This window comes from Crocodylus siamensis, chromosome 1 (assembly GCF_052110815.1).
Source record: "Crocodylus siamensis isolate JL-2025a chromosome 1, ASM5211081v1, whole genome shotgun sequence".
NCBI lineage: Eukaryota > Metazoa > Chordata > Crocodylia > Crocodylidae > Crocodylus > Crocodylus siamensis.
This window is the reverse complement of record NC_143395.1, coordinates 85,709,252-85,997,609: the sequence shown is the minus strand read 5'-3', so window position 1 is coordinate 85,997,609 and position 288,358 is coordinate 85,709,252. Positions and strand designations below refer to the sequence as shown.

The following is a 288,358-nucleotide window of genomic DNA, read 5'->3' as shown; positions in this document are numbered from 1 at the left end:
CCTTTTCGGGGTCAGTCCATGGGCCTGATACCATGGTGGCCTGCTCTAGCCATGTGCCACTCTGACCCTTACTTCCAAATTTCCAGACCACTGGGGAGCCCCGCAGGCTGGATGACACTGTTTGATGGGCTGAGGGGTTGAGCACCCCTGTTCTACAGCTATTACTTAAAGAGCTGTAGACTACACTGCCAGTCTATGTAATACAATAAAGCATTATATTCCATTGACATTTATAAAATTAAGTAGCAAATTATATCCCCAATAAAGAATTTTATTGGTGGGCCTATAGTTTTTCATTTTCATTAAGTCCTATAGGATTTTGCCACAAGAGGCAAGTTTTTGTTAGCAGCTGGGAACTATACTTGTAGAAGGTGTCTCCTGGGTACCTCATGAAATATCAGAGAAAGCTGTCTGTCTTCTCTAGACACCTAAATTGTTTCGCTGAGTGCCACAAAATGCAGCTGATCAGAAGTCACAAGACAATGTTGTGCAAGTAAAGACCTTGCCTGCATTACAGATATACCTTGATCCTTTTCATAGATTCTAAGACTCACAAATACTGAAGAGAGATGGGACTACTGTGATTATTTAGTCTAATAATTAGGCTTCCCAGACTTGTAATTCCTACACAAAGCCAAATCACCTGGACCTGCACCAGAGCTTATCTAAGGAACAAGATGCAATTTGATTTTATTACTTTATTTTATTTGCCTGCAGCTTGTATTCATTCCAGTTCAGTCCTAAGTGTTTTCATGCAAAATAAAAATCCTAACTTCACAACTAAGGGGCAAGCAGCACTCTTCTAGCCCCTCCCAGCCTGGCAGGAGGCAGCATAACCCAGCCCCAGCCCTGCCCTTTTAAAAGTATTTCTCTTGCCATGGGTGGGGATGGGGATGGACTCTGACAAAAGTATTTTCAACTTGGCAGGTAAGTGCTTAACCCAGAAGTAGTCAGACACTGCTGTGCTATTGGTCAGCATCAGAGTCTAGCTGGTCAAGGGCCCCAAGGCCCGCCATACCAAGGCTCCTGCCCCGCTGGAGCTCAGCAACAGGTACGAACCTCTTGAAGCCCCAGCAGAGCCTGCTGAGTTGCCAGCTCCCACAGGCAACATGGGCTCTACTGTAGCTACTGCCCCCGCACTCCCCAAGACAAAATGCAAAGTATTTGTCATGGGAGACTCCATCCTGAGGGGGACTGAGGGGGCAATTTTCCGCTCCAACCCCTTATCCCAGGAAGTCTGCTGCTTCCCAGGAGCCTGCATCCAAGACATTGTGGAGAAAATCCCTAAGCTCCTCCAGCCCACAGACCACTATCCCATGCTCCTTATACATGTGGGCACCAATGACACAGCTCAGAGCGCTCCCAGCCAGGTCATGCAGCACTACAGGGATTTGGGAGCGGGGCTAAAGGGTCTCAGGGTGCAGGTGCTGTTTTCTTCAATCCTCCCAGTCTCAGGCTATGGGCTGAGGAGGGAGAGGAGGATCCAGGTAGTTAACCAAAGACTGCAGTGCTGGTATCATCAAGAAGGCTTTGGCTTCCATGACCATAGCCCACTCTTTGGTGAGAGAGGCAGTGAGCTGCTAGGAAGGGACAGCTTCCACCTCTCTCCACTGGGGAGGAGGCTCTTCTCAGCCAGACTGGCTGACCTGCTCCACTGGGCTTTAAACTAAGTCCACTGGGGGTTGGGGGGACTACCGCCACTGCTGGTCCACTGAGAAACCCTTGCAAATCGAGCAGGCCAAGGCACTTAGGGAGCCCACCGCTGCCCCAGCCCTGGTACAATCTGTGGGCAAGGCAAGAGCCCCCAAGGGGACACTTGCCTGCCTGTACACAAATGCTAGGGGCTTGGGGAATAAACAGGAGGAACTTGTCCTTCTGCTTAATGCAAATAATAATGATAACATAGGGATAGCAGAGACCTGGTTGCACTCCACCCATGACTGGACCATGGGTATAAACGGCTATACTCTGTACAGGAGAGATGAAGTAGACAAAAGGGTCGGGGCATAGCTCTCTATGTCAAGGATAGCTACGCATCCCTGCAAGCTGATATTGGCAACTAGGGTAGATGGCTGGAGACCCTCTGGGTTAAAATCCATGGGGAACATGGTACAGGGGACATGATGGTGGGAGTCTACTACAGATCTCCCACCCAAAGTCAAGAGTTTGACCAGGAGTTCACCAGGGAATTGGCTGAGGCTGCATGCTCCAGGTCCATAGTTGTCATGGGAGACTTCAACTACCCAGACTTCTCATAGGAAGAGCACTCAGCTAAATCCAAGCGGTCACAAAGCTTCTTCTCATGCATGGATGACCTCTACCTGACTTAAGAAGTCTACGGACCAACGAGAGGTAAAGCGCTGCTCAACCTGGTACTGACAACTGGGGATGACCTAATCAGTGACCTAATGATCAATGGGACACTGGGTGACAGCGACTACGAGCTGATCACCTTCACCATCCGCCATAAAGCTGGCAAGTCAGTCAGCAATACAGAAGTCCTTGACTTCAGGAAAGCTGACTTTGACAAGCTCAGGAGGCTTGTTGGTAAGGCCCTAAGGGACCATGACCCCAAGGGGAGGGGAGTTCAGGAAGAGTGGTTGCTCCTCAAGGGAGCGATCGTTGATGCACAAGCTAATGCTATTCCATCTCAGAGGAAAGGCAGCAAAAGGGTACAGCAGCCCCCTTGGCTCTCCAGGGAATTAGTGGACCTCCTGTGACTAAAAAGAAAGGCCTACAAAGGATGGAGAATGGGATTCACCTCCAAGAAGGAATATTCCACACTGGTCCAGTCCTGCAGGGAGCGAACCAGGGAAACCAAGGCTGTGATGGAACTCCAGCTAGCTACAAGTATGAAGGACAATAAAAAGTCAATTTTTAGATATGTGGGGAACCAGAGGAAAAGCAAGGGCAACACTGGACCCCTGCTAAACCAGATGGGACAACTGACAACCGATGCCCAGGAAAAAGCCAACCTATTGAAGAGGTACTTTGCGTTGGTCTTTCTTCAGTCCCATGGGATGCCCCCACCCATTATGGGACAGGGAGGCCTGGGTAAAGGAGATTCCCTGCCCTCCATCAATGCTGACCTCATGAAGGAACACCTTGAGAGGCTGGACACCTTCAAGTCAGCCAGCCCTGACAATCTACACCCCAGGGTACTCAAGGAGCTGGCGAGCATCATAGCCCAGCCTCTGGCATGGATCTTTGAGAACTTCTGGTGCTCTGGTGTAGTGCCCGAAGATTAGAAGAAAGCCAATGTGGTGCCTGTCTTCAAGAAAGGAAGGAAAGTGGATCCAGCAAACTACAGGCCCATCATCCTGACCTCTATCCTAGGGAAGGTCTTAAAAAAGATTATTAAAGAGGCCATTCTTAATGGACTGGCCGATGGCTACATCCTGAGGGACAGCCAGCACGGGTTTGTTGCAGGTAGGTTTTGCTTGACCAATCTTATTTTCTTTTGCGACCAGGTGATCTATCACCTGGGCAAGGGAGAGGAGATTGATGTCATATATCTTGACTTCAAAAAAGCCTTTGAGCTGATATCCCATGATCACCTCTTGGCAAAACCTGCCAACTGCGGCCTTAGGTCCACCACGATCCACTGGCTGGGGAATTGTCTCCATGGTCGGACCCAGAGGGTTGTAATTGATGACAGTCACTCATCATGGTATCCTGTGACCAGTGAGGTCCCCCAAGGCTCTGTCCTTGGACCTATATTGTTTAACATCTTTATTAATGATGTGGACATTGGAATCAGAAGAGGACTGGCCAAGTTTGCCGATGATACCAAACTCTGGGGTAAAGCATCCACACCTGAGGACAGGAGGGCTATCCAGGCTGACCTTGACAGGCTCAGGAAATGGGCGGATGAGAACCTGATGGTGTTTAACACCAAAAAATGCAAGGTTCTCCACCTTGGGAGGAAAACCCTGCAGCATCCTTATAGGCTTGGCAGTGCTACGCTGGCTAGCACTATGGATGAAAGGGACTTGGGGGTCATGATTGACCACAAGATGAATATGAGCCTGCAATGTGATGCTGCGGCTAGTAAAGCAAGGAAAAAACTGGCTTGCATCCATAGATGCTTCTCAAGCAAATCCCAGGACATCATTCTCCCATTGTACTCAGCCTTGGTGAGGCTGCAGCTGAAGTATTGCATCCAGTTTTGGGTTCCACAATTCAAAAAGGATGTGGAGAAGCTTAAGAGAGTCCAGAGAAGAGCCATGTGCATGATCAGAGGTCAGGAAAACAGACCTTACGATGACAAGTTGAGAGCCATGGGGTTCTTTAGCCTGGAAAAGCGCAGGCTCGGGGTGATCTGGTGGCCACCTATAAGTTTATCAGGAGTGTTCACCAGGATCTGGGGGAATGATTGTTCACCAGAGCACCCCAAGGAATGACGAGGTTGAATGGTTATAAACTCCTGCAAGACTGTTTCAGGCTGGACATAAGGAAGAATTTCTTCACTGTCCAATCCCCCAAGGTCTGGAATGTTAAGACAGTGAACACTTGCATTTTCCCACCCTGTGTTTCTTGCATTTTCCCATCCTTTTTCCTGCTGATTTCTTGCAGCTGATGCATTGCTTACTTATACTTGCTTTATGCTGTCCTTTTTGCCCACTCCTTTTCCCCTGCTGCTTGCAATCTGCTCTTTCTCCCACTCTTTTCCCTTGTTGAGTTGAGCTGAGCCTAAACACTGAAGGGTCTTGGTTTCAAGATAGAGATTTAACCAGGCATTGTTTACTTAGGGGCGTTAAATGGTTAATTGTTTTTCTAATTGTTTGACTGTTTGTTTAATTGTAAAGTAGAGGAACTTAAGCCAAACAGGGAAGGAAAATCAATGGTATATGAAAATATAAAAGAAGGCTTTGAGAACTGTAAGTGACCAAAGAGAGTAGGCGTGAAGTAGGGGTGAGGTAGGGGTGACAACCTCATATGGGCGCAGAGTGGAAAGTTTCAAGGAAAGTTACCTAATGTATAAGAAATTCCATGTAAATGCAGGGGCAGAGTCATGGGCGTAACAGGAGGGAACTGGGCATGGTCTAATGCTAATGAGTGTGGATTGAAAAGTATAAACGCAATGATGTTCTGCACGGTGTTCGCAGTGTTCCATGCGGTGTGTTTGCGGTGGTCACTCCTCAGTTTGGTGGGGATCCGCCCAAAGTTGCCTCCACTTCAATAAAGCAGTGTGTGCTTGTGTTTGCCCCCTGCTCTGGATCCCATGGGCAATTGGTTAGTCGGATTCCCTAGTCACTGGGCCTCACGTGGGGTTGAGGTTTAACATGGAATAGCTTGCCACCAGAGGTGGTTCAAGCACCCCCTTTAGGCAGGGGGCTGGACTCGATGATCTCCCAAGGTCCCTTCCAGCCCTAATGTCTATGAAATCTATGAAATCTATGTTAATGGTATTGCATGCTGCAGTCTTCAGCAGTGGGACTTCGTCACAAGTCATGTGGAGATTCTCAGCTTCTCAAGACAAAAAACATGGGAATATCCTGGTATAAACCAGAGCTAACCTTGAAAGGTACGTGGAATACACAGTTTTGGTAAAATGCAGCTTCCTGGCTCCTGAGCAACATGGTCCATAGGAACAAACTGTAGGGTCTTCCAAGATGCAATTCATGGTGGTCATGACAGTCTTTAAAGCCCTAAATGAGTAGGACTGAGATATGTGAGAGACTGCAACGTTTCGTAAACATATGCGGGACAGGCTAAATTAAACAGGAGTCTCATCCTGCAGTTTCTTATGTTTCATAGACATTCTGGGTAAAAATTTGTGGGGAATTCAGCACAGGGGACACAACGGTGGGAGTCTACTACAGACCTCCCACTCAAAGTCCCGAGCTTGACCACGAGTTCGCCCGGGAACTGACTGAGGCCGCTTGCTCCAGGGCCTTGGTTGTCATGGGTGACTTCAATTACCCGGACAGCTCCTGGGAAGATCACTCAGCTAAATCTGAGCAGGCGCAAAGCTTTCTCTCGTGCGTGGATGACCTCTACCTGACTCAAGAAGTCTATGGGCCAACGAGAGGCAAAGCGCTGCTTGATCTGGTACTGGCTACGGGGGACGACCTAATCGGCAACCTAGTGATCGATGGGAAGCTGAGTGACAGCGACCACGAGCTGATCACCTTCACCATCCGCCGTAAAGCTGGCAAGTCAGTCAGCAACACAGAAGTCCTTGACTTCAGAAAAGCTGACTTTGACAAGCTCAAGAGGCTAGTCAGTCAGGCCCTCAGGGACCATGACCCCAGGGAGATGGGAGTTCAAGAAGAGTGGTTGCTTCTCAAGGAAGCGATCCTCAGTGCACAAGCTAAATCTATTCCAACATGGAGGAAAGGCAACAAGAAGGCACAGCAGCCCCCCTGGCTCTCCAGAGACCTAGCGGACCTACTGTGGTTAAAAAGGAAAGCCTACAAAGGATGGAGGACGGGATTCACCTCCAAGGAGGATTACTCCGCACTGGTCCGGTCCTGCAGGGACCAAGCCAGGAAAGCCAAGGCTGCAACTGAACTCCAACTAGCTTCAGGCATCAAGGACAACAAAAAGTCCTTTTTCAGATATGTGGGGAGCCGGAGGAAAAGCAAGGGCAACGTTGGACCCCTGCTAAACCAGATGGGGCAACTGACAACTGATGCCCAGGAAAAAGCCAACCTATTAAATAGGTACTTTGCATCAGTCTTTCATCAGTCACATGGGATGCCCATGCCTGGTATGGGACAGGGAAATCTGGGTGAGGGGGATCCCCTCCCCTCCATCAATGCTGACCTCGTGAAGGAACACCTTGAGAAGCTGGATACCTTCAAGTCAGCCGGCCCTGATAATCTGCACCCCAGGGTACTCAAGAAGCTGGTGAGCGTCATAGCTCAGCCCCTGGCACGGATCTTTGAAAACTCCTGGCGCTCTGGTGTAGTGCCCGAAGACTGGAAGAAGGCCAATGTGGTGCCGATCTTCAAGAAAGGGAGGAGAGTGGATCCGGCTAACTACAGGCCCATTAGCCTGACTTCTATCCTGGGGAAGATCTTAGAAAAGTTTATTAAGGAGGCCATCCTTGATGGACTGGCCCAGGCTAACATTCTAAGGGATAGCCAGCATGGGTTTGTTGCGGGTAGGTCTTGTTTGACCAATCTTATTTCCTTCTATGACTAGGTGACCTATCACCTGGACAAGGGAGAAGAGATTGATGTCATATATCTTGACTTCAAAAAAGCTTTTGATCTGGTATCCCATGATCACCTCTTGGCCAAACTGGCCAGTTGTGGCCTTGGCTCCACCACGATCCGCTGGCTGGGAAATTGGCTTCGTGGTCGGACCCAGAGGGTTGTGATTGATGGCAGTCACTCATCGTGGTGCCCTGTGACCAGTGGGGTCCCTCAAGGCTCTGTCTTGGGACCCATACTGTTCAACATCTTCATTAATGATGTGGACATTGGAATCAGGAGTGGACTGGCCAAGTTCGCCGATGACACCAAACTTTGGGGCAAAGCATCCACGCCAGAAGATAGGCGGGTGATCCAGGCTGACCTGGACAAGCTCAGCAAATGGGCAGACGAGAACCTCATGGTGTTTAACACCGAAAAATGCAAGGTTCTCCACCTTGGGAGGAAAAACCTGCAGCACCCTTATAGGCTCGGCAGTGCTACGTTGGTTAGCAGTACAGAAGAAAAAGACTTGGGGGTCATCATTGCCCACAAGATGAACATGAGCCTGCAATGCGATGCTGCAGCTAGTAAAGCGACCAAAATGCTGGCGTGCATCCATAGATGCTTCTCGAGCAAATCCCGGGACGTCATTCTCCCCTTGTACTCGGCCTTGGTGAGGCCGCAGCTGGAGTACTGCGTCCAGTTTTGGGCTCCACAATTCAAAAAGGATGTGGAGAAGCTTGAGAGAGTCCAGAGGAGAACCACGCGCATGATCAGAGGTCAGGAAAACAGATCTTACGATGACAGGCTGAGAGCCATGGGACTCTTTAGCCTGGAAAAGCGCAGGCTCAGGGGTGATCTGATGGCCACCTATAAGTTTATCAGGGGTGACCACCAGGATCTGGGGGAACGTCTGTTCACCAGAGCATCCCGAGGGATGACGAGGTCGAACGGTCACAAACTCCTGCAAGACCGTTTCAGGCTGGACATAAGGAAGAATTTCTTTACTGTCCGAGCCCCCAAGGTCTGGAACAGTCTGCCAGCGGAGGTTGTTTTAAGCACCTACATTGAACACCTTCAAGAGTAAATTGCATGCTTATCTCGCTGGGATCCTATGACCCCAGATGACTTCCTGTCCTTTGGGCAGGGGGCTGGACTCGATGATCTCCCGAGGTCCCTTCCAGCCCTGATGTCTATGAAATCTATGAAATTTATTTGGTATTTAACTCCATATGGAAAAGAAATAAAAGAGTAGAGGAGGGCTATAAAGTAGGAGCAAAGAGAAGTTATCAAAAGTAGCAATGAAGCAAAAGAAATGCAATTCAATAGATAACTGAGTTTATTATTTTACATACTCCCTGGACCATGATGGTTTCAACTACATTCTCACCCTACTGTAGGGTCCTAGGTTGAGCACTCTGAGGCTGGCGACAGAACTGCTTGCTGGAATTTTTTCCCATTGGAAATCTGCCATGACTTGCGTATGGTAAGCTCCAGGGCACTATGCAGGACATGTTTATTTGATTTAGCTTTTCATTTGATCTTTGGGTCTCTTTTTGTTGTTGTTTATTTTTATTCCTGACAAATGACAACAGGGCTAGTAATGTTTCTGGAAGGAGAAGTCTTAGCTCTTTGATGCTAGTCATTGTGCGTAATTTTATGTAAGTTATGCTTTTCAAAATTCCCCAAAAGCACACTGCTACAGCTATAAATCAATAGAATCACCACTGCGCTCCCCTTACTGGAGTCAGATGCACTTGCATTGCTACTTCCTGATATGAAACAAAGTAACAAGGATTCTCCTTATTGTTTTATAGTTCTCAAGAAAAGCTTGTAGGACATGTGAACTTATGATCAAAAAGTAGCAATTTTAGCCCACATTCACTGCCAGATGCTGCTGCTGCTTGGTATCATCCTGGCAAAGCAACATAGCCCTAACCTTGGTTTGCTAATACATCTCTGACGGCCACTGTGGATTTTCTGCATTTAGAGTATTCATCACGTCCTTTGGGGCCTTTGGCAACAGCTGGATGAATTGAGTTGTTTGGCTTACAGACATCTATGGTTGCAGTTATAAAGGTCCTGATATTAATGAGTATGGTTCAATAAAGACCAAAGAGCACTATAAAAAACCAGTCCTCATTGCAGCACTAAGGCATGTGAAATATTAATAATGGTGTAGGTCAGATTAACTAATATGTTCTGGATGTTCTGTGTTGCTTGATGGACAGTGCAGCTAGGTTTATGTCTGCTTTGTTTCACCAGAGTGATGCAAAACAGCCAGAGCATACCAGTGACTCTGACCATCAGACAGATCACATTTACTGATACCTAGGGGGAACATTATTCTCCAGACTGGAATGTTCTTTGTGATCCTGAATCTTTTTGATTGCAAACATAGAAGCCAGTACAGGAAAAGCATCTTTAAGCATATCCCACATCCAGGTGTTGAAAAATCCCCAGAGGAAATGAGGGAAAACCCAGACACCAGGAAAACTCAATGTTTAGATACAGACCTTGGATGAGTCAGGTCAAACTGAGGCAATACCTCTTCTGGGCATGTGCTGTGCTCCGGTGCGGAGGTACACTGAGCTGAAAATAAAGTGCTACATTTTTTTTTCACGTCTATAAGCAGCCAGAAAGATCCACACAGGGTTTAGACCACTTTTATCTTTTCTATAGGATGGGCTGCATTTAGATCCTTTCAAGGTTTACACATGAGATGCAGGTTTGACTGTTAGCAGACATTCTAATTAAAAAAAAAACTATTTAGGAAAAGGATTCAGAATTGCCCAAATACAAAATAGCAGAACAAAGGGGCAGACCAAAAAGAGCTCGTGTAAAGCTTTGGAATGCTAATGTAAAACTTTTAAGGAGGAAAAACTACTGACTGAAACACAAGGCGGAGAGAGCTGAATCCTTTCAGAAAGAATTCCCTTGTTTGATGCTATACTTGATTTCACTGGTTTGCTCACCTAGTAATAGATTAATTTACCCTGCCAGGTCCATTAAATAGTTCTAGTGCTGCTAGAACTAGTGTCCGTGGCTTATTTTTTTTATGCTATATCCCTTTACAGAAGAATATCACATTAACATTCATAGTTTCATAGTAGCTAGAGTCGGAAGGGACCTAGGTAGATCATCTAGTCCGACCCCCTGCCTTGGCAGGAAAGAGCACCGGGGTCAGATGACCCCGGCAAGGTGCTCATCTAACTTCCTTTTAAAAATCCCCAGGCTGGGAGCCTGCACCACTTCTCTTGGAAGCCGGTTCCAGGCCCTAGCCGCCCTGACTGTGAAGTAGCGCCTCCTGATATCTAATCTAAACCTACCCTCCGCCAGCTTGTGACCGTTATTCCTGGTCACTCCTGGCAGCACACGGGGGAACAGGGACTCCCCCAATACCTGCTGATCCCCCCTGACCAGTTTGTAGCAGGCCACAAGGTCCCCCCTTAACCTTCTCTTGTGGAGGCTAAACAGGTTCAGGTCCCGTAGTCTCTCCTCATAAGGACTGCCCTGCTGACCCCTGATCATACGAGTGGCCCTCCTCTGGACTCTTTCCATATTGTCCACGTCCCTCTTGAAGTGTGGCGCCCAGAACTGGACGCAGTACTCCAGCTGCGGCCTGACCAGTGCCGCATAGAGGGGGAGGATCACCTCCCTGGATCTGCTCGAGATGCATCTGTGGATGCATGACAAGGTGCGGTTGGCCTTCTTGACTGCCTCCCCACACTGCTGGCCCATGTTCATCGTGGAGTCAATGACGACTCCAAGATCCTTTTCCGTCTCCGTGCTGGCAAGAGGGGAGTGCATGATAGGTTGACTGTAACATGTGTTTAATGGTAACTATTTTTTTCGGGGGGGGTGTTGATCAGTTCACTGAGAATGGGGTTTTCCCATCGTAAACTCATAGTTTTTATTTCACTTCTCTTTTCCCTCAAATTTTGAACTCCTAACTTATATTTTACAGGAAAAAATAATGGCTCCTTCAATGCCTTCAACACTGTTATGATCCTCCTAGCATCTGTGCCATGCTGGTTCAGAGAAAGTAAAGAAAAGGCAAGACATTTTTAGGTAGTCAGAATTAGACAAGTTGTATTTTATAAGAGCAATTTGTTGGGCACTCCCCATCTCCTTGCATTTCTATGAAAGGAAATGGCAGTCCCATAGAGCAGTAGTTAACCTATTCATTTTCTTTGAAGGCCTTGACACATAGCATATTTGCCTTGGTTTTGCACACCAATGTAATTTATAGTGGAATCAGGAGCAGACAAAGGAGCACCTATTCTGGGGTAGCTGCACACAGTGGATATCTATTAGAATGCCTCAGTATAATAAGAGAAAAAATAATAGCCAATTTGACCTGAGTGAACAGGTACCCCAAGATAAGCTGAGGGCAGCTGGTATGTATTTAGTGTAAGTAATGGTGGTGTATATCTGGCTTTCTCCAGCATAATTCCATACTAGATTTAAGTTACACTGGTGTTGTCCAGTATGTGGCATACTCTCCCTTTGTTTACACAAGGTTAAGGCAGACTACATATAAGCGTTAAGTGTGTCCAGGCCCTCAAGCTGTTGACAAAAGGCTACATTAGTTTGACTTCCAAATCCAGAATGGTTCACTGGGAGCAGCTTTATTCCAATGGGTAGAATACTATCTCCATAGAGAAGATGCCATATAATATATTCTGATCTGTTATAGTGGTGTAATCTCTGACTTAAGAGAAGTTTCACCAGTGTAACTAAGAACAGATCTGTCTTCTTTCTGAGTTCAGGAAAAAAGCAGCAGCAGTAAATAAATGTAGCTATTAACTTGACAATAAAGGATTTCCAGTTGGCTGACTTTCCCTTTATAAAAGTATTTATGATCTTCATTTATTTCAATGTATTTATTTATGGTCAAATGCTTGTATGTGAATAAGAATATTTACATTGAAGCCAGCCTCTGAAGAATTATATGAAAATATATCCTAACTGGGTTTTCAAATATAAAAGCAAAAGAAGACAAGGATTGAACGAAAAGTGGTGAGAAGGGAATATACATATTGTAGAATAACATCATATACCAATGGTGCTCAAGCTTTTGGCCCCGTGGGCCAGACGAGTGGTGTGGGGTTGGTCCATGGGCCGGATCAGGCCCTATGTAGCAAGGTAAGGCCCCAAGAGGCCAATCAGTGTGGGCATGGCCACTGCCTAAATGATGAATCAGCCTGATTGCCAGATTACCTCCAGCTAGGGCCTGGGACTGGATCAGCCCTAGCTAGACCTTGGTTCATTATAGAATTAGCCATTAGGTTTTGACTGAACAATGAAAAACAAGAATGGTTTTTGTATATGAGTTCTAAGATGTATAGACATCAACATTTAAACTGCTCTTAAAAAAGCAAGATTTGTTTGGTAATATCTTTTATTAGGCCAACTATATAGGCTTCCTTTCCAGCTCTGGCATCCAGAGCATGCCAAGAATGAGGCCGAAGACAAAAGGTATTTGTATGGGGCAAGGCTATAGCAGTCAATTCTGTGAAGTAGCACTGATGCCCATGGAAGAGCCTTGGGAGCCTCATATAATTTGGGCAAGGCCTAAATATTTCTAAAATAGGCCACCCAAGCTCGCAGATTTAAAACTCACCTCTTCCCATGGCTATAAGTTTTATTCTTCTCTTCTTAGAGGTACTGCACAGACTCTTATCCTTAATGCCATGCATCTTTCCAACTCATTTGCAGTGCATCTCGTGTATGACTTATTTATTTTCAATAGGCCAGGTGAGAGAAAACAAGTTTAAAACATAGCAACAAAAAATTGTTAACAGGATTCTGAATATTTTTCCACCTCTTTCTTGCCATTTGTAACAACATCCAGAGGTGTTGTGATTAACATTTTTATTACCAAAATTATTGTAAACTTGTTCTGCTCGGTTACTTATAGCTAAATGGTATACAATAAAATTCTGCAGTCAGCCTACTCAGTGTCTAGCAGTAACAGCAATTCCTGAAATACTTGATTAGATGCTTCCATATATTTGAGACACAAAGTAATATACTTATGTCTTGTCATATAAATCTAACATCTTTAACAATCTGTGAAATGCATAATGGGTGAAGTTTGGCCTACTGAAGACTGTGTACCACTAAAATGTCCCAGTTATTCCCATATGTCTGGTTATAATGTTATCTTAATTTATAAGGCTCAGCAGCTGTATTGTAGTAGAACTAAATTTTGAAGTAATACCCCCTACAGATTTGGGGGCTTGGTACATGTGTGTTACATTCAAGACAGTAAAGTGTTTCTTTTCAATGATACATTCATTTTTCCCTTTGCATCTGCAGAAACCTCTGTGCTAACAACATTTAGGATGGTACAGAACTAACTGTTCAGTTTAAGCCCAGTACTCATATACAATTTGACATTCTGCAAACTTATCAGGCCTTTCCAAAACATGAGACAAGCTGCTTTCTGTTTTTAATGGTTGGACAAATATTTATAAACAACTACATTAATAGCATTTAAAAAGTAAAAACTGCCAAGACAAAGCATCAAAAAGTCACAAAACCACAAATTTTGGTAATCTTTATTCTTTGCTTTCAAAGACATCCATGGAACATATATCAAGTGTTCATTAAGGCCTAGTCCAATGTTTTTGGAAGATTCTCATTGATTTTATAGGACTTTTGATCAGACTAAAGGAAAATCTAAGTTTAACTTTCACTTTATCACAGTGGTAACCATGTGTTCTATACCAGTGGTTCTCAACCTTTTTCATACCAGGATCCATTTGCAAAGATCAATGGCTTCTCCTGACCCACAGCCCCCTGGCCCTGCCAGTGCCTGTGCCAGTCCCCCACCTCACCTGCCCTGCCACAGCCTTAGCCTCTGTCCCCCCGGCTCTCTTCCCCTAGTGCTGACAGGCACCTGCCCCTTCCCCCTATCTCCCACATAAACCCATCCCCTCCACACACCAACCTCTGTACCCCAACAGTCCCCAAGACCTGGTCCTCCAACCCCCGCTCCCCATACACTTACCTTCATCCAGCTGCTGGGGCTGATCTCATGATCCTGCCTGGCATGTTGGTCATGCCCTAAGCAGCCCCTTGCAGGCCTGCAAGGGGAAACCTACACTTCCATGAGTTTGTCTGGCCCTTGTTTTCAACCCTTTGAAATATTCTTGTGACCCACTTTTGGGTGACAACCCACAGGCTGAGAAATGCTGTTCTATAATGTAGAGCAGTGGTCTCCAAACTTTTTTGATCGTGCATCCCTATCAGTAAAAAATTTTTGAGCACGCACCCCAATATATGTATATTTATTTATTTATAAATTATATAACGGTACAAAACACCTTTTTGCTCTCACTAAAAAAAGTATTATTATTTTCTTCCTGAACCCCAGTAGATCATCTTGCGCACCCCCTGGCGTGCGCACACCCCACTTTGGAGACTAGTGATGTAGAGAACTCATATCACATACTTATGGCTATGGATTCCTTATTGTGGAGCATTTAATGAGAAATAATTAAACCATCACAACCTCAGCTTTTTCTGACACACTTTTTTATACTTGTTCGTAAATTTCAGTTCTCCAAGGTGGTGTGGGTAGGCCAGGCCTCTCCCCCAGGGTTCTCAAAGATACAGCCCATGGCCCTGACTTGGCTTGTAGAGTCATGCCATCTGACCTGCAGGGCTACCTGCAGAGCTGGAAATTTGGTATAGCAGCTTCCACAGCTCCAGTAGCTGCAGTAGTTAATGCTGGCACAACCAAATGTTCAACCCTGTGGGCCAGATGACACAGTTCTGTGCTTCAGAGCCAGCCAATGGACCAGCTCCAAGATACTCATTCATCCTGTGGGGCCAGTTTAATTTGGCACCTTTCCTCGACACCTATATAGAGCCTTCTAGTGTAATAAGTCTCCTGCGCATGGCTCACTGCAGGATTTGCAGTGAAAAGATTTTTGTACAAGAAATAGAAAGGTACTGTGAATGGAATTTCCAATAGCTGAAAATACTTTTTTCACCTGATAATGCACAAAATAGAATGCGTATGTATAATTTTCACTCACTGTTAAGAAACTTTCACAATATCTAAGACTTCCTCAGCCCAATAGAACTTACACTGAAGTTTTTGGGATCCTCTCCAATGACTTTAATGTGTGTTGAATCCGGCCCTAAAAAGTAGATTACCTTATCATAACATAAATTAAAAGCCTTTCCTTACTGGTAATTATGGTTGTATCAAGATAAATCCCATCCAACCAGAATCTTGAAAGATTAGTTTATGTAACCTATAATGTTGCTGTTAATTTTCAGGATACATTCATTTCTACCTGCAGAATATAATAAAACTCATAGCCAGTCACAGCCAAGCATATAGCCAATTACCAAAAGTTTTGTCATGCAAAACCTCAATAGCAGGCTAATAAATTTTTGTATCCACAGTTCAGCACGTCTGATTGTTATACAGTCCATTTGTTTAGAAAGTTATTTGGCTTTAACATTGTTGATGTTGCATTAAAGGTTTTGTAACATGAAAATTCAGAATTATTGCTGTAATGTGATAGATTTTGTATTGAGAAATGTAATAAAGACATTTATAAAATGGATACAAAAAACAAACTGCACTGTTTATAATGATTTTATTAGATTTCCACTGGTATTGTCTGATTATTTAAATTATTACAATTATATTTTTCTTGTAAAATTGCCACCAAAAGCAAAAGCTATCATCATTTGGAGGAAGAAAAAAAAAATACCAATAGTAGTTTTATAGTTAAATTAATATGTGATGAGCTAAGATCAATATCCCTATACCCTATGGTTTAGGAAAGCTGATTCTTATTATTATAGTCAGTTAGATAATACTGGTAGACACAGAACCAAAATGAGATCGATGTCTCTCCTGTTGGGTACTGCACAAACACAAAGCAAGAAACTATATTACAAAAAGCCAACAGTATGAACCCAAATATAAAATAAAAATAGATTTAATTTTGTAATATCACATTGTTCAAAGTTTGGCTTTTAAAAAACAAAATGTGGGAATATTTCAGGCCCAGGATTCCAGCCTTAGGAGGGTCTAGAATTATTTTTCATCAGTTTCTACTATCTGCATTTTTCAAATAAATTGGAATACTGCATATTACTCTCCTATGCAATAAGATGGAAATAGGCCCTTTACACTGCAGCTCTTCATTATTTACTATGTGTTTCTTAATTGGTTTGGTTTTTTTGGCTTTGTTCTCATATTCTGATTCATCGGTTTCCTGTAGTTTGACTTTACCTTGTCTGGTTTTCCCGTCTACAACATGTTGTTATACTCGGTTGGTAAAGAGAATTAGTTTAAAATAATCTGTACCAGAATTACCAACTCCAGACTTGTTTGTGTCTATAGGGAGATGGCTACGACAAAGCAAAACAACAACAAAGAGGAAAAACTACCAGGTTCTTCCATATTTGGACAGCCCAGCTGTTATTTACAGCATTGTTTATGAAGCTTTTTCTTTGCCTGGCTGGCTTTGATCCACACACTTTGTCAGTTTTGAGCACACACGTCCTGTCACATGGTGACTATGTGCCCCTGACAAGTAAACATGCAGGAATGCAATTTATAAAGACAAGCTCATGAGGCAATTAACAAAACATTACAAACAAGACAAAGGAAATTTTGCAGGAAGATGAGCTAAATCTGGTCAAATTACAGGATATCAAGGCAACTGTGTTTCATGTCATTTGCGCTTTAGTCACTAGTAACTGGTATGTGCAATCTAGCAGTCATGAAACTTTTATCATGACTCTATCAAAGTATTGCTCAGGTAGACTTGTTGCTGCAGAATGCCATGAGCATTCAATCTTTAAAGGGTGATGGAGTTCATTATCACATTTGGCATTTATTTAAAATGTTCTGACAGAAAATTGTAAAACTAGTTCTTTTTCTATAAAGTTGATAAGGAAAAAGTTTCCAGAAAGGTTACATTCAATGTTTAGGAATATGGGACTATCTAACATCTATTATGCTTTGTTACAGCAAAATAATGCCACAAAAGATAGTTCAACAAGGCCTTGGCATTGATGGAGTTTCATAAAATCTTAATGTCAGCACCTCTTGTCTGTAATCTTCATTGTATCTAATCATGTCCGGAGACTGGAGACCATTTAAAGTTAAACTTTTAAATATAGTCTACCCATTTTAAGGGGCATTATTCTGTTATGGAGCCAAATAAATAATAATAAACCATAATACTCTTAAGTGTATCTCTATTATTTATAAGCAGATTTAGAATTAAATACCTTACTGGCCCAACCCAAAATCTTTAAGTGTCCATTAATTTTGAGTACCTTTTGGGGAAAAAGCAACTGAGAAAAGTTGCTGTCTGTTGTGCAGATGTTTTATGCAATAAATTGCTGGTCACGCAGCTCCTTGGGGGATAGTAATGAAATGTGTACCAGGATTTCTGGATGCTTGGAGGGGAGCATGACCTATTAGTTAGGTCAATTAAAAACAGTGCACCCAAACACAGAAATCTTGCACATTTATTCTGAATGGCAGTGCAGATAAATTGATGAAACTTGAGTCTGTCATATCAAAGAACTATTTTTAAGTGTTTGGAGTGAGCTTATACAATCTCTGACTGAGCGTATTAATATTAGCCAATAGAATAAGTAAGACCATAACTTGCAATCTCCTGAATTCAGTGCACCTTCCACTAGCCACAAGGATATTTGGTTGGGACCACAGCCTCCTTTACAAATTGGTAGCTCTTAGGATACTGTACCTGAGAAGGCTCCCTACCTGTCCTTCCTTCTCCTACTCTGCTATTTAGTCTTTTGTCTCCGTTCCTCCCTCTAGCCATCTGCCATCTTCCCATCCTCCTCCTAACCTCAGTTTGAAGGTGTAATGCTTTTGTAGATCAGAGCACCATTTTCAAACCTCTTTGGAAGGCCTTTGTACAACAGATGTCACAGGTCTTAATATATCCAATTTAGGAAGAGAAAGGGCCTAATTGACACAACTGCAATCTGAGCCTGTGGTTAAAAAATAGTTTAGTTATTTGCTGCCTGAGGCTTAGAACACTCATTCATCCCTTCCAGATACTGTATATACAAGCACACACAGCTCCTATAATGGCAATGAGACTCCTCCGCATGCATCATCCTGAGAGTGAACCAGCACATCATTTATGTAATCACTTTGAAATATCTGCCTTAAAGGTTCCACATCTTATAACATTGCTCTCCGCCATAGGCAGTACATTCCAGTGACATTTCTCTGCTAGTATTTCAGGACTCAGTGTCCTGTATTTACAATTATTTATTTAAAGCTACCAAATGTTCAACTGAGATGTTGAGGTTAGCTTGGAATAGGGATACAGTAAATCAAATACATGCTTAGGACTAGGAGGGTATCCAGAAGAATAGTAACAAAAACTCTGATTGTTTAGGTTTGCTAACTCAAAAATTCTTTTTCAGGACACCCTGGGAATGTAATTCAATCAAAGGGTGCCTATATGTGAGCAGAAAGGCTGCTCCAGTGCACTATAAGTACCATTCAGGGTGGTGAAAGAAAGCAGTAAGGCAAAAGTCCTTGACTTCAGGAGGGCCGACTTCAATGAGCTAAGGAGATTAGTAAGAGAGACATTAGGGACTTGGAGCCTCAATAAGATGGGAGTCCAGGATGGGTGGTTGTTCCTTAAGGAGACGATCCTCTGAGCTCAGAGGGAATCAGTCTTAATGCAAACCAAGGGGTCAAGAGTGCCAAAATGCCTGCTTGGCTCAGTAAAGGCATCCAGGAGGGCCTGAGGGCAAAAAAGGTGGCATACAATCAGTGGAAGTAAGGGGCAGTCACTAAGGAGGATTACATCACCATTGCTCGTGATTGCAGAGAGGCGGTTAGGAAGGCCAAGGCAGAGACAGAACTAGGACTGGCGACCAGAATTAAAGATAACAAAAAGTCCTTTTTCAAATACCTAGGTAGTAAGAAGAAGGCACTAGCTAACGTGGGGCCCCTACAGGACAGGCTTGGCAATCTGGTGATTGCACCAAAGCGAAAAGCTGATCTCTTCAATGAGTTCTTTGCCTCCATATTTCTGAGCAGGGACCGGGGCAACTCCCCCACTCGGATTACAGACAGGCTTAGGGGCATGACACCATGCCTAGGGTCAGGGATGATCTAGTTAGGGAACTTTTGGAGGGGTTAGATGTGTTTAAATCAGGCGGTCTGGATGCTCTTCATCTGAGGGTACTGAGGAAATTGGTGGAGGTCATAGCAGGGCCCCTGGCATGGTTGTATGACCATTCATGATGCTCTGGCTAGGTCCCAGAGGACTGGAAAAGGGCCAAGTGATCCCAATTTACAAGAAGGGGAGAAAAGAGAACCCGGGTAACTATAGGCCAGTTAGTCTCACCTCAGTCCTTGGGAAGGCCTTCTAAAATTATCAAGGAGCATATCTGCGGGGGTCCAGCATGAGAGGTAATGCTCAGGGGCAACCAACATGGGTTCACTGCAGGCAGATCCTGCCTCATTAACCTTGTTTCCTTCTATGACCAGGTCAAGCAGTCCTTGGATGTGGGCGTTGAGGTGGATGTTGTCTACCTGGACTTCAAGAAGGCCTTTGACACTGTTTCTCACCCCATTCTCATAAAAAAACTAGGCAACTGCGGCACTGATGCCTACACAGTCAGATGGGTGGCAAATTGGCTCAATGGTTGCACACAGAGAGTGGTGGTGGATGGGTCATTTTCGAGTTGGAGGGATGTGGGCAGTGGAGTTCCCCAGGGCTCACTCCTTGGGCCTGTGCTATTCAACATCTTTATCAGAGACTCGGTGGTAGGCATGGAAAGCATGCTGTACAAATTCACTGATGACACAAAGATGTGGGGAGAAGTGGATACACTGGAGGGGAGGGACAGAATCCAACTAGATCTAGACAGGTTACAGAGGTGGGTGGATGAGATAGAATGGAATTCAACACAGACAAGTGCAAGGTGCTGCATCTAGGGAGAAGGAACCTGCAACATACCTATAAGCTGGGGATCACCCTTCTCAATAACACAGTGGCTGAAAGGGATCTTGGAGTCATTGTTGACTTCAGGATGGACATGAGCTGCCAATGCGAGGAAGCAGTTAGTAAGGCTCACCACACTTTGTTGTGCATCTACAGATGCATCACAAGCAGGTCCAGGGAGGTAATCCTTCCCCTCTATGCAGCGGTGGTCAGGCCATAGTTGGAGTACTGCATCCAGTTCTGGGCACCGCACTTCAAGAGGGATGTGGCTAACTTTGAGAGGGTCCAGAGGAGGGCCCCCCACATGGTCAGGGGGCAGCAGGCCAGGCCCTATGAAAATAGACTAAAGGGCCTGAATCTATTCAACCTCCACAAGAGAAGACTAAGAGGGGATCTGGCTATAAACTCACCAGGGGACCGGCAGAAAATAGGTGAGGGTCTGTTCCCCCAGGCACCACCTGGGATAACAAGGAATAATGGCCACAAATTGATTGAGAGCAGGTTCAGGCTTGATATCAGGAGACATTACTTTATGGTTAGGGCTGCCAGGCTCTGGAATGGACTCCCAAGGGAAGGTGGTGCTCTCCCCTAACTTGGGAGTCTTCAAGAGCAGGTTGGATAGATATCTGGCTGGGGTATTATGATCCCAGCACTCGTTCCTGTCCAGAGCAGAGGGTCGGACTTGGTGATTTGTTCAGATCCCTTCTGACCCTAAAAACTATAAAACTATGCTCCAGCCAGCCTCTGCATCTTGTGTATCAGCATCCCCACATTTCAAAATGGCAGTGGGGCATTTTAATTAAAGCTCATTCGACAAGCTTTAGATAAAGCACCCCTCTTGCCATTTTGAAGTAGAGGGATGCTGATATATGAGACACCCTGGGAACTTTAATTACAGTGAGATTTTCAGAATCACTCTAATTAAAGTGCCCCCCTTCCCAGAGCACACGTGAAAACACATAAAGTGACAAAGAAAAGGGAACTGCATACATATTGAGCTAGCCAGGAATGAAAAGATGAAGGAAATACATACAATTTCTGTAGCAATCATTCAAAGCCACAGCTTAAAGGGAGTAGGGAAAACTGACATAAAATTATAATGCAGGGTCAGAATAGAGCAACAGGTCAAGTTCCATCTAACACAAAAAAATTGGCCAGGCTGTAACTGACATAAACTAATGAGGACATATAAACACATCCCAGAGGAACGGCAATTTTTTTCTCTATCCCAGGGTTGAAAGACTGTTAAATATTTTAATATGCAGCAGAAGCCATTGCTAGTAATGCTGTTGAGGACTGCCAAAATTACTATTTGAAGATGCCTGAAAATCTGCAAGCAAAGTGAAGATTACGGAGTAGTATTCTGGAATGTTTGAACTAGCAGATTTAGGGATGAACTCATGCCCTAGGGGGAAAGCTGAAGATGGCGAAGAGAATATGATCTTTGCTCTCAGCACTGTGGAGCTATTTACTAATAAAGACAATATAAAGGGTTGCCCATTTTTCTCCTGCAAATGACACTGAAAGCTATTGGATTGCACGGGTGTAACTGAGAGCAAAAATGACCCAAACAGTTCATTCCTCCAGCAGTGACAGTATTGAGATGCCAGTGGTTAAATTGACATATGCTTCCTTACTTCCATTAGAATTGAGCCAGGATAGAACATATCACAGTGAGAGGCCTCGAAATAGGCATTGCCCTACCTGCCTGCCCCAAGAGGATATTACAAAACAAACTGCTTAGGGATCTAGGCTCTTTATAGAGTCAATGGGAAGACTTCTGATTTGCCAGAGCCATTCAGTTTTAGATGTGTACATGTTCTTTGTAGAGAATGGGGTGCTGCAGGTGACTCTGAAGGCCAATCCAAAAAGCTACAGGTGCTGAGCGTTAATAGACAGGGAACACTAAAGCACAGAGTCATCCCTGAATATTGGTGCTTTCAGGAACTTGGACAGCTGGCTTGGGCTATCTATTAGGCATCTCCAGTCACCTGCAATACCTAGTCTGACTTCTGAGCTATCTGAATAAAGAGTTACTGAACACATGCAATTCAGAACACCTCAGATCTGATTTTATTCCGCCCATTAGATTCATAGGTGGATCTATGCACCTAAGGGAGAATCTATTCCACGCAGCTTGAGTCCCAGAAAAACTATTTATACAAAAGGTACTCTTGCTCTTAGCACTGTAGAGGAGGACTGGAAAGGGGTGGGAGCAAGCCCCAAAGCCCAATCCCATGTGCAGGGCTTGGAGCGGGTGGCACCAAACCCTAGGGCCTCAGCCTGGTAGATGGGGCTGGGCAGGGGTGGTGCCAGGCCCCAGGGCCCAAACTTAGTACACAGGCAAACCAGACATCAGAGAACTGTCTGGGCAGCAGACCACCCTGCTGTGCCTCTGGGCTGCTTGGAGCTCCTAAACCTGACTGCTTGCTCTGAACCTTTGGCTTGGACCTTCTAGCTTATTACCAGGAATCCTGGTTTTCTCTGATAAAAAAACCTCAAAATTTTCTGATTTAACTCCCTGACCCCCTTCCAATCCACAGATTTCCATGATTAAAACAAAATGCCACTATATATAGTTGACAGTAGCCATGGAAACAATATTACTTATAATTGGTTTTAAACCAGATGCCACTATACATACATACATACATATAGGCATTTTGTTTTAATCATGGAAAAATGTGGCTTTTTGAGGGCAGGGTTAGCAGAAAATTTTGATTTTTTTTTTTATCAGAGAAAACCAAGATCCCTGCTTATTACTGATTGTTTCTGTTCCCGATTGCTTGGACCTCCCAGCCTGGATCACTTTCTTGCCTGACCCATGATCTAGTCCCAACCTTGAGTGCAATATCCTAGTTTCTGACTGATAACTGGCTTGACCTTGACTTATGCAGGAACAGCATGTACTCCTGCCACAGCCACTTCCTGCTCTGGCTCTGCAGGAGGTCCATGGCAGGGATCCACCTGGTGGCAAGAACCATGCCATATCACCCAATTTGCCAGCCCTCTACCCACTTCTGCACCTCATGTGTCCTTTTGCCCAACCCTTTGCTTTCACCCTCTCAGTGCTTCCATGTGTTGCATGAGCAGTCCAGCATCTTGTTCCTGTTGGCCAGGCATCCTAGAGTCTGTCCCTTACAGCCCAAGGTATCAGTATTATTAACTTATTAATTACTACTAGAATTGTAATGTTTCTATTAACATTCTTGATATATTTCTATTACTTTTTAATGGGGCACTGTTAAATAGTGGAAAGTTTTTGTGGGGTTTTTTGAGTCTAAGTAAGTTTAGAACCACTAATTTGGTGGTTGGTGGATGCTAGACTATTCTTCCATGCATAGCTAGAGGGCATGGACAAAAACTCTTTCTTCCTCCTGCAACCAATGAAAAGAATGTGGCCTGCTCTGTATGATATGGACCTTAGTATAGTAACCCAGGCTGCTATCACCTCACTCCAATCACCTAACCCCTAGCATGGATTACTGCAATGACCTTTACATAGAGCTGTATGCTAAAACTGCATTCACTCAAACTGGAGCTAGTGCAGAAGTAGAATTTCACACAATGAACACATTTCACCAATGCTCTGGGATCTGCATTGACTGCCAGGAAGTATCCAGGTGGAATTCAAGGTGTTAGTTATTACCTAAACAGTTTGGGAGGTGGTTACCTAAGAGACTAGTAAGAATTCAGGAAGGCAAAATGCAAATACCTGAGCTGGAATTTGCCCAGCACACAAAGGTTAACACCTCTGCTCTGACAAAGGTGCCATGAGATCACAAAGGGTCAGAGTGTTAGTTTTATATTTCATCTGAAAGTATTTACAGCAAAACAGCATCCCAAATAACACTGGAAAAGAATCATGGAAACAGTTTCTTCCCCCCCACAAATACTGAATGCATGAAAATTGTACTCTCTATCACTCTGTAGAGGTTCTGCCTTGGAATTTTCCTCATCCTCATCCTGACTGGTTTCCTGTTATAGATTTCAGGAAACAAAACACGCATCCTCATAAAAATAATACTGGGTCATGGGTTCAGAAGACAGAAAATTACCCTTTGAATTATCAGTACTATTCCCTACTGTATGCAAACAGCTTTGAAGAGATCTCCTTTCTGGGTACTAATGTGGACTGAGATTGCTAATTTGTGATTCTGTGTCATCAAAGCAAAAGTAGTTCTGAATGGAGGATGCTAACAATAAATCAGTGATAACCGGATAAATGTATATTTTTAAAACAATTATTGCACTGGGGGGAGGGGAAGAGAGAAGGAGAGAGTTCCTAACATCTGCACTTTTTCTTATTCATGAGTTCATGAAAACAGGAAAATAGTATGAAAGACCTGAAGTAGAATTTTCCTAATTCTGCCAGTGAACTTCCACTGGGAAGAAATTGACAGTTTTGATTGTGTTTTTAAAGCATGTAATATACAATTCATTATTGTGTCATGCATCCTATGATTGTGACTTATTCTTTATTACTCATTGTTATATTAGGGAACATTTTTATCCTGCATACATCTGGTTTTATGCAGTTCCAAGCAATGGAAAACAGCAAAAAGTATATTGTGTGTTCCTTTGCTTGCTTTTTAGATACTTAATATGGGATACTTAATGTTTAGTTTGGACATACTTATTTTTAAAGAAAGTCTTTATTTTAATGTGATGACACCAGTGAAAGATAATGCACAAACCAGATGAATTTATTAGTATCATTGTACAACAAATCAAGAAACTAGTTATAATTAAGAGGCACATCACTTTGGTCTCTTGAAGGAGACACATATGCTTTTCTTGGCAGTTAACATTTTTTAACCACCAATTTGACTCCATATGGGTGGCAAACTTCTGATCTTGACAGTACTTTTTCTTCTTGGGGCTTGGCCAATATAATTAATGGATGTTGTTATCTTTGAATGAGCTATGTCAGCTCAGATCAAGGACCCAAATGACGCTATAAAACTCTGGCTCACAGTATGACAAAAACAGAGATCCTCAAAAAATGACACAGTATAATACCACACTGAGCTATGATAGGCTTGTTATTGACTTTACTTGGAAACTGTCTTTCTTTTGGTGGGGAGAGGTAGAAGACACTAGTTGTCAAAAACATATGAGAGCACATCACATGTTCATGTGTTTTTTTTCTTAAAAAAAGAACACCTTCTGGTTTCTGAGCCTTTAGAGTGCACCTCCTTCATTCTATGTCCAGATTTTCTCTTCAGCCTTGAAGGGAAAAATACTTTTTATTGAAAACTGAGATTCTTAGATTCTATTGATTGCAACAGTTGAGACTAAAGAAAAAACCTTGTCATTGTGGAACTCAACCTAACACATCTGACTAGGCAATATTATGTGCAGAGAGTGCTAAGGTTATTTCCATGACTGATTAAAAATCCTGTTAAGTACACTTCTGCAAAACTCCTAGATTCCTGATCCTTCTCAGTTTTGTGCCTTTTTTTTATTGCTGTTTGTAAATACAAATGGACAGGAAAAAACCCCCAAAGACCATGCCAAGAAGTATAAGTCGAAAGTTTCTGAACTTTGCATACTTACAACAAGGCGAACTTATCAGAAAAGAACTGGGCTTTGGATGATATTCAGGAATTGTTTCAAATGTACCTGAAAATGGTGGGTTTCAAATGTGACCACACACAAGATGAAAAGCTGTAGTTTTTGTTTCTTTTAGCTATACCAGAAAGGGATTTTCCTCTCTCTTTGAGGAAGTTGGACATTTCCTCTAAATCAAGCATGTTTTTTATACCACACTGAGGAACAAAAATAGGCTTGAGCTTGTCAAGCATGGATCTAATTCCAGAAGTAAGGGGGTTTCTTGATGCTGAGTTTTTGTTTTATCTGATCTCTACCTGTAAATTTCAAATACATATTCGGACTTTTGTTCTTAAGAATCTCCAGCTCCACTCAATTATACTATCACATTAAACCACAATATGTACTGTGGTCTTGTTTATTTAATTTAAAAATTCCACCTTCAGTTATCAGCAGGATCCTACATGGAAAACAGATAACAACTATGATAGTGTTCATTTCTGGAAAAGTATTTATACAAGGGACAAAGAACATTGAAATCAGTCCATATCATTCTGTATGGATATGAAAGCAATATTTTCCTGCAGGATACAGAAAATGTTTATTGAACTTTCTCTCCTAAAATGCCCTAAATCACAGGTCTTAGAATAATTCAATTTGACTGGATCTATGATTCAGGAAAAATGAAATGATACACACACACACACACACACACACACACACACACACACACACACACACACACACACACACACACACACATATCTATATATAGAGAGAGAACTCACTTCAAATTTCCTGAATCATTAAATAATATAATGTAATATAATATCTATAATACACACATATGCATATGCATATATACATGTATAGATATATACATGTGTGTGTATTACTGTATATATCAATCCTAATTTTTTTGCTTGAAACTCAATTATTACAAGTCAGTATAATTTATCTTGAGAGAAACAGCATTTAAGAAGTGTTGGGACTGCTGTATAATTCAGCAGCTCACCTCTGTGCATCCACTGTCTAGAAAGGTGGGGAGCATGGAAAGAAAGGTATACGACAACCCAGGGCAGAATTGTACAAGTTCTTTCTGTTTCAGTGTGCTCCTGCTGATCTCAGTCTGAATTGTCTGCCACTAATTCTCTAGTTTCCATTTATCACCTTCAATTTGATTTCAATTAACCAAGAAACATGAAGACCTTATGTAAGTCACTAGCAGGAAGGAGCTATTTGGAAGCCAGTGCAGCAGTAATTCTGGTAATACAGGGCATGTCTACATGTGCCCCCAACTGCACAGTTATTGAGTATTTGAAGCAAGTACTAAAGACACATGCATGATGACCCATCAGGTCTATATCCCCTTAGACAGGTAGGCTATTGCAGTCATAGATTTCAAAGGGGGTTTTGTTTGTTTAATCTGGTAGGGTCCAAGAGCTTCCTGTTGCCTGCGGTAAAGGACCAAAGTATAGGAGGTCTAACCCAGCAGTACTGTATTGAGGGGATGAGGGTCGCCAGAATGGAGCTGGGGGTGGGCCTCACCTCCAGTGTCTTGTCCTTCACCATCACCCTGCTCCTTCTCTTCAGTGGCTCCTGTTCTGGCAGCAGGGAGGGCAGAGTGGCAGCAGTTACATGTGGTCTAGGAGCAGTCACTAAAGGTTCACTGCTCTAGGAGGGAAGTGCCACCTCCTTTTCTTGCCATTGAAAAACTGGCATTTCGATGGCCATTTGACACATGCTAGTAGCACAAAAAAAAAAAGAAGTGACATCCTTCCTCCACAGCAATGAACCTCTAGATGCTGCCACTGCCCCAGGTGCAACACTAACCAACCCAGTGGTTAGGGCCATAGATTAGAGCAAAATGCTGGCCAAAGGCAGGAACAAAGAAGTAAGCCAAGGAAAGGGACTTGAAGCAACAACTGACGTTTCCATGTTGACTGCGCTGAATAGGGCTGCGAGGTGCTCCCCTAAATATCTGGGTTGCTTTTCTTAGCAGCCAGTCCCTTGGGGTAACCAACCTCACAGTTACCCAGTAGTGTAGCTAAGGGAGTGACTGGGGCACCAGCTTCAGGCACTGACCTGAGGAGGAGGCACCAAAAATAGCTGATGTTGCCTTATACATTGACACCATCCAGGGGGCAGAATTGCCTAGGTATGCCTCTGCAATTACTCTAGGCAAAGCTGCAAAGGCCACCACATTCAGCTAGTGATTCATCATCCTCATCTGGGGGACAGACTCCAGCCTATGCTGACTGTCCACCAACTCCAAGAGGCTGATACCTGGAAAATAAGGAAACGTGTGAATATTGCTTACACAAGGGAAGAGGTCCGTTGTCATGTTAGTTTGCAATGTCTCTGTCTTCAAGTATGTTCAAAAGATTGGCTTGTAAGATGGTCTGGAGACTAGGACTGAGGGCTTTAGGATAGAGAGAGAAAAAAGGTTGAGCGTCCCCTTGTTTCCAGCTCTGACCCATAGCTTTCTGCTATGGAAGTGAAATGTAGGAGACCATTTAGGATGATCATACTGGAGCTTAATAAACAGAATGTGGGCTTTGCTTACAGATTGTGTCAGTTCAAGTCAATGGAAGAAGGCAGGCAGTTTGAAAATCTTTGGCTACCTAACTATGGGCATGGGCTTCTAACTTTAGGCTAGTCTTTTAAAAACTTCTTGGCCTACATGGTTTGCTATTTGGATACCGGAGTGCTTAGATAAGCACAATATCATGCTAAATGTGCAACAAGATACTACATCTTTGAAACTGAAACTTATTTGGAGCTGCAAGAAAGGAAAATGAATGTCTAAACTGAATGTCAATTACCATCAAGTACTAAGTTACTCCAAATGATGCATGACTAACTTTTGGCGAAGCTTCCGTACTATTCAGGTTTGTGGTTTCATCTGTATTAGTTATCAGCAATGCAAAAAAAAGCAGAAGTGTTTGTTTAAAATAAGACTCTCCTGCTATTGTTTTGTCAGTGAGAAAGAAACTCTGGCTGACACAAGCAATGAATCATAATTTATTTAGGAGTAATATAGATACACCAGCTCCCTCCTCCACCCTTTCTCCGGGAAAAATAATGCTTCCCTTACAGTGCTCAGCACATTAAATAGCAGCAACTGGTCAGATACAGAACACAGGCTGTTGTCATGCAAGCTGTAACTGGAAATCTAAAATAGTATCACTTAAAAACTAATACTGAAACTGCAGGCTCAGGCAACTGATGAAGCAGAAACGTGGCATGCTAATATTAGGTGAATTTCTGCTCACCTTACTTCAAGTAATCCTTTAAAATCAATAAAATAACATACCTAAGCAAAGCAACTGGGGTTTGATCCTTTCTCATCTCTCTGCAGGTTCTCTGAAGTGAAAGGAGCTGGTATTTATTCAATTAATACATTAGGAACCTGATCTATTTTTCATTACTCAGAAGACTGAGTAATAATAATCTGATTATTATAAGCCAGTCCCGACTAGCATACTTTTTTTTCCCTTTCCCCAGCAGAACAACAGATTCTGACTCATGTATCCTGGTGTTGGATGATGTGACTGGAGTGTTCATCTACATTTTAGCCCCTCAGTACAACTAGTAAAATATAAGAAATATTTTAAAATACAATTCAGGGAGTTTGAAGTAGGCATATGTAACAAAATACAACTTGCTAGCTGTTATACTATGCAGCAATACTATGCACTTTCATTAGCAAACATTGACTGTAGTCTCAAATTTGTTTCTTCAGCACTTGTTGTAAGCACACACATACCCATAATTTTGTTCCTGTGTTTCAGGGTGGGAGTTTTGAAATGTGATGCAGGAATGGAAACATTACAGTCCTGCATGTTCCAATCTTCTCTGTCCCCCTTTCCCACAGTCCTACTTGCACAACTTTACTCTTACTGCCTCCAGTTAACCCATCTGTCCTTCCTTTCCTCTTTTTCTCTTCCATTCTTCTCCCTATCTGTCTCTGACTGCATATTTGTACAGCGCTGAGTACAACAGTGATGCCATCTCAACTGGAGTTGCTTGATGCTATTGCAATAAGAAGAAGGGATAACTCTGTGCAATGACAGATGGTCTAAACAAGGAGTTAAACACTATTGTCAATCACTGTTTGTCCAGACCCCCATGGCTCTCTCTCCTAGCTCCCACCAGTTTGAAGTAATGCCTCAGGAACTGTTTCAGACATGCGCATTAGTGCCTGATTGCAGACTGGCTTTCTCTTCTCCTTAAAAAAACAATGGCCCAGATCCAAGCTACAGTGTTTTTCTTTCTGTGGGATGATCAAAAGGCTATAAACAAATGCACCCAGCAGATTTTCAAAACAAGTTTTTGCAGCTATTGCACTGAGGTTACAGACAATGGATAAGGTACAGTGAAGTCAGTGAAAGTGAAAAATGAGCACTAAAGAAAATAAAACTTTCAGAGGCTTAAAGAGCTCTGTAAGTTGATGAAAAATTGTTTTAGTTCTATGACTGGTGCCCATAGCTAGCTTGGTGACAGATCTCATCAGCGGTGTTTAGCTGACCTGGTTTCATTTTGATTTTCTCCGCAACATTACTGGGTTTAGTACAGAATACTGGATATACCGTACACTCTCCCCTTAGGATTATTGTGAAAAAAATGGTGGCTCCAAGTGTTTTGAAAAGCTTGGGGCATTGTGTTGCTGTCTTGCAAACCTCGCTATACTATCATTATTATCATAGATTGACATCTTTCATTGCCTTTCTGTTTTTCCAAGACAAAGGAGCCCAGCTGAGACTGGAACAAAGGAGAATACAGGGAAAAGGAGAGAATATGTCAGGCAAGAATAGTTTGGAAAGGGCCAAAAGTGGAAAAGGAAGTCTAATTCTGTCCTAGTCCGAGGGAAAAAAGTTTTCTGAGAAATGTAAACAAATCAGGAAATCCTGGCACTTACTCCAGTTCCGATTTGGCAAAAGACACCAGCCCTTTCCCCGTGTGTGTGCTGCTGTTTGTGAATGAAATCCAGATTAAGTTATTCATTGAGCCCTGCCAGTCCCACAGTTTCCAGGTTTCCTTTTGCCTATGGCATAGCTTAAACCTTAAAATAATAATAATAAAAAAACATATGCATGTTATTAACTCTCCATATTCAAATGGAAATACAATGCTATCATAAATCTCTTTTTTTCCCTAATGTAAATTCCTTTCTCCAGCATGAAGCTGCAGGAAAGCCATTGTATCTGAGTAATCTAAACTTGAAAGAGAATTTTTGTTAAACTAGTTATGATAGGGGAAACATGTTTTTCACTGAGTTGAAAGATTAAAGTTGGTCATAAAAAGAGGTGGAGGGGCTGGGGGAGGATTATTGGTTGCTCAACTAATGATTAGATACAGGACTTCAAGGACAAATTAAGGAGCACCAAAAGAAAGATTTCTGCAGATAAGTGAAAACAGTTCCAATAATATCAAATAAAAGATGCCTGATTTATCATGCATTTTAATCTCCCCCACCTCCATTCTAGCCTTAGTCTAATTAGACAATGAGAGTGTAAACTCCAATAGAGACAACCAATCTTTTGTAGACCTTGAAGTCTACCCATTATGCCTCTCCTAGTTTACCATTCTTCTCCCTCTCTCACAGCTAGTGAAATTTCCTTCTCCCTCATTTAATGAGATTTCAGTTTTAGAAAGGCTGCTTTGTAACTTGTTTTTTTATTATTATTCTTTTAGGTTCTTACAGAAACATTATACAGATTGTTTTGAGTCAGGAATTTTGACATAGTTCCAGTCCATTAACAGTGTCCACTTAGGAGTCTAAAATACCTGGGCTATTAGTTCAAATGTGATTTAGCTATACTGTATAGGTAAAATTAGGAGCCAAACTGCAGGCCAGGTCAGGAAATTTACATCGCCATCAAAGGAAGCGCTCTGAGTAGCTGGAATGTAGCACAGAACTGGAAGTGACTGAAAAAACACCCCTTGGCTCTGGAGAATGAAAGTCTGATAACTACCATTTGGTAGCAAACACCAGAACGGGTTTAATCCATTATAAGCCTATTCCAGCCCCCATTAAAAGTAGTCATGCACAGTGAAGTGCACAACCAGGACAAAGTTAAAAATAAAGACCCCCACTGACTTGGCTTAGATCATACCTGAATTGTGAGCCCATTTAGTAGCTGAGGGACCCAGGACAAATTTCATAGTTTCATAGTTTCTAAGGTCAGAAGGGACCCGAGCAGATCATCTAATCTGACCCACTGCCGTGGCAGGAAAGAGTACTGGGGTCAAATGACCCCAGCAAGGTGTTCATCCAGCCTCCTCTTAAACACCCCCAGGGTAGGAGCCAGCACCACTTCTCTTGGAAGTTGGTTCCAGATCCTAGCCACCCTGACCGTGAAGTAGCGCCTCCTGATGTCTAATCTGAATCTACCTTCTGCCAGCTTGTGACTGTTATTTCTTGTCACTCCTGGGAGTGCTCGGGGGAACAGGGACTCCCCCAATGCCTGCTGGTCCCCCCTGACTAGTTTATAACAGGCCACTAGATACCCTCTCAGCCTTCTCTTGTGGAGGCTGAACAGGTTCAGGTCCTGTAGCCTCTCCTCATAGGGCCTGCCCTGCTGCCCCCTGATCATGCGAGTGGCCCTCCTCTGGACCCTCTCCATGTTGTCCACATCCCTCTTGAAGTGTGGTGCCCAGAACTGGATGCAGTACTCCAGATGCAGCCTGACCAGTGCTGCATAGAGGGAGAGGATCACCTCCTTGGACCTGCTCGAGATGCATCTGTGGATGCATGACAAGGTGCAGTTGGCCTTCCTGACTGCATCCCCACACTGCCAGCCCGTGTTCATCTTGGCATCAATGATGACTCGTTGGGGGAAGGGGAAGACGAGGGTGGAGGAAGCCTTGGACTGCCAAACCAAGCAGCACTCACAAGTACAGCCCAGCCTAGACCAATGAGTGGAACATATACACAGGTAAGCAACAGGGGCCAGGGTAACGCTAGAAGTAGGGGGACAGTGCACACATCCTCAGAAGGCCTCAAATGCCTCTACAAAAACACTCGTAGTATGGGAAACAAACAAGATGAACTTACCCTCCTGCTAGCTGACACCAACCCAGACATAGTGGGGCTCATTGAAACATGGTGGGACCCAATGCATGGCTAGGCGGTGAATATCAAGGGCTATAGGCTGTACAGGAGGGATAGGACAGGGAGGAAAAGTAGTGGTGTGGCACTCTACAGTAAGGAGGAATACACATCCTCACCAATTAGCAAAGAGTCAGAGGAGGGGCACTCTGAAGTGCTCTGGGTTAGAATACATGGCAGTCGAGAATACAGGCCACCCCTTTTTAGTTTCCCCTTCCCCTAATTTCATCTGTGTTCTATATGGGCAAAAATCTAAAGATTCAGTGGAGTCCTGCTTGCTTACAAAAGGCCTTTGTGCTTGTGCAACTGTATCCATGTTCTGAGGAAAGATTAACCCAATCAAAACCTTGTGATGCAGAAGTATCAGTTCTTGAAAGTGAGATTTCCCCAACCAAATCATAGGAGCTTTCATTGTTTTGGAATACCCATTCTCTGTGTAAATGCATATATGTGTATACGTGAGAACAAGAGAAGGGAAACGTTTTCAGAAGTGCTTAGAAGCTTATTTTTACTATTTTAATTGAATCTTGTGCCTTAACTTTATTAATGTAAGTGAACTAACCTAAGGTAAAAACACAGTGAAGTCAAAAAGCTCTTAAGTTTTACTGCCTTGTAAACTCACTGCCATGAACCCAATACACCTGTTTAGGGTAGACCGTTGTGATATTGCTTTGTGGAAAAACAGAACTTATCCAGAAGTTTATAAAGCAGAGTTTTTTGCAGTGAAGACAAGCTCCATATAACTTTGAAGTCTGAGTCACATTTTGAAAAAAGATGTAAGTACTCTGGGAAATTCTAGCCAAAAATGTTGTTTCCTAAAGCTGTTCATTTTTTCCCCCATATTTTGAGTTTTTATCATAAACTTAAATTTTGACACCCCCCCAGATAATTACGTTTTCTTGTCTCAGCAATGTTTATCAGCTTTTCAAAATCTTGAAAAAATTTAAAATATTAAAAATGTTTTTAAGAGTCTTTCCCCATTGAAAGACGGGTTATTCCTGTAATTTTTAATTTACAGGATATATATTATATAAAATTCTCATTTCCTTAATAGTCACTATTGTGAGAAAGTTCTGTAGATGAATCCTATCAATAAGTTGCTTACTATTTTCCAGTCATTTGGCTTGAGAATCCTAGAATGTGCAGACCAAAACCTAAACACTTCTGTCCTTATCTACCATTTACCACAAAGGTTACTAAGAAAGGTCAGGAAGATTTGAATCAGGACTCATATTTTTGTCACTTTTCAGTGTAGAATTCCTGTTGCATTTTGTTCTCATTAACTGATATGGACTGGATCCTAATCAGATTTCACTCGGTGAGCATTTTTTTTCACTGGGTTGAGTAGCAATAGGATACTATTAATGAACCCATTTTAAGTGTATTTTTGTTTTTAAGAAAGATACTTTCACAACATGTAGAAATGTACATAAATCAAAGAGATTTGGGTTTAAATTTCACTGTCATCAAAGCTATAAAAATCATTATCTTGTATTACTTCATTAGCCTTGTATACTCTAATACAGAGAAATGAAGTTACAGCTAAATCTCTGATTTCTTTTTGCTAACTAAAAGCAGCTTATCTAGTTGTGTGTGTGTGTGTGTGTGTGTGTGTGTAGGAGGGTGGGTGTGTACACATTTGAAGAAATGTTTGCAACAAGCTGTACATGGTGCATCACTCTTACCCTGTCAAGGGAAAACTGCAGTTGTGTTATTAATTTCAGGTTACAGTCTGCAGCCTGCATAGAGCTGTATTCTCCAGCACAGAAAAGAAGGGAAACAGGTGCTTCATCTCCTCAGCATCTGGTTTGGATGACCACAATACTCCGAACACCTGCACTTTGCAACCCAGCCAAGTCTTGCCTCCCATTGTATTAGATTGGATTTGTTGCCTGTAGCAGTAAAAGGCATTGTTCTTCAGATTTAGCAGAAGAATATGGGTTGCAAGGAGGGGGTAGAATAAACAAATCTGAAACAAAACTGATCTGAAAGAAAATGGGTACTTGTTACCATGAAAGGGAATCTTCTGGTAGAGACAAAATGATATGGAGGTCAACCTTCAAGGCAAATTTTCTGTCTGAATTCAGAATGGGAATCCTGTAAGAACTCGACGTTTTTAAGCCCAGGTGTCAAATTTTAGGACTCAAAGAAGAAGAGTTTAACATTTCAATAAAGATATTTTTATGCCTTTGCTGAGGTGGCTATCTTCAGAGCTCTGACTGTAGATGAGTCATATTTTGCTTAGAATGGCCTGAAAGATTCAGAATTAGGACTGAAATTTTGCTCAAAACCTCAATACATCTGTAGGCAAATGACATGGGAATAAAACTGAAGCCACCCAGAGTGACATTTTTAAAGGTTGCCACATTTAGGCTCTGATTCAACAAAGCAGTTAAGCATTCACCTAACTTTAATATCCCTGTTGATTCCAATGGCACTGCTTAGCTGCCTGAAATAAAATACATGTCTGAATACCATTTCTAGACTGGGCCCTTACTTTTTTAAACACAGGTCAGATAATTGGTATAGCTGTTTCTTGTTCCCATTCTATCACAGGTTTACTCCAAGTTATTTAAATGATCTGTGCCTCAATTTCTCCATCTGTAAAATTAAGATAATAATACTTCCCTCATTCCTTGTGTCACTGATTTGTTTGCATAGTGCTTGGAGATTTACAAAGCAATATTATATGAAATATCTGCATTACATTGCTATAACATAAGAAGGTTCATTCTAATGATTACTGAACCAAGTTAATCACTGAAGAAAGCAGCATTGCACTCCAACTGATAAGGATTCATGTCTTCTCTTTGTATTGAGCTCCAACTAGTGCTAAAGCTATAGAACTACAACAAGAACGGCTAGAACTGAATCCCAAATCCAATAAAGTGTTGCCATCCAATAAAGTGTTACCAACATTATAAAAAGAAATTTAAGTAAGGGCCATTTTACAAAATAAAGTAATTGTTTACTCCTATTGAATGGATGCATTCATTGGCACTCAAGCTATTCAGCAGGGTTTACATGCAGTAAAAATAAGGTTGAAAAAGGCAAACATTTTGTCTAAAAATATATATATATATATATTACATTTTTGAGACCTATTTTAAGAGAAAGAAAGTATCATGAATAGGAGTGCCAAACATGCCTGAAGAAAAATCTGATCCAACTAGCCTGCTAACAGTGCTAAGCAAATAGTTAGCAGCATTATAACAATCCCAGTTTTGTGGAGTAGCAGACATGATGATATAAATAAGTAAAAAAAAATCTGTCAGTGCTTACGCAAAAAAGAGCTATTAACTACTCAGCTCAGGAACATAAAGGGACACCTGCAAGACAGCAGATGGAGTACTGGATTTTGTTAAAGAACAGGGTTTTTTTGTCCACAACTCCATCTAACCTCCCAATTTACTACATTTCACACATAAATGCCATCATTTAAGATACACAGTTACCCTTTCACATGAATGATGGTGTAAGACATAAAACTAAAACAGACCAAAGCATACACAATGGAAAAATGAGACTAGGTGGAAAGTATCATTACACTTGCCAAAATTGTTGATATATAGCACGTGCATATACATACCCATAGATAGCCATGAATTCATACTTAGATGTACTTGTTCTCACACAGAACTCCCACTGTTGTGGCACCAGTAAAGTTGAAACAGTAGGAAAATGTTTCTGAATACATGCATCTGATACATCTGATACATCTTATAAGATCTATCCTGTTTTTTCACACCTACTTATACAAAAGCATAATCATCTTTGCTGAAAGAGTTAGGAGTCCTACTTCCAAAGTAACAAGCAAGTAGCAAGCCCTGGCTGAATCTGGCCCCAATCCTACAATAAGCTTTTCACTGATTGACCCTAGGGTCTCATCTTTTCTTTCCTTTTCTTTTCATTTCTCTTCTTTTCCTTTGGATGTAACCACTAAGAATTCACATACTAAGGTCACTAACTTTTGCCAGGCTGCAGAAGACTTCCAATGATAAGGCTGTGCATTCAAGCTGATAAATCTAAAAGTAGTTGCAGTGTATTTTTCCAATAGGTAAGTTAAAGAAAATCTGCTCAAAAATGGTAAATACACTTTGGAAAATTATTCAATGCGCTGACTATTACATCATCAGGAAAAATCAGCTCTTAAATTTCCTGGTAATAATTATATAGATTGAGGTGTCTATGGGATAATTTGAAAACTGGCTTGTTTAAATATCATTTATTTGAACATCACTAAGAGTTCAAGGGTAGCAAGGGAGATAATACTGTGGCAATGTTATCAAATCTCTGTTTTATGACATGAGCTTTCCCATAGATCAGACTTTATAAATGACTTTGTTGTGGAGAAAAGCTATTATATTAATCTGTCCTATCCTTCACCCCATATCAAGGCAGTTAATTTAGAAAGGAGAGAGGGATTATGTTATGTGTGACACGACAGCCATAAGTAATCACTTTGTCAAAAGTCAGTGTCTCAAGATGGCAAGATTTCCTTCAGTGAAGCCGCAGATTTTTGCCGTAGCAGCAGAGGCTCTTTAGAAATTATTTAGTTAATATTAATGAATTTAAAATTATTTGAAGTGTCTGGTATTATTGCTGTTATATCCAAGGTTCATACCGATATGTGTAGGTGTCACCCTATAAAAAAAACAAAGAGGGTGAAATGTTATCTCCACTGGCATCAGTGGTGAAATTCCAACTGACTGGCCAGGATTTTTCCCATCAAATGAGACCTAAAAATAATGTGAAAGTAGAATATAGCAGCATACTCCATGATTATAGATCCAACCCATATCCTGCCATTCACATTCAGGCAAAAATGCCTTTGAAATCAGTGAGTCAAAGGGAGTTTTCATAGATTGCATAGATTTCATAGACATCAGGGCTGGAAGGGACCTCAGGAGATCATTGAGTCCAGCCCCCTGCCCAAAGGGCAGGAAGTCAGCTGGGGTCATAGGATCCCAGCAAGATAAGCATCCAATTTACTCTTGAAGGTGTTCAATGTAGGTGCTTGAACCACTTCCGATGGCAGACTGTTCCAGACCTTGGGGGCTCGGACAGTAAAGAAATTCTTCCTTATGTCCAGCCTGAAACGATCTTGCAGGAGTTTGTGACCATTCTACCTCGTCATCCCTTGGGCCGCTCTGGTGAACAGACGTTCCCCCAGATCCTGGTGGTCACCCCGATAAACTTATAGGTGGCCATCAGATCACCCCTGAGCCTGCACTTTTCCAGGCTAAAGAGTCCCATGGCTCTCAGCCTGTCATCGTAAGATCTGTTTTCCTGACCTCTGATCATGCGCATGGCTCTCCTCTGGACTCTCTCAAGCTTCTCCACATCCTTTTTGAATTGTGGAGCCCAAAACTGGACACAGTACTCCAGCTGCGGCCTCACCAAGGCCAAGTACAAGGGGAGAATGATGTCCTGGGATTTGCTTGAGAAGCATCTATGGATGCACGCCAGCGTTTTTGTTGCTTTACTAGCCGCAGCATCGCATTGCAGGCTCATGTTCATCCTGTGGTCAATGATGACCCCCAAGTCTCTTTTTTCTGTAGTGCTATCCAACGTAGCACTGCCGAGCCTATAAGGATGCTGCAGGTTTTTCCTCCCAAGGTGGAGAACCTTGCATTTTTTGGTGTTAAACACCATGAGGTTCTCGTTTCTTGCCTGCCCATTTGCTGAGCCTGTCCAGGTCAGCCTGGATCACCCGCCTATCTTCTGGCATGGATGCTTTGCCCCAAAGTTTGGTGTCATCGGCGAACTTGGCCAGTCCACTCCTGACTCCAATGTCCACATCATTAATGAAGATGTTGAACAGTATGGGTCCCAGGACAGAGCCTTGAGGGACCCCACTGGTCACAGGGCACCATGATGAGTGACTGCCATCAATTACAACCCTCTGGGTCTGACCACGGATCCAATTTCCCAGCCAGCGGATCATGGTGGAGCCAAGGCCACAACTGGCCAGTTTGGCCAAGAGGTAATCATGGGATACCAGATCAAAAGCTTTTTTGAAGTCAAGATATATGACATCAATCTCTTCTCCCTCGTCCAGGTGACCTATCACCTGGTCGTAGAAGGAAATGAGATTGGTCAAACAAGACCTACTCACAACAAATCCATGCTAGCTATCCCTTAGGATGTTAGCCTGAGCCAGTCCATCAAGGATGGCATCCTTAATAAACTTTTCTAAGTTCTTCCTCAGGATAGAAGTCAGGCTAATGGGCCTGTAGTTAGCCAGATCCACTCTCCTCCCTTTCTTGAAGATCGGCACCACATTGGCCTTCTTCCAGTCTTCGGGCACTACACCAGAGCGCCAGGAGTTTTCAAAGATCCGTGCCAGGGGCTGAGCTATGACGCTCACCAGCTTCTTGAGTACCCTGGGGTGTAGATTGTCAGGGCCGGCTGACTTGAAGGTATCCAGCTTCTCAAGGTGTTCCTTCATGAGGTCAGCATTTATGGAGGGTAGGGGATCCCCATCACCTGGATCTCCCTGTCCCATACCAGGCATGGGCGTCCCATGGGACTGATGAAAGACTGATGCAAAGTACCCATTTAATAGGTTGGCTTTTTCCTGGGCGTCAGTTGTCAGTTGCCCCATCTGGTTTAGCAGGGGTCCAACGTTGCCCTTGCTTTTCCTCCAGCTCCCCACATATCTGAAAAAGGACTTTTTGTTGTCCTTGATGCTTGAAGCTAGTTGGAGTTCAGTTGCAGCCTTGGCTTTTCTGGTTTGCTCCCTGCAGGACTGGACCAGTGCAGAATAATCCTCCTTGGAGGTGAATCCCGTCCTCCATCCTTTGTAGGCTTTTCTTTTTAGCCACAGGAGGTCTGCTAGGTCCCTGGAGAGCCAGGAGGGCTGCTGTGCCTTCTTGCTGCCTCTCCTCCGTGTTGGAATAGATTTAGCTTGTGCACTGAGGATCGCTTCCTTGAGAAGCAACCACTCTCCTTGAACTCCCATCTCCCTGGGGTCATGATCCCTAAGGGCCTGACAGACAAGCCTCTTGAGCTTGTCAAAGTCGGCTTTTCTGAAGTCAAGGACTTCTGTGTTGCTGACTGACTTGCCAGCTTTATGGCGGATGGTGAAGGTGATCAGCTCATGGTCGCTGTCACTCAGCTTCCCATCGATCACTAGGTCGCCGATTAGGTCGTCCCCCATAGCCAGTACCAGGTCAAGCAGCGCTTTGCCTCTGGTTGGCCCATAGACTTCTTGAGTCAGGTAGAGGTCATCCACGCACGAGAGAAAGCTTTGCGACCGCTCGGATTTTGCTGAGTGATCTGCCCACAAGATGTCCGGGTAATTGAACCAAGGTCCTGGAGCAAGTGGCCTCAGTCAGTTCCCGGGCGAACTTCTGGTCAAGCTCAGGACTTTGAGTGGGAGGTCTGTAGTAGACTCCCACCATTGTGTCCCCTGTGCCATATTCCCCATGAATTTTTACCCAGAGGGTCTCTAGCTGTCCATGCTGGTCGCCAACATCAGCTTGCAGGGACATGTAGGTTTCCTTCACATAGAGAGCTACACCCCCACCCCTTTTGTCAACACGATCCCTCCTGTACAGTGTATAGCCCTCTATACCCATGGTCCAGTCATGGGTGGAGTCCCACCAGGTCTCTGTTATCCCAATGACATCATAATTCTTTGCACTGAGCAGGAGGATGAGCTCCTCCTGCTTGTTGCCCAGGCTCCTGGCATTAGTGTACAGGCAGGCAAGTATCCCCTTGGGGGCTCTTGCCTTGCCCACAGATTGTGCCAGGGCTGGGGCAGGGGTGGGCTCCCTTAAGTACCTTCGTCTGCTGGCTTTGCAAGGGTTGCTCAGCAGGCCAGCAGTGGCAGTAGTCTTGACTAAGAATGACAGGATTACATTCTTAAATTGTTGAAGCTTCATGTATGGAACTTAACATTTCCTTTGAAATTTAGACCAAAAAAAACTTAGGTTAAAAAATGAATCTGAATTTTGAGGGGTTTTTTCTGAGGTCTGCATTAGACTCTGAAAAAAATTGCCTTGGGTCTCATTTTCAGAAACATAGACTTGGATGTGAACCAAACGTTTTTCAGCACCTCATCATTATTAACTCAGTATTTCTGTGTGAATGTAAATTTTCCAGCCCTTATTGGCTAGACAGGCAGACAAAACTAAATCAGTCAGGGCATGTTTGACACATCTAATGCTAAAAAGGAAGAACAGTGGAAGAGATTTAAACCAATATATCAACGTACAAATTAGTTAAAACAAATACCTACATCTTAAGCCAAGTATCAAAGGATCAATTAAAACAATGTCTGGCTCCTCAGGAAGCAACACTTAAAACAGCAAATTAAAAAAGACTCAAGACTCAAAAGGTTTACCCAAGATTTCCTTAACTTGTCAGATTTTACTCTTTATTCTTGCTAAGTGATAATCATATTATTTCTGACCAGAGCATCAAATAGAATACATTTTAATCCACAAAAAGATGTTTCCTACTAGCCATCTCTGTGATGCACTGACTCAGAGGGCCTGAGTTTAGTTTTTGTTTCTTTTTCACTTCAACATCTCCCCCAGACTTTGAACTTGGTGGGATGAGGCAAAAGGGGTCAAGTGACTTGGCCAGTCACACAGTGAGTCAGTAGTTAGGTAGAAGTGGAGTGTAGAACTTCCCTGATTCCCAGCGATTTGCTCAAACTCCTAACCTTTGTAGCCTGCCTTTAGGGGCAACCACATAGCATTTAATAGGGATGCTAGTAGAAATAGTAATATAAATTATTTTAAACCATCTGGAAGATAATTGCATCTCTGCAGCAGCCCATATTAATGTTATGATTATCAGTTTGTTCTTGATGCAGATCTCATTCGAGTTAATTGAACGATGCACACATTAAACCCTTAATTCATGTGGGAATTTACTCTATCCTTATTAAGAATAATGTTTAGTCTTCACTGTATGTGCAATCTTCATTATGGAGTTTCTAATGTAATCTGGGGAAGTTGCTTCTGACCTCAAGCATAGCCCATGAAACAACTTTACATTAGTTTATTATTACTGGAGAACCTTCAAGCCCATCACAACAGGTTCATTGTGCTAGGCACCGCAGAAACATGTAACAAATGATAGCTCAGGTCCTTAATGTTTACAGCCTAAAAGACAAGAGGTAAGAGGCATGAAATAAACTGGGGCTGATTTTATTTACGCTATGGCCCTTTTACGCAGAGTATTTACATTTACACTGGCTTGAAACCTTCTCTATTCTACAAAAGCAACACAAAAGGCTCTTTGCCTAAATAAGAATCAGGCTACCTGGAGTCCAGAGTTCAGACATGTCTGTTGTCCTATTGAGATCAGGACCCATCGAGCCCAGTCCTTATCATTGAGGGGTGGCACAGACTTATGCATCTGTATATACTGGTACATACTGACTGCATGAGAATCATAAGAACAAACAAGAATGAACTTTGCAAGTTCTAGTCCCTATCATTTTTTAAAATATTATTTCTCATTTTACTCCCTGTGTGCTAGTAAGTTCAATTGATTCATTGCACTCTACCCTCTGTGCAGCGGAACTGTGAAAAGGAACCAGGTGATCTTTAAGTATCTTCTTTGTTCTTGCATAACTGCTATATTCCTGTGGATATGCTGGGATGGTGAATTCTATCAGTCTTATCTGTTGCTGACACACCAGCATTTAGGGAAAGATCCTTGTATCATTTCCTGTCTTTGTTTTCACCTACTTATGACCCATTTGTGTCAGTGTCTGTCAGCCCATTCAAGATTTGAACCCAATTCATCACAGAATTTAAAGAGCAAAAAAGAAAAAATCAGTCCTACCAACCAGTTTCATGAAAATTAAGGATTGCCCATAAATGACGTTTTCTCAGATCTAAATCTAAATGTCTGATTTAATAGGCTTTTTGCCATGTCTCTTGGAAGTCAAATTGATTTTAGAGTAAGAGAAGTTTTCCAGTTTAATTTTTGCCTTATAATTTCCTCATTTTACTGCTAGTTGCAGATGTACAACTGGAATAATTCTTCTTTCACCTTAGTAATTATACTTTCAAATACTTGTAGTGATTTACCAAAGCTGCCTTCTTTTAACAGCTAAACTATTTAACGCTTCATAATCACTTCTCATTGATCTGTCTCATAAATCTATTTAGTTAGTGTATAACAAGGTGCAAATCTACCCAGCCTCTGCTTGGCATCAGACTAACACATCTAACTCTGTCTCTCTGCTCTTGATTTCTATGAATTTTTCAAGGTGTATTCTTAATTCACGCCCTTGTGTCAGTCTTTTTCTGGCAATGCAGTGTCACAGAAAGGTACTATTTCTATGGCAAGTTCTTCTGTAGATAGTCTAATATTGTTTTGTCTGTAATTGCATATTACATTCCAGACTCATCTCTAACTTGTTAATTACCAGTCCTGATAAAATAGTAAAATTATTTATGTAAAATGGAAATAGCTGTTTTTTATGAAAAAGTCACACATTCTTTAAATTTTGATTGCATGTTCAGACAAACATGCTCCAAAACAAAGCACATTTTGTAACTTGTGTCTGAGGAGCTCCCAGCTTGTTGCTATTTTCAGAATGGGAGGAAAGGAAAGGAGTAGAGGGAGTTCAGTCAGTGGTTTTTTCAGACACTGCTGAAGGGTGGGACGGATGTATTGGAGCCCGCTAATGTGGGTGGGCTCCAATTCACACACCCCAGCCTCCAGTGCCATCTGGGGCACCCCAAGAACAAGCTCCCTCTCCTCCCATTCTACAAACAGTGACAAGACTGAGAGGTGGGAGTGGTGCTGCTACAGAGACTGGACTTCAGGCTCCAACAAGGAACTTCTGTTAGGTCCTAGGGATTGTTGCAACTCATAATGCTGTGAATTGCAACAGGGAGCTGCTCTCCTGTCTGTGCTTCATGATTCTACAGGCCACTATGCTGCTGGAACTGGCAAAGTTATGACCATTTGGGGTGATTAAAAGACCATTTTGTGCAAAATGGAAATGTTAGCCTGACCTGCATCCTGACCAAATTCTACCTTTAAGCTACACTCATGCTTCTTTCCCTTCATTCTGTTTCTTCCTCAACCTTCTCATGTCAGTTTTTAAATGCACAATACCTTCAATACGTATAAAAAAGACTATCCAAGTAGTTTACCACATCATTTGTTTTACCCATCCTGTTCTCATCCGCCCACCCCTGTAACCTGTCTAGGTCCAGTTGTAGCCTATTCCTTCCTTCTAATGTGCCCACATCCCCCCACATCTTAGTGTCATCCACAAATTTGAACAGGGTGCTTTTTACCCCCTCATCCAAGTCACTGATGAAGATGTTGAACGGTGCAGGCCCGAGGACTGAGCCCTGGGGGACCCCACTGCTCACATCCCTCCAGGTTGAAAATGACGCGTCCACCACCACTCTCTGCGTGCAGCCCTCCAGAGAAGAGGTGAGAAGGATAGTTTGCCAATGCACTTAATAACCTTTGCTTACCTTGCTTTATATATAGACCTTCTTCTCCCCAGTTCAGATCTCCAGTAAGTGAAATTAAAGATGGTGATGTTACCTTTCCTTATTTCTTGTTTAATTTGCTGAAATCAAAATGGCTCGCTTAAACTTAGATGTAAAAATATTGTTGCTGACTATTAGCAAACAGTCAAACATGACACACAAACTTGCCACATTAATACCTTGATTGTTGTAAATCAGCCATTTTAATTAATATATTTGAAAGGAAATAAAAAACAAATCCAGTTCTAACAGCATAGTTACATGCATCAAATCCATTAATTAGCATGTTGTTGTGAACCCCGCTTTCATCTGTTTTGCAACAATTTTAGTCAATGGTTCAGATGTGTTAACTCAAGGTAGCTTTAAGGAATAACCTTGTTGAAATGAGGGATTTATTCACATTGAGGCAATGTACTCAACAGATTTTAGCTGTACTGAAACAGATAATTACACACTTTAAGAAGATACTAGGAACAATCTTACAACCCTATGTTACATATTTGATTTTCAGATGAATGAACCTGCAGACTGTAAATGAAGGCCTTTTATCCCTTCACAAGCAAGACAGTACTCCTCTGAGGTCTTTGTTTTTAAACCTTTCACAATCATTGATGTTATCTCATACTGGATAACTCTAAGACGACCAACCAAATTTCGGAGATGTTCTTTCTGTAGACTTTCTACAGTATTTAACATCCCCCAATTGTAAGGCAAAAAATTAACGGAGGCTATCAAAATTGCAGGAAGTATATTCTTTTTTACTTGCTCATTCTCCTTTTCCTCTGAACTAGACATTTAAACTAACACGGAAATCAAAAGCCTGAATCTGGCTGTGGTTCATTTCACTCACCTCGATCATTCTAAAGAGGGGCATTGCAAAATTCCCTTGAGATCAGCATGTCAATGGAACCTACAGTTTGTTTTACCCCTGAAGAATGATAATGCTGCTAAACAACAACATTGGCTTTTAGGATGGGAATGCAAGGTGAGGAAAAGGCACTCCAAGCACTCAGAACAATACTGATTCCTTCACCTAAGGCTGTTTGTCAGAAAGGAATTCTTTTGTTTTAGTTCCTCTTTTTCTATTCACTGATTTTCTCTTCTAAAGCTACTTTTCTTTAGTCTAAGATTTTGCCAGCTCTTCCACAGAAGTTTTAATTTTTTTAAACTGGCTTATACCACCCAACTTAGCAGTTGTCATAGAACTTACTAAGACAGGGACATGCAAATCAAGTCCTACTTCATTTCATGCAGGTTACGGTAACCATCCAAAGTGCTCATTTTCAGACTGGCATCATTCCTAACATCTTATGTCATATTTGATAACCCATACAAGACATTTCCAATTTGTAGATGTTTGTTCTTCCCAGTTTACAGTGACCAATTAGCTATACCACCCTCTGGAGCATACCAACAAGCAACAAAAAATCTTTAATACCTAATGGTTGTAGTAGGTCTTGAAACTGAATAGTAAGGGTATGCAAAATGGGCCATGTTCAATTTGGATTTGGATTTGGCCTGAATTGGGGATGATGATTCGATTCACTGATTTGGATCATTGTCCCAATTCAATTCAGTCAAATCTGAATCTGAAAATTCAATGCGGATTTGGAGAATCAGTAATTCAGCCATAGACACAGCTTTAAATGTTTTTTCTATATACCTTGAGGTACTAGGCACAGCTCATGAATGCTGCAATGCTGTTATGTCATTTCTCTGAGGTCCTCCAATGAGTGATTTGTCACTGAAGAACAGAAAAAAATACCTGTCTGATGGTGGTGTTCCTTAGGATGAGTCAGATACAGTAAGTCTTGTCAGCCATTACTCCCTTACCTGATATAGGCAAAGGCCTAGTTAAAAATTAAACCTCAGATCAATTCCAGAATAATATCCCATTACTTTCAGAAGTGGGTCTAGGGTACAAGATTGGAAGAGACATCTATCTATTTCTAGTGCTAGGATCCAAATTCCAATTCCCTTAACAGCCAGGCCAAACCTAAAATTATGTGAAGCATTATGTTTACCAGTTGTATTCAGAAAGTGACAAGTTTCTTTTTATACCTTTAAAGGATGAGTGAAGTAATTTGTTTATAAGTACAGACATTTTTCTAGCACTGGAACTTTTCTGACATAGTGTTATAGTTCTTTCAAATACATATTTTTTAAATCTGTTAAAGTCTTAATTTGTACTCTGGACTTTTGAAAATATAATTTGAAAAAACACACACTCGTTCATTCAATGTTAAAGGTTTTGTTTCTTTAAAAGTGTGGGGAATGGATCATCACTTATCCTGCACCTACTGCTGACCTATTTTAATCTCTGTGTTGTCCATGCAAAAACATTTGTTTAGAACTAGTGCTTTGTGGTCCTGAAGTATGTTTTTAACACAGGAAATGGAGGGGGAAATAAACAAGGCGTTCTGGCCCAGAAATTTCAAAGTATGGGACCACTGATTTCATTGTGAGTTCAGGTGACTAAATAGCTTTAAAATTCTGGGCCTTCACCTTTAGCATTTTACACAGTATCTTACTAGATGCCATTTAGGGATATCTTAGAATAAATCTGGTTTTCATATAGCACCTTTCCTACTCTCAGAATCCAATCATTTGGTGCCCTTCTCAAGCATAAAGTTACCAAATTAGAAAAGATATATTTTACACTCTTTTTGCACTGGTATAAATGACTACACAAGAGAATCAGGGCCTCAGAATCTCAGAGGAGGAGTGTTTTAAAGAATTAGATACTGGTAGTGCTCTTCTACTGGCAAAACTAGCAGCCATGAAGCACACAGCAGTAATTCACACCTAACACATCACTGCATGCCTAGAACCTGCTTCACTGAAAAAAATTAACACCTCATACTTATGGCATTTCTGCCATTGCAAAGGCTCCCAAACCACTGACTAAGCCACAAATAAATTACTCAGCTTACTATTGAAATGCATCCACTTCTGGGGTGTAACAAAGCAATTATTTTATGACATGCAGCAGTGCAGTTTAAAGCAGGAAGTGAATCATACAGTATGCAACAGGAATAGGCTGAATGTAGTTACTTAATTATTATAAGTTGTTGTAGCAGTAGTAAATACATTGCTAACCTCCAAAGATCACAGCTGAGATCGGGCGTCATTGTGCTAGGTACTATACAAACAAAGACAAAGGACAATTTTTGCTCTGAAGGGTTGACAGGCCCTCAGGCCCCAGGGGAGGCACACCTAGGCCATGGGTCAGGAAGGATCTAGTCAGGGAACTTCTGGAGGGACTGGATGTATTTAAAACAGCTGGTCCGGATGATCTCCATCCCAGAGTGCTGAGGGAATGAACTGAGGTCATTGCGGGACCCCTGGCATGGCTGTATGAGCACTCGTGGTGTTCTGGTGTGGTGCCAGAGGACTGGAAGAAGGCCACTGTGGTTCCCAGTGTCAAAAAAGGGAGGAAGGAGGACCCGGGGAACTATAGGTCAGTTAGTCTTACCTCAATCCTGGGTAAGCTTTTTGAGAGAATTATCCTGGCACATGTCCACAAAGGGCCAGCAGGGGAGATTATGCTTAGGGGCAACCAACATGGGTTCATTAGAGGCAGGTCCTGTCAGACCAACCTGGTGGCTTTCTACAACCAGGTCACCAAATCCTTAGATGCAGGGGTAGCAGTGGACATAGTCTTTCTGGACTTTCAGAAGGCCTTTGACATTGCCTCTCACCCCATTCTCATTAAAAAACTGGGGGACTGTGGTGTCAACACCCACATAGTCAAATGGGTCACCAACTGGCTGGAGGGCCGCACCCAGAGAGCGGTGGTGGATGGACAAAACAGATGAAAGCGGGGTTCACAACGTGCTAATTAATGGATCTGATGCATGTAACTATGCTGTTAGAACTGGATTTGTTTTTTATTTCCTTTCAAATATATTAATTAAAATGGCTGATTTACAGCAATCAAGGTATTAATGTGGCAAGTTTGTGTGTCATGTTTGACTGTTTGCTAATAGTCAGCAACAATATTTTTACATCTAAGTTTAAGCGAGCCATTTTGATTTCAGCAAATTAAACAAGAAATAAGGAAAGGTAACATCACCATCTTTAATTTCACATACTGGAGATCTGAACTGGGGAGAAGAAGGTCTATATATAAAGCAAGGTAAGCAAAGGTTATTAAGTGCATTGGCAAACTATCCTTCTCACCCCTTCTCTGGAGGGCTGCACGCAGAGAGTGGTGGTGGACGTGTCATTTTCAACCTGGAGGGATGTGAGCAGTGGGATCCCCCAGGGCTCCGTCCTTGGGCCCGTACCATTCAACATCTTCATTGGTGACTTTCATAGATTTCATAGATTTCATAGACATTAGGGCTGGAAGGGACCTCGGGAGATCATCGAGACTTGGATGAGGGGGTAAAAAGCACCCTGTTCAAATTTGTGGATGACACTAAGATGTGGGGGGATGTGGGCACATTAGAAGGAAGGAATAGGCTACAACTGGACCTAGACAGGTTACAGGGGTGGGTGGATGAGAACAGGATGGGATTCAACACTGACAAGTGCAAGGTGATGCACCTGGGGAGGAAGAACCAGCAGCATACCTACAGGCTGGCTGGGGAACTCCCTTCTTGTCTGTACAGAGGCAGAAAAGGATCTTGGAGTCATCACTGATGCCAAGATGAACATGGGCCAGCAGTGTGGGGATGCGGTCAGGAAGGCCAACTGTACCTTGTCATGCATCCACAGATGCATCTTGAGCAGGTCCAAGGAGGTGATCCTCTCCCTCTATGCAGCACTGGTGAGGCCACAGCTGGAGTACTGCATCCAGTTCTGGGTGCCGCACTTCAAGAGGGATGTGGACAACATGGAGAGGGTCTAGAGGAGGGCCACTCGCATGATCGGGGGCAGCAGGGCAGGCCCTACGAGGAGAGGCTCAGGGGCCTTAACCTGTTCAGCCTCCACAAGAGAAGGCTGAGGGGGGATCTAGTGGCCATTTAGAAACTAGTCATGGGAGACCAGCAGGCATCTGGAGAGTCCCTGTTTCCCTGAGCACTACCAGGAATGACTAGAAATACCAGTCACAAGCTGGCAGAGGGTAGACTCAGATTAGATATTAGGAGGCGCTACTTCACTGTCAAGGCAGCTAGGATATGGAACCACTTCCCAGAGAAGTGGTGCTGGCTCCTACCTTGGAGGTCTTTAAGAGGAGGCTGGATGAACACCTTGCTAGGGTCATTTGACCCCAGTACTCTTTCCTGCCATGGCAGGGGGTTGGATTTGATGATCTGCTCAGGTCCCTTCTGACCCTACCAACTATGAAACTATGAAACTAGGTCTGTTTGAGTGTCTCATGTCTCAGAGGTGTAGCTGTCAACCAGGCTCAAAATAAAATATGATTCTCCCACTCTTAACTGGGTAAAAACTGAAGTCCCCTTTGTGTGCATCTACACGTTGCCCTATGGCAACATAGTGATGCACTACATCATGTGGGTCTACACATGATTGCCAGCTACATTGCCATAGTGCATGCTCCCTTGGTATAGTGCACTTCTATGGGAACATAGTGGCAAAATCTAACCATGTGCCACGTGCACAGCGGAGTAACCACCCATACTGTGCCTGCTTTAGTACTTACAAAGGGAAGTACTAAAGCATGGTGCCATAGCAACATTGCCATCTGATGATGTGTAGAGGCGCCCATTGTGTTCAATCATTCTTAATGATATCCAGTGTCTACAGCAGTGTTTCCTAACCTTTTCCAGCCCAAGGCACACTTACATTAATACAAATTTTCCTCAGCACATCTGTTAAGGCATTCCCCATCATCCTATCTAGTGTAGCTCATTGTAGCTCATTGCCATGGGCAAAATTCCGCGGCACACCTGTTCATTTCTGACAGCACACTTATGTGCCATGGCACACTGGTTGGGAAACACTGGTTTACATTTCTGATCCCTCCTGGAGCAATAACTGAAGTATCTAATATTATTTATTTAAAACAGACTATCTATATGTCCTGCTTGCCAGGTATGAATCCCTCATGACAGGGGAATCTTGGTAGGTCTATCCTTTTTTTAGAACCTCTAGGGGAATATTCCTTTAATTCACAAACCATTTCACTCTCCTGTTTCAGAGTATCCTTTAAAAGCTGCTTAATCTTCTGGATCACTATAACTGTTTCTTAAGTTAGTGCAGGGATGTTCTTATCTGGTGAGCCATTGTGTTGCTTTCCTGTTTGTTCTTCCAATGGAGTCCATTGAATTAAACCAAAATAGATATATAGTAAAAATTCCACTACCCAATATAAGTGATGCAGTCTAGCTCAATAACAAGGTTTATATCAGAGTTCATCAGATTATTAGATGACAGTCTGGTCAGGTTAAATAACATATTTGGCTGGTCACAGTGTCAACAGGTAGAGCTGTACTTGTTTAACCAAATAGGTGGAACATCACACCTTTAGTTACATTGGAGCAACTTCTATGTGTAATCCTGCTCCATCTGCAGCCATTTAGCAGATTAAGTGTTCCCTTGTTTAGTCTTTGAAATGTATCAGGTTTGTACTGATTCTATACCTCCAAAATCATTGTGAAAGGTCTATGTAACCTTTTCTTAAAGAGCTTATTAAGCAAATTCTACCGTATCACCTAAGTAAGGAACAGCTCCATGCCGCTTTAGCCCTGCAAGTGTTATCCAAACTAAGGCCAGGTCTACATTTAAACGTTTTATAAGCACTGCTATGTCAATAAAGAGTGTGAAAAAAAACCAAACATCTCAGCACCAGTTACGCCAGCAGTGTCTAGTATAGGTGTAATTGTACCAGGAAACATTTCAGGAGCATTTCTTTCATTCAAAGAACTAATATAAGCTCTTCCAGCAAATAAAATCACTTTTGCCAATACAAACCTCATAAAAAATAGCTATATTGTTGCAGACATACCAGCTAATTTTTCTCCAGTTAGATAAAGGCTAAATTAGGAGGGAGGTTCCTGAATTTGTCTTTGCTGTATTTTTAATTTCTGGGACTGTGGAAAGATGTATACTTTATCCACTATTTGTTAACAGGCTTTAAGTATATACTTCCCAAGACAGTGCTTTGTTTTGTTGCTTTTATTTTGTTCCACAAAATGAAATTCCTCCTACACTTAAAAAACTAAACTACCTGTTGTTTTGTAAGAAACTGTCAGTTAGAGAAAAGTGTATTTCTGAGTCTCAGCATACAATTCCTTTACAAGTTTGAATTTAACACCTCTATCCAATTTTCCCAAGGGTTGTTAGGGCCTGGTCCAAAGTGCATTGGACTTTTGTCATTAATTTTGGTATGTCTTGGATTAGGCCCTTAGAGCTTTTAGGAGGAAAAAAGTTGTCAGCGGGCATGTCTACACGTGAATTTACGCCATCTTAAATTTACTGCACAGTAAATTACTGTACAGTAAACAAGAATAGGCCAGTGTCCACATGTTCAGATGACCTGGGACTAAATTTAGGCCCAGGTCAGAGCAGCCTGCCATGTGCCCTGTGGTCACTGAGGGGAGCTCCAGCCTCCAGCCACTTGGCAGCCCTGCTGAGGCCAGAGGCAGCTGCCAGCACTTCATAACCATCTTAAGAGCTCACCCTCTGCACCATGACCTCTGAGCATCCACTTCCTGTGTCAGAGAAGCAGCATGGCAGAGGCAGAGCCTGCACTTGCCAGCTCTCCTCCTGCCTCAGCTTCATCTCCCAGCTATGGCTGACCCTCCTTCCAGCCCTGGCACCCAGGGAAAGGCTCCCCCACTCCTCAAAGCTACTGCAGCTGTCCTCCTCATCCACTGCCAGTACCCCCGTCTGGCACACAGCCACCTCATACCACCCAGCTCCCCCACTTGCTCTGACCACCCACTGGACGAGAGTTTTATGGCTGTTCACTGCTTCTGCTGCTGCAGAGCTTACACTGAGCAGCTGGACCCTCACCAGGCACACTTTAACAGGTGCTGCACCCATGCCCTGGTCTAGCGCACTGTTGGCCAGCTGAAAGGGCACTGGTGCTCCCTCACAGCCCATCTCCAGGTGGCCAAGAGGAACCTCCCCTCCCCTGGGTCTTGCATTCTGCACAGCGTGTGCAAGACCTGGGGGGAGGCATTCTAGGATGCCTGGGAACATGAGTCAACACCAGCGGTGGCTCCTGACCTCTGAGGCCCCCAGCAACATGTGCACCCACCACTGGGTGCAGGAGGCTCTGGTGAACCACCTGCTGGAGCACTACCCCCTACTCCCTACCCCCTGGCCACCTCCCTGCACCACTCTAGGACATGCACATGGGTGAAACAGTAAAAAGCTTTATTTATGGAACCCCCCCACCCCATCCCTCTCCCTCCCCCCTGAACAGACACAGCCCCCTTCCTCCTCCCCCTTCCACCAGAGTGCCCACCCATCACCCTCCCCAACCACCCACAGTAAAACCCTAACTCCCAAGCAGCAAATGACAGTTATGTCTTGGAATCTGTCCTTGAGTCCAGCTGCGAGGGGTGAGGCCACCCAGGGCTGAGAGTCCAGCAGCAGGTGGCCAGCACCCTGGCCACAAGCAGGTCCACCATGGGTCTGGGGCTATGGCAGAGCCTGGGGATGCCAGCAGATGCTGCAGCATGTGCTCCAGGATGCTGCCACGGGTCTGCTATGGGCAGTGGCTGGAGCCCAGGGGCCCTGCAGGGCCAGTTTGGGGAATCAGGCATAGGGGCGTATGGGCATAGCCTCTGCTGGGTGGCCCTAGGTGGCTAGCTGCAGTTCCAGCAGCTCCATGCACTGCCTCTACAGGGCTACCAGCTTGGCTACATGCTTGGTGTACACCCGTAGCTGAGCCTTCTCCCAGGTTAGGTCCTCCAGCCACCATAACCACTGGTCCACCACCCACAAGGGTGGGCGAATAAGAATAGGATGTGATTCAATACTGACAAGTGCAGGGTACTGCACTTGGGCAGTAAGAACCAGCAGCATACCTGTAGGCTGGGGAACTCCCTTCTCAAAAGCACAGTGGCAGAAAGAGATCTTGGAGTCATCCATTCCAAAATGAACATGGGCCTCCAATGTGAGGACGCGGTCAGTAAGGCTAGCCACACCTTGTCATGCATCCACAGATGCATCACAAGCAGGGCCAAGGAGGTGATCCTCCCCCTATATGTGACACTGGTCAGGCCACAGTTGGAGTACTGCATCCAGTTCTGGGCACCGCACTTTAGGAGGGATGTAGCCAGCATCGAGAGGGTCTAGAGGAGGGCCACTCGCATGATCCAGGGACAGCAGGGCAGACCCTATGAGGAGAGGCTACAGGACCTAAACCTGTTCAGCCTTCACAAGAGAAGGCTGAGAGGGGACCTGGTGGCTATCTGTAAACTTACCGGGGGGGACCAGCAGGGAATGGGAGAGACCCTGTTCCCTTGAGCATCTCCCGGAGTAACAAGGAATAACAGCCATAAGTTGATTGAGAGTAGGTTCAGGCTAGACATCAGGAGGCGCTACTTCACAGTCAGGGCGGCTAGGTTCTGGAACCAACTTCCAAGGGAAGTGGTGCTGGCTCCTACCTTGGGGATCTTTAAGGGGAGGTTTGATAATTACCTAGCTGGGGTCATATGAGCCCAGTATTCTCTCTTGCCCAGGGTGGGGGTTGGACTTAAAGATCTACTTAAGTCCCTTCCGACCCTACATCTATGAATCTATGGAGGACAGCAGCATGCAAGTGCCCAGGGATCATGGTAAACTGGCCGGGCAGGCCTGGGGCTAAGTGGGTGCTGCCCGAGCCCCCCATCCCTGCTTGCTCCCTCAGGACCAGTTGCAGGCCACTCACCTTCCCTTCCCTTTCTCAGCGAAGGCCAGATTCGGTAGCTGACAGCACCTGCTGCTATGGCTGCAGCCATTGCTGACCCCCTCTCTTCCCCTGCAGGCATGGGCAACTGATGCCTCCTGAGTCAGGGGGAGCACTTGCCCGCCTAGTGGACAGTCAGTGACCAGGGGGTGGTTCCCCCATGGTCGATCCCATAGACCAGGGTGGTGAGTCCCCCCACGGCTGATCTCACAGGCCAAGGGGAGGGTCCTTGCAGCTGATCCTGCTGACCTGAAACTGGCAGTGGTGTGCCACTGACACTTTCAGGTGCACCGCGGGCACTTCTGGGTTGGCGGGATTGGCTGTGAGGGGACCACTTCTCCTGGCTCACTCCCTGACTGGTGATCTCAGGGGGGGCACCAGCACTTTCACCTGCCCCCGCCTGCCCAGGAATGCTGCTTTCAGAGGGTGCAAATGCGCTCTCAGGGGGTGCATGTGCACCCTTGTGCACCCCCTATGCATTGCCACCACCTGCAGGCCCACCACTCTGCTGGGCTTGGGACAACTGGGGCAAGGGGCTGGGCCCACACTCCCTGCTGGGGATCTCTCCGGGGAGGCACTCTGGGCCCATCCCTTTACCATGCCACTGCTGAACTCCCAGCATGCTCCTGCTGGCATGCCATGGGTGGTTCATGATGAAATAAGACTGCAGATGGGTGGGCACACATGGATGCTGCTGGGACTGGAGGTGGGTGAGGTGGATGACATGTGGCCATGCACCAGTTGACTGGGCCCGCACACAGCTGGCCCTGTGATGCTGGCCCTGGAGTGCGGGCAGAGGGGTGCCCCAGTCACTACACCCCGCTGCTACTGATCCTGCTGGTGCTCTGTGCATACCTATGCTCCTGGTTCTGGACCCTGAGCTACGACAGCATGGGGGGCGAGCCTGGCCTGTTCTGAAACCTTCACCACTTTCTGGAGAGCTACCTGTTGCAGCACTACACATCCCCTCCCGGCTGCCAAGGAGGAGATTACCACTGGGATCAAAATGTCCCTCGGCATGTGAGAGGCCCATGCCCACCCAGCCGTGGGGACACAGGCTTCTCAATAAAGTTCTGATCTGTGTCCCACCTGTCTGCATGCTGTGGGGAAGAGCCCAGGGCCAGGGACATGCGGGTGTGCAGGGGCAGAGATGGGGCAAGGGTTGCAATGGGGACTGGGGGGGCCTGTTCCCTAGTGCAGGACTTAGCACAAATCTGGGGCTGGCAAGGCTGGTGGCTTGGTGTGGAGCTCCCCATCTCAGGTGGCATCTGGCTCCACCCAGTCTCCATAGCCCGTGGTGTGTGGTGGGCTGTCACCTGGCCAGGACATCCCCCAGGGAGGAGCTGGTGTTGCTGATAGCCGGCCGTGCCATGGCCAGCACTCATTATGGGAATCTGTGGGGCTGGGACAAGGCTGAGGCAGCCACTGGCCAGGGCTCCCTGGACTGCCAGTGGGCACAGCAGCTGGGGAGGCATGCAGGGCGGGGTGTTGAAGGTCCAAGGTCCCCTCTCTCAGTGACCGGAGGTGGCAGAGGCACATGCATGGACTCCTGGGGTACCAAAATGCAGGTCAGTTCCCATATGAAGGGCATGGTCCAGGGGACCCCACTGGACCAGTGATTGTGGCCACCCACTGGGATCCACAGGGGCTTGGCCTTCACGCAGTGAGGAGTGGCCCTACTCATACATCCCGGCTACTAGGGCCTCATAAATGTAGTCGTTCGAGCATCTGCACTAGGCAAACTGCGTCAGGACTTCCTCCTCACCCAAGAGTGCCACGAGAGCACACATATCCTCCCAGGTCCCATTTGCACACCTGGGACTGTAGTCAGGTGGGCACACATGGGTGGTGCTGGGGCTGGAGGCAGGGGGAGTGGATGACATGTTGCCCTACACAGCTGGCCCTGTGATGCTGGCCCTGGAGGGATAGTAGCAGCACCCCCGACAGGGGCACAGCCAGGGATTCGCAGCTGCACAGCTGAGGCACTTCACCATGGTCCTGCAAAGAAAGAGACGTGTGGAGTGAGCAGCAGTAAGTAGCAAGTGCTGGCCCTGGGGGGGTCTCACACTGGGCAAGGGACACAGCCAGCTGCAGCCCTTTGCTGCATTCACCTGTAGCAAGAGGGCAGCTTGGAAGAGGGACAGCCTAGGCACACCCAGCATGTGGGTGTCCAGGGGGCACATGGGGCCTGCTGGGCTTGTGGACAAGGTTCCCTCTAAGGTGCACGCGTACGTGGCCACGCACAACTAAAAGTGTGGCTGCTCACAACTTTTCCAAGGCAGCACCCCAGGAGAGGCTGGGGTGGGAGCCTAGTGCAGGCTCCGCTGGCTCTGGGGAAGTGTTCCATTCCCCTACATCAGGGCCGGGGAATGGAGCACTTCCCCAGAGCTGGCCGAGCCCGTGCTGGCCTCCATCCCTGCCTGCTTCACCTTGGGGAGGAGCCGCTGCCTGCCCCAAGTGAGGCTCCACCGGCTCCAGGACACTGCTCTGCTCCCCCGCATGGCCTCAGGGAGCAAGGAGTCACATGGCATCAGGGCCAGGGAGTGGAGCAGTGTTCCAGAGCCAGCAGAGCCTCACTGGGGCAGGCAGCAGCTCCTCCCTGAGGTGAGGCAAGGCAGGGATGGAGGCTGGTGCGGGCGGCTGGTGTGAGCTCTGCCAGCTCTGGAGAAGTGCCCCACTCCCCAGCCCTGATGGGGGGGAGCGGAACACTTCCCTGGAGCCAGGGAGCCCATGCCAGGCTACGGCTCCAGCCCCTGGTCCCTGGCTCTAGTCCTTTGCCCCTGGCCCCAGCCCCTGGCTCCCAGCTCCAGTCCCTGGCCCTCAGCCCCAGCCTCCAGCCACCGGCCCCTGGCTCCAGCCCCTGGCCCCCGGCTCCAACCCCTGGCCCCAGCCTCCAGCCTCTGGCCCCTGGCTTCAGCCCCTGGCCCCTGGCCCCTGGCTCCTGGCTCCAGCCCCTGGTCCCTGGCTTCAGCCCCTGGCCCCAGCCTCTTGTCTCCAGCCCCTGGCCCCCAGCTCCCACCCCTGGTCCCTGGCTCCCAACTCCAGCTCTGGCTCCCGGCCTCTGGCTCCTGGTCCCTGGCTCCCAACTCCAGCCCCTGGCCCCAGGTCCTGGCCCCTGGCCCCAGCCCCTGGCCCCCAGCTCCTGGCCCGGGCCCGGCCCCTGGCCCCAGCCCCTGGCCCCAGCCCCTGGCTCCCAGCTTCTGACTCCAGCCTTCGGCCCCTGGCCCCAGCCTCCAGCCCCCAGCACCCAGCTCCAGCCTCTGGCCCCTGACCCCAACCCCCAGCATCTGACCCCCAGCCCTCAGTCCCCTTCGGTAAGTGTCCCACACCAGACCGAGGTGGCACACTTATGGACCGAGGCAGAGCGCTCACAGACCACTGCTCCTTAGAGGGAACATCGCTTGTGGACAAAGAGCAGATCCTGCCAGCTTCCTGTGGTGTATGCCCCAAGGCACAAAATGGCTCCTGGGTTTTATATTCTGCAGCCAGGGACTGCGAAAGAGCAGCCGAGGCCATCAGCGGGAGATGGGACCAGCCAGGAGCCCTGGGGCTAGGCTCTGGCTGCTCCCCAGTGGCTGGCCAGACCCAGCAGGGAGTCTCCCTGGATTATTGCACAGTAACCCATCTAAATGTGCATTATTTCTCAGTAACTAATAGGGCACAAATTTGATACCTACATGATGCAGATATCAAATTTACACTCAAGTCAGTGTAAGTCACCATATTTACTGCATAGTACAGGCATGCATGTGTAGACATGCCCATACTGCACAGTCATTTCGGTTACTACACAGTAAATGTGCACATGTAGATGCACTCAGATTGTATCAGTTCACAGTTCATCTAAGTAAATGCAGTGTCTGTATTGAGAATTTGAACTTCATTCAGAGAGGTCAACATATATGTAAATCCCAGCTGTTTCTCTTCCTGTATTTTAAAACTTCTAGTTTCACTGTAAGCTTTCTTGGAAGACATACCATGAGTTAAAAGCTTTCCAGAAAGAGTATAGTTCGGTAATGCAACAGCAAAACAAATCTGATGTTTGTGAGTTCCCAGAAAAGAAATTCTATTTCACTTTTGCTATTGGAATAATTATACACTGCCTTCTTTGTAAAGATAGGTAAACCAAATAAATAATAAATGCATAATATTCTGTTTCATGTGATATCAAATAGTTAAGACTTTATGTTTGTCTTTGAAGTCCTCAGCTCTTCCCTCCTGACATAGTTTATTTTTTTCTTATAAAGGCATAGCATTGTATTGATGGGATAGTGACATCACCCGGCAGTAGGAGAGATTGCTACTATATTGTCAATGCTTTTAGTGCACCTTGAAGCAAGAACACAAACTGGTTGTCATTTAGACTTAGTATCACCAATTTACCAACACAGGACAAAAAATTCTGTTTTGCATAATTAAATAACATTATTCATATGCAGTCAAGGGTCCCAATTCTGCTCTCAGTTATACTAATTTAAATGCTACTGAAACAGAGAAATAAAATAGATATTTGGTCCTTAATGTTGTCCTCAAGTGACAAAATAAGCCCTAAGAAAATATTTTTAAGGAAAATAAAATGACTATACTTCCTTACTACTGTGTGAGCTGTAAGGAGTAGTTGTATAAGAACTATACAAGTGTGCCATTTGAAAATAAGTGCAAATTCACCACTTGGAAAAGGAATGACCAGAACTCATTTAAACACTTTGGGTCAGGGTCTCCTCTCATTCGAAGCAGAATAAGTGAATTCTGATCACTAAGAATAAAAAAACCCCAATGTAAGCAATTAACAAGACACATCCATACACTCTCACATGTTTACTGAAAGAAGGAGAGGAGTTGAAACTTCTTGTATTACTTTTAACAGGCCGTGTTTCGACAAGTGTTTTGATATGCAGCCACATTCCACAGTTTCTTTTATGAAAAGGAAACATGCAGAAGCACATCCTTCCGAACATTAAACTTAAAGATGCAACAAGCTGTTTGTCAGGGACTCAAGTGAAGGAATGGTGAAATTGTTTTCCTCAATTTCAAACCCACTTGAATGCAATGGGTTTTAAAGTTCATCTCCAGTCTGAATGGTTGTTTGGTTTGCATTCTGCTTAGGTGAGACTGCAAGGGTGGAGAGCACAGAAGAGAGAGAGCTGCTAGGTGAAAAATGAGTCAAGGAGTGGGAAGAGAGAAAAACAAATACAGTGAGACAATGAAAAAGGAGCAGTGAAAAGGAAAGAAAATATATGCGGTAAAAAAACAAATGTAGTATTGTGCATACATACCATACAGGGTACTTTATTGCATTGAACTGATTGCATTTCAAAGCCCAACCCTGTGTATTAGGATGTGTATTACATGGCCAACTGAGAATGGAGCCCCATTGTGCCAAACACAGTAGAACCATGTAGAAACAGAATACCAAACAGTCCCTGTCCTAGAGAGTTCTCAGTCCATTTAGAGAAGATAGATTTTTATTTTTTTTTATAATGTGTATCCAAGGCCAAATTAGCTCAAACTAATTCCAAATCTAACAGTCCAGAACCATAAGTGGCCCTACTACTGGCAAACATCCTTCACCTGCACCTGGGGCTTCAGATGTTTTCAAAACCTTTGGCGGGCATCCTACTTGCAGGCCCAAGCCTAGAGGCTTGAGATTTGGATGCCCCCGGATTTTGCTTGCCCTTAGCCATAAGGCCCTCGGAGCAAGCAAGGTTGGAGACTCCCATTTCCATAAACTAGGTTTAAAGTTGCTGCACCTTGGTGGGTACTGAACCACACCAGAAGAGCAGTTCTCCTGCAAAGCAGTTCAGGAAAACTGCTTTTTTTGGCACAGATACATGGTATTTCCCCTGCCAGGTTAAGAAGCCCCCCACCCCCCTTTTTTTGGTAAAAATATATTTATCTCTATATATGATTATATATCTACTCTTGAACATGTTCTATCCCAAAAAGGGTAAAACCAATCCCGTTACACAGAAACTGCACCTGTGTACCCATACAAAGGCTTGCTGGCCACCCATACCCGTTACACTGTCCACAACCACGCACAACACACACAAACTACACACTAAGGCCTTTCTGGTCTCTCTGACCAGCCCTGCCTTCATGTCCACCCATGCCCCACTTCTGGGGTCAGGTACCCAGTTCACAGGGTCTCCTTGCCATTGTTGCTTCAGCTTCCACTGGAGGACCCGCTGCTGCTGCTGCTGCTGTTGTCGCTGTTGCTGTTCTCCTTTCCACTTCTCTGTTCCTCTCCTCCGCTGCCTTCACCCTCTTCTTCCCTTGGCGGGGGTTGTATGGTTAAGAAGCCACTACGCTTGATCGGAGCTGCAAAGAAAAGCAATGTGATATGCAAGCAGAGTGAATAAACTGCTCTATTATTTTTCTGTAGCATAAAAATGAATTACCACTAAGAGCTGGCATTTTCCAAGGTGTTCCTCAGATTCATTGAGGGGTGCCTTGAGGCTACAGAGATTGAGAACTGCTAAAACAGAGTGATGGTTTCTGAATATTATGTCACATTATGCAGATTACATTACATTTGTTGTTTTTTAATTCTGTGGATAAGACTTACTTTTGAAGGAGATTAGCTAAAGAGAAAGACCAAGGGAAAATACAACAGCATTAAGAGGAAATCAGGTAAGGAGAATATAATAGTGGAGAAAAGGGAAGAGGGATGGAGTATTGAAGGCAGGCAGAAATAAAGGTGAAGGAGAGGGCTTGATAGAGTTAGAGTAAAATCCAGTCAGCACAGATGGACAATTGTGCAAAGTCAAAACTAAACAGTAATGGCATCATCAGTGTCCTCTACTTGAGTCTCTGTTGCAAAATCTGACAGGATTGCTTCCATGTTTGCTCATACTGGCTCAAACAGTTCTCTGCTTCTAGGGCAGAAGTTGGTTCCTCCCTGGGAAAAAAAAAATTTGAACAGTGTTAAAATGCAGGGAAAAAATGGAACTTTAAATAACTCATTTTCTTGAGCCCTCCATTTAGAATATAGGCTAAATACAGACAGCCAAAAAGCCAGAGGCTGAACCAATTCAATCTTCTCAGTTTAGTCTAAGGTGCGTAGATTGAATTGATAAGCAAGTGAACAGACATTCACTTTTGAATGTGGAAATGTAGCCACATGCCTGTATTGGCCCAGGCCAAAAGTCGGGGGGGGAGCAGTTGGGCACGCCTCTCTGCTTCGTTGGAGCAGACAGCTTGGGCCAAGGTTAGCCCGCCCACCCTATTGGTGGGGAGGTTTGTGGGAGAGGCGCAAAGCATCCTGGGATGCTGGGGAGCTGTCAGTTAACTTGAATCTGGAGGAGATCTGGGGCAGAAGTTCAATAGAACAATTTAATTTAAATCAGTTAAGTCTGATACCACATCCATCCAGGTTTATATTAAACCAGTTTTGGCCAGTTTGAAAGCAATTTACGTGCACTGAAATTCTGTTGTGTTACAGATTTGAACTGGTTTCCAATCACTTATACTTGTTTATATGTAATTTCAGTCTGTAGCCTTAGAGGTTTGGAATGAGTTTTTTCCCAACCATCAGAGGATGCTTTCTCTCTACTCTCATGGGGACACTGTGATCCAAATCAAGCAGGCAAGAAGGGAGAGGATACAGATCCATGGTCCTTCACATGTTCATTTTGATTCAAAGAGCAGAATCAGAGAAGCAGGGAGAATTAATATGTTGTACCTAAAAAAGCTGGTAGCTTTAGACACTGTCTGTATTCCTACGTCTCCATAACTCAGTGAGCTTCAAGGGGAATCCCTCCTTGAGTTGCGACCTGGGGTGGGTGGTTCTGCACACCTACCTACTACTTCTGGCTGATGCTGAAATGGTGCATTGAGTTCCAAGTTATTAAAGGAGGGCCTAATAGTGCAACACAGAGGCATAATGCCAAAGAATATACCCAGGGCAGGAGCAGCAGCAAGTGACAGGCATAAGCAGTCTGTGTCACGGAGTACAAGGTGTTCTAATCTAGACGTTGTAGTTCTCTAGAGCAGCAGTGGAGTTTGCAGGTTCTGGAGGGCACTCAGCCTATTTTTTTTACTGCCATATTGAGAAGGCAAAAAATGCTGATTTCAGTCACAAAAATGGGGTCAGTTCTCCCCTCTCCTTCTCTCCCCTCACAGCAGCAACCTCTACTCCTACTTTACAAAACTACAATTCCCAGAATGCCATGCACTCCATGACACACTCCCAGTGCCAACTGCTTCCTGCAGCACTCTATGCAGAAGGACCAGGGACAGGAGGGTGAGGCATCCTCTCCCTGGTCCTTCTGGTACCTCTTCCCTTAGGTAGCATATGGCATGTACCCCACTCACCCCACTTTCTGCTACTGGTGCAACGTGTACTGTGCATTGTATTGTATTATAGTACTTTCTTTTGCCAGAAGGTATAATGCTAATGGATGGCCTAGTAGTGGAAGGTATCAGAACATGGAAGGCATGCACAAATTTTTGAAGGAGAGTTCAATCTCACGTTCATTCAAAAAGGAAGACTAGAGCACATTATGCTTTTTTTCTATGTGTTGCTACATTGCAAGATCTTGCATGATATTTTCTGGTCCTTAGCACATGGCAACGCTGTTATCGTTTTGACTGACATCCAGCTTTCACTTTCTTTAATAGTCCAGATGCAGCAAAACACAGGAAGCAGAATACATCTACACCTGTTACACTTTTTTACTCTCGCTCTGTTGATTACGAAGGGTTCTAATAATCAGTGGCAACACAGAGGGTTCAGTACCAGAACAGCCATTAACAGGCTAATATCCTACTTTTATTACTTCCATCTGTCTCCTCATTTTTAACTTTCAAAGATAATTCCTAATGTTTACCTTAATTAGTTTCTTTCTAAGCTCATAGACAGTGCAATTTTAGTTTTTAAAGTAGAAAGCACACTTGTCAGGCAGGTTTTTTCAGTCTCTCTCAACTCCAATTAAAATGTTCAGAGGAAAAAAGAATATATGTATGATAACTTGCCATTGACATGCTTGTGGTCTACATTGTTTTACAGATTTACATAAATACCTTCAAATGATAAAACTTGACAAACAAAAGATTCATATGCGACGCCTTCACAGAGACTCCTCCAGAGAAAAGGTTTGAAAATGCCTCATTATTTTTCCCTTGCTTTTTGAAATAAAAGTTGTTGATATGTATTTACCTCCCAGAAACTTTGAGAAAGACAGAGAAATGTCACTGCTGTAATGTCACTCGGTTCAACAAATACAGGCATACAATGAATGAGAAGATGGACAATTAAATTTACATGTGGAGTAGGAGGCAATTTCTGCAGACTCTTTATCTGGTTTTAACTAACCAGCTACTTAACTGAAGGATTACCAACTTTCTCAGTCTCCTTAGTTAGGGAGTGGTAGTTCCATGGTAGTGGGGAGATCAGACTAGCACAGGAGAGAGGGGACCACACATAGCTTACATTGCTCATAAATGTGTTGTTCTAAAAGGCACCAAAACTGAAAGGAAACATGGTACCTAGAAAGGCACACAATGTATCAACATGTAAAGAAACAGTAGCATATATAATGGATAATTATATATGGTACTGTTTCTTTACATATTGCTGCTTGTCCAGATTTTCTTTAGCTTTGCTAGATGGCTGGTGGCAAAGGCTATTCTGGTCCTGACCTGACTTTATTGTTCTAGCAGGGTGTGTCTGTAATTGATCTGGGACCAATTTACTTGCAAGTAAACTACTCATGAGTAAATGCTCCCAGGCAGCCATCTACACATGCAGAGATGCTCCTAGCAGCAAATCTGCTCCTACTTTCTGCAGCCCTGCAATGGGCCCCTGCTGACACCAGGAAGAGCAAAAGGCTTCAGTGGCACCTGCCAGCAGTTGGCAGCCATCTTTTCAAGGCAGCCCTGCTCCCTGCCCAGCCACTTTTCTAGCCAGGAGCAGCATGCAGAGGCTGGGACCAGCATGCAGCAGCTCTCTCGCCACAGCCTCTGCCTCTCCATGCCATGGCTGCTCCATCCCCTGCCCCGGCAGTGATGCCCAGTGCCCCAGGTTCCTGCTGGTCATGGTGCTGGCCTGCTGGCCCCAGCAGGCCTTCACCGCTAAGGCCCTGGGCAAGCCACACACCTGCCATCAGGGGCCAGGGCACCAGGTGTGAGAGGTACTGGCCAACCACCTCCTCCTACACTCCCAGCTGTAGCCTGCCTGGACAGCTGCATGGACACCTCCTACACTCCCAACTGTAGCCTGCATGGATCCCCACCCCCCCACACACACCCCATCACCCACTCCCAGCACCACACCCATTGGGAACAGTTGTCAGAAAAGCACTTTATTGCCGCAACAACAAACTGAGCCCCCCTCCCCATCCCTCCCCAGCAACAGAGACCCTCCACCACTCACCCCACCCATCATCCACAAAACATCCTCTTCCCTGTGTGAACTATTTACAGGTGAAGTGCTGTGCTTGTATGCATGCCCTCCCAGGGTGGGTGGCTGTGGAGTGAGGAACCTAGGGGGCAAAGCCCATGGACAGGCAGCCAGCACCCCAGCCCCTAGCTCTTCCCCCGCATGTGTGCACGCTGTGGTCAGGCCAATGGGCAGGAGACTCACCCACAGGTGATGGCAGCCACTCCTCCCCTGGCGTGGATGGCTCCCCCTCCAGCAGCCAGTGGCCAGGGCCAGCAGAGCTGGCACACAGTCCTTGCCACACTGCAGGCAGCTCCAACTCCATTCCTATGTGGAGCCGGGGTGAGCAGCGAGCCTGCGCCCAGGCGGGGGGCCGGGTGGTGGGGAACCTGGGGCCAGGGCTAGGGCATGGGGTCCTGGCCTGTGGAGGTGGTGCTGGACCTCTACTCAGGCCTATACGGGGCCTACTACTGGGTGGAGGGTGGCTGCCAGGGGCAGGCGGACTAGGGTTGGGGGCTGGGCAGTGGGTGGCACAAAGGTGACCGCCAGGACTAGGATGGTGTCCAGCACCTGATGGTCGTACTTCATGGCTTGCACAGCCCTGACCATGACTGTCTTCACACACCATGTCCTTTGAGGTTTGCATCATCTTATTTCTCTTTTTTTTATTAATATTATTGTTGTTTCATAGATTTCATAGACATTAGGGCTGGAAGGGACCTTGGAAGATCATCAAGCCCAGCCCCCTGCCCGAAGGACAGGAAGTCAGCTGGGGTCATAGGATCCCAGCAAGATAAGCATCCAATTTGCTCTTGAAAGTGTTCAGTGTAGGTGCTTGAACCACCTCTGATGGCAAGCTATTCCAGACCTTGGGGGCTCGGACAGTAAAGAAATTCTTCCTTATGTCCAGCCTGAAATGGTCTTGTAGTAGTTTACGACCATTCGACCTCGTCATCCCTTGGGGTGCTCTGGTAAACAAACATTCCCCCAGATACTGGTGGTCACCCCTGATAAACTTATAGGTGGCCACCAGATCACCCCTGAGCCTGCTCTTTTCCAGGCTAAAGAGCCCCCTGGCTTATCCTATAGCCAAATCTAGAGGCCCCAAGTGCAATTAGGATCTTATCCATAGTACATACACATGGCATCAAAAAGTCCTTGCACTAAACAGCTTGCATTAGAAATACGTAAGTCAGAAGGTAGGAAATTATTTTAGTCTCCAGTTTACAGGTAGGATCTGAGGTACAGTAATGAGGTAACTTGCTGAAGAACACATTGGAAATGTGTAGCTGAGCTGAGAAGATAAAGCAGGTCTCTTGAATTGCAGTTCAGAGCATTCTTTTCCTTTTTTCCTCCATTTCACTTTAGCTTTATGACTACTGTATTTTTGGCTGCGGCATCAGAAGAAGTCAAATCTGTTTTATCACCAAATATTCTGGGATTTTGGAAACAGATGTGAAAAATCAAGCTACAATTAGGCAATAGAGATTCTCCCACTAAATATACAATTCATAGCTATTTTTCTGACCCAATGATTTCCCATATATAAACACAAGACACAAATACAACCAGGATTTAGCTCTTCACTGATTTTCTTTCTGTCTTCTAATCATGAAAAAAATCCTACAGTTCCCTCCCAACATACCGTTATTTGTTTGTGGCATCATTCCAACAATGTAAACAACACCAGGCATTTTGGAAATACCAGACCGGAAAAAATCCAGCAGAACCATCTTGTTCCATGTCTTTCATTGTCAGCTATTGAACCACCCAATGCTTGTTTCCTCCAAATAACAGTTCAGTAATTGTTTCCTCTTGTCTAGCTCATTTTTAGCATTGTACTAATTTCTCCTTTAGCTGACCTCTGGCAATTTCATCTATAATGTATAATACACATAAGAGAAAAAAATAACAGCACCTAACTTCCTGCATTAGAAAAAAATAACGTTAGAAATAACATTGTAACATTAAAAAATAACATTATTTTCTTCCTCCATTAGAAAAAAATAACAGCACCTAACAGCATGTAACTTCCTCCATTAGGTTCAAGAGTAACTGCTAGGGAACCAAATGTAAGTAGGTAAAACAAATGTATTTTTATCTGCATTATTACTATTTAAATTACTCCAAAGCAAGAATTTAAAAAACACTGTACTGTTCACCGCTTACTGTGTTTTGTTTGTTCATACATTTCACTTGAGCAATTAGAGTCAGGTCTAGATTGATGAGCATATAGGTGTTCCATTGCCTAAATATTAGGTATCTGGTTCCAGGAAGCCAGTCAGAATAGAAAAGTTAGTTAACGTTAGATCCAAAAATGTGCCCAAGTAGGAGACAGATAATACTGAGCACAGGGGTGGGTCTAAATGCCTTGATTTACGGAGGCATATTAGGAATCTCTGTCTAGTTAGAATCCAGAGCACCTGGTCCTTCTACCCAGGGTAGGTATGTAACTGCAGTAGGAGGGTGATGTCCTTTTGCAAAGTACCCTAATAGTTAGAGCATTCACCCAGAAAGTGGGAGACCTGGATTGCAAGATGTAAAGCTACATGTCAAGTGCCCAGGTAATAAGGTAGCATGGATTAAGTTTGCAGAAACCAGGTAACTAAACAGTCAAGAATGCAAGTCACAGGTCAGAAGAACAAACAAGAAGGATCCTGATTTGTAGCCCAATGATAAGGGCCTCCTTTGGGAAGGAGGAGAGTTCTGCTTCCTGGTCTCAGGATTGCTTATACATTTTAAATTAGGCATGCATTAGATAAAAAAATAGACTTACCCCCCAAAACAGGGACCAAAGCTCAAGTATTCTTCCTCTCAGCTGAATTCTCTAACTACTAGGTTTCCTTCTTGCTTTCTCTCTCCCTCTCTCTCCTTTAACAAGTCTGTAACCATTAAGCTATTGTGTAAAAAGTGTCTAGCCATGTGTGAGATCAGGTAGGAGTGATACACTATCCTGAACTCTATGATGTCTGTATGTTAGGCATACTCCAAAGATATCTAATACTTTACGCCCATTCAGGAACTTAAGAGTAGAATTTACTCACTACCTCAGCAACACTGTGCATCACAACAGGGAGTTAAGAGTGTTGGTGCTCAAACTATATCAGTCTGGGCATCCACAGAAACCCAAGTGGAAGGGACTAGCAACACTTTCAGTTGAAAATTTCAACACCCAATCAGCCTTGTGACTTCTGGAGTAGGGCCATTCTCTATCATTCCTGGGAACTTTAATTCCTAAGTCCCATTTAAGCGCTCCAAGAACGAATACAGATTTTGCCCTAAGACTCCAATGACCACTTCTAACTGTGATTCTACATAAGAGCCAAAATATTGCACTACTTTGATTGTAAGCACCAGTCAAGGAAAGAATTACAAGGCATATGCGCACTGAGGTGAGATGAGATAAATTCCAGTCATTGACCATACCAGAGTGCTTGAGAGTGTGTATCATGGGGTGCTGATTGATTTTTTGCATGTTCTTCTCAATAGATAATCAATAAGAGATATATATATATATATATATGTATGTATGTGTGTATGTATACATATATATATGTATGTGTATATATATGTGTGTGTGTGTGTGTGTGTGTGTGTGTGTATATATATATATATATAATGAAGAAATATTTCAAGTCATTTTGGAGTTTCTGCTTCCTGAATTACACTTGAAGTTTGATGTAACCAAGTCTGACTGTTGTTTATTTTTTACATGATTGAAAAACATTCAGTCAGGTTGTTGATAAGAAAGTAATTTTATTGTCAAGAGTGATTGTCATACAATTTACTGACTCTTCCTCACATAGACACGAGGGTGGGGGGAGTGGGAACAAATACAGGAAACCATGATGCTTGGGAGTTGTGTGTATTTCTCTTTTTAGTTTATGTTCCTTTATTTCTTTACAAAACCTTACAAAATGAAATCTTCGGGTATTTTCTACAATGTTTTCCCTATTCAAATTTTATCACAATAAAAAATATCTCTTAAATTATAAAAGGACATGAATATACAGCAAAGAATTGGGGTCAAATGGAGATTCTTCCTGTGAGCAAGCACAAGTGTGGGAAACGGGAAGTCTCTCTTCCTTCACACCAGCACCCACTTTAAGTTGTACTGCTTGGTCACAATAGGAAGGAGACATAAACTCCCCAGCTCTGTGCCTCAGACAGGGCATGGCCATGTTCAGTAGGGCTGACCTGGCTCTGCTGTGTTCTTCTCAATAACTAACAAGAATGGAGATAAGGGCATACTATTTCTTGAATAAGAAACAGGCACAGCACAACATTTCCTTTGCCACTCTCCCTCCCCACTAAAGGCAGTTCATGGGGCTGCTGCCTCAGTCATCTCTCCTCAGCTACACAATTGATAGGAAATGTGAGTTTTGAGGCCTGTTATTTTTCACTCTCCCAGTGTCTCTGTACCATGCAGGCAGAATTGCTCCTGTTCTTCAATCACAAGCCCTGTTGTATTTTCAAAATTAGAAAATGAGGTTCCAAAAATTTTTGCACAGAAGACAAAAGGATATTTTTAAAAATATGTGCCAGTGCTGCTGCCTCTGCCAGCCTCTAGCTCAACAATAACACTTGCGCACTTCTCAGAAGGGAGGATTTTTTTTCCAGTAACTTAGAGTCCAGAATTAGTTTATCATGAAACATGAACCACATGTCATGTAACATCTACCTGAAGCAAATGATGATCTCTGACAATGTCTGTGCCTTTTCATCCTCTCTGCTTCATATACTGTCTGGCTCACTTCAACATTTGTTCCACTGGACTGTTAAATACAGAGCAAACATAGCTCACTTGGTAATATGCCTTGACCAAACTTTGAAAAAAAATTATATATGATAGCCCAAAACCTGGCTGTGTGTTCTCTTACTTGCACTGCACTCGTAGTGCTTAAAAGTGCTACTTAGCTCCAAAGAGTAACCAAAATCTCCTGCTGAATTTTGCTTAAAAAGAACCTAAAATTATCAGGAAGGTCATACATTGTCATTGGCAATCCCTGGATTTGAGCATGATCTCCACCATGGTTTGCTGATGGGTCTTGAGGTGACTTAAAAGTCCAATCCTTGAGCCACAGATCCATCTGCAGAAGTTGCAGGTCTTTCCACAGAGAAGAATAAGCCACAGGCCAGGATTTCTCTCCTTTCCCTTCCTCCACACTCTCTTCTTTACTTTTGAGAGCAAAACATTTTACCTCAAAACAAGCTACCATCTGATTGAAGTTGTAGTGCCATTAGAATCAGTTTGTAGCCAGCTTCTCCCAACTCTTGACATACATTATAGTTTGTAATATAATTTGCTTGCTTTAAAAATCACTGTAGGGTGCTTTTTAAAATCATAAGCATTGGTTAAAATACAATCAGATAAAGTTTCCTAAAAATCCAGTAAGATTTGGCTCCTAAAGAGCAGAAGTGATACATTAGCTTGACAGAAGTGACATAGTTTGCTAACATTTCCATTTGTGGAAAACTAATCCTAGGAAATCTAATCCTAGGAAGATCCTGCCAATGCTTGTTGCCAGACATTTTAATCCTGAAGGAAGAGACAGCTACTGGGTGTTAAATTGCATGTGCCTGTGTGCTGCTGTTTAGATTTGTCTGCACTTTTCAAGCGTGAGGGAGAACAACCCATTTATCAAGATTTTTTTACTATTTTTATTTGCTCTGAAAGTAGAAAATACATCAGTTCTTCATTTACCTGGAAGCATGTGTTTGCACTGAAATATCATGGATGAACTGTATGTGGCTTAACATTGTATATTGTACTGTGTTATGATACTAGAGTTAGTGCTATGTCACTCAAATGCTTTTTGAGTGCATCAGATGACATAAGGAAATGAAGCAGAAAGAATGCTATGACATTTCTCAATAGGAAGCATTTATCATCATTTCATCAGTGTTTAATTGACTTGCAAACCACTCTACCAATCTACAAATGTTAAGTGAACAGATCTTTGGCAAACAGTAACACTTTACATTAAGTGTCTTTAAGTACACTTGTTCACAGGGCAAATGTTCTGTAAATAACGCTTTAAATGCACACGTTCTTCATGTTAGTGATTACATGTACCATCTGAGCTCTGTTCTTTCTAGAACCTGCTGGGAGTTCATGTTTATAAATCTAATTTGAATTATTTGTGGGGTTAGTAAAGCAATTATGCTATTTATGCTCTAATCTGTGTATTGTAGTCCATTCTATTTAGGTACTTATACCTAGCTCATCAACATGGTATTTTAATAACTGCCAGTGCAACATGTTTAACATTTGTTGCTTGTTTGTTTACTACCAAGTGGGAGGAGCAAATGTAGTGAAGTGTGGTTTCAGCACAGTGTTTTGAGCTTTTTTGTCTTCTTGTTTGTTTTGAATATGCATGTTGCTATGTATTTATAGTGGGGAAGGCAAAGTCAGAGATGTGGGCCTTGCCTTTCAACAGAAGCTGACAAACATCTGTGACAAATTTTAACTTCTAAGGGATAGAAGGGACAGGGCAGCTCCACATCTTGGGCAGTGGTGGAATGCAGGGCAGTGCCAGCTTCCCTGGTGCTGGCAGTGGAGGCATGGCCACCTGCCAGTTACAGCAGCAGCTACTCTTGCGCCCTCTTCTCCCAAAGACAGAGCTCGGGGCTGCTGCCCTGGTCACCCTGCTCAGTTACACTACTGCTAAGGGAACTGCATTCACAATTTTCCACCCACTACTGAGAAAGTTCTGCCTTCTGTTTGCAGATAGTTCTATTGTGCTGAAAGAGGGAAGTTGTCATTGACAGTCTTCATCCCGGAATTTAAGGCAGTTTATTTGATATACCGGGCCAAGAATATACAGTGCCTTGTAGATTATTTGGATGTAGGTGTTCAAAAGGACCACAGAAGCAATCGATATTGTAGGTATCACAAGTGAGAAACCTAGTCGCTCTACCCACTTCTTGGTTGCATCCTTCTTGAGTGTGTGTGTTGGGGGGGAGGGCGGGCATCTCAGACCACTTAAATTTGTAATCCTGAACTCCTTCCACCTATTTCGTAGTTAAATGCCGAATGTTTCCGAGAGGCTCAGGAGTATAAAAATGATTATCTATCCCCTTTTCGTTGACAAGAAGAGATCATCCATGAGTGCCATTTTTTTTATTCCTTGGCCAAAATTTTGATTAAGCTAAGTCTTCAGTTAGCCAGATCTTCAGTCAAGCCAGGTATTCAGTCATCTTCAATTAGGTGAGCTTATAGATGGCCTTGGGTAATTTCCCTAGGAGTTTTCTCAGGAATGGAATTCTTCACCCTGGATGATAACTGGCTCCCAAGTTTTTTGCTTTTTTAGACTGATGGTCAGATTATTGTATGTTTGAAGGAGGAAAATAAGTCTCTTTCTGCATGAGGCATTGGCTATTTAGTTTCATGATTCACAGAACTTTCTCAAGCTAAGAAGTTCTTAAGTCAGAGTCACAAATCTTGAGCTGAGACTCTTTGGGTTGTGCAGAACTTTTTGAGTGAACACAGTGAACTCTGTAAATATAGCTTATTTGTTAGTAAGTGCAGTAGTAAGCGTAGGCAGACAATGTTTTGGTAGGTGTAGGTGGAAAGGTTTGTGGTATTTGAGAAGGCATTATGGGTGTACGTCTTCATTTCCATGACATACGATGATGTTTTCCTCAGTGGTTAGTGTTAGTTCTGATGCCAGTTGTAGGCACCTAAGATTTTTGAAGCTTCTTGGACTGAGATTGGGCATCTTTATTGAAGGAAGATAAGAAAATAGTACAACTTCAGCTTCGTTTTATGGCCTATGTCACACATTATACTTAAGACATGTTAACTGCATTTTAAATGCAAGCATCCATACATTCCAGTGGTAAATTATGTGCTAAGTGTGATTGTATAATATCAAAATTACAATTTTTTGTGGGAAAAGTATCTCCCTATCATATTAAATAACATGCATTCAGCTATTGTCGGACTGCTTCATGGAGATAATACAAGATTCCAGTGATGCAGGCTGGGACTGATAATAATTTTATGATCACTTTTTCTCACACCAAAAAACAATTCAAAGGCTCTCATGATGCAGAGGCTGGAACCAACACTCAGCTGACTATCAGTCCCAACCCCAGAGCCACACTGAAGCCAGTGCAAGCCTGCCAGGTGCAGAGACCCAGCTCCTGCAGATTCAGCAATAGGTGTGGCTCTAGCAGCAGGAGCTGCAGCTTCCCCCAGGATTAGTTGTCTCCACCCACCACCAGTGGCAGAGATCTGGATCACCATGGCTTGCCAGGGGTAGGTGCTCCTGAGCTGGGTAGTGCTGGGCATGCGGGTAGGAGAGTGATGGTTCTGGGAATAGGAGCTGCATGTCCTCATGGGTGCATATATGAGCTGCAGTGCCTAGCACCAGGGTCAGTGTTGGGGACAGGAGAATCGGAGGGGATCACTAGCAGTTCTAGCTCTGTCCAGAGCAGGATGAGATCACAGTAGTGCCTTGCCATCATGGCAAGGCCAAATGCCAGAGACAGGTCTTGAACAGTAGGCCCATGTGAAGGGTGTGCCCAGAGCCAAAAAAGGGGCCAAGGCTGTGACAGCCAGTACCAGTGAAGGGGAAGTACTGTGAGAAGATGAAAATGAAAATATATCAGGTATGGCTGGTTGTGTTGGACAAAGAAGCCTACCCTGCAAGGCGACTATTGCCCCTCAGGGTCCCTGCCACATCAACAAGGAATGTCAGATGTACGGCAGGCAAGTGACTAGAGGTAAAGGGGTGGGAGCATTGGAAAGGAACCAGCAAGTGGGACAGACCCTTGTGGCTTTATATTAGGCAACAGAACTGATCTGTAGGACCAGTCCCTGCATCAGCCAATTTGCTAGGCAGAACCACTCTCCTGACTGGTATGACTCTAGAAGATGTCTGAGACATAATCTCCCAGTACCCCAAAGTCATATACAATATTCACAAGAGAAAATCATAAAATGGGACTAACTGGATGACTATAGGCTTTAGTTAGAATCCAAGAATCAGACAGCTCTGTGCTTGAAAGTAACATTGTCCAGGATTTTAGCTCTAAAAATATATAGTAACTTGCTTTTATACATTCATATTCTCTTAATAAGTTAGATTTACAGGTTTGTCAGGTTTCTTGATACAATCTACATATCCCAATCCTCAAATTACTATAAGAGACAAGCACATGTGAAAACTGTACTTTTTATACAGGGACGTCTATAATAATTTACATTGTAAATATGTTACTGCTCCACTTTTATTTTTGTGTACTTAACTTCATTTCTATCATAACAAAATGGCTTCAAATACTAAGATAAAAAAGTGAATGCAGGGTCATGAAGCTTCAAAACAACAAGGTTACAGGTCTATTTCAGTAACTATCCTGGCATACAAAAATGGAAGCTTTTGTTAAATGAACTACTTCCAAGTTTCAAGGGAATAGGTCATAAATAGATTGTTCAGGAAATTCACAAAGCAAGGGTCTGACACTGAGAAATGAAATTAACTGATTCAAGACAAATGCTTGGATTTACATCAGTGAATCACTGCAGCAATGAAAGTGTTGGTAGGACTTGGAAGGGGTAAGGGGAAGGTTGTTTTTTTTTTGGTGTCTATCTTAGATTTTTTTCTAAATTAAGCTCTCCTCCCATTTGAAAAGGAGACTGTAGATTATCACTGAAGACAGTGATAGCCTTTGAGTGAGGTTAGGGGAACGTATTACAATAAAGGACACAGAGGTCTTTGTGATGACAACAGGAAAAGCGCAAGAAAAGAAAAGAGAATGCTGCTGAAGGATATGTGCCAGAAAGGGACTGGAGAGCTGGGCAGGAGGGAGAAAAAGGGCCAGAGAGTGAAGAAGATGAAGGAGTCCTGGAAGTAACTGTTATTTCAAGAGATGGCCCTGATAGGCACAGAGCAGACTATAGAGCACAACCACTGACCTTTAACTAGATTCATGTTACAGCAGCTGTCAATCTCTAACAGTGACAGAGATAGCCCCATCTCTGATCTCCTAAAATGCACATCATATTGCAACTAAGTCTTCAAAGAGTTAAAACTATGCTTGATTTCCTCTGCATTTTATATTTAAACTATTTCTACATCTCCTAATTATACAAACAGACTATGGAGCTTAGAGCTGGTCAACATTTTTTCATCTAAATAACACTTTGAGGAAAAAGAGCATTTTGAAAAAATAAGATTGTTTCACCGAAGCAAGTTAGTTTCTTTATAAAAGCTGCAAAAAAATCAAAATTCAAAAAAGTGATTTTCCCCAATGTTTCCTGTTGTTTCTTTAGGAAATTAAAAGGAAAAAAAAATAAAAAATGAGCTCTGCTTATTTTTTAACCATTTCAACCTTTTTCAGAAGAAAAAAAAAGGTATGTGGAAGAGACCCTTTCTCTCACTTTTTTTCCTTTGGCCTTTCCCCCTCCCTCTCCATATATACATATTTTAAAAGAATGAAAAATGTAAGGGAGTGGGCATTCCTTTTTTTGCCTTTATTTGATTTTTTTCACAAAAAAGTTTTAAAGCAAATTACAGGAAAAATGGTTTCCCAATCAGACGTGCATATGAGTGTGTCTGCATCTGGAAAGAAAACAAAATAAATAAACAGAATATATGAAATAAAATGGGAAAACGTTGGATAAACTAAAAGATTTCAGATTAGCTCTTTAAAATTATAAGTTCATCGCAGCCTTTTTTATTTAAAATAAAATTTTACATTTACAGCATCACCTGCCTTCCCAAAAGATCCCTAAACACTTCTGAAATACCAGCTATACAGGGAGCACTTCATACCTTTATTGCCGACATGAAACTCTCTCTGACAAAATGTAGCAACAAGTTAACCACAATACTATCTGGACAGGCAGTAAAAATATCTAACTGTAGAAAGAATTTATGCTTACAGTGGAATATTTTGGTATTTGATCATTTCATCACATTTTAAGTCTGTTATTGTGACAAGAGCTATGAAATCCCTAAAGCCTAAATGCAGACCTTTCCACCAGCATTATATGGATCCAAGAACTGGTTAGGGTACTGATTCAGTGGTGATCCAGAGGGAACAGGCCAACCTGCTAAATCATAAATTTCACTTTCTACAGCACCTCTGTGCTTTTTGAATATCTTTTGCTGAAACATTCTGCTGGTTTGTTGGTTTTACTGTGCTAACTTTGTGACAGCTGGGTGTGGGTCACGGGGCATGGTTGAATGGATACCTACTTACTATAAACGTTTACTTCTCAACCATAATTTTATAATACAACCCTGATTTAGGTGTGTCAGTCCTAAGCCATTTAAAGTGACACATGACAAAAATTCCCAAATCAGATTGTGTAGGAAACAAGTCTCTTGCTAAATTTTGTTATAAACTGAATCGGTTCCTTAAAAACTCTTGATTGAAATCCAGTACATTGTCAACAACATTTTAACACTTTCTTTCCTTTAGATAGTGCAAGTTGCAACTTACAGCCAGAACTTGTTCAACCTTTCATGCAACTGATTATTTCCAGTGAATACACATACCTGCAGATATCATGTCAAGGGAACACAATGCAAATTCCTGTGTACTAAATAAAAGTGGGTATTCTGTTTGTTGTTTTGAAACTTTTAATATCCTTTGATCATCTTGCTGTACCGGAACTGCATTCCAAGGTATGTTGGAAGGGTATAGCCTCTAAGTTACCCATTTCTCCACCCCTGTTTTGTGAGAGTAAGACAAGTTAATTGGGCTTGACGATATGGATGACCCTTTCAAGTCATGTAAAATGAGACTGCTTCGCTTATCACAGGTAGATAACCATTAATATTACTTGTAGTGTCTATGGGAAGAGAAAGGGTCTTGTTTGTTTTAAATGTTTTCAAAGGTAGGCAACGAAGTGTACTAAGGGTGTCCCCTGCATACAAGGAGACAGTGCAGCCATACAAATAGCTTAAAAGGAATGAAAAGACAGGATCTGACAATAAAACTTGATCAGTATTGCTGAAGATAAGAAGATAGATATATTTTTACAGTGGGATCAAACCATTTCATCATTGTGCGCACAAATTCAGAAGCAGAGTAATTTTACATTTTATGCAAGAAGAACTTCTGGGCAGAGCTTGCTTTTTTTATTGCATGAAGTTCTGGAGTTCTTTTTACTCAGCAAAAACTCTCCTGGGAGTGATCAGTCTCTGTTAGAATTTTGGCCAATAAGAATTTTGCATATGTAAACACCAAATAAATATGAGTAAGAATTTCAAGATTTAGGCCCTTGCTCCTATCAACATCCGTAATGTCAGTCACTACCATTTATGAATACGCTTCATCATATTTAAATTTAATATAAAAAAAAGTTTGCTTTGCTAACAGCATATTGGCCAAATAATGCATTCTTCAGGAACAAAATGTAGGCCTGAAACACATTTTGTTGAAGCCAACAGATACTGGATCTGGCCCTAAACTGCCTGCAAAGAAACAATTTCCTGCAAATCTGAAGTAATGCAATCTATATATGCTTATATTACATTTCAGGTGGCTTATAGGAGTCAACTGAAAGACTCCCATGGGTTTCATTTGGTTTTGGATTAGATTGTAAAAGCTTGGAAGTTTGGGACAGGGTATGAGCTGCTGTTTCAAACCTGCAACATAGATGCCATTTGGTGTTATTAGTAGGACAACACTGAAAACACTGTAAAAAGACAAGAGTCAGCCAATCAAAGCATTGGTTGTAAAACTGGGATTCTCAGTAGAACTCAATGGAAATAAGATATTTCAAGCATTACTGAAGATGCAAAGGCATCAGTGCCCCAATGGACTGAAATGCTCAACAGCCTGGTAATTAAGGGTCAAGCTGCAATTCTGACCTCTGAAGTTTTTGATCCTCATGAACTTCCCCTAAACCAGCAAGATAATAACAATAAGATAAATCCTGTCTTAAACTTTAAAAAAAGAAAATACATAAATATTTTGTTTCAAATTATGATTTCAAATACACAAAGAAATTCTGTACAACATTGAATGAGAAGTCAGGTACCTCAGCTTGGTAAAAAAGGCAAAATTTTCCAAACCTCCATTTTTAATAAAATGATAATTTTGAACTTTTTTTTTTTTTTTACTTAGTTCAAGAAAATAGAGTAGAGGTAGTTGGAAAATTGAATGTCTGTTCCATGGGAAAATCCCTATGTATTGACATTTACAATTCCAAATCCGAATGACTATTCAAACTATGAAATATCCTATAGAATAAAAATTCTGAAGAAAGTATTTTGGAATCGCTAATGCTTTTTGTTTTGATTATGTTACATTTTGATATAAAATATTATACCTTATTTATATTAACATTCTGATATCATATACAGTCTAACCAGTAGATTTTTCCTTTATTTCAGATACTTCAGTTCAACCCCCTTCAGAGAATGACTATATTCAGAGAGATGGCACACAAGAAATTATGAAGCTGATCTTTTTTATTTAACAAATTAATTAATGTTTCCAAAACACGAATCAAACTCAGCACCTGTTACTGGCTAGTGCATGTTCAATCAGAGGAACAAGGTTTCTATTTCAAGGATCACAAAGTCTTTTATGAATGAGGAGAACCCAGTGCTGAAGTGCAGAGGCCATATGTACTGAGTTAAAATTCACAGTTATAACCTAACTTGAGAGACAGTGATGCCAAAGATAGTGAGATTATTCTTTGATAGATTGAGGTTTAAGAACAAATACATCTTTTAATTTACTTAGATAGTGTTAGGCCTGTAGCCTTGAACACAGAGCCTTAGGGCTTTGTTAGACTTGCACTGTCAGCAGCACAAGTGTTGATTAATGTTAGTGCTAACATGAATTTGGAGCAGTCCCAATTTAGGCCAGCAGGGACCTGGAAAACTGAAAGATATGTATCCCCACCCTTCCTTTTCAGGCCTCTACACTGCCTCCTGCCCCCCCGGACTCCCCCCACCCCACTCTGCCCTACGGCTCCAACATGCCCCTGCTAACTGGTGGCTGCCTGCGCTGTCTCTTCCAAGGGAGCAGGCAGGGAGGGGCTAACCCACCTACTTGGCTCCTGCTGAGCTGCTGGTCTTCTTCAGCTGAGCCCAGCCCAAAGAGCAGAAGTGGCAGCAGCAGTGGCCAGGCAGGAAGGTTAACCTTTCTCTGCCTGCTGCCTGGGAGATAGTGCAGGCACCCACAAGTAAGTGGGGCAGGGGAGTGGGGGGTCAGGGGAGCAGTGAGCTGGGATCTGGGGTGCTGCAGAGGGCAGGGGCAGCAGTGGGTCTGATCTGAGGCACTAGGGAGTAGGGAGGTTTACACTAAGGTGTAGCCTAGGGTAGCTACACCTTAGTGTAACATGAGCTGGGTAACTTGGATCATAAATGATTTAGAGTTACCATTATTCCAGTTTTTAAAAAAAGGACACCTGTCGGGGGGGAAACGAAAAGTAATATAATTGGGGGGGGAGTAATGATATGCCATACCCTACCCCTGCCCCTCACTTCCAAGCCATGCCCCCCCAGCCCTGCTGTTGCCCCCCACTTCCATCCCACAGTACCCTGCCTCCCAGACCATACTGGTGCCCCTCTCTCCTAATCTGCAACCTCCCCACCCCCTGTCCCTGCTGATACCCCTTACTCCTAACCCACAGCCCCCTGGCACTGCCTCTGCTCCATATTCCCAACCTACAGTCCCCCACCCCCCTGGCACCCCTCACTCCTGACCCACAGCCACCTGCCCCCCCCAGCCCTGCTGCCCACACAGTTCCCTGCGGCCCCCAAAGAACCCCCCTACCCCCTTCCCCTGCTGTAGGGGCAGGCATCTTCCCAGCTGCAGCCCTGGCACCCAAACATCTTCCCCTCTTGCACACTCATCCCCTGACAGACACACAAAGACACACACACACACACAGAGTCCCCACCCTCCACAGACTTAGCTGTGTGTAACTGCCAGGGCAGTGCTGAGATGCATGTGATGCCTCTGCCTACAGTCCCCCTCCCCCTGCTTCTCCCGGTCCCAAGCGGCTCCTTGCTGGGGCAAGCCAAGAAGTGCTACACCACTAGCCAGGCCCTTCAATGATATGGCTGCCTGCTAAACATTTCTGTACAGACTGGCTCTCATGAAAACTGGACCACTACTTCCTAGGACCTTCTCTTCTTAGCCAACAGATCAACTCTATAGCATATGAATTCCAACTACCTCAAACACTAAATATCCACCCAGTATTCCATGCATCCCTTCTCAAACCATATATAGAAAACTCCTTCCTTCACCCTCCACTGCTCCCTGTGACAGTCCAGAGACGAGAGTACCTTGTTCATGAAATCTTGGATTCTTAAGTGAGACAGGGGAAACTGCCCCCTTGTTTGGGAGGGGTATAGGCCTAAAGAGTGCACATGAGGAACATACAGCAAACATCCATGTCCCAGTCTATGAAGGGAGTTCCATCAAAACTGCCAGTGCCGTGTAGCAGCCACTCTGAAAAGAGTGGGGTGGGGAGGAACAGTCAGGTCTAGAGCCCCGAACCCAGGGTCTTGGCTTGATCAGCACATCTCTCTGTGGACCACCACCCTGGTGCTGCTGCCAGAGCCTGGGTGCAGCTTGCCTAAAGCCTCTAGGGATGTGTGAGACTTTGCCCACTCCCTGATTGCCCATTGGCTGGCTCCTATATTAGACAAGAAAGAAAAACTGGAAATGTCTGGGCTCTTCCTTACCTGATATAACACTGGTAATTCTGCTTGCTTCCTGACCTCCTAGTTTTGTGACTTGGCTCACTTGTAGACTTCATTCTCCTCTGGATCACCTGGTTTCCTGACCTGGCTAGTTCCTGAACTCTGCTTGCCCTTTTTGACTCTGGTCTGTGTACCAATCCAGGAATGTTGCAGTTGTCCCCCCAGGCATGGCTGCTCATGTCCCAGCACTGACAGATAGTTAACTGAGATTGACATAAGGACCTTGTATTTTAAATGGCATACGAAGGATTTATTTTATTTGACATATCACTTTTATCCTAAGAATTACATTGTTACTATCTTCTACCCATAATCCCCTGCCAACTGAAAACGCAACAATGTTAAATAATCAAATCAAAAGAACCCTGCCTCAAGAAAAGTATTGAATCCCAAAAGGGGAAGTACTGGAGATGCTGTGAAATCCACTAGGGACTTTGCTATTGCTGTTAATGTTTTGTGACAGACGCTCAGGCACAGATCCTCAAAGATCTGTGGCATCTAACTCATTGAAACTGTATGTTCAAGTATCTGGTCCTTGTTCTACTGTGGAGATACAGATACTATATTCTTATTCTATAAGTAGAAATGCCTTTAAATTCTCTTTGCAACATTAAGAATTTGAGCAATTCCAGCCATATATTCAGTAACCAGCATCCCAGAACCATTACAATGAAGGCTAACAGAGCTAAAACTATTTTCAGTAATTACCTGAAAAATCTCTGACAATTTGTTTTGTCCTTTGGAAAAGCCAAAGATTTTGTTTACTTTCTGTAATTTCTACATGGGAAATAATTTGCAAAGACAACGTGATGTACATAAATGTTAAAGCAGGCTATAAAATCTTGTGGACTAGACAAGTGAGGCCATGTTACAAATGGACTCTGTCCATAGAGTTATCAGTTTGGCCAATAGTTAATAAGTAACATTTAATCTACAAACACTGAGAAATGAACTTCATAATTCTCATCACCTGGGAAACTGTGTACATATGGTCACTTTCCATGATCTCATAACTTTTTCTACTGATTAATTCCAGGAATTTTAACTAACAAAAATCCTTCTGTCAATGATTATATCAGATGGATGTGTTGCAATCACTGGTTACTGTCCTGGACTTCATGACACACTTCTTCCCACAACTGCCCAGTCTTTTGCAGTATTCTATAGACATTTTTCTTTCTTTTCCTTTCTGATGATATCCAACCCAAACCCTGCATGGAGATCCTTGCATCCTTCATCAGAACCAAGCCATGTTTTTCAACTTTTGTAAAGCAGTCTGGACATTGAGGCTGCACCAACTGTCTTCCTTACTTCTACATTTGAGACATAGTCTTTGCATGACACTTTCATGTCGCACACTGATAAAATATTTTCAAACACCTTCCATGCCTCTTTTTCAGCACTCACTTTTCCGTGTCATATATGGAGGTGCCAATGAACCAAAAATTAGTTATTGCCAGTAATTCATCTGCTACAGTTTTTTTGTATAGTGTGTTTCTGCCAAGATAGGATTCGCTATTGACACAGAGAAGTGAATTTGGACTTGTGGCAGTGCACCTTTGGTTGCCTGCCACTTTAAGGGCTGAGTCAGGCAGCCACCAGATGCCTGATAGCAGCAGTTCTTTTGAAAACTAAGTATATAAAGGCTGCGGTTGGCTGCTGCCAGCCTAAGCAGAAATACTGTCTGGCTGAGCTCCAGCAGGAACATGTGGAGATAAGGGCAAGAGCTTATGGGGATGGCTAGGAGGCTGGTCCTGGGCATGAGTTGAAACTGCACCCTGCTGGGGATAGGTGGCCTGGTGGAGCTCCCAATGATGTGGGAGACCCCAGGAAATGCCAGGCCTGTTACCATCCCAGTGAAAGGTGGATCAGGGCACCTTAATAACCCCTGGCTGCCATCTTTGGGTGGGTTACAGCTAGCAAGTGGGGCTAGGCATGGCTGAGGCCACCTGAGCCCAGGGGATTGAGACCCCAGAGACCCCAGGAGGGGATAGAATTGTAGCCCCGGCAGGACGGGGGAGGTGGTAGCATATTCCCGGGAAGGGACAGATGTATAGCCCTAGGGAAGAGGGCAGAGTTGTGTGGCCCTGCACAGTGTAGGGCCGAACTGGGAGTAAGCCTGAAAGGCAGTGCGAGGTCCAGCCCTGTGAGTAGTTGACTGCGAGGATGATGAGAAGACCCCAGGGTGAGCATAGTGTAGAGGCCCTAGAGTGGGCATAGTAGGAACCCCATGTGTGGGGAAGAGGCCAAGGTAGTTTTGTGGATGCCTGAGGCTGTAGTTTGGGGCAAAGGCTGAGTGAGGTAGGGACTCAGGCAGAGAGTTGGGGGCAAGTCCTGACCCTGGTAAGTCCTCTACCACAAGGAGGCTGAATGTGGGTTGAAAGAAAGACCTAAAGGTTAAGCACAATGACCTGCTGCTCCAGGGAGGGAGGAGAGTCCCTGTGGGATGCTGGAGCACCAGTTGTGGTGTGAGTTATGGACATTACGTGGATGCCATCTGCGAGGCATGGGCTGAGGTGTATGAGAGGTTTTGGAGCCGCAGATAGCTCCCCCTGGCATCGGGGCAGGAAATGGGCAGCCTCCCACTTGGGTAATATCCTAATCATTTTCCATCAAGGCATGGCAGGTGAGAGACAGGTTGTTAGCCCAGAAACAGATGGATGGGCCAACTTCTAACAAGCCACTAGAAGGCCCCCTGTTACAGGAATATTTTATAAATACTATTGGCAAAACTAATTGTATATGAATATGATGTATCCAGAAAATCCAGCCAATATGAACAAGATCATATCATATAAAATAGTTGTGTGGTCTATTCACAAAACCTGCCAAGCAGGTACTATTATTTTTTTCCTTGATTAGGTTCTGATTTGGTACATTAAATTTGGGTAAATTTATCTCTGTTTTAAATCATTGGTCCAGTTTCTAAGATGGCATAAGTCTGTGCAGCTCTACTGCCTTAACTGTAGTGATGAAGATTTAAACCAGATGAAGATCTGACTTGAGAATTATTTCAGCATGAATCTTCAACTTACCATAAACTGGAGAGAACAGAAAGGATATGTGAAATCCTAAGTCATACAAACATCCTCATAAGTAGGCTTGCCTTTCCATTAGTGATGTATGGAGGATAATAAATATCACAAGCACACCTGTTGTGTGTGGTAGTCAGATTAGAAATTGTCCATGCAGCATAGCTTGGAATGCACACAAATTCTATATGAAAAGACACTCAAAAACAGGGAAACTCCTTCCCACATACATGTACACATAACATTTCAAGTAGATGTTGTGTTCCCTAATATAGCCTTTACAAGTTCTGGTTCAGAAACTAGAGATGCTTGAACTTTTGTTGAACTTGGAAAAGTTTTGGCTTATCTTTTGGGTAATGGTTAAATTGATTCTTATTTATACCCCTATTGAAAATGTAAAAATTGATTCTTGAGTTTGCTCTCAAATGTATCCACACAGGGAATGTCTTAACTGTTTGTTAAAGGATCAGTAGGTTGTGGTCAGGGTCAAATACCCTAGCTCTCAAGAGATTTTGACTTTATGTACTACTAACTCTTGAGTTCATGATAAGGAAGTAAAACAAACCAGAAATAAGATCTCCATGCTAAATGCAAAGGGAATGCTGAATGTGCAAGACTAGGTAATTACTGCAGCACAAGAAACCATGAGCCCTACAGAACCATGTGATATAAGGCCCCAGTGACAATGAAGTAACTTGTGCAGACATGCAGCATGGCTGCTCATGGTCGCTTTGGCCTACCTAGGACCCTTGGCAAACTATTGTCAAATTTTGACTATTTGGAATGAACTAAGGTCAGCAGAGTCTGGCAGAATTTCCCCCATGATACTGAAAGAACTAGTTAAAGTAATCTCAAAGCCATTGGCAATAATATCTGCAAATTCAGATATGACAGATAAGGTCCCAGAAAACTGGAGTAGATTTAACAGTGTCCATCTAAAAAAGTGGGGAAATGAAGACTAAGGGAATTACAGACTAGGCAGTCTGACTTTAATAGCTTGCAAGTTACTAGAATCAAGGATAAAACAATACATTTAAATATCTGAAGAACAAGGGGGCTGTCCACTAGCACCCAAATCCTGGCAAACCATCCCATTTCCTTTTGTTTCTTGTTTTTTTGTTTTGTTTTATTTTTACAAGGTAATTTGTTATGGTAGGTAAGGGAAATAGAGTGGACATAATTTTACAAAAGTCCAGGTATATTTTTAGCATAGTCCCATATGCCTTTCTCATAAGTTGGATGTAGAAATGTGGGCCTGGTATAATTACCATTAGATATAACTGGCTGAATAACCACACATGCAGTGCTGCTCAATATTAGCACTGTTAGGTGTTCAAACACCTGCGTATGATTCATAAGACATTTCTAGGAATCCACAGTGTGAAAAACATTCTGATCTGTTGCAATCTGTCTGAGTTCTTTGCAACAGAAAAGTAATTGTATTAATTTTTCATAATCAAAAAATGAATAAAAGGCAAGAGCCAGCAAGGTTTGAGGGATACCTTGAGTCTAAAAGAGGCTGAGAACCACTGAGCTAGGGAGTCCACTGATTAACCTGAAAGATAATACAAAACTGGGATGTGTTGTAAACACTTTGGGGGTAGGATGAAAACTGGAGAACTGGACCATAGATGAGAAAATTTTAAATTCAGTAGAAACAAATGTACAATGCTATGCATAAGGAAGGAAAAATACAAAATGCAGAGCAGGGCATAGCTGGCATAACAGTAGAAATGCTGAGAAGGGTCTGGCAATGTACATCTACAGAAAAAATGCAAATGCAAGTGTTGGCTACATTAACAGGACTATGTGCAATAGTTCTTGAGTAGAGACCCCCTCAAGAGGTGCCATAGCAGCCAGGTAAAACTACCACATGCACCTACTGTACAGCCAAATCAAGAAGGGCTGCAGCACATGCCAGTGCTCTTGAAAGCTTTAGGCTTATCAGAGAACCCTAACAAGGTGGGAAAGTGCATGCCACAGCCCTTCCCCATGGCTGTGGTGGCAGCAGCACCTGGTTGACAACCATGGCATTACTTTGTTTCCTTCTGCAGTTAATATACTTGGGCCTGGTAGTAGGTTCCTAACCTGGCAGGGGAAGCAGCGTGACCACGTAGGCGAGCTCCCCAGGGTAACTGTCTCTGATATGTCCTCCATAGGAGGTCTATATTGAGCAGATTCTTTTTGGTATTGGGTGGTGGAACCGGAGCGTGCTCCATCCACTCCATGCATTGACCTGGTATTGCAGTGCTTCCAGGACCGGTGCAAAAAAACAGGAAAAAAAAAAAAAAAAAGTTAATGACTCAGAAGATGTTAATGAAATCTAAATAAAGTGCTCATGGTTTAAGTGGAAACAGACTATAAAACGCACAGTACAGGACTCCTGCAGGGAATTGTGAAGGATTTGCTTAAACCCTCAGGCTAAAGCTTGCATAGCAGGCAAGCAGAGGCCTCGGGATATACTCCTGTACTCCTACTAGCAGAAAACATTTAACAGGCTGCTGTTTCATTGTAATGCTGAGTGCTGCTCTAGTCAATTGTGAGAGGAAGAATACGGCACAAAACAAGAAATCATAGAGTAAAATTAAAGAGACATTGTCAAGAAAATTATCCTTTTTCCTCATTAAATTTACATTGCTAAGTCTGGGTAATTCCTTGCGATTTTTGTTTCAATATATTGATCACAAATGTCTTGACAATTTTAAAACAAAATCGTGTACAATCTTACTGTGTTCCAGCATTCCCAGAGTAAAGTAGGAGCGCAGCTCTGCAATAACAGTGCAGTCTGCACCACTTCAGCACACTCCAGCAAACTTATACCAGCTGTCGTGTGACTGTAACCCAGTGGTTCTTAACCTCAGTGGACTCACGGCACCCCTCCCTCCATAATTTTTGTGACCTGAGTGACATCCCAATTTCAAAAACTCATTCTGTATATTACAGTGAATATTGGCAAACTGTGGTGGGTGCACGTGCACCTCCTGAGATTGACTGCTGCCAGCAGCATACACAGGCAATCATTGCTTGCTGCCTTTCCCTCCCGCCTGCTGATGACCGCCACTTGACGCTCACCACCAACACTACGGCTGCCTGCGGGCGGTCCCTGCTCAGCCCACCTTCGCTGCTGACATCACCATGGCTGCCTGCAGGCAGTCCCTGCTTGCCGCCACCATGCCCCAGACCCCACCCCCACCTGTGGGTGGTCACCGTGCACCCCCCCAGCCCTAGAAGGCATGAGACGTTCATGACAATGATTGCCTTCTTGCAGACAGGCCTGAAAATGGGGATTGGAATTGGCTAGACAGGGGCAAGCCTGAGTCTGTACCTCTGTTTATCTCCTCACAGCTCATACACACTTTAAAGGATCTGGCATCACCTCAGGGTGTCACAGAACTGACTGAGAATCTCTGCAGTACCCCAAGCACTCAGGAGCAAACTTACCATAGCAAACATGATTGCCCCTAGAGACTAGGGGTACGATGAAGCAGAACAACTGTGGATCTCCATGGAGGTGCCTCCCAATATAAAAAGTTGGGGAGGGGTACCCTGACACTAAAAAGGTTGGGAACCACTGCTTTACTCAGAATTGGTTAAATCATAACTGGAGTACTGGGTCCAGTTTAGGAAGTGAAATTTTAAGAAGGATGTGAAAGAACAGAGAGGGTCCAGAGATGAGCAACAAAGATGATGCAAGGGGTTGGAAAGGAAGCCATATGAGGAAAGGCCTAAGGAAGCGTGTATGTCTAGTTCGGAGGAAAGGAGATTTTCAGGGAAGAGGCTGCATGATAGCAGTTTTCAGAAACTTGGATGGTTCATAAAGAAAGTAGAAAAACCTTGTTCTCCCTTGCCATGGAGGGTAGAATGTGTGGCAATGACTTTAAACTGAAGCAAAGCAAACTGAAATCAAATCACAGAAAATATTTTAACTGTATGACAGACAATGAAACTAGCTGCCAGGGTGAAGTGATGAAACCTCTTCACTGAAGGCTTTCAAGAAAAGGCTGGAGGGGCCTCTGTTTTTAAATGGTTTAGGAATAACAAATCCTGAATCTGTGTAGAGATTCATGGGGTCCCTTACAACCCTGTGATTCTATGGGTGCTGACAGTTGTGGGAAAAAAAGCACAGCACTTTACTAGAAGAGGCATTATGTCAGTTTGACCTGACTCACCTAGTGTCTGTATAGCTCATCTGTTTCAGTGGGGCCTTGTGGTACTTTTGTCTCATAGGTGATTGAATCAGCTATTAGATAAAAGTGCCAAGAAGCCCTGCTGAAGAGTGCAAGCTATACAGACAGCGGGCAAGCCAAATCAAATGAATGTGATGCCTCTTCTGAACATGTGCTGCATTCAGTGTGGTGGCATGCGAAGTTGAAAGTAAAGCACTGTTTTTCTCTTCTTTTTTTTCCCCATATCTGTAAACATCCTATAATTCTAAGCTTCAGTGACCTGAGTTAATACTGCAGTGAAGACATAATCCAGGTTAGTGAGAGAAAAGGCCATAGCTAGTGGATTGAAAGAATCAGAGGCTTTATGTCTAAGTATTCAGACCACTTCATCACCTTGGTTCCTGGGCTCATAGCCTCTGTACAGATATGCAGTGCTGGAAGGCAGGTTCCTTCCACTATGTCCTCAAACCTCTTGTAAACCTGGATCTGCATATTCAGAACCAGATTGCAATTGGCCCTTGTGTGATTGCACCAAAATGAGGACTACATAGAACAGGAGTCAGTAACATACAGCCTGCCAGCTGAATCAGGCCTATGGAGCCACTGCATCTGGTATGCAGAATTACAGGGCTTTGCCTGTACCTATGCTAGGACTGAGCAGTGAAGAATTATGTTGGTGCTAGGGGGCTGGAAGTTGTACTTATGCAGCTGCTACTTCTCTCCTTTCCCCACTTCCTCATGGGTGGGGACCTATGCTGGGGCAGGAAGCTGGAAGCTGTGCCTGTTTTGCTGCATCTTCTCTCTGCCCCCTACACCCTCTCCCTTCTTTCCCCCACAAGGCTTCAGTGTGAGAGCAGTGCCCAGCCAGATGGGCTGCAGGGACACAGGGGATGGGGGCAAGGAGAAGTGGCAGCAGCATGGAAGCACCTCCCCAGTCCCACCACAGCACCCTGGAGCTAGGGAAGCAGGAGGTGGAAGCAGTGGCAGTACAGATGTACTCCTAGCTGTGTGGCTGTGGTAGGGGCACAGGGAAAGCCCACCAGATTTGTTCCAGCCTGCAGTTTGAGAAAGGTTGCAACTTCTGAAGTAGAAGAACCTCCTTATAATTTTGGATGAAAAGAATTACTACAATAGCACCCCCCTTAATAAGGCACTGTGAGCGTCTTGAGATGAGTGTGGTTGTGCAGTATGTGGTACCGCAAACACTTTTGCAGCACCACATATTGCAGTCTGGTGTTCTCCACACTGCAGGGGCACACTATCTGACCTTACACTGTGCAGGCTTTTCTTCCATGGATTTTTTTGACCTCTGGATATCCAGGGGTCAAACGAACCTGTGGAAAGAAAAAGAACGGCACAGCGTATGCTTGGGCAGTGAAAAGCGGAGGCGGACTGGCCAGAGCTGCGCTCTGCTGCCAGCCAGGCTCCGCATGGCAGAATCGCTGCAGCTGCAGCCCCAGGAGGGCCCCAGGACCCCAGGTAAGGCTTCTCAGTCAGCATGGTGCTGGCCCTGGCCTCCTCTACTGCCCCCAGGGTAACTTGCCATGTGTCAAAGCACGTGTGGCATGGTCATTCCCCAGGGACAAGTAGCTGTGGTGCAAGGTGTGCCACATCTGGACGTGCCATGTTTATCCTTATTTCTGTAGGGTGGCAAATCATCCAAAGGGGAGAGGTAGTGGATATTAAGGAGAAGTGCCAGCTCCCCTTCATACTGCATTGAGGGGCATAGGTGATATACCTGGAAAAGAGTCTGTTCTGTTCCAGTGGATGGGGCAAAGCATGGCCTCTCCCTACAGGTCTAGAAGACCCACAAAAGCTTATATCGTCAGAGCGAAGAGAGATTATTTTATCTGGGGCAAATCGGACATCAACTTTGTGCACCTTTCCAAGGAAAAAAGGGTACATTCTGTTTATATTCTTGGAAACAAGGCAAAAAGAGGCACTGTCTGTGTTTCTAGCCCCTGAAACAAGGGAACAACTTTTGTTCATTTTCAGTACCCTCAAGGAAATTAGATCATTAAGTTTATTACCCTGCAGTTGGAAGAGCAGTTCACTTTCTTAGGTGGGTGTAAGAGCATGGTCACTAACTTTTGTGAACTTGTCCAAAGGTTTGAGCCTTAAAGTAAACATTATTCTTTCTGACTACCTGATAACGAGATACACTTTGGCTGAGCTTACCAAATTCAGACTCAGTCTACCATTGACCTGCAGAGGCCTTATGTGTGTAGTAATCTTCTGTTTGTTCCTTTCAGAAGAGCTATACAGAAAAATATCAAGGTTGGGTAAAATGTATTCATGTGTCATCAGTGCATTATCTAGGAATTGCCAGCTCTCTTATACATGCCATTCAATACAGTCATCCTACCACTGAAATAGAAAATCAATACAACCTTACACAAGAGAAAGGTACATTTCTTTCTGCAGCTGACTTATTGCTTACAAGATTTAGATAACATGCCTGTCTTTAGACAAATCAAGATATTTTGCAAGTTTTATTTGGTGTGGTAACAACCATTACACTTTAGCAAATATTCTGAAGTTCACAACAGCAAGAGCACAAATATACTTAGCAAGCAAGCCCTAATTCTGAAAATATCTTGGCTTCTAGTGTGCATATTTAATTCTTTTTTGGAAACTTGATTATAAGGTATAACCATTTGCATAAAAAGACCAGGTGACTAGAAGACATTCCCATCATTTTTTAATTGTACTTAAAAATGTTTGATACAAAACAGTGAATAGTTCTAAGAAAAATAATGAATTAATTCAGGGAGAGACAGGGATTTTCTAAAGTACTAGCAACATTATAACAGAGATGAAAGATACCAGTTAGATAATCAAGATGCTTCCCTTAGAAGGGTAGAAACCATTGCACCCAATCTATAGTGCTTGCATTTTTCTTTTAAACATGTGAAGAATAAAATCTTTGTATTATGCTTTATCAACATTCTTGAACATAATGTTAATTGATGTAGTTCCTTGGGGCAAAAATTTAATCACAACAATGGGGATTGGGTATGAGTCTATTTGGCCAAATGTAGTGCCACAGAAAACAAGTACCTCAAGGCTAGGGACAGATGTTCAAAAAGCTGGAGCCTGAATTGATTCAAACTTTGCAGGTTAATGTAACCTGCAAAGACTGAACCAATTTGCAAGTGAATAGACATTCACTTGTGATTCCGGAAGTGCAGGCATGTACCTGAGGTGGCTCAGACTAGAAGCTGCGGGGCAGTAAAGCAGCCCTCCCTTCCCTTCCTCAGCAGTCCCTGGGGGGCATGGCCAGACCCCCGCAGTGGCTATGTATGATTACAGAGGGGTTTAAACTCCTACCCTGGCCTGTAGGGATCACAGTGGGGATCTCCCTGGAGGGGGAGGGGAAAAGTAGCCCTTGCCAGGCTTGTCCCCGAGTCAGACACCAGCTAGGGCAGTGCCTCAGGCAAAGGGGGGGGAAGGGGACAGGGAGGGGGATTAAACTTCCCTGTCTCTAGGCCCCGGCACCCCAGCTGGGGTCTACCCAGCTTTCCCCCCTGCTCCTGCTCACACAGCAGGGAGCCTGGCCAGAGCAGGCAGCCATGGGCTGTGGCTACAGAACTGAGCCAAGCTTCCATGGGCACTGATGAGGGCAGAGGCAGAGGGGCCATGGGAGTTCTGCAGTCAGATTGCTCCAGCTCCCCACCCCCAGGCCAGGTGGGGCTGTCATTCATAGATTCATAGATGCTAGGGTCGGAAGGGACCTCAATAGATCATCGAGTCCGACCCCCTGCATAAGCAGGAAAGAGTGCTGGGCCTACATTACCCCAGCTAGATACACATCTAGCCTTCGCTTGAAGACCCCCAGGGTAGGGGAGAGCACCACCTCCCTTGGGAGCCCGTTCCAGACCTTGGCCACTCGAACTGTGAAAAAGTTCCTCCTAATATCCAATCTAAATCTGCTCTCTTCTAGCTTGTGGCCATTATTTCTTGTAACCCCCGGGTGGGCCTTGGTGAATAAATACTCACCAATTCCCTTCTGTGCCCCCCTGATGAACTTACAGGCAGCCACCAGGTCGCCTCTCAACCTTCTCTTGCGGAGGCTGAAAAGGTCCAGTTTCTCTAGTCTCTCCTCGTACGGCTTGGCCTGCAGGCCCTTAACCATACGAGTGGCCCTTCTCTGGACCCTCTCCAGATTATCCGTATCCTTCTTGAAGTGCGGCGCCCAGAATTGCACGCAGTACTCCAGCTGCGGTCTGACCAGCGCCCGATAGAGGGGAAGTATCACCTCCTTGGACCTATTTGTCATGCATCTGCTGATGCACGATAAAGTGCCATTGGCTTTTCTGATGGTTTCGTCACACTGCCGACTCATGTTCATCCTGGAGTCCACTAGGACTCCCTTTCCACTTCCGTGCCACCCAGCAGGTCATTTCCTAGGCTGTAGGTGTGCTGGACATTTTTCCTCCCTAGATGCAGCACTTTGCATTTCTCCTTGTTGAACTGCATTCTGTTGTTTTCTGCCCACTTGTCTAACCTGTCCAGGTCTGCTTGCAGCTGCTCCCTGCCCTCCGGCGTGTCCACTTCGCCCCATAGCTTAGTGTCATCTGCAAACTTGGACAGAGTACATTTCACTCCCTCATCCAAGTCGCTGATGAAGACATTAAAGAGTATCAGTCCAAGGACCGAGCCCTGCGGGACCCCACTGCCCACACCCTTCCAGGTCGAAACCGACCCATCCACCACGACTCTCTGGGTGCGACCCTCCAGCCAATTCTCCACCCACCGGACTGCGCAGTCATCCAAGTCACAGCCCCTTAACTTGTTCACCAGTATGGGGTGGGATACCGTATCAAAGGCCTTCCTGAAGTCCAAGTATACGACATCCACCCCTCCTCCTGCGTCGAAGCGTTTTGTAACCTGGTCATAAAAAGAGACTAGATTGTAGTCATGTAGCAGTAGCTAGTTGGGAAGGCCCCAGCCTGAGCCTTAGCCTGCTGGGAAGGGCCCAGCCCCACAGCCCAGCTCAGGTTGGCCCCTCCACATCCATTCTCAGCAGCACCTGCATGCCGGCCTGGCTCAGCTCCACAGCCCCAGCCATGGGGAGGGGAGGAATGCCTAACAGAGACTGCTTCACCCTGGCCAGGCAGACCCTGGCTGCCAGTGGAGCAGGGGACAGAGGGAGAGATTAAATTCCCCTCCCTCTCCTTCTTGCTTCATGCTGTGGATAAAGGCTGGCCACATACCCCTGCCATGGCTTGAGCAGTAAGGCTGGGAATGCCTGACAGTGGCTGCTACACTCCAGCCAGACAGACCCCAGCTGCAGTCCCCTGTTGGGAGGTGGGGAGTAAGCCCCTTCCCTGCTCCCTTTGCCTCATGGGGCAATGCCATGCCTGTGTTTGTCCATGCCCCTGCCCCTGCTCCAGGTAGAGAACAGAGGGGTGGGGCCAGCCCTGCTTTCTGGAGCAGACAGCACAGCACAACACAGCACAGCCCAGGGCTGCAGAGCATGCTGGGATGCCGGAGGACTCTGGTTTAACTTAAACCAGGAAGGGGTCTGGGACAGAAGTTGCATAACCCAGTTTGACCCAAATCAGTTAAATCTGCTACTACATTCAACCAGGTTTATCTTAAACCAGTTTTGGCCATTTTGAAACTGGTTTACGTGCATTGAACTTCTTTTCTGTTACAGGTTTAAGCTAGTTTCTGGTCACTTAAACTGGTTTATGTGTGACTTCTATCCCTAGCCCAACTAACTATGCACAGCACTGTATTGTTCTGTGTAGCCGTATCTTACTTCTGCAGAAGCTGGTAGCTAAGAATGTCTACCCTGTATTGCCCTGATATACTACTGCTAAATGTGTGTGGAAGGGATTGGGGGTGGAGATAAGGTACGTATCTAATCAGGATCCAGTTTTTCTTCCCATGATGCATACATGAAGGAGCCCATAGAAAAAAAGTAGTTAGCTATCTTTGCATCCCCAAGATCTTTCCCTTTAAGACAGGATCCTGGAGCAGTTTGCAGCCAGGATGTAGCTGCATTGGGAAGGAGCACAGAAGGATAGAGCAGAAGCAAAGGGTCGATACACTGCCCTGTGCTTTCTGACCATCCCTCCAAGTGCATAGGATTTAGTTATGTGAGAATGCATCTCGTTCCAAGAAGAAACGCTCCCTCTTTTCAAATGAGTAAATGAAGTTTTTTGCGTTTCCCCTTGTGGAAATTTTCCTTTGTCAAAACACTGTCAGGAGGATGCTCAGGAGAAAGGGAAGCTCATGTAATGGAGCCTTGACCTGCGTCATGTTTCTTTTGATAAGAAACATGACAATAATTCCTTCCAATTAATGATAAATAAGGTCTTTTCTCCATATAATGAAAGTAGCCATGTTTTGCATTTGTCTGGATACAGAACACCTAATAGATCTGTTTAAAAAAATGGGAACACATTTTTCACCAAAATGTTGCTTTAATTTCCCCTACACGATATTTGTAAGATTCCTGAATGTCAAGCTAGGTAGAAACATTAAAAGTCAAAATACATTGAAATTATCAAATATATATATATAAAATAAAGATGTCTGACCAGCTCTAGTTTCTAACGACTCCTACAAGCTTTATGCAGATGAAATTCTCATCAGCCCAGCAAGAATGTATATAGTCTTGGGTGGGGTGCCTGCAATAAAAAAAATACATAAGAGTTACCGGATTTCTTAAGAGGCATAAAAAGCATGTCCAAGAGTCGTGCCTTATTAGTAAACTATGTATTAATTTTACTCTGAAAGATGTAATAGTGATTAGACACAAACTATTATTTTCAATGAATGGCATGTTAGAATCCTCAGTCCTTCCTCACCTTCCTGTGGTTTCTCTACGATGTTGTATCTTTGTTTTTTCTTTTCCTCATCTTCAACATCTTATCTCTGTGTAAATTCATATGCAAATAGAGGGTTAACTACCAGCTGCATGCTGATGATTCACAGATCTACCCCTCCGCTCCAGACTTGTTTCTTTCTGTTCAGACTAAAATCTCAGCCTGTCTTTGATATTCCCTTGTGGATGTCTAGCCATCAGCTCAAGCTCAACATGACTAAAACAGAGCTCTTAATTTTCCTCCTAAACCCTCTATGCTACCTCTTTTCTCAGTCACTGTAGATAACACCAGTATTCTATCTGTCATTTAGTCTTGTAACTTGTATGTTGTCTTTGATTTGGGTCTCCTCCTCTTCCTACATCACTTTATCCAGGTGATAGTCAAGTCTTCAGATCCACACAGCTAAAATTTTCTTGCACGTCCTCATCTTTCATTTTGGTTTCTGCAACGTCTTCCCCAAACTTGACAAATGTAATCTTGCCTTGCTGAAAACCCATGATTTGAACATGGGTGTTCATGCTTAATGTGGATATATGTTCATCATGGATACATGCTTTGAACACTCTCTTTGCATTCTGCCACTGGTTTTCCTTTCACTGTCACATCAAATGTAAATTGCTTGTCTTCACTCTACAGTCTACACCAGATTTTTTTCATAGATTTCAGACATTAGGGGCTGGAAGGGACTTCATGAGATCATTGGGTCCAGCCCCCCTCCATAGGTGGGAAGTCAACTGACACCAGCAAGAAATAAATCCATTTTTTCTTATTTGCGATCAAGAGTTTGATTTGATCTGCCATAAGACCAACCCCCATATGTAGGTATTTAAAACAAGCTGCACATGCATTCCTTCATGCTGCTCTTCATGTTTTAAAGGAGCTCTTTAACATCTGTAAAGTGACCTCATTACCTCCTTCAGATTCCCCTCTTCCTTGATGCCACCACAAAATTTGACAACACGTGACTGATGTGCTGAGATCATTGCTTGTCAAGACAACAAATGTTGCCCTATTATTTCCTTGTACTCTTTTGTCTGTAACTAACCTTTGTTTCTTGTTTTCAACTTAGTCTTTGCCCCAAAGGACTTACATTCTATCATTTTGTTCTGTGTTTGCATAGCACATAGTGCAATGGATTCTTGTACGTGACTGAAGTGTCTGGGACCTAAGAAAGCAAATAATACATCACTGATCCAATACTGGACTGATTTATCAGTGCACCTCTATCAAAGGCCTCCCCTTCTCTTCCTACTTTGTCTGCCACTGCTGTTTTCTCCACTGTCCCCAGAGGTGGGGGAAGCTTCAAAGCTGTTCCTGCCTGCTCCAGAAAGGCTGCTTGGTAGCTGGATTCAGCTAAGAACAGCAAGAGCAGCAGCAACGATGGGCAGAGGGGTTCCCCTCCCTGCACCTGCTCCCAGGGACCAAGAATAGAACAGTATGGATAAACCACAGAAAGCTGGGGAAAGGCTAAGCTACCAAGATTAGGGGGGACATTCTGGTTCTTGAAATACAAGGCAAAGGTTGCAACCAAAACAATCACATGAAACTCCTCAGATTTTTCAGGACTAAAAAGAATACCTTCCATAGTCGCATACATCTTCACTTCCAGAGACTGCATATTTAAAAGCTATTTATAGAGTTACAAGACTAAGTGCTTTTCTGAAAAGAGTGATTTTTTTTTGCCTGAAGACAGAAATTTGCTTATGAAATACTTTTTTAATCATGCAACAGCAAAAGGGAAAGAGTAAAAGAAAGGGAATAACAAACCTGTTAAAATAATGCAATATGAGTGTCTACCAGCAGATGTATTGTATACTAGCTATTGCACTTTAAATTCATAGCCAAGCTTATCTCATAATAGCATGATTGTGGGGACAAGTCTTCATATTCATTTCACCTTGCAACTTCATGCATGCTAAACTGATTTAAGAGTGCCAAAGAGGACTTTGTACCACTTTCACTATATTGGCATTTAAACCAGTTTAAATTTAAGCTTATGCAACTGCATAGAAAAGCCCTTAAAAAAGCCCTCAAACACTTCACAGTGCTTAGAAATCTTGGCTTTTTAATATGGAATATGTACCTCTACAGGAAGGGCAATATTTCTCACTGAAGCCAAGAGTCCAGCAAAACTCAAAGGGATTTTAGATATGGATATGTATAACAAGACTATCCAAAGCTCTTATGCTGAACACTAAAAATCTAGCTGGAAAGGGTTATAAAACTTGATTATTCAAACTTCAAACCAACATATTTTGATTCAATAGAGATAGGTAGCTGTGTTTTAATTAAGCCTTGGTACAAACATTTGGAGAGATTAGGGGATTAGGAGATTAAATCACATTAAAAGTGGTCACCTAATTTGACTTGGTTCACCCAGGCGTGGACCCTATAGTTAGATCCCTAGTTAGGTCAATCTAAGTGTGAACTGTACAGAGGCTCAGGAAGGTTAGAGAGAGTTAGATTAGGTTGGCCATTTTTAGACCTATCTTGAAGGTAGTCTTAGATTGGGTCCAGCAAGATGGATCTAACTGAAATTTTGTACAGTTCCTGGTGCAACCCCAGGGCTTGGAAAGTGAAGTAACTGGCCCTCACCCTTGGGCTGAGCTTTTCCTACTCCCCTTGGCACTGGGTTACTTTTAGCCCCCCCTCTTCTTGTCTACCCCCAGATAACTCCCCTGCCCCCAAGTCCACCCAACCCCACATCTTGCAAGCTACTCCTGGTGTGGGTTTTACTGGCATTCATCAGAGCTGGGAGCTGATTGAAGTAAATCAGGGTGGGGGGAGGAGTGGGCAGGATTGGGATAGTAGGTTCATCGGGGGGCTTGTTCATCTGGGGGTGGGGGTAATGTGAGAGACTAAAAATAGCTCCTGGTCGTGGGGGAAGAAAGAGCCCACCATCTTGCCAAGCTCCCCCTCTGGACCCTGCTAGACCCCTGATCCCCTTCCCAAAGATCCCACTTGCCCCTGACCCTCACAATCCCCCCTGCAGACCCTACTTCCCCTTCGAAACCCTCCTGCAGACTCTGCTAGCCCCCCAATCCTTCTGACCCCATTTGCCCCCACAATCATACCTAACCCCCACCCATCAGTTCCCCCCATTGCAACTTACTTTAGATCTGGTGGCTGTTTTTAACTCAATCTAACCTCCCTGAATGTCTGTACTTACCCTAAGTGTTAGGGGCAGATTTTTCTGAGGGTTACCACTTCAGCCTTTTGCCAATTTTTTGTCCACCCTGGAAGGTGCTAAGACACTGTCAAAGATAAAATATCATAGTGGTATAAATGAACCTCCAGTCAGATCCATTCTCACCCTTTCTTTGTACCTTCACTTTATAGTTCTAGAGAAGATTTTCTTTTTATCATGATTACAGGTGCACCAATGCATCGGTTCATATTGTATCAGCACCAATAAAAGGAAAATTGACATTACTGGCAATCAACTTTTTTTGGCTGATATGGCTGATAACATTGCCAATAAATGCCACATGCATGTGTGACTGGTAAGTCTGAACAGTAAGTCTGTGGTGGGGAAGGAGCACTGGGAGGATGGGGCAGATTGAGACCCCCACAGTGAGGGAGGGAGTGGGGCTGGGGCAGGTACTGCATAGCCAGGGGCAGGGCACAGGACAGAGCCGGGGCTCAACCAGGAGGTGCGGGGGGTGGGGTACGGAGTAGCTCCTACCACTGGAGGGAGGCATACCCCTGGAGGGAGGCATGGTGGGCATGGTCTCCCTGGATCTGTTCACAGCGGGCATGCCCATTGCATGCTCAGGGCTGAAGGATGCACCAGCCTCTTCTTGATGGGGGTCTGGGTCCAGACTGCCATGGCACTGAAAGCAAGGTATGATGAATTTTGGGATGGCTGTAGCCCCTTCTCCCAGTACCACTGCCACTCGTCCCACCCAACCTGAACATGGCCTGGGCCCAGCCCCCTTACTGGGAAGATGCTGGTGCAGCCTTCAGCCCTAAACACACAGCAGGCAGCCTGCCCACCCCCCCATGCACAGATCCAGGAGGCACATGCCCCCCATACCTCCCCCTCACACAGCAGTGGGAGCCATCCCTCCACACCCCCTGGATAACCTTCAGCTCTGTCCTGTGCCCCACCCAGCCCTGGCTCTGCAGTGCCTACCTCAGCTCCAGCCCCACTCCCTCTGTCACTGCAGGGGCCTAGATCTGCTCCCCCATGCCCCTTTCCTCTCCTCCACCCCTTCCCCCCAAGTCTTACCAGGCAGACACTGCTCTCCAAGCTGCCAGGCTGCATATCGGCAATTGGATTGGTATTGGCTAATACTGATGGCCATATTAACCATCCGCATTGGCCCAAAAAATGTTTATTGGTGCACTCCTAATCATAATGAACTATAAAATATAAACATGTTTTAATCACCCGACTAATTCCTTTCTGGGTGTTTGAGGAAAGTATGTTGCTGGTACAACTTCAATACCTTATTTTAAACAACCAGAATTATTAAAAGTGCTTTTTATTATGTAATATTAAACACATGTATATAGATAGTATTCCACACTTCCTCTTACCAGTCTAGCAAGCTTTTGGTTATCTGTAAATTATTTTAACACTGGTATATAAAACATACTGGGTGAACACAACTTCAGAGTCTAAACCCCATTTTCAATGGAACTTAAACTTCTCAGTCATTTAAGTGTTATTGAGAAAACTACTGAGTATGGTAGATATTTTAAAATCCATATTCTACCTTTAAATTAGATGAATCTTATATGATGCAATAGACACCAATATAAATTAGTAGTTCTTCCTTTTGGTTGATATTTGTGATGAAGTAAGACACTGAGCTTTTGCTGCCACCTGTAGATAAATGTCTGAAGAGCAGAACTAGTGTTTTGAAATGATGGATACTGCCAAAAAGGAAGAGTGAAGGTAGAGAGCCAATATCTCTCTATGAGAGACACTGGTTTCAAGTTAATTTATGTCATATTGGTCAAATGTGGGAGGAGGGAAGTGAAAGGGAAAGTAAAAATTAAATTCACAGTTTTTTCACATCTTCCCTTACAGTAACAATGATGTCAATTTTTACTGAATCAATACAATGAAGGAAGTGAGTCAGTATGGATGTGATAACTACACTGAAAGAAATATAGCATGACTGGATGATCAGTAGAAATGTAAGTATTATCAAGAGGTAACTGAATAAATTTAAAGATTTTAAATGAATTTATGTTAATAGGGGTAGGTGATGACTAGTACAAACTACATACAGGGTTTGACACTACAAAATGTTTTAAACACCCTCAAAATAAAGGAAGATAGCATTATTCATCAACAACCCACATGAAGCTTACCATCCTTCATTTAAAAATGCTCATCAGGCATTATTTAGAAACTATGAAATTGATTAATGGGGCAAAAAAGGATAAGATGATAATAAAACCCTTGTTTACTGCTGCAACATTAAACACTTAAGTGTGGTTCCAGATTTTATTTCATGTCATCACTGACTTACCTCCTTCATAACAACCACTAAAATCTTTTATAATGATTTATTACATAAAGACATAGAAAAAGAAGAAAAGCAGTTGATTCTTCCTGACAGGAAAACAATCCTCTTTAATTTTAGACAAAGTCTTTTATGAGGATGGGCTATTAGATAGTGGTATTAATTGTATTACAATGGTAATATTGGTAATTAATTACAATTAATATCAATGATATTAAAATGGTAATAACTGATCTTTTGATGAGAGGAAAAAAGAGTAAAACTGATATTACTGTTCTTGTTGTTTTATGTAAGGCCAAAAAGTGGGGGGAGAAAAGAGATCAGTAAAGAGATGCTGGTGCTTCCTTTCAATTATAAACTCACAGGTAGAGAAACAGGGCTGAGCACAAAATCTTATCAGTCCCTGGGTATGTTTACATGGGACAATGTAGTGTTGTGTAGAGATATTCTAGCTAGCTCTGAATGAGTTACTTTGGGTCCTGGAAGTAGTTCAGCTGTATGAACATGACACTCCACCCCAGCTAATATATCCTGTTCCTCAGTGAATTTAATTATCCAGGTCACAGCATTCAATGGCTATTTTGCTACCAGTATCCAAGCCAGTATCTATATCGGTATCCAGTATCCATTCAGAACTGATTCTGCATGGTGTTCTATTGTGACATTTATACAGACCAAAGACAGCGGGTAAACTTTATCAGCATAGGGTAGTTTAAGAAGGCATTGGTACTAGCTACCCTCCTGGTTACATGTTCACAACACTGTTACAATAGATGTGGTTGTCCTGGCTGCTAACCAAGACTTGTTTTAAAAAGAAGAGAAAAAGAAAAAGATACCCAGAGAGGAAATGAGGTGATAAAGACACACATCTCTGATTCATTTAGTCTACAAGATGCAGCTCTACCCTGTCTTTTGCCTGATTTCAAACTAATGTGGTTACCTACTAGTCTCTGTTGATGGAACTACTGAGGTCATATAATTCCCTCTCTGGTCTAGTCTGATAAGAATATTCTTCAGACCAGAAGAGTGGAGGCCCAACAGTGAGATAACAAGGATGGTAGTACTAACTATTATTGGCAAAGTATGTTCCTTCTAATTTAACCATTCCCTTTCTCCAACTTAGTTGCCCCCGAGATAACTAATGTCCAGGAGGTGATGACCCAACCCTATAAAGCCCATGTTATTGATTGCTACTAAATATGACTTTTATTTCTAGAATCATTCACCTCCCCATTGTGCCAACTCATGACCATACCAAGCGCAGTAAAAGCCCCATATCATGGTTCATTTATTTTTTAAAAATGTTCAAGACAGGATGACTAGTACATTTACTGACTTTTGCAAATGATGCAACATAACAGGCAAGTTCAATCCACCTTATGGAGTCAGGGGGTTTTGGCAGCATTTCTGTGGCAGTGGGGATACACCTGCGCTGCTGCTGGATGAAGACCATGTCCATGCCTCAGCTGAGCAGTGGGGAGACACAGCAGCAGGAAGGTCCTAGTACTGGCCTGAGTCTGGTCATTCCAGCCCACCACTAGAAAATTGCTAACTGCCAGAGGCATAACAAGGCAGACGTGTGCCCAGAACAGCAGCAACACCATGAGACAGCGGTGATTTCTGGTTGCCACTATACTGGTACTGTGGCTCTGGCAGCAGCAGTTATTTTCCTGTCCTTCCCCTACACCCAAGCTGGCGCCAGTGCTGGGGACTCACTCCACCTTAGTTATGCTACAGTGAAGCACAGCATTTGATGGTGACTCTGAAATAAAGTCGGTCAGAAATTTTCCAAGGTGACCTTTTGTTGATAAATGCTGGTTATTTGAGCCTGGGATGGTTCACTTGAAACATTGCGGGTTCAATGAATTTTCATTTAATCTAGGCTTCCTAGAAGGTCTGTCCTGGCATTGGGTCTTCCCCTGAGCCAGGGTGCTTTGCAAGCTCCTTGCAGCTACATGGTGAAAGACACATTTTGTTGTCATGCTATTAGCAACAAAGCCAGCAAGAACATCAATTTCTCTGAGCACCTGCAAAGTTTCCAGTTTGTCATAAATTATGGGGAATAAAATTGGTTTTGGTCCATTTGAGACTGAAATTAGGCAACTCCCCCCCAACCAGGCATTTCTCAAAAATCAGAAAGCCTATTTTTCAGGCAGCTTCACTTGGAGAATATTTGTTTAACTTGGACCAGATCCTATCCCTACTTACAGACCTATTTGTTGTACCATGGTATGGTGGGCCCATGGATGGATCTAGAATTTTGAAAAGAGGGGTGCAGATGAGGAAGTACATCATCACATGTGAAAACAACATACTTTTTTCTCCAGATGAAAATAAACTAGAAGCGTTACTAATATGCTAGGAGCCCTAGGGCTATATTGTTCAGTTTATGATTGAAGCAAAAACCAATATAACTTCATTGGAATGAGTTGAAAACAATTTGCAGAGCTGTGGGTCATTACCAGGGGCACCTAACAACCTGCAGAACAAAGGCTAGCTAAATTGATGGAACATCAAGACCATTAAGAAGAAGAGAGGTCATTAACACCTGTGGAATGAAGAGTTTAGAAGGGATCAGGTAGATTATAATGAGCCATGAAGTCAATTGATTCTTTCTGCACTGCCTGACTAGGAATGCTGCTGTCACTGCCAGGCTGTTAGTTGTAAATTTGGATGGACAAGGAATCAGAGGAATGAAGGTGCACCAGTGCGCCTCCTCTGGATGGGCCTCAGACACACCACAAAAATGACAGAGGGCACAACTGGCAATTCTGTGGTATAACAAATGTAAACCAGGGGTGGAAGTGTGGGTCAAAGGTTAATAAAAAGTGCTCCAAGTGGGGGTGGACACCGAGCAGAGCACATCAGCCAGCGCCCTTTCCCATTTACAGGAACCAGAGCGAACTCTCTTTAAATTACTGGAACAACTCTAAAAACTTGGGTTACAAGAGAATACAACTGGGGACGCTTTCCTATTAGCTCACAGCTTTCACTATAGCCAGGTATCAGCTAACTGGAATATTAAACCTACTGTTAGGAAGTTTCAAAAATAGGGTAGTGGAAAACATACAAAAATGATTCAGGATGGAACAGATTGGTGAGGAATCTTGTGTTCCTGCACTCCCAGAAGCTGTAAAGATGAAGACTTTCTATCAGACTCCTTCTGGGGCAGATTAACAAAACAGCTATTCCAGGGAAAAATTTAAAGTAGAATACTTATTAGTCCCTGCTACACATTACATATATTGTGCAATTCATGGGTGAATTTCACAATAAATTTAGACCAGCAACACACGCAAAGTAATTATTGCACCATCAAAACTTCTATCCTGCTATAAAAAAAGCCAACCAGCTCCGAAGTTAATGCTTGGAAATGTGTAACAGCTCTAGGGGCCTTGCTCCACATTATGTATACTACACTCATTCATGGGTGAATCGTTCAATATACATAGACCAGCCACACACGGGAAGAAATTATCACACAATAAAAACGATGGTCCAGCTACAAAAAGAGCTAATGAGCTACAAAGTTAACGCTTGAAAATGTGTAACAACTCTATAGCTCCTGCTCCATGTTGTGTCCATTACACAATTCACAGGTGAATCACACACTAAAAGTATACCGGCCACGCCTGCAAATTACCATGCCACAAAAATGAGGCCCAGCTACAAAAAGAGCCAACCACCTACGAAGTTAACACTCGAAAACATGTAACAGCTTTAGGGCCTGTGCTCCATGTTACACAATTACACAATTCAAGGGTGAATTGTGCAATAAATGTAGACAGCCACACCTGCAAAGCAATTACCACACAAGAAAAATGCCAGTCCAGCTCCCAAAAGAACCAGCCGGCTCAAAAGTTAACACTTGAAAGATGTATAACAGCTCTATAGCCCTTGTTCTACGTTAGATTTATTACACAAATCGCCAGGGACTCGCACAATAAATGTAGACGGGCCATAGGTGGGAAGAAATGATGACATGATAGAAACGAGGGTCCAGCTACAGAGAGCCAACCAGCTAGGAACCCAGGCAGGGGCAGCCCCATCCTCTTCCTGGGGGGTGTACAAAGGTATACTAGGCAGAAAATGGGGGTGGGGCTGTGCTATGCAGGGTCTTCATAAAGTCCTTGTGCACTTTTAAACTTTAATAACTTTGTTTCTATCACACCTACAACCTGTTAATGGCATTAAAAAGCAAATGTATTAAAGTTTTAGGACAACTAGAGTACACAATGGTAGACTTCATAAGTAATAACAAATTTATAATTAAACAAGATGGAGCTCGATGTCACTACGCTCTGAATGTATGACAGTTCCTAAATGACATTATCCCAGAGAAGTGAATAGGCAGAGGTGGACCAGTTGCTTGGTCACCTTGTTCACCTGACCTGTCGCCGTTGGACTTCTTCTCACGGGGAGGTGTTAAAAGTGTAGTTTACTTTTCAAAACCACATTCATTGGTGGAACTTAGGGCTAGGATCACCAATGGAATTAGTGCAGTAACTCAAGAGCAACTGGAAAATGTTTTCAAGGAGGTGGAAGGACGGACTGAGTGCTGTATCATGATGGATGGTAGTTACACTGAAGTCTAGCATTGTGTACTCTAGTTGTCCTAAAACTTTAATAAAATTGCTTTTAAATGCTGTTTACAGATTGTTTCTATCGTACCAACAACCTAAGCTGGTAACGTTTAAAAGTGCACAACGACACTATAAAGACCCTGTACATCTTCAGGTCAAACATACTCATTTGTTTTTTTTTAACAATACCTACTGAAACATCTGTTTTACCTATGTTATCCACAGGAGCATGCAAACAGATCTGTTCCGGCCGGGAACACCATGGCTCTGTGGGCTGCAGGCAGGTGGTGGCCTAGAGGGAAAACGAGGGGCTCAGACAAGTGCGAATTAAGAGGAGGCTCAGGGCCACATAAGAAACAAGAGCCCTCCTGTAAGACTTGAAAATCAAAACCTAGGACCAGATTACTCCTTCACTGAGGTGGACTTTTAAAATCAAGGAACCGGTTTAATTTTGCGGGGCCAAAGCATAACTGAACCCTGGCCTAGAGAGGGGACTCACACAAATTTGGGGGTGGATGACTTGGAAGTGCGGGCTTCACACACGCATGTGGCCAGTTTCCCTCCAGCTGTGAGGGGCAGGGGTGGGGTGCGGGGCTCTAGGGAAAAGAAACACCCGCCCCCTTTCCCTCTCCTTGTCCCTGTCCCTCTTCCGGATCCTAGCTCAGGTTGAGCGCCCAACAGCAGAGGGAGCTGTGGCGGCGCCGCGTTCTCCGCGCCTGCTCTTGGCGGCTGCCGGCGGTAGCAGCTTCTCGGCGGCTGGGCGGGGCTTGCGGCGGCGCCCGCCCCGCGCTTCGCGCTCCTCGCCCGCTGCTGCTGCTGCTGCCGCAGCCGCCGCCGCCGCCGCCGCCCCTGCCCTTGCCCCTGCCCCGCCATGCAGCCCTTCCAGTACCCCGAGGTGTACCGCGACGAGACCGCCGTGAGTCCCGCCGGCGGGGACGGGGCGGGGCACGGCACGGGGTCCCGGCCGCGCTCGCTCCCTCAGCTGCGGGGCCGGGGCCGGGGCCGGGGCTGAACCAGAATGGTGCTGGGGCTGTGACGCGCGCGGGAGCTCTGTGACGTCACGCCCCCCCCCGCCGGGGCGGCGTTTCGACCTGGCACTTGCCCCGCGTGAGCCGGCGCCGGCGCCGGCGCCGGCCCCACGTGCGCCAGCCAGGCAGGCCCATGCGCGGGCTGTCATCGGGGCTCGGAAACGTCACGGGTGACCGCTGGAAGATTTCTGGACACTTAGGTTGTTGCCTCCAGATGAGTGGACATTTGGAGCAAGTAGTAGGGCAGACCCGCTGCTTGTCCCCACAGCATTACCTAGGGGTCTCAGGGAGCTGCAGTCCCTTGGCTCTGGTTTGGGGCAGCGTGAGCTGCCGCTGTGTGTGTGTCACCCTGCTTTTTTAAGCTGGGAGAGGGGTTGACCTCTTGGGGTGGACCCCGCCATGCTGCAAGGTAGCAGCACAGGGAACACCTGTGCAGCACGTGGTGGCGCACCGTGGATGCCGTGGCCGTGCTCGTCTGGATGCAGCCATAGAGGCAAGATTACATGGCTCTGTAGGCTGGGGTGGAGCACCCCTGGGGGAGGGGGGTATAGGGGAGGGGAGCTTTAGGCAGGTGGCAGTGTGCGCTGGCATTCCCTAGTTCAGCGTTTCCTAACCTTTTCCAGCCCAGAGCACGCTCCCATTAATAAAAATGTTCCACAGCACACCTGCTAAGGCATTCCCCATCCTTGTACCTAATGTAGCTCATTGCTGTGGCAAAATTCTGCAGCACACCTGTTCATTTCTGACAGCACACTTCTGTGCTGCAGCATGTTGGTTGGGAAACGCTGCCCTAGTACAGGGGCTCTCAACCTTTTTGGATCATTGTGCCCCCCGGCCACCAGACACGAGCAGTGTACCCCTGGTTGCTGAGCAGGGTGGGGGCTGACACATTACCAGATGCACAGCAATGGCAGCCACCGTGTGTGAGCTTCCCCCGCATTCGGCCAGGTGGGCAGCACCTGCATGGCAGTGCGGGATGGTGCATGGCGGCACTCCATCTCCTTTCCCCTCATGCGTAACCCCTAGGGCCTGCTCAAGTACCCCCGGGGGTGTACGTGTACCCCTGGTTGACAATCTCTGCTCTAGTGCCTGCCAGTGCTGGGTAGCCCCACAACGGTTGGGCCAGGCCATGAGTGATCCCCATTTTGTAGAAAGCACAAGCTTCTTGTTGAGTCAGTTACCTGATGCACTAGCAGCATTTTCTTGGGGCCAGATGGTGTTTGCCAATTTTTTTCCCCCACTTTGGAGATTTTGGTTAGGATCAGGTGATACAAGCGTGCTTGTTGTTTTGGTTGCCAGTTATGATTTGGGTTCACGGTAAGGTTTGCAGTACAGTTCTCAGGACAAGGGGAATCCTGCTGGCAGCGAAAGTGCCTCACGGCTTTGAACTGTAGTAGTCCTCTCACCTCATGCTAATCCCAGCCCAGAAAATCCTCTTTCCTGTCTGTCACTGCTGTTCTTCACATTAGTTGAGTGCTAGTAGCTTGGATTTCCCTCCCTTTATAATTAAAAGCAGAAGTTGCTCACTAAAATTCTGTTCATGCTCTATAAATCTAAAACTGCTGCAGTGGCTGTGTCGCTGTGATCCTAGGATTAATAAAGCAAGGAATGTATTTCAGCACTTGTCTTGGATTATTTGAAGTTAAGAAGTTATAAAAATGAACTCTTAAATTCTTGGTAACTTTTTTTTGGCAAGATGTCACTTACCTAGAGAAGGCATAGGCTTGAATGACTTACCAGGAGAGGCTGAGGTAACTGTAGAAGAGAAGAATAAGGGGGGATTTAATAGCAGTCTTTACCTGAAGTGGGGTTCAAAAGAGTTTGGAGTGAGGCTATTCTCAGTGGTGGCAGGTGACAGAACAAGGAACAATGGGTCTCAAGTTGCAGTAAGGGAAATTTAGGAAAAACTTTCTCACTAGGAGAGTGGTAAAGCATTGGAATGGGTTACCAAGAGAGGTGGTGCAATCTCCATCCTTGGAGATTTTCAAGGCCTGGCTCAAAAAAGCCCTGGCTGGTTTGGTCTAGTTGGGGATGGTCCTGCTTTGAGCAGGGGGTTGGACTAGATGACCTCCTGAGGTCCCTTCCAACCCTAATTATCTATGATTCTATGAATTATTCCAAAAGTGACTGTATTGTAGATTTTGGATTATCAATTTAAAACACCTTTAAAGTAGTCTTCTTTTTTTAAAGGGTAGATACTCTCATGTCTGAGAATTGGCCTCTTCAAAGTATCTCAGGTTGTAAACTCAAAAAAAATGGAAGCATATAAAATTACTGGGAAAGCCCAGCCCCTCATCTATCTAGTAAACGTTGTGGAAGATTAAAGAAGCTATCTGTGTATGATTATGCACAGAGAGCCTGCAAAGTGACTGCTCAGCCGCAAGTGGAGAGCTTTGTCAACTTAAAAATAGAGTATACGTTTGTTCCAAGCTAATTTTATTTTTCGTCACCTTCTCAACAAAAAGCAGGTCTTTATTCTTGCCATGTATGATTAGTTGCATATGTTTCTGTCATCACAAGCTTTTGCAAGACTGGGACTTTGGTGATCTTTTTTTCTTTTATTAAAGCTGAATGAATTTTGAAAGCTAAAGTGTCTGATCTGTGCAACTATTAACAGTGTAGATCTCTCTCTCCTTAATTCATGAAAAATGTTTGTATTTCTAATGTTTGAGATTTTTCCTTATTTATATAACATACTTGTTTAATGACAAGGAAAGTAAATAAAACTGACAGGAGCTACAACTAAATGTGCTTCCATTCTTAAATAATTGGAAACTGTAATTATTGGATAACTAAAGATCTCTAATGAAATGAAATTGCATTATCCCAAATGAATGCTCTGGATTTTGGGCCTTCATTGGATTGTTAGATACGATGGGACAGACAAATAAATTATGGCAGTTTCGTTTCCTTTGTGTAAAGAGCAAAAGAATTAGATGTACCTCATGATCTACTTTTCTCTTCTCATGTTGTAATGCTACCACCTTGGTTGGTTCACTTTGGTGTATTTTTAAGTCTCTGGAGAGTTAAACTTCGCTGTCTTCCCTACTTCCCAGCACTGAAAACATGCCTGTAAAGTTCCAAGGAGTTTCTCCTTTAATGTTAATTACTCACTTGTTCTTCTGCCCTGGAAACAAAAATACTCCTAAAGTTTTCTTTCTGTGTGGTTTTTTAAAATTTTTTATAACAAGATGTTTCTTTTGAATTCAGGTTCATGATTACCATGGACATAAAATAATTGACCCCTACTGCTGGCTTGAAGATCCTGATAGTGAACAAACAAAGGTAACTTTTCCCCCCCTGTTGAATTGTGAGTTTAATCACAGGTCTTTGTAGGTTAATACACAGATGATATTTCAAAATTCACACTGAAAACTTTGTAATATTTAACCATTATAAATGTTAGCAATAAGACACCTGGGGTATCTCAATGCTCTTGTTCCACTGAAACTGCATTAAGCAATATTTTTCCTATATTAAACATAAAAATACATCCAACAATTTGGAGCATTTGAATAGTTAAAATGTTATGTATATTGGAACTCTTTTTGGCGGGTGACTCCAAAACTAAAAGTCTTATTTCAGTTTCAGAATGCGTTGGCTATTCTTCAAGGTAACCTAAAATAAATTGCCAAAATTGAGGGAGGAATACTTTTTTCTTTAGGTTTTTTGTTTTATTTTTGTGTATTAGTGCTTCAGGGAAAGTTGATTTAACTTTTTTTCCTGTATAAGCTTCAAGGGCTTGCTCCAGGAATTGTTTATGTGAATGCACACACACCCATAGAAAAGTAGGGCCTCAGAAGGTAATTTAATTGACCCCCCTGCTCAAGATGGGATTATCCATGACTACATCATCCCAGCCAAGTATTTGTCTACCGTGCTCTTAAAAACATCCAAAAACGGAGATTCCTCATCCTCTGTGGGTAGCCTAGTCCAGTGTTTACCCACCCTTATGGTAAGAAAGTTCTTCATAATATCTAACTTAAATTTCCCTTGCTGCAGCTGAAGACCATTGCTCCTTGGCCTGTTCCCTGTAGCAGCAGAGAATAGTCTGTCACCATCTACTTCATAACTACCCTTCAGGTGCTTGGAGACTCTTACACATTTTCCCTCTGTATTTTATTCTCCAGTGGTGTAAGATGGATATTCCATCATTATCCATCTGATTTTGCATTCCCATGCTGATTACTGCTGGGATGGTACTGAAAAGCTCAATTGAAGCTCTCAGAAGTTAAAGCCATCCTTGCCAGTGGAGGGTGGCAATAGAAACAGTCTTCCTTTCTTTTGGATGCAAATTCACTCCTTGCACTTATCCGACCATTTCCTGCATTTTTCTCCCTAAAATAAGAAAATCCATGTTTTACCACATTTTTTCATGGCGAACGGAAAACCCGGATCCCTGCTTGTAACGAGCATGCTGCAGAGACACCTGAGCCAGCTCTGCAGCAGCTATATCAGGAATGGCTTCAGCAGGGCAGAATTGTGCAAAGCTGTACCTGGGCTAACTGGCTTTTTCGCTTCTCAGTGTCACCTTTGTACTCCTTCCCCCACCCTTTGCCACGCCTCTTTTGAGAACTGCTGTTGTATTTTACTGGTGTCATGAAGGATACATTTGTTTTACTTTACAAGTGTATGTTTTTTGCTTTTTTTTTCATCTGCAGGCTTTTGTAGAGGCCCAGAACAAGCTTACAATGCCCTTTCTTGAGCAGTGTCCTGTCCGAGGGTTATTCAAGGAACGAATGACTGAACTTTATGACTATCCTAAGTACAGTTGCCACTTCAGAAAAGGAAGAAGGTATGTGAGGAATCTTTTTGGAGATAATAAATTGTAATTCTCGGCTCTTACTATTCAGAAATAACCACTCATTAATAAAGCAAAACATATTGAGTTTATTTTTTTTTTAAGTTATCCAATCTAATGAACTATAACGGGGTGGCAATCTGTGACTCCAGAGCCAGGTGTGACTCTTTAGAAGTTAATATGCATCTATCTTGAATCTTTGCACAAGCACACAGTGCAAGGAAGGTACAGTTCAAATACAGTTCACTATATTGTATGATATATAGAGCATTATTAACATGAGGCCATATAGTCCAGAGGATGTAGCCCGCTAGACTGGGAGCCAGGTGATACAGTTTCCAGTGCTGATAGAGACTTCCTTTGTGACTGACGGGTTACTTCTCTGTGTCTCAGTTTCCTGCTTCTAAACTCTGACATCCTTGGGTAAAAAGTACTACTGAATACAGTTAGGGGCTTTTCATAGGGCTTTGTTTGTTTGATGAGATACTAACCAGAAAATCAAATTTCTATGTGAATATTTTATACCCATATAACGACATATTCAAAGTTACTTTAAAAATACTCAGATTACTAAAACTAAGAACATTTTACTGTTTTTTTTTCTTTTTGTGCAAGTAACAGCTTTGTGTAGTATATCCAAAAAAAAAAAACAGTGGGGATACCCTCACCAAATAGTAACTTGCACATAAGCAGTGGTGTGGAAAAACTCCATTCTCTTTTTATATTCATCCAACCCCCCCTCCCCCTCCAAAAACCCAACTGGGACATAAAATGTGCTCTTCTAAAAAGTCTGATTTCTGAGAGTAGGTGAGCTGGCTTCTTTTATTCCTTTATAACTGGGTGGAGATAGGCAGGAGGGTGCTGATTATTTGACTTCCCCAAATAGAGACGTAGAAAGGCAGAGTTGCAGGTTTGATTATGTATCATCAGGTTCATGTGTCATTGGTACCTTGGCTGTCTAGACCAGTGCTTCTCAGTCTCTTCAAATTCAAGGCATCCCTCATCAGACTGAAGGCACCCCTCCACGACTTTTGGAAATTGAATGGTACCACATTTCAAAAACTAGTTTATTACTTGCCGGGATTACTTCTTTGCAGAAGGGGCAGTACTCTTATCTGCATATCTCCTCGCACCTAAGGTCTGAATGTGCCTTTATTTGCTTATTTCCTGATACCTTGCTTGCCTGCTCACACTGCCTGCTGCACCCTTCAAAGGATTTTGCGGTGTGCCACCCTGGCTGAGAATCACTGCTTTAGGTGCATTGAAAAGGTCTTCCAGCAGAAAGAGTAAGGGGAGAACCTGATAACTATGATCAAAAAAACTTCTGCAGTGTTGAGAGATGTGGAACAACATTTTTAATTGTGGAAAAGCGTAAGGAGCTATTTCTTTTGCCTTGTAGTTCATCTTTTTCCTTTCAACTGGAAACCGTTGATGCCATGTGGTTTCTTACAGCCAATTACAGAAAAAAGGCAGGAGCAAGGAATCCATTATTCCCTCAAGTCTGCTACCTAAACTGGGGAGAGAAGGAACTCATTTGGGTCTTTCTGTACCAAGCCAGACAAAAGAGTTAGGGGGAAGAGCTGTATCTGTGTTTTGTTTGGTGATGGTATTGCCAGGACTGAGGTACACAAGAATGATCATCGGTATTCAGAGAAATTGACTAAAGACCATAAATTAAAGCATGTTGTTTCATAACCATGCATGCTTTTATTCAGGGGTAAAATAGCCTTAGATCAGCTTTAGATTCAAGGAGAACATTTGCAAGGAGGTTTAATATGTTTAAATTATGCTCACTAAATTAATGCTTTTAGTTGATTCCTCATAAGTCTTCAGTGTCCCTCTATACCAGACCCGTCTTCTCACATGTGGCTGAACTTAAATTGTGATATTTGTGCTGTTTCTCATTTATTTTATTTGTGCAGCTCAGGAAAGGATTCTGCATTTAAACAAAGGTTCTTTGGCAAAATGTGACTCAGTGAACTAAGCCTATGAGCGTCCCAGCCATATAGTATTTGGAAATTCATCAGTCAAATTCTTCAGTTTTCAGACAAGAATTAGGAGCTGCAACATCTCTGGGCAGCTGGCATAAAAAAACCCAACTTTATAGAGGCTAAGGAAGAAATGAAGGGAAAGGGAAACTAACTATAAAATGGACAACCACAGTGGAAGAAAACCCAAATGTATTTATTTTGAATATCTTTCAAATTTTCATAATCTTAAGTGCACATGAGTTGAGGGTATTTGCTAGCCCATTGCCACAGTAGTTTCTTGTTGCTTATCACTGTTCATGGGTGCCTGCAGTTGTATATAACTACTGGATGTTCTGAATGAAAATGTGGATTTGAATGTATTGGTTCTGGAAACAGAAGATTGAGGAGGAAAATTTATGTTACAGTGAAGTTATGGATGCTATTTGTGACCCTAAATCACAAGTAAGGGTTAAATTGCCTGGAAGTGCTATATAAAGAAATAAACATGAACCTATTGTTTGTAGGTTGGCTAAGGCTTCTGTTAGTTCACAAAAATAAGACGAATTATCTTATTTAATCAATTAATTTTGAAGCCCACTTTGTTTTTACCCATTTCCAAGAATGCACCTTCACTGGTTTACTATAACTTTTGAAATACCTGGTTCTCACAGGTGTTCCAGGATGGGTATAGCCTTATTAGGCCTTAGCCGGAACCACACATGAAACGGTTTCAAAGTTGGTTCTTTTTATTATCAGCTACTAGATACAGGAGTCAGGAAGGGGGTAAGCACGTGAAGGAGAAGGTTTATGTAGTCCAGATTTAAAACTTTGATACAGTTGTGTCTACAGCAACACCTTTAGAAACTTCTGCATTCACAGCAAGCAGTCTGCTAAAGGTTCCTTAGTTTATTACAGTGTTGACATGAGAGTGTTCAGTGAAATACATTGTGAGGTATAGTGGAAGTTACCTTAACTTTCACATACAGACTTCTTTTAAGAACACAGTTTAAGTACATTTCAAAGCCCTCTTTCAGAAGAATGTGAAATTCCACTGAATTGTAAAAGGCCACTTCTATACGGTTTATGTTTCCCTTTATATACTTGTCTTTGTCTTTTATGGCATAAGTTTCTCACGTTGTTTGCATTTTGTTCCCCTTTAACTGAACTTTAAATTTGACTTCTGTGTTTTCTAGATATTTTCACTTTTACAATACTGGACTGCAAAATCAACGAGTATTATATGTGCAAGACTCCTTGGAGGCTGACGCCAAAGTGTTTCTCGATCCAAATAAGCTTTCTGCTGATGGCACAGTGGCTTTACGAGGTCAGTGGGATAGACGGTTCTTAAAACAAATGTGGGCCTCAAGTGAAAAGTAGGTGTAGTTTAAGTGTGCTTAGCTATAAAAGCATGGAAAAGAAGGACAAGTAAATACAAAATTTGTACTGGCTGTACATTTCTATTGGGAGCAACTATGGATATGGATTTTCTACACATAAAAAAATAAATGGCAAAGAAGATAGGAATATTAGCTAATAACTGTTGGCTCCTTATGCGTATGGGAAAGTCATAATGAACATGATTTTGCTAACCTCAGATAATGTCTCCTTGTGTTCTCAGCATGTATTAATGGCTTTCCTGGAATGTCTATAATGTCTCCATTGATTGAGAGAATATGTGATAGACACCTCATTTTCAGAGTGCACTGTCTAGTCTAATGACTTTAAGGAATATGTGTCTAGTACTGATCATCAAGGAAAACAGCCTGGGAACTCTCCAAAGTACTACTTTGCCTTGTCATTGGCTGTCCAATTTGGAATCCAGCTGAACAGTCTCATCTATATTTGCAAAGTTCTGTAAATGAACTGGGCACTTTCCATTGCACCAACTGTTTTGTGCTGCCCTCTCTACCCACTGTACAGCCTAGCTACATTCAGTAATTCACTTTAGCTGACAGATACAAGGTATGCTTTTTCTCTGAGGATTATTTTAGTGATAAGAGGAGTGTTGTTCTTAACTTGACTCCTGTCTACTCACTCCTGTGAACTCCTAGATCAAGTGTTTGTTGGATTTTTAAAGTTCGCGAATGCCAGTGGGGAAGGGAAGCACGCAGGACACGGAGACAGGATAACAATATGATGGAAAATTTTATTTGTGTGGATAGGTGTAGAATACAAGGGTGTCATCGGGTCACGGGGTTCTCGGTAATCCCTTGCTTTCAAGCCCAAGGGCTTTGTGCAGCTGACCACTGGTAAGTCCCAGACCGGGTAGGCAGCATAGGGTAGTGTACCTAACAAACATAAACTAGGCTGTAAAAGTCCTTATAAGGTAAAGCTAACACTAAACTATTTACAGTGCGTGCTTAAGCGAAAATGGCACGGCAGCTCACCAGTTCCATCTTTGTTGCTGGAGAGATAAAGATTACTCCGTTCGGCAGGCCTGAAGGTCGCTCAGGGATTCACCCTGGGGGAGGCAGCTCCTGGGTGATCAGTCCAGTTGCTCTTTGTCGCTTGAGGTTCAGTTTCATGGTTCCTCCGACGAGCGCTTGGAGCATTGCACCTTTTGTAAACATTCTGACGGGAACTTTATCCAATCATTGCAAGTGTGCATGCCTACTATATTTTGTGTTGCTGTGGGTTTTTGCGGGCTTTTGTTTCTTGCTGCGTAACTATAGCTGGTAATTTTCCACCTGGCCGTAGCTGGTAATTTTCCGCCTGCTCAGAGACCTTTTGACCTGGTCGACAGGCCCTGCCAAAGGCTTGCCTGGCCTGGCCATATTCTGAGTAGGGATTCTGACATCTCCCCCCACATTGCCATGGCCAGCCTAGATTATGAGGCTGAGGTCGTCATCACTAGTGGTAGGAGTTACCTGCTATAGGCTTTCTATGTTACTAACACGTGCGGTGAGTTCAGAAAAGCGGGAGAGGGCGTACTTGAACAAGGTGCAAGCGCAACACATTATCGCCCCAATGCAACACAATATGACAAGAAGAGACCAAAAAAATTGTTTCCAGTCCCCTAAACTGAATTGGGAGGGGAGTTTTTTGGCAAGATTGTCCCAAAGATTTCCCACGTCACGGGCGACGATCTTTGTCTTCCATTTCGGCTATGATGTCAAAGATGTTGTGGGAAATTGACTCGATATAGAAGCAGCACAGATCTTCGAACTGAATTCTTGGTGAGCCAGGAGCACATTCCGTTTTCTTTAGCTAACAAAAAGTTTAACACAAAGCGATTTTGCATAACATAGTCTATGAGCTGGTCTTGTTGATGAGAAAGCAAGGAATTGGCTTTTTGCATCTGATTTCCTAAGTGTTTGATTTGGAGACCAAGGAGTCTGAGCTGTTCTTGCATGATGCCTAGGCCTGTGGGGTTAAAGGAAGCTAGGGCTACAAGACCGCATTAGAGCCAGGTAGCGGTATTCTTTGCCGCCTCGCGCTTGGTGCGATGAGGAGTGGTGACTGGTGCAGATGACAGGCTGTAAATGGAGGAGCTATGGATGGTGGTATGAAATAATGATCGTAGGTAAAGAACCTGAGTGTGATGAAGAGAATAAGTAGCGTTCGTGGTTTTATTAAATTGGTCAGAGATGTTGAACAAAAGGCATGATTGGGTGGTGGAGCAGAATTGATCCCATGCTGTTGAATTCCACTGGAGGGTAATACCCTTAATGTTTTATGGCTTTAAAGAACAGCAACGGGACGGAGGTGAGAGCTGAAGTTGGAAGGTTGCGTTGCAATGTTGGCGGTAGCCGAGGTGAGTGGGGTTATGTGTGGGTTGGTAAAAATTAAATTGGAAACACTGGATCTCTGCGTTGGGGTCGTAGTAGATGTGGTGGAGAGAGAGATGGGAGAGGGTGATGGCTCTCCTGGGATTATGAGAAATGTTAAATTGGGGATCATTTGTGGAGATGTTAGTGATGAATGTGTTGAGAGTAAAAAGGGGTTTGGCTGCGGCCGTTGCTGGGTTTGTACAGGTGACGCATTCGGTGGTATTCACAGTGAGAGTGACAGCTGCGGCCCATTGGAAGGGTGTTGTTTTGATTGTACAGAGGGGTGGCATCAGTAGAGATGATGACAGAAAAGAGCTAAAAAGGAAGGGAGACAATTAGGCTCATTTGCTTACCTAATTGCTGTGTGCTAGAAGGTTTTCTGGGAAAGGTGGTACTGGATTGCAGATGTGGAGCCAGTAGGTGTTGGGGTGCTGGGCAGGGTTTAGGATGGCTGCAGCCATGGGTTTTTGGGGTCCTTTAGGTATCGTGGGGTCCAGGCTGGTCGCTTGATAGGTTGGATTTCTGGCCAGCAGCTGGTACCGTGGTTGATATTGATAAGCGTGGTGTAAAGGTAGTTGTGCCAGCCATTGAAATCTGGGTTGGTGTTAGAAGTACGGAGGATTGATTTGAGGGTGCTGATTTTTTCGTTCTACAACTCGGTTACTTTCTGGGTGATATTGGAGGTGGATATGGTGGCTCACATTGTAAAGGTCGAAAAAGTGGCGTAGGGATTTGGAGGTGAAAGGTGGTCCGCTGTCAGATTGAATCTCATGGTGAACGGTGGTCCCCAGGCTGTGAATAATTTTTGGAGGGTTGCAACTGGTAGTGGTTGCGGTAGTTTTTCTCATAGGGTGGGCCCAAAGCTGGCGGGTTCCGAGGTCAACGGTGACTAGAGCTTTGGGAAATTGTTTTGCCCCCGGGAGGGGTCCCAGAAAGTCTATTTGCCAGGTATATCTCGGGGTGAAGTATATTTTGTCGTAAGTACATTTGGCATGCGCAGCTCGGTTGGTGCGCTTATATTGCTGGCATGCGATGCAGTGTTGAACAGCCTCACGCCACTTAGGGGACGAAATGTCCAGTTTTTCGGAGGGTCTTGTGCTAGGTAGGTCAATGAGGGCGAATCGGTCATAGAGTTTTCTTCCCCATTCTTGGTGGAGTCATTGGCTTGAGGGGTCCACGGGGTCGCTGGTCATGGTTGTCGGCGGGGATGCTTGTTGCAGTATGTGGACGTCGGTGTGGTCTTGAAGCTGATTATCAAGGAATTCATGGGCTCAATGGGTTTGTGGGCAGTGTGAGGGTATATGTGTGATAAAGACTCGGGGGAAAAGCGGCTGTTAACTGACTTTGAATCGTCTTCCAGGTATCAAGGTATTTGCTGGGGTCCCCACGGCCTGAGGCAACTTTGTAAATGAACATAGAGTCTACTCCAAAGACAGGGATGTCTAAGTGGTGCACTTTGGTGGCATGTGTGACTGCGAGCTGGAAGCCGAGGAGTTCAGTGAGTTGTACAGATGTGGTGGGGTCTCCCTTGATGATGGAGAGTTGTTTGCATTTAAGGCAGTACATGCCTGCTTTTGGCTGTAGATTTTTCGTACTTCTGTCCGAGATGAACCATGGTTCCGAATTTCATGGATGGCATTTGAGTTTTTGTGGGTCCATTGATGCCATTGATATTGTGCTCATCATAGCAGGGAAATCCAGGTGGCCCTTGTGCCTTGGAACTCAGGAGGTGGCTCTGAATCTAGGTTGGGAAGGCAGGAGATAAATGGTGCCTCACCGGTGCCATTGTGTCTATGCCATGGATGTGCTAGTTCAAGGCCTAGGAGGAGTTTTCTTAGATCTCCATAGTGGTTTTCGGGTCCGTTAAGCTTTCTGTTGGAGAATTGGACGAATTGTTCTTCTTGTTCAATGGTATAAAAGATGTGGGTGGATGTCCAGTTGATTCGGACCACGATTGGTTTTAGTGGTTTGTAGCGATGTTGAGGTAAGGGTTGTGTTAGCGTTTGGATGAGAGCCTCAAGGGCTGCTTGGCGGTAAGCGTTCCACTCAAAGGATTTTTTCTTTTTTAAGAGGCTCTGGAGAGTCCGGAGGGCTGGGAGGCTCTCTTCCGTGATCCAGTGTCCGATAGTAGGTGACTTCTCCCAAGATTTTTTGGACATCTTTGAGTGAGTGAGGTTGTGAATTTTTTCAAGGGAGGAGAGGCTGGGGTCTTTGCAGGTCAGATTTAATGTGGACGGGGGAGATGGATAGTCCAAGGAAGCTAAAGCTTTCTTGTGCAGTGGCTGAGCTTTTCTTTTTGTTGATTTTCCACCCATCACTGTCTAGGATGGTTGTGACTTTTGCAAGTGTGTCATTCACTGATTTTTTTCATTGTCCCCTAAGATGGCGATGTCGTCCACATATGAGATGACAAGGGTGCCATCTCGAGGATGTACTTTGTCAAGGGTGGACTGTAGAAGGGTGCTACAGATAGCTGGTGAATTCTTATAGCCTTGGGGGCAAACTTTTGACTTGTAAATGCTCCTGTTGATGGAGAAATTTAATAGTCTATGTGTGTCCTCGATGGGGACATTAAAGAACTTGTCTTTGAGGTCAAGGGTTGCTCCCCGTCGGTAAGTAGAATTAATTAACATGCTGTGTAGTTCCATAAGGAAGTGCTTCATAACATATTGAAAGGGGTCGATGCGGGCATTTGCTTGACGGAAGTCAGTGACTAGGCGGTAGCTGGTTGGATCGTTGTGTTTCTGAATTCCCCAGCTGGGTGAAAGGAATGTGCTTTCGAGTATTTTTCCAATTCTTCCATCATGCAGAAAGTCGGATAGCAAGGTGGTGATGCTGTTATATCCAGCTGGTGGAGTACGGATCAAGCGGAACTTCCATGGCATGGGATTTTTTGCGTAGGGGACGTGGCGCTGGTGAGGATCTAAGGCGATTGGCAATGCTGAAAGTAATGTGGCCTGAAGTTTGAGTCTCCGGATTCTTGTTACTCCTATGATGTTTTGCTTGCCTAGAACTGCAGTGAGGTGATATTGACCAACTTGGCCGGTAATTGTGAACTTAACAATTTGAGCCTCTTGGGCGGAATTTACCCCTTGGATCCAAATTTTTCTTCGAGTGTTCTCGTGGGGGACAGTGGCCTGGATGACATTAGTTTGTGTTCCCGTATCCAAGAGGAATTTTACCGGCGTGTCTGGGGCAAATAGCGTGACAGGGTCGAGAGTCAGAGTCCGGTTTTAAGGCCGCTGCTGGTGTGGCCCCTTAATCGTTTTTTGCATGTTGGTCGTGATGGTCGTCTTGTCCTTTGAAGCCTTTTGCTCGCGTTAAGCTTAGTTGTGTGGCTGGGTCGAGGTTGTTGATTTCGGATTTCGTAAGTCCACTGTTATGGAGCAGGAACCCGAAAACTCTACGTTCAAAGGGCGAGCGTTCTGGGTACGTATGAGGTGGCTCGCGCACTCGGGATTCAGATCTTAGTTTTGTGGTGAGGGGCGCCACATGGGTGGTGTTGCCTCTCCTGAGAATTTCCAGGAGGTCCGTCATGGTATCCAGGAGGACACGGAGAGGTCTGCCTTCAGTGTTTTTGAGTCATAAGACTACACCGGGCTCTTGTTGAAGGAGGCTTTGTGTTGCTCTGGTGATGGCGAGTGGCTGGACTGGGATTTCGGTCGGGTCGGTCACGAACCTTTGGGGAAACTGTTGTTGTTGGTTGGTTAGGTTTAGTGTTGCTCCGCCTTGTGGGGGACCAGGTGCAGTACAAAATGCCCGCAACGGTGGTGACCAAGTCATATGATGTTTTGATGGCTCCCGGGGGAAGGCTGTACGCGCTGAGGTTACTGCTGGTCAGTAACAGACACACACACAGGATGGGGACAGGCCAGTGTCTGTTGTCAGTGACGTGCATGGCCATTCCAGCGTTTTGATGCCAGTTAACAGTTCTACAGAGGTAAATAGATTCTTTGAAGTCGACCATATCTGTGGAATTTTCTAACAAGAAGCATCCAATCCATCCCATTATGGATTCTCCAGGTCGGCCACCGGTTGACGTGACCAAGTCTTTTAGTTCTGATGTTGTGCGGGACCGGTGAATGGTGTGTTGCGTGGTATTCCCCTGCTGGTCGGTTGTGATCTTAGTTACCGTGATGGGACACGCTTTGGCAGTTGGGGTCTCCGGAAGGAGCAATGGATAAAGGTCGGATTGTGGGGGTTTCTTGGCGGGCGGTGTTTTTGGTGCAGTAGGGTACGGTGGTGGCAGTTCAGGCTTTTCCTGGTATGCTTTGTCTTCGGTTTGACAGGCCGTCTCGGTGGTGTGTGGTTTTGATGGTGTGGCAAAGAAGTTTGTATGGAGGGTGGCTTCGAGGCTTTTGACATGGCGAAGCGCGTCCAGGAGTGCCTTCGTGCATTTGCTTAACATATGCTTTGCACTATATGTGTTGACAAGTCGCCTTTTATGGTGGCTGTCATGTAAGTGGCCTGTGAGGGTGGTGATTAACTGGGCTACTAATTTTGCTGCCCACTTCTTAACTCCATCACGGAGATAAATCCGGCCTTCAATGAGTCTGGTTGGCTGTCTGCGGACGCCATATTAAGATGGAAAGTGACATGGTGGAATAAATCCTTGTCCACCTCCGTCGTGCGTGATTCCCCGGGACATTGACATCCTGTTTGTGACGCCATGTCGGATTTTTAAAGTTCGCGAATGCCAATGGGGGAGGGAAGCAGGCAGGACATGGAGACAGGATAACAATATGATGGAAAATTTTATTTGTGTGGATAGGTGTAGAATACAAGGGCGTCGTCGGGTCACGGGGTTCTTAGTAATCTCTTGCTTTCAAGCCCGAGGGCTTGGTGCAGCTGACCACCGGTAAGTCCCAGACCGGGTAGACGACTTATATAAAGACAGGACGGCTGGGTCACGGGGTTCGTGGTAATCCCTTGCTTTCAAGCCTGAGGGCTTGGTGCGGCTGAGTACCAGTAAGTCCCAGACTGGGTAGGTAGCATAGGGTAGCCTACCTAACAAACTAAACTAGGCTGTAAAAGTCCTTATAAGGTAAAGCTAACACTAAACTATTTACAGTGCTTAAGTGAAAATGGCACGGCAGCTCACCAGTTTCATCTTTGTTGCTGGAAAGATAAAGATTACTCCGTTCAGCAGGCCTGAAGGTCGCTCAGGGATTCACCCTGGGAGAGGCAGCTCCTGGGTGATCAGTCCAGTTGCTCTTTGTCGCTTGAGGTTCAGTTGCATGGTTCCTCCGACGAGCGCTTGGAGCGTTGCACCGTTTGTAAACATTCTGACGGGAACTTTATCCAATCATTGCAAGTGTGCATGCCTACTATATTTTGTGTTGCTGTGGGTTTTTGCGGGCTTTTGTTTCTTGCTGCGTAACTATAGCTGGTAATTTTCCACCTGGCCGTAGCTGGTAATTTTCCGCATGCTCAGAGACCTTTTGACCTGGTCGACAGGCCCTGCCAAAGGCTTGCCTGGCCTGGCCATATTCTGAGTAGGGATTCTGACAGTGTTGTGTTGCCTTTTTTTTTTAAGGTGTATGGACCAGGAGTGGTGTATAGGTTGTAATGCAGTAGAACTTAACTAGTCCTTCTGTTTGGGCATAGGCTAGCTCTATTAGAGTGCAACTCCCCATTCTTCCCTTCCAAATACATATCACAACAAATATTTTTTAGTTAAGAGGAAACTGCTTACAGGTTTAGTCAAAGACAGATCCTTACTAAAAGGCCAGATTTGCATTGTAATTCTGGATTCAAATTTCATGCAACATGTAAAGCCAAAACCTTCATCATAACACACTTGGTTTTAGGGGTTCAAAGTCCAAATTTTTATAACTTGTTCAGGGATGAAGAGATGGAGAATGTAGATAGTTGTTTGGGGATTTTCAGACACTTATTTATTTTTTTATTGTAAAGGCTAATTTTGTGTTTAAGTAATTTTTCCCATAGGTTTTGACCAACTTCCAATGAAACATGGGCAGGGTTCCAGCAGAATTTGTGTGGTTTCCCCCCAGTTCACGTTAATGGGCTGTTTCCTGGCTCTGTAGATTTAGTGGTGCCTGCCAAATGGGCTGCCCCACAGATGGAGATTTAAGGCCTCCCAGTTCTCTGCAGTGGAGCTAGGGTTCTGTGGATCAGAACCTGACATTCAATATGTATCTTGGATCTCATAAAGTCTGCCTGAAGGAGGATTAAAGCCTGCTTCCCATTCTTGTGGAGCAGACCAGAGAGATCCCTGGGAGCTGTGAAGTAGTTGTATTCTGAGCCACTCAGTTTTTGTAGTCTTTTTCTGTTCATGAGCTGCACTCACCATGGAGCAGATGACCCTTCAAGGGGACCATACTAACTGGCCTAAAATGTATTGTGCAGAGTCAGGTTTTCTATATAATTGTACCATATTGATCCAGTTGTAGGTTGATCTTACATTCAGAGTCTACTGTGGTTTTTTTTTATGGGACTTTTTGAAGTGGGGGCAAACGGTTTACTTAGCACTGTAAAAATATGGGATATATTGTAAAATCATTACCTTCTCTGGCCTTTTGCAAAGCTGGTGTGTTGCAAGAGTGGGAACATCAGGTGTTTTAATGTCGTCATCATGACCCTATTCTTATCTGGGTGATCAGGAGAAGGTGCCATATTTTCTTGTGTGCAGATACCCTGGAAATTGGAGCATGTGTAATATGTGAGACAAACAGTGAGAGTTCTTATGGGGGAAACCAAAAGTAACATCTACAGTAATCCACAGGGAGTACAACAGTGAGCAGGTTGTCTCCCTAGCTGCTGCCTCTCAATTACTCAGTCAAGGAAATATTTTTTTTTCTCTATTCTGCTTTCCAAAAACAAGGCTTGTGTTATATTCTGGGGCATGTCATATGTGAGAAAATATAGTATTTAGATTGTATGGTTGCAGAAGATATGCATTAAAAATGGTAAGGAAAGGTAATTTTTAAATGAAAGAGGAGGTCTGGTAGGGAATTTGATTCACATAGGGCCAAGAAATGGCCTTCTGAAAGTACCATTTATCTAGGAAAAGAGTCTTAAGATGTTTGTAATTATTAAACTATGAAGGGGCAAGTTCTGACAGATTTTATTAGGGAGCAGCACTGCTGGGTCCAACAGGAAAGTGCAGTTGCTTACTGACTTTTTACATGTAATGATTTATCCTAAATAGAGGATTAGAAATGATAAGCCCTCACCCTCAATAGGTGTCAATAGTGGACAAGGCAATAGAAAACAAGAGTTCTGCCTACATGTCTTTTTAGTGTAAATTAGACCACACTTCTTTAAAAATCATTACATAATGCATGTAAATAACTTGCATCATGCTTCATGTCAGACGATGGGGATGAAGTGGCTGATTGCTGGCTACCGAAGACCATTAGTGCTACCAGTAGGTTTCTGCTACTTGTTGGTTGAAGCACAAACCACAACTGTTTAAAAAAATGTTTAGAGATCTTTAAGTGAGTCTTAGTTTTTTTTAAAGCTTGTCCATGTAGCTAATCATATACTACGCCACAATAATTGTATTTATTTTTGTTAAATAAGCTGGAGTAAAACTCTGCAGAATGATCAGCTTAACTCCCCTTCAGTTGCTCAGTGAATATAATTATTTAACTGTTTCTCTATTTTGACTTTTCACACTGTTCAGAATTGGATATGTGTCAAATAGTAAAAAGTTATGCAGCAAAATAGTGAGATAAAGTAGATTGTTATTGTAATCATTGTTTGTTTGTCTTTTATCTACAGGTTATGCATTCAGTGAAGATGGTGAATATTTTGCCTATGGTCTGAGTTCCAGTGGCTCAGATTGGGTCACAATTAAGTTTATGAAAGTAGATGGCCTGGAAGAGCTTTCGGATATATTAGAAAGAGTTAAATTTAGCTGCATGGCTTGGACCCATGATGGAAAAGGCATGTTCTATAACTGCTATCCAAAACAAGATGGAAAAAGTGATGGTAAGTCAGTCACATATCATCGGTTTGTTGTGGGAAATGACTACACCTTGTCTTAGCTGGCTGGTGTGGTAGTAGCTAGAGAACATTTCCAGAACAAGATCTCCGAAGAAATGCCCTTAGAGAGTTGAGAAATTTGCTAAATACTGCTTTACCGCTTTCTATTCCAACTCTACTTTACAAAAGACTGTTTAGATGAGTTTTCTGCTTCTACGTTGCACTGCCCCAGTCCTGCAAAATACTGTATTTACTTGAATGCAAGATGAGCTCCCCCTCCACACGCACATACTGGCATGGGGAAGGGGAAAGCCCCTCATCTTATATTTGCATATAAGGAAATGTCATTAAATACATTCCCTATCATTAGTTGCTGCCAAAAGCAACATGTGCTTAGTAATGGAAACCAGCTATGAAGTTGATCAAATGCAGGTAACGCTGAGCATGACTATGAAACGTGTGGTTCATATTGGGCAAACATACTCGTGGGAACCTACTATAAGGATAGGTTAGTGCAACCCATGTGAATCAAGTATATGGTAGAGCTCATTGTGCACAGTCCCTTTCAGCACCAACTTTTTAATGTTATGGTGAGCCACTACATGGACTACATTTGAACTTCATTCCTACTGCTGAGCTGTGCCTTTCTTTACCATTTCCAATGATCCCTGCTTCTTCACGAGCCTTAAATATCTGGCAAACATCACCAAATGGGCCCCAAAACAGTTCACCCAAAAACCCTCTGTGGCTCCCTCTCTCAGCCTGTCATCCAGGAGGTGGGGCTGACCAGGTTGCCCTGTGACTCATTTGCATATCAATTTTTGGAAGGTCCCAGGATGCATGTCAAAAACAACTGCATCCTTTGTGGGGGGTATCTGAAACACACGCATGCTGAGCAGTGCTGAGCTGTGGGGTCACCATGGCTCAATGTTGTTGACTTATGTTGTTATTTTAGAAAAATATTAATGTTTTCTTAAAAAAAAACCTTTTTCTCATGATACCAGTATCTTTTTAGTTAGTTATACTGTTTCTTAGATGGGAAGGCTGTAAACATCATCTTGTATTTACGTGATTCCAATACCCTTTAAAAACTTTTGACGCTCATTAAATACTGTAAGGTCATTGGTTTTTCTAGGAAAAAAAGTATGAAAGCAGAGTCCTCAGATTTAGAATATTCATCGTGCATGCATCTCCTCCTTGCTGCCCTGCCAGCATACTATCCTGTCGTGACTTGTACAATAAAAAGAAGAATGGCACCTGACCCAAAGCAATCTATTACAGTTGAAATCCTTGAATAGTTCCTTTTTCCACAAACTTGTGTTCCAGTGTACAGAAGTACAGCCAAAAAGTTTCTTTCTTTGGAATTTTAAATGTATTTTTATTGAATACTAATCCAGTCGACTTAAATTTCTGAATTGTTCCAGGCACTGAGACCTCCACTAACCTACACCAGCAGCTCTTTTACCACGTACTTGGGACTGAGCAGTCAAAGGATGTTTTATGTGCTGAATTTCCTGATGAACCAAAATGGATGGGTGGAGCTGAGGTATGATATGTACCTTATGGTTGATAAGGTACAACTATATATGTTTTTCAGCCTTTTATTGAAGCCAGATAGTTAACTTTTTTTCATTTAATATTTGAACATTTTTTTAAGCTTGAAAGTCAAGAACTCAAAAGTTAAGAAATGGCAGAAGTAAGGTTGCCTGAGTAACCTTCATTTTACCCCCATGTTTTTATGCATTATAATGTAACTATATTTAGGTAATCATGTAACAGCCCATCCCATGGACCCATACATCATTCAAAATCCAGGATAGATGGTACTGATTTAGTGAGCAGGTACAGAATCTTAGGGTTGAGAGGCAGAAGGCATTATTCCTAAGCCATCTCTGCATGGAGAATTCTGTTTTCCTTTATATCATTCTGTGGCTCCATGCTTAATTACTGCATTAAGAGCTCATTGTAACCATATCTGAGGGTTTCACAAATATTGATTTACTGTATTTACTCAAATTTAAGATGACCCTGAATGTCAGATGACCCCCTCCAATAAATAGATTCTGCATATTGAAAATTTATAAATTTATTATCATTTTCCATGTATGGAATCAAATTATTGGAGGATTATCATTTGTCCCTCTCCCCGCTACTGCAGTTGGTGGAGGGAGAGGTGATTGAGGGGGGCAGTAATGGGGCAGGTGGTAGGAGGCAGGCAGTTGGGAGCGGTGGGGGACATGCAGTAGTGTGGCATATGGTAGGGGGCAGGTAATATGGATGCAGTGGGGCAGGCAGTGAGAGGCATGCAGCTTTCTCCCTGCTGCCTGCCCTTCCCCACTTACTCCCCCATTTTTGGCAGCCCACTCCCACACCCTCGGGCTGCCCCAATTTCCCCTTTCCCTCTTCACCTTCCTCCACTCTGCTTCTGCTGTCTGCAACCTCAGGTCCCCACCACCCTTCTCCCATTTTCCCCCCACACACGCACCAAAGGCTCTCCCCAGTGCCTGCACCTCCAATCCTCCACTCCCTTCTTATCGCAACCTGGGGAATGGACCTGTAGAAGTGAGGTGGAGCGGGTACTGCTGCTATGGGCCTGGCCTGGAGCATGTGCTCCAGGCTTCAGGGAGGACAGAGCTTGCTGGCGCAAAGCAAAGGTAAGGAGGAGGGCAGCAGAGTTGGGGAGAGAGATGGAAGCAGTGCAGGGGCCAGAACTGGGAGCTGCAGGGGAGGAGTGGCAGGGTGTGCAGAGGTAGCAGGGGGAGGCGAGTGGAGCTGTGTCTTCAGCTCCAGGTTGGGGCCAGAGCCACAGCAGCTGCTTGCCCTCCTGCTGCCTCATGCTTGACTGAAAGGCAAGGGGCTTTTCCCCCTATGTTAAATGGGGAAAAATCTTGTCTTCTAATCAAGAAAACACAGTACAGCTCAGTTCTCATTGACCTTGGGTGCGGCTATGATTTCTCAGAAATTAGTTGAGACCTTACAGTCTGATTTACAGAGGTAGCAAATACATGAGGAGAACTTTATCCAAAAGGATTTGTCCCCCTATTTGAAGCCACAGCTTTGAGTTAAGAAAATAGTCTCTATATACAATGCAGACTTACATCCTTAAGAAAGGGATCTACAGCATGCCAAGGGAGAACTGTAGCTTTTATTTCGAAAAAATATTATTATCTAGGTAGATAGATTGGTAACTGTACCCCTACCAACCCGTCAAGTGACTACTGTCGTTCACTTGACAGGCCAAAACACTTTACCAGTTAAAGTATTTTAGTCCTGTTACAAAGTTCATACTGTGCACCCATCACTATTCCTATGCTTTCACTTGCCATCATATTCACCCTCATCGTCATCACTGTCCTCACTGCTGTCCTTATTGTCCTCTTTGGAGGGCTTGCCTCTGAAAAATCTATGCCAGTCTCCTCTCCACCATATGAGGTCCACTGTCTTTTTCTCATCGTCCTCTTGTGTCTTTCAGTAGTATCAGTATATTTCACTTAGCCCCATTTTAATACAGTCCTTGACTGTGGGGTCCGAGTGCCTATTTGTGAACAGATTCCTGATTTACCACAGGGCATACCTAAAAGAGGAAATTACCTGGTAAAAGTGGTCTGTCAGGGGCCTTTGCTGTTTGGTCAAGTGCCCATACAAGACTGCTTTTCTGGCCAGGATTCTGAAACTTGTCATCGCCAGGAGTGCACATATATTCTTCCACAACTTTCTGGTGTATGGGCAGTCCCAGAAGAGGTGGTTGATTTGTTTCTGCCTGCTAGTAGCAGGTTAGCCTCAGGCAGTTCAGTGGACCTCAGTACAAACTATGTGTAAGATTAGTCCAGAGCCCTTTGATTTACCACACTGCACATTGGCCTGGGCCCCACCCAAGTCAGCAACGTTGGAAATTACAGTGACCCACAGCTCAGTGCAGCTCAGTATGTGTATGTACTCCAGATAACTCCACGCAAAGAATCCATGTGCTAATCAGCCCGCATTCATGACTGGAACCTGGTGTTCTTGTAACAAGTCCTGGGTGCTTCAGAAATTTATATGCAGATGAGGCACAGGGCAACCTGGTCTGGCTTCACTTCATGGAGGTTGCAGTCACACTAATTGTATGCAACAGATTGAAAGAGGGGGCAACAGAAGGATTCTGGGTGATTTGTATGCAGTATCACGGCTCACCACAATTTGAAGAGTTAGTGGTGAGGGGGATTATGCTTAATGTGAACTATCATATATCTTATTCAGATGGGCTACATTAAGCTGTTCTTGTGGTTGGCAGGGGAAGCACCATGACCACGTAGGCAGGCTCCCCAGGGTAGGTGGTTGTCCCTAATATGTCCTCCATAGGAGGTCTATATTGAGTAGATTTTTGGTGTTGGAGGTGGAACTGGAGCTTGCTCCATCTACTCCATGCATTGGCCTGGTATTGCAGTGCTTCCAGGAGCCGGGCAATAAACAAACAAACAAAAAAAGGTTCCCATTACCATGTTTTCCCAACATGGGCCATGTGCTTTACTTTCATACTCAGTGTTTTTGTTGTATTTAATCAGTTTCATACTTGGTTTCCATTGCTGAGCACATGATGCTTTTGATAGCAGTTTAATGATAGACAGTGTTTTTAATGAGGTTTTCCTGTATACGATTATAAGACAAGGGTTTTTTTTCCCACGTTAATTGGAAGGAAAAACTTCATTTTGTATTTGAGTAAATGCATTATTACATACAAAGTGGAACAGCTTCAGTAGGAGCAGTTGAGAGCACTCCTATTCACAAATAACCTCAGTGCTTTCCTTTCTGGGTTCAAATACCCTCAGACAGGTCTCCCATATTCTGGGTTAGTGCTCTAGAAGCAGAGCAAAAGCATAGTGGTAGCACCACAAGCTATATTTCTGGCTTTATTTTTTGGACTGTGATCTGGTAGATGCTCTTACAGCATGCATAATTGGAATGAACTCTGATTACAGAGACAAAAGAATGCCTAGTTTGCAGACATTAATTGGTTGTGTGATGGGGTAAGTGCCGTGGGTATGCCTTGATGCATAATTTTAGGCACATAAGCTTTTATAATGAGGCTTTTAGGTTCCTCCCTGGTTTGTTTGCAGGCAACCAAACAAGCATTTTAAGGATTGCACTTTTGAAGTTAAGCAGGCCTATGTCCTTTTAGGGATTTAGCCCTCCTTGAATATTTCAGTTTAAGTCAATTCCCAGCATAACATAGCCACTTCCAGAAGAAGGTATCAAATTTAGTTCTGTAGTACAACATTCAATGGACTTAGTCATGAAACTCTTCTTTCTCTTCCTGCAGTCTCCTCCAAACAAGTCTTGTTCACTGTCCTGTGTGAACCACTCTGCATAATTGTCCATATGTTCCTTCTTTAAGTAAACTGTAGTAGTATAGCCATGCTTCATTGAGGTAGGCATTTTCTAAACCAAATATTATGAATTTTAACTTTTTGTTGAAACCTATTCACTAGCAAAAACTAAACAGAATATAAAAACTAGAACATTCATGGAGTTAAATTATCAAAAGGATGACATTTAGAAACTGTAATCCTTATTTTCCTATTTTTGTAAATAAACTGGCACCTTTCTCTGGTGACAGATGTCTTGTAATAATGTACCCACTGATTCATACTGGTGATGCACATTATTGTTGAAATAAAGTATGCATGATTTCCTGAAAGTTAATTTCCTTTTTGGGCACTGGGGACTGTCATAATACAGGTATCTTTTTTATGCCAGCTTGGGGTTGAGTGGTAATGTTCTGTTGTCCAGAACAAACAGCTTGATCCATGGGTTACAGAACAGTAGTTGGTGACTGTTCCCTTCTCTAGGTTGATGGAAGAAATTCCTCTAATAGAGTGGAAGAAATAAGAGAGGCAAGGCAGGTATCTCTTGATGTTAGAAATGTAGAGCTGAATATGAATGCTGTGAGGAAGCTTTGACTGTTTTCATGCTGAAAGGCAAAGGGCCTGTTTCATGAGGTCCATTTGTCTTTGTCTTTGAGGACCATATTCCTGTCATCTCTGCAGCTGACTGAACTGGTTTCATGATCACAAAGGGGAACTTGACACACTTACATACTAATGAAAAATATGGTTCTTTTACTGGAAAACTTATCTTTGATGTCTTGTGATAACAAGAAGATACGGCCCATAGTTTGAATGATCAAACATACTCTCTGTCATTTTTTGTAGCAAGAATTTCTTTACTTGTACAATATGAAAACTAAGAGTATAGGGAAGCTACCATATTGAAAGAGGTTGCTGCTATGAAGAGAAGCGGAAAAGGTAATGAGTAGAAAGACTTGTGGTTATTGTTGAATTATTGTTTAACTTGCATTTGAGTACTGTCTTATGATTGCTTCTTTAAGTTCTAGGAGAGATCAATTTAAAAAATCCTGTATTTGTGGAGGGAAGGAGAGTAACTGGTGGAGAACTTAAAACATTGAATCTGTAGCTAATCTCTGGCTTCATACATACATTACAGCCAGACATTCAGGGAGGTTAGATCAAGTAAAAAAATGGCTGCCCTATCTAACTTGGTAATTAGATAGGTGCCAGGAGTCTAGGTCAAGGTAAATCAGGGGAAGGGTGGGTGGGATAAGAGGCTAGTGGGGAGGGATTGGGGAGATCAGGGGGGTTAATAGGGTCTGCATTGAGAGGCTTTGGGGGGATAGAGGGTACTAGTGGGATCTACGGAGGTGTTGGGGCTCTCTGATCCTGTCACCCCAGGACCGTCCTCGGGTTCCCCCCCCAGCCACCAAACTTCCCCCAATCCAATTGAAGTAAGCCAGGGTGGGTCAAGGGGCAGGCAGATGTGGGGGTTGTTGGCTCTACAAGTGACGTTTGATGGGATCAGTGAGGCTAGTGGCTCTGCAGTAGGGGAGCTGTTGGGATTGGGAAGAGCTTTCTTCCCCTCCTCTGACCAGGGGCTATTTTTAGCCCCAAATCCTTTCCAGCCCCAGACAAAAAACTCCCCTGGCAAAACAATCCCCCCCCCCCGATCTTCCTACCCCAGTTTACTTCAGTTGCCCCCCCGTCACTGGCAAATGCTGGTAAAACCAGCACTAGGAGCAGATCGGAGGTTTAGAAGGCTCAGGGAAGTCAGTGGGACTGACTGGCTCAGGGAAGTGTGTGTGTGTGGGGGGGGGGACTGGGAGGTAAAAACAACCTGGTACTGGGAGCAGGGTATGAAAAGCTCAGTTGTGGGGGGGGGCACCTGCTGGGCTTTCCCAGCCCCAAGGCTGCACTGGGACCATGTACAGAAGTTCACTTAGACTCATCTAGCAGAACCCAATCTAACAGTGCATCTCTGAGGTACGGTTAAATTAGGTTGATTAATTTAGACCTCTTCAACCTTCCTGGAACTTCTGTACCTTTCTCACTTAGATTGACACAACTGGGGATCTGAGGGTAAGGTCTGCAGGTGGCTGAACTAAGTTAGATCAGGTAGCTGTTTTTAACAAGATCTAACCTCCCCCTGACCTCCCCAAATGTTTGTATGTACTCTGTATCAACTGTCCAGCAAAACAAAGGTTTGAAGTCTCAGTTCAGAAAATAACAATGAACTCACTTAAGTGAAAGAATAAGCTTATCACAAATTGTGTAGTTAGTAAAAATGTTACTCGTTAGTTTTAATTACTAAAACTCTTTTAATTGCTATAGTACAGTAATTTTAGGTTGGTGGATCCGATCCCCTCCCTCAACTGCTACTCATTGTGTAAAATAGGGAAATAAGACTAGAATCTCTTTTTGATACGAGGTCTTTGGTATGGCCCCATACAAATCTTATTTGGCAAAATTTGAAAGTATGCGTGAAAATAGAAGGGACAAAATTTCACTGAAAAAAGAAAGTACCTTTAAAAACAGATGCTGTAAGCATATGAAATATTTACTGGTGTCCTTGTCCTTCCTAATGTTCTGATTTTCTCTTAATGCACTATCATCCCCTGCAATGTAACCCTGAATACCTAATTAAGAGTTGTATATTTTATTATATAGAACTGTCTATTTTATTCAGAGTTTTATATACAGAGTATTAGTGAAGTAACAAAAGTAAGTTTTTATTGCATTTGGCTTGACATGATCAATACAGTGAAAAGAGCTGGTTCCTTTTTCATTTTATACCATCAAACTGCGTCAAACCTCTGACAACTGTTGAGTTGCAGAAGTATAAGACTCCACTTCCTTGTTCATTATTCCATGGTACAGCTAGCACAACTCATGCAGTGTGATTTGAACATAATCTGCCAAGACTGAAAATGTCCTTTGCAAATAAATATGAATATGCTTCCAGCTCCCCACAGATATTTATTGTTTGAGAGAAATTCAGTTAATTTTCATTCTGACTTTATTGAGGGTAGAAGGAGAATCATTCATCTAACTTCCCAGTAGAGGGCAGTGTGTAACAAATTTCTAAACATGCTTTGTCACAAAGCATCTTATGAAAAGCGGAAAAACTCACTTGTCATATTACAAGTGTTTGTGTAGCTCAATTTTTTTTAGGTTTAGTACACCCCTGGATACGCCCTTTGGAAAATGCCATCTAAGTTTGCACTCTTCTTTTTGACTACAGAGAGATAATAGAGCAATTTTCTGTGGCAAATAAGTCCGAGAGACTAAAACTCTGGATTTCTATTTCAAATATCTGGGTTTATCTTGTGAATCATATTTATAAACCTACCAGTGCTAACATTGTGTGGCACCCTGTTTCACCCTTAAAAGGATTTCAAGGCACTCCGAGGTGCTGTGGCACCCTGCCTGAGAATCAATGGTATAGCATGTTCTTGTTTTCTTTACAAACTGGTACAGCATATATCTCTAATGCAGCTAGTGTTTTATTTTCAGAATAAAATAATAAGGTAAAAGTCTTTCCTAGTTGATAGCCTTAAAGAACCACCATTCTATTATTAGAAAAGTTAACAGAATAAAAACAACGTAAAACCAAAACATAACCCTTCCTATCCAAATTTGCCGGTATTGAAGCAAAAAACATGTTTATGATAGGGTTCAGTATTTGACTGGTTAAATAAAGTTTTGTCAATTGACCGGTCAAATATGGGTAAAAAATTGTAAAAAATTGACAAGTTTAGATAACACACAGAAAAAGTACATTTTTTCCATTAAGAAATGGATTGAAAGCAATAAAAGTCATATTTCTGTCAAGAAAACTACAAAGAAGTAAAATTTTCAAACTTGTTTTTTGTAAAATTGCTATAAACTTTAGTCAAAAATATGCTGTCAATTGACTGGTAATTAGCAATATTTGACCAGTCAGCTGACTGGCTTGCAGCCCTAATTTATGATATGCTCTCTTAATGCATTATATTTGGGCTCTGAACTGCAAAGTGGAATATGGTTTAATGTTAGAGCTGTCAAATTAGGCCTTGTCCACACTAAAGTTTTTTTTCTGTAAAAGTACCCTTTGCCTTTTGTTATTACAACTGGTGAATTTGAATTTTTTTATAGGAGTAGGTAAAGAAACTCTTTTTTTACTACAGTTATTCTGATTAGGCTCTGCTTACAATTCTGGGGGCATTTCTTGCTGTTAAAATCCCAGACTATCTTAACTGCTGCAAATAGATATAGAATAGAAGTAATCATTTGTCTGGCCAGGTACCAGACTTCAGCATTTAAGCACCTTGCAATGCATCAAAAGCAGAGGAAGCTAGTGCCAACATGTGAGTACAGAGATACATTTGTTAATACCCTGCAATCTTGGGAGGCTGCAAGTTGTACTCTGCACTAGCTTTTTAAAAAAAAAAAAAAAAAGTGTTTTTCTATCCTTTTCCAGACTCTCTTTCTAAACCTCTTGGGGCATAACTCAAAAAGTACATATATGTGCAGATACTTAAACTGAAGTGAGATTACTCTTGGACTTAAAGTTAAACCTATGCTTGAGTGTTTGCAAGGTTGGGACCTTGGTTTGTTACTGCCTGGGATACAGGCTGTAGCTAGCTCTTGTATTTGCCTACAGTGGGGAAGAGGAAGAGGTGAGAGCTCATCCTGATGTGTTCCTTTTTGAGTTTTGCCATAACAACAGAGGCCATAAGCAGGCTGTCAAAAAAGTTAGCGGTCTGGTCCAATGACTGTTGTCAACTGCCACCTTAAAGATTAGTTACAGAGTGTATTAAATGTAAAACTGGACCACAAATCTAAAAGTACAGTAGCTGTTTGGTAAAATATTCATCCCACAGGGAGATGGTTATTAGGGGGTAACTACTATATGTAATTGTTGATTAATTAGCTGAAAAATGTATTAAAGAAGCCTTCACTGCAGGAATGTATCAGCACCACTGTAAAGTGTCACTCGGAGTGTTCTTAAATTAATTGTTCCATAGCATACTATGTTATGCTAATACTGCTAATGCCATTTTAACAGACACAACAGCTTTACATTGAACTGTCAGCAGATATAATGGGTTATCTCTGAGCTATCTTTTGCTAGTCATGCTGGAATATAGCTTACTTTTTGCTGTTGACATCACCATGGCTTTTGTGCTTCTAGAAATTAAATACTGTGCAGGTGGCTACTGGCTACTACTACTCCAGAAGTGCCAACTGTCTCTCACTTGCTTTATGGGAACACTGAGTCCAGTTCCTAACTAAGCCACTTAGCTCCACTTGACTGCCTGGGTACATTTGTTCTATTCCATTAGCATTGTATTATGTGATAATGACCATTCTCCTGCTTGGTATGCAAAGGACAGAGAGGTTTGAGGAAGAGCAGCAGGCTGTAAAATAATCAGGTATGTGTAATGATTTCAGCTTGTGAATTACAACAGCATTAACAGTGTTTGGAGTCAGAAAGTCAATTTGTGTACCCTCAGACAGATGTCTTCTGTAGTCACTGAAGTTTACTGCATTAAAATATTTTCTTCATAGCTTGTTAAGCAAAATAAATCAGGAGCTGATTACTGTAGTATAATAGGTTAAGAAGAGAGAGGCTAGTTTCTTTGTATAGAAGTAGAATACATTTCATATAGTATTAAAGGCTTCTCTCTGAACCTGAAAGTAAGATTGCATCCCAGTATCTAAGGTTGCACTAGTGACAACCCAGTTATTTTTAAGAGCACTGTCATTAGTGTTAATGAAATCTTGAGCACTGTCAAAGTCTTCTGGTAAACATTAAAATACTGCCGTGATTGGGATCTGAGGAGTTGTGTGTCCTATCCCAAAAATCACAAGTCCTGCCATACCACCTGTGTTTGGGACGAAGCATACAATTCTGCAGAACTAAGTTGCACCACAGCAAGGCTGGGGACAGCCTGATCCTGCTGATCATGTTGGGGGCAGCTCTGTCCCCTACCGCCAGGACTGCCTTGTTGCCTAATCCTGAAGCTCAGCATGAGGATTGGACTAGGAGTAGGGCTGTCTGGGGCTGCTGTTGACTATTAGCTGATTGCACTGGCCCCAGACAGCCCTGGGTCCAGTTTGAGAACATGTGCTTTTGTCTATTCAAAACAACATGTTTTAGACATGTAATGGTTGCTCTAAAATTAAGGAAGCTAATCACTTTGAATTGCTGTGTGCCTGCATGGCAGTGTTGGCAAAAGTGTGGATCCTTTTACACACTCAGTCTTGTGATTAGACTTCAGCAAAGTGGAAAGGAATCCTACAGCCTGGCTTTTCACCAAGAATATCCTGCTGTCTGTTCTCAGGCATTCCGCAGTGGAGGCATAAGATCTTGGCCAGTTGGTAACCCCCTTCATGAGTTTTAGGATGAGGGACAGTTGAGGAAGTACAGTGGAAGATTCTTGTGCAATACAGAACTCTGTAAATAACCACAGATGTCTTGGAAGCCATGCAGAAATGAATGGAAAGCCAATGGAGTACTCAACATACTTCTGTGTGCTCGTATTGACTTGTTTTGGCTAGCAATCGGGGGAAAAAAACCCATTCCTTTCTGCTAGGTATCTGAAACATCTTTATGGTCTACTACAGACATTTACCCATGTACCTTTTCATCCCACTATGTGCCAGAGATCCGACGAGCTGACATGCACTGTGCTGTATTGTGTGCAGTTTTATGAGCACGTCAATGTGAAGAAAATGGCGGCAGCGCACTTTTGAACTGAAACACCTCCAATGTGTTTCAGTTCAAAAGTGCACCACTGTCATTTTTCAGTAATGACGTGCATTTAGCTGCTTATACAGCTGTATGTGCTGCAGTGCTGGGTGCTTTTAAAAGCATCTGTGCAGTGCAAGCATGTGTACAAATGCAGTAGTTTCAAGTAGAGCCACTACAATAGTATCAGGTATAGGTGACACAAGCCTGAATAACTGGTAACAGCAGGAGGGGGGCAACATTGCGTTGGATATCTCGCATCAGGGAGGGGATCCTATAATGTTACCGAACCATGGGAACTGAAAAGAGGAGCTGACATGCTAACCTCAGTGATGTTAACAGCTAAAAACTCTTTAATTCCTCAAGACTTTACTATTTGCCTGCCAGCATCACATCCTAGATAAAATGTTGCTTCTATCCAACTTCCCTTTGACAAAATCTTCTTCACAGGTGTTACTAGATTTATGTAGTTCTTGGTTGTCGGTTAGCAAATATGGTTGTTATTAAAGGGGGTGTTTTCAAAAGCATTTTAAGGGTTTAGGATCTCAAATCCCAAAGAAAGACCACAGTATTTATGCTTCTTTTTAATTTTGAATAGGATTCATGATTTTAAAATCCTGTTGAATGTGTTTGAAATGATCTTTCCCTTCATTCTCACCAGTGCATCCATTACTGGTTTGAACTTCAGTAACTGTTTTACTGTAAGGTTTGCATTGAATGGCAGCCTTGATGTAGCAGCTTCTATGAATTAAGTTTTTTAGTTTCCATTTTGATGTACATGGGAGGTTTGGAAAATGTATCTTCAATTTACTATCTTGTATATCTCTTCCTCCCTCCCCTTAAACTGCAGTCATTCTTTCAGCCTGTATCCATGCTGAAAAGCAAGTCATACAGTGCAACATCTTTATCAGTGATTTGGATGCAGGGGTGAAAAGCTCACTGGCTAAGTTTGCAGATGACACCGAGTTGTGGGGGAACGTGGCCATGCCAGAAGATAAGTCACAGATGCAGGCGGACCTGGGCAGGCTGAAGAGTTGGGTGGAACAGAACCAGATGACGTTGAACACTTTGAAGTGTAAGGTGCTCCATCTGGGGGCAAACAATCCCCAACATACCTACAGGCTTGGTGGTGGCAATTTGACTTGCACTATGGCCAAAGGGGACTTTGGCGTAGAGATCAACCATCACATGAACATGAGCCAGCAGTGCGATGCTGTGGCCAGCAGGGCAAACAACATACTGGCATGCATTAGCCATTGCATCTCATGCAAAACTAAGGCAGTGATACTCCCACTGTACTCCACATTGGTGAGACCACAGCTGGAGTACTGCATCCAGTTCTGGGCACTGCACTTCAACAAGGATGTGGAAAAACTTGAGTGTCCAGTGAAGAGCCACCCGTATGATCAGGGACTTGCAAGACAAGCCATACTAGGAGAGGCTGAGGGACTTAGGCCTCTTCAGCCTACAGAAGAGAAGGCCGAGACAAGACTTGGTAGTGGCTTACTGCTATATCAGGGAAGTACATCAAGAAATTGGTGAACACTTATTCACCAGGGCATCCCTGGGGAAGACCAGGAGTAATGGATACAAACTCCTGGAAGGCTGCTTCAGGCTCAGTTCCAAGAAAAACTCCTTTACAGTCAGGGTGTCCAGACTGGGAATAAACTCCCTCCAGTGGTGATGCAGTCATCTACTCTGGAAATCTTCAAAAGAAGACTGAATAGTTACCTCACTGAGGTCATTTGACCCTAGCTGTCTTTTCCTGCCTAGTGCAGGGGGACTGGACCCAATGATCTACAAGGTCCCCTCCAGCCCCTAACAATCTAATCTGTGAATCTGAGTCCAAGTCATTGGGGGTGCAGGGGAGAATTAAAATGGTGTGGCTGAGAAGTAAGTGTTGGCAATTGAGTTCTTTAACAACAAATAGCTATCTGAAAGCGATTTAAATGTCAGCAGGTTGCAGGGAGGGATTACTATTTCCTCTTCTTTTTCAAGCCTACAAAACAAGCCAGTGGCACTCTGATTTACAGATCTCCAGTATAATATTTAACATTTTAATAAGTTTCAGTTAACAATGTCTTGTCCTGTTTCTGTCAAATTCCTTTGGGTTTTGGAACTCACTGATATAAGGAAAGTTATAGTAATGAAGGCAAACCTAATTGGCATGCCACCAGCAATATGCTTTGGGAATTCCTGCCTCAAATTAAATGTAAATTGCTATCAACTCGTCACTAGTCCAGCTGGGAATGCTGAAGGGAAAACTCATTAGATGTGCTGAAAGTTGCTGTCATTAGAGGTACTAAATTGCCTTTGCAACACAGTTGTTACAGACAAGTTTGAGGGTGGGTTTTGTTTTTTTTATATGTAAAATAAACAAGCTACTGGCAAACACTGACTTGTGGCATCAAAAAACAGTCTGGAATGGACAGTTCTGTCCATGATTGGCAGGTTGGGGAGAGAGGGAAACAGGAAGTGCCCTAATACTGAGTTAAACAAGTATAGCTTAAGTATACAGTAGTTATGACCATTAGTACATTTATTATTCTGTGAAAAGATAGATTATTGGGTAAAGTGCTATATAAAGAAACTTCTTACCTCACTTGTGTCCTGTCTAAACAGGGTCGCTGTTGCACCACTTGGCTCTCCACTGGCTTTTCCTGATGTTGAGCCTGAATCTATCTTCTAGGAGTTTGTGGCCATTACTCCTGGTTTTCCCCTCAGGTGCCCTGATGAACAGTTGCTCACCGAGCCCTTGATGTACTCCCCTAGTGTAGCGCTAAGCTGCTACCTGGTCCCCTCTCAGCCTTCTTTTTCTCAGGCTGAAGAGTTCCAGATCCCTCAGCCTTTCCTTGTATGGCTTGCCATGTAAGACTGATCATACGGGTGGCTTTTCTTTGGACTCTCTTAAGCTTGTCCACATCCTTGTGAAAGTGTGGTTCCCAAAACTGGATGCAGTACTCCAGCTGCGTTCTCATGGGCGCTGAGTAGAGCGGAAGAATCACCTCCTTGGCTTTGCTGGAGATGCATCGATTGATGCATGCCGGAGTATTATTTTTCCTACTGGCTACAGCGTCTCACTGCTGGCTCATATTCATACTGTGGTTTATTATTACCCCCAGGTCCCTTTAATTTGTGATGCTAGTCAGTTTGATGCTGCCAAGCCTATAGGTGTGTTGAGGGGTTGCTTGTTCTTAAGTAGAGCACTTTTACATTTCTCAATGTTGAACTTCATCAGGTTCTGATCCACCCAACTTGCTAGCATATCTAGGTCCGCCTGTATCTGTAGCTTATCTTCAAGCGTGACCACGCTTCCCCATAACTTTGTGTCATCCGCAGACTTGGCCAGTGAGCTCTTCACCTCCACATCCAAATCGTTAATAAAGAAGTTGAAAAGTACTGGACCGAGCACCAACCTGTGCAGGATACCGCTGCACACTTCTCGCCAGGATGACACCAATCCGTTCACTACAAGACTCTGGGTTCTATCCTGTAGCCAGTTTTTCACCCACCTGACTGTCTTGGAGTTAAGCCCACAATCCTCCAATTTTCTCATGAGTATATTATGGGATACTAGATCAAAGGCCTTTTGGAAGTCAAGGTATACAATGTCAACCTGCTGTCTTGTATCCAGGTGGCAAGTTACCTGGTCATAGAAGGAGATGAGGTTGGTAAGGCAAGACCTGCCCGCAATGAAGCCATGCTGGCTCTCATTCAGAATCTTACCTTCTGCAAGCTTATTGCAGATAGACTCCTTGATGAACTTTTCTAGGATTTTCCCTAGGATGGAAGTTAGGCTGATTGGCCTATAGTCCTCCCTCCTGGCCTTCTTGTGGATCAGCACAACACTGGCTCTCTTCCAGTCCTCAGGGACTTCTTCAGAATACCACAGGTTGTGGAATAATTTCACCAGGGATTCCGCAGTGACTTTGGCCAGCTCCTTCAGCACTCTCAGATGAAGATCATTTGGTCCCACTGACTTGTATACGTCTAATTTTTTTAATTGGTCATATACCAGTTCTACGGCAATAGTTGGAATGCGATTTATTCTTACTGTGCTCATCCTCTACTCTCCCTGGTGTGATTTTTTTTTTTTCCCCCTTGGTCTGGTGAAAGACTGAGGTAAAGTAGTCATCTTTAGTCTTCCTCTTCTCCTTCTCTCTGGTAGTGCCATTCTGGTAACTTCTTTTCCTGCGTATTCTTCTGGACTCCTTTGAACATGCCCATACCGTGCCAGTCTTCTCTTGTACTTTTTTAGATGCCTCCACTACTTTCACTGATCCTGCAGTATAAAGAAACTAAATATGTTCTAAAATATGAAAATGAATTGGAACAGCATATAACAATAACTAGTTACTTTGAACTAAGTCTTGAGTTTCATGTTTTTTCTGTGCAGCTATCCTTAATTTTGATTTCCATGTCTGTATAGAGCATGACTTAACTGTTTCAAAGCTTTTCACAACCTATTTCCATCATATCTGTCCTCTCTCAGTCAGTACTGAGAAAATGATTCCTGCCTCAGACTAGGCTGCCAGCTTTCATTGCCTACTTGTTAAATTTTCAGGCAAGCACTTTTGCATTTGCCATTATCCTGCTGGTTATGCTTGGGAAGAGTGTGTCTAGATCAATGATTTTGGATTACTTTAAAAACAACTCGTTAATTAGGAAAGGTAAAACTTAGAGTTGTTACTTCTTTCACTCTCTATGTAGACAAACATTTACAAAAGCTTTAGTCATTTGGCTAAATTGACATTTTCCCTCGTCCTAGGACCCTTGGGCAGCCTCCCTTTAAATAAATCAACCTATTAAATCAAGGCAAGGCAGGAAAAAGTGAAGGGAGGATATTCTGGAGCCAGAGCAGAGCAGGAGCTATGTGGCCACCAGAAGGCATCACAGCTGCTCCTGGGGCTAAACCTGCTACAGGCATATACCAAAACAAGACTCCCTCATTAATCAACCAGGCAGCCTACAGCTATGATCCTCATGCAACACAATGTTAGCACTGTTAGGCATGCAAAGATGATTCACAATATAAGCTTAGAAATTTCAAATAGAAAAAAGAGTGAAAACTAGGGTCTAGCATTTTCCAAGGGGTGCCTTGAGACCATTTAGGTGTGCGTAGAATCTAAAATGGTTAAACATCACTGCTCTATAGGCTTCAACTAGCTGCTTTGCCACGGTGGTGTCTGCTGCCTATAGCAGCACAGCTTGCTCTAAAACATTCTCCTACAGCCTTATGGCTCCTGTTTCTGTACTTTTGTTGCTGCTGGCTAATCTGAAGTTTTTTCTTTCTGGGTTACAAAAGTCTGAGCCTTAAAGGGGCCCCTGCTCCATTCTCTTGCTCCTCATCCTTCTGGAGGTAACAAGATTAGGTGTTCCTGTTGCAGCTGGAAGTTGAATCTTTGCATGTAGTACCCAAAAGATAAAACCTGGAAACTGCAGTTGCTCTAGTAAAGGCTTAAGCTAGGGGTCTGGAGGTCAAGGGGGTTTAAATCCTGTCACAGATGTATGTGGAAGATGAGGCTGTTGTATGTAACTTAGAGTGGAATGTCTCTGATAAAGGTTTTGTACTGAAAAGCCATGCTGTATAGGTTATTAACAAAAACACCTTTTAACTACTGTAAAGGTGAATGGAGAGCTGCCACTTGAAAGTGTGCATCAGCTATTACAATGTAACTCTTACATCTGTACTCTTCTAGCCATGCTAAATTTCTGTAACTTCAACCCTAATTGAAACAGGATTAAAGTTATAATAGTATTGCTACACTTTCATGTCTTTTCCTGTAGCATTATGTTACAGTTGGGTTAGTTTACATTGGTATAATTATATATTGATGCAATGGTCACATTTGCTTATATCCTAAATTAGTTTGACATAACATTTTGCGTGTATAACCCCTAGTCAGAAATTCATTTCTGTACTTAATTCACAGAAAATGTAAGAAATGTAAGGCTTGGCCTGATCGTAGAATGATAGACTTATAGAAAATTAGGGTTGGAAGGGACCTCAGGAGGTCATCTAGTCCAAGCCTCTACTCAAAGTGAGACCAGCCCCAACTATCATCCCAGCCAAGACTTTGTCTAGCCAGGGTTTAAAAACCTCCAAGAATGGAGAGTCCACAACTTCTCTGAGTAAACCTGTCTTAGTGCTTTACTACCCTCCTCATGAGAGAGTTCTTCCTAACCTCTAACCTAAACGTCCCTTGCTGCAACTTGAGACCATTGCTACTTGTTCTGTCATCTGCCATCGCTGAGAACAGTCTAGCTCCATCCTCTTTGGAACCACCCTTCAGGTAGTTGAAGGTTGTTGTTAAATCCCCTCTCAGTCTTCTCTTGTCTGGACTAAGTAAACCCAGTTCCTTCAGCCTCTTCTCAGAAGTCATATACCACAGCTGTATAACCATTTTTGTTGCTCTCCACTGAACTCTCTCCAACTTGCTGCATCCTTTCTGTAGTGGGAATACAGTACTCCAGGTGTGGTCTCACCGGTGCCAAATAAGGGGGAATAATCACTTCCCTCAATCCACTGACAGTGCTCCTACTAATGCAGCCCAGTATGCCATTAGCGTTCTTGGCAACAAGGGCACACAGTTGGCTCATTTTCAGCTTGTCAGCTGTAACCCGCAGTTCCTTTTTTGCAGAGCTGCTGCTTAGCCAGTCAGTACCTAGCTTGTACCAGTGCATGAGGCCTGTTCTGTCCTAAGTGCAGGACTTTGAACTTGTCCTTATTGAACCTCATGAGATTTCTTTTGGTCCAATCCTCCAATTTATTTAGGTCTCTCTGAATCTTAGCCTCTAGTGTATCAGCTTCTCCCCCAGTTTGGTGTCAGCTGCAGACTTGCTGAGGGTGCACTCTATGGTATCTTCCAGGTTGTTGATGAAGATATTAAACAAGACCAGCCCCAGGACTGATTCCTGCGACACTCCACTTGATATCAGCTTTCATTCAGCATCTTGGAGAATTCTTGCACTTGTATTTAGTAGTGTAAATATGGATTTAATAAATTAATTTTTAGGCAACAAGGACTCTTAATCTGCAAATAGATCTTTGTGTCTGCACTCCCTAACTTCTGTTGGGACCTGTCAATTTGAGTAGGATTTTACAGTAGGTTTAAGTACGTGCTGACATAGAAGGGATAACAGAATTGTGGCCCATGTTGTGGAAGTACTCACATTTATAATATATAATTTTCCAAGATAAGCACAGTCATTGGGTAGATTTAAGGTTAGCCCAGACTAGTACAGACCCTAACCTGCTATGTGGAGTCTCTGAAGTAAGAATTGGTTTGAACAATTCTTGTAGCAGTTGACTGAAATACAAATACAAATGGGTACTTTTTATCCAAGGGCAGACTACCAGAAATGGCTGCTTTTTGTTGACACTTTTGGAGTGTCATCAAATTATGTTCGAGTTCTGTTACAATTTAATTGATTTGCTATGGTTCTTGTTGGGTAATTATGTTCAATAAGGGTCTGTCAAGTCAATTTATTACAGTATCAACTAGCACTGTATATTAAGCATAATGGATTCACGCAAACTTGACTATTATAAAATGACTGTGGAAAGGAGAGATTAAACTGAGTTTCATTTGCTTTTTTATCTTAGACCATTAACTGTTATATCAGTAAGCATTTGTTTTAATATAGTAAATATTTGTGTGGCAGAAGAGTAAATAGATTTTGTTCAAATCAGTTGACATGCATCAGTCATGTAGTCATCTGAGAAATCATGAACTTGTAGGTCATACTGAAGTTACTTGGCAAGTACTGTATCTGAATCCTGGTTGCTGCTTTCCATTGCCTTTTGCCAGAGAAGACGGGCAGGGTTTAGGGCACTTTTACAGATGCTTTCAGGGTGGAAAGGTTGTACTTTAATTAGAGCAGCTTCAAGAGCCACTCTGATTAAAGCACTACCGCATTTCACTTATCAAGCATCCCCATGCTTCAAAACAGCAGTGGGGGGCACTTGAATGAAAGTTCATTCATACATCTCTGCTTGCATTTTGAAGTACGGGGACACTGATCCATGAGATGTGGGAGGATGCTGAAACGTGGTAAACGTAAAATGTGGTAGGACCCTGAGGTTCTTTGATGTACTTTCAAGGGTGCCATGGGGTACCCTTGGAAGTCACACAGTGTTAGCACAGTTAGGTGTGCAAACATGATTCACATGCTAAAGTCAGAAATTTCAAATAGGAATCCATAGTTTTAAAAACATTCTGACCTATGGTGGTCTTTCTGAATTCTTTAAAACAAAATAATTGCTCTATCTTTTTCTAAAGTCTAAAAGCAAATAAAAACGAAGAGCTGGCATTTTCCTAAAAGTGCTTTGAGTCCAAGGAAGTATGTCTTGAGTCCCAAAAGGGTGAGAACCAGTTGTGTGACTATTTTCCCAGTTTCTGATAGTAGGATTATATGATGACTTGTAGATGAAGGGAACATCTAGAAGTTTAGTTGGATATAGTCACAACTCCTTTATTATGACGCTGCAGATAACTCTGTCTCAGACCAGGATTTGCAGCTGTACTATTAATTTTCAGTGTTAGTTTGAATGCATATAATGTGAAGACTTCACAGTCTGCTAACTATCTGAATAAGTTTGAATACGAAATTAGCCTTCTCACTGACATTCAGCACACATTTCATGTTCTTTGTGACTCCTTTTTCTACAGGTTTTATTACATAATCATTATATAAAAAGGTTTCCAGAATTGTTGAGTCCTCACCAATAATATTCTAAAGTGCTTGGGAAAATCTTTTTATCCTCATATTTATCTACTACAGACTCCTCCTTCTGTCATCCTCACCCCATTCTGTCTGACTGAAGGCCAGCTCTGAAATCTCTCATTTAGTAATAATGGCCAGTCCTCCTTAAGATGCTGCTTCCCCTTTTTTTTTTCAGGTGCAAAGGCCCAGATCTGATATCTTAAAAATAGTTCTTGAGTTTTAATATTTAGTATACTTAGTACCTAACAGACACCTACAAGTTTGCCTTCTATTTTTATTTATTTTTGTGTTTTCTCCCTAAAGTAAGCTGACCCCTTTTTTAAAATGTATATCTTGCGTAGACAAAGCCTTGGCTGGGATGATATAGCTGGGGTGGTTCTGCTTTGAGCAGGGGATTGGACTAGATGTCCTTCTGCGGTTCCTTCCAAATCTTAATTTTCTGTGATTCTATCATCTGTCACCCTTTGCTAACAAGAGTAAGAGCCTTGCATTCTTTTCTTCCTCAATACAGAAACACCACAGTTCAGAGGGTCTGTATCTGGCACATAGCATCAGCTAATGTCAGGAACCTGTACAGGGGCCACCCAGAGCCCCAAGTTTCTCCCTATTTTCCCATTGTTTGTCCCAAGGAACAGACGAATGTTGCCCTGGAATAATTCCTTATCTCTGCCAATCTCATCTCCAGTGCCCTTATGCTGGACTCCACAGCTGCAGTGAAGGAGTCTCTGTTTGCTCTAGGAAAACTGTACAATGTTAAGTTTAAAGACAGAAAGAAAAAATAATGTTTCTTACCTTTTCAGTTGGCTATACCCTAGCCTTTCTGAGAGTCCTGCCACTGTTTTCAGAGATCAGCCTTCCTGCTGATTCTACCAGCCTTGGCTGCTGGTGCCTCAGACCTTTTGCCAGCTTGGGAAATATTCAAAAGAACACTATTCTCTCATAGTTAAACTCTAAAAACCCTCCAAAGCCAGTCCCTCAATATCAGTATTTTAATTATTCAATTATTCTAATTGCTCATGAGTCACCCACATTCTCCAGAAATTTCTGGCCACCCTGAGGTTCCTGGAATTCCTCTGGCTAGAGGGCTATTTCTCTCAGATGTTTTCTGTAGAGTTGATTTCCCTATTGCATACAGGTCTACAATGCCTTTTGTATGTGCTAAATACCTCACTTGATTTTCTTCCAGTTACATTGTGAAATTACAAATGTACATTTATATCAAATACTATATTACATACCAGTATGAAAATGACAAAACTGAACCCAGCTTCATACTAGCTTCAAATAGAAACTAAACACCACAGGAATAAAGACTATCCATGCATGCCACACGATGAACCCGAAAGGCAACTTGGTTTTGGGATGAGTCTGCATCGTCAGTAGAATTTGAATATGTAAGAAAATTTCTATATCTATTTCAGATGTCATGAACTGTACAGCCTTTCCCAAGAGAATTTGAAAGCTTCACCTTAATTTAGATTTGTATACGATGATTTTAATTCTTAAGTTTTACAGTAAAATGGCATATCTAATTGACTATTTTTAGTGCCATGTATATTCCTAACTTTTCTACTCAAGACATCTTATGCAAAAGAATGTCTTTTCCTAATCTCTGACTCCTTGCAGGTTTCTGATGATGGCCAGTATGTCTTGCTGTCCATACGAGAAGGATGTGATCCGGTGAATAGGCTGTGGTACTGTGATCTACAGAAGGAATCAAATAGTATAACAGGTAAGGATTTTAAAATTCCCTTCCTTTTATTTTTCTACCTTGTATGACCTCAGATCATATTTTTCCTATAACAAGAAATAATACACAGCCAAGGGCCCCTCTGCACATGCAGGTAAAGGCACAATGGCATCTAATGCACAATCCACCTGCCCATGCTTCCTTCTGTGCCACACATGCATAGCAGGAGAAGCGATTGTGTATTAAATCCCATCACACTTTATTGCCAGTTCAGGAGGAGCCTGAGATCATGATCCCCCACAGTTGACGCTGCTCACAGCGTGTCCGTATTCCCTGTTGTGCCCCCAGTGTGAGTCCTGCAACCAATGTGTGCTCCAGGGCTCTCAGTGGAGGTAGCCCAGGGAATACTGCCACCACTGTGAGCCTCATCAGGTACTGGACTTGCAGCAAGGGGTGGAGCTTGCATGGTAGACAGTGGGGAGAACACTGCTGCTGCTACAAGCCCCATCAGGTGTGGGGCTTGCAGCAGTGGCTGCATTCTCCCTGCTGTCAGTGCTGTGATCTCTGTGCCTCACAAGGCTTGCAGCAGCAGCAGTGTTTTCCCATCTGCCCATGCTGTGAGCTCCACAACCATGCAGGGAGGGCAGCATTCTTTCAGCTGCAAGCTGACTGGGATCACAGCACTGTCAGTGCAGGTATGCTGCTGCCATTGCAGTCTTGTCACTGTGGGGCTGGCAGCAGGTGGTACATCCTTGTGGTTGGGAGCCCCTCAGTTGATGGGGCTCCCAGCCACAGGGGAGTACTTGGCCACACATTCAGTTATTAGTGTGGTGAGAACAAGCTACAAAGTTATTCCACAAAAAAAGAGTAATTACTCTTTTTTTGTGGAATAACTTTGTAGCTTATTGCTTGTTTTATCGCACCTTTAATTGGTTGAATGTGTAGCTAGGTCACAAGTTAAGGTGTGTGACCTAACCACAGACCTTTTGCATCTTTAAAAAAATGGGAATATTTTTTATGCCTGAATTTTGTGCCATCTGTAAATTCAAATGATTTTCTTCAGTTTCAAAAAAGTACCCAACCTCGGTACACTTTTCTGTACAGTATGAATAAAATTGCATAAAATGTGTAAGACTTTTTTAGATATACCTGTGCAATCACAAAAGTTTTATTTTATAATATCGATCATCCAAAAAAATAATTTCAGTAGTTGTCACTCCATCAGTATTTCAAATATAGATATCTACCTTATGGTTTTATGAACACTCCTTGTACGTTCTATAGTTGTTGTTGTTTATAGAACTGCTAGTCTTAATCTTGCTTTTTAGCCTCACCAATAAGAGTAAAATATACAGTACTTTCATATTCTGCTTATACCTGTTCTATGTGAGAGTCTGGAGTTATTTGCACATCAGTAGATTTATTGACCTGTGTTTCCTAGAACCTGAGGGTATTGAAAATCTCTTCCCTAATAAGGTGTGAGCAGACAGCATAACACAGGGGTGTGCAAAATACAGCCTGCGAGGCCATTCTGTCTGACCCATGGGGCCCTTAAAAAAATTTCAAAAATCAAAATTTATCTGTCCTTGGTTCCTGTCAAAAATGACAGGAACCAGGGGCAGTAGGACCCACGGGAATTGTTAGCAGGATCCTGCAACAACAGGGCCTACCTGGCTCCTCCTCCCCAGCCGGAAGCCCCAGTAGGGGCTTCTGACCTGGGACCACATGGCTGTCCTGGCACTGGAAGCTAAGGTAAGGGGGGGAGAGGGGGGGGAGGCAAGGAAGGAGCTGGTGTGGAGCACAGGGAAAGCGGTCCCTTTCCCGCCCCGTGGCTGGTGCTTCCTGCTGCAGCCACTCGCAACCTGCGTGGGGCTGTCCTGAGTAGGCACAGGCAGCCCTGGCTGCAGCGTGAGGCGCCGGCCACAAGGCAGGTGAGGGGCCACTTTTCCCCTGAACTCAGCACCAGCTTGTAACCCACACCGCACCGGCTCCAGGCTCACCCGTTGGGGCTGCGCTGCAGTGGCAGCAGCTGTGGCCTCCCTTCCTGCTTGCCATGCTGGGCAGTGTTTGCTGCTGCTGCCTGCCTGGAGCTTGTGCCATGGTAGGCTGTGCTGAGGCTGCCACTGCCACCCCTGTGTGGCCCAGCACGCAAGGTCCAAGCAAGCAGCAGCATCAAACACTGCCCAGAGCAACAAGTGGGAAGGCTGCAGCCCCTATGGGTGAGCTTGGAGCCAGCGCAGGGCCCAGGCTGGCAGCAGGGGTGGGTTAAAAGCTGGTGCTGAGCAAGCAAGGAGGAAAAAACGACCCCTCTCCCGCCCCGTGGCTGGCACCCCACACTGTGGCTATGAGCAGCTGCAGCAGAGAGTATGGGCCACGGGGCAAGGGAGGACCTACTTTTCCCCACACTTCTCACCAGCTCCTTCCCTGCTGTCTCCTGCCTGTACCACGAGGCTGGGGGGCACTGGGAGTGAGCAGGCACGGGAGCATAGGGCCAGCACCAGCAGGGCCTAAAGCAGGGCGGCAGGGGTACAGGGTCCTGGCCGGCAAGGGCTCTATGGGACCAGCCCCGTTCCCCCCTCTCCCTGCTGGTGCAGTCCAGCCCAGCTCCACAGACCCCTGCCAGCCTATGCCCTGCTCTGGGCCCTACTGGTGCTGGCCCTGGGACATTGGTCCCAAGACGGTGACCAGGGCATCTGTCAAGGGGCAGGGCTACCCATGCGGCCCTCGACAGCTTGCCAAAACTGGGTAAGTGGCCTTCCACCCAAAATAATTGCCTGCCCTGGCATAACAGGTATATGTGTGTACTCTTGGGTTCTTTCTGGGTTGAATTACAAATTTACAGATGGCCTCAATAAAATGCCCCATAAAATCTTAAAGAGTAAAGAAAATCCTATTCTTATCTGTAAATAAGTATTGTTGGTTTAGCATAGCGATAAGTACCTTTCAGAAATATTGTGGAATATAAGGTGTGCTTTGGTTTCTTGCTTTTGGTGTCACTTTCCTTCATAGTTCTTGATAATCCTTTAATTAGCTGGTTAATAACACTTAATAGTTGACATTTTCAGTATGGCTAGAGCATGCACAGTTTTGAATACTTTATGTGCCGGTGTTAACTTCACAATAAATAGATGAGTTATTTCTTAAAAGCTCTTTTGAAAGACAAATCCTTCCCTAACATGAGCATGTCACTCTTTCTCCAGGCAGTACTTACTAATTCCTGCCTGTGTGCCCTCATAATCTTACCATGGAAAGTTCAGTAATTGTTTAATGAGCTTTTTTTACTTGTGATAACTGTAGCATAATAGGCCCAATGAAAATTGCCAGTGAAGCTACTCAGAAAGCTTCTTTGTAAATGTAAAGACAACGTAAAAGACTGAAAATGAAGTGTTGAGCACAATGGGAATGGACTACAGAGGTATTTTGCTGAACAGCATGCTGCATTGTCTGTAATTTGAACTGCAGATGCTGGGGGCCAGGGGATGCTAAAACTACACTTTTTTTTTTCTTTCTTGTGAGCTCAGGTTTGCAGATAATAGTGCTGTGGGGTCTCGGAAGACCACTTGGGGGCTAATGAAAGTTTAATTGTGTACTGCACAGCAGGAAGTAAAATGTCTGTATCCTTCAGTTTAATCTTTCATAGCCTTTTTCTTGAAGTCAGGTTGAATGTGGGTATATTTTATTTTACATAATATAAAATGTACTTAAGTGAGGAGGATTGTGCAGTGTCGATGATAGACAATCTTGCTTCAGTTAACTAAATTACAGGACATAAGAATTTTAAAAGCTCCTAACTGAGAACTTCCAGAATTATAGTACTTACCAACATATACTTTTGTTGCTGGTGTTGTAGTAATTGTAAATGTCCAGTATGTTTTGGTCATAGAAGACATTGGTGAAGTTGAGCAAAGTAATGTTATTCTGATTTCCATCTTCAAGTTAACTTTGGGAAGCAGCATTATTTGGAAACGTTGTTTTCATTTGGTGTCTTGCTGGGATCTTGCTATGCCTTTCTGATTGCTGTTTTTTCTGTGTTTAGCTTTCTGTACATAAAGGAAAGATGACTTGGGGAATCTGTCTGTACAACCTAGAAATTGTCAGTTTCTGACAATTACTTAAGGTTCTGAACTCTCTACAAGTATAATCACCAGATTGCCAGTTCCATAATCAATGTGCATCCCTTTATCTTTACCTAGTTGTAGCAGGGCACTGAGGTGCCTGCTACTTGGAGAGCCAGGATAACTCTGCAGGTGCTGGTTGCTGGGGCAACTAGAGGAAGCTAGTGACTCACACCTGCTAGCTGTCAGCTGACCAGAAGGGGCAGGGCCTGGCTCCCATTTAAACCCCAGGGCAGAGGCCAGGCAGGCAGTTCCCTGCTGGTAGCCAAGGGGGAAGGAACTCTGTTGGTGCGAGTAATGAGAAAAGGCGAACTGCAGGTTTGGCCTGAGATTGGGGACAGATGGAGCAACTCTGGTGTAGTGAGGAGAAGTTTGGAGCCAGATAGGTTAGATTTATGTTATAGTCCAGGGGCTTGTGTTTTGTTTGCTATTTTAACCACAGGTTTGGGTGAGGCTATTAGGGGTTGGAGGAAGCCTCATACGGGACCCAGGGTAGCGTGGCAATCCCAGCCCCGAAGAGGGGGGTAGTGAGAAGCCCCATAAAGGGGGCAGCAAGACAGGGCTGCGGAGAGCCCGAAAGCTCCAGAGAGAGAGGGCAGTGGGAAGTTGCTGCTTGTTTTTAGCTTAGTCTCCCTCCTGGCCCTTCCTGCACGCTCTGTTCGTGCGGCTCAGGAGCACAGCTCCCTACTGGCTCACGTAAGAGGGATCCGGGGGGCTTCCCCTCCGGATCTGGCTCAGCAGTGTCCGGTCCCTCTGCCCACTTACCTTAGGGGGATCAGCTGCTGCTGCCCCCGCTGCTGGCTCCGCTGAGTCCACCTCCACCTTGTGTCTGGTCAGGGGGCACACGTGCTTGCGGGACACACGTGTGCCTGGATCCCTCCTCTCTCTGCTGCTTCTGGCTCCTGAGAAAACTGAGCGCCAGTTTTTTTTATGAAGTGTTTTTAGGTTTATGTTAAGCAGTTAAACAGCCTTAAAATATGACCCAAACCACCGAAATTTAATGACAAATCTTTTAATCAAAATGACTGCGTTTAATTGCCAACTTGTATATAGTGTGAAGTTCTGTCTCAGTGTGTCTAGGCTGAGATTTTCAACAAGTGTCTAGACAGCATAATGGAAATATAAGTCTTAATAAAACCCAGTTTCAATATTACTATAGAGCTTATTCCTATGCTTATTAATGAATATAGTGTCTGCTACTTGTAATTTTAAGCTATAAGTTTAGAATTTACTTACACTTGCTTACTACTAAGTGTTAGATGGATTTTGCTTGTCCTGTATTTAGTAAATCACTTAAAAGAATACAAAATGATTAGTTAATTTTGGTTTTCTGCAGCAGTGGCCCATATATAATGAAATATGACATGTTTGTTACAAGTGTGCTACTTCATATTTAAGTGCATTCAGAACTCATAGTTGTGTACAGTGTGGGCTTTATTCCGTGTGCTTTAAATTATTTATTTATTTCAAGGAGACAAGGTTCTTTGGGTGAATCTGATATCTTTTATTAGACCAACTTAAATAGTTGGAAAAAAATGATGCAAGCTTTTGGGTTCAAAAACCCTTTGTCAGGCTGAGGAAGTTTCAGCAGTTGGTGTGTGCTCTTCCTGGATGAAATGAAAAGTAAAGAAGCCAGAGGCTGGGCTGGTATGCATACAAGACAGGTAGTCAGTGAAAATGTAGATTGAGGAGTAAGTGGATGAGAGACAGGCTTGGAGGTGGGTGGGGGGATGCATAGTGGAGAGATACCTGAGGAGTCAAATGTCAGGCAGGTTATAATGCGTCGTAAATCCCATGTCTATATTTTGTCCATGATTTTTGGTATCCAGGAGGTTGATGAAGTAGAGTTGATAGGCTTATCTCTGAGAAGTGTTTTGAAAGTTTCCTTTGAGGATCACGACTGAGAGATTGGAGAGAGAGTGGTTTTCTTGTGAGAAATGTGCCCCCACAGGTAACTGGGTATTCCTGTCTTTGATAGATTTCCGGTGTGCGTTCATTCGGGTGCACAGTTGTTGTTTGGTCTCTCCAACGTATTTTCCATTAGGGCATTTGGTGCATTGGATGAGATGTATTACATTTCTGGAGGTGCAGCTGTAAGCTTCGGGAAAGCCCATGGCTCTGTTGTGGGGTGTAGGAATTGTGGGGGTAGTGGAGATGTGTCGGCAAGTTTTCCATTTCTTGTCTTGGCATGGTCTGGATCCCATTGGTGTGTTCTGGGCCTGAGGAATTTTGCTTCTGGTGATGAGGTTGGCGAGGTTCGATGCTTGTTTGAAGGCTAGGATGGGTGGCTCTGGGAAGATCTCTTTAAGAATAGGGTCTCTTTCTAGTATGAGTTGCAGTTGTTTGAAGATTTTCTGTATGGTTTCAAGGGAGGGATGATATGTCATAACCAGCAGTGTGCCATTTGTTGGGGGGTTTCTGTACTGCAGGAGTTCTTCATGTGGTATCTGGGTGGCTCTTTCAAACATGCAATCTGTCTCTCTGGAGGAGTGTCCTTGTTGGGTGAAAGCCTTTTTAAGATTGATGAGGTGGCAATTCCAGGTGTTCTCTTCAGTGCAAATTCGGTGGTATCTGAGGGCTTGGCTTTATATCACAGTTTTTTTGGTGTGTTTAGGGTGATTGCTGGTTCTGTGCAGATATGTATGTTGATCTGTGGGTTTCTTGTATAATGTGGTCTGTGTTTTATCATTCTGGATACTGATCATTGTGTCTAAAAAGGAGATGTTGGTGCTGGAGTATTTTAGAGAAAGTGGGATGGAGGGATGGTGATTGCTGAATTTCTGATGGAACTCAATCAGAGATTGACATCTTCATCATTTGGACTGAAAACCTACATCACTATATCTTAAGTATAGCAAGGGTTTGATGGTGCAGTTCTTGAAGAAGTCTTCTTCCAGGTGTCTCATAAAAAGGTTGGCATACTGTGGGGCCATTTTGGTGCCCATAGCTGTTCCCATCGTCTGGAGTAGGTGTTGGTTATTAAAAGTGAAATTTGTTGTGCCTGAGGATGAAGTGTATAAGGTCAGTAATATATTTGGATCTGTATTCTGAGTTGTAATCTTGTTCCTGTTCATGTAAGGCAGGCTTGGATGCCATCCTGGTGTGGGATGTTGGTATATAGGCTAGTAATGTCCATGGTGGCTAGGAGGGTATTGCTGGGAAGGTGGTCTATGTTTTTATTTATTTCAAAGCCTTTTTTTGGCTCCTTAGTCTGAGGGTACCTCATCTTTATTCCTAGGGAGGGAGAGGAAAGGCAGGCCAGTGTCTCTGCAACATTCGCAGTGGTGACAACTTAACAAGAGATCATTTAGCCTCTCCTATGTTCTTCACTTCCTTAATTGGTCCTGTTTGACCCCTGGGCTATCAATCAGAAAAATATTTACATTTCAGATGGATCTTTAGACTTCATATTCAGAATGAGAGGACCTAAATGCAAGAGAGACCTACATGGACCTTGACAGAAGGATGAGACTCCGTTGTTTCAAATGACATCCATAATTTCAGTTGTTTTCTCTCCTTTTCAGTTTTGTGACCCATTAAATTGAAATTGATATTAAAGGTTAATAGGTGCGATTTTGGCCTGCTGAAAGTCAATGACAAATCTCCCATTCACTTCTGGAGAAACAGAGTGCTTATCTGACTCTGTATCCTGCACATTAAAGTAGTTTATAGTAAAGTTCTAAAAATAAATGTTGTTAACTATGTAAATCTGTAATGAACATAACTTTCTGGAAATATCGTTTAAGTTACTAAAACTAAGAATCTGTTTCCCAAAGTTATGTATAGAAAGTATATTCATCAGTCACTTTATTGGTAACATTATGTACCGTGTAGATAATTTATAATCAACAAACTATACTGTGAACATATTGAAAAGGGAACATTTTAATTCTTCTCTTTGGATTATTTGTTTTATAAATACAGGGTTGTAGGTTGTAGCTGTGTTGGTCTAAGGACATAGGCAGACGAAAAATTTCCAGCTGTTTAGTTGGCCTAATAAAAGATACCAGATTTACCCAAAGAATCTTGTCTGTCTTGTTTTATAAATAGTTTTTCAGATTTAAGAAACTGTAACTACTTTTTTGCTTTATGACAAGGTTTTTTGTCTTTTTAAATTGCAGCTGGATGTGTAGTATTTCAGAGCGCCTTAGGAATTTATTTTTGCACAGTGATTTTTCTATTACTTGTGGGGATACGATAGCAATATAACGAACTGATTCTAATCTATGATTTACTGTCAACAAAATCTATTTCAGATGTCATATAAATTAATTTAAGGGCACTTTTATTGATTTTTATTCCCAGTGTTGTCCTCCCTTTTCTATGACAAGAAGTAATCACACTTTTGAGTGGTGTGTGTGTGCGCACGCATGCACATGTGACATCTTATTTCAGCCAAAGGTATTCCAGTTGTCTCGAGCCATGACTGTCAAGCACTGAACTTGTTTTTTCTGTGATGTATTGACCACCCTGTGGAGTTAATTGTAGTGCTATTATTGTTTCCTTGGGCCTAACAATAGCAGTGATGGATGTTGTTTACTTGTCCTGAGTTCTTTATAAATGTTTTTGAAAAAATGTCATGGAGTTGAACTGGTATGCTGGAACCATGCTAGAAAATGGATTACAGTTTTATCCAAATAGGCCTATAAACATGTCATGTGTAAAAACATCAGGGTTGCAGAGACCTTCCTCCACAAGGAACCATAATTTACCTTTTATTAGGAAATAATTTAAGAAACCTTTCCAGAATGTGTGATTTAGGGGGAGTCACCTATGAGCATTGATTTTTAAGTGTACAGAGTCTTTTCTTGATTAATCCATACAGTGTTGTGTATGTGTGTATTAAGGGATATCAGAGTGAGGTTTTAGAAGCATGCCAGTTTTGTGAATTAAAGTCACAGATGCCGTGATTCTTATTTTCATCTCTTTAAGCTTATCTACTAAAAATATTTATGTATTCTTAATCCTTCATTGGTGATTGAAATGGCCAAAAATCACAGAAAAGTTGACAGGCATGATGTCAGGGCTCAAAGATGAATTCATAGCATATGCATTCTTCCAGGTGTCTTTTTTGTTTTTTAACCCATAGCTAAGTAAACATTAAATACAACCAAGAAGTCAATTGACATCTGTTCATTGGGCATGCCCAGACGAGCCCGCACGTGCCTCTTGCTGCACTTCAAAGCACTTTGATACATGGCAAGATGCATGCCAGGAACAAAAAAATGTTCCCCTTGCTGCATATTTTCAGCACGGGCTCCAAATTTGGTACCTGGAAATCAGGTACCAAAATAAAATACAAGGGGGGAAAAAAAGCAGGGCAGGGCACTGTCCTGAGGCAACCAGAGGCTCAGGTCCTCCACAGAGATGCTCTGATAGCAAACCAGAGCATCTCTATGGCTGCCCCTTGCCCTGGTGCTAAACCACGCTGCCTGCCCATGCAGGGCAAACAGGCTGCAGGGACCTGGACTTGGGCTCCGTTCCAGGTAAGTAGGGAGTTGGGGGGACTGGAAGGTGGGGGACCATGGGGGGCAGCTCAGGATGGGTAAGTTCCCCACCTGCCCACCACAGGGGCTACAGCGTACTACCTGCAGGGCTTTGGCCCCATCCCCCCCCCCCGCATGGCTCATAGCTTACTGGCAGCAGCAGTGGCCGTCAGGACACTTGGTGCCTTGTGGCACAGACCCCCATGTGGCGCGGGGGCAGTGCAGCTTGGCGCTGGCCTCCTGGCACTGCCTCTGCCACATCGCACAGGTGCACCCCAGCTTGGTGCAATGACATGCAGCATTGTGTGCCTTTGGGCAGCTCCGGGCTAATCAGACTGGTGGCACTGGGCCTCAGGTGACAGTCGTGCTGGCAGCCTGAGTGGCTTAGAGCTGCCCGAAGGCACACAGCACCTTACTGAGCTGGGCTGCACCCATGCAATGTGTCAGAGACAGTGCCAGGTGTCAGGTAGCTGGCGCTGAACTGCACCGTCCCCAGCTACCCTGCACCTCATGGGGGTGTGCCACAAAGCCCCAAGTGCCCCAGTGGCTGCTGCTGTTGCTGGTAAGCTGCAGGCTGTGCAGAGGGGGGCGGGAGGCTGTGGCTTCCTGTGGGGTGGCAGTCTATGAGACCCACCCCTCCTGAGCAGCCCTCCCATATGGTCCCCCTCACCCACAAACCCCTTATCCCCCAGCCACCCCCACAAACAACTTATCCATGTTCTTGGTCCTGTGAATCAGGAGTGAAGGGACTGGGGTGGGGGCAGGCTGTGGGTTGAGAGTGAGGGGCAGGGCACTGGCATATCAGTGCTGCTCAGCGCGGCACATCCTTGTGAGCAAAGTGGGTAGGAGTAGCTCTAATTTTTCTATGACAAAAAAAGCCCGAAGTAAATGCCAAAATGTATAGATATTTAGAATTTATTTTATCATGATGATAGAAGTGCTGGTAGGCTTCCAAACTGCTTTACAGTTGTAAATATATCAATAAAACATTGCCCAACTGATCTCTGTCTATATAGTGCATTTAATTTTAATAGTGGAAGAACATTATTTTGGATATTTTAATGAGAAAATTTGGGTTTCTATCAGAGAATTTGAATTTTTAAACAGGGAACACCAGGATCTCTGCTGGTGAGACCCAGGCAGAGGAGTCTGTCCAGAGCCAGCACTGGGGGGCAGATGAGGTGGCTAACCTGTTGGCCATTTGGGGCAAAGAGGATACACTTGGACAGTTCAGAGCAGGCCACCACAAGGAGCACATCTTCTGGGTGATAGCTGCCCAGATGGCAGAGCGGGGGCACCCCATCTGGGTCTGGCAGTGGCACAGCCAAGGGGCTGCAGCTTCAAGGGGGCAGATGCTGTTGTCACAGATGGCAGCAAGTCACTGACAGACAGTGCCCTCACTGCCAGACTGCTGCAGTGCGTAGAGGGGGCAGGGACCACTCTAGGTCATGGCTGGTTCAGCAGTCCAGCTGGCACAAGGGGTAATGTCCCCAGATACCAACTGGCTGGGCCTCAGAAGCTCCGGAGGGCAAGTAGCCCTGAGCTGCTTGCCAGGGCAGGTTTTTACATTGCTGGGGTCAGCACAGGCCCCAGACTGTAGCTCCCCCTGGTTGCAGATCCAGGAGGAGTTGGGCAGGGTTCTTTTGCCCCAAGTGGCAAACTTGCCCCATGCCAAAGTGCATGTCTGAGCACATGTGGTAAGGCAAAAATCTCTGCCTCAAATTTGTGTTGCTTCTATTTGAGCTGTTGCAAGTGCACCTGCCTGTATGTGTGGACGTGCCCATTTGTGTTCTTATCTAGGATGCATCAGTCAGTTGTGTTGGCAAGTTGCTATTTTGCTAATTTTATTTTTCCTATCTAAGGTTCATCAGATGTTTTAGGATGCTTGCAGACATAATTCCCTCCACCCCCCACCCCCACAGCCCATTACTTCAAACTCGGTGCATTCCTACACCAAGCATTACACATGCCCAGAAGAGACAGTGCATTACTTCAACCTGGCTCACTTGACATCTGTAAAGATCAGGTGCTTTGGTGGGGCTTTTTTGGTGTTTTTATCTAATGGCTGACTGAATCACCTTTAGCTAAAAGTGCCAAAAAGCCCCACTGAAGCACCCAATCTGCAGATGCTGCAGAGACAGTTTGAACTAACATGCTGCTTCTTCTGGCCAAGCATGTTTTTTGGGGTGTTTTCTTGTTAACATCTGCAAGCAGCCATAGTGGCTTCTTTTGTGTTGTATTTATGTAACTTGGTTTAGTTTCCTTCTATCTAGTATTCTCAAAAATATAAATGGCCAACTCCTGCATCCAGATTTTGTTATAAGATTTGCAGCTTCTTAAATTACTTAACTGTATCACTTTTCAGTATCTTTGTTGTTGTAGCATCTTGGATGGGTTAAATAGCCAAAGCTATCTTAATTCTTGTATAAAATTTAGAAATAACTTATGAAGATAAAACAGGCACTGATTTTATTGATTAGGATTCTTTATGTTTTAACACTTTGGATCCCAAATAGGGGCTCTGTTATAAAGAGGAAGGAAGGGTAGATTTGTGTCTTATAGACAAACCAAAGATGTATACAGCTCAAGTTTTCATGAGCTGAAGCTCATGTCATCAGATGCTGTGAAGACATGCAACAAGCAGTGAATAATAAGAGAGAATTAGAATACGAAAGGGAGAGGATAGGAGGGGTTGGAAGGGGTAGTGCTGGGATAGGCAAACAAACAAGGAGTAAACATATAGTAACAAAGGAGTCACAAAAACTAATCCAGGTAATGGGGTAAGAATCCATAGTACCTTCTTAAAGCACATTTAACAACACAATCCAGTTTGTGGATGATTTCCTTTTCTACAATTTCCTGTTCAGATTGGTTTTTAAAAGTTGGCTGTGTAAGAACAGACATCATCAGGCATGGCTGGATCTAGGATTTTGAAAAAGAGGGGGTGTATGCGGGGTGGTGCAGCATCATATATAACACAACACATTTTTCTCCAGATAAAAAGAGGCTTTACTAATATGCTGAGGGCCTATGGCTATATTACTCAGTTTTGGATCAAAGCAAAAATGAATATAACTTTATTGGAGTGTGTGCTAATTTGCTATAACATATATTATGTTTAAAAAACAACAAATTAGGCAAAAGTAGTCAAAAATATTGTTGTATTAGATGTTATATTTAAATGTACATCTCTTTTTCACATTCATAAAACAAAGTCTAGCCTTCTTGAGCATCTTGACAGTGCTTCCAGCACATCACTGTCAGTCATTTCCACACTTGAGTTAATGTTCATGTGACAGGCCCACAGCACACTTACCGCAGTGCCAGAATCCAGGTGGCTGGTCTGTTGGGGAATTGGCTGGCACCACGTGACCAGTAGAAGGCCCGGGGAGTGGTCCAGCCCCAAAAGACTCCCAGGATAAAAGGTGAGAGGGAGGGAGAAAGAGGTCGCACCATGACCTAAAACACTCCCTGCAGCTAGAGTGGGACCAGCACATCCCCAGCAGAGCAGGTTGCCAGGCCAAGCTGCAGGAGCCCCAGTTGCTGTGGGACCCTTCCTGCAGAGGCAGGCAGTACACTTACCTGCAGCATCACAGCAGGGAATCCTTCCAGGGGCAGGAGGCCCCACCAGAAGAGGAAAACCTGTGGGTGACCAAGCACCCATAGGAGAAAGAGCAGGTATTGGCGCAGAAGCCATGATGGGTAAACCCAATGGTGCAGACCCAGCTGACCCTCTGATCACACACCATGATGCTGAAAGGTACTGTGAGGGCAGCTGGGAGGGAAGGTGGCTAGCCCAAGAGGAACTGGTAGAGCATGCTGCGAAAGAAAACCCATGTGGCACCCTTGTAGCCACAGCCGCCGCACTTGAGCAGATACAGATTCAAAGTCCATTGCTAGGGCAGCAGTGGTTGTGGAAGACCCTAGGAAGCATGAGGGGGTGTTGCCAGAAGTACTGCAGTATGTACCCGTATGCCAGCAGGCCTACAACCCCAGCTCTCCTGGGGAATACCCACAAAGGGGAATCCGGGGGGGCCAGGTGAAGCACGCCTCACTGGACGCAGAGCACTGAAGTAAAATGTTGGGTGTGGGTAGCATCAGTGCCCTGCTTACCCATATCACATGATCATATTTAGTTTCATTATCATTAAGTTGTGCATTTGTCGGCCAAGAAGGCCTCACCGTGCTCCCACAGGGGACCGTGCAGGCAGGTGTGCAAGGAGAATGAGTGGTGTCAGTGGCTCATTGCAGATACCACTGAGACCAGAGTGGACCACCTGAGTGGAAAGGGGCGAGGTGGTGTCGGGGGAGCAGAATACCACAGAATACCGGTTGGCTGAGCTGCTTGGGGCCAGAGAAAAGCACTGAGCAGCACTTCCAACTGATCTCAAATAACATCGAGTTGTGGCAGGCAAGTAGGCTTTGGGGTGGTGCCCAGGTAGACAGGGCATACCAATGGCGGCGCTGTGAGCATAGGCCTGCCACAGTTCACCTGAGTTAAGGTTTTTTGCTAGAACTAAAAACAGACTGCAGGACTATAAAACAGATGTTCCCAGAACGGCTAACAGACAGCAAAACTGCAGAAGAAAGGATAACTTGATTAATGGAACATCAAGACTGTTAAACAGAAGAGAGGCTCATTGGCACCTGAGAGTAGCAGGAAGCTGGCATGTTATGAACCGTGAAATCAGTAGGCTCCATCAGCACTGCCTGAAGAGAGATGCTGCTGCCCCTCCCAGGTAGGTAGTTTTAAAGTTTAGGTGGAACTGGAATCCAAGGTGGGTTGCAACTGCATCTCCCTCTCCACACCTCATTCTGCTTCTATCCTCAGATCAGTGATTTAGTGTAGCTGTAAAGACCAAAGCAAAAAAAGCAAAGTCAGTCCTTGTCCCAGAGAGCTTACAGCGTAAGATCTGATGAAACCTGAAATAAGCTGAGCATGATAACTTGAAGGATGTGTCAACTTGAAGTGTGTAGGTTCTTGAAAACTGTCCAAGCTTACCAAAGTGGAAGTAAGTGATTGTTCTTCTATTCAGTTAGTTTTGTACAAAGAAATTTCTCTTAGCAACAGCAATAACAAAAATGTCATCAACAAAGTCTCCTGAATGAAGAGGAAATGAAGGGGAACATATTTGTTTTTTATACTTGCACCTGAACTTTATAGGAATTATTAATTCGGTGCATCAGATTAACATTTTAAATTATTATTAGTCAGATTGCATTTGATCAGTGTAGAGGAGTCTTCATTGTATTGTATATACTATTGAAACTTTCTATAATTATTTTTTGTTCTCTTCTGTATCTGGCAAACTGATTCATTCAAGCAGTGAGACGCCCAGCAATTGTTCTTTTTCCTAAGGAGAACCAAATGACTTGCTTTGTCCATATTTAACCTGTATTCAAGATTTTTAATTAATATTTGTTTTTGTTATTCCCAGAATTGGTTTTGTTTTTTTTTTTACTTTTTCTTTACATTTTATTTTACAGGAAGTAAACAATCTAAATTTAAAAACAGCAGATGTTAGGGGGTAATGATTGGAGAATAGAGAAGAAAATGTGATTAATTTATCTTCTTCAATGAGTAATGTAATATATTTCCATGACATGCCTCTTAATCCAAGATGATCTTCAAAACTGACAAAATGATCAATTAACGGCATGATGGGACCCTCTTATCTGTTTCATGTTTCTGAATGAGATATAAACTTAAAAAGATTTTGGAAAATTCCACAAAGAAGCAGCTTAATTAATTGTTCTTAACACCCCTTTGTAGTAATGCAAGAGACTAGGTATATCCCCTTCTCCTTAATTGTTTTTTTCCCTATGTAAGCTCCAAGTGCCAGGAAAGGAATAAGAAGAGTGGTTTTAAGCTACCTTTGAGCTCTCCCAGTTTTGGGGTGTTGTATACCAGTGGTTCTCAACCTTTTTTGACTCAAGGCACCACTTGTTAGACTTAAGGAACCTCTCGGAAAATGCCAGCTTTTAGTTTTAACTCTCTTTTTTGACTATGGAAATTGAATAAAACAATTCTTCTGTTGCAAAGAACTCAGAAAGATCACAAAGGTCAGACTGTGTTAACATTATGAATTCCTATTTGAAATTTCTGGGTTTATCTTGTGAATCATATATTTGCATACAGGGCACCCTTGAAAGGTTGTCAAGGCGGTGCAGGGTGCCTCTGCACCCTGGTTGAGAATCACTGCTCTGGGGGCTTGAGAAGCCCCCTGTTATGAGAGAGGGGATGGGACCTGGAAGGTAATCTAGGCTATTCTACGAGTTGTGGCACTATGAGGAATTGCCTTGATGCTGTGTTGCAACCTTATCTAGCCATGCTTTCTATGCTAGGTTTTGTTAGGGCAGGGGCGGGCAAAATTATGGCCTGTGGGCCAGATCCAGCCCACAATGGATCCTTCAGTCCTACTCAGCTCAGGGTTGGGGAGTAGCCTGGGCTGTGGGGTGTGCTGCTGGTCCCCCGGCATGTAGTGGGGCTGGTGCGGTGCAGTGGCCAGGCTTCACTTTCTGGCAGCCCTGGCAGGACCTGGCTTCACTGCTCAGGCACCCCAGCCTACCTGCCGTACACCCACCACTGGGGGCAGGATCTGCGTGGGCAGGACGCTCAGCTAGGCAGCTCAGATTGGACTCCGGGTGGCATGTGGGAGCGAGATGGGGCAGGACTGAGGAGACCCTGGGATCTTGGGGCAGTGACAGCATGTGGCCAGGGCTTCGGGGCAAAGTCGCAAGCTACTCACAGGCCCCAGCAATGGGCACAGGTTTCATAGGCAAGAGCATGAAGGATAGCAGCTCTGCCCCAGCCTTATGCAGTCAATGCCCCAAGATCCCGGCCCCAGCTGCAGCTCCCTTTGTGGCCACAGCCCCATCCCATTCGCCTGGCTGTGCCCCCTGCCCGCACAACTCCTGGCTGGTCTCCGTGGAGACCCCAGGATCATGGGGCAGTGACAGGACAGGACTGGGGCAGAGTCCCGGTTCTGCTGGCAGGAACATGCAGGGAGTGGATCACTGCTCTGCCCCAGTCCTGCTCTGTCACTGCCCTGTGATCCTGAGGTCTCCATAGAGACCAGCCTGGAGCCACATGGGGAGGGTGTGCAGCCAGGCAGGTGGGATGGGGCTATGGCTGTGTCTGGGATCTTTAGGTGGTAACAGCGCAGGGCTGGGGCTCAGGGCAGAGCCACGATCTTCTCCCTGCAGGCCCATGTCCACAGAGCTGGTGCCCATCACACAGGTGTGTGGGCAGCAGATTGTGACTCTGCTCCAGCCCTGCACTGTCACTGCTCCATGACCCCAGCCTCGCTTGCCTGTCTGTCTCCTGAACACTGCTCCCCACTCACCCGTCCCCAGCACATCTGACATAAGGAGTTTTGCTGAGCTGTTGCTTATGGGAAGCGGAGGGGGGGTGCTTACCTGATATGTTTAAGTGAAATAATAGGTCTGTTTAAATGAAGTGTTTTGCTGTTAGGAAAAGGAATCACGGAAAGGAGTCTCTGGAAACACAGGAGCCTTTCTAGAGAGAGTGGGATATAAATCTAAATAATAATAATAAGAATGATGATAGTAAATGGCATTTACTGTTATTATGGTAGAAGTGTTAGTAATGTGGTAATCACTCCAGTGAATTACTTATTCTGTAAGGCTATATTTGTTGAGGAAGATGAGTGTAGAGCACACAAGAAGTTCTCTGTTTTTGCATTTGTGCACATATTTTATGGATAGAGTAGGGCAGGGTGCAAAACATGAGGAATATCACCTCAGGCTCTGTCGTTTGCATCTGTGTGGATGAAGAGATGAGTCAGAGCTGTTACAAACCCTGCCAGGTGCTTTCCTTCATTTTCTGAGTCTCTAAACAGACTTTCATTTAATGGAACAAGGCTTAGGCGCTTATTTTTGCTTTCATGGATAATTCTTATTTCTCATGGCATGGTGATTTTTTTCAAATTTTTGGCAATTAAAATGCTATTTAAATTAAATGAATTTAATCTGTCCTGCATCACTTCATGAATATTTTACTTGCTTTGGTGGCTGAAAAGAAATGTTGTAATTTCAAGTTTCTTTACTTTTGTATCTGTTTTGTTAGACTTCAGGTAACACAAATCCAATGATAAAATACTCTTCTATGTTAGAAGTGCTTGTTTAAATTATTTAAATGCTGATTATAGAATTTGTCATGCAGCAATGAATCGGTAATACAACATTTTGAAAAGGCTTTTCATTACTTGACAAAACCTCTTAGAGAAGGAGGATGATTTTGTGGTTAAAGTGCTGTTTTGGCTTGGGCTTAGGAACATAGATAGCATCCAGTTCGTGTGCTGTGCTGCAGATGCCCTATGTAACCCTGGGCACATCACTTATAGTTCCATGTCTCAGTTCCCCACCTAAAAACCAAGTACAAAAATAATCCTTCTCACATTCTTTGTCTTGTTCATGTGGATTATAAGCCCTTTAGATATAGTGCCTAGCACAAAGGGACATCTCAAGGCTTGATGGTGCTACTGTAATATACATAATTAGGAAGACACACTGTTTGGAAAGGTGACATTACCTTGAAACCATACATCAGAACTGAACAAGTTAGGAATAACCACTACCAACATTGGAAGTTTCTGTGAACACTCTTTATACGATCTAACATGTTTATTGTGACCATTCTCGGAAATGACAATAGTAACTTGCAGAGCAATTTACAGGATACTAGACAAAAGCGTATTCTGAGATTAAATCTGACTATTAAGAGTAGTGAAAATGTGTCAGAATCTGAGAGTTGGGGAATACGTACAGACAGGCTGTCTGTGAACTGAATCACTTTGACATGATCTTTATTTAGACTTTTAAGTCCAAGCTAGTCAAGAAATGAGATGTGGAGTGAATGTCAGATAAGAATGGGTGGATGCTGCACATTCTTCAGTTTTACTCTACATTGCAAATTTAATAATTGTAGGAGTCTGGGGTAGTTTTGTGGGGGCTGGGAGGCAATGAATGGGAAAGGGGAATATCAAAAATATTGTCAGGAGCCTTTACTGAAGAAAATTTGTTGGGGGAGGAGAAGGTATTAGAACAGATAATGAGCTTTAGATTCAGTGTGTCTTAGGAAATCTGGAAACAGGTTGAAAGGGAATATGACATGGTTAACCTAGGTAAGATGAAGCTCTGGAATTCTGGGAAGAGAAAATAAATCTCAAAGAAGCAAAATAGCAAGAGCATCTTAAAGTTACATTATATTTTATCTAGTTAATTTGAAAACTGAGGAGAGTTCTAAAATGAAAGGAAATGTTAAGAATACCTGAAGATGCAGATGAGGCCTTTGGCATTGGTGCCAGTCAGGAATTTTTAAAGATAGAGATTTCTCTAATGAAATATTCATGGCTGTATCTAATAACCTTCCAGAATGGAAGGAAGTAGACAGAGGATTGGAAACTTAAACCTTTAACTTGCTTCTGTCAAAAATGATCCGGCATCTTGTAGAAGCCGTCAGAAAGTTGTATAAGTAGAACAAATATGCAACAACATCAGGAAGACAGGAGGCAAGGCTTTGACCAATTATATTTATCAAAATATGTGTACAATATATTTTATGTCATAAGGTATTTAAATAAAAATGTAAATGCAAGCAATGTCAAGGTGATATGAAAAAGATTAGGTACTGACTGCTGGGAGAACAAAGGCTCCTTTCAGTCAAGTCTAAAAATATCAGAAAACTCCAGAGTTCTCTCTCTTTCTAACAGAAGGATAGTGGGTTTTCCCGAAATGTCTAATGCATGTATATACAAAATGAAAGTGCAGATAGGTCCCTAGTATTATTATTGTGGGGTCTGCTGATAATCTGTGCTCAACCATGTAACTACTTTTACCATTTTAATAGATTCGTATTACTCTCTTTTTTGACATTTCACTTCCTTTGTTTGTGGCTGTCTTTTGAAACTGTCAGAGACGGTGCCCCCTGGGTACAAAAGTAGCCCAAGGGCACTTTTCTATGAAATTCCACTAGTGTTAGCAGAATTATAACACATTAAACTGCTATTTCTGTAGATCAGGAAAATGTTAGCAGCATGCCAGAATCTTACCTGAATATGAATATTCTGAAGAGCCACCAAGGGAGCTGAACATACTATATCGTGAATATCTGAATGTTACTGAAGCATACTGAATGGCAGGGGTTGGGGTGGGTGAAAGAGTTAGGTCAGACTTCCTTCCCTTAAATGCAACATGTAAGGGAGGAGCTTGTCCATCACCTGAGGGTGCGGTTAAGAAAGAAAAGCCAGTTTGGGCTCACCCTAGCAACCAACTGAATATAGAATCATAGAAAGTGAGGATTGGAAGGGACCTCAGGAGGTCATCTAATCCAGCCCCCTGCTCAAAGTAGGACCAGCCCCAACTAGTTCATCCCAGCCAATGCTTTGTCTAGTTGGGTTTTGAAAACCCCCGAAGATGGAGCTTCCACCACCTCTCTGAGTAACCTGTTCCAGTGTTTTACTACCCTCCTAGTGAGAAAATTCTTCCTAATATTTAACATAACCTTCCCTTGCTGTAACTTGAGACTATTGCTCCTTGTTCTGTCATCTGTCACCACTGAGAACAGTCTAGCTGCATCCTCTTTTGAACCCCAGGTAGTTGAAGACTGCTATTAAGTCTCCTCGGTCTCATCTTCTCTAGACTAAATAAGTCCAGTTCCCCCAATTTTTCCTCATAGGTCATGTCTCCTTTCCCCCTGACCAGTTTTGTCTCCCTCCACTGGACTTGCTCTAATTTGTCCACTTCCTTTTTGTAGTGGGTGGCCAATACTGAACACAGTACTCCAGATGTAGCCTCACCAGTGCTGAATACAGGGGAATAATTATTTCCCTTGATCTACTGGCAACGCACCTACCAATGCAGCCCAGTATGCCGTTAGCCTTCTTGGCAACTAAGGCACACTGCTGGCTCATATTCAGCTTATTGTCCACTGTAACCCCAGGTCCTTTTCTGCAGAGCTGCTGCCCAGCCAGTCAGCCCCAGCCTGTACTGTGCATGGGATTGTTCCATCTTAAGTGCAGGACTTTACACTTGTTCTTGTTGAACTTCATGAGACCTCATGAGTCCTTTTGGCCCAATCCTCCAGTTTGTCTATGTCACTGAATCCTACCTCTACTCTCCAGTGTATCTACTACTTCCCCCAGCTTGGTGTCATCTGCAAACTTTCTGAGGGTGCACTCTGTCATCTTCCGGGTCACTGACGAATATGCAACTTGTGGCCCAGCTCTCACCAGATAACGGTTTTCTGCTACTGTTGCTTACTCCTGTGTCTCAAGTGGTAGAAATCTGTGCTGGCATGGTGAAGGCTCATGCTGATGCATGCTATGAGACGGGGTTGTTATACCCATCAAAATTTGTCATTCCTCAGAAAAATAGAAAACACAGGAGTTAATTATTTAGCCTCTGTTTTGCCAGGACAGTGAAGAAGGCCAAAAAGTCCATTTGGAAAAGCAGGCAAAAGGCAAAAAGTAAAAGAAAAATCCATTTCAGTAGGGGAATGCAAACCATTTATGAAATATCTATATGAAAACTCAAAAGGAGATTGTAAATTCGGAGATGAGTCGACTACTTTTGAGAATTATTACACAACACACTATAGCCCCCAGGAAGTTTGTAAGGTTCCTGAAGGATGCTTTTTCCCTCTTCAAAAGATGAAACAAACATGGAATCTTTCCTTTATACTTGTATAGTAAAAAAGTAGTAAAATAAAAGAAGATGCACTTTTTCCCCCTGTCAAATTTACTTCATTACTCTCTCTGTTTTAGGAAGATGAAAACAACAATTGCACTAAAAATGTAGGCTATTTCAACTGAAAAACAGAGATGTAAAACTTTTATAGCTTCCTTATATAATTAACCTTTTTCTCTGGGTTTTTTTTGTATAAAGCTTAGTCAATTTGGCCACGGATCCTCGATTGGGTATGTAGACAATTGGTATCATGGCAAAATCTGCATAATGAAGAGTGACATTGCCTGGGTAGGGGAAGGTCTGGTTATATAAGGTACAGTTGAGTGCTTTGATTACTTGAACTACAGTTGCCCACACTGGGAATACTGAACACTTAGATGGCTGAAAGCAAAGATCTGGACTGTGGCAGAAAGGCCAACAAAGCTGAATTGAATGAAGTACATTGTTTTTTACTAACAAAAGAATGTATAGCTTCTGGAAACATTGGCTTAATTTTCAAAGGTGAGGTGCACATTCATTGGAGATGTTTTTATCTTTAGTAACAGATAGTGTGTGTATATATATTTTTATTTATTTGATCTGCTTAATATTTTTCTTTTATCATCCTAGTGTTGTTTCCTACCCGAGTCTGGCAGCTACTTGAGCTAAATTAAAGTGTATCACACTTTCACTTTCAGCCTTAAAGAGCTTAGAACTGCATGGGTAACTTCTAATCACTGCATGGGAAAAGTATAGACTAAAGAGTAGCTCTGCAAAAGGAGTTGGGTGTTGCAATGCTGAGTATTGTAGTGCCTTTGTTTAGTACCTTGTCCTCCAGTGCAGCCTGCTGCCTTGAGTGAGGTGTTTATAACTCCTATACAGCTCCTAAGGCAGTTGGGGTGCACAAAAGTTGTTATTCTGAGTTTCCTAAGCTAGCAAGTAAGAAATGCTGAGGAAAGAAGGGGAGGGCTTAAACCACACTGCTCAAGGATATAGACACAAATATCTGCTTAGGAGTTGCAGCCTTGAACCCCCTTCTGCAGGTAGACACTTAAGCCAGACCTGGGTTTCCAATCCCTGGCTGGATAGTTATGGGTTTCCAGTCCCTGGGTAGAATTATGGATTATTTATGTGTTTTACATTTGACAGCTATTGGTTAAAAACAAATCCTGACTGTGGGAATGGAACCCAGGATTCTACCTCCCATAGGAGGAGTGCTGTAACCATGAGGCTACAGATTCAGGCTGCATTTTTCTTGTTGTCATTCTTCCTGAAGGGCTCTAGTACTCCTGGTTGCCCAATAGCCCAACTTCAGTAGGAGGGAAGGGAGTGCTTTTATCCAGTCCAGCTGCAGCTCAGTAGTTAAAGAGGTCTTCAGAGAAGTGGGAAAGCCTAGAACCCAGATCTTCCCTTTCTGAGTGGGTGCTGTAACCAGTAATATTGAGCAAATTATGGGAACCATCAACCCTCAAACTCTAAAGGGTCTCTGTAGGATTATGTAGATACTAGCACCTAATGTAATCAAACTGAATTGTCCTCTGGAGTACACAACTTAATAATTAGCTGTTCTGATGCCTAAATGAAAACATTATATTGCTTAAGGAACCAGTTTGAATCCTTGTCAAAATAATCTAAACCTCTTTGAAAGTCAGCTGGACTTGTGTGTAGTTTTGGTAATATAAACTTGGTTGATGAACAAGAAGGAAAGATTTTTTCGAGCCTCCCTGCCTTTCTGACATCTGACACCTCCAGGGATGAGAACAAGTCTTATCTGCACATCAAAGAGCAATTCACACAAAGACTCTTAGGGACCCAGAGGAACAGATACCCAGCCTCAAAATTCCCCTGTGCAAAATGAATTTTGCCTAAAATGATTTTTGCAATCTTGAATTTGTCCTCGGCCAGACAAAGGGTGCTTGTGCCCAAAGGCTTGCAAAAAGGATTTTTTTGTGATTTCTTAGTTGGTCTAATAAAAGGTATTATCTCGGAACCAAGTGTTCTACAGTTTTGCATTTCTTCTTGTGCAGTTTGGGCACTTTTGACCTTATTTATTACATAACACAAAGGACAGCAAATGATAGTTCAAGAAAAATCATCCTAGTAGGGTACAGACCCTAATACTATATTTTAATGCAGTGTAGTTTGTTATACACATGAGACCTGTGCTAGGTACGTTATTTAAGGTTAGAAAGTATACCTCTCCAAATTTGGGAAATGATAGAATTAAGTTTGCCTGTTCAACATTAATTTGGTCCCTTTTGGCATCTGCATTATGATGCAGTGCCTAGTTGCATGATCTTGTGCTAGTTTTTCCTCTGGACTTCTGTCTCATTCAGTATACAAGATGGCAGCAGCCATTCAATATTTTGTTTTCTCCTCATTGTTTAATGTAAGGCCCTTGGGTTTATTTACTATCCAGCAGTCTAACCCTGCTCTGAAAACAGATTTATTTCCTCATTGAGCACTGATTAATTTTTGCAGCACTCATGTGGATCTCTGAATGTTTCCATCTGTGAAATGAGACTCTGAGGTCCAGTGAGATGAAGGACAAACTGGATGCCTAATTTGAGACCATTGGTACCTGATTGTTTTCAGAGTACTGAAGGCTAAGCATTTGTTTTCTCCAGTGGCCTCCTCTCCTTCCTTCTACTGCAGTGTTGCCAGGGCCTCGTACCTGTTCTTCAGCCAGACTGGAGGAACTGGTACTGTTGTGTTGTGAGCAGCCCTGGTTCTGGATGTGACCGTCTGCCACTCTGCAGTGGAGGGCACCTCCCGAGATGCTTCTTCCTTGGGTGTGTGGCCCTGCAGGGAAAGGAAATAGCCATCAATTTTGTCCTCCGCCTCCCTGGTTCCCCTCAGCTTGCTAACCTCCTCCTGGAGCTCCCTCACCTGTGCCTCCAGGGCCCTAAGGTGGGTGCCAATCCCTGCCCCCACCGGGCCTAGCTGGGCAACCCCTGTAGGCCAGAGGGTGTGGGGATGCCAGCCCCCCCATGGACTCTGGGTGGAGGCCTCTGACAAGCCTCGGATAGGCTGCGCCCCCCAGGCAGGGACCCTGGCAGCACTCCGCGTCAACACCATCCTAGGAATTGCTGTTTGTTTATAGCTTAGTGCAGTGCCTTCGCCCTATCCTAGCAGGAGTCTCCCTCCTGGCCCTTCCTGCCCACCCACCAGCGCGAATGCCAACGCAAACGTCGGCACAGTCTTACAGAACTGTAAGCCTGTTTATGCGCTCTGTTTGTACGGCGCGACTCCCTACCAGCTCAGCTAAGAGGGATCCAGGGGGCTTCCTCTCCAGATCCGGCTCAGCTGTGTCCAGTCCCTCTGCCCACTTACCTTAGGGGGATCAGCTGCTGCTGCCCCCGCTGCTGGCTTTGCTGCTGCGTCTGGTTCTGCCTCGGGTCAGGTAAGGGGGCACATGTGTGCGGGACACACGTGTGTGTCCATCTGGCACAAGGGGTATTGTCTCCAGATACCAAGTGGCCAGGCCTCAGAAGGTCCTGCAGGAAAGTATCCCTGAGCTGCTTGCCAGGGCAGGTTTTTATACTGCTCTGGCTCCCAGGAGGAGCTGGGCCCCAAGTGGCACAACTTGCCCCACACCAAAGTGCTTGTCTGGGCACATGCATCGAACCAAAAAGCCCCGGCTCAGATTTGTGCCACTCCTATTTGAGCTGCTGCAAGTGCACATGGCTGCAAGTGTGGATGTGCCCAGTGTTAGCAATATCCCCCTCCAGTATTTCTTGCAGACTGTCTGTCTTGTGTGTGCTTATTGGCACACATGTAGCACTTCTCCAAAACAGCAACAAGAACTCACTTTTGGGATTTTGGTGCAGACTCAGGGAGTCTTAACACTTGCCTCGGGGTGGAGGGGGGCCACTTTAATTTGAGTGGCTCTGAGAGCCACTCTAATTAAAGCATCCACAGCGTCATGTATATTCAGCATCCCATGCTTCAAAATGGTGGTGGGGGTGCTTTAACTAAAGCTTGTCAAACAAGCTTTAGTTAAAATGCCTCTCCTGCCATTTTGAAACATGAGGATCCTGAATACATGTGATGTGCAGGCTGCTGGAGTGTGCTAATTGGCATGCTTCCACAGACTCCATTAAGTCTTCTCCAGCGCGTGCTAATTAACATGCATCAGAGCAGACATCTGGCATGTGTATATGTGTGCTTATTTGGGAACAAGTGGTGAGTTAGTTTTCATGGTGGCACTCGTGAGGGCAATACAGAAGTGCCATAGATTTGCCAACAGAGAGCTGCTATTTCTGCTGTCTGTTACTTCACTGGAGATATGCTCTTCCCTTGTTCTTTTTTCTTCTGCATGTTTATTATCTTCATGGTTATATTCTTTGTATAATATGTGTTCTTAATTCTCAACAGTTTGCTAGACAAGGTCTTAAAAAGTGCTGTCAACAAATATTCTGTATTCCAAGAGACAAATAACAGACAACAGTGAAAAAAGGGGAAAATGCACAGGGTGACTGATGAAAGTGACACTTGCGGTGCAGCTAAAATATCTGTGCAATAAACCAACTGATCTCAAACTTACCTTCTACCTAATGTCTTTGTAGACTTCATGGAAGAAACTGGTCTCTCTTATGTTGGCTGTTACTTAAAATTTTTCTATGTCTGGGTTGATTGGGAAAATTTTTTGTTAATTTCTTTATTTATAATTTATCTTGCATATGAAATATACTGATTGACAGCAATGGAAAATACAGTTTTCTCTCTAGCCAAATTACTACAGCACAGGCCATGGCCATATGCATTTCTCCATGCTATGCCTCTACTCTGATTTCAGGGACTGTCTCTAGGGATAAGATTTCATGCCCATTCCTTTGCTTTTCAGCTGAGACTGCCAGCCTGTTGTGATGGCTAACCATGGAATCAGTCTCTCTCTCTTAGCAACTTTAATTTGTAAAGAATGGCCATACTTTATTTTTAAAAATGTGGAATAGTCAAGTTTTTTTCTCCACATATATTTTTATTTGGATTTTATACTGATTTTAATTTGGGGTGAGATGATGCTTCTCGGCTAAAAGAGAGAGGGATGTTCTACTTTATGAACTACATCAAAGTTTGAATATATAGCTGTTTAAATGTCCTGGGTTTTCATCTGGAAAGTACTGATGGTATACATGCCATCTCTATTTAAGCATTATTGAGTGCTAGATGTCAGCCATTCTAACTTGTGTAACTTTGGAATTGAGGCTTCTGAGCAGTTCTTCTGACTTAGTTAATATCTTATTAAACTGTGCTGCCCATTGTTTTTCAATTCATAATTGCACTAATAATCTTTAGTCACTTCATTTCTTGTGTACTGTGTTTAGCACAAGTGGTGGAATTCTGTTGCACATGTTCTCTTTAAATTGAAAGCAAAGAGATAAGGGTATCATTAAAGACTCTAGGCAAGCATGACATTTGATTAGTTCTGCCTTAGAGAGGGCAGCTGTGTCTTGTGCATTCATTGATTCTTGATGTGTTCTGGTGACTGGTGATTAGTTGAACTTAACTCCTGAATCTGACGGAAAATGGATTTTACCCTTAAAAAGAGAGCACTTATAATTGTATTTTGCCATATAGTCAAATAGAATATGGTCTGGCTTTATTTACACAGGATACACTGGCTCTTTAAAAGATATATACAGAAGACTTATGGATTGAACACATTTTACTCATTTTTTCTAACATTAATTTTAAAATAGTATGCCAGACAGATTTTCTTTCCTCTGTATATTAATATAATGAAAGTCATATTTTTTGGGTCAGTAGTTATAAAACTAACTGAATTTGCAGCATGGCATTTTGTAATAGCTGTTGTCAGTTTTTATTCCCCACAGTTTAAATATGCATGGTGCAGTGTTCTGTTTTTTCCATGGAAAACTTAAAGTATTTTTTTCAACTTTCCAGACAAATGTAAGTGCTCATCACACTTTGTCATTCTTCATAAGTGGCACACTGGATGAATTTTGTTTTATTTTCTATTCAGAAGGTCTAGTGGGTTTAACTGCACAATTGCTGAGCTACTTGATAACCATTTTAAAACAGGAATGCAACTTAAAATGGAGTATCTTATAATCATATCATGCATTCTCAAATGTGAATTCGAACCAATGTGCAATACTAGCAAGGGCTGCTAACGCACCCTCACCCACACCACCACTATCCTCACCAGGGATCCTGGTTTTCCCTGCTAAAAAATTGCAAATTCTCTGGTAAAAAAAAATCACAAATTCTCTGATTAAAAACCCAAGAATCTGCGATTTTAAAATGAAACACCACTACACATATACCAATTGAACACAATGTTTCACTGAGATTTTGACAATTTGAAAGCAATTGGAAGCCTGCCAGTGTATGAATCACAATAGTAAAATAAATTCTAAATTCCTATAAATGTTGGTATTTGATTTTGGGTTTATTATTGTGGAAAATCAGAGTTCCCCCCTGCCCTCTTAGCTCACCAGGACACAGGTCCAGGCCTCTCTGCACTCACAGACCTCTGGCCCTTCTGCTGTCTTTCATTTCCCCCCTACAGCCTCCTGGCCTTGCTGGTGCCCCTCACTCCCTGCCACAGCCCCCCAGTCCTGCTGGTGGCCTTTGTCCTGCCTCCACAGTCCCCTGACCCCCCCCAGAAGACAGGGGACCTGCCAGGGGGGGTCCTCAGTTGCCAGGGCTACAGGGCCAGGGACCCAGGTCTGCTACCCCCCCCACAGCAGCACCCAAGCCGTGGCTGCCACCCATGGGGGGTAGCAACTGCTGCAGGGGAGCAAAGTACAGAGCCTGGCATCCATCCCCCCTGCCCGTGGGCAGCACATGGAATAGAGCCCATGGCGGGGGTGAGTGTGGTCTGTCCACTATGGGCTCAGGTGGTAGGGGCCAGCTCCTAAGCACTTTGTGCACTTCCGGGGGCTTGTGGGGGAGGGGAGGGCATGTGCCCCCTTGATTTGTGCATGAGGTGGGATGCAGGCTGCCCGCTGTGGGATGAGGCTCCCTGCCCTGCCCTGGGACCTCTGAAGCCCTGTGAACAGGACCCAGCACAGCAGGGCAGAGCGGGGCCAGGCAGGGAAGCTTATTGCAGCTCCTGTAAGCCGCCCCCTGCTTGTTCAGGAGCAGCAGGGGCAGCAGCACAGGGTTGTGCTCTGGGGCAGGGAAGGGGTGCATTGCCAGGGCAACATAGCGCTTGCAGTGGCAATTCATTTTCCTGCCCGGCCCCACTGTGCCCTGCCGCGCCCACTCAGCTGCAGAGACCTGGTGGGAGGGCAGCAGAATAGGGATTTCAAGTCCGCAGTGTGTAGCCTGCACCTGAGTCTGCCCCATGCACAGATCTGAAGGACATGTGGCCCTCCTGCCCGCGCAGATCACGTGCAGCAGCAAGGAGCTGGCCTCACTCCCCCCCACCCCTCAGATAAGCCACCTGCGTCTCTGTCCCACTCTTTGCCTAGGACCTGCAGCCACGCATTGAGGCTCTGAGCTCCACGCACCGCCTGGCTGGGCAGCAGCCCCAGCCCTGCCCGACACACTCCCTCTGTCTGTCCTTCCCTATGGAGCCCTTGAAAGCTGGAACTCTGCCAGCCTGCAGAGTTCTTTGCAAAAGAGCAAAATCCACATGTTTCTCGGTTAAAATGAAAAATCTGCATTTTTCTCAGGTAAAAGGGAAAACGTGTGTTTTTCTTTTTTCTGTGGGCAAATAAAAACCCAGATACCTGATCATTACCTTAGTCCAGTTCCACTCTTGGCTCTGGTTGTAGCACCCTAAGACTGCATATGATTTGATCTCTCTGAATTTTTTGATTGGTATCACATGGTTACAACCAAGCTGAACCAGCTGGGTCCTAACAAGAGCCCTGTATCATCTTTTGTGATGAATTTGAGAGCTTTCTTTTAGTGCTGTTTGCAGAGGCTCCATGTTCCTCAGGGCTGGATGCTTAGTGTTTACACAGTTCACAATGGCTTTACAACAGCTACGTAATCACTGTGGAAAGATGACTGCTGTAATTTAAGAAGTAAACCATGTTGGAGACTTTTTGATTCTCTCCCCCTGATCTTTTTTGGTGGGGCTTCTCTTCTAGTACCTGCTTCCTCTGTTGCTTATATCTTTCAGTAAGATGGAAAATTATTTTAAAAAAAAATCAAGATTGTTGGCATTTTCTCACACACTGTTTACTAGTGATGGACAAAACTAATATTGTTAATCTGATCTTATTGGTAGGGACCTACCGAAATTGTGATTTCACAGAAAACGTGAAATCTAGCATTAACCTACGAAAGCAGGAAATATCTACAAAATCTGCAAAACAAAGGAAAAAAAGAAAATTGACTTAAAATAAAATGCTGGCTCCTCAAAGGGAACCAGCAGTCCTCATGGCACTGCAGCCTGGCTGCGTAGTGCGCCAAGGGAGAAGAGGGGCTGCCGACACACAGGGGAGCCCAAAATGAGAGCCCTCACCGCTGATTGGCTAAGAGGGCGCCTGTTGTGCAGCTCTGCCCCCTCCACCTGTTGGGTGTGAGAGGCAGAACCACTTGACATATAGCCCTTCCAACCAATCTCTGGTGAGGTGTGGGGGGCATATAACAGACAGCCCTCACAGCCAATCAGAAGCATGGGGGGCTCTGGCCACAATAAGCCCTTAAAATGGCAGCCAGCCCCTTGATCTGACCATGAAATCAGCTGGCTGCTTCCTCAAGTTGGGTAGACCCCCTACTTATTGGTACATAGGAAACCTAAACAGCAGTGGTACCCCACTGAAAGAGCAATCATGAAGGCAGTAGTGTGGGTTGATTTCTACTCTGTGTTCTGCTTAAGAAGCCCGTCTTTATAAACATAACTGCTAAAGCATATTTAAGCAAAAAATATAAATTTTGAAGAAATTGAAGATTTAAGAGCCCTCATTTTAAAGTTTTAAATTGCTGTTGACACTGTCAAGTGGATTTCTTGTTCCCTGATTTGCAAACAAGTGTTTTAGAAGACTTTTTTTCAAAATGTGTGATTAAAGGAAAGACCAGTTCCTAATTAGCTTAGCATTGTACGTCATTTTTTTTAGTGGCTGTTGTATCAAACTTACTCTGAGAGCACTGAAAACACACACTGTGGAATTTGCTTGCTTATTATGCCAGCAGAACAATAAAATCTCTTCTATTAATCGTGTTGTATTGACTGCTGTTCTCTGCAAACCTGAATGCACAACAACTGGGCATTTGTACCGGAAGGTTTGCTAATGTACTTCTTTTGATACACTTTATTGTCGTTCTTTTTCTTACCATGCCTATTCACATTTCCATGTCTGGCAATAATTTTGTTGTTTCCTTTTCGTTAGAAATAAGAGTGTTCCCTTCTATTAAGTTGTCAGCAGTATGTGGTGTTTTGATCATGTATTCACAATTTAAACAAAAAGCTTCACTTGCAGAAAGAAATAAAGCAGGGCACACAAAACAGCAAATAATCAGGGGGAAAAAATCAGCTTTGCCTAAAAACTTAAGGTACAATTTCCCTCGGACATTTCTGATTATACTGTGGCTAAACTGACTTGTTAAGCCATCCTTTGCACTTTTTTATTAGGGTACCACCTGAGAAACTGAATTAAAGAACAAGGGGTTGGGCCCGTTGTGGTAGGCTATGTAGAGGCAAGTAACAAATAACAGTCCCCAAAGTAGAGAGAGCTCAATTTACCACATTTACACAAATCCAAGATGATTCTGAATTTAAGATGACCCCCAATAATTTGATTGTAGACATGATAAATGTATAAATTTGTTATAATTTTTCATGTCTAGGATCTAATTATTGGAGGTCATCTTAACTTCCCCCCCACACCTCCCACAGTGGGGCAAGTAACAGCAAGAGTCAGATGGGGGGGGAGGGTAGGCAGCAGGGGAGTCAAGCGGCCTGACCCTTGCCACTTGCGCCTTCCCGGTGTCTGCATGTTCCATGCCTGCCTCCATAGTGCTTGTACCCTGCCTCCTGCCCCCTGATACTTGAACCCCTCCTGCTTCCCCCCTGGCATCTGTGCCCCTGCTTGCCTCCCCCTGCACTTGCCACTGTTACCCCCTGCCATTCCCTGTGCTGCTTGCATCCTCTGACACCTGCCTGCTTGCCCCCTCCCACCACTGGTGTCTCCCTGCCCCTTTTCTGCCTCCACACTGCTACTTATTTTCTGCTTGTAGGTCCAGCTGGGACCCTTCTCCAGTCAGTGTTAGGAAGCACAGGGCACATGCTGCCTTCGGCCCCATCCTGGCCATGCCATAGTGTCACCTGCTTCAGCTCAAGCCCCTGAGGAGCAAAGGTAGGGGGAAGAAGCAGAGGCGGAGGGGGGAAGGTGGTGGGGGCCACAGTTGCAGTTCCAAATCCAACCTTGGGTTTGGAGTTGGAGCTGTAATTGCAGCCCACCCGCCCATCTGAAAAACAAGATGAGGGTCTTCCCCCACCCCATGTTGAATGGTGGTGGGGGGAGGGGGAAACTGGTCTTAGATTTGAGTAAATATGGTACAGCTTTCTAAGCAAGGCTTTATCTGTCATTTTGAATTTGGAGGTTAGGCAGACAACTTTGTAGACTTCTATTAAAAAATAAACAAGCAGCACTAAAAAAGCAACATCAAAGGGATGAGTCAGCGATGTTACTTAAAGTGCTTCAGAACATTTGGAATGAGTACAATGTGGGGTAGATAAATAGGTGACAGAAGTTACAAGATCACCAGGCATCAAGAAAGTTGAGCTGTTGGGAAGGTATTTAAAAAATAACATAATTAAAATTGATTTTTACTGTGTCAGTTCAAAGTGAATCTTTCTATAATTAGTATTGAAATATGGCTGACATAGCCTGTTTTTTTGAACTAGGATTAAGAAAAACAATTTAAGCCTTGGGAAACATGCAGAGGACTCGAGCACCTGAGAGTTTGATTTTAAACAGTGTAAGAAGGGGGGAGACATTTAATCTAAGGAAAAAGTTTTCATGATGTGTGGCAGTTCCAAAGAGACTTGAGAGTTTATACTCAAACATTCTATTATTGAAATATAAATTTTCTTCACTTTGCCACTAATATAAACACTTTATCAAAATCAAATTAAACTTGAACAATGAGAGATTACGATAGCTCGTTTCTAGCTAGACTTCTTACATTTTTCAAAATTGTTCAGTTTTCTGAACTAGTACGATCATCTTCAGTACCTGCACAGCTGTTTTTCTTTATTGATCTGCTGTATGGCGAGCCATCGCGTCACTTTAAGAAATATATATTACTCAAATAACGTTTCAGTGGACATAAAATTGAAGTCCTAAACCTTAAATAGATAGCTCTGCTTATAAAGTTGCTTTATATTTTTCTTCTGGTTTATTTCATGCATTTTAGCTTTTCTGAACTTTTTAATTCAAAGAAAGATTTCCTTTTTAAATGTATTTTTTTAAATTCTAACTGTATTCATGTTTCCTGGTTAGTAAGTAATCATTATCTGAATCATGGATGCAGTTCAGTGAAATGTCTCTTATTAAGAATAAAACAAAACTGAGTTACCTTCAGGGGAAGATTGATCTCAGCATACGATCTTTTATCTGAAATATTAAAAAATCAATTAGATTTCAAATGACCAAGAGGCTATTATTTTTTATTTTAAAAAAGAGTTTAAAATCTTACTTCTAAGGATCAGACTTCAGTGCTGTTTGGTGTTACAAAAGTATCGGTCATAGGGTAAGCTTGAAGCGCTGTTGTGGATTATCGCAGAGACAAAAAGCTAAGATCAAGAATAAGTGGTTAGTTTTCAGCCTAACTTCTTATCCTGCTAAAAAACTTGAAAATGGAAAACATTGTAACACTTGATTTATCTGAATTTGTGATATTGAATTTTTATTTATTTGTAGCCAGTCAATGTAGGGTTGCTTAATTGTGTGCGAGCGCATTAAAAGTAGTTATTAAAAATAGAATAATATCTAAGGGTCATTACATCTTAACTAGCACTGTTCCCGTAAACTGCAAATCTTGTGTCAGTAATTTATTGGAATTCCTTGAAACTTAGTCAAAATAATGGCTAAAGAAGAACTGGTTGGTGTGATCATTAAGTGAAGATCTCTACTCAGTGAGGATCTGTTCAATGTGTAGCTATCACAAAAGAAAAAAAGATGCTTGGATGAATAAGAAGTAGGGTGCAGAACAAAATGGAGCTTGTTGACAGACCACAATAGAAATTGGTGGTTCAGTTTTACTCATCCTGTCTGAAAGAGGATCTTGAAAAGCTGGAGGGTATTTAGAAAGACTTTCCAATTGATGGCAGGATCTCTACAGTTTTCTTTCTTAGAAAGAATACTTTTAAACTTGAAAAAAAATATTCTGGATGGTTGGAAACTGAATTTTAAAACTGCTGATATATTCCCTGTTGATATTGGAAGTAGAGGGTGCTGGCCCACTTTTTCATGTTTTTGCTGCTAACTCTCATGCTCATCTAGTCACATTAACAATTCTAGACTGCTTGGTCATATAGATGTTTGTTTTATTGAATGTGGTCCTCTTTCTACCATTCATGTGACCTTTGGTGGGTCAGTTAACTTTGTAGTTTTATCATTTGCAAGACAAGGATCGTGAAGCTTACCTTCTAACTCCCTCTGAGACTAAGGGATGAAAATGCTGCAAGTGGTGCTGTCGTCAGCACCCCTACTCTTGAGAAAGGTGAAGTACAGAATTATCACCTGCAATGCGATGCTGCAGCTAGTAAAGCGACCAAAACACTGGCTTGCATCCATAAATGCTTCTCAAGCAAATCCCAGGATGTCATTCTCCCCTTGTCCCCTTGGTGAGGCCGCAGCTGGAGTACTGCATCCAGTTTTGGGCCCCACAATTCAAAAAGGATGTGGAGAAGCTTGAGAAAGTCCAGAGAAGAGTCACACGGATGATCAGAGGTCAGGAAAATAGACCTTATGACAACAGGTTGAGAGCTATGGGGCTTTTTAGCCTGGAAAAGCGCAGGCTCAGGGGTGATCTGATGGCCACCTATAAGTTTATCGGGTGACCACCAGTATCTGGGGGAACGTTTGTTCACCAGAGCGCCCCAAAGGATGACAAGGTCAAACGGTTATAAACTAAACTGCAAGACCATTTCAGGCTGGACATAAGGAAGAATTTCTTTACTGTCCGAGCCCCCAAGGTCTGGAATAGCCTGCCATCGGAGGTGGTTCAGTCACCTATATTGAACACCTTCAAGAGTAAATTGGATGCTTATCTTGCTGGGATCCTATGACCCCAGCTGACTTCCTGTCCTTCGGGCGGGGGTCTGGACTCGATCTTCCGAGGTCCCTTCCAGCCCTAATGTCTATGAATCGATGAATCACTATTTTCTTCCATCTCCCTTTTCAGCACATGAATGTCGAGGGATCACTTTTAGTAACTGCACAAACAACTTCTTTAAATGAAGTTAAAGTTGTTTTTTAAATTAGCTTTAATTTACTGGTTGCTTATCCTTCTTATTACCAGGATAAATATCCCTTGTAGATTTAACTAGCACCCTTTTTAAAAAAAACTTATAAAATATCTTTTTCCCACCAAGTTCTTCATGGTTTTGCTGAGAAAATTAGATGTCAGCCATGGTATTGTCAGCATAATGCTTTAGTAGTCTGATAGTCTGTGGTCATAACTAAAAGTGCACTAATACATCTGTTCATATCATATTGGCACCGATAAAAGGAAAATTGGTGTTATCATCAATTGGCTTTTTTGGCTGATGTGGTTGATCATGTCACTGACATGCTGCGTGGATGTGCACAGCTTGGAGAGTAGTGTCTGGCTGGTAAGTCTGTTGTGGGGGAGGAGGGCAGGGAAGGAGCATGGGGGGCAGATTGGGTCCCCTGTGGTGAATTAGAGAGTGGGGCTTGGGCTGGGGCATGTGCTGCACAGCCAGGACAGAGTGTAGGATGGAGCTATGAGAGGTGCATCTGGGGGTGCAAGGATTAGGGAGTGGATCCTGCTGCTACATGCACCCCCAGGGGAGCAATGGGAAGCCTGTGCCCCCATATCTGTGCAACGGGTAAGGTCAGGCTGCTGCTGTGGGTTGGGTCCAGGGGCAGCAAGGCCGACCTATCTTGTACTGCAAAACCTGCAGCCACAGGGGGCTCCACAGGTAAGGTACCCCCTGCTCATAGGCAACAAAAGTGGAGGGCTGTTGGAGTTCAGCCCCCCCCCCAACACAGGACAGCAGCAGGCATGGCCTTAGGGCAGCCTGGCCACAGGGTCCTATAGCGAGGGGGAAGAGCGGACATGCTGAGCTACCCTGCACGCTCACAGCCAGGACTGCAGCCAGATCAGCCACAGGCAGGTAAGTTTTTTTATTTCCATGGGCTTGAGGGGAGGGCAGATGGAGACCCCCACAGTGCAGGAGAGAGTGGGGTAGGGAAAGTGAGAATCATTCACCCCTGGCCCACTCCCTCCTGCACTCTGGGGATTGTCCCATGACCCTGCCCGGCCCCCATCACTGTGACTGGGGCCCTGGCCCAGCCAGGTCAAGGGACAATTAGAGCATGGCAGCTCTTCTAGAGGCACGGTGCTGGGCAGTCAAGGGGTGGAAAGGCATGTGGCCCCCCCCATCTTTGCATGGGTGAGGGCGAGCTTCAGCTGCGAGCTGGATTCAGTCTCTGCTCTGTGTCTCAGTGCCTAAGCACTGCCAATTTGAAAGCGGTGGGCACTGCCACGTGCCTTGCTGCCTGGCCTGCCCAGCAGTGGGACGCACATGGCGGCACCTGCTGTTTTTCAAAGCAGCAGCAGCAGCAAGGTGCGGAGACATGAAGCAGAGGCTGAGCCCAGCTCACAGCTGTGTGCATCCATAAATGTTCAGCTGATGAAATCTGTAAAATCCTCTTGAATTATAAAGCAACAATCTTTTAAACTTTTAAACTGAGGAACTTGTCAATTGTAGTACACATTATCTACCAATGAATGGACATCCAGGCCTATTGTGCTAGTATCATACTTATATTTTCTAGTTGTTTTATAAATAGATTACTTAGGACCATATTGTGTCCTGAACCAGGAATCATAGTAGGAAGTAATGAAACAATTAACAGTGTCCTCAGCAGGGAGAAGAAATATGTCTATACAAAGGTGTTGCTCTTTTTTCTTGATGACTGGTTAACCTTGCCATCAGTTAGCACAACGACCCAGCATGTTTGGGAGTGGTGCGGAGGGTGTATGATGTGGTAGCTCTAGGGTGGTAGGGAGATGTATCCATTTTCTTTCTAGCTCTGCTCTTCCGTCTCCATCAACTAAGGGAATATCAGGAGGAAAATTGTGGCAGTTTCCAGCTGTTCTTTGTTCTGCATAAATAAGTACTGTAAAGGCTACACAGAATATGTCTATACATGCAGTTAATATGAAGCAATAAACTTACGTGTGTGCCATTTGAATGTCCACCCAGGACCGCAGCATGCTGAGCTGCGGGGGAGTAACCTCAGCTGGCAGAGGACCCTGGGGTCAGCCTGCCAGCCCCAATCTATGAGCTGCAAAGGGGCTGGCAGGTCCCATAGGCAGCCCCCACACTGAAGCACCCTTTGTACCCCACCCAGCTGGGTTGGCATCTAAACAGGTATTGGTGTGGACTAAATAACTCCACCAAAGAAGAGTTAGTTAATTTACTCCTTCTTAATAGCGCTGCACATGTAGATGTCGAGTCATTTACTGCGGAGTTACCTAATAAGCTCCATAGTAAATGTCTGATGTAGATGCACCCACAGTACTTCAGTTTAGACCATAATCTTACTCTTAGGAATCCAAGAGTATGGGTACACATCTTATACATAGCCCAGTTTAAATAAGTTCAAACTTGAAACAAACAGACATCCAAGCCCATTAAACAGATTTAAAGCGGCCCACTGTGAGCCATGCTGGGCTCAGTGCTTTCTCCCATTCTCTAGTGCTGGGGCCACAGTACTTCAGCACATAAAAGGTAAACATTTTACCTGGATTGCTAGGGAAGTATACAGGTGGACATCTCTAACCTGTGACAGTTATGAACTAGTTCCTAACTGATGACATTTGGGAAGGTTCAGTTGTTACGTGTGTCCACACCCAGAGTTATACTATGAATGAAATGAAGTCTTGCAAGAAAAAATTCTGTGTAAGAAATTCCATTCTTGTTTCTTAATATAGGCCTGCTTTTCTAATAGAAACTCAGTTCCCTCAAAAATATAAACAAACAAATAAGAAAAAGCTGGATATTGTAAACACCTTGTTTTAATATCCATGGAAATTTAATGGCATGTGTTTGTTAGTGTTATAAATGTAAAAACAGTTCTTGCACTTCTGTCCCAATTAGCTTAGCATTTTTCTCTAAAAAGAATGCTTACGTTTTTAAGATTAGCTTGGGTATAAAATTAAGTGTCACATTTCAGGTGGTGTTCATAATTGCTACTTTTTCTGGAGGTGACTTATTTCAATGAGCTAATACTCTAGGGTTGGGAAAATGTTCCAACATGATAAATACAGTTCTTAAAATGGTGGCTATCTGCTAAATCTTAACAACTTTATGTAATTAAGCAATTTGTTGTCATAAGTAACACTGAAAATGAAATGATTGTGCTGATTGCCAGCTGAAGGTTAATTATTAGGTTTTTTTGCAGGTGATAAGTATGTATTGGTAATTGGGTTATTCTGTAGTTTTTTTAAAAAATTGCATGGAAATAAGAGGAAGGAATGATACTTAGGTAGAACTGAAGTGCTGACAACACTACCACTCTAATATTATGATGCATGTATTTGTCTCATAAAAAAATGTCTCTGCTGAAAGTCGACATGAAGTGTTCTAGTACAGGTACAACTCTTATTTATTTAAAAAAATTAAAATCAGCCCATCTAAAGTTCTAGAGCTGCCACAAAAAACTTTGAAATACTATAATATCAAGAGTGTATATGCCATTTTAAAAATCAGAAAGCTTTAATTCCCACCCCCTTCCCATCCACTCTCCTCACTTCAAAACAATTTTTGGTGTATTACTGAGTTGCAGTGCATACTTGGCTGTTAGGTGTTTTCAGCTAGATATCAAATTCTGAGAATGAGGTTTAATGAATTGTAGCTGGTTATGTGCACACAGTCCCCATTTTCATTTTCACTGTACTTTTATACTCTGGATTATTCTAAGTAATTAACCAGCTGAATTTAAATAGCATGCGTAATGGCCTGATGTTTGGCAGATGTCAACAGCCCTTGTACAAGTTTTTACAGACTCTAAGTATTGTACATCACTAACAATTGCATTGCTTGCAAAAATTGTTCCAACAAAAAGGGGAGACAGAGTATTAGCTAAATAGTACTGTAATAAATTGGTGATTGCAATTATGTGGGAGCTAGATCTAATGGTGTGAAGAGATTAACAATTCTACATTTAAATTATACAGGTTTACACTGGTTCAGTATGACCCACAATAGTGGTTTTGTCTGTTCATTCCTATACTGGTACAAGTGTCAAACTGCTGTAATTTTAAGACTGTTTTATTCATTTTTTAAGTTTCAGCAATTTAGCTTCACTTCTAGTTTTTTGTATATCATTATGGAGGTTGCAAATTTATCTAAACAGCAAGCATAAGTGTTTCATCTCTTCACTACTATACCACTAGGACTCCTGGTTCCAAAATGATAACTTTTAGGGGAGTACCTTTTAGGTATCATTTAGGAACCAAGAGTTTTAGTTTTTTTGTATGTTGTGTTGTCTCAGACCAACAGGGCTACCAAATACAACCTACGTAATAACACCTTTCCATGGAGGAGCATTAGAAAGCTACATTAATACATGCTTCATGTTACCCTGTCTTGGACACTGGTTGTGACATTCTGTAGTTAAGCTGGTGTAATCATTTTCAAGACAACCTTTTTTTTTTCTACCTACTCCTTACTTTCTAACTCTTTATTTCTCGAGATGAATTGGTGTTTTAAATGAATATTGAAGCAAGTGTGCCTTTGAAATTCTGTAGTTATTCTCAGAGCAAAGCCATGGAGGAAGGAGAGTAAAGAGGAGGAAATGCTGCTTTCCTGTTTGTGAAATAGATACGATTCCTCTGCCCTTTTGTCAAAAAAAAAAAAAAAAAAAAAGTGACTCTGAAATTTGGCTGGAAAAAGGTTTTATGGAGTTGTTTATGATTGGTAGATGGGGTTCTTAAAATAAAACCAATTAAAAACATTAATTTTTACTGTTTGTCATACAGGGATTACTTCAGCATTTGAAAGCTTAAAGACATAACTATAAAATACCCAATAAACAGACTTCAGTACAGAGCACTGCCAAATAACTTGGGCTGCCAACATCACTGGCTCTCAGGGGTTGGGTTTACCAGAACTACTGAACCTTTTTCAAAAAGCCTTTTTTTTTTTTTACCAGTTCAAAGGCCAGTAATTTTCTCCTTCCCAGCTCCCACTTCTAAATGCCAAATCCTGGCAAATCTTTTGTCCCTCCGTAGTATTCACTAGGCATTAGAAATCTACAGCTTGCCTTGGTGTCTGGTTCCCAAAGGATGGTGTAGAAGTTTGTAGCCACCCAAATATGATGATGTTCTTACCATGCTTCCCTTATTGGTATCTCAGAATTGTAGCCCTAGCCATACAAACAGTCATTCACTAAGCTTTACTTCCTGATAGGTTAAACCAAAAGTAAATTTAGAAAAAGGTGATCTAGCAGACTGAGGATGAAATTGTATCATACTCTGTCTCCTGTTTAGTATTTCTTCTTCCAGCTGTGGAGACCTACCATTGATTGGTCTGCAGGAAACAGTATGTGAATGCTGAACTCTCTTCTCACACTTTTGCTACTAATGAAAAACCATCCAAAATTCAGACAGGCTGTATCCTATGTAAACCACTCCAGGATAAAGGGGGCTCTTAGTCAAAGTCCTACTTTGTCAGGATAGAGGAATAGTTCTGAGATTCCCAATCCAATCAGCCTGGCCTGTCAAAAAGACTTACTCATGCTGGAATCAAAAAATGATTGCAGTCTTGCATCAACAACGAAATATTTGAAAGCAAAGAGCACTATGGCTTCTAGCATATGCCAAAGGAAAATCTAAACTCCTTAGCATGCTGAAGGAAGCTTCCGCAGCCAATTCCTGGATTCTTTCATATAGCCATATGTCTTGCAAAGAACAGTATGATGAAAATTAAAGGAAGAATATAGCTAATAGAAGTCCAAAAAGACCTGCAAGCACTTAACTTGCTGTAGTAAGGCAATTTCTATTATTGCTGATAGGATTGGCTAAAGGAAGGGAAAGAGAAAAATTCTGAATGGAAAAAACTGAAATCCAAGTGGTTAAGGCTAGATAAAAATTCAATTGCAGCATGAGAGTTGGGAAGCACAGGGTGTTAATAGAAAGCTTTATGTATCCTATGATTGAAGATTAGAGGAAAGGAAAAAAGAGGGGTTGTCAGAAGCGTCTAGCCAGTTGGATCTAATTTTTAGTAGCAGATGTTGTCACCCCAAGGGCAAAAGAGGTGTTTGTGTTATATTAAATGCATTTTAAAGTTAACTTAAACATATTTTAAGCCAAGTAAAACATATTCAAGACTATGTAGATAGTTCATCTTAGAAAAAAAAATCCGTAAGAATCTGAAAGATGCATCAGCAAAATGAAGTTCTTGGAATTAGAGTTCTCCAAAAGTGTTTTTTTGCGTAGTACAGTACAAAGACCCCAAAGTTACCTTTAACCCAGCTCAGGTACCATAAGCAGTCTAGTTGCCTTATTGTGTCATTTCATCTAGGCTAATTTAACCTGTTGAGAGACCTAATATGGATATACTGTTTTCTGGTTGCATATGTTTAAACAGCACTGGATTGTACAGTGTAGATAATACTCTAAATGTCAAAAATTAGTAAGTGAACTTAAGTGGGAAGAAGGAAAGACAGAAACAATGTGGGTATCAATTGTAGCTGTTTTCTGTAAGAAAACAAAGATGCAGAAAAAATAGAGCTCAAAGGAGAATAGTTAAAAGAAGTAATATACAGTTTTCTAAAAAAAAGAAAGAAAGGAATCCATGTAATAATTTTAATTAACACATGATTTTCACTCTTCAAATAAAGGAGACAACACTGTGACCAGAAAGTAACTCATAGTAATATATCTGCCCCCAGTGTACAAAAGCTTGCATAGGTAAACAGCATAGTTAAATGTAGTTATACTAGGGCATAGTCTCCATGCCCTATGACCTTTAATGTAGATGTTTATCAATCCAGTATATATATTAGACAGAAATTTCCTGAACACCCCCCCGCCCCAAATTTAAACACAATAAAGGAAAGAAATAATACATGTGCCCTAAAGGTCACCAGAGTATAAAACTTTGCAGTATTCAGTTCTGGGGGGGGAGGGGGGGAGTGAGGACAGGTACCTATTATGTTGCATCATAAAGGATGATGCTTTTGTAGCAACTTACGTGTAAATTATGTTACATTGATTAATCTGTCAGTGGCAAAGTACATATCTGAAAGAATATGTTTTTCCTTCCTTTTCCTTCCTGGTATCCTAGTATTAAGTGTCTTGATTACTTACTTTTAAAAAGTTGATACAGCACATCTCTCATTTAAACTGACATTATCACAGGCAATAGGTTTTGTACTTCAATACTATAGTAATAGGTGTAATAAGTACCTAGAGCAGCCAAAACCAAATTACAGAAGTGTTTAATGTTATTTTTTTAGAGCAGATTAGGTTTATCTTTACTGAGTTGATAGCCTCTGTAAAGTCTATACAAGGAGACAGAACAAGAAAAAACAAGGTGCATACCAAAGTCTAGGTAATCGACTAGCAGTTCTCAAAGTACAGCTTCTAAAATCATCATATAGCAGAATGACAGTTCTACTGTAGTTAATATTGGGCATCACTTGGCACAGGAAAGTTTCACTAATTTGGAAAGTAATAAATTGCATTTATAACTTCTAATGACTCTTGAAGCTATAATATCGAACTGTATTAAAAACTGAGAACTTAAATGGAATGAATTGAGGTACAAACTTGTTTCTAATTTTGGTTCTTTTTGTGCAGTTTTGCCTATTGTAGGTATGTAGAGATGTTTGGCGTTTGAAACTATTTAATAGTAGATTAACTGTAAGCAATGAATGCTTATTCTGGCTCATGCTAGGCATTCTAGTTTATGGTTTGAGGACTGTATTTGTGCAGGAAAGATAATCAGTCTTGTACAACATGACTGACAAAAATTGAGATTGATCATACTTTTATTGAGATTAAAATCTGTGTCCTTACAAAATAATATTTTCTATAGTATCTAAGAAGGTAATTGATAGATATTTACATTGTTCATAAAAGTTGTTTCACAACATTAGAAGGAAAACTCCCAAGTGAACATTAATAACTGATCAGTAACTGAACTACTTGAAGGGTGGTTCCAAAGAGGATTGAGCTACACCAGGGGTAGGCAATGTTTTTTTGGCCAGAGTGCCGAAAATTCCCACAGTGCCTACCTTGGAAGGTGCTGGAGTGCTGGCATGCCAGAAATGCAAAATGAGGGCATGGATGCCCTGCTGCCCTTTGCCCTCCACCCAAAGCACCTTCCTCCCCCAGCCCTGCTGCCCCTGGCCATTTTTCCCAGCCCGGGCTCCCGGCTGGCAGCAGCTACCCATAGCCGGGACTGGCTGCAGCCGAGAGGCTGCAAACAGCTGTGCCGGGCTCCAGAGTCCAGGCATCAGCTCTATACTGGCATGTGCACCCACGCATTGGAGTGGACAGTGGGGGAGGGGCTGGAGGCAGTGCAACCCTGGTCTGTCACCTGCTCCCTGCAGAGAGCCAGTGACTGGGCTCTGGAGCCCAGCGCAGCTGTTTGTAGCTAGCCTAGGCTCTGGGCAGCTGCAGCAAGCAGCAGGCAGGCTGCAAACAGCTGCACTGGGCTCCACAGCTCTGACATCAGCTCCATTGACGTGCAGTCACCACCAGCACGGAGCTGATGCCAGAGCTGTGGAGCCTGGTGCAGCTGTTTGCAACCTGCCCGCTGCTTGCTGCAGCTGCCCAGAGCTACAAACAGCTGCACTGGGCTCTGGAGCCCAGTCACCAGCTCTGTGCCAGGAGCGGGTGACAGACTGGAGTTGCACTGCCTCAGGTCCCTCCACTACTGCCTGCTCCGATGCATGGGTGCACACGCAAGTATGGAGCTGATGCTGGGGCTCCGGAGCCCGACACAGCTGTTTGCAGTCTCCCGGCTACAGCCGGCCCTGGCTCTGGGTAGCTGCTGCCAGCTGGGAGCCCAGGCTGCTCCCAGCACGCAGCTGGTTCGCTGCAAGCCCTGCTGGGAGCAGCCCAGGCTCCAACAGCTACCTAGAACCGGGGCTGGCTGTGGTGTGCCAAGCATAATGGCCTCGCATGCCGTGCTCGGCACACGTGCCAGGGGTTGCCAACCCCTGAGCTAGACTGTGGTGGCAGATGACAGAACAAGGAGCAATGATCTCGAGTTGCCGCAAAGGAAGTTTAGGTTAGATAGTAGAAAAACTCTCTCGCTAGGAGGGTAGTAAAGCAATGGAACAGGTTACCCAGAGAGGTGGTGGAAACTCCATCCTTGGAGGTTTTTAAGACCTGGTTAGACAAAGCCTTAGCTGGGATGATCTAGTTGGGGGATGGTTCTGCTTTGAGCAAGGGGTTCATAGAATCATAGAAGTAGGGTCGGAAGGGACCTTGTAGATCTTCAAGTTTGACCCCCCTCGCCTGGGTGGGAGAAAAACTGGACTCAAATGAGTCCAGCCAGGTAGGCATCATGCCTCTTCTTAAAAACCCCCAGGGTAGGAGCCAGCACCACTTCCCTTGGAAGTTGGTTCCAGCTCCTAGCCGCCCCAACTGTGAAGTAGTTCTTGCGGCTGTCTAATCTAAATCTACTGTCCAATAATTTGTGTCCATTATTCCTTGTTATGCCAGGGGGCGCTAGGGGAAACAGTGTCTCCTGCAAACCCTTCTGGTCCCCCCTAGTGAGTTTATAGACAGTCTCCAGTCAGACTAGGTGACCTCCTGAGGTCCCTTCCAAACCAAATTTTCCATGATTCTGTGGTAAATCTTGTCTTTTCTGCCAGCTTCTCTGAGAAATTTATTTGCCATTAAATATATTACGTTACAGCCTTTTCTTGAAATGTGAGGTACAAAAGGAGTTACCTGGAACATCCCCAGTATGGTGAATAACTGCTTGCTCCTAGTGCATCATATCTTTCCTAAAGTGCCTGTCTCATAACAATGTCAATTTCATGGTGAGAGTAAAATAATCCTTCGTATCCATTCTTACGCATATAATTACAACATAATCAAATTAGCTTTTCCACCTTTTTAAAAATAATTCAAGTCAGGACCTAATGGGTTGCATACTGCAGTGAGCCCTAGGCAGACCCCTGTCCTGTCTGAGGCGTGTTCAGAGCTCACTACATGACGGGTCTGAATTTGTGTTATCACATGTACAAATAACATGACTGTTATTTTGTTCTTGTACTGAACCTAAATCATTAAATTCAGAAGTATTTTCTTGGATCAATATAGTGCATTCATCCCTTAACTTTTTTTTTTTTAATGATACTGAATTCCAGGTTAGTGGGGTACGTTTTATTGACAAGCTTTTGTCAAAAGAAGAACATAGATCTTCTCATTGTAGTTCTTACCAGTACTCAAAACACGTTAATTTAACAACCGTTAATTGTCTTCCTAATACAGTGGTGCCCAAAACTTTCAACCTCATGGGTTAGATGAGTGGCGTGAAACTGGATTTCTTGTGAGGTCAATACATAGGGTTGGGACCTGCCTCAGTCTGGCCCTGTGTGTCCAGATTGGGTCCTACACCATTTTTGATCTGGTCCCACATGCCTGGATGATGCCCTGCACTGCCTCAGCGTGGTCCCACAAGCAGGGATCTGGCCCTGTGACACCCTAGCCCTATGTACCTGATTTAGCATGCAGGGCCATGCTATCTGGCCCTTCAGGCCCCCAAAACATCTGGAAATCTGGCAGCAGGGGAGCAGCAATTAACATTTCCACTTCTGCCATTCCACCAAATTTTTAGACCCATGGGGAACCCAGAGGGCCAGATGACACAGCTCCACAGGCCAGATCTGGACTGCAGACTGCGGTTGAGCATCCCTGTCCTAATAGAATAGTAACCATTTAGTTTTTCAATTCAGAAGCTTAAACCATGTAAGAAAATAAGGCTTTCCAGCATAATGCTGGATTGTGAGGCACTTACCAGAGAGAATCCAGTCAAAGTAAAGCAACATACTGTCAAAAGCTTTGTTACTCTCTTGCTACTTTCCTTAGGATCTATCTCTCTTAGTTGCATGCATGGAGTACCCTTATATCTGAATTCTTGCTGGCCCCACTCTAAGACAAGCAGGAAGATTTGCTTGGTATCTCAGAAATGCTATTTTTCAAGGGAAGTTTCCGAGGCAGACTTTCTCAGAAATGTGGTTTAATCTTATATGTACGGCTTTGTCTGGATTGCTTTCTTTTAAGTACTTTTTGATTGAATGTTTCTATCTCTCCTGCTCTTCTCTCTCTGCCCAGTGCTTGTCATTGTAGATTGCAGATTCTTGTGGGCTTAAACAGTGCTCACTGTTTAGGCACAATCTGACTACAATCTTTCTGCTTTTTTCAAGCCTGCACCTCAAATTTATTGATTTTGTACATCAGTGTATTTGTTTCAATTCTGTTGTCATTTTAGAAGCAAGTTTAGAAAAAAAAAAGTTTTTACTTATGTTAACTTTTTCCTTTAATTAAATTATTATTTTTGAGATGAGCTGATCTGTTCTGCACATGTAATTATAGAGGAGGCTGTACAATCAATTTATGCAGTGTCAATAAAATATTTTCCATCCTGATCTTCATATGTCTGATGTACCATTATTTCTAATACTATGGAACAGATAATTAAAGCAAAACCAAAAAACTAAAGGTACTAGAAACTGGGAACTTTGAGTAACTGAGGAACTTTATGGGCTACAGCAACTTTTATATGCTTCTAGCACAAGGCATACAAATAAAGTTGATAATCGTTACATCAGTTAATATCCTGGTTTCATGTGAAATTCCCTGACAGAAACAGGATATTAAGGTTGCCCAGATTGTCTGAAACTTGTGTTACTGTAGTATAAAGAGTAGAATTTAATTGGCTCATTTCACAGTTCATGAAGAGACCAGAAGTTTTCTCAAACTAAATTGAGAGAACTGAACTTTATTACTGTACTAGACTAACAGATTACATTTAATGGGTTTAAAATTCCTTACTCATCCAACTGCTTTAGTTGTTTTCTTCTTTTTTTGACTCTCAGCAATTAAAGCTCAGCTATTATTTACTCCTGTTATTCTGTCTTAGTTTATAACATTATTAATTGGGGGATAATTTAAAAAAATTTGTTGGACTACATTATGTATAAAGTTGCATTTGATTGTATAGACTAAAACCCATGTTTGTTTTGTCCCCATATATGAGATTTTTTTAATGTTATTGCATCTCCTGAAGTAGAACCTTATTTTCAGCATGGCAGAAACTGTACTTATGGTAAATTTATACAATAGTAAGTTTACTTGATTGGTTTAGGTTAATATATATTTGGTTTAATCTTACTTCCATTTCTTTCTAGCATCCTATATATCTATGACGAGCAGTAAAATAAGAATAAGAATGTAATCTGGTATACATAGTCCCTTTCTGTTCTGAAACTTATTAAATGCCCAAGTTGTGATACAGACCAGCATGTACCCAATTCTCTTTGAAAAGGACAATGTTCCCATTTAATCCATTGAACCATTTTAAAAAGTTCTTAGGGTATCATATTCCTGCATCACAAAATGTAAAGTACAGTAACTTTTTACACTAACACTGGTACATTTGATTCTTTTGTTGATAGCTACAAGCTGCTGTAAAGTAATATTATACTGGAATTTCATTTCTGAATTGGAAAAACCACTGCTAATATTGATACTTATTAGAATGTGTTAAATATCAGAATTTCCATTCTGTGGGACATTCTGGAATTCTGGGGGGGAAATAACTCCATTTTTAGAAAAAGGAAAAGAAAATATAGAAGAGAATAGCTAAATAATTTCATTCATAAGTAAATCAAAATGTATCATTTGGAAACTTTCAAAGTCAAATTGAACCAGGTCCAGAAGCTCACTTATGGCTTCCTACTACAGTAGATTGATTGGGAGCTTGAGAGCCTGCGGCTCCGTGGTTGAAAACCTGGCAGCCTGAGAGTCCCTGACTCCCTTCAAATAGAAGTGGAAATCTGTGGTAGGGTCATTCAGAGGTATGGACATTGGAAGGCCTAAATCCCGTTTAGCCTACCAGGTGATCTGGCAAGAGACCAGGCATGGTTCCAGTTTGTGTTTTGTTGTAAGTTCCTAGCAATTGATACGTGTCAGTGTTGATGAATTAGCATTTCCAGCAAAACACTACTTCCTCCCAGCTCTAATATTTTTGAGACATTTATTCAACATTTGGCATGACTGGTGATTTACAGGCATAACTACTTCAGGCTTTACTGCTGTAGCAGAAGGAAGCTAGCATACAAAGGAACTTCACTGTCAAATATTAAAGTAAAACATTCCTTCTTTAATGCATAAAAACCACAATAATGATCTGTTTCATGTAACAGGAATTCTTCAGTGGGTGAAGCTGATAGACAACTTTGAGGCTGAGTATGAATATGTCACCAATGAAGGAACAGTGTTCACTTTCAAGACAAACCACCATTCTCCTAATTATCGATTAATCAACATTGACTTCAGTGACCCCCATGAATCCAAATGGAAGGTACTTGTCCCTGAGCATGAAAGAGATGTTCTAGGTAAGAATTTGAAACAAGTGAAATATGTGGGGGTGGAGACTTCCGATAGAAGTCAGGCTGCTGCTTTTCAAAATGTACTTTGGCTAGTCCTTAACACCCTCTCAATTTTTCTTTTCATCAAAGATCTCCTTTGACAAAGGATAGCTTTCCCATCTGTAGGCTAGGGCAAATATTCTCCTACTTGATTGCAAAGGTTGACTTGCCATTTGACTGGCACTCAGATACTACAGCAGTCAAGGTCTTCTAAACAGAAAGAAGGACAAGAGCTACTCTGGTGATCAGAGTTTGAAATATCTTCGTTTACTATAAGGAGACAGAAGATATGGGGCAATGAAATATTACATTTTTAAAAGAAAATTCAAAGCATAAATCTTTGATATTTTTAATTACCTAAAAGAAATGTGTGTTGAAATACACGTGGAGAAAGTCTATTAAAAATGAGTGTCTTCTACGTGGATTCATTTCAGGTAATGTAGAAAAGCTTCCCTTGAGATGTTTTTATCCAGGTGTTTGACAGATGTACATTTATGGGCTTCATTCTACACACACTTCATTGTGTAATTATGACAGATCTGACTAGCATAATAATGACTGTTTGAAAAGACTGAACAGTTCTCTTGTATTTAACAGGTTTTGTTCAAATTCTGAGTTCTACATTTATGTAGAAATATGAGAATACTCTTCACACACGCAATGAAACTGTTTCTGCTCAGCAAGCCAACACTCCCCTCTTTCAGATTTCTCCGAAAACATTAGTACTTTTATGACACCCAAAAGAATGAAGAAAATATTTTTTTTTACAACTGTGCAATGATTCCCTCCTTAGGATTTTCCAGCATGTCCAGTATTCTGTGGGTCATGTTCCAGCCCAGGCTATGGCCACTGGGCACTACAAAGAAATAGTTAAGCTGCTCTAATTTTGTTTTCAAAGAAATACTTCAGCTGGTGTACAGCCAGCATAGCCATATCTACACCACGCTTTTCTAGCTCAATCCCTAGCAAGGATTGTTGAGGTTGAAAGGGGGCAGGATCAGAGTACCTCATTTCAAGTTTGGCCGGAAACCAAATGGACTCATTTGATGACAAGGAACAATGGTAATAAGCTGATAGAGAATAAGTTTAGATTAGAGATCAGGAGGCAATCTTTTATAGTTAGGGTGGCCAGAATCTGGAACCAACTTCCTAAGGAAGTGGTCCTCACCCCTACCTTGGGTAAATTCAAGAAGAGGTTAAATGATCACCTGTCTGGGGTCTTGTGAACCCAGCATTCATTGCTGCCCGTGGCAGGAGGTTAGGCTAAATGATCTGTTCAGGTCCCTCCTGACCCTTGCTACTACTACTAGGAAACTATGACCCATGAGCATTCCAGTTTTGGGGGATGGGTGTAGGTGGTGGGCTGAGGGGATGGGATGACAAAGCTGACATGGTCATACTCAATATCAGGACCTCTGTGTCTGTATTTTAGATAGTAAGTTCTTTGAGACAGCAACCATCTTTTTAGCTGCACAGAGCAGAGGACATTGTAATAAATAACAGAAGTGACAAATTACCTTTGGCTCTGTTCATCTATTAAATGTCCAGAAATTTCCTGACCATCTGTGAAGCTGTATTTAAGTCATTTTTGTAAAAATGTTAGAGGTGGGTTTGAATTGAATTCATTTATAGTTTAAAAGACTGATAGAGCTCTAACTATGAATCTTGGCAGAATCAAGCTATTTTTGACTCTTTAAAATGAAAAGTCTTGTGCTTAAGTCAGTAATATTTAGTTCTATTTCATTTAAGTTCCATTCAAAGATAAAGTCAAACTGAGTACACATGTATATACCTATACTATATATTGAAAATATTTTTATTTGATTATAGATTAATTCATATGGAACAGGGATTTAATTTCAATAATCAAAGGTTCAGAAAAATGGGAGTATTGAGGCACTAGTGTTAAATCACAAAAGATTTTTAGTTCTTCAGTATTTTCAGTCAAACATCAGAGGGCATATTAGACCTTGTGTAACAAATAGTTTCACGTAACTATGTTTTGGATAATCAAATTTTCACTATATGGGAACGCAAAATTAACATGCAGTACCAAACCCTTTCTCTATATTTAGCTGTGTATTTAGATGAAAATCTAAGGGAATTGTGGGTAGGTGAATAAGAATAGCTTCATCTGAAATAAATTAAATAAATTTTAAGATTCAGTGCTAAAATCATAATCTAGAGCAGTTCCCAAATGATTATATATGATGCCATTTGTAAATTGAAGGGCTGTATCCCTCTCTACCAAAGGATCTGTACTAGTAATATTCTTGAGTTCATAGCTCTGAATAAATGAAAGTAGCATTGGATCACAGTTAATGAAATCAGAATGCTTCATTCCTGAAGAACAGACTGTCACAGTGAAGAAAGGCCAGCCTGCCATTATGTCATATTGCTTTAATCCTTTCCAAGATTCAGTTTGGAAAGACATAATTATGACAGAAAGCAGTTAATAATTCATTGCCTTGAAAGCCTTGCAGTCAAATGAATTTGTTTTTATTTGATACAAAGATGACAGGGTAATGAAACACCTTGTGAAAAAGCTATGACTGTAAGAACTGCTTGTCCAGTTGGATGCATGAAGAAGTGATTATTATCCAGGTGTAATTAGTTGTGTTTGGAATCACTTTATAAACAATTTAGTCACCAATGCTGAAAGTCACAGATGTTTTTGCATTATTAGAATAAAGTATAAAAACCTTTATTCAAAATGCCTCTGCTCTTCATGACCTACCTGTTGGCCATATCTCTTCCTTTTATCCAAGTTCTGTGTATGAACTGGGATAAAATTTCATAAAAGCAACTACTTCACACATAATTATAAAAACAGTTTTATATTTATGAGTCAAGATCAGTAAGTATAAAAGTTTGTCAGTGTCCTCCAATGGCCAAAAGTTTTCACAGGGTAAAGGCAGCATCACTCTTTACTCTTGGTGAATATAAAGTAATGCAGCTAACAAAACCTAAGTAACAAAGCATACATACCCGGAGACCAATGTAAATTTAATTTGGCTTCACCAACACAGTCATCAAGGTGTTGCCTGCAGACTAACCTGTGCTGACCAAAAAAAAAAAAGTCATTCTTAATAACATAACATTTTTGGAAAAAATATACTCCTATGGCTGTTTATAAGTATACCAGATGTTTAAAAGCACAGAGCATAAAACACTTTTATATGGATTCTTACTTTGAATCAGGCTTCTCTCATACAAGTTTTCAGCAGAGATATTACACAGGGTTCTGATAAATTTAGGACTTTAACCTGTTAGCTGAAGAGAAAAAATGACAATTTTAAAATGAAGGTGTTCAAGGATGTGCTTTGGAACACCTACAGTTCATTTATTATATTTAATTTTCAGAAAAAGTACAGTATGGCTTTAGAATAAGCTTTTTATTAATTGGCACCAGTTTTCTTGGCTTTTGAAACATCCATTTTAAAGGTATGCGTGCAGAGGTCTTTCATCAGGATTTTGGGACAGTATAAGCCTTTGCATACCCCTGAGCTTGATGAGTTCATTAATTCATAATAGAGAGAAGATTATCTTCCACCCAGACACAATTTAGTGAGCGAATAGAGAGCAAAGGAGTTTTTCTTCATCCTATATATATGACTGGCCCTAGAGGATCCTACAGCATTTTGAAATGTTCCAGCCAACAAGGGGCTCCCCGTGCATTCCCTAGTTGAAATGTCTCCTTTATGAAATGTTTCCAAGTACTGTCACTTGGAAATGTTTTAGTTATGTCTTTCAACACCCAATTTAATTTATTGTTTTGGTAATGCACAAGCAAAAATAGACTTTTTTGTTCACTCAGTTGTACACATACTGGCTTTGCAGGGCTCACAGGAATAAAACACAGCCCTTTAGTCATTGAAGCAAACAGATATGACTGTAACTGCTTTGAAATTGCCTGTAGTAATTTATAAATACAATATACTGATCTGATTCTTACACTATTTACTGTATACATGTATTAAACTAATTCAATAGAATAGTGGTCTGGAAATGCACTCGGGAAGGTGATGGATGCTGATGTGCTTTTTTCTTCAAACACTTAAGAGGTAATGGAAGAACCATTTAACACATTGCCCCATGTGACCCTTGGGACCTTTGTTTTAAGAAAAAATGATCACTGGGATCCACTTGGCAAAGAGGTCTAAAGAGAAAAACCTCAGGTTCTGAATGAGTATACTGAATAAAAAGAGTCCATACACAGTGATGTAGCCCCAGACCCAGAGAGCAAGAGAAAACTTATGGGAGTCCAGCCTAAAGTGAGATGAAGGTACAAGACATCTGTATCCAGTGGTATCTGTATCCAATGTCTTCAGGGAGACAAGAGTTACGAAAGTGCAGCTAGTGCTGTAGTTCTAACAGAGGACCATAGGATAATAGTAGGGCTGGAAACAACCTCATGAGGTCATCTAGTCCACCTTCTTGCTCAGAGTAGACTCATCCCTGACTATACCATCTCAGTCAAGTGTCTTGGAATGCTTTTGAAATTTTTCAGAGATAGAGATTCCCCAACTTCTCTGTGTAGCCTGTCTCAATGTTTGACTACCCTCAAAATCAGAAAGTTCTTCCTAATCTTCAACCTAAATTTCCTCTGCTGAAATTTGAGGCCATTGATGCAAGTCCTTTCCCCCCAGCCACAGAGAAAGGGCTATTTCCATGCTCTCTGTAATCTCCTTTGACATATTTGAAAAATATTATCAAACTCTACCCCCTCCCTCCCCACTTGTTTTCTCTTCTTCATACTAAATAATCCTAATTCTTTCAATCTTTCCTCATAAGTAGAGGGGTCTACCAAACTCAAGGCAGCAGCACCCAATTTCACGGGTAGATCCTGGGGCTGGCAGCCGTTTTGACAGGCCAAGCACAGCAGGCCCTCCCATGCCTCTGATTGGCCAAGGGGCTTTAGCAGTCCTACGCCTCTCCACATATTGCCACATGACCCAGAACTGCAGCTTAAATTACCATGATTAAGCCTGGGGGAGCCATGTGTTTGGAATCAGGGTGTTTTGAAAAAACTCCATGGGATCATACCCTTGGGAGTTTTGCATTCAAATAAGTGAGTGGGTGAGTGAATGAGCACATAAATATTTTGAAAACCAGTTGGGCAAACTATTTTCAGAGGCATAAGAAAGTTTTTTGTCAATAGCACAGAAGGCTGGTAGAGAACAGAGACTTGGCAGCCAGGTGTTATTAATCGTGGATTAATGGCTTCCCCAGACTTAATCAGGGTAATTAAACTATGGTTTCGGGCCGTCCCCAAGTGGCAAGCTTTGTGCTTTTGGTGGGCTTACTGCAAAATAAATAAATAAATAAATGTACTGGCAAGAAGAAAAGCACGCAGGAAGCCCTACCATCTAGGATCATGGGGGGAAGGTGGAGACGGCTCCACCCCGCCCACCCCTCACCTCCAATCCTTCCCCTATCATTTTGCATAACCCTGCCTCCAATCCCACCCTCCCATTCCTTTTCCCCCCTCTCATGCCATCATTTACGTAACAACCCCATCTGCGTTCCATCCCCCTATCTCTCTCTTCGGGAATCACTCTGCCTCCCGCCCTCTCTCCTTTTTCCATCCCTCCCTTCCTCCCTCCCTTCAGTTCATTATTTGCATAATCCTGCACCCTGTAGGGACAGCCCAATACCCCTTCCTCCTTGCCCCCTCCCCTCTGCTTTTCCCACCCATGCTTCAAGACTGTAACGTTTCCCATGCACGTCTCTCCTTGCCGGTAAAGTTATTCTATTGTTTTGCCGCAAGCCCACGCTTTTTGAGTAGCCTGTGCTTTTTTGCGATTTCTGCAAAAGTCACGAAATCACAATTTCGGTAGGTCCCTACTCATAAGTCATGCTTCCCAACATAGAAACATGGAATGGGTCTATTGTCGCTTTAGACTGGGGCTTAAAGATGAATTATGTTCTAGTGTGTGAAACAGATGACAGAAGTGACCTTCACAAACTCTCCTTTAAATTTGCACCTTAAATACCATGTCTCCAATATCAAGTAACACCACTTACTTCCCTCACAAGGAGCTTTTAGCCTAGATTGAAGCATAGGTTTTCATTCCCTCAGGTACAAAGTGACGTCCAAAGTGAAATGTATTATTATTTTTTTTAATTAATGTTGAGGTTAAATTCAGAGCCTACTAACTTTTAAGTGTTTGTACATGACTTGGTAGTGTTGGGATTGAACACTTACATGGTAGATACCTTAACAAAATAACCATGATGACCTTATTTTGATGCTAGTATAATGCTGATTTCTAACAGTTGCTGTTGTTGTTAATATTATTTAAAAATTCATATGCAGATCTCTGCCCAATCCTAAGAAAACTACAGGTAAGCAGTGAAGAGGTCTGGTGCATTCTTGCAGAGTTCACTTATTTAAATCTTTTCAACCTATGCAGTTTAAAAATGGGAATGTGCAATCCAGAGGCAAGATCTAAAAATAAAAATCCATAATAAAAAATACATTCCAGCACAAGTCTTTTGCACTGTAGTAAAACCAGATAGGAGAGAGCCAGCTCAAACTTTGGAATCAGGGTCTCAGAATGTATGATTCTGAATAACGGGCAGCTGTGTCAGTTTAAACACCGTTATCGATTTATTATAACGCTGAAGAGATCTGTGCATTCCATTCTTCTTGCAGTGTTTTGAAAAAACTCCATGGGATCGTACCCTTAGGAGTTTTGTGTTCAAATAGGTAAGTGGGTGAGCGAATGGGTGCATAAATATTCTGAGAACCAATTGGGTAAACTTTTTTTCAGAAGCTTAAAAAAGTCCCTTGTCAGAAGCACAGAAGGCTGGTAGAGAGCAGAGTATTGGCAGCAAAACAAAGAACCAGACTGGGGATCTGGTAGTGGAAAGCGTAATAGATGGAGTTTTGGCTGAGCCCGGGAGTTGCCTAGTAACAGCTCGGCCCTTCCTCTGAAACATGGTTTATCAGCCACAAACTGGGGAGAGGTATGGTGGTCCAAAATCATGTTCTTGACTGGAAGTGTTGTATTTCTTTTTATAACCAGAGCTATTATGGGTCTAATTTGTCTACTTACTATGGTAAATCTAAACCAGTCACACCTGCTCCCTAGGTTTCTTAAGAAGCTTAGTCTCAAATATTTGCAGCTTCAGAATAGGTTCCTGTGTCACATCACTCACATGTATGAATATAGGGTTGTTCGAGACTAGGAACAATGTCCTTATCTTTTTTAAGTCAGTGGGAGTTTGTCTTTGACTTGAATGTGGCAAGATTTCGTTCAAGCTGTTACTTTGCCTCCTTTTTTGTGTTTTTCCTTTTCACAGGTATAGAATGAATAATGCTTTAATGTGTAAATTGCTACTGTTCTCGCAGGTCTTCTTACACATTCATAACTCTAGATTATTGTAGTGGTGGAAAGTTTCATTTTTCATAAGCTTGCTATTCTAAAATCTGGACTGAGTTTTAAGGAAGTCTCCTGCAATGGCAGGAGAAAGAAAAATTGCCCTCTATATCAGTGGCAGTGGACCCTTGGCCTGCAGGCCAGATGGGGTCTATAAGACCATGTCATGTGTTCCATGGAGCTCTTGATGAGCACAGAAATTTGGCAGTTGGGGAATGGTGGCAATGTTCATTGGTGATCCCCTGCTGTCAAATTTCTGGATGTGTGGAGAGGCCCATGGGCTAAATGATTTGGCCCCGAGTTGTGGATCACCCCACTGTGCAATGGGGCTGGTATGCGGGGTCACTCCATGGATGGATCTAGCATTGCAGAAAGGGTCGTGTGGGTCAGGCCACTGTAGCCAAATCCAGCATGCAGGGTTGGACTAGCATGTCAGATTATACCTGCAGGCCGTCGCCACACACTAACCCCATGCTGGAACCATCCTGCCAAATCGCCCTGTGTGTGGGATCTTTCTTGTAACTCAAGCTTTGATATGCCACCCAAATGCATCCTTTACTGATGAGGAATGTATGTTTGCACAGGAAAAAAATCTGAAGTTTTTTCTCAGTGATTAATTTTGTGTGGGTCTTGTATTCGGTTTGGCCTGTTTTTCTTCTCCATCAGCAGTTTAGCTGAAGCAGTGTCAACATCTGTACAGTCAGGTTACTTTGGTTTCTGTATCCAGCATTGGAAAAAGGAAGGATCAGCAGTAATTTCATCCCTAAAAGAAGGATGGATATTTAACATGAAGGAATTCAATATGCTGTACTTAGAATTGTCGTAAATGTTATTAGTAGAGACATTTTAGTGATGAAGTAAGGAACCTCTTTTACTGCAGTGAAATCTGTTGCACCAGAAATTCTTTCTTTTTTTAAATCAGCAACACACATTCTGAACTGGGCTCCCTCTCCTTAGTAAGTACAGTTGAATTTTTCTGAGCACAATTTCTCAAGCATTTTAAACACGTAAAAGTCTACCCCAGATGTATGCATAAAGCAGCCTCTCCCCCTCCCCCCCCCCGACAGAACTGTGCTGGTATTGTAACTGCATATAGATTACACCATGCACAAAACACAATGTACAAGAAGGATGTAACACTGCTTCAGTTTAGGGCCCTTTAAACCCCCATGTTGTACACACACCTGAACTTACCTGCCTCTCTGGTGGCAGGGAGGGGAGGGCGAGTTGCCAGCAGGTGGAGTGGTCCTTGGGCTGTGGGGGTGGGGCTGGTGCTTCCCTCTGCGGCAGTGGTGGCCACCCCCGTTCCCCCATGTGGCACCCACCCTCAGGCACCTGGCTAGGGCGGTCCTGGGGGGCACCGTAACCATGGAGGGAAGCACCCCTGCACAGCTGAAACAGACAGGCAGGCTCCAGGGGTGGGGAAAAAAAGATCAGGCTCTCCACTTTATTTTTTTCTTGGGCACAGTCAGTCTTCCCGGGCTGCTGCCAGGCTTCCTGCAGAGCCCTTGAGCTGAACAGAGCCCAGTGCTTCGCTTCATGACTCTAGGGCAACAAACTAAAACTCGGAGGAAGAGTTTTAGTTTGCTGCGCCCCAAGTCATTTAAGGCACATTACACTGCCGAATTTGCTACAGCGGCTGGAATTACTGCGCAATACATTGCCGATGTGTGCAAACACCAGCACCATTAAAGTGGTGTAAAAACATTAAACCCGTTTTAAAGTTTCATGTGCACATGCCTCTTGTTTCATCTATACAAGGCCACAGCTCTTCCCTCCTCAATCTTCCCCTGGGCCCTGCAGGCCACCCTGCCCCACTGCATCTCCACGGGAAGGGGCAGAGGCAGGAAGTGGAGACCAGAGAAGGGAGGGGGATCCCAGCAAGACTGTTACTTCTTTACTTCAAGTAGTTCTTTATACAACTTTCTGTAAATAAAGTGTTATTTTCACACCACAAACCTCATCAAGATACCATACTACCAACAGTTCACTTGCTGCTTCAAGCACAAGTTACAGTGCTTAGCCAATATGAAGAGGGTAATGCAGGACTCTATCCCTTCAGCTTGCTGAGCAAACACAAGAAATCACCATCTTGGCAGTAGCATTGCATGCAGTATTTCCAAGCTTGCTTCCTTTCCAGTGGGGAAAAAACCCAGCTTCCCTACTTAAAACATGTACTTGAATTTTAGGGGACTGATTTTGGAGGAAAACGTGTGTTGTATGTGAGAAAATTTGGTAGTTAAATTTTTTTCCCCACTAAATAAGGCAGGGATGATCCTGTAACTCAGTACATTTAATTGAATATACCAAATGCAGCTTTCAAAGAACATTTCACATTCCATCTTCACTTGTGAAATTTGTATCATGCAAGAGCTGTGACTAATTTATAAACACTGATTCACTGCCCTGTGCTGCCTGGATCCATGGCTAAAACTCCAATAAGTGTTGCAGTATAATGTGTGAGTTTGGTCTGAAGTTGCCAGGCTTATGCTGAAAGACAATATTTTTTTTAACATCTGAAGAATTAGCATTTGGGGTTTTTTTTTTGTAAGTTGGCATATTTTGTAAATATGACTAAAACCTTTAAAATTAATGTCAAACTTTATTGGTATATCAGAAGTGAGTATGAAACAATAAGTACTACAAAGTATTGGTATTCAGCTTTCTAAAGAGATAAAGTATCTTAGAGTGGGATGAAAACTTTTCAGGAGGCATTTTTCATAGGCAAACACTAATTTGACATAATTAAATTATGTGGGATTGACCAGCCAGAAATTTTTGGAAAAAATAATTGTTTATATTCTTCCAAAATAGAAAATTTCACATTCTCTGACTTTTATTTCAATTAAGGATGAACTCTTCTCGCCCCTCTCTCCTCCCCCAAATGGGAATTTTTTTGTGTAATTAGAATTCCAATTTCACTATTAGATGAAAGAAAGGAAGAGAAAAAAATATTACGGTCATATGTGGAGCCTCTGTCAGCTCAGATATCATTAATGCTGTGCATTGTACTTCCACTAATAGCTTACAGTCTCAAAGTAATGCAGTATTTGTTACAGTTAGGGATGAGGTTGTGTAGATTTACAGCTATGTTGGAATTATTTAAGATATACATTTGATGGTATAAGAGAGTGGTTCTCAATCATTTTAGTCTCAAGGCACGCTTCAGGAAAAGTAGTTCTTAGTTTTCACTAGTTTTTTAACTATGAAAAAATAACAGAGAAGTTTTTATTTGCAAAGAACTCAAAAACTACAACAGGTCAGAATGTTTTAACACTATGCCATCCTAATTAAAATTTCCAGGTTTATCTTGTGTTGCACCACTTAGTGTTAGTATTGCATGGCACCTTGTGGCACCCTTGAAAGGATTTCAAGGTGACCCAGGGCATCTTACTTGAGATTAATGGACATCATATGATTTCTGGTACAGAACTATATCTATTGGGAACACAGGTAAAATTAAGTGCTTTTGAATGTGTGGTATATCATATATTAGGCTTAAAGAAATTATTTGAAATGTGAAGACATTTGCATGTTTACATTTCCTTGGTCATCTTTTAACTTTGAAATGTTTAATGTTATATGTAAAGAAAAACATATTCAACACAAATTCATTTTACCTGAATATTAAGTAGCAATGTTAACTGAAAGTTAATAACTTTCGTCATTTAAGCTGTTTTCAAATGCAGTGATTATCACACATAGTATTGAAACATTAATCATCTGGAAAAAAAACCAAACTGATGTTTGTCCTGGCTTCCTCACAATAATATTTTAAGAATGCTAACTGAGGACTCCATTCTCCAACTTACTCCCACTGAGTAGCTCTTGAAAGAATAGTATACTGAGTGCAGAGAAGATTAAAAAAAAAAAAAAAAGGCAGATAGGAATCAGTCTGCTTAATTAGTGGTGATATCCTAAGCCATATCTTTTCCATTCCTACCATTTTTATTTCTCCAAAAACCATGGTCAATTTTTTCATTTCTTTTACGTCCATGAATGGATTAATTGATATATACTTAAAAGAAAGATTGACCTTTAGGGGAAAAAACTGTACCATGTTGCACTACTTTAGACTTGGCTTTGAAACATTTGGCATACAGTTGTCGTTTGAATGGTAAACAGAGGACAGAAGAATCTTTAGTTAAATGTTCTTAGTGAGCTTATGTAAATTAATTACAAATGATTTGGTTTTAATTTATGCTCTAAGAATCTGAGTTTTACAGATATTACAACATTTTCCTGGTATCTGAATTTTTCACATTTTGTTTTTCCAAAACTGCAAGGAACCTTTAGAGTTGTATGAGTTTTAATCAGACATATGCTGTAAGGGGACTTTGTGTGTTTAAAACAATTGTTAGGATTGGTTAATAGTTGATTGTTTCTTTTTCCATAGGATTCCTTTTTTATTTTCTTACATTTCAATGCTCTTCACTTTTTGGGTATTTTTGCCTTTCTTCTCAACAGAATGGGTCGCTTGTGTTAGGTCCAACTTCCTGGTTTTGTGTTATCTCCATGACGTGAAGAATGTTCTGCAACTTCATGACTTAACAACTGGTGCACATCTCAAGACTTTCCCTTTGGAAGTCGGCAGTATTGTGGGATATAGCGGCCAAAAGAAGGACACTGAAATATTTTATCAGTTTACATCCTTTTTATCTCCAGGTAAGATTGTTCATTTCCTCAGATACTTCTCCTTTTACAGGGGAACTGCACAGTACCTCCTTTGTTTAGTGGGCACTTTGCTATTCTGCGCGAAACTTAATTGTTAGATCTTTTGAAATATGGAGAAAGGTTTTCCTCTTAAATAATAAGTGGTCATTTGGGTTGTGCACTTAAAACAGAGTACTGAAGAAAGTTATTGGGCTTTGTATATTTTCAGTGAGCTAATGCTTGGGAGGCCTGAGCTCCAAAATTACTTCGGATTGCAAAGAGTTCTCTCAAAAGTTGCTTGTTTTTTTTCCGACTTTGAGAGAGATCAGATAATATTACTGATGCTGTAGCACATTCAGGGGCTCTGTTTAGTGCACAGCTGCACTGTCATGTACACATGAGCCAGCTAGTACCTTTTAATCACCAACTTGTATATATATCTTGTGAACTAGAGGAATGAGAAAGAAAAAGTCTTTTGAAGAGAGCAAAAACACAGGAGCAAGAGGGATCATCCAAAAACAACACCATTTGAAAGTAGTCTTGCATGCCAAATAAAAAATAAAGTTCTTCAGGGGTATTCTTATAAATCAGATTGCCACTGCAAAAAATGAAAAGTTTAAAAGAATCACTAGAGAGGGACATGACTGCACCACTGTTGTTCCTCTTCCATTTGAACTCTTCATAATGCTATCCATTTTTCTCCTGCTTCCATTCTTCTGTCTTCCCATTTACTCTAGCTTCCCTTCCCCTTTTCTTTCCATCCATTTTATATTTTGATCCATTTGTTTCAGTCCCTTCTTCCATCTTTGTTTCGTTCCCTTCAAGCATCTTCCTACCTATAATGCTGCTCTTCAGTCTCTTCGGACTGCTCTCATCAAGTATAAAAGAGAAATAAAGACAGATTAATGAGAGCCCAGAATGAAGACATGTTTGAAAAACTAAGAATCTCACTGGTAATTCCACCTTTCAGTGTTGCTGTCCTTCTGAGAGAGGACTTTTTATGTAAAAGACGCAAAGTGCTATACTGTAAACTCTAGTTTTCGCCTTAGCTGATGACATATGCAGCCAGCAATAATTTAATTAAATACATTAAAGATAATCATAGTAAGTGTATTTAAATGTAAAGGCAGAGCACGGTGTTTCTTTGAAGAGAAAACATAAAAGGCCCTAAGTAAAAATGTATGGTCTGATTTTTTTTCTTCTAATGTTGGCAAGAACTCAGTTTTCACCAAAATACTCATCTCCTTAAAGATTAGATGATTAATGCAGTTCAGAGACTTAACAGAAATAGTGTGATATTGTATGTGCACCTTCCAAGAACTTATAAAAGATCAAGCGATACTTATCCTGTATGGATGGATCTTAAGTTGTTGCTGTCCCAATCTGGAATTCACTTTCCTTTCTTTGGAAAAACAAACAAACAAAAAACCAAGCAACTACTTTTAGTTGGATCTGAAAAAATTTGCAAATGTCATAACATTGTATGGATCTCAGTGTTTTACTGTACAATTATTGAAGTAATAACCAGTAATTAAGAACTCACAGTGGCAGTCTGAGTGGTCTCTTATTAGTGGCAGTTAAAGTTGACCAGAAGGAACTCATTCTAAAGGTAGTTTGTGTAGGACATCCCTCACACCCACTTCTCACCGCAATCTTGAGTCTTCGTTTTCAGAAGTACTAAATACACCCATCTTTCACAGAGGGAACTGAGTGCCCAGGATGGCTGAAAATCAAAGCAGACAACTTAAAACAACTTTAAAATTTAAAGGGTCCCAAAGCAATGTAAGCACTGGGCAGCCAGATACATTTTGTTCTTATAGTTTCATAGTTTCTAGGGTCCGAAGGTACTTGAGTTAGATCATCTAGTCCGACCCCCCGCCATGGCAGGAAACAATACTGGGGTCAGACCTCTCCCTGAGGTTGCTTTATTGCCTAAAAGTTAGTCCCAGGAGCAAAGAGAGAAATGAAGGAAAGAAATCTTAAGTGGAAAACAAGAGATCAGTGGATTCCAAAGACAAGCTTATTGGCTAAAAATTGCCCTGATTTGACAGATGCTCCAAGCATAGGGTTCTTTTAGCTTTCAAACTGAAGTTGTAAATCTTTCTGCAAATGGTCCATGCTGTATGTCAAACTTTAATAATAAAAGCATTGTTTTCACATGGATGATAATACACCCATATGTACATTGGCCTTTTGCATTTTAAAATAACAGGAAAAACAACCTGGGATGGAACATCAGTTGTTTGTAAAATATAAACCTCCATCAAGCAGTGCTGGAAGGAGTATTTCAAGACTCCACTTAACCATGAATCTGAGGTCTCAGCTGCCACCATCGAGTTTATCCTTCAACACCCAGTAATATAACCTCTTGCTTATCCCCCATCTTTCAAGGAAGTCTGGCATGCCTGGCATGCCATCATGCAGACCAAGAACAATAAGGTGCCAGGCCCATATGGCATCCCTGAAGAGGTCTTCAAAGCTGGTGGGACAGCACGAGGGCAAAGATATCACCAACTTCTCATCAAAACATGGGTTAATGAGGAAGTTCCCCCTGACTCATGAATGCCAATATTGTGACCATCTTCAAAAAAGGGGACAACTCAGTGTGTGGGAACTTCTGAGGCATTGCTGGAAGGATTCTTACTTGTATCCGAGTAAGGCATTGCCTTCTCAACCTTGCCTAAGATGTTCTTCCAGAATCCTATTGTGGCTTTAGACCATCCAGGAGAACCGCAGTGAGCAAAACCAGGAGCTGTTTGTGGCATTCATTGACCTAACCAAGGCCTTCAACTCCATCAATTGTGAAGCCTTATAGAAGGTGCTGGCTAGATTTGGTTGTCCACTGAAGTTCATCAGTGTCCTTAGGCTATTCCATGATAGACTGACCACCATATTCCTTTGCAATAGATCAGAGACAGACCCATTTACCATCCATAGTAGTGTCAAGCAGGGCTATGTCATTGCCCCAACTGTTTTTTCTACCTTTCTTGTGATTTTGATTGTCATCTATGACCATCGTCCTTCTGAAATTGGGGTTGGGTATCAAATGGACAGTCAGCTTTTCAACCTGCAGTGCCTTCACAGTAAAAAAAAAAAAAAAAAAGAAGTTACCATGACTGGCATCACCAACCTTCAGTACGCTGACAACTGTGTTATCCTCATGCACACTGAGACCAATCTGCAGTCCACCCTTGACCTTTTCTCAGGTCCCTATTACAGTCTGGGACTCCCCTTTAACACTGGAAAGACCGAAGTGCTTCCTCAGCCTGCCCCAGCACAAGCTGCCTCCTACCCCCACAAATTACTATTGGTGGAGGACCCCTGGAAAACAGAGAGCATTCCCAATACCGTGGCAGTTATCTCTCCCAGTCGGTCAGTCTTGATGTAGAAATCAAGTTTAGGATTCGCTGTGCCATTGTATCCTCTGGAAAGCTACTTTGCTGCGTCTTTGCTGATAGAGATCTGCAAATGGAAACTAAGATCCTGGTCTACAATGCAGTGGTTATCCCCACACTCCTCTACAGGTGTGAGATGTGGGTGACATATTGAAGCCACCTTAAGTGCCTGCAGTGGTTCCATCAGCATTGCTTTGGGAAGATTCTTCACATTAGATGGGAAGACCATTGCACCATCCTCTGTGCAGCTAAGATAACCAGTACTGAGGCAAAGATCATAAAACATCTATTCCACTGGGCTGGCCACTATGTACGGATGGCTGTCACTCGTCTCCAGAAGTAAGTCCTTTTCTATCAACTTAGTCATGCTAAGAGGACCTGCAGAGGACAGAAGTGCTACAAGGACACCCTGAAAGCATACCTTAGGAAGGGTAGCATCAACTCACACATTTCATTGTGTAATTATGACAGATCTAACTAGAGTAATAATAACTGTTTGAAAAGTGAACAATTCTCTTGTATTTAACAGATTTTGTTCAAATTCTGAGGTACTCCATTTATGTAGAAATATGAGAATACTCTTCACAGACACGATGAAACTGTTTCTGCTCAGCAAGCCAACACTCCCCTTATTCAGATTTCTCCGAGAACATTAGTACTTTCATGACACCCAAAAGAATGAAGAAAATATTTTTTTTCACAGCTGTGCAATGATTCCCTCCTTAGGATTTTCCAGCATGTCCAGTATTCTGTGGGTCATGTTCCAGCCCAAGCTATGGCCACTGGGCACTACAAAGAAATAGTTAAGCTGCTCTGATTTGTTTTCAAAGAAATACTTCAGCTGGTGTACAGCCAGGATAGCCATATCTACACCACCCTTTTCTAGCTCAATCCCTAGCAAGGATAGTTGTGACTGAATGGGGACAGGATCAGAGTACCTCATTTCAAGTTCGGCTGGAAACCAAATGGACCCATTTGGTGACAAGGAACAATGGTAATAAGCTGATGGAGAATAAGTTTAGGTTAGAGATCAGGAGGCAATCTTTTACAGTTAGGGTGGCCAGAATCTGGAACCAACTTCCTAGGGAAGTGGTCCTCACCCCTACCTTGGGTAAATTCAAGAAGAGGTTAAATGATCACCTGTCTGGGGTCTTGTGAACCCAGCATTCATTGCTGCCTGTGGCAGGGGGTCAGGCTAGATGATCTGTTCAGGTCCCTCCTGACCCTAGCTACTACTACTATGAAACTCTACAAATTATGATGTGTTGGTTGGTAACATCTCAATGACACTGCACTATACATCAAGCTACAGTCTACTTCAGAGAGACCTGTTATGTTCAGGAAGCCAAGAAATGGCAGAGGAACAAGGAAAGCACACAAAATCCTGGCCAACAGTTGTGCCTTCTGCAAGGCACCGCTTGTCATATCTATGGAAAAACTTGCAAATATGCATCCTTTGTGTGCATGAATGGACAGAGGCTTAACATTGATAGGGATTTTTCAGAAGAAGAAAATCCTCAAAATACTAGTCCAAATGTTAGTCCTGATAAGGACATCTTTTCAGATGACATAGTGTAAGAATGCACTTTGTTCATCCAAATCAGAAATTCCAGTCAACATGTTGAATTGTGGCATGTTTCATGATAATTGAAGAGGAAAACTGGTAAACTGAAAAGATCCTAGTTGGAAATAGAAGCTTCTTTCTGTATCTAGACTTTTTCTCTATTTGTCCAAATAATGCTATCCTGAAATGAACAGTCATTGATGATCTCCCGAGGTCCCTTCCAGCCCTAATGTCTATGAAATCTATGAAATTATATCTGTATATCAAGGAAGCTGTGAACTTTAAGCTTATTTTCAGAAGCCAATACTTTGTGTTACCATAGTCAGTTACAAATGACTTAAGATGGAGGAATAAGAAGCTGAGATGACCTTTGCCTTACTTTGAACTCAACAAGTTCATCTTCAGGACAAGTGACCAGGGATTTAGTTTTGCAAATCTCTCTAACGTTAATGGTAGTCGAATAGCAGTATCCCTACATTAGCTGGAGATGCATAGCTAAATCCCTCTACACCAGCTTAAAAGTTATTTAGGAATTTGGCTGTATTTTTCATTTGATGTGCAAAGATATGGACATAGAAACTCTTGACCCAAAGAAAAAGGAAATAACCTGCAGTAGCTTGTAGGGGTGTGTGAAGTGGGCCCTGTTCAATTTGGATTTGGATTCGGCCTGCTTCAGAGACAGTGATTTGATTCGTTGATTTGGATCATTGTCCCTAATTCGATTCAGCTGAATCCGAATCTGAAGATTTGATGCTGATTTGGAGAGTCAGTGATTTGGACATACAGCTTTAAATGTTTTTTCTACATACTTTGAAGTACCAGCGCAGCTTGTGAACGCTGCAATGCTGGGACAGATGGAGCATTCCACAGGAGTGTGGGGGAGCTTCCATGTGCTCAGCAGCAAACCCAGAAGCAGACCGGAAGTAATTCCGCTCCACTTCTGGGTCTGTCAGGGAGCATGCACGGAGCCCCACCCACCCCCTCTGGCTTGGCCACAGGGGAACCCTGGGTGCCCCCTCCCCATCCTCCCACAGACCCAGGAGGCACCAATCGCTGAGCCGAGGGAGGAGGCGGGGAAGGGTCGTAGTAAGGCTCCCCACATGCTCCCAGCAGACCTGGAAGTGGACTAGAAGTGCTTCTGGTCTACTTCTCAGTCTGCTGCCAAATGTGCTGGGGAACCCCCCACACTCCTGTGGGACACTCCATGTGCCCCAGCATCGCAGTGTTCACGAGCCACCTACTATGTAGAGATACGTAGAAAAAACATTTCAAGCTGTGTCTGTGTCTGAATCTCCAAATCTTTCCAAATTCAGTTCTCAAAGGGTTTCAATTCTATTTGGACTGATTAAAGTGTCCTCTGATTTGATTCAGATTTGGAGATTCGGCCACTGAATCGGGTCAAATCTGAGCTGAATTGAATCGGGGACCAAAGCTTCACACAGCCCTAATAGCTTGCCTTTTTATTAAGCTATTGCTGTTTACCTTCCACGCAATCTGGGTAGATGCTCTCATACAGGCAGTTTATTATGGAGTACGGCCCTGCCTCTCTGTATTCCATGGTAGATTATTCTTATGCTTTACCTTTATTTTGAATTTAAAATACACCCTGAATTGCAGTGGTCAGATAGAACATGTAGGAAAACTTCCTGAAGAACGTGCATCTCTTTTATTACATAAAAAAACCTTGAAGTTCAGCTTCATTACTATCAAATAAATGTAACATGGCACTGCACAAAGTTTGAGGTAAGAGTGAGACAGGGAAACTGTATCATGTGGTTACTTCAGACATTAATCTTAACAGTCACATTTAGAGGAAAAGTACATAGTGGAATTGGTTAAATGAGGGAATCTATTACCCAAGATAGCAACGTATAAATCACTTTATGTCTACTTAAGATACCAAAACAGTTATAAATGTTGCCTCTGAAGTGTTTTGAACAAAAGCAATTGTCTTGATCTGCTGAGGAGTTCTGTATTTTATCAGTATTCTTAAGAGCTTTATTTTCCCCCCTGTTCTATTCCATTACAAGAGAAGAAAGAGAAGGAAGCCTTATAACTTTTCCTTGCAAATTAAAAAAAAAAGTGGGGGGGAAATTGAATGTTAGTAGTGGGGTAGGACCTAACTTGTTTAAAATAGAACCTCTGTCAATTTTTTAAAATACTCAATCGTTTGAGTAACTAAGAAATGCATCATATCTCTATGAACAAAATGCAGTGTTGAACTGAACAAATACTTTTTGCTTAATCCCAATGGTACAGAATGTAGACTTTTATTCACTTTGAAATTTAATGATTTGCTTATATGTGACCTACTTGGAGCTTTCTTACTATATTAATAGTGTATTATGATATTTGATTCCTCTTAGACTCTGATTGGTTTATGTCCAAAGTACTATACTACACATCTACTGAAGACTGATATAAGTATTTCTGGGTTTTGAGTAGCAAATGGTACTCTACAGAAGTGTAAAACCTAGCAGTTTAACAATAAAATATAGCTGCTGTTTAGGTGTATTCCTTATATTGATACATTTTATTGCTTTATGTCTTGAAACAATAAATCTGTTCAGTAAATATTTAATTTCAAGGATAGCTAATATAGTGCAGGATTCACAGATGGAAGAAGGAAAGTAGTCCTTAGAATCTATCACCACTTCCATTTTGTTCACTGACCACAAATCATCAGGTGGTCAAAAATGCCCTGATAGCATGTGATGGATGGTCTTTGGTCTATTTCAATTAGAAAACACCCCAGTTTATAAAACCACCCTATACTACTTTTGACAGGTTTGCTATTGTGGCTGGAAAATTGTTGAACTATCAAAATCTGGTATTCTTAAACTGGGCAGTAGGAACTGACAGGTAAACTCCAGTTTATTATCTCACTGCTTACAAAAGCTTAAACAAACGAACTTTTATTTCCAGTCCTTTATTCAAATGCAAACCTCTGGCCTGGATAAGAATTTGTACATCCTGTTATAATTGCCCCACTTTCTCACTTCACCTTAGCCTGGGTGATTATAACAAGGTTTACTTGTTATATCTTGTCTCCATAAGTATTTGGAGGAAAGAGACTATAATTTATTATGTTTTCATGGTTCATAACATAATTAGGTCCAGCTTTGTTGGGCATTACTGCCATGCAACTGTAAATGCTATGAGAATAAAATGCAAGTGGTACATATACATTACTGAAACGTTGGGCTGATAACCTTATAAACTGCAGTATATGCCTGTCCTTTTGTGTGTCCTAATATGCAATTTCTCAATCTAAATATTTCCTAGGCTAAGTACAGACATTTAAAAAGCCTGAGACTGAATTGATTTTTAGTTTCGTAGTTTCTAGGGTTGGAAGGGACCTGAGCAGATCATCTAGTCCGACCCCCTGCCATGGCAGGAAAGAATACTGGGGTCAAATGACCCCAGCAAGATGTTCATCTAATCTCCTCTTAAACACCCCCAGGGTAGGAGCCTGCACCATTTCTCTTGGAAGCTGGTTCCAGACCCTAGCTGTCCTGACTGTGAAGTAGCGCCTCCTGATATCTAACCTAAACCTACCCTCTGCCAGCTTGTGACCGTTATTCCTGGTCACTCCTGGCGGTGCTCGGAGAAACAGTGACTTCCCCAATGCCTGCTGATCCCCCCTGACTAGTTTATAACAGGCCACAAGATCCCCCCTCAGCCTTCTCTTTTGGAGGCTGAACAGGTTCAGGTCCCACAGCCTGTCCTCATAGGGCCTGCCCTGCTGTCCCCTGATCATACGAGTGGCCCTCCTCTGGACCCTCTCCATGCTGTCGACATCCGTCTTGAAGTGAGGCGCCCAGAACTGGACGCAATACTCCAGCTGCGGCCTGACCAGTGCTGCATAGAGGAGGAGGATCACCTCCTTGGACCTGCTCAAGATGCATCTGTGGATGCATGCCAAGGTGCGGTTGGCCTTCCTTACTGCCTCTCCACACTGCCGGCCCATGTTCATCTTGGAGTCAGTGATGACCCCCAGATCCCTTTCCGCCTCCGTGCTGACAAGAGGGGAGTTCCCCAACCTGTAGGTATGGTGCCGGTTATTCCTCCCGAGGTGCATCACCTTGCACTTGTCTGTGTTGAAACCCATCCTATTCTTGTCCGCCCACCCTTGTAACCTGTCTAGGTCTGATTGTAGCCTGTTGCATCCTTCCAGTGTGCCCACGTCCCCCACAAATCAGCAAATTTGAACAGGGTGCTTTTTACCCCCTCATCCAAATCGCTGATGAAGATGTTGAACAGTGCGGGCCCAAGGACCGAGCCCTGCAGAACCCCACTGCCCACGTCCTTCCAGGTTGAGAAGGACCCATCCACTACCACCCTCTGGGTGCGGCCCTCCAGCCAGTTGGCGACCCATTTGACTGTGTGGGTGTCTACACCACAGCCCCCCAGGCTAGTCTAACCTGCATAGATTGAACCAAATTGTAAGTGAATAGACATTCACTTTTGATTCCAGAAATACAGGCACATGCCTGCAGTGGCTCAGACCAGAAGCCAGGGGCCGCTAGAGTGAGCCCTCCCCTTCTACAGTGACTAAGAGAAGCTGATGGGGGTTGTGGCAGGAAAGGGGGCTGTGGCCAAGCCCTGGCAAGCCTAAGTATGATTAGGGAGGGGTTTAAACCTCCAGCCAGTATGCCTGGAGATGGAGGGGAGAAGCAGCCCTTGCCAGGCTTTTTGGAGGTGGGGGGGGGGGGAGGGAGTGTGAGCAGCAAGAGCAGGGGGTATGGCCAGACCCTCCCCCACAAGCAGGACTGTTTCCCTCTCCTAATCATATTCCCAGCAGCCTATCTGCATGCTGCACAGCCTGCTGGGGGAACAGACATGGTGCTGTCTAAGCTGGAAGGAAAGAGAGGTGCCTTCTCAAACCCTGGCCTAAGAAATCCGATTACTACCCAAAGAGATTAGAACAATGGCATTGTAGTTTGGCTACAGGGGGGCAGGTGGGGGAGCTCTGGAACACTGCCTCAGTGGCCGGCTGGGCTGTCATGGAGGGCTCTCCCCCTCCTCCCCTGCTGCATGGCCAGGAGATATTCCACTGCCTTGGGGCTCAAGGCTGAAGGGACACAGCACTCTGGGGCAGGGGGAGAAACCAGCCACTGTGTGGTAGGTGGGGAAAACTGTGCTCCCAGCTCCCTGCACCTAGGCCAGGCAGAGCTGTCAGGGAGCCACTGTGGTGGGCAGGGCTCTCCCCCTCTTCTTGCTCCCCTGCTGCAGGGGAGTGCAGAGGGGGGTGCTCTGTGTGTTGTGGGAGGAGGACGAGAGGAAGAGCCCTGCCTGCCACAGCAGCTCACTAACAGCCTGGTAGGTAAGAGCCCAGGGAGCCAGGACCAAACCGGGTGCACAGCTCCTGTGGCCCCAGCCTGAGCCACAGCTGGCTGGGAAGGGACCAGCCCCTCTGCTCCCAGACCCAGCCCTGGGCAAGGTAGATGGATGGTGGGGCCGGGCTGGGCCGTGGGGTCAAGGCCATTCCCAGCATGCTGCAGCTCAGGCTGGGGCTGTGGGAGTTGTCCACCTGGATTGCTCCTAGCTCCCTGGGCTGGGCTGTCATGGAGCCACTGAGGCAGCACCACACAGAGCCCACCACCTGCCCCATGGTGGATGGGGAGGAGGAGGGGGAGAGCTCTACCCGCTGCGGTGGCTCCCTGACAGCCTGGCCTGGCCTGGCAGGGAGCTGGGAGCAAACAGCGCACAGCTCCTGCAGTCCAAGCCTGAGCCACAGCAATCTGGGAAGGGTCCTGCCCCCATAGCCCAGCTGGGCCCCACCATCTGCCTGGGGTTGGGGCTATGGGGCTGAGCCAAGACAAGCAGCGGTAGTGGCAGGGCTGGGAGGGGTGGCTATGGTGCGCTAAGTGGCATTGGCATTAGACAGGTGTTGGGGGTTATGGCCACCCCAAAATTTGCCTTAGCCCCTGTAGCCACCCCTGCAAGACTCACTGCTGCTCCCTGCCCTGCACAGGCCATGGCAGCTCTGCCCACCCCACTCCCACTCTCAGCGCAGCCCTTCCACCAGGAAGAGGTGTGCAGTCCCCAAGACACTAAGCAGCTGCTGCCCTTGTCAAGATCCCTGTCATGTGTGGCCAGACACCAGCCTGGCATGGCTCCCTGAGGCAAAGGGGGCAGGGAGGGAGTTTATTCCTCCCTTTCTCCCCTTTCCCTCTGGGGGACCCTAGTTGAGGTCTCCCTGGCCCCCTTTGCCTCAGGGGGCCATGCTGGACTGGCTTCTGACCACGCCCCCACCCCTGCTCCAGATAGAGCAAAGGGGCAGGGCCAGCCCGGCTCTCTGGAGCAGACAACACAGCCCAGCCCAGGTCTGCAGAGCATGCTGGGATGCTGGGGGACTCTGATTTAACTTAAACCAGAAAGGGGTCTGGGACACAAGTTCCATAAACCTATTTGACCTAAATCAATTAAGTCTTATACTGCATTCAGCCAGGTTTATCTTAAACCAGTTTGGATATTTTCAACTTGGTTTATATGCACTGAACTTCTGTTCTGTTACATGTTTAAACCAGTTCCAGATTACTTAAACCAGTTTATTTGTAACTTCTGTCCCTAGCCCTAGTGATGGTCTACAATAATGGCCAAGCCTTGGAAAGCCAAGGAAAATTATGTATTTGGATCACTTCTGTATCTCAAACCCTACTTCCTCCATGTCCCTTCATGTTTCCTCCTCTTGGAGGGTGCTCTCCACACTCTATGGGAAATGCTGTTTTTTGTGTATTCGTGTTATTTTCACCTTGTACGTTACAAATACAGAGAAGAAAAGAATTTAACTGAAAATCAGTAGTCCTGTATTTTTCATAATTTACCATGATAGAAGAGTTTTGAAGTATTACATGCTATAATTAGCATTGGCTTTCATCAGCTGTCCTTAAAAGAGTTTGCTTTTGTTTGCCTGTTTCAGTTTTCTAAGCTCTCGAAAACTGATTAATAAGGCTCATTTTTATCAGAGATTTTGCTTTCTTAACTGTACACAGTCACTCAAAGCTTCTGAGGTACATGCTTCCTTTTTCAATTTTTTTTAAGTATCTAAATTGTTCTAGCCATAGTAATAATTTAATATTGCCGATTGCCCCACCATTTTTAGTTTAATTGCAGTAATATTTTCTCTGAGTGCTTTATTGCTGTGTAAGTTTAGTGCTCTTTTTCCTCAGTAAATATTTAAAACTGCTTAAGGGTCTGCAGTCTTTAAAGCAACACAATTATGAATAATTAAAATTAGATGCTAATATTATAGTTAATTTACAGTCATGTTGTATTGACTAAGATCAAGGGCCTGTGGAAACCATGATACACAACTCTGTCCTGAGGATCATATAAACTAAGGACCCAATTCTGCAAAATCTTCAGTGTGTCCTTATTTTCAGAACTGGGTCCTAAAAGAGGGATGTTACAATCTGAAAGGCAAATTTTGCCTAGCCTTTGCTATCCCTATCCCTAACCCTTTAATGGTAGGTCTAAATAAAAGGAAACGGGATACATGGTGCTGTTCACCCCATACATAATGCAGTGTAGTAAACTGCACCCTGCAGTGTGTTGCAGCAGGTATGTTGTTAATGTTTGATGGATGTTAGTGAAGGCATTTTGCCTCCCTGAGCTGAATACTTCCTTGCTTATGGAGCGTGCAAGGTAAACCCACGAGCTATGGAGAAACAAGTGCCAACACCATTGATGTCAGGGAGTTTTTGATCCAGGATTGGAAAGAGCCTTGTAGTTCAGGATCCAGTCTCCTGCTATTGTAGGGAACTTCATGCAATCTCATTTATAAACATGTCAGTCTCCAATTTTAAAAGTAGTTAGGTTCTTGCTCCATTCCTATTGTAAGGCTGTTCCAGAATCTCATTGCTCTAATGGTTGGGAATCTACTTCAGATTCTACTTTATATCCCTTTGTTCTTGTACCAAACATTGTTCTTTATCTTTGACAGCTCTTCTCCCTCCATGGTTTTTGCTCCTAGTGGGTTTAAAGACAGCAATCATGCCCCCTCTTGGGCTTTTTTAGTCTCCTTTTATACAACAGGCCATCCGTTCCCCTAGTAACTTTTTTTTTCCTCCTGTTCTGTAGATTCCATGGTTGTATGAGGCCAGGGCAGTTTCCCCCCCTATATAGCCAGGACTGCCTAAGGTTCCTGACCTGAAGCCAGAGTCCTAAGTTGTTCCCTTCACCCCTGCTGGAAGAAGAAGAAATATAATGAGGAAAGAAGCATACTACCTGAAAGACAAAAGCAAAACCCTTCTTTTGCAATGTTGTGGCTTAAGACCTAGGTTTAAGCAATCCATTGGATTATAGGGACTTAACACCTGTAACCTGAGTTTCTTTCTTGAATTTGGGCAACAAGAATTGCCCAGTTTTCAGGCATACTTTCTTTGCAATGAAAAATCTTTTTAATTCTGTTTAGTTCATTGTGATAGTCTAACTTTACAAGCTTAGTATTACCAGTGATGATTGTTCTTCATGTGAAAAAATTCACTCTTCAATAAGAAAGTGTATGTTACTTGTTGCATTTTTTTTAATGTACCAAGGTTGCTTTTTTACCCAACTGAGTTGACATTAGTTGACATGACTTCCAATAAATGTCCTTTTAATGATGAATGTGCACTAAATTTATAAACTTGCACTCTGTTTTAGGTATTATTTATCACTGTGATCTGACCAAAGAGGAACTGGAGCCAAGAGTTTTCCGGGAGGTGACTGTGAAAGGATTTGATCCTTCAGTTTACCAGACAATTCAGGTAATAAAGAAAATGTGGTTCTTTCTATCTTATTGCATAATAATCCCCTGTGCAAGGGTTCATAGTTAGGTGAAGGTAAAATTGCTTTAAATTGACTCCTGTGTTTGGATTCTATTTCAAAAGTGCAGAGCTTTGAAGCAGTAAATAGCAGTCCTAAACCTGCATCTTCCTGGCTCATGAGGCTTAAAATGCGATAACATTTTGCCACAGTCTCTATTCTGTGATTGCTTTCCCCCTTTTTTTAATATAGTCATCCTTTGTAACAGCCTTTCTGTATGAGGCTGAATTACTCCTTCCTTGATAGCCTACATCCACACCCTGACCCACAGAGAGTGAGAGGTGGCACAGGGCAGCAGTGACAACAGAGGGACAGATTTTCTTGTACACCAGTCTCTTACCAGTCATGTCCTATCTTCCCTACTACAAATGTAATACACAGGAACCCATCCCAGGGAGCAGCAAAGACAGATAATGCAGTGCCTGCTTTACTCCCACCACTATCACTGAAAAACCTTCTGACGTCTTTAGGGCTCACTACAGAGCATATAGAGCATATAAATTAATGTATAGATTAGCAAATAGCTAACATCAAATGCAAGAGCATAACTTGAGAAGGGTCTCATTAATATTACTAACCATCTTGTTTAGAAAGACAAGAGACTATTCACTGAAGTGAACAGGAAAATCGTTCTCTTACAGGGTGTGTGAGAGAGAAAAGTGCCACGATGTATGCTTTTCTGAGAAGTGCCATAGTGTATTAAACTTATTCCAGCAGCATCGTGATTACATACTGTGAAACTGTTGCTGCTCCTGTAGAAGTCAATGGGTACTTGGCTTTGTATTTACTCTGGTACTTTGCTCTCTCTATTTGCACTGCTGCCTGCTAAGATAAAACAAGGAGCAAAGGTTCATAATGCTTTTAAAAAGCATACAAATATTATTAATATTTCTAATGTAAAACCTCATAGGGGGAAACGGCTTCCCTGTGCAAGTCTGCCTACAAGACTTTGATGTTAGATTCAAAGTTTTTCTTGTCAAGGATCATCCTTTTGTTCCGTGTTGTACAGTGTCTGAGACAATGAGATTTAATTCATGATGAGCTATAGAACAGCTAAGTTCTGACATGCTGTAATGGTTAATTCAGGATTCTATTGATTCGGAAGTAGAGGCTAAAATATAGTGAATGCCAGCCAGTATAATTAATGGAAAGCAGGTATGTTATTGTTTTGACCAGATTATAGATCCTGCTGATAAAAGCAACTGTGTTGATGCATCATGTTTAGATTTCTCTGTGGCATTTGTCTTGATATTGCCTGGCAGCTTGATTAAAAAATTACATTATGTAGACTTAACAAGGCACACAGAAGCCTTAAAAACGTACAGATCTTAAAATGTTGCTGTTAACGGGGAGAAATCAATGAGCAAGACCTTTGTTAGTGAAATCCAATACAATTTATATTTTTCTCAATAATCTAGATGATGATGTAACATTCCATATATGGTACAAAGATAAATGGGATAGTAAGTAATGAGAAGGAAATAATACTTTCCCATAATAATCAGAAACACTTTATTAAATGGTCGCTGTCCAAAAATATGCATTCTGGTATAGACAAATGTATATAAATAAAGTCTGTACCCATGAGATGGAAGGCTGTCTTAGAAAAAGAATTGGAAGTCATCCTAGATGGGTGCATTCAATATAAGCTCTCCATGCAGCATGCTGGTCTGATATGATTAAAAAGTAGAATATCAAGTCAAAGGAGAGAAGTGATCTTGTGCCCTGTACACAGCTTTGGTAAGACCACAGCTAAAGTACTGTATCCCGGTCCAGCGAAATACTGTAAAGAAGTTCAAAGGAGAGTCATAAAAATTGTCCCGGGAGCTGAAAAATAAGACGTACAGTGTGAATGGAGTTCCATTTATTCAGCTTATTGAAGAGAAGGTTGAGAGGTGACTTGTGTATTTAAAAATGACAAATGAAAAAGAGATATCACAGATGGAAGAAGGACTGAGTGTCAGTTTTGCAAAGCAAATCATAAGTTCCATTCTGTAGGAGTTCAAGCTTGAAATAAGTTTCGTAGCAGAAAGGATAAGTAGGATTACAACATCTTTCCAGGGGAGGTGGTAGATTACCATTGCTAGAGTCTTTAGAAGGAAATTAGATATTTTTTCTGAAGGATGTGTGTTAATTTTGCTTCCACAAAAATTTCTATGGCCCATGTGTACAGGACATCTAACCAGGAAATCTATGAAAATACAGAAGAGTTTATACCTCCCTCTTAGTTATTGTAAATTGCCTCATCCATCAGTGATTGAGTCTACAGAAAGAAGCATGATGACATTTGTAGAGGCCAAAGATGTACTAGCAGAGAATATGTTGTTACTTATTGGCTTGAATTCATAAGGGAGACTTCCTTTGGATGCCTTCAGAGGATGTAGAGTTGAAAGGAAGGAAACAATATTTTTGATGTGAATGAACATGGTTATATGATTGTAACACTACTAGCCAGTTAAGTGAGATGATAATGGAATTGAAATATCCATGTAATTAAAAAAAAGATTTAGAAGGAATTCTTATACATTAAGAGTGCTGTATTTTTCTAGCAATTAGAGTATTTCAGGCGGAATCCAAATGCCACTTCTACATATGAATCAATTTCACATTACAGTTAGGTAAAGTAAAATACTAATAAAAATAATTTGTTAAATTAACAGAGTTCTTCACATCCATAAGGCTGTAAATTTAGAAAGGCCTCCAAACAGAGGAAAGAGTTGCTGCCTTTGAGTTAACTGCTTTATTGTACACAACCATCAAATTCATTTTAAAATTACTTTATTGAAAAAGCCATTGCATGCTCTAATTGCAGTGAGCCAAATCATGGGTTTGGCATGAGTTCCATCTTAGGAGCAATACATTGCTGTACTGATCCTACAAGAGGAGTGACTTCTTAAATGACCACTCCTGTGTATTCCCCTGCCAACCACTCCAGAGATGGAGTGTACTGTATTGCAGTAAGACCCAAAACAACAAAGCCGGCCAAATAGTGCCACTAGGTATACTGTAGAGAGGAATCAAGGTGACACTATTCATTGGTTATTTCCTACCTAATTTTGTATGGGGAGGAAAGGAATCTAAAGGCTTTGTGTCTCTTCCACAAGGAATCTTCATGTGCAAGTTAATCTGGACAGTAGCCATAAACCTCTCTGTAGTTCTGTGTCACCCTTGAGCTCCAGCTACAATTCAGGTGTGAAAAAGGTCCCTACAGCTCTTATGAGTACTTCTCTTCACCCAGGGTCAGGTTTCCTCACTCGTCTGCCACATCTTGATGGAAATGTGATAAGGAGGGATTCAGAGGTGTTATGTCATACCTGTTGCCAGTAGTACTCGTGTCGTCAGCGCGGCTGGTCCTGGGGCTCCACCTCCCCCACACTCCAGTCCACTCACCTACCATGCAAGTCGGAACACTGTGGTCCACGGCTGTTGGTTCTAGCCCCTGGAGCTTTCAGGGCTCACTATCAATTGTTGTCTCAGGAAGATCGGTCTTAAGACTTCATCCTGTCCAGCTCCACTGTGGTTGCCTCTGCTTCGGTCCTCTGAGCGGCAGCTGCATTAGAACAACAGAACAATGAAGGATAACAAGAAAATAAACAACCACTCCAGTGTCCACTCTGGGCTCCCTCCAGCTGGGGAAGTTTCCCAGCTTTCTGCCCCACCCGCAGGCTCAGCATGCTGGGGGGTGACCCACAACCTGGGCATCCCAAGGCTGCCCTCAGCTCAGTCCCCACTCCCTCCCTCCCTTGCACAGCATTTGCTGTGGTTTTTAAACTCCCCACAGAGGCGCCTGAGGCTGATGTCATCAGCTGGGCACCAGATCTTAATTTACAGTTGATTGAAAAGCCAGTGCAGCGGAGTTGCGTGCTACTCCTGCCCCAGCACCAGCCTACCTTCCGGTAAGTTCCCTATCTGCCCCGGGGTCCCCTGTCCATGCTTGGGGTTGCTGGGGCAGGCTCTGAGATCCCCTGACTCTTGTGAGAGGCTCCAGCAGCCACATCAGGCAAGCGTGAAGCTCAAAAGGATGGACACTAGACAAAATATGCAGAAAATCATACACTGATGATAACTACTATAGAATACATAACTTTGTATAACAACCTCTGTTTCATCATTTGTAATTCACATCAGAACTGATAAATATGAGAAGAAAGTTTTGACTAGATCAAAGCAAATCTGAGTCTGCAAATGTCCTCTATTTCAATACGGAGAAATACAAGGTGCTCCACCTTGGAAATAAAAACATGCATCACACTTATAGGCTCAGCAATGCTACACTCACTGCATGACCGAAAGAGACTTGGGGGTCATGATTGACCACAAGATGAATATGAGCCACCAATGTGATACCACAGCTGACAAAGCTAACTGAACTCTGGATTGCATCTAACAATGCATCTCAAGCAAGACCCAAGATGTCATCCTCCTGCTTGATAAGGCCACAGCTGAAGTACTGCATCCAATTCTGGGCTCCACAATTTAGGAAGGACGTGAAGAAGTTTGAAAGAGTCCAGAGGAGAGCCACACGCATGATCAGAGGGCAAGAGAGCAGGCCTTATGAAGAGAGGCTGTGGGCTATGGGACTATTCAGTGTGGAGAAGCACAGCCTCAAGGGTGACCTGGTGACAGCCTATAAGTACATAAGGGGTGTGCATCAGAACTTGGGGGAACACCTGTTCACCGGAGCACCTGAGGGGATGACAAGGTCCAACGGTCACAAACTCCTGCAAGACTGTTTTAGGTTGAACATAAGGAAAAATTCCTTTACTGTCTGAACCCCTAAGGCCTGGAACAGACTCCCCCAGAGGTGGTACAAGCACCTACCCTGGACACTTTCAAGAAACATTTGGACACTTAACTTGCTGGGATCCTTTGACCCTAGCTGACTTCCTGCCCATGGGCAGGGGAATGGACCCAGTGATCTTCTGAGGTCCCTTCCATCCCTAACGTCTATGAAATCTATGAAAAAGTAGTACAACTAAAGGAATGCTCCCCCACAAAGTTTTCTACATTTATTCTTATCCACACTCCTGGCATTCTTCCTAGATTTCCTTGTGTATCATATATGAAACTTATAATGAGTTTTTCTGTAGTAGCCTCTGCATATAACTGAGTGTTAAAACTGATGGAAGGCATGCTGTGTGTGTGTGTATGTTAAGCTATATGGGCGCATCCCCATGAGTGGAAATGTGCATTCCCCAGGGACAGTAACCAGTGGCACAAATTTGTGCCACAGCTAATTGTACCTAGGGAACGTCCCTGCACCTGAGCTGGCCCCAGAAGATGCATCTGGGGTTCTGGAGGTCTCCCAGGGGTGCGGCAATGGCAATCTGGGCACGCTGAACCTGGCCAGTAGCTGGAATGTGCCTCTGGTTGGCCAAGTTCTGGTTTTAAGCAGTGCGTGTTGCCACCATGTGTGCCACCCTGCTTTTTTCTGGCACAGGCTTTTTTGACACGGGGATCTCCCGGTGTAAAAAAACCCCTGCCACACTGCAAATTAGCAGTGCAAAGAATACCTGCATGTGTGGCATGTGCAGTTTGCAGCGCCACTGACAGGTCTGCAGCATTATCAGCTGCATGTGCAGACTCATCTGGATGTGCCCTATGATAAAAATGAAAACTGTCAACTGCCAGATTATGTTCTTTTGGGCCTATTCTCAGAGCTGAATTGATAGTTAGCGGCAAAACCCTCTCTGTGATTTGCAGAAGTTAGACTATTATAACCCCAGGTAGCAATTCAAAGATTCACTGTAGGTTCTTTGATTACATTTTATATTAAATGGAGCTAATAATCTTTATCTGTCTAGTGCAGTAGTCTCCAATCTTTTCATGATGAACATCACTTTTTGTAAGTAAAGGGCACCTCAGGATCTACCAACCCTGTCTTGCCCCCTGCCCTGCACCACACCTCAGCCCCCGCCTCCCAGAGAAGCTGCCCAGGGTCTTACCCTATTCACCCAGCCTGGCCCGGGCAACGGGGCATGGCTCAGCCCACCCGCATGCATCCTGCAGCTCCCAATCGTGGAGCCTCTGACAGGCTGAGATTGACTGTTACAATTCCACGATCAGCCACCAGTTGGTGACCACTGACCGTGTGCTTCTTATGTGGAAAGTTTTCATTCTCTGTTTATTGTTTGCTGCATATTATTATGATACTTTTCAGGCAGTAGTAAAAGGTCATAGACCTTTACAGGAAATTTTTTCTCAGTTGTGTTTTACTTAGTGAATACATAATGTTTATAAAAAGCTGTTACTGTGTAAATATCATGAATACCACTTTAAATAGAGGTCTCCATTTTATCATTATGAACTTGCCAGCTGAGCTTTCATGTGCTTCTTAATATTTACACTTCATAGTAACACCTAATCATGGATAAACAGGCTGCTGTCCTGGCTCAGAATTCACCTACTTTTATGATAGCATGCAAGATTATAGGTGTTGAATCAGTAAGCACTGAATGAGTTGTTTGGATTCTTTGGCCATTCTTCAAATATCTTCCAGTCTTGTGTTTAAAATAGTTTAAGATTACAGAAGAATATATGTCCCTTTCAGAAGGTATATTTATGACTGTGACATTCATGGTACATAGTTTCATTTAGAAGTAACTGACATTTTATACATTGTAGTAATACAAGGAAACAGGGAAAGGAAGAAAGTTTTACAAAGTCATATACTTTCTCAGGATCAGAATTCACAGTTTCTGTACAACTTGTTTATGTGAGGACTGAGTAGCACAGGGTATTAATTATCATATTGTTCTGTTCCCACCCTTCCCCCAATCAAGACCAGAGTTCAAATAGTGAATTGTTTTCAAAGAAAAACAAGGGTGCCGTCATTTTAGTCCCTAATAGACACTGATCTACCACATACAGTTTGTTACAATTGGTAATCCGTGCTTCAGGGAAGCATAAAACTAAAAGAAGATGAGTCAGGATTAAAGATAAGTGGCAAAATTGTGGGAGAAACTTGTGCACAACACCTGCCCATGCTATTACTGGATCTTGTCATTGCTATTAGTACATCATTTAACAAGCATTAAAATTAAAGAGAGAATTAAGATGAAAGAGGACAGTGTAGGGAAATTGTGTCCCAAAGAAGTTGTCTCATTTAGCTCTGCCTAGCAAAGTAGGAGCTTCGATTACACTGTTTTTAAAAGTGGATACAAAGGGCTTCTCTTTGTTTCTTTTCCTTTTATCATAGATGAGTAATTCCCTCAAGCATAGAGATAACTTTCAATAATTCTGTCATATGTATTAAGATACAACAACCTTAAAAAAGTCATATACTTCAGATGAGTGTCCTGTTACCATGCAAAATTTAAAATACTCTTCACTTCCTTTTATAAGTAAAAAAATGGTTCTGTACTGTTTTCAGTCTTCTTCATCCTTTCTTCCTTTGTCTGTTTAATGTAAAATGCTCACCTGTAGATTTTTGAAGGGTGGCTGATTGATTATGATTTTGAAGCATCCTTATTCAGGTTTGTTCTGAGTGGCCAGAGTATCTCGATTCCTATCTTCATCTCATTGAAAAAGAAAAAATATTTACATGAGAAAGGGCAAAACTGGGTATCTGTCATTGACTGCTTCAAATTTACTGCATTTAGTTCCTTGTGGCTTGGTGTTTCAGGGGGTAAAAAAAATTTGGCCATCCCTTTTTTTGTTTTAGTTTTTAATGCCTGCCACAGCGTGGCAGTCTTATACCCCTTTCATTTACAAACGGAGGGAATATTGCTGTTAAGTCGCTTCAGCTTTCAGCAGAACTCTTAAGAAGAGCACCAAATGTTTCAGCTCTTATCTTTTCCAGTAGTTTGGCAATGACTATATTGCTGGCATCAAGACAACAGTCCTGTTCTAGAGGACATCAGCAAAATCATGTTGACAACTCTGGCATTGCTGGCTGCAGGTCTTGTGAATTCAGTGTAGGTAGTAGCTTTATTTGCCATTTTAAACAGCCAATGCCTGTTCTTATTGCAATTCTGTGAGAAGATGCAACTCAAAATGCAATGATTCTATATTTCTGAGTCCTAGATAAATAGTAGAACCTGCATATTTCTTACATGTATCATTCCTTTAAAAGAAAGGCTCCTTCAATACTGGAAACTAGTAAAAACTAGAAGAACTTCTATAAGAGCTTCCATAAACATAAGTGGGAGATACCTTAGAGTGCCTATACGTGAGCACAGAGGCTGCTCTGATGTGCTGTAATTCCACTATGACTTACGGTAGTATTAAAATACTAGTACTTTCACCTTGGCTGGCACATAGCTTGTGTGACTCAACAGTCCCAACCTTCTAATTATTGTAATATTTTCTTTCTGTTAAACATGCAGGAAGATGAAGAGATTATACAGTGTTAGGCAATTTATAGAAGATTCAGGCCCAAGATTTCATATTAAGCATTCGCTATTCATCAAAGGAGTGATACTGTAAGCCTTTTTAGTAGTCTAGCTTAAAACAAGAACAGTATACTTTTCTTGTGACTTGCCTTTTAAAATGCTTCACTCTAAACTGCTCTGAGCCTGTTATTCCCACTTATAATGAAAAGAAATATTAAGGTGGTGGTTTTGGTCCCATGCTGCAGTCGGTTCGTCTTTCACTTTGAACTTACCAAAACATAATGCCAAAATAATAAAGGTTGGAGTAATTTTAGAACCACTGATTCTTGTGTATGAGACTCATTTACTGCAGGGTTGTCCAATTTGCAGGCCTCCAGCTGCAAACTGCTCACAAGTGTTTCTTTTGTGTCCTGTTGGATGCTACGTAAGTGCTGCTCCCTCCACAGCCCTGGCTGCTACTGCCACTTGGGTCTCCAGGCTCCCCGTCCCTCCAGCTGTCACTTCCTTCCCCTGCCCCTGGTGACAGGACAGTGACAGCTTGCAGGGCCCAGAGAGCATGGGACTGGAGGGGGGCAAACAATGGGAGAGCAGCCATGTGGTGCAGTGAAGGTAAGAGCACTCACATGGCAGGGGTGGGGAGGCAGTGGCAGCTCCATAGTTGGACAGTCCTGACTTCCTGCATACAGGTATTTCTAGGAACCAGATCTTAAAGAAATTATAATGGAATTATAATAATTAGTTTTTCCTTTTTTCATACTTTTCCTAGTGTTTATGAACAGTCAGCTCTAATATTGATCTCACATCCATGAACACATTACTATTTTAATTAACTTCCTTAGTTATAAGTAGGAATTCCAAAATGCTGCTCTCCTTTCTATTAATTTAGGAAACAAGAGTTTTCCAGTTCTGATAACGGTAAAGTTCACATTGATTTCAGCAGTTCAGATCAAGCCCGTAAGATTTTCCAATAAAAGCACATGGCATGCAGAAGTAACACAGCATTTTCCCTGAACTGTTTCTTCAGTCCTTGCCCTGGCAAAAATGCTATTGAAATTGGACAGTTTTACCAGACTGCAGATTGCAAGAACAGACCTGTGAGGAGAAAGATAAGTGATAACTAGAAGAATGTCACATTTACTTTCCTTATTCAGTATTTTATTTGGGTTTGTGGACAGATCTATATATGAAACTTTCCACTGCTTACCTCCCTGATAACATCCATGGTGGCTAGTTAGATAAGGGACCTCTTGTCTGGATTCATAGATTCATAGATGCTAGGGTCGGAAGGGACCTCAATAGATCATCGAGTCCGACCCCCTGCATAAGCAGGAAAGATGTAGTGCTGGGCCTACATTACCCCAGCTAGATACACATCCAACCTTCTCTTGAATACCCCCAGGGTAGGGGAGAGCACCACCTCCCTTGGGAATCATTTACTCCCCAGGGCGTATTCCTTACTCTGCCTCATGGAGTCTACCAAAATGGGTGTTAAATTGTCACAATCATTTTGTGATGATCACACCTTTTTTCTCAAGGAGTGAACTCTCAAATCCTGTTTTGCACAGCTGACAAAAAGACTTTATGAAGTTGCAGTTTTTGGTCATCACTTGTGCAGCCCAAATTCAACCTGTTAATCTAGAAAGAAGGCAGCACTGCATTCTGGTACCAGTCCTGTGAGATGTCCTGCTTGTCTAGAATGCTGATGCTGAGTTTAGGTGGACAGGGTTCTTTGGGTAAATGTGATGGCTTTTATTAGACCAACTAAATAGTTGGAAAAGTTGTTCTTTGCAAGCTTTCGGACACAAACACCCTTCTTCACCCTTCTAGGGAGAGTCTGCTGGTGTTATGTGTTCTCCGTGCTAGAATAGAAGGCAAAATGCAGTTCTGCAAATATGTGGCAGGGAGGATCAGAGGGGATTAGAGACAAGAGGTGATGAGGGGGGAAGTGGTATAATGTTGACTTCATGATAGAATGAAGCTGGTAAAATGTAGACAGGTTACCTGGGGTTATTAAATGTTGAGTAGGTTATAGTGTGCCATAAATCCAATTTCTATATTTAGCACGTGATTTTTTTATATCCAGTAGATTTATGAAGTGAAGTTCATAGGCTTGTCTACGAAAGGTTTTTTGTAAATTCCCTTTGAGGATTAAACTGAGAGAGTGGTTGTCTTGTGAGAAGTGTACACCCACAATTAATCAGGTATTCCTGTTTTTGATAGATTTTTGGTGTGCATGCATTCTGGTGCACAGTTGTTTTTGGTCTTTCATAAGTATTTTCCATCAGGGCATTTAGTGCACTGGATGAGATGTACTACATTCTGGAGGTGCAGGTGCAAGATCCAGGAATGGTGGTGGTTCTGTTGTGGGGTGTAGTTATTGTGGGAATGTTGGAGATGTGTTGGCAGGTTTTACATTTCTTGTCCAAGTATGGTCTGGATCCATTCGGTGTCCTTTGGGCCACAGGGCATTTGCTTCTGGTGATGAGGTTGGCGAGGTTTGGTGCTAATTTGAAGGCTAGGATGGGTGATTCTGGAAAGATCTCTTTAAGAATTGGGTCTGCTTCTAGTATGGGTTACTACTGCCTGAGGATTTTCCATATAGGTTCCAGGGAAGGATGGTGTGTCATAACTAAGGTGTGCGATTCATGGGGATTTTCTTTTTGTAGTGCAGCAATTCTTCACATGGCATCCAGATGGCTCTTTCAAAAGTGTGACCTATCTGGAAGAGTGTCCTTGTTGAGTAAAAGCCCTTTTGAGATTTGCAAGGTGACGATCGCAGGTATTCTCAGTGCAAATTTGGTGGTATTGGAGGGCTTTCGCTGTATATTAGTTTTCTTGGTGTGTTTAGGGTGATTGCTGGTTCTATGTAGATGTTGGTCCAAGGGTCCATGAGGTTTCTTATATATGGTGGTTTGTATTTTACCATTCTGGATAGTGAACATAGTGTCTAAAAAGGAAATGTTGATGCTGGAGTATTCAAGAGAGAGTCTGGTGGAGGGGTGATGATTATTGAATTTGTGATAGAAATCAATCAGACTGGAGGTCTTCAGTCCAAATGATGATGTCATCTATATTTCTTAGGTGTAGCATAGGTTTGATAGTGCAGTTATTGAGGAATTCTTATTCCAGGTAGGCCATTAAGAAAGGTTGGCATGTTGTGGGGCCATTTTGGTGTCCATAGCTATGCCCATGGTCTGGAGAAAGTGTTGTTTTTTGAAAGTGAAGTTGTTGTAGGTGAGGATGAAGTGTAAAAGTTCAGTAATATCTTTTAGGTCTATATTCTGAGTTTTAGTCTTGCTCTTGTAGATACGTCAGACAGGCTTGGATGCCTTGTGGGATGTTGGTATATAAACTAGTAACATCCATGGTGGCTAGGAGGTATTGCTGGAAAGCTCATCTGTGTTTTTCTTAGAAAGCCTGTTGTGTCTTGGGCAAAACTCAGTTTTTGGGTGACAAAATGTTTTAGGGTGGATTTGATGAAACCTGATAGTTCCTTGGTTAGGGTTCCATAGTTGAATATGATAGGTCTGCCTGGGTTCCCTTGTTTTGTAGGTTTTAGGAAGCATGTAAAAATGCTGACTTTAGTGACTTTTTCACTTGTCCACTAATAGTGCTATGAGTAGAGTGATAGAACACTAGATTTCCAAAGAACAATACTTTCTTAGTAAGGGAACAGTGATAAACATAGGTCTTATGTCTCTTCCAGCAGCACGATGAGAAAGGTAATGGCTCTGAAATTAGATCTGATCTGCAGAGCAACAGTAATTATATTGAGAAGTCAAAATCACATTGCTTGGCTTAGTCCTAATTTTGTATTACTCCCATTTTGCACCTGTTATTTTACTACACAGTGGTTTTATGGAGAGTAGGAAAAGGGATAAAGGATAAGACATTTGTTCTCTTTCCATCCTTTTGTCTGCATCTCTTCACCTTTTTGAAGTCTCTTCCATCTTCTTTTGGTACCTTCCCTTCCAAAAGGGAGATACCCTTACCACCCTCATCTTCCTGATTCAAAATGTTGAAGCCATGTATAGATCTGATGCTGGAGGTCTCCCACTATTAATTTTCTCTCATACAGCAGGTACCTTTTTTCCTAAAATCAGATCCTCAAAATTGGGGTGCATGTGTTAAGTGGGGGCGTATTTTCTTTTGTGGAAAAGAAGAGTCCTTGTAGACAGTGTGGATGCCATGCAGCTGCCAATAAGGCTGCTGCTTATGCCTAGCTAAAGTGGCAGAGTTCACAGCTCTCTCACAACTGTAGCTGTGGGCAGAGCATGGCAGCTCATGTCTGAGGCAAGCAGCAAGTGAGCTGTTGGTAGTATCTTGATGAGGCTTGTGATGTGGAAACAATACTTGATTTACATGAACATATTTAAGTAATTTCTTACAGTAAAATACTGACAGTTTTGTTACTGCCCTTCTAAGGGTCTGAGTCCTAACCTTGTGTGTCATAGAGCAAGTACTTCAGTGTGGTATCCCAGGAAGCAGTATGGGTGAAGCAGCTGGCACTAGGAAGTTCCTGCTGCCTCACCCAGACTGTCTCCTGTGATCCACACTTCCTGGACACTGTATTTTCAGAAGGACTTACTCTGTGTCACTCAGTCTGGCATGACTCTGCCTCTGGTCAAATCTTTTTTTCTACATTGTGCTTTCCAAAAACAAGATGTGTGTTTTACTTGGGGGTGTGTCCTATGCTAGAACACAGTAATTAAGTGTCAAGAGATTGTAAGATTTCTTATATTTCTGTTCCCAATTTAACTGGCTGTGTAATGTACTGAATCTCTGATATTGAATGATACCTCATGGACCAGGACCTCAATATGCTTGGTGTTATATGTGTCCTGGGGAAAGTCTGTGACTGTGTATCAGGTAAAGGTGTAATGGATTTGAAAGACTAATATTAACAGTTATATAGGGATTACAGTAAATGAATCAAAATGATAGTTAAATTATTGAAGTTTATAACCTGTATACTTACAAAAATATCCCTATAGTATGCTAGTAAGCTGTTAATATATATTACAGTAGCCTAGTGAAGTTCTACTCACCAACTTGCTCAAGACCAAATTTTTTTTTTTTTTCAGAGGAGGTGGGCAAGGCATTAGTATTTTTATCATAATTCATTTCCATGGTGGAAAGAGAAAGTACGCTGATTTTGAACTGATGCATGTTTGGGAAGTGGCAGTACCCACAATGCTGCCAAAACCCTAAATAGGATCCATTAAACATAACTGGGGTGAGTGCTAAAATAAACATATTTACAGAGCCCATATGAAATTCAATGAGATTTTATAACTGTAGAGTAAGAGGGGGGAATTAAAGGAAGAAGGGAGTCAAAATGGGGGCTAATGACTGGATAAAAGCAGTTTGATGGTAAATCATTAACTATGATCCTTGTTACTATATTTACATGAGGAAAAAGATATGTAAGATGATATATGTCAGTCTTACAGGCAGATGAGTTCATGCTGTGATAGAACAGTTCTGACAGTGGAAACCTCTTGCAGTTTCAATGATCAGTTATTTGGGGGTGTATCAAAATGAAGCAATGTGCAAACCTTTTCTCAATAGCTTGTTGATGTTTCTGCTGTAATCATCTTTGTTCATATAAAAATACAAATCACAGTTTATGTTGATTATAGAAAAGGAAGAGCTAAACCAACTTTAATTTAGTAGCAAATTATCAAACTAAAGCCTTCCTTTTGAAAGGACTAAAACAAAATTATATATAGTCATTCACTGGTCAAAAGATGCAATACGTGAAACAAAAAAGGTCTGGGTTTTGGATTTGGCGCAATGTCTAAAAATTCAGGCATATGCAAGCAACTTGAATTAATGGAAAACCTGGGCTGGGAATCTTGTGCAAATTGATTTTTCTTATGAAATTTCTATCAAGTCTGCTTCCAGTCATGGGAAAAATCAGTAAAAAGGAAAAGCATTTGAACATTTCAACACTATTTTCCTCTTCTTCTTCAGTTATCATCGTAATTTGCAAGTTGACTTAATTCTTTCAACATATAAATACAAGCCCCATAGGTATTTAAAATATATTATCTTTCCTTAGATTAATTATTTCTGCTCTGTCCTTGAGCCATCCCCCAGGAAATTTGAGGCAGGGGAAGCCTGCTAGAAGTATCATTAACATTCATTGAAACAACCAGTGTTTCAATGGCTAAGATGAAAGATAACAAGAAATAGATGGTTTCCATAGTCCTGGACGTCTGCTCTTACAGATAGAAAAAATTATAGTAAATTAATTGTCTCTGACAAACGCACTTCATTTTTCAGCCAATTTATCACCCACCATCAAAGGCAACAATGTGTGGTAATCCGTTGCAACTGCTGAAAATAGATAGTATTCAGCAAGAGTCATCCCTCATTTGAGAAGATCATTAAGTACAGGAAAGTGTTGAAGCTAAAAAAACAAGATACCTGAAATCAAAGATTTTTTCTTCTTAAACATGCTCAAGGTTTCTTTTTAACATGTTAATGTTTTTTGACTCCAGTTGAACTCATAGCAATTTGCTGGAAACTATGCTACCCAAAGAATGTTACATCTGTTGAGACACTCGGGAAACACTGCACTTTGTGGCTTTTCTGTTACCAAAAACTATAGAGCTAGAATTCCTGATAAGTTGCCTTTCTGGGAAATAGATAATAGGGTGGGATGGCACAGGTGCTAAGGCATATGGGTGATAGCTAAGACGTGACAAGTTCAAGGCCATGGCAGAAGCACCCACAGCATGGCCTGTCAAATTCCAACAAATCTGCGAATTATGCTAAGTACCTTATCACAAGGACACAAAAAAGGAAGGAAAAACTATACACTGGTATTGTTAATGGGATATATATTAGTAATAGAGCCAAGGGCTCCTTGTGCTCCCCAGCTGAAACTCTAGTCAGCTGATTGGGCTCCCAGCTGGGGCAGCTTATTGGAGACAAAAACTCCTCATCGCCTAATCAGAGCTCACCCTGTGCTCTCTGGGCTGGGAGTGCTGATCATCTGATTGGCACTCCCAACCAGGGGAAGTGCACGCATGAATGCTTTGACTCCGATACATTTCCCCTTTCACTCCAATACACTCCTCTTGGGAGTGCCTATCAGCTGATCAGGGTTCCCAACCCCTGGAGCACATGGGAGTCTTGAAGGGGTCTGGTGTACTCCCGAGGCTGGGAGCACAGCCATACATTGGATTAAAAGGTGTGATAGGAACCAAACACAAAGTTATTTCATGTATTTTGTAGAAGTGCACTGATGCATCGGTTGTATATTGGATTGGCAACGATAAATAGAAAATTAACATTATCGGCTATCAGCTTTCTTTGGCCCGCGTAGCTGATAATGTCACCAATAAATGACGTGTGCATGTGCACAGCAGCATGCATGCACATGGCTGGGAATGCATTTGGGCAGCTGGGAGACCAGTGCCCTACTGGTAAGTCTCGGCGGGGGGGGAGGGAAGGGACTGGGAGATGGAGCGAGGCCCTTACAATGAGGGAGGGATTGGGGCAGGGGCAGGTGCTGCCCAGCCAGGCTGGTGAATGGGACCCCAGGGCCAGAAGCAGGAAGGAGCCACAAGCAGCTCATTCAGGGGACACAGGAAGGGAATGAGGAGCGGGGGGCAGCTCCCTGCTCTTGTGCACATCCCGAAGGGAGGCATGTGGGGCATGTGTCCCATGGATTTGTGGATGGGGCAGAAGCAGACTTCTCACTGCAGGCTCAGGGCCAGGGGCTATGCCAACCTTTTCCCCATGTGGGAGCTGGTCTCAGAGTGGGTGGGACGGGATGGACTCAGTTGTGCAAGGCAGGTAGTGGTGCTGGGACAGGTAGCCCCCCATTGCCCTCCCCCCCCAGCACTGCCCCTATTTAGGCATTCTGCTGCCTTTCCTTTGGGATCCCCGTGCTGTGGAACAGGCAGAAAACACATGGCCAGAGCAGGGCTCCCAAGGGAAAAGCAGTAGAGTGGAGTGCCCTGAGCAGGGGCAGCTCTGGCGGGTTTTGCGGGGGGTATAGCCACCCCAAAATTCCCCGTAGCATGCCCCTGTAGCTACCACTCCCAGCACTGCCACCGCCACCCATCCCATGCAGCTGAGCTCACCCCACTTCTGCCTGCTTCAAGCCCAGCCCCCCCACTGGAAAGAGGCTAGGGGAGCCCCGGCCCCAAGCTTACAGCAGGCAGCCTGCCCCTGCCTGTCACACAAGTCCAGGGATCTGTATGCCCCCTCTGCCTCACCTGTGGGTGTATGCAGCACAGTGGGGAGCCACCCCCTTCCCCTTCCCCACCCCCCTGGATGACCTACCCACAGCTCCACCCCACTTTCAACCCCAGGGTCCCATTCACCACCCTGGCTGGGCAGTGCCTACCCCTGCTCCATTCCCTCCCTCACCATGGGGGCCTCGATCTGATTCCCCCACACCCCTTCATCCCCCATGCCCCTTTTCTCCACTCCCCCCTCCCCCCAACTTACTGGCAGGATGCTCTTTCTGCCTGGTTTCATTCCTGTAAACAGCTATTGGATTGGTATCAAAAAACATGTTTGGTGGGTTTCTGAGCATCAGTTTCAAAACTAGAAGGTCCTTTCTAAACACAGAAAGCCCCAATGCACTTCTCCAAAGAGTGTTCTCTTTCAGAGTTTGGTATAGTTGTGGTAGATCGGGGTGGGCAAAATAGGACCTGCGGACCAGATCCAGCCCACCAAGTGATTCCTTCTGGGCTGTGGTGGGTCCTTTAGCCACACCCAGCCCAGGCATGGGGGGCATATGAGGCCGACCCCACTCAGTGTGGAGGTGCTGCCTGGCATGGAGCACAGCTCACCCTATCCCCGTGCACAGCTTTTGGACTCGCTGAATGCTGTAGTCCATGGGGCTGGGCAGAACGGGGGCTGTGTGGTGGCCAGACTCAGCTTCCCAGCAACCCCAGCAGCGGCAGTTCACTCTGTCCTCACTTCCAGCTGCTGCTGTTAGTGCCTTTGATGTTGCCACCAGATCTGGCCCCATTGCCTTGGCAACCAGACTTATCTGCCTCACACCCACCACTGGCGCCGCCAGATGGAGTGAGTGCGTGGGGTCTCAAAGGAGACTGGCTCAGGACTCCTGTGGGCAAGGCATGCTCAGCTGGGCAGATGGCATGGGGCTGTGTTCAGTATTGAGATTGCAGGATGGTGATAGTGTGAGACGTATCCAGGGCAGAGCCATGATCCACTTCCTGCACCTCCCTGCAATGGGCACTGGTTCTGTAAGCAGGCACCTGTGATCCCAGTTCTGTCTGCCCATCCTGCTGCTGGATACCACTCCCTGCCTGCCCACAGCCCCATCCCATCTGACTGGCCAAGCATGCCCTGTTTGGGGGCAAGGGATCCCGGGCCAATCTCCATGTAGACCCTGCCCATCTACTTGCCTGCCCGCCCTCACTGGAGCTTCCAATAGTGGGTGAAGGGTGAACAAGCCCCTGGGCTAGATAGGATCAATTGGCAGCTCCTCTGCCCGCCACCACAGGGGATGGTATAAACAGCCATGATGAAGGGCCAAAGCTGGTTCAGCACTTCCCCTCTCCCCCCCAGTCCCACCCTCAACAGCTCAGCAAAACTCCTTAAGTGACTCTCCAGCCCAAATAATCACCTATCTTCTATGGTAGATCCAGTACAAAAAAAGCCAAGTCATTTCTCATGCCAGTTTGTACTAGCTAAAATTGCTGGGAACATGCCATTTTCTTGGTTGGATATTGCTAATAAACAGCTCCTTTCCCTCATTCAGCTAGATGGATGGATATAGCTGTATAAACACATCTACCTTCTTGGAGAGGGTGTCACAAACCCATCCACAGGGTACCCCCAGAGCACTAAGTTTCTCCCTGCCATCCTGACACTTGTCCCAAGGAACAGACCAAGGTTTGCCCTGGGATAACTCCTTACTGCAAGCTGAATTGATTTGCAACATGATTGGATAATAGGTTTCACTTTTTATTTGAGCCTGTTTTGTAACAGTGAAGTGCAGTGGCAGAGCAATTAAAGGGTCTCCTTACGGCTCCAGAGACCTGAGTACAAGCCCAGTTGTATGAGTCCTGAGTCTGAAGCCACCCATCATCAGCTAGGGTATGAATGAATCACTCAGGCTTGGTTCTAGCTACATAAGTCCTTCCCAGCTGTTGGCTACAGAAACTGGTGTGCTTTAAACATATTAGTCCTGAGGCCTCCTAGACTTGGTTAGGACCTTCGACACTGTTACAGTAAATTTTCAACTTTCAAAGCAATCTTCTCACTAAGGTAAGCCCTGTTTTAATTAAAGAAAATTTACTACCAGCTGTTAATTTACAAGGTTCTTTCTAGTGGTATGTTTGCAAGTCGGTATATATTTTTTTTGTATAAATACAGAAATCATGCAAGAAAGAAAAGATGATCTCCATACATGTTTCTTTAGCTTCACCTTCACTAACATAAATCCTTTACCCAGCAGTCATTTAATGTATTATTGTGCTCGGAACAAAAGGGCAACAAAACACTATGCTGCACACAGGTTTCTTTCTGAAGAGGTGGTGAGACAAATACAAAACATGCAACGTAAATTTTACTCGGTAGACAGCCCTCCCATTATGAAGATAGTAGTGTAAGAACTTGTAGAGGGAAATGTATCTGTCAGATTGTTGAAAGCATATGTCCTTTAATGGTGGTTAGACAGGACTGATATGGTCTATTTTGCCTTTTGTATGTTTGGCATTTGATATTTCTGTGGAGGGAACACGACCTTTCACTTAAGCAAGTAAATAATGTAATTCAAAAAGAATTTTGGCTGTGCTTTCCTGGCAGGAATTTGAATTTTCATCTTCTTTTCTCCCCTTCCTTCTGCCATTTGGTGAGCTGCTTCCCCACAGCCATTTGCTGCTAGACTTCTAGGCTCTCTAACAAAGGTTTTTTATAAAGCACTATTGTTTGGCACTTAGCTTCCATCAGCATAAGACTTTCTTGTCCTAATGAGTGAGTGCTGAAATTATCTCTTCTGAAGGATTTCTTGATTATTTTTATCATGATTTTTCAATTATCCATAGCTGGTATGCTTTGTAGCTGTCACCTGTGTGAATTTTTACTTTACCAAGCTATTTTGACTCTGTTTTGCAGGTAACATAAAATAGCCATAATGCAAATGCAGGATTACTAATATAAGAGTTTTTCTGCATAAGGATAAGCCTTGAATGACATAGAGATACTGTAATAGCTCTCCCTTTCACTCTTCCAGGCTTCTGGTAGATCCCATATGTATGAAAAGTAAGAGGGGTAGGTAACCAGGCTTCTGTTTTACTTTGTCATTTTTTGGGTGGCAGAATTGCCCTGAGAAGCATTGGTTACTAGTATAGATTTATATTTGAGACCAAGACAATGCTGGAACTGCCCCACTATTAGATGAGAAATGCTTCCTGTAATATGCTATACACTTTTCAGGCAGAAAGCCCAGAGTTTAGGTCTTCATGTGTCGGGTAATCTGAGAACTAGAATGCAGTAAGGAATGATTGTCCCATTGTTAATTCTTGGTTTAGGCACCTTGGCACTTGGTTTAGGCACCTTGGCACTCAAGAGTAACATCTGTGTCCTATGAAAGTCAACAAAAGTTTTGCCATTGACTTCAGTACAGCTAGGATTTCATTCCATGTTTCAAGGAGATAAAGTCAAGGTTTTCGAGCTCTGGTTGTATGAAGTTAGGTTTTTAGGGATTGTTTTAAGGAAGGGCTGAGGACTGGTAATTCCTGTTAAAGTCACTGGCTGTTGTCAGTGCTCAGCCCCACTGAAAATCAGGTCCCTTTTATTTATATAAGTAAGGATTTGCATGATTTATTTTTCAGAAACACCTAGATATTACATTTTTTTCTAGGACAGAGGTTGGCAACATTTTTGGCTAGAATGCCAAAAACACCCCAACCTTGTCCAGTTCCTCAACTTGGCGTGCTTGAGGCAGATGGCAGGAGAGCTGTGAGGGCTCAAACTTCTTTACTGGTGGTGGGTATATATGTGCCTCCAGACCCATGACAGGGGATGGGGCTGGGGCTGCATTGCCTCATCCCCTTCTGGGCCATGTGCCCTGAGGCTCCAGAGCCTGGTCCAGTTTTTTGCAGGCTCCTTGCTGGGTACTGTAGCTACCCAAAACCCAGACCAGCTATGGCAGGCAGCTGGGAAGCTGCAAACAGCTGCACTGGGCTCTGGCCTGGCTCTGTGGCTGGCAGCAGCTGGATACCTGTCTTGGAGCAAGCAGCGGGGGAAGAACTGGGGTTGCACTGCCCCAGGCCCCTTCATGTGCGTGCCTCAGGGCATGCATGCAACCACAACCGACCACAGAACAGGGTCAGGGCTCTGGACCCCAGTGCACTGGTTGCAGCATCCTAGCTGCCTACCACATCTGGCCTAGGCTCTGGGCAGTTGTTGCCTGCCACAGAGCCCAGGCTACTCACAGCAGGGCTTGCAGTCTCCCCACCGCCTGCTGCAAGCAGCCTGAGGTCCGTTGCTGGTGGCAGCTACCCAGAGCCTGGGCCGACTGTGTTATGCCAGGGAAAATGGCCTTGTGTGCCGGGGGTTGCTGACCTCTGTTCTAGGATGTATTAAACTTCAACAACTGTATTAGATTCCTCCAAATATTGTAGTGTGGTTTTAAACCATCTGGGCTTTGTGAATGGTAATTTAGATGGGCTATAACAGCTACGGCAAATTTCAAATATTGCTCCTTCACAAACTTCAAAATATACATTAAATAAAAACTAAGGAAGAATCTTTATTTCATGGGTAATAGGAACAAGGGTTTGTAAACTAAGGTTGAAAAGTTGAATTTCAATTTATTGGAAGTTCTTTTTCATTTTTACTGTAGCAGTAGGTGACAGTCTAGTTTAGCTATTACATGTTTCTGGTCCAAGCACATATGGACAGCAGGAGGAATGTAGTAAGTGATCTTGAAACGGGTTGTGAAAGATGTTTTAAATCACTAGAGTCTTTCTAAGAATAATTAACTTAGTGTGACTTATGAGATGTTTTCAAGTGCCATGAATTAATTAGTCTTTCTTTACAGCTATAAAATCTACCTATTATCTGAGGGAAATTATTTAATCTGAAAAAGCAAAACTTATCATTTTTAAATTGGATTTTAATTGTAATTCTCATTGTCATGGATGAGAGAGTTATCAAATTTATTTAAAGGTTTCTAGATAAGCAAATATTGTTCATAGTTTTGCAAATGGGTTTAGTAGTGGTTATTTTGTCTATAGTAGTATTAGACACACTTTGCTATACAAGTTCTATACCTTTATATGCCACTAATTTTAAATAGAATCATTTTTTTAATGAATTCAACATTTCTCCTACTACTTTTTGTAGTTCCATTATCACATATCCCTACTTTTTTATTTTCACACACAAAAGGAAAATGCGTGGTTAACTTACTATATAGGTTTTATAACTGCACATATGATAGCTGTGATTTTTCATTCTGTATGTCATTATCAATATCTGCACCATTCCATGCAGCTAGATATTTGTGAATGATAAAGCAATTCTGTCTTCAACCACCATCACTGGCATCCTTTTTATACTACACAAAAAGCTAAAATACTTAAGCCGTCTCTGCTCCTGCCCAGTTACTGAGGACTATATAGCAAAAGACACTGTCACCTCAAAGGATAAAATGGATAACTAAAACCTTTCCTTCTCAAGGACTATCTGTGTTTCATAAACAACTGGGTGACAGGTCTCCTATGCTATAAATGAACCTTTATTTTAACAAAATAATGTTTTATACTCATTTCTTATATTTAAAAAATATATTACATGAAAGAAAGACTTGTAAAGAAATAGGGAAAAGGGGGGTTAGTCTAGTTGAGCCTCTACAAGTGAACTTACAGGTCATCTTACACAAGCATTTTCCCATGTTCATTTACAGAGCTTTACCCATTAACCATACCCAGAAGTTACGTATACAGTATTCTTAGTACTTGTTTTGCGGGGAGTCAAAGTTAGGTAAAGAATATGGATATTGCCCTGAATATTTTTGAGACCATGCAATCTATCTATCTAGCTATATGTAATGTAAGGATGATGCTCTATTGCTTGTCATTCATAGAACAGATTGATGCACTGTTTATGGAATAGGTAGTTGTGCCAGACAAAAATTATTTGTCCCAGGGTTAGGTTAAGTTATAGGGAAAATGGGCCTAGGGTTTCATTTCCTGGAGTCATGCTACTTTGTAAGAACCAACGTTTTTGTTAGTTCTTGTGGTTGTGTAAAAAACTTGAAAATAAAAATAATGCAGTGATGCCTACAGACAGCCTTAAACAATAATTCAGAGAAGTGTAGTAGAGAGCCCCATATTTCTCAGTAGAACTCCTAATAGCCTATTCCTTTTGAAGGTTCTTCCAACATGGACTCATTAGAAAATGGTATGTGTAGCAGGAAAATAAAACTATATGGTCCTACACATCCAGCTGCTAGTACTGTGGAGCTGTGCATGCTGCCACCGTGCTTCTTTGAGGGGTGACTTGAGCTATGGTAAGGGGAAGAAACCTGCCACTGCTCTGGTGATATGCCACTGTTGTGTTGGAGAGAAAGGGTGCCTCATACTTCTGCCCTTTTTGAAGAGGAATGGGTTTGGCCTGTGACTGCAAGGGATGACAGAACCACAGGTTCATCCAGGAGATGCTATACTTAAGACTTAAGGTTGCCTTAGTAAAGTGAGTAAAACACTGGCTTGCATCCATGGATGCTTCTCAGGCCAATCCCAAGACGTCATTCTCCCATTGTATTTGGTGTTGGTGAGGCCGCAGCTGGAGTACAGCATCCAGTTTTGGGCTCCACAATTCAAAAAGGATGTGGAGAAGCTTGAGAGAGTCCAGAGGAGAGCCACACACATGATCAGAGGTCAGGAAAACAGACTTTATGATGAGAGGCTGAGAGCTATGGGACTCTTCAACCTGGAAAAGCACGGGCTCAGGGGTGATCTGGTGGCCACCTATAAGTTTATCAGGGATGCTCACCAGGATCTGGGGGAATGTCTGTTCGCCAGAGCACCCCAAAGGATGACAAGATCAAACGGTCACAAAATCCTCCATGATTGTTTCAGGCTGGACATAAGAAATAACTTCTTTATCATCCCAGCCCCCAAGGTTTGGAATAGACTGCCGCTGGAGGTGGTTCAAGCACCTACTTTGAATGGCTTCAAGAGACATTTGGGTGTTTATCTTGCTGGGATCCTCTGACCCCAGCTGACGTGCTGTCCCTGGGGCAGGGGACTGGACTCGAAGATCTTACAAGGTCCCTTCTAGCCCTAATGTCTATGAAATCTATAAAATAACATAGAGCCTATTTAGAGCCAGATTTTTTCCTGCAGTGGGTTAAGTTTTTGACATGCTTTGCTTAGGGAAATGTTCAGGGCCACAGGGAAATGGGAGAAAAGGCACAAAGCATAAGGGAATAAAGGGAAAAGTCAGAAGAGCCAGTTTAGAGAGTGAAAACAATTTGGTCAATAAACAGACGTAGTAAAATTGCCCTTTTCACTGAGGGTGGTAAATGTGCAAGACTTTAAGTTTTGAAAAAAAGCCGGGTCTGCATGGGCAACTGGTGCCACTTTAGTTAGGGGGGGCACATGCCCCTCCCAACAACTGGGGGGTTCCCCCCACAGCCAGTCTCATCGACAGTGGGGTGGGGGTCCTCTGCAACTGATCGCAAACTGGCCACAGCACTTCCAGTCCCCGGCTAGCATTCGCGGGGGGGGACACTGGCCCTCCTGCCTGCCCCCCCACCCATCTTCTAAGCGGTGAGTGTGGCCTGTGAGGGGGTGCACCGGTGCTTTCAAGGGGTGCATATGTACCCCCATGTACCCCCTACACATCACCACTGCTGCTCTGAAATATGAGAATGCAGATTTCTTTAGAAATGAGCCTGAGAGGTGAATTAAGTTATATCAGGTCTTCATAAAATGTCATTCTTCAACCAGAAGTGTGTCCTTTTTGTGGTTTTAAGATTATAAATGCTTGAATATAAGGGTCCTGATGCTCAATGACAGCCCCTTTGCACAGCTCTGACAGCATAACAAACTCTTAAAATGAGATGAAATTATGTTTACAACCACTTCAAGAGTGTGGTGTAAAGGGTAGTATATCACCAGATGTGCCTTTTCAAGAGTATAGCGCTGCTGTTGCATTCCTGTAATATTGACAATAGTTCTCTTTAGTCTTGCCCTTTTCCCAAATATAGCATATGGAATCTTGTTATAAAATGTAAGGAGATTTGATGGTGCTGGTGTTATCAATGTTTTCCCTAAAGTCCATTTATTTATTTGCCATGTTGTTATCATCCATGTACTATAGTGTAGATTTACACTCATTTTTACAGCATATTAGCGGTGGTTACTGTACTATAGCTAACACAGTTGGATTCCCCCCCCAGCTCTGATAAAGCAAAAAATAGTAGAACCCTATTGTGAACATTATTATGAAAGCAGTCAGTGCCTAAAATTAGTGATGCAATACCATCACTGGAAACTCTTCTTTTTAGGGCTTGCCCTGTCAAGCTTACCTTAATCTTTCAGATAGAAGCACTTCCCATTATTGGTCATATAAATAAACCACTGGGTTTACTTCAGAGATAATACAGAATTTAAGGTGAATTGGTTGTTGAAAATAGTCTATTCGAGGAAGCTTAAATAGCTTCACATATCTCAGTATCTCACTGAATTGATTTTTTCCCCTCCCATTTGTTCATCGTGGGGAAAAGTAATCACTATTTTAGAAAAGATAGTTGGAGTGGAACACTTCTAAATTTTGAATGCCAATGTCACCTTGACATACTGTTTTTCTTTGATGTCTTTTTATTTAAAGAACTGTTGTTTAATCTTCACTGATGACAGCAGAGAAAAGCCCTTTAAAATCAGTCGTTAGTCAGTTGTTTAAAAAGCTCTTGGTTAGAAAGGGGGAGGGAAATTACTGGCAGTCTGTAGTCCGAGGGAAATGAGTGATCTGCCAACAAACACCAGTCATTTATGGGAAACACTAGAGGGTCAGCTCCTTAGCCAGTATAAAAAACTCCATTGGAGTCAGCAAAAATTTAGACTTTCCCCTGAAAACTTCCTTTCCAAACAACTTAATCTCTTCAGAAATAATTCAACAAAGCAGATTACCACTATGATCCCCCTACCCTCAAAAGAAACGTTAGATTTATAACTTAATGAGTTCAAGTGCTGATTTCACTAGTGACAGGTTGTGGTTGTGCCAATAACTTGAAATGTGATGTTTTAAGATACACAAAATCCTAGGTGAATTATTCCTAAATTTCACAGTTGCATCTGCTGATAAGTGGAATAAAAATGACATCTAGAACATTTATATAAGTTTTCTGTAAAGGCTCCCAGAGGCATACTTAATTTCATTGGTGAACTTTTTTTGCATTTGTTTAGCCACAATTAAACAAAAATTAAAATTGATTTTTTTAAGTGAGATGCCATCATAGGTTTCTGTGTTTCACTTTAAAGCCAGTGCTCACATTAAAGGTACTTACTAAATACCATGTGTTATAGAGGATCATATTTCTGTTGAGGCTCATCAGATAGTTATAAAAATAGATCATGTTGAGTATTCAGCATGGTTCATAAAACATGATAGTGTCTTGCTTTCCTTTGGAAACAGAACGATCGAAATCATATAGCAGTATGCCAAAAAGTTGCGTTATACTTTTATTTCTTTTGAGTTCTAATTAAAATAGAAGCTGTAAATAATGACGATAAAAAGTTCAGCCCCAAGATATAATTTCTTGAGTTAATAAAAACTAAAAGTTTTAGCACTGGCATTTGTTCTTTAAGCACATACTGTAAACAAATTTGTTCTTAATTTTTGGAGTTGGGGTATTCTTGATACAGATCATTAAAACTATTTTTTAGAAATGTGAATTAGTCAAGCAAAATCACCAGTAACAGAAATAAAATATTCTTCTACCCACCTTGCAAAATCTTTGTGCTTGTTAAAATGAAACAATGAAGCTGAATTCTTGATGGCTGAAATCTCTTTACCTGTATAACAAATAGAGCTGTGCAAAGTGCCACAACACTGCATCAAAACCAGTCTTGTGGGATCATTTCTCAGAACTTAAGTATATCAAAATAACTGGCTTTAGTTCATGTTTTTGTTATTTTGGTGCATGTCTGTTCAGCTTTTTCTTTGCTTGAATTAAGTGCCTTGCATTGATTTGTCATTACTTGGTTTTAGCTAAATCATAATAGCATTCTCTTAATCCTAAATAAGAGTATCCACCGGTAGATTTGTGTCAAAATAGCAAAACGTACAAATTAAAATGAATTAAATTATTTCACTGTAAGTATGTATAGACATGCCCTAGCAGTAAGACTCCACAGAGTTCAGAATTCAGCAAGCTGAAAACAAAATTTAGGTTAGGAACAGACCTTTATTTGTTCCTGGATAAGTTGTGCCCCTGTTTTTCCCAGAATAAAAATATCCTGGAATTGGCACGTACATGTCTTCCTTCTAATCGGGGTGTAATGAGCAGTTAAATGTAGTACCGCTTTTTTGCCATTGATTCACCAATGAAATCCCAGGATAACTGTTCAGGCGTACTTCGCAGTATCCTGGAATAAGCTGTTACTTACTACCTCTTAGACAGGAAACTTCCCAGAATTTGTCCCAGGATAACCGACATGGATTTCTGTACCATTGCACCTTGTCCTGGGATAAATGTGATGTCTGTGTGCAGTGTTAAAGTATTTTTTTAACTAAATGAACACTGATTTTCTTGGAGCAGATATCCTTATACTCAATTCATAAAGACCAGCAGTTCTTAACTTGTACTTGAGAGCTCTTGGGTGGTTTATGGAGGTCTAGCTTGTTCTATGGTGTTAGCACTTCTTGTTGCCAGTTCCTTTGAAACACGGCTGAAATTACATTAAAATACTTTCCTTGTTACTTTTTTCAAGGCTGTGACTTATGCAGTTGCCCTGGAACACTAAGAAATCAGAAATGGAAGGTCAGGTAGTCTTCACCTGAGACAGCCAGTTAATGTTTAATCCATTCAATGGAAATCTGAGAACCCTTTATATCACCAACTAAACTTCAATTCCATACTAACAGCTTTCACTCTCTCCTAACCTGAGGCTAGATTTGAATCTGTTACCAAGGGTATGATGGACTCAGCCTGTCTTTACCAGCCCATCCACCCTTTTGCTCACCAGTTTTTTCAGTAAATGTTAACCTGACACTTTTCTTCTTCACTTTGATTTGACTTGATCAGAATTAGACATTTCTAAGCTTTGTGATGGCACTCAGTGCACAGCTTTTGCTATAATGGAGAACATAGTAGCTAAGGTTGACAAGTAGTGCATATCTTACATGACACTTGCACATCATACGGCCCTGTCCAGTATTCCCACATCGCCACAGAAGCTTCATGAATTCAGCTGAACTGTGGGGAGACAGCATGCATGTTGTTGCTCTGCTGCATTTCTGCCACTTGGGATCTGCAGTAGTGTCTGAGCAGGTAACTCCTCCAGTTTCCTTCATGCCTCTCCACTCCCTTGCTGGATCCCAGCAAGGGAGGGAGCAGATTAAAAGAGTGAGCTGCTTTAGTGAAAGTAACTACAACAGCAAGGACAAGCTGGGACAAAACAGGATGGAGCTCAATTCTGGCCCTGACTTACCTACTTCAGAAAGATCTTACCAACTTATTTTCCTAGGGAGTTTTTAGACAATTCAAGCTGCCAGTCATATAGCACCCAGACTCACCCAGACATTAGCCTTTCAACTCCCAGAAATCTCAACATCTATCTGACAGCTCCTAACAAGCCTATCTTTAACTGCAAATTTATATGCTCCCTGCTGTACCTTGGCCAGGCAGGGCATGGATTATTGGCTGTAATGTATGGTTATTATGTTGATTGACTGCTTAAATAATTTTCATAAAATGTTATGCATGGAGCTCCACAGATCTTCTCTGGGTAGGTCTGTACTGTGGTCATTCACTTTCAGATGTCAGCTTACCTTTATAGATGGATGGTGTCCACACTGCAGTTACTGTAGAATATGTAGACATCCTTCTGTTTGTTAGCAGGGCAGGAGAGGATGAAGGCTGCCCGCTGCAGGGATTGGGGCTCCCTGCCCTGCTACCCTCCCCACAAGGGTCCCAGCAGGCACAGTGGTGCAGAGTTGTGCCCTCTGCTACTGCTGGGTGGGCAGGGAGTGCCTCACCTTGGCAGGGTGGCTAGTGTGGGGCTCCCAGTGGTGGCAGCAACTCCAAGCCTTCCCGCGCTCTTTGCCCTCCCAAGCCAGGTCCCATCCATTGGTTCCATGGAGGCCCTTGGGGGAAGGGCAGCAAGTTAGGAAGCCCCAAGCCTTGCAGTAGGCAGCCTACATCCTCCCCAGCCCCGCACGCAAATCTGGGGAAGCACATGCTTTCCTCCCCCCCACTGGTGCGTCACCTCTGCTGCTCAGCCTCTCCTTGGGAATGCACACAGCAACAGGGACCCAGCCCCTCAGCTGTCCCCTGGGTGAGCTGCCCGTGGCTCCGGCCCACTCTCCCAGCTGGGCCCCATCACTGTGTATTCCCAGCTAAGCCCCAGACACTGCACCAGCTGGGCAGCAGCTCCAGCCCAGCCACCAGCCTGCCCCATTTCCTCCCTCACCATGGCTGCCTCAGTCTGGCCCCCTACTTTGCCTATGCCTCTCCCCACCTCACTCACCATACACTTACCTGCAGACAGCTGCTCTCCACCACTGCCTGGCTGTATTACTGGCCATGTGCATATGTGCACATGCATGTAGCTTCTCCTGTGTCCTGCTCCCCCCAGCCCCAAGGAGTGCCTTATAGGCTGGAACTCTGCGAGCCTGTAAAGAGAAACCTACCATTTCCCATATTTCTCTCCTTCAAAGGAGAAAATCCTCATTTTTCCACAGAAAACCCAGATCCCTGATGATTAACTTACTCGAGTTTTAGCCACCTTAAAAAAATCTTGGTAGAATTATTTTGACAGCCGGATTTTATAGTAGTAGTTCATGGACTTGTATTAAATGGTATTAGATTACAAAGCTGAAAAATGTAATGTCTTTTCTTTTTCAAGTTTTCACAAATAGGGGCCACTACCAGCTGACGAGTGAAGTTGGCAGCAGAAATAGGAAGAAGACTAACAGCCTAGAGTAATAGCAGACCAGGTTACATTTAGAGAAGTTAAATGCTTTCACCCTGTTCAAATTTGCTGATGACAGTAAGATGTGGGGGGATGTGGGCACGCTAGAAGGGAGGAATAGGCTGCAATCAGACCTAGACAGGTTACAGGGGTGGGCAGATGAGAATAGGATGGGATTCAACACTGACAAGTACAAGGTGATGCACCTGGGGAGGAAGAACCAGCAGCATACCTACAGGCTGGGGAACTCCCTTCTCATCAGTGCAGAGGCAGAAAAGGATCTTGGAGTCATCACTGATGCCAAGATGAACATGGGCCAGCAGTGTGGGGATGCAGTCAGGAAGGCCAACCGCACCTTGTCATGCATCCACAGATGCATCTCGAGCAGGTTCAAGGAGGTGATCCTCCCCCTCTATGCGGCACTGGTGAGGCCACAGCTGGAGTACTGCGTCCAGTTCTGAGCGCCGCACTTCAAGAGGGATGTGGACAGCATGGAGAGGGTCCAGAGGCGGGCCACTCTTATGATCAGGGGGCAGCAGGGCAGGCCCTATGAGGAGAGACTACGGGACCTGAACCTGTTCAGCCTCCACAAGAGAAGGCTGAGGGGGGTTGTAGTGGCCTGTTACAAACTAGTCAGAGGGGACCAGCAGGCACTGGGGGAGTCCCTGTTCCCCCGAGCGCTAGCAGGAGTGACTATAAATAACGGTTACAAGCTGGCAGAGGGTGGATTTAGGCTAGACATCAGGAGGCGCTACTTCACTGTCAGGGCAGCTAGGATCTGGAACCAACTTCCAAGAGAAGTGGTGCTGGCTCCTACCCTGGGGGTGTTTAAGAAGAGGCTAGATGTACACCTTGCTGGGGTCATTTGACCCCACTACTCTTTCCTGCCATGGCAAGGGGTCAGATTTGATGATCTGCTCAAGTCCCTTCTGACCCTACCAACTATGAAACGTTGGCAGGGCCAAATGGGATGCAGTTGAGGGTACTGAAATAACTGCCTGAGGTAATTTCAGAGCTGTTGGCTATCCTTTTTAAGAATTCATGAAGGTCAGATGAGTACCCAGATGACTGGCAAAGGGCAAACACAGTGCTCATCTTTAAGAAAGAGAAGAAAGAGTATCATGGGAATTACAGACCAGTCAGCCTGACCTCCATACCTGGACAGATCATGGAACAGGTTCTCAAGGAATCCATTTTGAAGCACCTATCCCCAAAGTCACTTTTAATGCATTAAAAGTCCAGATAAACTATGATTATTGACTTTGAGGAGTGTGGAAGAGGAAGCGATTTTTGTCCTCAATAAATTCACAAAACTTTATCAGGCACATTGATCTTCCTTTTATGAGACCGTGTTAACTGACCATTACTAAATTATATGGATACAGCTGTTTAATAGTCTTTATCCTTGTCAGTGATTTCATTAAGAATTTGCATTAAGAACATCTTAAGCCATTCATTGTGTGTGGAAGTGACTCTTTTTTTGGCTGGGGACGAATGTTGTTCATACAAATGTAGTAATAGTGGTGAAACTAATGTTGGAATAACCCTCATCCAACCCATGGTTACTGATGATAAAATAATTATTTTCATTCATAAATATCCTACCAGAGATTTAAGAATAAAGCCTGTCACTCATGGCTAAATATGCTTTTAAGCCTCCTAGTAAATTTGATGGGAAAACTCTCATTGACTCGGCTGCAAAATCAATCCTTTACAGAGGTGTATTTTGTTGATCCTTGCTTAAATACTTGTACAGTGTCATAAAGCCACAAATTATTGAGTAGTGACCTTGTCTTTGGCAGGCTATCCCCATCTGTTTGATGTAAGCTTATTTCTTTTTCATGCTGCAGCTGCATGATCTCAAGTTTTGGAATGTACTCCTTAAAAGAATCATTTGTCAGCTTCTGATAGCTTCTGCCTGTGTATTCTTTTGCAAGATTACTGAAACAGTTCCCTTGTTGCCTTCTTGTATTTCCCCATATTTTCATAATGCAACCTACAGTCTTTTTCTGGTTGTCTGTGTAGTTTATCATATTCCTTTGTAATATTTTCATGATACCTGTATGGAAGCAGTAGTCAGGGTGAACAGAAATGGCAGGATTTCATCCTTAATAAGATATTTGGTTTCAGTTATTATAAGGTTTTCATCCTCAATGTTATATTGTTACTAGAATTATTAATCAAGTATCAGACCATTTCACATCCCCATGAATCATGATAGCCATTCTCTATTTTTGCAGAATTAAAGTATTAAATGTTAGCAGAGATGCTCCAGTCTATGACTATACCCAGATTTTTTTCCATATACAGCAAAAGCCTAGGAATTATGTGCGATTTCCAAGTTCACAAATAATCACAGCATCTTTCTTCTTTATTATCATAGGTGTTCTACCCTAGCAGAGATGGTACCAAGATCCCAATGTTTATTATCCACAAGAAGGGAATTAAATTGGATGGTTCTCATCCTGCTTTCTTGTATGGCTATGGTGGCTTCAACATATCTATTACACCAAGCTACAGGTAAGCAGCCTATTTTTGACAAACATCTGTTCTTAATACCCTCTTCTAAACTATCTGGTACTTGCCAGGAAAGATAGTGGACTGGCTTATCCACTATATGAAAGGAAAGATAGTGGACTGGCTGGTCACATATTCTAATCCAGCATGGCAGATCACACATTTTTCCACACCTTTACACATAACTAATTAGCTTATAATACTAAAAGAGATGCAGAACATATCTGGTTTGTGTCCTCTTTCAAACATGTTCAGCCATATGGTCTTTACACCAATACCTATGTACTTTTTGTTTTATCTTCTAACAAAAAAAGGCATTTTCTAAGTGCATAGAGGGATGTATGAGAGATGTCCCAGAGATTTGACAGTAGGAAAAACATTTTATAATTGAAAAGTAAAATAAAATATGGTGTGCACTGTAACACAATAAAAATACAAACTACCAATAAAGTATCACAGGGTTTTCTGTGACAGGAAGATAAGAATTGCACACTTAGCTCAGGTTATAAATTCTCCATCAGTAATACTATCCCTAATCTCTTTGGACAATTCTGGGTACATCAGTTTTGGCTGAGTCTTCAGAGACATCCAAGAAATGTCCCTTTTGGGCTTATAAAGAGCCTTCTGGGTCTCTGACTCTGACTATTTAGCATAAAATGCACAATCTTTGGAGCAGGATCAGAACCCTGCTACCTGTCCCTTAGTCCTTGGGGTACAGCATTATAATCCACACTTTTACTCAGTGAATATCTGTTTTTAATCTGTCTCCAAAGATCTAAGTGTAATCATATTCCATCCTGCTTCAGACCCTAAAAATACATTAACACAAAATATGTGTGAACCCTGCTTCTTCTCAGCACTTCTTTTTTTGAGTTAGTCTTAAGGCTAATATGAAAGCAAGTTACAAAAGTAGGCATATTAATGTTTTTTCAGGGACTTAAGCAAGGTGGAATGGGATAACACTTCAATATTTAAGTGCCATGTACATGCCTAATAGGTGGAACAGAATCAAACACTAACATCCTTTGAGTCCTTGAAAGAAAAACATGAGATTTAAGTTTAAGTGTACCATACATCTAAGGCCATTGGTAAACTATGGTTCTAAAAAGTATCTTTCCTGTTCAGTCATACAAATATCTGGGTACAGAGTATAGAGAGTAAAGTCGGAATTATACCTCACTGCCAAGATACCCAAGTACCTAAGTCACATGACATTCTACTTCACCTTTCATTAATTCTTTGCATCTAAATTCCTTGCACAGCTACATTTTTGCCCACTGTGACTATTTTTCCCCAGCATTGCTACACAAAAACACATCCAGACAAGCACGGCCATGCAGTATGTGGCACTGCAAATGTGTCCACAGTACCACATACCACACAGTCAGGTGTTCTCTGCGCTGCAAGGGTGTGCTGCCCTTGCATGCGCTACTCCAGGGGTTTTTTCTATGTTTTTTTTTTTTTTTACCCTTAGATATCCATCCTGCTTCAGACCCCTGGATATCCAGGGTTCAAAAAAACCCACAGGAAAAAAAAAATGGAGCAGCGCATACATGGGCAGTGTGCACCGCTAAAAAGCTGAGCCGAGCCACCTGGACCTGCACTGCGGCTGCCAGCCAGGCTCTGCCTAGCAGAATCTCAGCTGCTGCAGCCCTGGGAGGCCCCCAGGACACCAGGCAAAGCTACTGGGGCTAGCACGGCCTCCCCTACAAAGTGCGTGTGGCACAGGTGTTCCCCAGGGACAAGTAGCTATGGTGCAAGGTATGCTGCTGCTGCTTGTCCCCAGGGAACCAAGTGTCCTCATTCATCTGTATACAACCCAAGTGTCTACCTCCATTAAGGCTGTAATTCAGCATTGCTAGAGGCCACAAGTTTGACACTGAGCTTAGTGGGGAGGGTTATGCCCACCATTTTCCTAGTGACCTATTGGCTAGGTTAGGTTAAGAAAAAAAGAAGCAAAGAGTAGGAGGATCCACCCACCTTTTTATATTAACAGTTATTAAGGGACTTGAGCAAGATGGAGTAGAATCACACTTAGGCACTTAAATCTACTTACATGGTGGAATAGAACCTGGTCCTAGATGTCTAGTGGACAAGGTAGAATTTAGCCCTAAGAGGGGAAGTACATGTTTATTTTATGCAAATTAATGTACCATAGATCAGGACCTGTGATTTCAGAACATGACTTCTAATCCATTTCATAGTTTTTGAACCACAAACAGCAAAGCACTTGACCCATTCAGTAATCTTTTAAAACGGAGCCAATGTGTACTTCAATAGAACCTGAACTTTTACAGGCATAGAAATGACATTGTGATTGTCTTACAGCTTTCAGTACAGAGCAAATAGTATTAAACACAAATTCTCTGAGGAAAAAGAAAACAAATGGGATGTACAGAATGAAAGGAAGCTCTGCAGACAGTAAATGTGCAACTTATTAGCACAAAAATAATCTATTAAACTGCTCCCTTAAACTTGCATACACTCTTAAGTTAGAGTAACTAGCTTTATGCTACTATTCTTGCATTAAAGTCAGCACATCTCATAAAATCCTTTACTGGCCTTCTTCCATGGGTTACCGTGATTATATACCCAGATAACATTTACAATTTCTCATCTTCGTACAAAATATGTTGAAGAATGATGGGTCTCTCTGTATGCATCATGAGATTATCTGAATGCTTTTTACAGCTGTTCCAAAGCTATGTTTTTAATTTCCCATGCATTGTATAAGACAATAATACAACCTAAGTATTTGAAGAAGTTATCCATTCAGATGGGGTTTAACCACTGATTTATCACAGTTCATAGTAGGATGAAGAGGAGAAAGTCACATGGGTGCTGAAGGCCCACTGTCCCATATTAGACTTTAAAAAAGAAAAGTTTACATCTATGTATTTAGATTCTCATAAAGTAGAACAAGAACACACATTCAGTTCTCTATACAGGAGAGGCAGGCAAAATTCAGCCCGCGGGCTAGATCCAGCCCACTATGCCATTCTATCCAGCCCGCAGGGCCCCTAAAAAATTTCCTAAATTAATATTTATTTGCTCCCAGCTGCCTGTCAAAGCTAACGGGACCCGGGGGCAGTAGGACCCAAAGGGAGCCCTCAGTGGGCTTGCAGGCTTGAACAACTCAGCCCCACTCACCCCCAGCCAGTCCCCTGATTTCCTGTACCCTGCCCTGCTCCAGCACCATGTGGCTGTGACTCCTGGATACATCACTGGACTGTGGAGCACGGGACTGCACTGGTACAGGGAGGGGGGGTGGTGTTTGTGTGTGCGGGCTCGGGGGCAGAGTGTGTATGTAAATACAGGCTCAGGGACAGTGTGTGTGTATGCAGACTTGGGGCAGTGTGTGTGTGTGTGTGTGTGTGTGCAGGCTTGGGGGCAAAGCATGTGTGTGTGCATGTTCATAGGGTGAGTCCCACATGCACACCCCACCATACACATGCATCCACTCACCCCTTGCACTGCTGTAAACAAACCTCACCCACCCTTCCTTCACACACATTGCCCCCACAGACCCCCATACCTACCCACACCCACATGCTCCCTTACTCTACATACCCACATACCCACAGCCCCCCACGATCCTATATCCACCCCCACAATATACAAGAATAAGACTTCATTTGAAGCTATTGTGCAATCACCTCTGTGTGCACCGCACAAACGCATGTAAATCAAGACAAAAATATTTTTTGAAACCAGATTAATGAATGCTGTAAATGTTTGCTTTTTAGAATATAATTTGGTATTTTTCTGGTTTCAAGATGGCAAAACCCCTTGCTGAAAGGAGTACTTCCAGGAGCAAGGGAAGGGACTTCTGGTGGCAAAAATCAGGAGTTAAGGGGTGGGACTTCCTGTCACAAGATGGCAGCTGGGGGGTGGGGGACCTGTCAAGGGGCGGGGCTACCCATGCAGCGCTCAACAGCTTGCCAAGACTCAGTAAGTGGCCCTCCACTCAAAATAATTGCCCACCCCTGCTATACAGTCTTGACAGTTATTTTAAAAGCCTGCTAAGTATACAGAGAGACCCATCAATTTCTCCAAGCAAATTAAATGGTTGGTCATATGCAAGTATAATGGAATTTAACTGACTTGTACACAATAATCAACAGAGTCTCACAGTATACCTACCATCTCTTCCCGCCGTTGTGGTCTTGTGGGCAAGGACAAAAAGAGAAGTCAAGTGCTGTATTCTGAATAAACAGAAGCAGTTACAGACTGGAGGAAAAATGAGTTCCAAAGACCACTGAGAAAGCTCTTCCTCCAGCCATGGCAAATCAGCACAGATGCATTTGCTAACTACTGCTCCAGCTGCTTGTTACACAGAAAGAGGCTTGTAGACTCCCACTTATTTATGGGGTTTTTTTGTTTATGGAGAGAGAATGAAAACAGATAAGGAGACCTGGGCTGGGGTACTTGGAACATAACATTTATGGAGGTGATAGCTACCCTCACTAAAAACATGAGTCAGTTCAGCTTCAATATAGGCTATGTAAGCTTATGCATCTCTGATTCAGTTAGTTAATAAGGTGCATCTCTGCCCTGCCTTGTATTGCCTACATGGTAATACAGGTTTCCCTCACTTTGTTGTACATGTGTTCCTGGAAAATGGCACAAAACTTGAATTTGCATAAAGGGAACCCACTTTATAATGTGACACATAAGGATATGTTCCAAGACCTCAACTGTACTGACTGACCCCCAGACCCATTTCTACCACTTTTACAAGACAATTTTGGTACTCACTAACAGCAGACAGTGCACACAAGCACAGGGTTGTGGTGAATGTTACCATAATGGGGATGGCAACTACAGAAACATGTTTCAGGCAACAAGTACAGATCCACACAGGAGACTACATTTTGGTGTGCATCATTTCCACAATGCACTGCACAAAGCAGCTGACTGCGGGTTTCCACTACACCAATTGCATGAGAGTGAATTCACCTCGCATATAACGAATTTTTGGTCTAAAAAGGGTCATCACATAAGAGCAAATTCACACATATAGAACCCACATAAAGCAAGGGAAACCTGAACATGGTACATGCGTCATAGCTTTGAATGGGTCATTCAGAACCCATTCCAAAGACTTTCTAATGTTAATTACTGTTTATTTAAATTCAGTAATCCCTAGAAACTCCCATCAAAGAAAGTCCTTTTAGAGTAAGCATTGTACAAGAACTAACAAAGAAAATAATCAGAGTGCAATAGCAAGATAAGACATAAGCAGGGTTTGGGGGTAAAACTGCAATTTAAAAAAAAATTAGCAAAAACAGTAGAACTCTCAGCTTACTGCTTCCCTGAGGCAACTTGAAATTCTAGCACTTCGTAGTCTAAAGCACATACTAAATTGAAACTGAATTGCTGGAAAAATTCATCACAGCTCAGCCAGTTTATTATTTCTAGTGTAATAATAGTGCATTTGCTTGGAAACAGGATGGGCAAGGTAGTTAAGGTAAAAACACCTCATTTTATGTGAACTTGGTGCTCCTGTAAACTGTTGCAAATCCAAGGCATTTCAGTTTCATTTCTTTTAATTCTAGTGATTCTAGTCTCTCTTTTTCCTCTGTTCAGTTAACTAAAATGTCCCCAACCTAATGTTTTGTTAGCCTAAGCAGTTGGCCAAATCTGGGGTCTTGTAGGTTTCTTTCCATTTGGATGGGAAATTTGTGATGTAGGTCAGTTAAGTTCATAATATCATCATGTTTTATTATGTATATATACAAAAATATGCATGCAAAGTCTTTTTTCCTTGATTGCAGTAGAGACAAACAGGAGCAACCAGTTTTCCTACTGAGAAAATTCCAAGTGTGCTACTCCAGCAGATTTGTACCCAAACAGCTCCATGTCTGTGCTCGCTTTCAGTTTTGGCTGACTCAGCTCCTCCAAGTCATGAGGTGCAATTGATATCTCAGGCAATATGTTTGTCACCAGGGATTATTCCATTATTCCATGATTTAGCAGTGCTGTGGCCACTTGCCCTGTTAGCAGTCTCCCTTTTCTGCAGCTGTTTTTATTACATCAAGGTCCTTGATCACACCTTCCACTGAACCCAGTTGCTGAGGTCTCTGATTAACTCTGGATCCATGAGCATCTTTCTCCAAGCTGATTTTTTCTGTTTGCTACTTGAATCTCTACATTTTTCAACTACTTGCATGAGGCCAGATTTACATTAGCTTTATGTTGCTTAACTGGGTATTCTGCTGACAAAGTGCACTTGATGGAGGTGTATCATTAACTGCATTTTTACTGACATAGCTTATTCGTGTCATAGGAATTGGAATAATCTATGCCACCAAGGGCACAGTTTTGCCAGCATAACTGTATTTACACAAGAAGCTGCTCCTGGCACAGCTGTGTGTGTCAGACATTGCACCTGACCAATGCTGGCCAAAGTTTACAGTATGGTCCTGCCTTCATTTTTGTTTTCGATTGGGATGGTTTTTTTAATAGAATGCTTTTACCATAGTTCTTACATTGCAAATTTCTGTGGCCTTGTCTGTACCTTTAAAAAAAGAAATTTGGCACTTAGGAGCCTAACTGCTCAGCCCTGCAGTCACTGCTTTAAATTTGTCACTTGTGTTCTGCCAACAGCATAGCTGTGACAGCCCAGGGCTGACTGTGAGCTGCAAAACTCACCTGAGCATCTGGATAAATATTCAGATAGTTTGCCAAGTCAGAGCTCAGTGTTGCTATGGCTATATTGCCAATAGTAGTCGAGCTACCTAATGTAAAGCTAGCCCAGAGAGGCTCCACTAGTTGCAGAAGCTGCAGTGTAGACCTGTCCTAAATCCTACTGACCTTCTATGAAACTTGAGTCTGAGCCATTTTTGAAAATGGAACTTACAGATTATTGGATAGGTGGGGGGGTGTACATCGGACTAGATGATCTGCTCAGGTCCCTTCCGACCCTACAAACTACGAAACTATGAAACACACCTATAAATGCTTTTTTCCTAACCAGTGTAGAACAAAGCCAGCTCTGCCACATGGTTGAAGTGGTTATTTCCCCAAAGAATCTGTTCCCCACCTCACATACAGTGGAAAACTTCGATCTGTTTTAATGTTCTTTGGTACCGCACACTCCTTATGGGCAATTATTTCCCCAAAATTTTGTAAAAATGGAACTACAGCTATAAGTTGGGACTGCTGCTCACTACATTTAAGAGGAGCTACAGTTGCAAAGGAAGAGTTCAGGAAAGTAGATCCAGAAATAAATACAAGGAAAATCATGGCTGCAGACCAAATTATTTAGTTACTTACAATAGTTCTTTATTTTTCAGTACAATCATGAATTTTTTATGTGTCCCTGGACTAAGCAGCTGGATTTAATACTAATTCTAGTCTAATACACACTACAGATCTATCATTAATTATACAGTGCACACACAGTAAGTGCAATACCACTAGCTAAAAGGTGCAGTAAAATTGATGGAATTCACAGTATTGGTTTGACCATGCTTCTGGGAAAATATTATTGGAAACCCATCAGTATTGCCTCAGAGTCTGCAAACCACCCTGCAGGATCCAACATGTTTTACTTGATTGCTCTGTATGTGCCTTTCTAGATACCATCAAAGCAGTTTATAATGGATATAACACATAATTTGTTTGTACAAGCTACTTTACACTTACATTCCAGTTCCTCCTATAGGGCCTGATTCTACTAGGCCTTTATACAACAGAAAGTAGAGGAAGGATATAAAGAAGTACACCCCCTCGCATGGCCTATATAAGGGTCAGAGAGAGTAGCAGTTGCTTCATTTCTGTACTGCTCCAGAGGCCCACTCCTCCCCTCTTTTCCCATGGAGGAGTAAGGAGGAGCCAAATCCATGGCTGCTTGCTTTTCTTCCCACTCCTCACACCTTGCATGGGAGAGAGAGTGCAAAGTTTGTCCGTCAAAGAAACAGAGTACAGGCATGAATTGCCTACACATCGAAGAATTATGGGAAGCATTTTAGCCCCTAGTGTTCCTTATTATGGGCTATGCCTCTATAGCATAACCTTTCACCTGAGGGGTAAACGCAGTGAAATTTTTCTGTATACCTACTTAAGTGAAAAGTGATCCTGGAAGACGTTATACTTCTGAAACAATTAACATGTTAATTGTACCATAAATAATACCCTGGCAATGAATGGCACAACAAAATGAGAAATCAGTAACATTAGGAGTATTTTTGTGGCTGGTTTCCATTGTGCCTTAAATTGAACATATTGCAAAATAAAGCTCCATCATGTAACTTAATGCTGGCTGCATGGCAGGGCTTTAAGCTTACCAACTGGCGTGGGGACAGCCCTGGTCTCCACCCAAGGTCCGCAGTGTCAGCAGTTGGGGATAGAGAAGTCATGGGCCTTCCATGCTTTTGCAGGTTGATAGTCATGTGGTTCAACCCTGTGTAGGACTGTACTACACAGTTTTCAGCTGCTGATAAACATGCTGATAAGCTCCCTGTATAGGCATGTAGTTAATGAATTTTATCCCACATTCCAAAAAAATAGCACATCCTGCCATGTGCATGTGGCATGGTGCGGGGCAAGCAATTTTGGGGATCCAAGATGAAATTTGTCATATCCTGATCGTTCAATTAAATTACCATCTGTTAGGAGCCTTAGGAATCTAAATACTATTGAAAATAGGCTTGTTTACACAGACAAGCCAACTAAAATAAGTTCCTGTGTGTATGCTTATTCCAGAGTTATTGTACAGTAAGTATTCCAATCAGTGGCCCAAGATACCAAGCTCTCAGACTCTTAAATCACTGTATCACTTTTGAAAATTTAAATCAACATGGCTGATCTGTTACAGGATTCCATTGTTTATGTATTTTTGAGAAGAGATGAACTCCCAGTATGTATTTGCATTATACACAAATATTCCAGTAGTTAAGTATATACAATTCTTTGGGTAGCAGAGGTCTTTTTTGTGCTTTATTATTTTTGTTTCTCAATATGCTACTTAGGTGGTGATTCCATGCTCATTGTGTTCTGTCCAATAATTGGTCTCTTTAAAATTCAAAAATAGCCAGGCAGGTGTGTTTCGGTACGCAGGTCTCTCCTTTAATACTATTAAATAGAAGGAGTGAAAAGTAATGCAGTAAGTCTGGAAGCTCTTCTTGTGAAGACAATTAACCAAAATGTGATTAACCTACCATCAGGATACTCTACTTCAACCATGTATCAGCCTGCAAAAAATTAAACTTCCTGCAGTTTAGCAAAATTATGCTCTCTGATCCATTATTTTGTGTGTGTCTGGAATATAAAACTAGACTGGCACATCTCAAAGACCTAAAGAGAGATATGTTCCTCAGTGAAGGGTTTGAAAATTGATTTTCCAGAAGCAAATTCATACTGCCTTGAGCAAGCAGATTGCTAGAGATAACTAACCTATATGGAGGATTTTTCCTGTGGTGGATTATACAACTACAGGATCCTCTTTTTGCAGTTCCCCATCTTTGAATGTTTTGCTGAAAAGCTTATCCCTAGTATGGACTGTATGAGAGAAGTTATCTACAGCTGATAAATGTTTTGAGAACTATGAAAGTTTTACCCACTTGGTTATTATGGATATATGGACACCCTGTAGCATCACAATTTTCCTAGAAATTAACAAAATTATTGGGTAGGCAACTTCGTAAGAACAACTGTGCTTCATTAGGAAGCATTTGCCATCAAACACACAAGAAATGATGTTTCAGCAGTATTTCTAGACCTAGCTAGAAGTGGCATAAAGACCCAATCCTTACTTATGTCAGTCAGTAGGGCTAACTCATTTATATAAAGATTATTCACAGGAGACAGGCTTTAAAGTAAATTTTAAAAATTAAGCTAATTGAGGAGAGCAATCTGAGTGGAGATAAATTTCCGCATTTTATCCTTCTCATTGTTTTATCCGTGATTTTCCATCTGAAGTCCCTCCTACATTAAGCTACTACCTGAATTGTTCAGAAACCTTCTTTCTTCCTTAATTGTTAAACATAATTTAAGTGACTTTAATCTTGTTTTGAAAAAAGAAATTAATGACTTGGTTGCTTTTGTAATTAGATATCAAGATCTTTGTATATTACATCAGCTCTCATCCATGTTCAAAAAGGTAATAAGAGATCAGACACTGAAACCTGAAGTTATAGTGATCTCTTTTATAGTTTTATTATTGTTAGCAGTGTAACCAGCAAGCAAACAAAAATGCTGTGGCAGGAATTCTAATGCATAATACTAGTACAAAGGTATGATTTAAGTACAGTGTGTCTTTGCAAACACAGTCTTGTAACTGTCAGTGGCAAATTATATTACATACAAACGTAGCACCTGCTCAAAGACTTCTACAATTCCTCAGTAAAGGCCTTAATTTTTTTTTTTTTGGCTCTTGTTCATTAATTGAATCCCTAAGATAAACTTATCCTTGACCTCTTCCTTGAAGAATCAGACATAATGAAGGAGGTATTTTAAAAGATTGGCATGGACGGGCAGGTCCCTTTATACCGCACAGCCTCACTTCACAAGCTGAAGAGCTGGCAAACAGTCAAGGAGCAGACATCTTACTGTTGGACCTGTACTTACAGATCCACACACCATAGTCCCCCAAAAAGCAGCTTTGCTTCCTTTCCATACATTGATGAGAGTATAACGCGCATGATCAGAGGTCAGGAAAACAGATCTTACGATGACAGGCTGAGAGCCATGGGACTCTTCAGCCTGGAAAAGCGCAGGCTCAGAGGTGATCTGATGGCCACCTATAAGTTTATCGGGGTGACCACCAGGATCTGGGGGAACGTCTGTTCACCAGAGCGCCCCAAGGGATGACGAGGTCGAACGGTCACAAACTCCTGCAAGACCGTTTCAGGCTGGACATAAGGAAGAATTTCTTTACTGTCCGAACCCCCAAGGTCTGGAACAGTCTGCCAGCGGAGGTGGTTCAAGCACCTACATTGACCACCTTCAAGAGTAAATTGGATGCTTATCTTGCTGGGATCCTATGACCCCAGCTGACTTCCTGCCCTTTAGGCAGGGGGCTGGACTCGATGATCTCCCGAGGTCCCTTCCAGCCCTAATGTCTATGAAATATCTAAATGTCTATGAAATAACACCATTGGGATGAACCTTTCTACTCAGGTTTGCAAAAATGAAGGATTTAACCTGTCATGTTGTCGCATACATTCCTTCTTATACACCAGGTTCACTGAGCATCCATTTGTTGGGATGGGGACGTTAGTGGTAAGATAAGATAATCTTCTACGACCTTGTTGTGTTTTTCAGTGTATCAAGGCTTATTTTTGTGAGACATTTGGGTGGTGTTCTAACTGTGGCCAACATCAGAGGAGGTGGTGAATATGGAGAGACCTGGCACAAAGGTAAATTATTTTAACTAAAGGGGCAATATTGTAGCTTGTACTTTCCCTGCTCCCCTCTCCCTCTCTTCACCACTCCCTATTACTGCTTCTATGTTATTGAGATCTGGAAGTTGAAACCTTTGTCAAACGAACTGAAATTAAATCAAATATATTTATTACTCCCATATCCCCTTGAGCTTCTAACTCTTGCAGTTAGAGTGCTTTCATTGTCACGTCCCACTTGCACATACAATTTTACAACATTTCCAAGAAAATAATTGCCATTTTTACAAAATAAGATCAATTTTCTGGATTTCATGCAGTTTCTTATTGATCGAACTGTAGTTGTTATCGTGACCCCTTCAATGTTTTGAGCATCCTAAACAGCATCCAGTACTGCCCCTGCCTTTGGATGTCTAAGCACATTTCTGGGCTGCAGATCCTGTGTCAAGCAAACCCTTTTGAGAGTTGGAACCCATAATTTTATTGCCTGTGTCCCAGGTTCCTGTACTTACTCTTTGGAGTCACCCTGAAATGCGCTCTTTCCAAGAATCACATCAAAGATGAGAGCATTTCTGTGTAACAGGGGTCAGCAACATACAGCTCACAGATCCATTGGATCTGGCCTACAACCACACCAGAAGGCTTTTCATCTGCTACCACCTGTGGGACAGATGCAAGGAGCTGTGCGTGTATTGTGTGCAATTCTTCCTGTTTCCCACTCCCCACCTATGGGTGCAGCTTCCAACCAATGGGGAAATGAACCAGGACTGGGTAGTAGGGGCAGGGAGAAGTGGCAGCAGTGCAGATGCAGCTTGCAGCTGCCCAGCCCTGGCGCAGCTCCCCTCCAACTGAAATCTGCGCTCACTCCCCAGTCAGGGAATGGGGAGCTGGGAAAAGAAGCGCTGATGTGGGTCCCAGCTGCCCAGCCCTGGCATGGACGCAGGCAGCACCCCCTCACTACTGACACTGCCAAAGCCACTCAGCATACAGTGGACTAGAGCTGGGTTGTTTTAGTCTGTGACTCAAAGGGGATTGCCAGCCCCTGCTATATAACTCTTCAGATAGATGCAAGCAGAAAGACATGTATAGTTCGGCAGTGCATAATGTTTCTAAATACACCGTGTTGTTGACTTTTAAGACAAACTACAAGAGACTGCAGATCACTACAATATGTCCGATTCCCTGAATACAGTGGGCCTTGATCTGCCTAACACTTTTTAAAGAGCCCTGACTCTTTATGACCTTTTCTTTTCCAACCTCATTGTGTGCTGTAGCACACAACACTACAAAAACCTTCTCATCTTATATTTCCTGCCAGTGTTTCCTGTCTCCCTCTGCAAAGTTTTTCTCTTTTAGTCCTTTCTAAATTAAACTGGGGTCACCTCTGTCCTTTGTCTTGTGGTAATTCTCTTGCCTCTTTTAGAATATAGGAAAGACCTGGCTTTTTCACTCTCAGTCACCATCTCAGGATATCTGTTGCTAATCTAAGCAGCTCTTGAAGTTCAGTACTGTACTTTCTGTTATCCAGTGAAATGCTGGATTGTTTGTCAGCAAAGTGAATATATAAGATACTGCAGATTTCATTGGGACTACTAAATAATAACTTCATATTAGCCTAAATGTATTTGCCAAATCATCACAGTTCAGTATGTCTCTTGCATCTTTTTCTGTTGTAACTGTCTTGTCTCATGTCTTGGTGTCCAGTTAAAGATGTAATATTTTCATAACAAGAAACCACATGTGCTCATCTGTTTGTGATATTATTACACAAAACAGAGTATTCTTCAGTAATTTAAATTTGGCGATTTGTTTTTTAATGAGGTTTTAATAAAATTTCTCTTAATATAAAAATACTTCTCTAGCCTTCTATTTCCTGTTTAATTTAATTTCAGCTCAAGTCTGTTATCTTAGTTACATAGTTAGAGACATATCTGGTCTTTGTTAATTTCAGAGACAGCTATTGGCGAAGGCTATTTGCTTAGGTCTAACTGCATGAGTAAGATCCAGACCTTGTGTCAGACAGGAATTATGCAGCACTCTGAGGAAAGAAGACGTGGGATGTCTTCATATGCAGAAGTCTCGTTTGGTGGTCTTTTCCGTGGTCTGAATAATGTATTCATAAAAAACATACATTTTAACAAATCCCTGACCTTTACTACTGTAGAGCTGTATGAGTAACTTTACAAGACTAGGGCATAGCTTTGCTATAAGGACAACATTTGATTCCTAGTTCCCACCTAAATACAATTCTGAATTAGTGCTTTTTTACCAAAGAACGTATCATGTTATGTATAGGATACATTTCTGAAAGTTTTATACAACCTGTGTTCAGAATTCTAATCTTATAAAAGCCCAAGTCTGTCTGTCTGTCTGTAAGGCTTTATTTGCACTGTGATTGGCTAATGGAAACAGCAAGTCAGAGTGCTCTAAGCATGGGGGAGTGCTGCCATGATTCTGAAAGCGCACTGAGGACCTCACTGAGGATGGGGGAGCTGAGGCCAGCGGTGCTGCTCCCCCACTTCACTCCCTGCAAGAGGCAGAACAGCGGCAGCATGGGTCATTAGGTGGTGGCACTCCATCCCAGACCCCTCCCTCCCTGCCCCACGTCATTCTTGACAGGCATTTGGCTAATATATTTATAATCTCATATCAGATGTAATTTTACTTTCAACTCTGAATTCTAGCATTAATGTCATAAGGCCTGAGGGACACACAACACATTTACAGCCATATAAACAAGGGGTTTATATTGCCCAATCTTATGTTGAATTAGTCCAGAAACAGTAACAACAGACTGCTGTTAACCAGTGCTGAGTAACACTACACTGGTGAACATGTTGTGCGTCTGCAACTTACTCTGTGGTAGGCTGCTATGTCTGCTTAATTCAGACAAGCTACTACTGGCTCCCCTGCCATTTAGTGGCAAGATATAGTATGAGTTACCAAAGAATAATCTGCTCAAGACAGCAATGTTCATAAATTTACTAAAATGACATAGGTTTACACCAGTGTAAGTGTTCCATGTATGTAGTTCATAGTTTGGGAAATAATAATTTCTATTTCAAATTTTTTAAGAAGTTTGCAAAGCCAGATTACCTACCAAGGGTTTTTTGCCTTGAGAACTAGAATCTCTTGCACGCTATGTTCCCTCTTCCTTTTTTTTAAGATGAATTTCCCATTCTTAAAATTTTATCTAACGACTGTAGCACATCCAATTGAACATTTCAGTTTCAAAATTAGAACTATTAATAATGATGCCAAACTGAGGTCTAGATTCGAAGTTACATTTCTGCTAGAGCCGTAGGTCATCATATTTGAGAACAAATGAATTACCAGTCATGTGTTTGGTGTCCAGTAAATATTAATGTTTACTTCTGTCAACAGTAAGCTACTTTGAAGCTGTATTGTTTAAAAAAACCATCACTGAATGTAATGCTGTTAAAGTTCCATTAAGACAAACCTCAAGTGTAGATGTATATGGTCGTGTTGTATAAAATTTGCAGTAGAAAGCTTTTAGCTGGACGCTGGTTAGGAGCATTACCTGTTGATCGATCTACAGCATAGGTATGTATTATTCAGAGTTTCTGAAAGCATTAGAATTATTGGCAAAACCATCTTATGATTTCTCTGTTGAAAGAGTTCTTCCTTTTCTCTTTCTCAGCTGCATCAGTTATTAAATTATTCATGAAACTGGAATTCATCCTAAATATTTCTGCATACACGTGTTTCTGAATAAGCAATGTCAAGTGTGTTTTATAAAATTAACTGATTTGTTTTTCCTTGCGCATTAGGTGGTATCCTGGCCAACAAGCAAAATTGCTTTGATGATTTTCAGTGTGCTGCAGAATATCTTATCAAAGAAGGCTATACATCTCCAAAGAAGCTGACTATTAATGGAGGTTCAAATGGGGGTCTTTTAGTAGGTAAGAACTGCTAGTGTATTAACTATTATGTTGCTGTTGCAACATGTATCTGAGTGTAAAATGAACACAGGAAATTGTTGTGCTATTAGAACCTAGCAGCCTGTGACAGCATAAATGTACAACAAGTAATTACATTCCATATCAGACATCAGTCTGCTTTTATGAAATATTTGAATTATTTGGACTTCGGCAAACATCCATGGTTGAGAGCCACACAGATCATTCTTCCTGTGTGTTTGACCGCCATGCATAGACACTATGAAGTTTGGTGAAAAATAGCAGGAAACTTTCCAAAAACATTTTTTTTCCAGTTTTTTCTCCATGTTAAATCTGATTATTGAAAAAAAAAAAATTGAAAAACGAGAACATTCAGCTAACTCTACCAGGAATAACAGCATTATTAGAGCAGGGCAACAGAGGCAACCACCCCAAGCACCAACAGGGTTGGGAGGTGAAAAGAAAATGGCACTTGCTGCAGCCATGCAATTGTAATCATGACAGAAGTGGCAGCCAGAAGTTTCTGCTGCCTGTGTGTGCAGCAGCCACCCTGGGCACCATGCCACATTGTTATACTACTGATTAGGAATCCTGACCTTTACTAGTAATCATGATCTGAAGTATGTTCCATAACACTTGGGGCATTTGGCCACAAGTTCTGCATAATTCATTTCCAAACCCTCAGTTAACCATGTCCATAAACCCACATTCTACAAGCCCATGGAAAGAATTGTCTCAACCTTCCCATTGTGCCTTGATAAATCAAATAAATAAATAAATATGGTTTCTTTCTACACACAGATGCACACAAAGTAGAAGCAGTTAGGCTGATCTGCTGCATTTAAGGCTTTTGTGTATGGATAAATAACTGCAGCACCTGGCCTTTTAGGCTAAGAATAGATGTTGCATTTGTCCCTGGATAAGTTTTGCCTGTGTTTGTCCTGGAACAAGCACACCTTGCATTCAGTGTGTGTACATATCACCTTTCTAATTGGGGTTTAGTGAGTGGCTGAATGCACTGCTGCCTTTCTGCTGTTGATTCAGTGGTGCCATCCTGGTGTATCTGTATACCCTGACCTTGGGTGCAGTCTCGGTGCACCTCTGAGACACACTCCCAGAGTGTTCTTATACTTTTAGGGTTGCCTGTCTACCCCAAATCCCTCTCTGCCCTCTGCCACTTGACTACTGGGAAATAGCTGAGATATGCCAGGCACCAGCTCCTTGGCCTTTGACATAGCCTGACCTTCCTCATTCAGGCCTTGCCAGCTCTTAGCAGAGGGGATTTTGCCAACTAGATGGATCATACCCTCATCCAGTCATGCACTCAGAAAAGATGGATCCCCTCCCCTGTAGAGAAGGCCTGTCTTCGTGGCCAAATGCTCTGGAATCACCCTTAACACTGAGAGTAAAAGAGTTAAAAAAGACAACAAAGGATTCATTATAAAAATAAGAGCAAAGATAAAAAATCAGTAACCATATATTGAGATACAGACAGAGATATAAGAATAAACAAAAGAAGATATCAGAATAACTTGCTCTTACCCTACACCTTAAATCCAGGGATGCAGGTCCTGCCCAGCACTGTGGATGGAAAGCAGCTTCTTCCACTGCCCACTTGCTTTTTAGCCTGTGGCTGAGGGACTCCAGTCACATCTGAACCCAAGAAAACTAAGGACAAAACCATGCTTTTGTGGCAGGTTTAAGTACAGTTGCTTATCAAGCTATTCACATGTGCTGCCTCTTAGATTCTTTAGGGTCCCGCACAATATGTATCACTTCCTGTCCCCCTGCCTCCCCCAGAGGTGCAGGTATATAGTGCAGAAATCTTTCCTAACCTAATTAAAACCAGGAGAATGTGTGTGTCTTTTGAGACATGAGGAATACTAATGCCATATGCTGTCTTTCTTCCCTCAGTTGTTTGAATAGGCAGGTGTTTCTCTTATGGACCCTTCTTTTAAAATGTACATTCATCATTGTCTGGGAGGGCCAGGTTCCTGTGCCTCAGAGCACATGTACAAGGAAGATGAGTAAAGGGGCCATGTCAGATGTTAATTCTCAGAGATTACCTTTTCTGAGTGTGGACAGGTGAGGAAAACACTGCCTCACTTGGCTAAAATATAAAGATGTATCAAAAATACATTTACCATATTTATTTGAAATTAAGATCTGCACCCCCCCCCCATAATTAGATACTATAGGTGGAATGTTTATAAATTTGTTAGCATTTTCCATGTATAAAATCTAATGATTGAAGGGCTGTCTTTGATTCATCTTCCCCACTGCTGCAGGGGGGCAGGCAGTGAGGGCAGCAGGTGCTGTGGAGAGGTCAAGCAGCATGTCCCCTGCTTTTGTCTGCTCCCCTGCCTGTCCCCTCCACTGCCTTGGGTCCCCCTTTATCCCCTTGCTCCTTCCCTCCCCACCCCCTGCTTCCCTTCTCCCTTTACCCTGCTTCTTTCCCTCCCTCTCCTCCTGCTGCCCCCTCCCCCCTTAACCTCGCTCTGCATTGGCAAGCACCATCCATAGCTGCACCCTGGGGCACTGTGCGTGTCCCCTGCTCAGCCACCACAGATATGGAGGATGCTTGCCAGGCTGCAACATGTGGATGGATCCTGGCAGCACAGAGCAAACGTGGGGTGGGAGTGAGAGAGGGATTATAGATTAGATAAAATTGCTAAAATTAGACAGATTGATTGATTTTGTCCAAAAGCTTGCTAAGAACTTTTTTCCAACTACTCAGTTGGTCAAATAAAAGATATCACTTCTACCCAAAGAACCTTGCCTGTCTAAAGATGAAAGGTTTTTTTCTCCCATGTTAAAAGTGGGGGAACGTCATCTTAGAATGAAAGTGTATGGTATATCAAATACCACAATTCCTGCAGACATAAGGATGACAAGGCTGAACACATCTTAAACTACAGTGCCATATTGATACAAAGAACTTGAGAAACCATGCAAGATACCCTATGAACCCCTTAGATTCATGATAGATGTATTTTGTAGTATCCCAGGATAAACTGTAACTACTTCTTATCCAGAAAACTACTTTAGGATTTATCCCCAGACAACAATTGCACTTTGTCCCAGGATAAAATGGTTTATCCTTGGATAAATGTGACATCTGTTTGCAGCCTTACAGATAACAACAGCCTTACAGATAACCACAAAATACAAACACCTCTGACAAAAATACATGAAAGAAAAATTAAAGTAAAACTAATGGAAAAAGCATGATAGTCTTAGGAGCAATGTAAATGGTACAGAGTATTACTGGTATGTTGTTTTCATGCATCATTCATTAACAAATCTACATTTAGATAATAGATAACAGCATATTCTTAAGTGGAGAAGGTCCATCTCAGCAAAACCCCATCTCATTTAAGTAAACTTTTAAGATGCATTGAATCTGTTCCTAAATAAATTCCAACCCTCTCACACGCTTTTATTGGAAGGGCAAAAGGAAAAAGTTTTATTCCATCCTAAAATGAGAGGGGGAAAAAAAGAATAGGAGTCTTTAACATTATGCAGAGCATGTTAAAGTTTAACAACCTAGTGAAACATAATTACATGAATGAGAAAACAAAGTTGTATTTAAAGAAAAAAATATTTTACAGTTAACCCATTCCACATTAGTAAAGTTGGAATGTTGTTTTCAAAATAGTTTCTTTGTTTCTTCGGACAAGTTGCAATTTACATACAAAAAGAAGGGATGTGTTATAAAGAGCTATTAATAGGCATGATCACCAAGTGGTTGCAAATACAGAAGAGTTCATTAGACATGTGCATTGAACACCTATTTAAGAACTCAGTTATACATTGAAGCGCAATGCAAAATTTCAGGTTTTCAATATTAGTTTGTTTCACTGAACCTTAGTGAACAACTAGTTAATTAACTATAATTCTGTGAACATTTAACTTGGAAGGCTACAAATCAAAGCTATTTTACTTTGATTTTTTTTCTTCGTAAAGAACAACTAGGGTTTGTCTTTCATTGGGTAGAATCAAACTGCTCTGCTTTCATTATTCCTTTATTTTGAAACTTATAATCTTTCTTTAGAGAAGAAATCTTGCTACCTGCAGGGTTTCAAAATAGATATTCATGACATAAAAGAGCTACAATTTGCAACTAATATTTAAGGTGTAAGGGTCCTGTGCCACATTTCCTTGGTCTACATTCACTGAAGAGAAAACAAGATAAGACTGTTGGCATTCCACCAGAACAGTATTTCCTTTTAGTTGAATTACTAGATGATTCAAAATAAGGCAGAGCTATAGTTACTGGCTCATTAAACTGCAAAACATGATTCCCCTGTCCTGCAGAGCATAAAGTAAAGGCTTAGCTGAGCAACACAGCCATGGGTTGAAAAGTCCTCCTTTGCACAAAGAAGAATCCTACAGTTGTGTTGGTTTACAGGAAGTTGTAATCTTTGATTTCTGCCTGATAATTCTAGAATCTGTCAGGAAAGAAGTAAGATTCTGGAGTGAGAGGTAAAACTTACAGAAGAAGCTGTTGTATCTAATACCAGTTAGCTCCAGGACTTAGTTAGGTTTACTAGTAGAAGTGGGACAACTGTTATCTTTTTAATAAACCTCCTATAGTAAAAGGAAGATTGAAAATATAATTATAGAAGCAAAACACAACCATTCTCTTAGCTGTATTTGTAAAAATGGGCTTTTCCCTTTGTGATTATAGCAGTAAATCTGGAATGAAGATTTATCAGAACTCTTTGCACTATATCTGAAAAACAAAAAATAATTAGCTTCATGTAGTAACTAAAGGATCTTAATGGAAAAGTTTCAGTTATGAAGAGCAATAAATGCCAATTTTTATCCTTAATGTTAATTTATTCTTGCTGCCAATGGTATCAGAAGCTTGGAGAATGCCACACTTTAATTCAGCACCCCAGTATAATGTGCCAATAACACTGTAGGTTCCTAAACAGTAAATTTTTTTATTAAATCCAGTTGTTCATCACTAATTGCACTTCTTCTCCTCTTCCTGCTCCTCAGTCTGTAGCCTTAGCGGAGTCCTTGTTGGTGCATGATTCCTATATATGTACTTAGGGCAGTAGGTGTTCTGTAGTCTGGAAGTTTCCTCCACATTCGCATATAGTTTTTGCTTCATTAGAGTATCTTCACAGTTGCATGTTAACTTTAGTCTTACCACCCCTTTTCAAGAAGCAGTTCAAGCTTCTTTTATTTGGCCAATCAAGCTCTGCTCCTGCAGGGAGATGTTTGGCACCTTGATATTCATCCCAACTCCCTCCTGGGTTCCTTTAGTCATGGTTGCTACATTTTTATTCATGTGGCTGTTGGTGTTCCAGCTAGTGGCTATGTTGTAAAAAGGAAATTTTTCCATGATTTTAATCTCCTGGGAGCTGCAATATGGCTATGTAGTAGGTGCCTCTTGTCTTTGATCTGCCAAGTGCATTCTAATTATACTCCTGGGCTGGGATTTTCCAAAGACAGTCATTTCAGTGAGCACCTGTCTCCTTTACACTTCTTTTAAAATCCTGTTGTCTGTTTAAAGCTTCCAGTTGCTTTGCCTTAAATAAAAGAATCAGTTCATTGCCTCTCAAAGCTGTTTTTAAGTCAGTTTGACTTTCTATACACTGCTTTTCTTTGACTTCAGAGAGTGTATTATACTCAAAGTTTGGATTTCAGACACTGTAGAGGAGTATTTATTTATTTTAAAAAGAACTGTTTTAACTGGACTTCTTTACATAATACAGTATTGAGTCAGATGTCTGTGGATGGTATGTCTTTACTTGTTTTCTGTGTTTATATATTAGTAACTTATTTTCCTTGTTTTGAAGCTGCTTGTGCTAATCAACGCCCTGACCTGTTCGGTTGCATTATTGCTCAAGTTGGAGTAATGGATATGCTTAAGTTCCACAAATACACCATTGGTCATGCCTGGACAACTGATTATGGCTGTTCTGACTGTAAAGAACAGTTTGAATGGCTGTACAAGTAAGTATTTTTGTGCTTTTAATAAACTCTCTCAGGGGTGTCAAACGTACCCCACACTTCCTTGGTTGGAATCAGACCTAGAGGTTCCACGTGGGCTGAATCTGAGCACTGGTGACAGCTGCTGTGGGGGTTAATGCTGTTGTCTCTCACACATTGCCAACTGAGCTCTCCTCCTGCCCCTGAATTTTCTGCCCCTTTACAAGCCCCATGAGCCATACAGCACTGCTTCATGGGGTGGATCTGCCTGCAGGCCAGCAGTTTGACACCTCTGAACTAATTGTTCTGTAGCTGATTAGTGAGCCAAATCTTTAAAATATCAGTCACTAGGTATTACACAAATTATTTTACCCTCTCCTATGTAGGCTGGCTACTGCTGTATGGCAGAGTTATTTCATTAAAAGAACGCCACAGAAAGTGAAATTCCAAATGTGTAGTTTTATTAACAGATTTATGTCTCCCCACTCTTCAGAAAAACTACCGTAGAAGTAATAGGCTATATTTTCAATGACAGTTTTCGATTAACAGTTGCATACCCCAGGAGGTATGTGTTTTAATAACGAATACTTTTTTGGTAGATTGTCAGAGCATAATACTCTCACAAGTGAACAGCTAAACAAATCGTGTTTTTAATGAAACAGGAGAGATGATTGCTTTTCTAAATTGTATTCTTGCCTATAAATGGGGTTTAGTTACATAAATTGAATGGGACTAGGCAACAACAAGGCATTAATTCAGGTATTAACTTCTTGCAGATTCTGTATATTCAAAGAGCTGCTTTCCCCCTCCCCTTCAGATGTTGCAAATGGCTAAGGGATAATAGTGAGCCTGTTAGAGTACATGGTATCAACCTCTCTGTGCTACTTTGCTAATTCTTTTTTTTTCTCTAACAATGACAATTAACAGTAAAAGACGATTCCTCATTAGGCAATTATAAGATTTAACATTAAGGTATCTAGGTGCTAATAACCTGTCCAGCAGATTCTGAAGGTAGGTAATCTAAATTGCATTTCTGAGCTCAAGTGTTTATTGAAAGTATTATAGGGTTCTGTTGAGCTCCAGTACGCTGACGATGCTGTAGTTTGTGCTCTGTGGCGGGGCACTGTTTGTGCCTGCCACTTTAAGGGCTGAGCCAAATAGCCAGCAGGTGCTTGATTGCAGTGGCCATTTTAGAACTCTGGCCGCCTATATAAACAGAGCAGTTCACTGCTGGCAGTCCAGGCAGAAACATTGCCTGGCTGCAAGGCTGTATGCAACATCCTGGAGGTAAGGGCAGAAGCTTAAGAGGATGGTTTGGAGGCTCCTGGTCTTGGGCATGACCTAAAACTGCACCCTGCCGGGAGTGGGTGGCCTGGTGGGGCTCCCAGTGGTGCAGGAGCCCCCAGCAAATACCAGGCCAGTTACCACCCACCATTGATTTGGATGAGGGGGTGAAGAGCTTACTGGCAAAGTTCACACATGACACCAGGTTATGGGGAAGCACGGTCGTGCTTGAAGATAGGTTACAGATACAGGCAAATCTAGACAGGCTAGCAAGTTGGGTAAGTCAGAACCGTATGAAGTTCAACATTGATAAATGTGAAGTGCTCCACCTGGGGACAGACAATTCCATGTACACTTACAGGCTTGGCAACACCAACCTAACCAGCACTGCGAATAAAAGAGACCTGGGGGTATTAATAGACCACAGCATGAATATGAGCTGACAGTGCAACTCTGCTGCCAGCAGGGCAAATAATACTCTGGCATGCATCGATCAGTGCATCTCCAGCAAAACCAAGGAGGTGATTCTTCTGCTCTGCTCGGTGCTGGTGAGACCCCAACTGTAATACTGCATCCAGTTCTGGGTGCTGCACTTTAACAAGGATGTGGTACAACTTGAGAGAGTCCAGAGAAGGGCCACCCATATGATTAGAGGCTTGCATGGAAAGCCATACGAGGAAAGGCTGAGGGACCTTGGACTCTTCAGCTTGAAAAAGAGAAGGCTGAGGGGGACTTGGCAGCATCAGGGAAGTACATCAGGGGATGGGTGAACAACTGTTCACCAGGGCACCAATGGGGAGAACAAGGAGTAATGGCCACAAACTCTTGGAAGACCATTTCAGGCTTACTGCTAGGAAAAACTTCTTCACAGCTACGGTGTCCAGACTGGAATAATCTCCCTTCAGAGGTGGCGCAATCACCTACCCTGGAAATCTTCAGGAGGAGACTGGATAGTCATCTTGCTGGGGTCACCTGACCCCACCTGTCTTTCCTGCCTGGTGCAGTGGGCTGGACCCAATGATCTTCTGAGGTCCCTTCCAGCCTTATAATCTATGAATCTAAAACAGTCCCCAGCTCCGGTAATCCAGACTCTGGAGAATGTTGAGTATTTCCTGTACCTCGGAAGCCATCTCTTGCAGAGGGCTGACATCAACAAAGAAATTCAACATGGCCTTAAATGTGAAAGTGCAGTATTTGGACATCTGAAGAAATAGGTGTTTAAAGATCATGACATCAGATCTGAAACCAAGCTCATGGTTTATCAAGCAGTCGTGATCCTCACCTTGCTGCATGGAGCTGAGTCGTGGACCGTGTACAGGAGATGTCTAAAGTTGTTGGAGAAGTACCGTCAACACTGCCTACAGAAGATTTTCCGAATTCAGTAAGAAGAGAGACGCACCAACGTTACCAAGCAAACTCCACAAGTATTGAGGCGGTGCAACACGGATGTCAACTCATGGGAGAGTATTGCTCAGGACTGCCCCAAATGGAGGAAGAGTCTGCTGCAAGTATCTCAGAACTTTGAAACCTCACAACAGTAGGTGAAAAAGTGGGAGTAGCAGAAACAGCATGGTGCAAACCAAATAAAAATCCAGTGCAACCCATCCAACACAGAAACACATGTCCAAGTTGCCATAGATTCTGTCGATCCCAGATAGGCCTCATCAGCCATTTGTGGACAGACAGATAAGACAATCATCCTCGACTGCAAGGGATTGCTGGAGAAGAAGAAAGGGCTCCTTTGGTAGTAGTGGTAATAATAATGATCCATAGTGCAAATATTCTCTGACAGGATGGACCTTTTGTAAGCAATTTGTCCCTGCCTTATGTAGTTTAGGCTTATATACATTGATCTTATTTATTCCAAGGCATTTTACAGTAACTTAGCAGGCAAGATGCATAACAGATTTTAAAGTTTATCTTTGAATTTTACTGAGATGGTTTTTTCCCCAGAAAGCTAACTGTTATCAGTATGATGCAAATATATGCCAGGTGTGTGTGTGAGGACTTGCTTGTACATTTGTAAATTCAGATACAGCTAAGAAACAAAAACAAGCCAAAAAGTCATGATGAAAACTAGATCACTGAAATCAAATGAGTCCCAAGACTGTTTGATCTTCTTTGCTGCTGAGCTGATGGACAGGAATAAAGAAAAGAAAAGGAAGAAGAAGGCAAATCCTTTTTCACTTTGTTTTGCGAGGGGCATATTGTTATAAAAGGGTAAGCTGTTATATATGTGCCCACTGCAGACCTAACAAAATGCTAATAGGTCTGTGAGAAGTCATCTCATCGATATCACTGTGAAATGTTAATAACTTTTTCATCTGACATGGTAGCTGTAGCTGCGGTATTGTTATTTGGTATTTGTAGCTGTAATCTATCAGGCAATTGGCAATCCCTAAGAAAACACAACAAGATACTAAATTATACTATGTAATGGTGATTGTACATTATCACTGTGGGCATGATACACTTTACACATACAGCCCTTTGTTGTCCAGTATTGTCCAAGATAATATTTAGTCCTGTGACTGCTGCAATATAGTTCCTTCAGGTAACCTCAGAGGGTGCCTGTACATGTGCAGTGAGGCTGCTCTGGCATGCTGTAATTAACTGAGTCAGCTGGAGTGTGGCAATTACTGCACTCCAGCAGACTACAGCATCACATGCATCGATGTCCCCATGCTGAAAAATGGTGGCAGAGGTGCTTGAACTAAAGCTTGTTTAACATACCCTCCCGCCCCCGGCCGCCCATGCATAACACCCTTAAGTGCTACAAGACCAATTGAAAATAAAGGATTTTAAGAGGCCATGAGATTACATATGCAAGTATTATCAATCAGTTCTAAAATAAGCAAATTTCAACTTAACTTATTTTTAATTTCACACTTGAAATCATATAAGACACAAATACCTCATCCTCCCTGTTGTCTTCCTCTGTATTTGCCAACATTAAAAACAGGGGAATTAGTATTGTATTCACATGTTTTAAAATAAGGAGTGTAACTCTCCTTCTATAGATTTGGCTTAATAAATGCATATTAAAAAAACCTGGTTTACTTTGTTTCTTAATATCATGCATAACATCGTAACATGAAGAAATAATGGTATTTTTTTAATAAAAAAAAATATTTCTGTAGAAATATATGGTGTCTAGTACGAATGAAACAAATTACCAAAAACCACTCATTCTCTTACTGGGAGCTACATATTCATTCTCACCAAAAAAAAGCACCCTTGAAGGGATTCATCCCATTGGTGGGAAAACCTTGAAGTTTTCCCCACAGGGTTTCATGCACAGTGTTTCCTCAAGGCCAGTGTGAGTTTGGAAGGAGTCTAAAAGAGCCAAACTTCCTAACCTCATGACCTTCAAAGTAGGAACTGTCCACATGGAAAACTCAACTGCCCAACCACCTTCGTTAATTGGCTGATTTGCCCCAACCCCCCCGTATTACAGCTCTGAGTCATCCCAACCCCTATTTTACAGCAGCCATACTATCATGGAGTGAACTGTTCACCTGAGCTTTAAATTTCTGGGAACATATGAGCATTGTTGCCAGTAACTGATAGCTCGATGTCTGTGTAAGAGTATATGTACCTCTGAAAAGGAGGGAGTAAATAAGTGCTTCTGTAGGATTGGGAGCCAGGAAAAAACGTTGTCCTATTTTAAATGTCCCTAAATGATAAAGAAGTATGTCTAGATAGAGCAATTTTAAATTAAACAAATGAGAAACTGAAATCCTGAGATCATCATACCATGCCCCGGAGGTAGTGAAGTCTAAGGATGGTATCATACCACAGAGGTAGTGAAGTCTAAGGATGTGGTAGTCATGGGGGACCTGAACTTCCTGGACATCTGCTGGGAAGAGCAGTCAGCCAGGTCTGACCGCTCACGTAGGTTCTTAGCCAGAATACAGGATCTCCATCTAACCCAGGTGGTGCACAGCCCCACCAGGGGAGACACCTTGTTGGACCTCATGCTGGCCACGGGAGATGACTTAGTGAGGGGGCTGCGGGTGCTCGACCACCTGGGCGACAGTGATCATCGCCTGCTGGAATTCACCATCCAGCGCAAGGTGGCAGCAAAGGCCTGCAGCAAGGCAGCAACCCTAGATTTCAGAAGGGCAAACTTCACCGAGCTAACTAGAATAGTCAGGGATGCACTGAGGTCCCAGAGGGGAGGGGAGCCAGGTATCCAAGGAGAGTGGTCGCTCCTCAAGGAGACGATACTCCAAGCCCAAAGAGAGGTAATCCCAATGAGGATCAAAGGGAGCAGGAGGGCACACAAGCCCCCATGGCTCACCAAAAGCATCCGGGAATGTCTCCTAGCTAAAAGGGAGGCATACACCCAGTGGAAAAGAGGGGATATCACCAGGGATGACTATACTGCAGTTGCTCAGGGATGAAGGGGGGCAGTCAGGAAGGCCAAGGCAGAGATGGAACTGGAACTAGCTTCCTGGATTAAGGACAATAACAAGTCCTTTTTTAAATACATAGGGGGTAAAAAGAAGGTTCCGGGTAATGTGGGGCCCCTGCAGGACACGTTAGGAAATTTGGTCGTCACACCAGACAATAAAGCCAACATATTTACCGATTTCTTTGCCTCCATCTTCCTAAACAGGGACCGAAACAGCCACTCCCCCGTTGGGCCCCCCTCAGGCCCCAGGGGAGGCACACCTGGGCCAAGGGTTAGTGAGGAACTAGTTAGGGAGCTTCTGGAGGGACTGGATGTATTCAAGTCAGCCGGTCTAGACAATCTCCACCCTAGAGTACTAAAGGAATTGGCTGAGGTCATTGCAGGACCCCTGGCGCAGCTTTACAAGCACTCGTGGTGCTCTGGTGTGGTGCCAGAGGACTGGAAGAGGGCCAACGTGGTTCTCATCTTCAAAAAGGGGAAGAAGGAGGACCTAGGAAACTATAGGCCAGTTAGTCTTATTTCAATCCTAGGCAAGCTGTTTGAGAAAATTATGCTGGCACACATCCATGAGGGGCCAGCAGGGGATTTCATGCTTAAGGGCAGCCAACATGGGTTCATCAGTGGCAGGTCCTGTCAAACCAATCTGGTGGCCTTCTGTGATCAGATAACCAAATCCTTTGATGCAGAGGTAGCAGTGGACATAGTCTTCCTGGACTTTCAGAAGGCTTTCGACACTGTCTCTCACCCTGTTCTCATTAAGAAACTGGGGGACTGTGGTGTCGACACCCACACAGTCAATTGGGTCGCACTGACTGGATGACCGCACCCAGAGAGTAGTGGTGGATGGGTCATTTTCAGCCTGGAGGGATGTGGGCAGTGGGGTTCTCAGTACTTGGGCCTGCACTGTTCAACATCTTCATCAGCGACTTGGACGAGAGGGTAAAAAGCACCCTGTTCAAATTTGCTGATGACACTAAGGTGTGGGGGGGATGTGGGCACTCTAGAAGGGAGCAATAGGCTACAGTCGGACCTAGACAGGTTACAAGGGTGGGCGGATGAGAATAGGATGGGATTCAACACAGACAAGTGCAAAGTGATGCACCTGGGGAGGAACAACCGGCACCATACCTACAGGTTGGGGAACTCCCTTCTTGTCAGTATAGAGGCAGAAAAGGATCTTGGAGTCATCATTGACTCCAAGATGAACATGGGTTGGCAGTGTGGGGAAGCAGTCGGGAAGGCCAACCGCACCTTGTCATGCATCCATAGATGCATCTTGAGCAGGTCCAAGGAGGTGATCCTCCCCCTCTGTGGCACTGGTCAGGCCACAGCCGGAGTACTGCATCCAGTTCTGGGCGCCGCACTTCAAGAGGGATGTGGACAGCATGGAGAGGGTCCAGAGGCAGGCCACTCATATGATCTGGGGGCAGCAGGGCAGGCCTTATTAGGAGAGGCTACAGGACCTGAACCTGTTCAGCCTCCAGAAGAGAAGGCTGAGGGGGGGATCTTGTGGCCTGTTACAAACTAGTCAGGGGGGATCAGCAGGCACTGGGGAAGTCCCTGTTCCCCTGAGCACTGCCAGGAGTGACTAGGAATAACGGTCACAAGCTGGCAGAGGGTAGATTTAGGCTAGATATCAGGAGGTGCTACTTCACAGTCAGGGTGGCTAGAGTCTGGAACCAACTTCCAAGAGAAGTGGTGCAGGCTCCTACCCTGGGGGTGTTTAAGAGGAGGTTAGATGAACACCTTGCTGGGGTCGTTTGACCCCTGTAATCTTTCCTGCCATGTCAGGGGGTCGAACTAGATGATCTACTCAGGTCCCTTCTGACCCTAGAAACTATGAAACTATGCCGTGATGTCTTCGATATGATATGGCCTTCCAGTTGGGCCTTGAGGAGCAGACATGTGAAAGTTTGTCTCATCTTTTCAGGTACTCTCCACTTCATAATATCAAACTACCAGAAGAGGATGGAATCCAGTATCCAGCCACGTTACTTCTCACAGCAGACCATGATGATCGTGTGGTCCCTCTGCACTCACTAAAATTCATTGCTACTCTGCAGTATGCTGTGGGCCAAAGCCGTAAACAAACCAATCCACTTCTCATTCACGTCGACACCAAGGCTGGGCACGGAGCAGGAAAACCAACAGCTAAAGTTATTGAAGAAGTATCTGATATGTTTGCCTTTATAGCACGATGCCTGAATCTTGATTGGATTGAATAGGTAGAATACTTACTGCTTCGATTAGAAATCAAGGGCTTTAACACTGTTTAAAAGGAACCAACCAATCACTTGGTGTAGTACTTACATTTAAGAACTGGGGTTTAATACTCTGCTCTGACTTTTTAAGCTTCCTTATTTTTGGATTTATTTTCTAAATAGATCCAGACCTATGTTTTAAATAGCATGTTCAAATAATAGCTGATTTGCTGTCAGTGTTGTGTACATTTAGATGCCAGAGTTAGTGATAGTTGTGCTTATCTCATGTAAACAGTTTTAATGTATTTTGCACCTTTAAGCATATCCTGTTCACCTGTAATTAAATGTAAGTACTGTTCTAATCTAAATACTCTGAGCATATTTTCTTAACAAAATACCTGTTTTTCAGAATGTTTAGGGTTACTGCCAATTCTTTTCAATTAATACCCTGAAGTGCAAGTATTCAGAGTCATTTCCAGTGAAATATTGCTACTAAGAAGCTTACGCTTCATGCTGTCCTTAGCAGTGTATTACAGTCTAATATTCTGTTGTTCCTCTCTTCAAATATACAGAGCATCACCAATTTACTACCTGCTAATTTATTTCCACATGGAGAAATGCTAGAATTTCTTCAGGTTGCACAAATAATCTTAATAATGGTATTTCACTGCTGTGTAGTCTTTGTTCAGTAGCAGTTAATCAACCAGATACCAGTAGAAAATAGGTTTCTCCAGTTTGACTGGATTCACCTTGTCCTGATGACCTCGGCAGAATGTTCTTTAATTAATGGATGCCTGAACAGAACCAACAGGTAAACAATAAGGGATGGGATAACTAAGTTCAGTTGCGTCTTTGACACGTGTGCACATGTGTACACACACACACACACACACACACACACTTTATCAGCTGAGAAGGAAGTAACTAGGGCAGGTGCTAATTCCTTGATGCTTGGACCCAAGGCTCTGATAGCCTATATAAGCATGCAAGTACCTTTGCATAGGTCGTTAGCACTAGATCTAGAAGATTTTAGATAGCTAAATCAAAATTACAATACTAAACCTCCCTCCTCCCCCACCCACCTATACGCACGCACACACACACATTCGCGCATGTGTACATACCTGAGAGATATCTGAACTCCATTGTTACCTACTTTGATTTAATGTTTCTATGATGTCTAGACCCAGAACTACCCCAGTCTTGACAAAGCGCCTAGTTTCCAAACTAGATGTTCTTCCACCTAAGTACTCTGATTGGCTTGATATAGTAGGTGTTTTTGGAGCATAAGTCACACATATTGACTGAATACAGTGGTGATGCTACTTATGTCTAACACATAGGAAATAAAGGGGTGGATCACCTTTCTCTGCATAATAACCTGCTGGCTAGAGCAGTCACCCAAAAAGTAGGAGACCCAAGTTCAATTCCCTCCTCAGACTGAGAGAATTAAACCCACATTTCCATTTTCCAGGTGAGTGCCAAAGCTACCTGGCTTGAGGCTGGATAGGCATGTTCTCTACTGTCCTGTTAAAGCTGTTAAAAAAAATTCAAGATTCACCAAGCAACAAAAAGGAAGCAGAGCCTTGTAGCCCAGTGACTAGAGCACCCACCTGGGTTCTGCTCCCTTCTCTCAGGACCATTTCTGTATTACCAGTACGTCTAATTAATAATTTTTGTAAAACACAAGCAGAATCCTGGCAGCAGAAATAAGAACCCAGGACTTCCCCACCCCCCTTCCCCATAAAGAGTGCAAATGATATGCTTTCTTATTCTGGTCCTATAACTCACGCATTCCTTTCTGCACAGTCAGAATGCCTCCACAAAGCTTATGTGATAGTGTGGTGGTTAAGGCACTTTCTGGGATGACGGAAACTATGGGTTTGAGTGCCAACAAACTACACAGGCCTGCAACCCAGGACCCCCACTTTCTTGCTGACCATTTTAACCACTATTACATAAGAGCATGGCACCATACTCTCCTCTTCTTCCAGAAAGAACTGGCTCTGAGAGAAAAGACAGGCTGTGGATCTCAGATTGGAATAGAATTTAAGATGCACCCCTGCCTTCACTGCTTCCCATTTGCTAGCTCTAGGTGGCTGCAAACTGAGTAGCCACCTAGATGCTCTCCACTTTGTTGGCATATCTACATGAGACACTTTACTGCACAGTAGACTAATCTGTGCAGTAAGGTATCACTGTCCACATGTGCACACCATTTACTGTGCGGTAAATCAGTCTTCTGCACAGTTAGCTACTACCTGTAAATACAGGTGGTAAACTAACTGGGCAGTAGATACTGTGCAATAGTGCATGTGTAGACACTGACGCAGGACAGCTTCCGGCTAGCTCCCCAGAAGCAGGATAGCTCCCGGCTAGTCCCCAGCTGCACGGGGAAGCCCTGGGAGAGCTCTGCGGTGACAGCCATCTCCCAGCCCTGTACACATCAGGACCCCTCGTGGGCCAAATACAAACAGTCAAAAAGCCCAAGGCTGAAATGATTCCGTCTTTGCAGGCTAGTCTAAGCTACAAAGATTGAACCAATAAGCAAATAAACAGACATTCACTTCTGATTAAGGAAATGCAGTCACGTGCCTGCAGTGGCTCAGGCCAGAAGCCAGAGAGCACTAGAGCATGGTGCTTGGGCACACAGTGAGCATGGGCTGTGTGTTTACTTTCTCTTCCTGCTGCCCCTGAGGTCTCTGGGATTTGCACTCCAAAATCACAGAAGCAGGACTCTGTAGGGTTGGTCATCACTTCCTCTTCCTTCTTCCACGTGCTTCTGGGATTTGTAGCTCACAGTCACAGTCAACACTAAGTAAGCAGGCAGGGCAGCTCCATATTGGAGGAAGGGAAGTTTAACCCCCCTCCCTAGCCCCAGACCCCAGGAGGGGTTTGCTGGGCAGGGCAGGGAATGTTACATGAAACTGGTTTATGTGGACAGAACTTCTGTTACAGGTTTAAACCAATTTCTGATCACTTAAACTGCTTTACGTGCAACTTTTGTCCCTATCCCTGATGTGCAGGGTGCCAGGCGACAGCTACCACTACAGTCAGCAGAGCTCTCTTAGCCCCCATGCTCCCTGGCATACCCTGAACTAGCACCCTGGGGGAGCGTGGAGATCCCCCTAGATGTTGCAGGGATCTAGAGCAGTATAGGAGTAGCCCTGTACTGGGCTGTTTCCATTAGGAACAGATTTGATCCCAACAGGGAGCACAGGTAGATGTGGTCCCAGGGAAGGTTTCCTGCACAGTGAGCCTTTGTGCTATTAATGCTATAAAGGCCTCCTATGCAGGAAGCCTTTATAGCATTAATAGCATGTGTAGATGCACAGTGTGTATGTGTGCGCACATGTGCTATCCCTGAGATCCCATTCTGAGGTGCTCAACTCCCCCACTATTCTCTACATGGGGAGCATTAGACAATTCAAATTTATGGATTTCACTGGATTCTGGGTGCCAGGCATCCAAACATTAAGTGAAGCTGCCTCCAGCTGGTAAATCCTGTGTGGTGGAAGAGGAGTGGGAAGGAAAGGGTGTGGAGGAAGCAGATCAATGCCCCCCACAGTGAGGGAGGGGGCAAGGGCAGGTGCTGCCCAGGGTGGGGTGGAGGAGCCAGAGCCACGTTTTGTGGTTGGGGGGAGGCAGCTCCTGCTGCTGCTTGCATCCTGGGAGGGTGTGTACACTTGGATCTGCATAGGGTGGGGCAGGCTGCGCTGTAGCCAGGGTTGTGCAGGGCTCTTCTCAGCAGAGGCTGGGCTTGGAGCAGACGCCGGCAGCGCTGGAAGGATGCTGCATCCACCCCAGATTTCTCCACCACTCCGCTCCCAGTGCTGCCACCGCCAGCTGCTCAGTGTAGCCCCGGCTCTTCCCTGCATATGGGTAGGGGTGGGCATAGAGCCAGGGCTGCACCAGGCAGTTGGCAACAGTGGTGCTGGGAGCAGAGATGAAATTTGGGGTGGATGCAGCATCCTCCCAGCGCTACTAGCACCTGCTCAGAGCCCAGCACCACTGAGAAGAGCCATGTGCAGCCCTGGCTGCAGCCTGAATCATGCAGATCCAGGGGGCATACGCCCCCCAACCCCCTCCTGGGGTGCAAGCAGCAGTGGGAGCCACGCCACCCCCCAAGCTGTGGGTCCTCCACCCCCCTGCCTCCCCTGGACAGTGCCTGGCCCCGCCCCCTCTCTCAACATGAGGGGCACTGACCTGCCCCCTCCCCACACCCTTTCCCTCTCCCCTCCTCTTCCACCACACTGGACTTACCAGCTGGAGGCAGCTGTATCGGAAATTGGATTGGTATTGGCCAATATGTCTGCTTGAATATCAGCTATCAGTATTGGCCCCAAAATCTTTATGGATGCACCCCTAGTTTAAGTAAAGAGATGGCGTAGCATTGTTCTTGTGTTTTTCACTGTTCCCTCACATTTATTTATAAAAATAGCAGAAAACCTGGTTGCAGGTTTGGCATACAAAATAAAGTGTGAAATGCTCGTTAAAATGTTCTACGTGGTTCTGAAGATTCATAGAAAACTTCCGTAGAATTGTCTACAGATTTCTACTGAAAACTCTTTAAGTTTCACTACCATCAAGTTACAGCAGGTGTGTCTAACTTTCCCTGAGCCCTGGGGCCGCATGTAGCACCGGCATGTTCCCTGGGCTGCATGCTGCACCAGCCATACACTGTGAGGTCAGGCCCCCAGGATTTTTCCACTGTGAGCAGTGCCAACAGCATGCAGCACCTGCCAAAATCTGCCCACCCCTCACTGCTCAGCTGGTAATACCAGCAGTGTAAAGTCCCCTGCCACACTGGCTGCATGAGCAGCATACAGCCCCCATCCGCCCCACATTGCATGTGACCTTTCACCCCTTGCCAAGCAAGCAGCACCAATGGCAGACAGCCCTTCCCCACAGGCAGCAATGAAAGAGGTGCAAGGGCTTACAAGCTATACTTGGACAACCCTGAATTACAGATGTATTGGAAGTAAATGTTTCAGGGGATAGTTGTGCCCAGGAGTATTGGAAGGCTATATCTGCTCTTTGAGAAAGACTGGGACATTGATACATCTCCTAAGTCTGCCTGGATTTCTCAGCCTACTGTTAGGTGTCCCAGAAACAGAATGAACAGGAAAAATAGGGGTTTTTATGTCTTTGTCTGGTAAGACGACTTTGATTTTTCCTTCAAAATGGAACCTTGCTCCCTTTATCCATGTGTCTGTCACCTGCAGATTAGACTGCTGCAATACACTATACATAGAGGTACTCCTTAGATCTACCAAAAAAGTGAAGCTGGGACAAAGTGAGGCTCACCCCTTTTTGAGAAGGGTATCCCACCAGAACCACATAATAGCATGATTTTTATTGCTGAATATCTAAAGTTAAGTTACAAACTCTGTTAAAATTACTAAAAATAACAGGTTTGTATATAGTTCAATTCTGAAGTATTCTTAAGGCAGCCAGATTCATAAATTTCACACATTAGCACAATGAATGAGATTAAATAACTGTTGCCAACTCTCATGTTGTAATTGTAGCTATCAGATATTAAAAGCCAATTAAAAACTAATTTTAAGAAAGTGGAGTAAGAGGAGGGAAACTCTAATGTTTTGGTGCTGGGTCTATAAGACTTTTCTCCTGAAAAATATGACGGGTATATATCTGTAGCTATAGCGATTTCTTCGAGCTTGTTGAAATCAATGAAACAACTATTAACTTCACTGAGCACTGAATCAAGCCAGTGCTCTAAACTTCCCAGTGAATGCAGATGCGAGAACAAGGAGCAATGGTCTCAAGTTGCAGCAAGGGAAGCTTACATTACATATTAGGAAACATGTTCTCATTAGGAGGGTAGTAAAGCACTGGAACAGGTTACCTAGAGAGGTTGTAGAAGCTCCATCCTTGGAGATTTTGAAGACCTGGTTAGACAAAACCTTGGCTAGGATATTATAGTTTAGGATGGTTCTGCTTTAAGCAGAGGGTTGGACTAGATGACCTCCTGAACCCTTATTTTCTATGAGTCCTTCAGTGGCTGGTAGGGACACCCAAGATACTAAATGCTGTATATGGAAGGCTCATCTGCCAAGGAAAAAGGGAGATTCCACATCCTAGACACGAGGCCTATCCAAAGTAATGACATGTATCATTAATCAGTCTGAAGAGACAGTAATCAGGGCTTCATGACAGTATCATGATGAGGTCAACAAGGATGGCTATGCCCCTATCCAGCAACCTACAGATCCATAGGGCTTGAAATGCAAACATCCGTAAGTGGGATTCTGCTGACTGAAAGAGGAGGCAGAAAGCAAAGCCAAGGCAATGTTCCCTCCTTTCCTAGTCCGCCAGCCAGCCATATGAGCCGCTCCTATTTTGTTCAGCAGTGGAGGCCAACCTTTTTGGCGGGCATGCAACATATTAGCCCTGCACCCTTAGTAAGTGGCACTCTGATTCCTTTCCCTTACCTGATCTGCTGCTTAGCTTTCTACTCCCTCCCCTGTGTTCCTTCCTTGATCTGATGCTCTGCTTTCTGCTCCCTGCCCTATTTGCCACTGTGCTGCATGTCCCCTCCTCAGCCTGCTGCATGCCACACACACACAAAGCCTATGCCACTTGCAGCATGCACAGATTAGCCACCCCTGTTGTAGACAACCCATATCAGAGATGCAAGGCAGAGCACACCAGATAATATTCAAAAGTTTTTAACTAATCAAATTCAGGCCCCCCCTGTTTGTCGTTTCAGTTTTTCCCTGTTTTTGAGAGTTTTGCATTTAATCCAATAACGATTCATTTTTAGGAATAAAAATCTATTACCATCATATCAAAAATTGACCTTCTCTAAAGCCCTATGCTTTTGAAATTGAGCTCCTGGCAAAGCCTGCTGGCCATTCCATAAATAATTAAAACGGGGAATAAAACTCTATGTTGGCGTTTCTAAAATATAAATATATATTTAGAGAGGTTGTGGAATCGCTGTCAGCGTGAGGTTTAAAATTATGATGAGACAAATTATTGTCTGGGATTTTTAGACAGGGATAAAATCCTGCTTGAGCAGACCTGTTGGACTAGATCTCCTGAGGTTCCTCCTTCCAGCTTTATT

At 43.1% G+C, this 288,358-nt stretch overlaps 1 protein-coding gene, 1 long non-coding RNA gene and 3 pseudogenes across 4 annotated transcripts; 3 read left to right on the top strand and 2 right to left on the bottom strand.

Moving 5' to 3' along the window:
* The first annotated feature begins 85,235 nt into the window (after window positions 1-85,235).
* Window positions 85,236-85,467, top strand: LOC149872988 (U2 spliceosomal RNA; annotated as a pseudogene).
* A 4,603-nt stretch (window positions 85,468-90,070) lies between these two features.
* On the bottom strand, window positions 90,071-104,522 carry LOC149872987 (uncharacterized). 2 transcript variants are annotated; one of them, XR_016441063.1, is made up of 4 exons: window positions 104,473-104,510; window positions 94,182-94,248; window positions 93,912-94,001; window positions 90,071-92,250 (listed from the first exon to the last, which is right to left on the bottom strand). It is a non-coding gene; the product is annotated as an uncharacterized LOC149872987 (long non-coding RNA). The 2 variants fall into 2 exon arrangements; XR_016441059.1 differs by lacking the exon at window positions 94,182-94,248 and having other exon boundaries at window positions 104,473-104,522.
* Window positions 104,523-105,024: 502 nt separating this feature from the next.
* Window positions 105,025-281,630, top strand: PREP (prolyl endopeptidase). Of its 2 annotated transcripts, none has more exons than XM_090037291.1 (15): window positions 105,025-105,178; window positions 108,501-108,575; window positions 109,952-110,085; window positions 113,255-113,385; window positions 123,578-123,787; window positions 125,206-125,327; window positions 146,198-146,303; window positions 194,127-194,318; window positions 206,204-206,401; window positions 219,998-220,101; window positions 252,022-252,158; window positions 263,424-263,518; window positions 267,292-267,423; window positions 273,234-273,390; window positions 280,998-281,630. In XM_090037291.1, the coding sequence occupies exons 1-15, from the start codon at window positions 105,134-105,136 to the stop codon at window positions 281,290-281,292; spliced, it is 2,133 nt and encodes a 710-aa protein (XP_089893417.1). In that variant the 5' UTR covers window positions 105,025-105,133; the 3' UTR covers window positions 281,293-281,630. The 2 variants fall into 2 exon arrangements, with proteins under 2 accessions (XP_089893417.1, XP_089893422.1); XM_090037296.1 differs by lacking the exon at window positions 105,025-105,178 and adding an exon at window positions 109,293-109,373 and having other exon boundaries at window positions 108,520-108,575.
* Window positions 128,008-128,232, top strand: LOC149872986 (U2 spliceosomal RNA; annotated as a pseudogene).
* LOC149872985 (uncharacterized) lies at window positions 152,134-153,096 on the bottom strand (annotated as a pseudogene).
* Window positions 281,631-288,358: the final 6,728 nt, after the last annotated feature.

Bases quoted from the DNA above. Each gene is read 5' to 3' on its own strand.
- PREP (XM_090037291.1), top strand. From the start codon at position 105,134: ATGCAGCCCTTCCAGTACCCCGAGGTGTACCGCGACGAGACCGCC. The intron at 110,086-113,254 runs GTATGTGAGGAA...TGTGTTTTCTAG, and splicing joins CACTTCAGAAAAGGAAGAAG to ATATTTTCACTTTTACAATA. The intron at 113,386-123,577 runs GTCAGTGGGATA...TTTTATCTACAG, and splicing joins TGGCACAGTGGCTTTACGAG to GTTATGCATTCAGTGAAGAT.